Below are 288,358 nucleotides of genomic sequence, written 5' to 3' on the forward strand. Positions count from 1 at the left end.
TTAAGCAAGGAGAGATTGAGGGCTTCCAGATCAGATAAGAAACGTTTACTGATAGTACACTGCGAGTCTTCAAGATGCAAATTAATATCACCAAGAATGGTAAAGTTGGCTGCCTTAAGCATTATGGGGGATATGATGTTCGCTAGTGAGGATGACCAAGAAAGGGCATTTCCAGGGGGGCGATAAATCAAGAGGCCAGATAGAGTGAGTTGAGGGTTAATGACCAGTTTGAAAAGAGCAGTCTCACTTCCAGGCATCGGAAGGGCTACAAACTTGCACGTGTAGGAAGACTTAAAAATTATGGCAATTCCCCCCCCCCTTTCCAGAATTTCTGTCCAATCTCACTATTGACATGAAGCGGTGTATGTACTATGAGACGTGTGCCACCTATGGCCTGAACGTGGGCTGGGTCTTCAACGAAGGTAAGACATGCAGGTGTCTCTTGGGCTGGGACACACTCAGGACCTGAGCAGTCAGTGGTGTTAGGTTTACATGCAAGCAGCGGCAGCATCACACTGCAACACACCATTACTCACATTGGAATTGTTGCCTACTTGTGGGTTTTTTTGCTTTGTTTGTGTGTTACTACGCCTTGTCTCTTCTGGCCCTTTCTTTTTCAGTTCACAACAGGAGATATTTGCATTCACAAAATGCCAGAACAAGACACGGAGTGCCACCATCTATTGAACTAGCCCTTTTAGGAAGGTGGAACTCCCTCTTCTGAGTGTTATGGTAGTGATAGTGATAGTGTACACACAGATGACGGTTCACATTAACTACGTCACATCTACAGTAAAAGGCTGAGTCATTCTATGCTGAAGTACTTTTCCACGCCGTAATACAATATACTGCTTCCAAAAACCTGAAACCAATCCCTATTAAAGCAGCAATATCCAGCTCAAAGAAGAGAATTTTAATATGTCGTCTGAGAAGCCTGAAAACGATTATTCAAAAGGGATGACGCCAGGCCAAGCATCTAAAAAAGCACATTACTGCTAAATTTATCTTAAAAAAACATTTTTCACAGATGCTGACGCTTGTTTTTCTTTTTGGAACCACTGATAATCAGACACATTAATAGAAGAACCTCTGTGAGATTTACCCTGGCCTACAACCACCACTTATGACGTGGCAATGATTAACTGAACTGCATGACTAATTCAGCCACAGATCTGTAAAAGACAAGTTTCAGTGATAAAAAGTAGAAGTAAGGTTTTCTAAACCCAACCAGGGGGAATGTTTTTGCATGTTGGGTTCTCTATTCACAAGCATTGGCATAGCCAATAGGTCTCGCCTTTGGGACCTTGTAAGTAAAATAAAAAAAAATTATGTATAAGACTTCACGTTTACATTTACTTCGTATTTAGGATGCAGTAAATGTAAACGTGAAGTCTTACACTTCAGGTTTTGTTGTACTTACAAGGCCCCAAAGGCGAGATCTATTGGCTATGCCAATGCTTGTTTAAGGTGGTCACAGGAGTTAGCCTTGGTCCTCCTGTGGTCACTGCTAGGGCTTCCAGGACCTGAGGGTAGAACCTAGAAACCAAACTTCAGCAGAGGCCACCAGTCAGGTTCAACTTGTAATTGTCAACTGGTCTCTTCTAAGAAAGGGCACATACAGCTAATTATGTCCCTGAAGCCAGCAGAACTTTGGAGTCCACTCCTCAGTCCCGGGTGCCAATGAGAGCATGTTGAGCCCTTAGAGCATCCTTCAAGGTCACCGACAGTAGGCTTCTTTCGCTCCTGTTCATCCTCGGTTCCAGAGGTGTTCTGTGGAGCTGGGAATGCGTAGCCACTTTTGTGCAGGCCAATAGTCAGTCTCTGGAGATAATTCCTTAATCAATGAGTATCAGGTTTCTAAGGGTAAACCATTCCCTTTTTCACGACAAGATGGCAGAGCCTTTCTCCTCCCACCCAGGGGAGTGCTCATGGTAATGAGCAGCCCCCTTCTACCTATCCACAGCAAACTGGTTTTGAGATCAGTTTCCCTCTCACTGTGAGTGGTACGAGGATAACTGGGTTTAAAAAGTCACTCTTCCAAAGGTCTCACCTTAAACTAACCTATGAATGGGCAGGCCTTACCCTGGCCCCTTTCAAGTTAACAAAGTTCCTGGACCCACTGGGCCTTCCTGAGACAGACTGTGCTGCATACCTCATACATATGACATAAGTCCAAAAGACTTAGGGGCATATTATCAAGCCAGGCGATAAAATTATCGCCGCTTTAGCGGCAGAAATCTGCCGCTAAAGCGGCGATAATGGGCTTGATAATATGTTCTATGGAATTCCAATTGAAGCCCATGTTAGATGTGAAGGACATCTAACCCGAGCTTCAATTGGAATTCCATAGAGCATATTATCAAGCCCATTATCGCCGTTTTAGCTGCAGTTTTCTGCTGCTAAAGCGGCGATAATTTTTTCACCTGGCTTGATAATATGCCCATGAGCCATTGTTACTGCACTAAGAGCAATTTAACACCTACTCAAGAGGCGAGATCTGGCAGGGAGGGTAGACCAGGCAGGCAAATGCTAATTAGCCAGCTAGAGCTTCAGGCAGGAAACGTACACCTTTATAAAAGTATTTCTTTTAAACATTTATCAAACATCCCACTTCACCATTGAATTGGTTATTTAATAAAATATTTAAAACAATGGTTGAATGGACTAAATAAAGTTAAAAAAGATAGTATTTAAATTGTTTTTTCAGCTTTCATCAGTGAAAATAGAATTTGAAGATTAGTCAAACTTTAATTTCCAAATGCTCCTCTTTTAAATACTAGGCATCCTGCCTTATAGGCTACAAGTCCAACGTAGGGGTGACTTCCCTACAGTAGATTTTCTCCTGTCAGAAAGGGTTTATTTTGCCAGGTCTGCCTGCAGGTTTTTGAGCTGTAGCAGTCAGGGTAAACATGTAGGTATAAAGCCATGTATTTCTGGTCAGCCTGCTGGGTGGCATAATATATGCTGCAGTCCACAGTCGACAATTAACTTTCTACCATTAGAGCATGTTATGCACGGCATACTATGGCCTAACTGGAAATTTAAGAATGCTAATTAGGGGGTAGTTAGTTTACCATATTTTAGGGGTCAGAGCACAAACAGTGCGCTGCGTTAAAAAAAACAGAACATTAGCCCAAAAAAGGTATAGCCATGCAAAAAGTGGTACTTTATGACAGGGTGCGAGGACAGGGTTTTCTTCATGGGGTAAAATACTTCATCAGTGGAGAAAAGCAATCAGAGGATATTCGGTGTGCAAATGCACGCTTCAACATGATTTTTATTCTCAGTGTTCCACATGGTGGAAAACCTGCATGAGTAAATTTGTCCCAATAGCAGAAGTCTTGCAAATCTACAACAGCCACAGATTTCTCAGGTTAGTCTTCTGATACTTCGCATTCCCAAAACATTAGAAAAGCTGCTCCATATGTGGAAATACATGCAAAAGACCATATTTTCAAACGTTTTAAAGCCTGCTTTTTCGATTGGGGGTCACATATTATATTTTTAACGTGGCTAAATAAAACATTGCTATGCTCAGTAATTCAAAATAAATGTTTTTCTGCATGGGAAACAATTACAGTGGCAACTGCGTCTTTCATACTTGCTCCTTTATTGAAGTGACATCATGCAATATTTACTACTCAAAGGTACCATTGGCACAGATTTACATTTATTCATTCAATCATTTCAAAATTATTAATTATTCTGCTTTGTTTGTTGAGTGCTAATTCACAAACTTTTTGTTCCCATCATACAATCCTTAGGAGAGGAAATAGAGTTCTGGAGATCAGAAACCTAAATCAGAAGACACAAATAAAGTTATCCTTGCAGGCTTGTATGTGCCCGATGGAAGGTGCAGTTTCTTCCAGTATGTCACAGGAGATAAAACACTTTATTAAGAAACCAGATATTTCTTTCTTATTGCCGTGTTTATCCATATACATTTATAATCCATCATGCAGACAACACGTTCCAACCAAGGTTCAGATTATGTGTTCTCAGCAGGTCTTCTGGTTACTATGACAACGGTGCAGCACTATATCTTGACTCCAGAAAGAGTAACTATTTCCATCCCTCGGCGTGTGCAGAACCGTCTCCGTTTTTGACTCCATCCTTCGAACCTGTAGGTCATGGACAATATAACATTACAAACTCAACAAGTAACCCACTTTCTCAGACAAAATCTTTAGAAACAGGAATTTGAATTGTTTCATAATTCATATTTCAAGATGACCCCCTGGATGAGTTGCTTGAGACAACGCATTTGGCATTCTTGGCATCACCCAAACTCTGAGGATACTGCCTTACCCTTCTCTGAAGAATGTATCCTATCAGGAGGTTCCTCAGTCATGAAAATATACACGATAGAGCAAAGAATTGGTACGTGTAGGCCTATCAATACGATGACTGAGGGTTCGAATCAAGCAGGGAACTGAGTGTCTTTTCTTTTTTTTTCTAGATCGGGTCAAGGTAGTTCAAGTCTAGCCTACTAGAGATGGTGTTAGGCATGTTTGCCAATTTGTCTACAGCGGGCAGTGGCTGCTGCTTTGCAAACATTATGACTACGGCCAGTCTAGACTTTGCCCACTAAATAATCCAGGACGTGATGGACAGTAGGTTAGAACACCTGCATATAGGGCTGGTAGGAAGTACTTATTTACATGGGTGCCTTCCTCACCCAATCAGTGCTGCTTCTACTACCACTGATTCACTGAATGCCGCAACAAAAGAATGACGCCATCGATGAAAGAATGAGCAACCACCAAAATGAGAATAGCAGGTTGGACAAGGGGTGGGCAGCTAAACTGCCCCCCCACAAGGAGATGTCTACCCATCTCTCTAGAGAAGCTCCAGAACAAAATGACAAAGCAGGCAGAAGTATGGGCCGCATAGCCTCCTGCTCCAGTAGATATTGATTGTTTGTTTTTGTTTTTTCAAATCCTTCTCAGCTTTTGACGGGGGGGGGGGGGGGCGGGAGCTGTCATATGTTTGTGCAAGCCATGGGCCAAACGTAATGCAGGGTCTCTGGATGCCTCTTCCATTTTGGCCAGGTGTGAGGAACAAAACCTCTATATAAGTATTACCAAATGTACTTCAGATTAAGCAAAAATAGGGGCGCCTATTCACAAAAGTAAATCTCCATGTGTAGATTTACTAAAAGCAGTGCTTAATTTGAGGCGGTGGTTGCTGGTAGGGGCCACAGGCAAACATTTTTGGGGACTGGCACTTATTTTTTAGCATCAGCCGTTTATCGAAAGCAAAATGGAAAGCTAGAGGAGGTGAAAAAACAGAGATTGTTTGCAAAGAGAGAAAGCATGAACTTGCAAGAGTGAGAAAAAAGAGGAGGTGGTGTTTGGTAGTTGATTACGGAGGCATGAGGTGGATTTAGGACTATGCAGCCTTGGTAAACAGCGTGCTGACATTCAATGGCGCTGTTCGCAGGTTTATCAGCAGAAAGTTGGGCACCGGCACTCATTTGTTTACAAATTAAGCACAGACTTTAAGTACATTTACTTTTTTCACTTTTGAGAAACTTTAATACTGTCATCTATTCACGGTTTACAGAATCTCCACTCATGCACACAACAGCAAAGAACTCTTCAACATCATCAAGGAGTTTGCCCAACCGACCAGCGAGTTCACCGACATCCCTCCCTCACAAGCCCTCTGCGAGAAACTCAGCACCTTTTTCCACCACAAAATCAAGAGCATCTACGACAACTTCGACGAAGACAACCAACACACTGAACCCTCACCAACCACCCCCAACACCCTGAAGCCAGCGATCGACAACTGAACAGCCCTCACCACCGAAGACACACTGAAGACGATGAAGTCAATCCACTCTGGGGCCCCCACGGACCCCTGCCCCCACCACATTTTCAAGAGAGCCACCGACACCATCGCACCCATGCTCTGCCACACCATGAACCACTACCTGTCAACCGCCTCATTCCCTGACGACTCGAAACACGCTGAGATTTACCCCCTCCTGAAGGGACCATCGACGGACCCCACAGACTTCAAAAACTACAGACCCATCTCCCTGCTCCCATTCCCAGCAAAAGTCATCGAGAAAGCCATCAACAGCTAACTCGCCACATTCATCAAAGAACAGAACATCCTCGACTCCTCCCAATCTGGCTTCAGAAAAAACCACAGAACAGAAACCGCCCTCCTTGCCACAACAGATGACATCCATACCTTACTGGACAAATGAGAAACAGCAGCCCTCTGCCTCCTCGACCTCTCAGCGTCGTTCGACACAGTCTCTCACCGCACCCTAATATGCAGATTCCACGACGCAGGGATCCAAGACAAGGCCCTCGACTACGATCCGCTCTTTCCTCTCTGGCAGAACGCAGCGGGTCAGACTCCCCCCTTTCCTCTCGGACCCTACACCTACTACCTGTGGAGTCCCCCAGGGGTCCTCCCTCAGCCCTACGCTCTTCAATGTCTACATGGCTCATCTCGCCCCATCGTCAGAACCTACAGACTCAACATTGTGTCATACGCAGACGACACCCAACTCATCCTCATCCTCTCTATATCCAACGAACCCAACACCGCCAGACACAACTTTCGAGAAGGCATGGAAGCTGTTGCCAAATGAATGAAAAACAGCTGCCTACAACTAAACACCAACAAAACGGAAGTACTCCTCATGGGCCCAAACCACGACGCCTGGAACGACACCTGGTGGCACCCCGCCCTCGGAAGCCCGCCCACCCCCACGGACCACGCACGCAAACGTGGGAATCATCCTGGACTCAGAGCTCAAAATGAACCGCCAGATCAACTCCGTCTCGTCTTCCTGCTTCCACACCCTCCACCTCCTACGTAAGACCTTCAAATGGATCCCCCTTGAACACAGAAAGACCGTCACTCACGCCCTGGTCACTAGCAGGCTCGACTACGGCAACACATTCTATGCCGGAATAAACAAAAACCTCACCCGCAAGCTACAGAACATCCAAAACGCCGCCGCAAGACTGGTCCTCAACCTGCCAAGACACTGCCACATCTCCCAGCACCTGCGCATACTCCACTGGCTCCCCATCGAAGCAAGAGTCACCTTCAAGATGCTAACCCACGCTCACAAGGCCCTCCACGACACCGGACCAGCATACCTGAACAGCTGACTCAAATTCCACGCACCCCAAAGGACCCTACGATCAGCCCAGCTCTCCTACGCTGTGGTCCCCCGCACCAGAAAGACCAGATCAGGAGGCAGCTCCTTCTCCTTACGCGCGGCCAGAGCCTGGACCTACCTTCCGCTCCAACTCAGAGAGATAACATCGCTCCCCATCTTCGCAAGAAACCTCTAAACCTGGCTCTTCGACAGACCCCCTCCTTGATGGACTGGAACCTGCGACCCCCCTACCCCTCAGCACCTTGAGACCCTTACGGGTGAGTAGTCGCGCTTAACAAACACCTAATTGATTGATTAATTGTTTAAAAGTGTAGCGTTACTCAAAAATGCAGACTTACATGTCTCCATCCCCTAAAATAGGTGTGCCGTCAGTAAAACATCAATTATGACAGTAAAGTTACTACTAGTAGTGATTTTCCAAATGTATTTGATGTGCCACACACTTAATGAAGATCTCTGCAATAGGGGCGGAGATCTCTCTATAGTAAAGTATAGAAAAAAATTTAAAAGTTTATTAAACCTGTAAAAACATAGAAAAATATTTTATGGTAAATGTTGATGTTGATTTATTGTATATATTTAATTTAAATATATAACAATACACGAAAAACAGTATTAATAGCTTAATTCTAAATCCAAATTTGGAATATTTTAAATTTAAAAACAATTATTTTCTGAAATTTAAATTTAAAAAACCCTACCTAAATGATAGAAACAGTTATATTCATATGAAATACAAATTATTAAAGGTGATGTATAAAACTAATTAAAAGTAATCGATTTCTAATTTAAATATTGTTATATTCACTCTTTAATTAAAAAAGGGATAACTAAACATGTAAATAGAACATATGAATTATCTTTTAGTTATAGGCAATTTGTTTTCCATGAATTAAAATTGAATTTTATTTTTAAACAGTTTAAATAATGTAATTTATATTAATATTGTTGCCTAAGGATTTTGTTTTTAAGTCGTTTCTTCCTCTAGAAGGGTTTTGCAGTTCCATGTGTTGTGCTGGACTTACTCTAGCTCTGAGCTGGAGCAGTTACTTCTGGTTTGGCTCCTTTCCAGCTGTCGTCTCTATAGAAGAGGCGTTTCCTTTTTTGTGGTTGAGCGCATGTCCCTCACTAAACCCATCGCTAACCCTCCCCATAGCCCTATTTGCCCCTCCGTTTACCTATTTTCCAGCAACTGCTATTTCCCTCCCACATATACTACTAAAATGTATGCATATGTGTGCTGAGATCTCTACAGTGAGGGTGGAGATCTCAGCACATAAAAGACAGGATAGATGGAGAAGATCTCTGAACGTTGGTATGTAATTTGCGCTTTGTAGCATGTTATTAGTACTACTGTAGTACTATTAAACATACTATATAAGACAATTTGTTCATAGGGTCCATGGTGTCTGGCGCTATCTAGTGGGGTACCTGCACACCTTGCCTTCTTTTCGTGACAGCCTTGCGTGCAACTAGAAATCTATGAATAATACCTGTTGGTGAAAGAGAGTGGGGCCCTGGAAAGGATGGATTTTACTTAGGGGTCACCCGGGGTCGCAGCAGCAACTCCTGGCTTGCATCATGCAGCCCCTGGCAGTGCTTTTGTGACCTCTGGTCTCAGGAGTGGCAAAGGCAGTGCCAAGAGCAGACTGTAAGCAGTCCTTTGATGAGCTCTGTCTACTTTTTGCATCACCCACAGGGAGTTGAAAGCGCAGTTCACACTCTTATTATTAAATAAAAAGAATGCAATTAAAAAAGAAACATTTACTGTTATATTTTATTATTGTGACAACATGAAAAAATTATATGTCAGAATGGATTCTCCTGTACAAATACAATTTTTTTATTTCTTTTTTCTCCACTAGAGAAATATTTTCCCCATTGAGAAAACCCTTCCTTTTCAGCCCCATTAGATTTGGAAGGGACTAATTCCCCTTTTCACCCTGGAAAGGGATTTACACCAGCATTTGATCAGAGTAAACATATGACTCTTTCCATGAGTTTGTCAATGCCCAAAAACGTGCTAAGATGTAGATGTTCACAAACTTCCATGGCAAACCACACATTGGAATGCCATGGAAAGCCCTGAATCCCACACTAAGTAGGGATTGTGGATGCAGAAAATTTGCACTTATGGTGGAGATACTCTTCACTTACAAAAGGACTTGAATCTGCCAAGAATCTCTTTGTGAATTTCTTGCAGGTTTAAGTAACTTACGTTGACAACCAAATGTAATTTAGTTTCTTGACCCAATGGTCCTAATGATTTTATAGGAATGGATATGACTACTATTATTGTTTTTTAAAATCTTTTTTGGCTCCTCAGTTTGTGATAGAAATAATTTGTGTTCCAAGCATTGTTCTCTGTTTTGTGGCACTGCATCCCCTTCAAACAAGCACCTCATGTTTCATGTAAGATGAAGATAAATTAGCAATATTCCACGAGCAAAAAATGCCAAAATCTTAATTAATATACAGGTGAATGAATGAATGAATATAAGCTTTATAAATCGCGAACTTAGCCCAGGGGACCGAGGTGCACATATGTACAAGGCTTACAGATTAGAAAGAGTGAAAAGCCAGGTCTTCAAGGTTTTACGGAAGAGAGAATGAGATTCCAGAGCCGAGATTGAGAGAGGAAGGGAGTTCCAAAGCTTAGCCACAGCCAAAGAGAAGGCTCTGCACCCCCCATCTAGCTTTACAAAAAATTAGAACTATCAGCAAGTTCTTGCTAGCCGATCTTAACTGCTTGGTGGAGACATATCTCCGAAATAGTTTTTTATTGCCTTTTGACCCCGTATTGTAGAAAGCCTTATGAACAAGGCAGAGGGCTTTGAATACAATTCTCCGACCAAGCGGAAGCCAATGCAGATTACTGATAGTGGCCGAGACTAAGTGATCTTTGTGAAAACCCATCACCAGCCTGGCAGCAGCATTCTGCACTAGCTGAAATCGATGCACAAGCCCCTTATCAATACCCAGATAAAGGGCATTGCAGTAGTCTAATCTAGACAACACAATGGCCACAACTGCCCGTTTTCGGGAGGAAAAGGAAAGACATTGGAAGATCTTTCTGAGAATCCTTATTATCCCAAAGCAGGTGGAAACTGTTCTATTGATTTGGGGGCCCAGAGAGAGGGAGTTGTCAATTATAATGCCTAAATGTTTAGCATTGAGGCCAGGGCGGGGGCAAGGACCAAGCGTGTCCGGCCACCAAGCCTCCAACCAAATATCCTGATCGTTTCCAAAAATTAAAACCTCAGTATTTTCCACATTGAGTCTTAGATAGTTCTCTACCATCCAGGAAGCCACTGCCTGCATACAATTTTTAAAATTCACCGCCGATGCTTCTATGCTGTCACTGATAGAGACCATAATTTGAGTGTCATCAGCGTAGGATAACACTTCTAACACAAAAGATCTTACCACCCTGGCTAGAGGTGCTACATAAAAATTAAAAAGGGTAGGACTCAATGAGGACCCCTGAGGGACTCCACAGAACAACTGATTGGAAGCTGAATAGAATTGACCCATCTTGACCCCTTGCAACCGGTCCATAAAGAAATGAGGTGAGCAAATTCAGGGCGGAGCCCTTGATCCCTATTTCCCTTAGCCTCCCAACCAATCTTAAGGGAGAAATTGTATCAAAGGCCGCCGTAAGGTCCAGAAGGATAAGCAAAGCCCTGTGACCGGAATCAACCTGATTACAGATGTTATTAAGTGCAGAGGTTAATGTTGTCTCAGCATTGTGCTCACCTCTGAACACGTGCTGCGAGCCGTTGAGCAGCTGATGTTCCTCTAAAAATGAACTGAGATGGAAATTCAGATGTTTCTCCAAGATTTTTGCTGGGGCAGGTAATAGGGAAATGGGACGTTAATTCTTTAGCTCAGCTGGATCCAGAGAGGGCTTCTTTAAGAGGGGTTTAACCACTGCAGTTTTCCACGTGATGGGATACTGCCCAGATGTAATGACAGTATTAAGGAGTGAGGTCAAGTGTGGAACAATGGCTAATTTGCTAAAGTCCTGGTTGAACATTGTTCTAGGTCCAGGTCACTACTCCAAGAAAGCTTTCAGTAGGGAGGACCATCAGAGAAAAGTATAAGGCCTAATAGGGATCCGAGAGGGTAGTAAGTGGCTCAGTAAAGCAAGAGTAAGTGTCTTTATACAGTATTCTTAGACCTTCACCTATCCTCCCTTCCCTATCAAATATAGAAAGAGCATAGTCAGAGGGGATAGCCTCTACCAGGTCAGGCCCAGAGTAATCTCTGGCACAGGTTGCAGTAATGAAGGCTGCCGAAGGGACACAAAATCCCTGAATTCTACTTTATTCTTAATCAAAAATCTGGCGTTAACAAGGTAGCCCATAAAACAATGATTCAAGGTGAGAGAGTGGGGCAAATGACCCTCCTTTAAGGGTTTGCTCCCAGCACCCAGCGGAATGAGTGTCTTACAAGTGGTATCAAAGATACAGATTTAGCTTTGTTGTGAAATCATGCAATTGTTATGGAACTTGAGCAATGATAATTATTTGATGTCATCAGGATTGCAATCATTTCACATCATTTTCATGGGAAGATTCAGGGTCAACTGCCATGACATCACTTCCTGTGATGTTATGGAGGTCAAAGAGAGTATGATGTTACTTCCACTACCCCAAGCGTTTTGATGAATCGACTTCCATGCTGGAAAGCGTGGTGTCTGGTGCATAACGCAACCCCCTGTACACCACTACTTCCCCTTGTGATGACCCTGCTGTGAGCTAAGGTGGATGGGAGTCAGATTTCTTGCATGAACACTGGTGGGCTACATGTTGGCACCTTAATCCAAAATAGACTTTGCTGTGTATTGGTCTCTCGTGGCACCCAGTGCTTAATTTGAGCCGGTAGATTCCTTTGCTTGCCACTGGAACGTAATTGTTAACACCAGCACTTATGACAGTCTGCTACATGGTGGCAGTGTTTTGGCAATTTTCAGATGGTCACAACAACTGTTGTTTATGAACTCAATTTAATAAAAAATTACTAATAAATGCCAGCCAAGCCATTCTCATAGTTGTTGCCTGGAATACTCTGAATAGTGGTACTTGTAGGAATGTGATGGTTAGTAGGTGTGTTGGTACTGTCACTGGCAGGGCAGGAAGGGGCGATGGGTGGTCAAGCTGCAGTGGCTCTCTGAAGAAGCCCTGGCAAATATGATTTGCCAATTAAGCACAGAATTGGCACCCTTGCAGAATGTAGTGGACGCTATTCAGCCTTCAGATTTCCTGCTTTCCAGTAAAACTTTCAGCCAGAATTTTCAGTTCTGAGTGTTAGCCCTATTTTTCCATGATGTTCTCCAAGCGTGTTCCAATCTCTTCGAATACTTTGATGTGCTACTTAGAATTTCATATGCTCATAATCATGAATAGATTTTTAATCTAGAAGGCTTGTTTCTCTCAATTTTCCTACCAATATAAAATAAGATGAATAAATTATTTTGCAAGTCTGAAAACAAATCTACCTTTTCCTCTGCAGTGGGGTGTTGAATGTTTCTGCTTCTTGGGGAGTCCAAATTTCCCTTTCTCTCTTGCAGTGAGATGGACTTTGGCAAGTACTCTCCTTTTATTTCTTTTAAATCTCCTTTAACTTCATTTTTAAGATATTTTATATAACATATCATCAATGTAATTTAGCACTGCATAATCACCTCCATTACTGGAGGCCTTACCGCTCACCTCTTGTTCTCACTCGGGCCTGCACTCCCGTCTGCTGCGGCTGCAAAGGTGCCTTTCGAGCAGAGGGAGTAGTGCTTGAGGTCAACTCCCGGGTGTCAGTCAGCCGCCACAATTTTCGGCAGCTAATCCTCTAGTTTATGTTTCTCCACACTTAATTGGGCTTCTGCTCTCTATTTATTCTGAGCCCGAAGCAGTCGCGCAGCAGATGAATGCAGCGGGTGCGCCAAAGGCAAGCCGGCCCGCCCGCCAGCCCGCCCACGCCTGTACGCCGCCAGCTGCCTGGAAGGCTGCACCTTTTAGTGGGGGGTGGGTAATAATTATGTAGCATAAAATTTACTCAAGCAGAGAGTTTATAACAATAGGGAAACACACTCTCTGTACCTCTTGTGGAGAAAAATTACACCTATGGGATAACCTAGACTACTGGCAATGTAACACCTGTAACTTGGCCTGGGCTAAGATCATTTCCCCTATTAATCAACACCTTTCCCCTCAATCAGCAATCCCTCTATCAACAGTAAGATCACTACTTTGTAGAATATGATTCACTTACCCTCCCAGTTGCAATGCACCTATCTAAATGCACGTACTATTCCCAAGCATGCCTCAGAACTCTGGGATTTTTTGGACTCTACAAAGCCAGATATATGCTTCATTACTGAAACCTTGGTAAATTCGTCCTCCTCCCCCTCCATAGCCATAGTATTACCTCAAGGCTACAGCATAATCAGGTGTGATAGACAGCATAAAAAGGGAGGGGGAGTAGCAGTCGTGACCCGGAATCGTATAAGAGTAGAAATCTGGGACAATGCTCCACCCCTACACTGGAAATGATAATATTCCAACCTCAGGCCTCAACTAATTTAACCTGGAGGGGAGCACTGGTCTACCGTCCACCGGACAGTAAGAAAGAATTCAGTGCAAAGCTCATGGATTGGCTAGCACAGCACATCCTAGCAGCAGACAGCTTTCTGCTCTTAGGGGACTTTAATTATCATATTGATAGTCAAGTTGACCCCGATACCATGTGTCTCTTAGCAGACATGTAATCACTGGGGCTCAATCAAATGGTATCCGGTCCAACACATTCGGCAGGCACACTCTTGATCTAATATTCCCTGATTCCAACAGGCCAGTAGCGAGTTCTCCAGTCGCGCAGACATGGACTAATTACTTCTCCCTAGATTTTTACCTGGATATTCAGAAACCTAGGGACGCCCTCCATCAGGCCATGAAATTCACTTGACCCTGGAGAAAGATGGTCGCCTCCACCTTTCATCCTGCCTTTACTCCCCCTATCATATCTGATTACAAAGACAAGCAATCTTGCTCTAGAAGCGTTCGAAGACTCTTTTATAAAGTGCTTCAACATCATCGCCCCGTCAAAATGATCTAATTTGAAAGGGGAAAAACCCACAAATCCCTGGTACTCAGAATCTTTAAAAAATGAGAAGTCTGTAGTTAGGAAGCTGGAACGAAAATAGAGGAAATCCATATCAGAGGAAGAAAGACTCGCCTATAAAATAGCCTTATGGAAATATTTGAAATATTGTAACATTGCTAGAAGAACTCACATAGCCGAGAGAATCAACTCTGCAAAAAATTCCTCCAAAGAGCTTTATAAAATACTTAAGGAACTCACAAATCCTAGCCGCTGTAATCTCATAATGTTCACCTCTCAATCACATTGTGATAATCTTGCTGTGTACTTTGAACAAAACATCAAAAACATCTACAATTCCCTTGCAAATAACACGATAACTATGACTCTAGAATCTCAGAAAGACAAGAGTAACTCTCAATTTTCCAACTTTGAATTTTTCTGTCCTGCCACAGAGGATCAAATACAATCCCTATTAAACTCAATGAAAACTGGTTCTCCGTTGAACCTTGCCCCCCCCAAATAATCACTACTATGCGGCGATAATTGGTTTGATAATATGCCGCAGAGTATTCCAATAGAAGCCCATGTTGACACCAGAACATGGGCTTCTGTGGGAATTCTAAAGGGCATATTATCAAGTTCATTATCGCCGCTTTAGAGGCAGTTTTCTGCTAAAGCGGCGATAATTTTAACGCTGTTTCTTGATAATATGCCACTCAGTCCCCTATTTTACTCACTTCAATTACTGACTTATGTCATCTTTCTCTTCAGTCAGCCACTATTCCTCAGAAATGGAAGGCAGCACGCATTGCACCCCTTCTTCAAAAACCTATGGCAGACCCTTTGGATACGTTATTCTACAGACCTATATCCCTACTCCCTTTTATATCTAAATTCCTAGGGGCAGATTTATGTTGGACTTGTGCCACTTTTACGTCGCCGTTGCATCACTTTTGTGATGCAGCGGCGGCGTAAACCCTGCGCCACGTTGCGCCCTATTTACATCGTGACGCATCTATGGAGATGCGTCACGGTGTAAAACCCTGCGCTACATGAAAACTGCGTCAGGTTTCATGTGGGCGTTTCTACGCAGGGGGGGCGTTCTGTCGCAGGAACGCCCCTGAAAAGTGACTCAGTGAAATCTACAAGATTTCACTGAGTCACTTTTCCAACGCTGATGCGTCAAAACTCTGCGCCTGCTTGCAGCAGGCGTAAGGCTTGACGCACCACGTTACAGATAGGGCAAGTTGGAAGAGTGCTGGAGTTGCGTGCCTCACACAACACTACTTCAGCACTGCGCCAACTTTACGCCCCAGATGCGACACGCATCTGTTTATTCCTGCACCATGATGCGCCGCATTGTAAATGCGGCTCATCATGGGTGGTGCAAGTGTAAACTTGCGTGCCGCATCTTTCCTGGCGCATCCCTGCTGATTTGCAGAGATGCGCCAGGCAACATAAATCTGCCCCCTAGAGTCTTTAGTGAATCAACAATTGGTGTCCTATCTTGAATCCAACCACCCAATGGACTCCTCTCAGTCAGGTTTCCATGCATTTCATAGCACAGAATCAGCATTAATGGAGGTCACTGACACCATTAAGCGTGCCTTAGACCAGGGGTTCTCAGCGGTACTGATTCTTTTGGACTTGTCAGCGGCATTTGATACCATCTCTCATCGAATCCTAGTGCAAAGACTGGGGGAGATTGGTTTTGCTGGTAAAGCTTTGGAATGAATGGAGAACTTTCTGTCTGGGAACACCCATTCTGTTCAGCTGGGCAAACACACATCCAAACCCAGAGTTTTGGACGAAGCGGTGCCCCAGGCTTCAATCCTTAGCCCTTTTCTTTTTAATGTTTATGTGGCTCGCCTGGCAACGCTTATTAGATCATGTGGTTTTGAAGCAATTTCTTATGCAGATGACACACAACTGGTCATCTCTGTGGATCATAACCCTACTCTTGCTAAAATAAATTCAAGGAGTGTGTGCTAAAAATTGCTTCATGGATGATCGCAAACTTTCTCCAGCTTCACATGAATAAAACAGCGATCCTCCTATTTGGAAAAGCCTACTCAATTTGGTTGACAGACTGGTGGCCACCAGAGCTTGGTTTACCATCTACCCCTAAAAAATATGTAAAGAATCTAGGAGTCCTCTTGGATGTTATTCTTTCCATGAGTGAGCATATCAAGAGTACGTCCAGAACCTGCTTTGGCCTCATGCTCATGCTCCAGAAAGTCTTTCAGTGGACCCCTGTAGAGGCCAGGAAAACTCTAGTTCAAGCTCTGATTTTAAGCTGCATTGATTACGGAAATACCTTATTGGTAGGAATAAATGAAAGCCAGCTTGCCAGGTTCCAGGTAGTGCAGAATACTGCTTCCCGACGCTTCTTGAATCTTCCCCCATTCACTATCAGAACTTACGTTGCGCTCCCTTCATTGGTTACCGATAAAAAAACGCGCAGTTTTCAAACTCTGTTTAGTCTGCAAGACTGCATGGGAATGTATTATGTTACCTCAAAAATAAACTACTGCCATACATTCCTATTCATCAGCTCAGATCTAGTGATCTACTACTACTACGCCCCGAACGCATCCAAACGACTAGATTTGGGAGTCCCTCCTTCTCATTCCTGGCTCCTCATTATTGGAACCAGCTACCCTTGTCTGTTTTCAAAAAACTTTTGAAAACTTGGCTGTTCAAGCTCTATCTCCTCTATCTTTTGGTATGTCCCTGGCTGCAATGGTGCCTAGAGATCCCTTCGGGAATGATTTGTGTGGCCAATAAATATAATAATAATAATAATACTAATAATACTAATAATAATAATAATAATAATAATAATAATAATAATAATTGTGGGTACACTGAACTTGTTAGGCTGCACAATAGAAAGCAAATATGTACAGATTAGCAGATGAGCTGCCTGTTCAGTTGCAGCTATATCTTATTATGATGACACGCATTATTGAAGTAAAGATCCAAAAATAAAACAGTAAAAGCATATACGCATAGCTTGCAAACTTTATAATGTCCTGAACTTGCCTCTCTTTGAACCCAGGTCAGAGGCAGATCCTGAAAATCCTGTATGTTTTAGGTCGCAAAATGTAACTTGGCACCAACAAAGGCAGTGAAAGGACGTTATTCATAAACTTTCTATTTCACTTGTGAACAACTGGCAGTGTTACAACCAGAAGATACCAAACCTATAACACCAGCACAGCTGTCACAGGTGTTAGCAGGATGCTTGCCATAAAAGAGAAAAACGAATGGTGATTATGATATTTAGCATGAAAATTAAAAATAATATACTAGAGATCTGAAAGGGCAATGTGCATCTGCTTTCTTCTCAACCACAACAAACTCACCTTAGTCCCAGCTAATCTCCATTCCAGCGCCTCAAAAGAGGAAACCCATAATGTCTCTATAGGTACTTCTTTGAGTGAACCTCTCCTCTGGTCATCTCTTTGAGTGCATTCCTTTACCAGTCTAATAATACTTTCTGCCAAGCCATTGTCCTCTGGCAGATCCAAAATGTTTCAATGCTGCACGATTCCTAACTCTCTAACAAATGCTTGCATTTCCTCTAAGACAATATGAACCCTATTGTCCATGATTGTGACCTTGGGTATGCCTTTGAGTAAGACTTATTCTTTCTAAAACTCAGTTAAAGTCCACATTGTCACAGTACTCACTGAAATCAATTTAGGGCCTTATCTAGAGTTTGGCGAAAGAGATACTCAGAAAAATGTGGCTGAAATCCTGTCCACCATTTTGCAAGTGCCATACGCTATAATGCACTTGCAATACGGAGGATGGTACATATGCAATATTTGTGATGGTGTATCCTGTCTGCCAAACTCTAAATAAGGCCCCTAGACTTGTAATCTGCAAGTTGCAAAATAAACATCTGTGAAACTTGTATATGTGTTGAATGGGCCCACTATGTCCAATCCAATCTTTTGCCAGAGTTCCTTTGATACCTGCACTGGAGCAAGCAGAGCCTTCTTTTGTAGCCTTGCATTTGTCAAACAAAGTACACTGTGGACAATCCTTCACCACATTCTATCCATATGGCCCATATTTGGTCCTCAAAGCATATAATGACCCTTAATTCCATTTGATTCCTTATCAATCAATCAATCAATCAGAATTTATCAAGCACAGCTAATCACCCGAAAGTGTATAAAGGCACTTGCAGGTCCCGGGGGCTCATTCCAACAGCCAGGTCTTGAGAGTCCTTTTGAATTCTGGAAGTGAGGAGATGATCTGGAGCTGAGAGGAGAGGCTGCAACAGGTCCTTGCTGTGATGTAGTAGGAGCGTCCTCCACTTCTGCTTCAGCAGATAGGGAGAGTGTGGGCAAGTAAAAGGGAGGCGGAAGCAATCTTCTTGATGGGTGGTTGGAGTTCAACGGTGGTTGATGAAGTCAGGTCCTTGGCTGTGTAGAGCCTTATGTGCATTGGTCAGCAGATTGAATTGGCATCTTTTTTGTATGGAGAACCATTGGAGTTGTCTGAGGTGGTGTGTGATGGGAGTTTATCGCGGAAGGTCAAGGATGAGTCTGGCTGTGGCGTTCTGAATGGTTTGAAGTCTCAGTACGAGCTGTGTTGAAATTTCCAGGTAGAGAGTGTTGCCTTAGGCCAGTCCTGCATATAAGGGCCTGTGTCACAGTTTGTCTTGTGTGCGGAGGTAGTCGCTTGAAGATCTTACGTAGCATTCACTGATTTAGGAAGCAAGCGTAGGATATGGGTTGATCTATGATTTCATGGTCAGCTTGTTGTCAATGATGATGTCAAGGTTTCTGGCACGGTCAGAGGGTGTGGATGCGGGTCGTAGATCTGATGACCACCAGGAGCCGTTCCCTGGGTTGCTGTTATTGCCGAAAATCAGAACTTCCATCTTGTCTGTGTTCAGCCTCAGGCAGTTGTTGTTCATCCAGTTGGCAATGCTGGTCATGCATTTGTGGATCTCCAGGAGGAGAAAAGGTCCATTTCAGAGCCGCCATCTTGGGACAATTTGTGCTCTAGTGGTTGGCAGGCCATAGTATTTAATGAGCCTACCAACGCAGACGAGCAGCGGAGTTACGAAAGGCTGACAGTTCACATTTTCCCCGCTTTCTAAATCATGCTTAGTGCATGCCTATACCTTAAGCTCCTGTAATAGCATGACTGGGTTTTTAACAATTTTAAAGTTTTTAAAGCGTGGGGGAAAACGAATTGAATCCTAAATGTGTGGAAAGATCACTTGTCACTTGAATTGGACTGTTTACTTGCATTTGAAATAATTACTTGAATTTGACTTAAATGTGGTAAATGATTACTGCTTACCGGAATTTGACCTCTCACGAATCCCACGGTTACAGACATAGTCACACTGCACTCTCACTTTCCTCCCTCTCCTCCCCTGTCTGCGCCTGTCCACGTCCGGAACGCGGCCAGCCTTGCTGCCCAAAAGCACCCAGGCATTGCATTTTCTACAAGATTGCTAAAAAGCTTTGACACAAGGAACAAATGTGATTGCCAATTACCACGGGATAAGATTAATGGCACTCTCTCCTGTAGGAAATGTAGAACCAAGCTTTCCTTCATAGATAAATGCCCTAATATCACAGGCATGAAAGTCTTAACACTTAGCAGCTCTCAATTGAAAGGGGGACAAATTAATGCACGATCACTTTGCAAGCACCCACATGATATCAGAGAATTGATCACCAGGCTACCGTCCACCCGGCCCTAGTGCTATTTTTCTAGAATCACTAGGAGACACCCCAAGCCACTTTCTGCTCTGGTACGCTAACTTTACCCTCCTAGGAGACCTCATTCTCCACCTAGAATGCAGAAATGAGCCAGGAGTGGACAACCTTTTTAAGATTATAGAATTGCTTGGAATGCACCAACTAGTCGAAGCCCTGACACACCAGGCAGGTCATACACTGGATGGAGTCTGTTCCAACTCCACCTCGCTAATGGTTGACACCCCTATCCCTCAGATATGGTCAGACCACAAACTTATCCCCCTTAGCATTAAGATGCCAGTTGTGAAACACCCTGCTGAGCAAATACCCTCCCCTTACTCAAGGCGCAAGTGGTCACAATTAGCTACCAATCCAAAGTTGCTCTTAATTGCTCATACTTACACCCCTGTATTAATCGGCAAAATTCTGGAAGACTCACAACTCTCCCATAATTAGATGACCTCAATAAGCGATGAGTTAGCCCCACTGGAACAACCCAATAAGAAAGTTAAAGCCAAAACCCGCCAAGCTGCTTGGTACACGCCCACCTTAGCTCAACTACATCTCCAATTTAAACAACTGGAACGCAAGTGGAGAAGAGCTTCTGACCCAGCAGACCAAAACACCTTTAAAATAAGCAGGAGACAATACCATACACACATTAAATCAGCTAAAAAAAGAGTACTACTCAAAATAAATTCCGAGGCACATCAAGATCAGAAGACTATTTTCTCAATTTTAAAGTCGTTTACCGACCCTAAAACATTGAGTAGAGAAATCTCCCCATCATAGACCCTATGTGAACGGATCTCAATCTTTTAGAGGAAAAAATCCAGAATATTAAAAAAGACTTCTCCACAATCCCCACGCAAAATATGGACTTTGACTTAGAGCCTAACCCCACTCGCACCAGTCCCTTACTCCAAGTCTTTGAAACAGTCTCGCTCAAGCAGACACATGGATCAATTGCTGCCTGTAAATCAGGCTCTCCCCTCGATGCTTGCCTTCTCATGATCCTCCACCACATCATAAACATTGTTAACCCGGTGATTAACCAGACAGTCAACTCCTCGTTAGCTACATGCACAGTCCCAGATGAATGAAAATTGGCCACAGTGAAATCACTGAGAAAAAAACAAACTATAGACTCATCAAATCTCTCAAATCTTTGACCGATATCGCTACTACCTATATTGGGTAAAATCACAGAAAGACTGGTGAATAGAGAACTCTCCAACTTCCTCGAATCCACCAAGATCCTTCACCCACAGCAATCAGGCTTCCGGCCCAAGCATTCCACAGAATCTGCGCTTTTGGAAATAGCGGACACATTAAAATCTACTGAGACAAAGACAGGAAGGCAGTTTTGATTTTGCTCGATCTGTCAGCCGCATTTGATACCATCTCACATGGTATCCTTGTAGCACGACTTAAGAATAGTGGCATCTCAAACACTGTAATGGCTTGGATTAGATCCTTCCTTATCAATCGTAGACAAGCAGTGGCCCTTGAAATGTTCCTTTCTTCTGAATGTCCTATTACATCAGGAGTACCACAGGGCACATCTCTCAGCCCACCGCTATTCAATATATACATGACCCCTCTCATCTCCATGATATCCTCTTTCGATATTTAAGTAACATCATACGCCGACGACACACAATTAATTCTATCCCTGGACAAAGATTCCACTAAGGTAGAACTCAGTTTTAAACTATGCCTAACAGAGGTCATCCAGTGGATGAAGGTCAACCATCTCAGGTGCAATACAGATAAAACTGAGATTCTCCTGATAGGAAAGGACAATCATTTCCAGCCAAGTGTGTGGTGGCTGGAAGATGCAACAGCACCCCCAAATTCTGTCTAAGTAGCAAAAAATCTTGGACTGCAATTCAATACGTCACTATACCTCCGACCGCATGCCCTGATGGTGACAGGGACATGTTTTAACATAATCAAGACACTAAAAAAATTATCGACTTTATTCCTCTCACTGCAAGGAAGATAGTTGTGGTGGCACATATTCTATCATGACTAGACTATTGCAAAAGCCTATTGGCAGGTGCAAATAGACAAGTACTGAAGAAACTACAAGTGGTACAGCATGTGGCTGCTCGCCCAGTTCTAAAATTACCACATTGATCCTCTGCATCAGCAGCTCTTAAAACCCTCCATTGGCTACCTTTGCATAAGAGAATCTTATTCAAGATACTCTAAATCACCTTTGGAGCATCCTTAAATCCAGGCCCAAATTATCTCTCAGTTAGATTCACCCCTTACACCACTGCCAGGACTCTTAGATCTTCGTTTCAGTATAAAACCAAGGGAGAAAAAACTGTAGCTGCATTAGGAACCAAAGCTTGGAATCTCATACCAACACACCTAAGGCTGATTAAAACAGAAATACAGTTCAAGAAGGCCCTTAAGATCTGGATCTTTGGATCTTGAGATGAACTCTGCCTAGCCCTCATATAGGGTCCACTTCTGTCCACCTTGACTTTCTTCCGCACAGCGCCAGGATGCTCCTTTCGGAGTGACAGCTTGCGCTTTATAAATACCTACTCAATATCAATATCAATGTTCCAGATGGTGGTAGGGTCATTGGAGAGTGAACGGATGAGTTGGGTGTTGTCTGCATAGAATATTATGTTGAGACCGTGAAATCTGATGATGTTGGCCAGAGAGGTCATATATGCATTGAAGAGTGTAGGTCTGAGGGATGAGCCCTTTGGTACACTGCAGATGATATCCTTGGGTTCAAAGGTGAACTCTCTGTATTCTTCCAGAGAGGAAGGAGGTGCTCTTTCTGAGCATGTCCCCCTAGGCTGCTGAGAGTTCAAGGAGGATCAGAGCTGCTGTCTCTCCTTGGTTGAGTATGGGTCGGATGTTGTCGGTGGCTGAGATCAGGGTGGTCTTAGTGCTTGATTGCTGTGGAAGCTGGATTGGGAAGTGTAGTGGAGCTGGTTCTGCTCCACGTGAGTCAAAAGTTGCTTGTTGATACTCTTGTCTAGCATCTTGGCTGGTAAGAGGACCAAGATGATTGGCTGGTAGTTTTTAAGCTAGCTGGGGTCAGTGGAGGATTTTTTGAGAAGTGGTCTGACTTCGGCGTGTTTCCAGATGTTGGGAAATGTTGCAGTGGTGATTGAGGCATTGAGCAGGGTTATGAGCTTCTGGTCAATCCTTTGGTTTCTGAGGTTGAAGATGTAGTGCCGGCATGGGTCTGGGGGAGCTCCCAAGTAGATGGATTTTATGACGGAGATGGTGTCTTGGATGGAGAGGAGGTTCCAGGTGTTCAGTCTGTGGTGTGTGTCGGTTGCTGTGGAGGCATATCTGTGGAGGAAGTCTGTAGGTATAGGTTGAGGTTTGAAGTTTCTGTATATGGTTGCAATCTTGTCATGGAAGAAGTCGGCAAAGTTTGTGTACAGCTCTTGTGAAGGTGTGATGTTGCTTTTGCTAGCAGCTGGGTTGGAGAATTCCTTAACAATTTTGAAGAGTTCTTTACTGTTGTTTGTGCTGGATTCAATGCGTGCTGCTAGGGCTGTCTTCTTTGTTGTCCTTAGCAGCTGGTGGTAGAGGTTGAGAGAGGCCTTGAAGGCTGCCCTGTTGGAGGTGTCCTTGCTTTTTGCTGTCAGGTTTCACTATTCTGAGTTGTTGGGAGTACCAACTGGCTATTTTGGAGGATCTTCGCTGATCGTTACTCTTGATGGGGGTGATACTGTTGATGCAGTTGATGATCCATGCAGTGAAGTTCTTAATTTCCTGTTCCAGATTGGTGGTGGCAGCTGGGTTAGAGGTGTTGAGGTCGTCCGTCCAGCTGGTCTCAGAAATTTTGTTTCAGCTGTGGTTGGGGGCACTGGCCATCTTGGGAGTGGTGGTGTGGGGGCTGGAGATGCTGAAGTGGACAAGGGAGTGGTCGGTCCATGTGAGTTCTGTTACATGGCTGTATTTAATATGGTTGCTGATGGTGAAGATGGGGTCTAACTGTGTCCTGCAGTGTGCATGAGGTCGCAAATGATCTGGGTCGGTCTGATGCTGTTCCTGCTGTTGAAGAGGTGTACGGAGTAGTTGTCATTGAGATAATCGATGTGGAAGTTGAGGTAAACCCGGAGATGCAGTCTTTGGAGTTCAGGGCTAGGAGTTCAATGAAGTCTGCAATGATTTTGCAGTAGCTGGAGTGTGGCTCCGGGGGACCATATGCGAGGGTGCCTCTGATGGTTGTCTTGTCGTCAGTGTGGAGCTTGAAGTTGAGGAATTCAATGGGGGTGGTGGCATTGTAAGTGATGAAAGTGCACTGTTGGCTGTTCCTCCTCCCAGCTTGTTAGGGCGGTTTTGGTGTGTAATTTGACATCCATTGGGGATCACTGTGGTGATGTCAGGTGCAAATGTCGGGTTGAGCCAGGTCTCGGTCAGGAAGACGATGTTGTGTGGAAGGGTGTGATAAGGTCCCATAACTTGGTGGAATGCTTGCACAGTAAGTGCGTGTGGAGGAGTAGCTAGTTCAGTCAATGGGTCGCTTCTTGTGTGGTGTGTCGGAAGGTTGGCGTTTTGATTTGTGGCATGACAGTGGTTGTGCTGGTGCAGGAGAAGAAGGTGCATTTGGCACAGGAGAAAGGTCCTACTACATAGTGCAGTGTGGCATGGCAGCATTTTGCTCAACCAGTGTTTAGGGTGCAAACGACGGTGATGCAGCGGAGTTTACCAGCTCGTACATGCATACACACAACACTCAATTGGGCCCATATACATTCATACATTCAATGAGCTAGCAAATATACGCTGGTCATCAATTTTGATTTACATTAGAGACCTTTGTACCAGTATCCTTACTATCCCTGTCTCCTGAGTAAATGTACTTTGTCGATAGATCTAGTTGTAGATTAGAATAGGGAGGAAGTAATAACACATTTACCTTTTATTTTAAAGAGCCACAGACTCTGTAGGAGTTTTAAAGATTTATCTGAATTAATAATTTTGTGAGTCAAATCAGAATACACGTAGATATACCAAAATTCTCAATCAGGAAAAAGTAGTATAGTTAGCTTATAATTCAATTCGTTAATTAAATTCTTGTGATGACAGTAACTGAGGAGAGAAAGAAAAGAGAGCAAATATGAAGCATAACACCACAGAACTATATTTCCTTAGAATGGTGTGAGGACCTAGACATCAGAGTATCAAGGGTTCAGGACAGGTTCAGGACCGGGAAGGTGATCTCTTCTATTTGCAACGCCAGTGTTGCACCCCTCTCTGGTACTACTCTCTCCGGCTCGGGAGAGAGTAGTACCTAGTGTTGGATTCTTCAGTCAGATTGCAGCAAAATCGGGCAGCAACTCAGCATAGCATCGGCATCAAGTGGGTCAAGTGTGTCTAACTATCTAGAACTTACCTCTGTTATACCAATTCAAATGTATGATCCACTCCCAAATGTTTCAATTGTACACCCCTCAATTTGATTGGGCCAGGCAGTGGGGTGAGGACATCACACCATACTAAGTGCAATAACTTTCTTTAGTTCTATTGTCTGATTCCCTGACCCTTAATTTTAATACCCACAAGCTTTATTCCCACAAGCATTTCATATGTGGATCGATAAATCTGTAATACAATGTTTCGGCTTCTTCCTCTTGCAGGTTCACAAGTTGATCTTCCCATGTACTTGCTGGGCACATGGGTTGGCAGCCATTCAATGACTTCATTGGTCTCAGTACAAGGAGGTAGCACGCATGCGTAGCTGCCGCAAAGGAACAGGGACGTTGGTCACACTCCAAGGCCCAAATACGAGCTATTAATAAAGTCAGAGAAGAACATGTTATAATACAAAATTAAATGAATTCACTGTATATCGCTTACTCCTACACTAACTCCATTTACTTAATATCTTTTGCATTAATGGCTTAGTAAAACTTGCATAGGTTAGTTTCAGCACAGCATGTGCGTTAATGTGAGGTTTTCGAGCAGCCATGTTAAAAGCTATTGCGCAGCTGCAAAGATTTCCCACCAAGCGACAGGAAACGTCATACTCCGTAGATGCAGTAGACGCATGCGCAGAAAAGTTCCTGTGTTTTCAGCGGCCATTTTAAGTACACTCGGGTTACTTGTTAGTAAAGCACATAGAAAAGCTTCCCCTAGATACAATATGTAAAATGTGATGCAAAGTTAGTACTCATGAACATGTTGGTTATAATGTTACAGGTTATTTGAGAGGATTGCATGAGAGCAAGTTTCTTTTTATACGAAACCTTACTCCATCAATTCCCTCTCTGATGGCATTTTATGCCATCACTAGCTTCTATCAAATCAGATGCCAGCTTTAGCATTCTACCATTTTGATTTCTTCAAATCTTTTATTCCCTCCTTTAACCTTCTTAAATTGTGATCCTTTAATTCTTTTGTAGATATTTCCCTTCAATTCTTCAAGTCGTATTTCATCTCATTTTCTTTTTCTTCACTTCGTACCTTTTCTTTTCCCATTGCATTTGTGGCAAAACATTATCATCAGAACTAGCTAAGTTATGCCCATGATTGGCAATAATATTTGACCTAAGATACTTTTACCTATGTTAGAAAACCAACCACTAATAGTGGAAAAACTATTGGTTATTTTTTTCCATACACTGTCAACCTCCAGTGGTTTCATTTCCTCTTCCAAATGTGTAATATTTTTAGGTCTCGCCTACGCAGCGCGCATGCGCTGCATAGGAAAGAGACCTCTTGATATCGATTCAGCTGTGCAGGCAAAAACGTGCAAGCGTTGCATTGATTTCAATGCAACGCGTGCACGTCTGGCGATTTCCTTGCGGGAGCGAGCGATGTCATATGTTAGCAATTATCGCGTTTGCTCCCGCAAGGTAAACGCTGCCTGCTCTCGGTCACACTTCCCCCTCACCCCCTAATTGCGCGATGCACGCTTGTTTTGATAGTTCTGGCTCATCGTTCGTTGTTTTTTTTCCTCGGTTTTGCACAGGTTTCTTAAGAAAATGATTGAAGTGTGTTTGCAAAGTGTTGTTTAGCTCCTCGTCATTTGAAGACTTGCTTAATGCAGAACATATATGAACAAATATTATGGGGGGGGGGTTTGACAGCCGAGGCTTCTCCTAGTGATGTAGGGCTGAGGAAATGCGAAGCGTCGTTTGGTTGATTATCTGTGAGTGCTTTTGTAGGTCTGTTACTATCTATGACTGTTAAACTTCTGCGATAATTGGGAAAAATGCCATCTGGGCCACCTGAAACCTGGAAAATGTTGATTAGGGCGTGCCTGTATGTTCCAGAGTAGACCGTACTCTGGCCGGGGCCCTCTTTAGAACAGTACACAGAGTGGGTGGACACTGTGCAGGGCTGCGGGCTCCTGGCCTGATTGGGCGGGGGAAGTGGCTTAATGTACTTTGTAGGGGGCCCCTCAAGTTTCGTTACACCCCTGGTCAGTTAGTGTGAAGTGATAATTATTAGGGCAATTGATCAAGCACAGGTGAGAGAATCATTAATTTGTGATGTCATCTACAACTACAATGGAGTATAAAATTGTCCATTGTGGCATGGTCACAGTTTATCATGAGGTGGGGCGTGGGCAAGGCCAGTCCGTTTTCTGAGGTGGCCTTGCCAGTTTGATTTTGAATGGAGGTCAGAACGGAGGGCAGGATGGTGCAACCAAATGATTCATTATACGCTTAGCACATTTAAGATTCATATACTGCTGCAGTAGTGCTTATTCATTTGATGTTGCTGTAAATGTATAAAGGTTAAACAGACCCATACTTATAATGACCTGGTTATCACCTCATCAACCAATAACATATGTGGAGAGCAGAAAATGGCATTTTGAATTTGCGTAATTCTTTATTCTCAGTTTTCCCATAAGTGCCGAGCCCACCAACATGATCCTCAACGCAAATCACCATTTAACATATTTAGCAGAGCTCAAGAGACTGATTACATCAAAGGCCCATTTTGAGGGAAGCGGGAGATTGCGAAGCACCAGGCCTGTTTAATCTGCCTTTGTCCACCTCGTGTGCCACCTCCAGCCCATCCTCATGCGTGTGTCTCCCCCAATAGTGCGGAACCCAGGAACTCAACACTCCGCTTGGAGAGAGGAAAACACCCCAGGTGCTGGAGTGCTTATGACACTGCCCCACCTAGGTAAATAAATGCACTGAAGCTAACGTGTCGGTACATCGTGCCGCAGTAACAATTTGAGATGTAGTGCCTTGTTTCTGAGTTGGCTAAGCCATGTCTGGTGAACATCCGACGGGTTGGTTGTTTTTCAGTTTGTACTTTGGGCCAATTTGACTGAATGTTTGTCTTGAATTATAATAGCTAGAAGCCTCATATTTGCATATTTTTTGTGACTAATGAATTGATGTAATCTCAGACTCATTTTTATCTAATTGGCGAAAAAAAATTCTGTTTCAAGCTGTGATTTATGAGAGCTATATATAAGCAGAGGCTTGCTTCTTTTCTTCTCGTTATTTTTGGGGAAGTCCCGCTCTTTGTTTGCATTCCTTTTTTGGAAAGCATTTGAAGAATCTTTCCTCTAAGATTGTCCGCCAAATGTTTTTCCAGACGAATTAAATACTCTGTCTGGCGCTATCTAAATAAGAACGTACTTGTTTTGAGGGCACCAGAGGTTACTAGGCCAGTGACTAGACAGTACTGTGCATCCATAGCTTTCCTGTTTTGTTTCATCGTTGTGAGGGTGAAAAAAGAGAAAGATACGAAAAAAGTGACAGTGGGAGAAACCAGGAATGAACCTGCCAGACTGAGGTAAAGAGACAAGAAGTGGAGGATCATAAACTCATTTGGGGAATCAAAACTAGGGGACCATTCTCCTGGCATAGTGTTCGGAGATGGGTTCCTGAGAAATACTTTGGGACCCTGCATTCATTTTGACCAGATTAGGCAATAACCTTTTAACTAATCTTCTTTGAATGCAGTAAGACCAAAGCAGATTTAAACAGCAAAAGCTCACTGGGTGCAAAAGGGTGGGTTGCGTTAATGAGAGGAAGGCACGTGTAAGAAGACAAAAACATTGAAACAGTCTGCAGACATTTGGAAACCAGCAGACTGGAGCTTCAATGAAAGAACTGAAAAGTGCAGTGACAAAGTATGAGACTCAGTTTGTTTTGAGACTTCAAGATACTCTGCGATGATTACATGCCTGTATCAGGATCATCCCACAATGCACAGGCAGCAAAGCAAGCTAAAACAAGCATTGGCATAGCCAATAGGTCTCGCTTTTGGGACCTTCTCTGTATTTAGTTATGCAGCACAATATCCTTGGTGCAACCACATCAACTGTTGCGTGGCTAAACACTTATAAGATCCCAAAGGCGAGACCTATTGGCTATGCCAATGCTTGTTATTATATCTTCCAACCTCTACACTTTTGTCAGGAATATAAGTGCAACAATGTTGCGCTTTCATCATTTTACAGACTCCACCCTCTTTTGCTAATAAGATATCAAGGGCAAGGCGATTTTGCAAAACCATAGATTTAACAGCAACTAATTATGTATTGGTCAATAAAAATCCTCCAGCAGTGTCAGTAGATAACCGATCAACTACTGTCGATAATTGAGAGATTTTTCGAGAATTCAGTAGAGCCCCCACTGAAGGTATCAATGCACCAAATATATCACCTACTATTTCAGAAAAACTAGCTCTTTTACATCGGGTTAGTCCATTACTGTTATTATTGCTTCCAGTGATTCTTTTAACATGATAAACTTTAGGGAAGACTATCCCGAAATAGCAACTCCCGTACCAATGATCAGGCAGCCTAAAATAGGCTTTGTTTCCACAAATATAATAAATTCCAGGAAATACTGGATCAGTTCCTCCTATTAGTCCCCAGCCCCCAATTACTAAGAAGTTATGTTCACATTCACTGGAACCAATAAATGCATTGTTCAATTCTGTTTTTAGTCTATGGAAGATGATTTTCCCTTTCTTTTCAAAATCCAAAGACATAGAAGCATGAAACTTGCCAGTTACCTAAAGGTCTTCCTTCTCCTCCCATTTAGGTATCTGAGGTTTTGGTTCTTTGGTTCCGAGGCCCTTCTTTGGAAATCCTGCCTCCTCAGTTCTACTCAATTCAAAAAAATATTTTCTTCTTCGTGTAATTTACATGTTAGGTTGCGTTTGTGTGCATCAGCTATATCTATTGCCTTCATTGTTAGGAAATATTCACCCATGAATTGTGAGTCTCCAGTACTAAGGACGGTGTTTATGCTCTTTCGCATAGGGACTTCTGAAAATATTCCATCTACATTTGAATAATAATATTGCAGTTTTCCAGTTATATGAAATAAACTAGCCAATACACTACATGAAATACCGTAAGTCAAGGGTAAGTGATGATAAGTTACCCCTTCAGCAACTGAGGTTCGTAATTTCATACAAACGTATCAATCACTAACTTCCATTGTTTCTACATAATGTACTAATAGGTTTGCAAATACATTTAAAATCATTTTCTTTTCTATCTACAGAATGGTGTAAATCTAACTCATCTGGTGTTTCTAAGTCTACTCTATCTCCTTTAATGTTTGCTACCTCTGAATGTGCACTAGTACTATTCTGTTTGTTAGTAACCATCAAATAAGGAATAGCTATTGCTAATATTACCCATATTATGAAGACAAATAATAAGCTACATATACAGATCCTACAACACTTCTTTATACAGCTTTGTTTTGGGTTTCCAGTAACTGTAGCATCAGACATTTTGTACAAGAAGATTTGTCTCTTCTTTTAATTCAGAAACTTTATATGAGATAACACCTTAAGCGTCTTCTCTTTTTCAAGTCGGTCTCACTTCTTCATCAATTTGTTCAACATTTAGTGCTTCGTCACTTTCTTCATTTGAGTCGAGATTTTCAAAATCTTCAAGAATGACATGTCCACTCAGGACCCTTGAACTTATTATTCAATGTCTTCAATCTTTGGCTCCTTTATTTTGGTTTTACAGAGGAAAGTCCAGATTGACTGGATACTTTGTTTAATTGATCAGGTTCTTCACTGATTGTCTTAATGGGGTATCTCAGTCTCTTAATAGCTCTTGGCCAATTATCACCTTCTCGACTTTTCCTAATTTTCACTGCACTGTCAGTTTCTTCAAGGCTTCTTTTATTTTTTTTTTTTTGCGGTACAATTTGATCATCTTCGTCTTCAGATTTCCTCTCTATCTGACCTTGCCCAGGGCTTATTGTTCTGGCCTTTTCTGCCCGGATATATCCATCTACCTCAATATGACCCTGTTCAGGATTGGTGATGTCTGGTTTTAATTCTGTATTCTGAACTTGTGTTTCTATGACTGTCTGGTCCTGTTCAGGTCTTCTTACCCCTTGACCTTCTTCTGCCTGAACGTTTTCTCTAACCCCTATCTGTCCATCCTCAGACTCAGGAATGGGGCTTTAGTTTTCTTCTGTCTGAGTATATTGTTCTCTCCTTAACTGTTCCTGGCTTCTAGTTCTTATAAATACTTCAGGTATGTCCACTACTGGGATCCAGTCGCCCTGATAAGTGCTTGATTGTTCTTGGGCAGCTACCTCAGGATCTTCTATAGGAAGTTCTTCAGCTGCACAACCTTCAGCAACTTAAATTTCTCGTCTCAATTGAAACTCTTCTTCTTCAGGAGCTTGTACCCTTTTGGTATGACTTGCATGAATCCAATTAAGCAATTCTGCACACTTTACAGCTGTTGAAGTAGTTAGTATAACTTGATGCGGTTTGTCCCACCTTGGTGCTAGGCACGATTCTCGAGTGTGATTCTTCGCAACTACCCAGTCACCGGGATTCAGATCATGCGCTTGGCTCAGCTGTCTGTTGACTGCGTCTTCCCCAACTTGATGAGAGATAGAACGCACTCTGTCAGCAAACTCGGTACTGAGCTGGTGGTAGTGCACTGATGAAGAGATGGTGCTGTGCTAATGCTGAGGTGGTGCTGCACTGGTGCTGAGGTGATGAAGAGTCAAGCTGATGTGGTGCTGCTGAACTGGTGCTCAAGTGGTGCTGAGCTGGTGCTCAGTTGGTGCTAAGTGATGCTGATGTGGTGTTGTGCTGAGGTGGTGGTGCACTGATGTGGATATGGTGCTGTGCTAATGCGGAGGTGGTGCTGCGCTACAGCTGTATTGGTGGTGCACTGATGGAGAGGTGGTGCTGTGTTGATGTTGAGGTGGTGCTGAGTGATACAGAGGTGGAGCTGCGTGATGCTGGGGTGGTGCTGAGTCAGTGCTTTCTTTGTAAAATATTAAGTGCCAGGGCTCTGACCAGGAGGCCACTCTAGCTTGCACCACTCATCACCCTTGTTATTGCTGCCAAAACAACTATTAGCGATCTCTCTCGCATGCAAATACGACAGTTCAGATTATTCCAGGTCCCCAAAGCTAAATGAATGGCTGGGGAGGCAGGTATTAGCAATTTTAATGTGTATTGTATTCCTGAACATCCGTTATTCTGCTCATCTCTAAATTAGATGAGCAGCGCCACCATGTGGTAGACTGTTCTAAGTATGGTGTTGACAATTAGATGCCAGTGCCGAGCACCGAAAACCCATTAAGTGCTGAGTGATGTTGAGTGGTGTTGAGTTATGCTGAGGTGGTGGTGCTGGTGCTGGTGCTGAGGTGGTGCAGAGTGATGCTAAGATGGTGCTGTGTTGAGGTGATGCTGTACTGATCGGAAGGGGTGCTGCGCTGATTCTGAAGTGGAACTGCATGGGTCCTGAGTTGCTGCTGAGGTGAGACTGTGCAGGTGGTGGTGCACTGATGTGGTGATTGTGCTGTGCTAATGTTGAGATGGTGCTGTGCTGAAGTTGATGTTGGGCTGTGCTGGTGCTGAGTTAGTGGTGCACTGAGGAGGTAGTGCGTGCTGATGCTGAGATGGTGTTGCGCTGATGTTTAGTTGGTTCAGCACTGGTTCTGCACTGGTGCTGAGGTGGTGCTGCAGTGATGAGGAGGTAGTGCTGTGCTGATGCTGAGATGGGGCTGCGCTGATGCTGAGGTGGTGGTCTTCATGTGGTGCTGTGCTAATGAGGAGATGGTGCTGCATTGGTACTGCCCTTCTACTGAGGTGGTTCTGCACTGATGCTGAATTGGTGCTGCACTGATGGTGACTCACTGATGAGGAGGTGATGCTGTGCTGATGCTGAGCTGGTGCTGAGTGATGCTGACGTGGTGGTGCTGCACTGGTTCTGAGGTGGTGCTGAGCAAGTGCTCAGGTGGTGCCGAGTGATGTTGAGTTGGTGCTGTGCTGAGGTGGTGGTGTGCTGATGCTGAAGTGGTGCTGTGTTGGTGCTGAGTTGCTGCTCAGGTGGGGCTGTGTTGGTGGTGGTGCACTGATGCTGAGATAGTGCTGTGCAGTGTTGATATTAAGGTGGTGCTGCGCTGGTGCTGAGGTGATGCTGCACTGATGCTGAGTTGGTGCTGCACTGGTGGTGGTGCACTGATAAGGAGGTGGTGTTGTGCTGATGCTGAGGTGGGGCTGAGGTGATGTTGAGGTAAGGCTGAGTAATGCTTATTACTTCACCATCACCACCCTTTAACAGTGTCCCTTAAGGCTCCATAACCAATAACATTTAGATGCATTTAATTAGTTATACAGCGCCAATCATACCAGTGTAGGGTGTCAGAGCACATTGCATCACACACAAATTACACAATCAATCATACGTGTATAAATTAGCATGCCAAATTATAGGATATAGGAGTCACAAGTCATGCATATTGGTAGGCAGCATTGTAAAGAGTGCATGGGCCCCAGTAGCACACACTTAAAATTGAAAACAGAACACCATAGTTGGGGGTTCTCTTAAATTAAAATAATTGTTTTCTAACCAGATGAATCCTTTTTGCAACATTAAAATCTGCTCTAATCTATACTTTGCACTGCATGCAGTTCTTTGAGGAGAATTGTGAATTCACTGTTCTGTGTTAGGATTTTAATTTAACAAGCTGCAAGTAACAGAAAAGCAGTAACCCACTGACCTGTTTACATTTTATGCACTTTGTGATCTGCATGGTACACTTTCTTTGCAGTGGGCATTTTAACCCTCTGCACTACCTTGCGATGAGTCAAAACTTCTTCCACTAGACAACTCCGATCTCTCCAGCAAGAACGTTAATCAACGGAGTTATCTCGACATTTTCACTGTCTGGAAATTACTGAAGGACAGGAACATGTCAGCCAGTGCTTTAAAAGCAAAATTAACTCAGAAACATTGCCCCTCTTAAGTCAGTTTCCAGTGAGATCGCACTGCCCTTGTGCCGGCTTTGTGTTCCTGTTCTGCATTTATTTAATGTAGTACATTCTTTTACAGGGGACATTCTTCCAGAAGGAAACATTTTGGCCTCAGTGCTAAACCGAAGAGGACTCCTCAGCCAGCAGCCAAGCACAGGTCCTGGAGGGGAGAAAAGAACACAAGCAACATGCATATTAAAGTATCATTGGAAGCGTTGATTTAATGGAACTGAACCAATGCGCTGTGTTTAAGTAGTGGTTTAACTTTTTACATGATTTAGAGCTGCAGTAGCTAGAAGGCTTGGCTGGGTGCTGCTGGCTTCAGAGCTGGTCTTAATGTGGGGAAGGGAAGACAGGAAGGACAAGACGAAGAGAACCAGGGCAGTGTCAAGGGACCCGTTAAAGAGGCAAGTAGTGCCAGTTATAGCCTTGTGGGGCACAGAGATACTGTGGCAGTGTTTTGTGCCTGTTTCTGGAGAAAATTAAAACAGGCAGACTTAAAACCAATTAATTGCATGCATTCAAAGCCAGCCTGGGAGCTGTCTTCAAGAAGAATACAAAATAATGCCAGACACATGAAAGAAACTTGGAGGGTGAATGCTGCAATAAAATGCAAGCAGCTATGTCTGAGCACCTACAACTTAACACAAGGTTGAAAACATAATAAAGTATTCCCCCCAAGAGCAGATCAACAGAACAAAGTGTAATGATATTGTACTAAGTCCCTGGTCCTGGGAGTAAAAATAAAGGAGGGACAAAGAGGCAGGAATGGCCACTAGTAAGCAAGGATTTTCAACGGACATTGAAACAAACAAATGAGAAGGAAGGAATGGCATTTGGCCCACAGAGATATATGTATACTAAAGTATACAAGAAGTTGCACGCTTACGCTTGACCTAAAAAACGCTTGTGTGCGCTATTTGTGGTATAGTAGTAATTTTAATAGCAATAATAGTAAGAATGAACTTGTCTAACTTTATCGAAATATCGGAGATGGAACTACTTGAAATCATCTCCGAGGCTAAACAATCAAAGCATTCCATGGACTTTAAGCCCAGCTCCATCTGCAAGGATGTTGCTAAACAGCTGCTCCACTTCTAGGCTTCTTTAGACACTCTTCCCTCATGCAAGGCACCACCCCAGACTGCCTGAAAATCAATCTATTCCCTTCTGAAAAATCCTCAGCAGACTCGATTGACTTCAACAACTACTGTAGTTTCTCAACCATCCCCTTCCTATCTTAGATGATAGAAAGCTGTGTTGCCTCACACCGTTCTGTTCATATCCAGACAAACAGCCTCTAAGATGAATTCCAATTTAGTTTCAGATGAGGCCACAGTATGAAGACAGCCATCCTCCAAGTGGTCACAAACCTTGCTTCCTATTTCTCCTACACCTCTCTGGATGCTTCAATACAGTCAACAATAAATCTCTGCTGAACATCCCGGAAGCACACATGGGTATGAAGGACAAAGTAATAAAATGGATTATATCCCACTTTGCAACCTCTGCCAAGTGGTAAAAATGGGCAATTTCCTCTCCAGTTTATTTAGCCAGCCGCAAGGGACCCCTCATGATATAATATTGTCTCCTTCTCTGTTCAACATCTATGTTGAACCTCTCCGAGAGATCTTCAGATGCTTTGGTGTCCAATATCACTTATGAGTGGAGGATACCCAATGTACCTCAAGATTTCCTTCCTAAAAGACACCTTCTTACTTGTCAGTTCCCTATCCAGAATCCAAAAATGGATGTTCAAATATCAGCTGAAAATGGAACAAAGTGGATCTCTCCCATAGGCTGCAAGCTGGATATCATTGATAGCATCATATTCGTTGGGATTCTTTCCCAACAATCATTTAGTGCGATGACTTGCAAACGTGGCAACCACTCCATAACTATGATATAAAGTCCATAGTAAAGGTGCAGGTCATCTTGAACTATGGGAACTCCCTCCTCTCCAGTATCCTGAATGTTCATCTAGACCCCCTCAGAGTGGTTCTCCATGTTACCACAAGCTTTGTGCCAGAATACAAATAACTGATCTCAGTCTTGGTCCTCTTCACCTTTCTTGGGCTTCCCATTTAAGAAGAGCTCATTTTAACATGACCTGCATCACTCATGGAGCCCTTTACAATGTTACTCCTTCCTACTGTTGTGTAGTTCTTACCAATCCGTAGGATCTGTGCATTGTTTGGACAACATAAACTAAGGGTTTGGTGTCAAGACTGATTCCAGACAACCCCGCAGGATATGTTGGCCTATAGATCAGCTAGCTCACAGTGCCACTGTATGCCCCCCTAACCTACTAGGAAGCGAACAGTTTCTGGCAACCACTGAACATACAACTCTGAACATTCAGGGATCATAGAAACAGAACAGAACCTTTCACTCAGTCACTTGTGCTTACTTTCTCTCAGAGAAGTATGCAATAAACACAGTGGACATGTTCAATATATTTATTGAACCAACGTTATTCTTGTATAAAATTCATGTGCTGCAATGGTTAGGAGACAGAAGCAAACAAAGGAGATTACAAGCACCAAAAGAGTAAACAATTGATACATTTCTACCATGGTGCTGAAGCAATGAATATATGCACGCATATATGCAAAATGGTAATCTAACGTACTCCTACTATGCAAGCCGTACTCTAAGTGTACTTAGAGTGTGTTGGTGGAAAGCCAAGAATTCCCCCTATGGATGGTCCAACCCCATTACCTGATGGGAGAGAGTGAAGGACCCCATCTTGGTCTCGAGTTGGACAACCCTCACCGAAAGTCATACCAGTGCGTGGTGATTAGCTTGAAGGGACCTTCGGTGTCAGCAGAAGTGCCTCATCTACCAATCTCTCGGGATGCCTAAAATTTATAACAAAAAGCAGCCTCGCGATGTGTGTGCTAGTTTAGTGACGTTATGGATATGCAGATAGCCCTGTGACTCCGTGGATAAGATAGGATGACTTTTGTACCTAGTGCGTAGAGAGGCCTAGTACATGATGTTCAAGGCATCGTGATAATGTTGTGCGAAGCTGGATGCATAAACAAAGTAGTTTCAGAGAAACGAATCCAACATTGTCATGCATGTAAATATGTGCAAAAGGTCATAGCTGAAATGTTATTTTCTAGGACAATGTAGGGAATAAGCTGCCTCCTACTTGGGCCTAACTCGGGAATATAACACCCACTTCTCATCCTAGGGGTCGATATACGAAACCTATCTAAAAAGCCAGTATATTGGTATATGATAAGATTGAATAAAAATGTAAAAACTTATATTAACATCGTCTAAAATCCAGCTTCTCTTTAAAAAATTCATAAAAGCTGTAAAGTCATTATAGTTTTTGGAAATCCTTTGCACTCTGAAATCCATGGTGCCTAGAAAAATACAAAGAACAAATCTGTTTTGGACAAATTTAGTTTATAAAACAAGCCAAATTGGTCCCACACAGAAAAAGGCCAATTATTTCAAGTGTTCGGGTGGCACACAAAACATTGTTGTCCATAACCACAGATGACGATCCCAGAGGGGCACCTCAAAGCAGATTTATGGAACAAAGGTGATTCCATCCAATTCCCACAGCCGCCACTAAGGGTGAGACTGCATCCTGTTTGTGTATCGTGGAGCCGTTGTCCAGGTCACTAGGAGTCAAAGCATCCCAGGGTGGTTTAAAAAATGCATTCACCAGCAAAGGAAGACGCTGGGGACAACAATACCCATGGGCCATTACTGGGTCCAGTAGTATATCAATATCCAATGGCGCAACCAGTTGTGATCCTAGGCATTTGTCCAAATCTCATTTGTGGTCTTTGGATCCACACTAATAAATCCTTAGCTCAGTCCTGGTATTGTGGCAAAGAGGAGTCAGGTTTTACCAGAGGAACATGTGTTAAGTATTTCAGAGTACCAACATGGAAGTAATTCACATGTCTCAAGAGACATCCAATATCAATTTATAAAAATAGATTGTATTTTTATCTTAATTTTGACACCAACATTAACAGCATTAGATACATGCAACCGGAGTTATGGATTTTAGAAGAAATAAAAAATCTATGCAAAATAATACAGTGGAAATTTAACATTGCGGTCATTGGAAAAAAACACTAGTGACAATTGGTCACCTGCTGGTTGAGTTGCGTTCTAAGTTGCAGGGTAAAGATGATGCCATGGAGGCCGGTGCAGAGTTCTACTAGCTGTCCTTGATGCTGACCGGGAGCAGTGGGTGTGCTGCTTTTACCGCTGACACAGTGCTGCAGGGGAAAAAGATGCAAAAAGTAAAAGTAGTCAGTAAGTTTGTGGAAGGCAGGACTACAGTTCGCACAATGTAGTAGACCATCTGGATTTAGGTGATCCCTTGTTGGCAGGGTATGCCCAGACGTGGGTCCCTTGCTCACTTTGCCACTGGATTCAAACTAGCCTGGCTGATGATGGCTGTTAGCCCGAAACCAGTCCCAGGATGCTTGTTTCCGGTCCAGGGAACACATGGCTTGGCAGTTCAGTCTGGACTATTCCCATGAGGCACAGGGTCAAGACTGATTTGGATATAGCTGTGCCTGAACTGGGGTGGCAGAGTGAGCTAAAAAATGATGATGGATTCAACCCAGATCTGTGACTGGGGGTGAGTGTTTGAAAGGTTTCAGCACTCCGTCCATCATCTCCTTGTGTTTGCTTTGTTTGCCCTAAGTTGGCAGGGTATGCCCAGATGTGGGTCTCTTGCTCACTTTGCCACTGGATTCAAACTAGCCTGGCTGATGAGGGCTGTTAGCCCGAAACCAGTCCTGGGATGCTTGTTTCCGGTCCAGGGAAGACACGGCTTGGCAGTTCAGTCTGGACTGTTCCCATGAGGCACAGGGTCAAGACTGATTTGCATATAGCTGTTTCTGAACTGGGGTGGCAGAGTGAGCTAAAGAATGATGATGGATTCAACCCAGATCAGTGACTGGGGGTGAGTGTTTGAAAAGTTTCAGCACTCCGTCTATCATTTCCTTGTGTTTGATCCCCATATTTTATGGCATCTAAAATTTTTTCACTTATCGGTGATTTTAACTTACATCTGGAGGACCAGTCTATTGCAGTTTGTGCCAATCTGCTGGACGACTTAAAGGCCCTAAATTTGATCTTAATGAATACTGGACCGACTCATAACAAGGGTCACTTGCTTGACCCCGTTTTTTCTAATGTGATGGAGCTTAAATGGCACAATACTTCTCCTATTTGTTGGTCAGATCACTATCTAACAAAATTAAGTATCAAACTTCCGCCGACTGCTCACACTAAAATAAATGCCTCTGCCACGTTGAGGAAAAATTGGAAGTTACTGGACATGGCTGAACTAAACGAGACACTTCATTTAAACCCTCCCAGGAAGGTCCATGATATAAACCGCCTGGCGGAAGCCACTGATAAATGGCTTTGTGATGCTGCCGATCATTGTTTACCCACCATCTCTAATAAAGGAAACAGACACCGCCATCCTGCCCCATGGTTTAATGACCTTTTAAAAACTGAAAAATCAAGATGTAAGGTTCTGGAGCGCAAATGGCGTAAAGATTACGCCCCTGATGCTAAAAGCATCTATCACAAGGCTAGAAATGTGTACCATTCTGCCTGTGTTAAAACGCGCTCTTCTTTTGTTTCTCTTTCTATTATGGAAGCTACTAACAAATCGAAAACATTGTTTAATCTAGTTAAGGACCTTGCTGGAGCTCACACTTCAGCCTTACCTCCCCCACTGGATGCGCAACAGTGCCAAGATCTTGGCTGTTTCTTCTCGGAGAAAATTGAGAAAATTATCAGGGATATAACCATTAACAATACTGTGTCACCCCTTTCCACCGACTGTGATCACGTCTCCTTGGGTGATTACACCTTGGTAGCATGGCCCTCCATCACGGTAGACACAATGAAATCCATACTTATAAATACTAAGTCTGGCTCTCCTAGGGATCCTATCCCGATGAAAATCTTTAAACTACTAGATGACCAGTCCTTGGAGGTCATCGTTGACACGCTTAATGCGTCGTTAGAGTGTTCATCTGTCCCGACTCTTTGGAAACACGCCATGGTTACGCCATTGCTAAAAAAGCCCACAGCTGAGCCTGAATGTTTGGCAAATTACAGACCTATTTCCTTGCTCCCTGCCTTTTCTTAATGTTTGGAGAGACATGTTCATTCGACTTTAGCCTCCTTTGTCGAAAATAACTCACTTTTGCACCCCTCACAATCTGGTTTCCGTGTTGGTTTCTCTACGGAAACCACTCTCCTCGGAGTCACAGAACACATTAGAAACCTACTTGATAAAAGTCAGACGGTCGCGCTCGTACTTCTTGATCTGAGCGCGGCCTTTGATACTATATCACATGAAATTCTTATCAAGGCACTGTTTAGGAACGGAGTACGAGGTAATGCACTTGATTGGATCCGTTCCTTTCAGAGTGACAGGACGTTTCAAATAACTTCCTCTACAGCCTGCTCTGACTTTTTTTAAATCTCTCACGGCGTGCCTCAGGGTTCCATTCTGAGTCCGCTGTTTTTCAATATCTATCTCAGACCTTTAGCTGACATAGCTGAAAAATCTGGACTCTCCCTGATGACTTACGCCGATGACTCCCAAATTATTTTCTCCCTTTCTGAGCCTAGTCCTTCTTCCTCTTCTCCCCTTAAGTTGGGGTTGCAAAACATCCTGAATTGGATGACTAGCAACCAGCTAAAGCTAAATGGAGACAAGAAGGAGGTTCTTCTTTTAGGAAAACAGCATGATCTGTGGAATTCCTCCCACTGGCCTGACCAGTTGGCCACTCTCCCTACCCCAGTGACACATGTTCGTAACCTGGGCTTTATCCTGGATAGTACTCTTTCTATGAGTAAACAAGCCAACAAAGTAGTGGGTCTTTCTCTCACCATTATTAAATAGTTGAGGAAAATCATATGGATGCTGCCCCTTTCTACTCAGAAGACTGTAGTCAATGCTTTGATTACTTCTCGGCTAGACTACGGTAACATTCTGTATCTCGGGTCAAATAAAGCGGTAATTAGTCGACTGCAACTTGTTCAGAACGCTGCAGTCCGGCTACTTTGTAAAATCCCGAAAAATTCTGGGGTCTCAAACCATCGCAGGGAACTCCACTGGCTCAAGGTTGAAAACAGAATTCGCTTTAAAGCTCTGACCTATATGTTTAGAATCAAGGCTGGCACTGCGCCAAACTATCTTTTATCTTTAGCCCAGCCCTACATTCCCAAGCGCAGTCTTCGCTCACAATCACTTTCTAATTTCTGCATCCCTAGATTTAAACTGGCAAGAATGGGTGGCAGATCATTTGCCTTCCTTGGCCCATCCCTTTGGAACGCGCTCCCTCCTTTCATCCGTAAGGAGGAAAATTATGACAGGTTCCGAAAAAACGTTAAGACCTGGCTATTCGACCAATAACTCGAGTAGCTTGCTTTCGCTCCTGACACTGTTTTCTTGCTGTATCTCGGCGCCGGGAAACCCTTTTTGGGTAGCTGTTGCGCCTTACAAGTTTTAATGAATAAATAAATAATTAAAAAATAAATTGGATTGCCCAATGGCCAGCGATTCTTCAGAAGTAGAGCGTTGTTTTACCTGCAGTTTATAGGGGAGTAGTGCCACCAGTCCAAGGAATCCTGAGGGTGTTTCAGGCGTCCAGGGGGGTTTTCTGTCTACATGCCTGAGTGATAGCTTTGGAAGAGTCTCGAACAGGCAGTTCCAAGAGCATTGCTGCAGGTGCAGAGTACCCTCCTTTATTTTGTGCAGGTCTTGTTGCTTCTCACACTGGTTTCTTCTTTTGTCCTCTTTGATGTAGGTTGTTCAGAACTGAGGTTCTGGTGTTGGGGGGCCTTAAATCCTAGATTTAGGGGAGGTAGGCGTGTGGGAGCAAGTAGCCAATAAGCAGCTAGCCCCTTCAGCTAGTCTGCCCCTGAGGTGACCACCTCTCGCGGGTTGGGTCACCTTTTCTAGGCAGAACCCTCTAGCCTGCCACTTTTAAAGATCGCAGAAATCTCATTTTAGTGAACGGACAAGGATGTTCATCCCGGTGGTGTGGCTAGACTACTGGGGGTATACACCTCCTTGACTTACTAATTTCCCACCTGTCCGGGTGCAAATGTGCCTGGGATGGGGGGCTGTTTTTTCCTTCACTGGGTGTCAGCCCTGATGCATGTCAGAGACAGTGCAGCCTTTGAAGCTCACTACGTTGATATGCTACTTCAAATGCCTACTTTGGAGGAGGGAGGTGTGGCCTCCTTCCTGCCCAACCCTTTGTTCCGAACTCCTGGGAGTGACCACACTACCTGCAGTGATAGGTGTGCATAAGATGGTGTGGGGAGGGACTTGGCTCTCCTTCCTGACCTCTCTTTCAGACAATGGGTGTGCATAGTAGGGTATGTAGAGGGACTGGCCTCTCTACTGAGACCTCTCTTTGTATGAAGGGTGTGCATAGTAGGGTGTGGTGAGGGACTGGCCTCTCCTTTCAGACCTCTCTCAGGCGACGGGTGTTCCTAGTAGGGTGTGGGGAGGAACTTTACTCCCTTTTAGACCTTTCTCCCATATTACAGGTGTGCGTAGTAGGGTGTGAGTAGGGACTGGCCTCTCTAATGGGACCACTCTCTGTACTGATAGGTGTGTGAAGCAGGGTGTGGAGAGGGACTGGGCTCTCATTTCACACCTCCCTCTCAGATGATGGGTATATGTAGTTGTGTGTGGAGAGGGACTGTCATCTCCTTTCAGAACTCTCTCTCAGATGATGGTTGCATATAGTAGGGTGTGGGGAGGGACTGCCCGCTTCTTTTAGACCTGTCTCTCAGATGACAGCTGTGCGTAGTAGGTTGTGGAGAGGGATTGGCCTCTCTATTCGGACATCTGTTTCAGATGACGGGTGTGCATAGTAGGGTGTGTGTAGGGACAGGCCTCTCTGTTGGGACCTCTCTCTGCTATGATAGGTGCGCTTAGTAGTCGTGGGCATGGAGTGCTCTCTCCTTCCCGATGTCTGTCTCAGAAGATGGGTTTGTGGAGTATGGTGTGGAGAGGGACTGACCTCTCCTTTCAGGCCTCTCTCTCAGGTAACGGTTGTGTGTCATAGGGTGTGGGAAGGGACTGTCCTCTCCTTTTAGACCTCTCTCTCAGATGACACGTGTGCATAGTAGGGTGTGGGATGGGACTTTTCTCTTTTCTGAGACCACTATCCATAATAGCGGGTGTGCATAGTAGGGTGTGGGGACTGACTGGCTTCTCCTTTCAGACCTCACTCTCAAATGACGGGTGTGCGCAGTAGGGTGTGTGGCGGGATTGGGTTCTCCTGTCAGACCTCTCTCTCAGATGACAGGGTGTGCGTAGTAGGGTGTGTTGAGTAACGGGCCTCTCTGCTGAAACCTCTCTGCTGAAAGCTCTCTGCTGAAAACTGACCTTTCCTTTCAGACCTCTCTGTAAGATGCTTGGCGTATGTAGTAGGGTGTGTGGAGGGAATGCTCTCTTCTTTTAGACCTCTCTCACAAATGATGGGTGTGCATAGTAGTGTGTGAGGCGGGGCTGTCCTCTCTGCTAGGACCATTCTCTGTAATGATAGGTGTGCGCAGTACGGTGTGGAGAGAGACTCCCCTCTCCTTTTAGACCTCTCTCTCAGATGACAGATGTGCATAGTAGAGTGTGTGGAGGGACTGGCTTATCTGCTGAGACCTCTCTCTGTAATGATTAGTGTGCTTAGGAGGGTGTGGGGATGTACTGGGCACTCCTACCGGACCGCTCTCTCAGAGGGTGAGAGTGCATATTAGGGTGTGTAGAGGGACTGTACTCTCTACTGAGACCTATCTTTGTAATGCTTGATGTGTGTATTAGTGTCTGGGGAGGGACTGGACTCTCCTTTCGAACCTCTCTCTCAGATGACAGGTGTGCCTAGTAGGGCGCGGGGAGGAACTACCCTCTCCTTTAAGATATTTCTCTCAGATGACTTGTGTGTATAGTAGGTTGTGTGGAAGTACTGGTCTCTCTGCTGAGACCTCTCTCTTTAATGATAAGTGTGCATAGTAGGGTATAGGTAGGGACTGGGCACTCCTTTCTGACCTGTTGCCCAGATAAGTAGTGTGTGTAATAGAGTGTGTTGAGAGAATGGTTTCTCTGGTATGACGGTTATGACGGTTGTGCATAGTAGAGTATGAAGGACTGGCCTCACCTTTCAGACCGCTCTCTCAGATGATGGGGTGCATATTAGGGTGTGGGAAGAGACTGCCCTCTCCTTTTAGACCTCTCACTCAGACGTTGGATGTGTGTAATAGGGTTTGTGGAGGGACTGGCTTTTCTGCTGAGCCTTCACTCTACTCACATGTCTTAAACCAATGAGCATAAATTGTAGTCAGATTAACACTATCTCCAGTAAGACTCCTTCAAACTTCAGCAAATGTGCAAAGCAGAGTGTATTCAAACATCACTTACTCCTTCCTCTTTTTCATGAACCAGTGAGCATCTTGCGAGGTCGTAACATTAAAAAATAAAATATTTACCCTTCTAATCAGCACAGTACTAATCTCTTACACACTTCTTCTCAAAAACAAGGACAACAATATGCATTTCTACTAATAGAGTTTATAGAGAACTCATCTACTCATTTTTACTATTCAATATCCCATGAGAGTCCTGTGAGATCGGAAAAATGAGTTAAAAACAATATACATTGATTTTCTTCACCCTGGTGATCCCTGAGACACCAGTCTGCTTCCCCCTTATGTAGCTTTTTTCCTCATTTCCACAACACCTCCAATTTTTCATAGTAGACTGTAATGGCAGCCATTTTATTTCTAACATTCCAGCCAGAAAATATAAGCACTTGCAAGAGCGTGAAGATTTAAGGGAACCACTGGCCTCCTCACCAACTACAGGACTCCATTTTTAGATCGAGCCTGAGTCAGCCCGCATGTGCTGCTCTGTGAGACTGCTGTAGTGGAGTATGGTAGGGAAGCCCCGCCCACTCTACCCCCAGATGTTTCATTGGCTTGTGTCTTAGCCCTTCGTAAAGGCTGGCTTCTGATTCAGTGATCGGCTTGTTAGTACGTCCTTAGTACGGCCTTGTCTTCATTTGTAACCTCCCATGGCTGCTGGCCCTTTTACTTCAGTTGTTACACAGTACGTCATTTTAGGTCTGTAAGCACTACGGGGTATATTAGCAAGAACATGCGATATTTATCGCAAAAAGCGCTTACCGCATTTATTTTTATCGCTGCCTATCACTGGATATTTTAGTGGAGAAAACATGCTATTAGCAATGTTTATCTCCACTGTGATAAAATATCCAGCGACAGCGGCGAAATGCCTGAATATCGCTGGAAATCCAGCGATATTCACGCATTAACGCCACGGTGGACTTAGCCTGAAGATCCACCTCCCATTGAGGAATACAGGTAAGTCAGGTTTCCAGCAGGTGTTAAATACCAGCGATAATCGCGCTTAGCGTGATTTTTTTTATCGCTTTACCTGCGTTGGTAATAGGCAATAGCTGTGTTAGCGACTGCTTCCAGTCACTAACAGTTTAGGTACGCCCACTTTGCATGTCGTTAGTGATTAATATCTCTGACATGCAAAGCGGGCCCCAAACCGGTCGCTATCGCCTGAAAGCTGTCGCTAACTGCTGTTAGCGACAGCTTACTGATGGGGTGATAAAAAAAACCGCCACTTTAGTGGCAAAAAGTGCAGCTAAAGCGGCGATGAAGCCCTTGCTAATATGCCCCTACTTTCTTTAATGAGTTTTTACTACTTCTTTCCTGTAACATTCAGCGTGTGATGCGCACTTTCCTTTTACAAGCAGCCCGTCACTTGTTTAACCTGCACTTTCAGTTTCACTGTGAGCGCGAATCGATGTGTGCGTGCGGTAGGAGCAGCAGCTCTCCTGTGGCCGTGCAGAAGTTGCTGGGAGAACATGCAACGCTCGCTCCCTGGGCCATATACAGCAGCCTCTTCCACCCTTCTGCTCATTTCAGTTATTATCTTAACTGTTTCTTTTTCATGAACCTGCTCTTTTAGTTTCTTGGTGACCGCACGCCTTTCTTTATATGCGGCTTGCCATATATTTTACAGATGAGATGGGGTTAGCATGTTTTATTGGATTAGTAACACAAAACGTACATAAACTTTGAAGTGAAAAACAAAATAATTTTATATTCTAATAGCAGACTTACTTTCCACATGTCTTTGCCATACAAATAACTCCCAAAGACTTTAAAGAATACATTAAAATACATTGCGCTGTGTTCTAGAATGGTGTGTACTGTTAATCTGTGATGTATAGCGCCCATATGCCATTTGTAAGGCTGCTAAGTGCTGTGGCTTGTCTACACTGTGTCGTATCATACTGATGAGTCTGTACAAGCATGCAAATGTTCTAATTCACCAGATTTGAACTACCCCCGCCTCCCTTAGTTTCTAAGATGTATCGGTCATTGAAATGATACACGTGGCATGTGGCTCGCAACATGTTCCATTTCCATTAAAACATTTCAGAAGATTAATGAACCTGCTTTCCGTGTTATGGATGTTAGCTTCAAACGCAGCCGTTCAGCTTTACGAGGTCGATGGTACAGCTCTGTGAAGAAACATGAAGCCGGCAGGATGTCGTGTTTAAAATCCAATTTTTAGCTCGGGTATTTTAGGCAGGCTGCAATGCGAAGTGACTACACCTTCCAGAACGGGAAGGGCAGGAGCGAGCCTATGGCAGGTGGCCCGGAGGCATGCAACCTTCCCATTGGTCACTGTCTCTGGAATGAAAACCCTGCCCTAAAGCCTGCTGTGTAAAACTACAACTCCCAGAATGCATTGATGTTGTAAGATGGCTGGCGCCCCTGCTGAAGGAGGGGTTGTGTCTCTCTACGTCCGGAGGGCCACCACAGGTAAGTGGGGTGCACTGGAACTCGGGTCAGAGGTGCTGCTGGGTTTCAGCTCTCCCACTGCCTTAAGAGGGGAAACGGGGTCACACAGGAGAGGGATCTTCGGGTGCTGCGGCCGGAGGTGAGCTGAACCTGAGGTCAGTACACCTGTGTGAGGGAGTCCATAGCTGCACATGGATAACTCGTCCTATTTATTCCACATGACACAAGCTTTCTCAAACACCTTCTTAAATGCAGGGTCTCTCACAAACACCTTGCTCTCCGGATACCCACGGGTCATGTGATCTTCTGAATTTACAAACTCTGTCCTGCACGCATGTCTCTTCTCATGCCACACTCTTTGCAACCCACACTAAAATATGAAAGAAGGGAGTGTTCTTTTTCTCATACCTGTTGCCTTTATGCGCTGTCACCCACAAACACACAAACAGACCCACCAGTGACCTGGCTCACATTCACTCGTCCGCAATTCGCACTCCCATTTTGACTTCTCACTCACACAAATACTTCTGAAATGCAGTTTGGAGCTTCAGGTTCCGTAATTGTGCGCGTTCGACGGTCCACTGAAAGGAGGATGCGGCAGACTAGGATTTGGGAGTGAGTACCGGGATCTGTTAGACCTGGCACCTTGGAGTGGGTCTCCCTTCCATTTTTCGCTGTTGCCTCATGTGTTTTTGCTGGTGTTAGATGCTTTTGGCACTGTGCCACTGCTGTCCAGTGCCACAGTGCAAGTGCTCCCTATTGTAAATTGTTATATGAATTAGTGATTCCATGATTGGTTGGTTTGGTTTATCTGTCAGACCCTAATACAGTGCACCAGGAGTGCCCAGGGCTGGTTATCCAAATGCTGCTGGTGGGGTTGCAGCACTGGTTGTGCCACCCACAGAAGCAGCTTGTAAAAGTGTGTCTAAGGCTTGCCATTGCAGAGCTTGCTTGCAGTCTGTTACTGTCATGCTGACTGGGCAAGTGCACCAACTTGCCAGTCCTTAAACCTTCCCTTTTCTTCATATCAGACACCCCTATGGTAGGCCCAAGTGCAGGGTACATTGTAAGTATAAGGTAGGACATACCCTGGTGTGTGTGTGGCATGTTCTAATGGTGAATTACAGCCATTTTCGTTTTTCACTATTGCAAGGCTACCTGTTCTTCATAGGCCAGAATGGGCAGTCTTATTATTACATCCTAAAATCCTAACTGACTCAGGGAACATGGTAGAAATTCGAATTTAGTATGCCTGAACTCAGAATGATAAAATACATCTTTTAGTGAAGTTGGTTTTAATATTCTGTGTTTGAAAATACCACTTTTAGAACGTAGGTATTCTCTTGTCTAACCATCCAAACCTGCCTCTTCTAGGCTGTGTATTCCTTGTCTGGAGTTTGAGGGATAGGGGCTGGGGGATTCCAGGAGACAGGGTGAGTGAGCACAGGGCTGAATAGATAGATCTGCATCTAGATGGATGGGAGGAGTTGCACCTGGGACCTGAATAGGGCTGTGCCTTCCCTCTACAATGCTGGCTCCTATGGTGCGTCTGAGTTCCCTGCCCTGCGAAAAGGAAAGAAGGAGTCTTGTCAACAAAGTGCTCCAGGACTGACCAGAACTGATTTGGACTAGGCAAAGGCCTCTCTGCCTTCAGAGAACAAAGAGAAACCTGGTATAAATATTGGGACCCAAACCCAAGAACTTTAGAACACTTTGGGACAACAAGAAGAAACGTTTGCTGAGGAGAGGAACCAGAAGAAACTGAGGAGAGACTATCCCTAAGCTGAAGTGCTGCTTGGGGGATTGGCCTGCAGTGGTTGCCTCACTGCCAAAGAAAGGAGAAAGGAACTTTGGGTGCTTTATTTCAACTTTTAAAAGATCTCCAAGGGCTTGAGAGAAGTGCTTGCCTCCTGCTGAAGTCTAAAGGGACAACAGACTTCAACCCCCAGCTCCCCAAGAGTTCTTTGGAAGTGCCTGCAGTTGCTTGGGCCTTCTGAGGGACTGCGTGTCGCAAGGAGCTGGAAGAATCTCTCAACGAAGAAGAAGCGTGTTGTCGTCGCAGCCACTGTTGTCGCATCGAGGATGTCGCTGCTGTAGCTGTCGCATTGCACCGCATCACGAGAAACGTCTCGCAACGAAGAAGAAGCGGGTCGCCATCGCAGCCCCTGCCGCTGCCGTAACATCATGGAACAAAGGTGTTGGCACTGCAGCTGTCGCATTGCACCGCAGAAGCGCCTCGCATCCACGGAGAAGCGTGCCGCCGTCGGAGCTGCTGTTGTCGCATCACTGAACAAGGGTGTCGCCGCTGCAGCTGTCGCATTGAGCGGAAGCGTCTCGCATTGTCGGAGAAGAGTGTCACTGCCAAAGCCGCTGTCGTCGCATCACGGAACAAGGGTGTCGCCGCTGCAGCTGACGCATCGAGTCGAGACTTCTCGCAACATCGGAGAAGCATTCAAGAAGAAGACGACATCTTTATTTGTTTGCACCAAAATTTCGTCCCATCAGTAAGGAATCAATGCCTCATCATCTTTGCAAAACTTTTTTTGCCCTGCGTGTCGCATCTAAAGGTACATTGACTCAAAGTGTCGCATTTTAAGAACTAAAAAGAACTAAGTCAATTCTACCATTTTAAGTGCAGTATTGTGGATTTTTGTCGTTTGTGGTCTTGTGTTAAATATATATAAAGAATACGTATTTTTAATATACAACTGTGTGGTGTCCATCTGTAGTGTTGTCACTGAATTACTGTATGTGTTCACAAATGCTTTACACACTGCCTCTGAGATAAGCCTGTCTGCTCGTGCCAAGCTACCAAGGGGGTGAGCAGGGGTTATTTTAGGAGTGTACCCCCTTACCCTGACTAGAAGCAAGGGTCCCTATTTGTCACTAGTGTCTACCTGTGCCATCTAGAGACCCCCAAATCTAACATTGGTGGTCAGCGGTGAGGATTCTGGACTTGCATTTGTGACTGGTGAACACTACTAGTGAGTGCAGACCAAAACGCAACCACATACTTCTGGTAGATTTCTTAATGGGATTTTCTATTTTTTGCCAAGTTTAACCATCATGGAGAGAGCAGAATCCATAGCCTCTGTTGATTTTGAGTGGGAAGAGGAGAAACTGGAATGCTACAAAGTGAAGCAGCTGAAGTACTTCTGCAAGAAATTCAATGTTTTCATTATTGGGCTCTCTAAGAAGGAAGAGTTCTCCAAGGCGCTGAGGGCCTGGGTAGAAGCTAGGAATACCCCTGAGAATGAGGAAGGGGATGAGAATGCAGATAGGCAGCTGGAGGGGCCATTGGGTCCAGGAGGAAGGGGAGCACCTTCCCCCGCAGGTAGCAGTGTTTCTGCCAGGAGTCCATCTCCAGAGGAGCTGGAGGACAGAGAAAGATGCAGGACGCATGAGATGGAGCTGGCCAAGCTCAAATTGTGTGGGCAACTGGAGTTAGAAAATAGGAAATTGGCCCCAGAGGAAAAGAAACTGCAGTTGGATCATGAGAAAAGTTTGAGGGAGTTGGAATTGAAAGACAGGAGCTTAGAGATTGCGCCCTCTGGTGGCAGCACACCGTCATTGCCTGTTGAATCTAGATTGTATATTGCCAAAGATGTGGTGAAAGAATTTTTTAAGAATTATGATATTGGGCAGTACTTCAAGGCCTATGAGGTAGCCATGTCTTCCCACCGGGTCCCTGAGAAGGATTGGGGAGTGGGGTTGTGGGGGCGGTTCCTTAGTGAGGGGCGGGACACACTGTTAGACTTGCCTTCTGAAGTCTATAATTCATATCCCCACATGAATGTCCAGGTATGGTTTAACTCCTGTACAGACAGAGGTTCAGGGGTTGCAAGAAGATAGAGAACAGTACCTGGGTGGAATATGTCATTTGATAGTATTGGATGGTTGGGTGAAGGGTAGCAAAGTTGATGATTTTCAGGGGCTCCTTAATTTGATTACATGGGAGCACTTGTCCAGTAACTGTTTTCCAGAGCTACGCCAGCACCTGATTGATAGTAGGCTGACTAATCCTAGGAACCTTGCTGAAGAGGCGGCCGCTGGGTCAGTACCAGGGTCCACAAGGGTCACGTGGGAGATTCAGCCAAGAGTGGGCAGGGTCCCCAGCAGAAGAGTGGGGGGGAAAGGGGAAACAGAGGGAGTTCCAGAGAAGGCCCCAAAGTAATCACCAAGGGAACCAAGGGAAAGGTTTTCAGCCTCCCCAACAGAAACCGTGATGGGCCCCGACAGGTCCACCTGTTCAAGGGGGACCCCTGAGATGCTAAAAATGTGGGGACCTGGGTCATAAAGTGAATGATCCCAGGTGCCGCCAGTTTGTGAAGACAGCACCCCCTGGTGCAACCCCCCCCCCCGGCAGATGGCTAGTATAGGCCTGGGTGAGGAGATGGGTGCCCAAGGTGGGTGGGGGCCAGCAGAGATGTCCCTTGTCTCTTTAGGAGACTGTGAGGTGGGCCCCAGGACCCAACTGCCTAATAGCACTAAGAAATACAGGCAGTGGGTGACCATTAATGATCATAAAATGGAGGCTCTTAGAGATACAGGAGCCAGTGTGACAGCTGTCAAGTGTCACCTGGTATCTCAAGAGCAAGTTGTCCCCAATACATTCTATCCAGTTGTTGCCACTGACAACACAGAGAGCCACTGCAAGGTGGCTCAGGTTCCCTTTGAGAGGGGGGTCTCTGGTACTCTTCAGTTAGCTGTGAGGCCCGCCATGCCTGTTGACTGTTTGTTAGGGAACGATCTGGAGAGCTCACCTTGGGCAATGGTGGAGCGGAGTGCAAATTTGGAAATGCTGGGTCTGCCTGACTGGGCGTGTGTCACCAGACAGTTCATGGCAGCCAGTAGGGGTTCTCAAGAGGTCCTGGAGCCTGAGAGGGGGGCCCAGGTAGCTGCCTTAGAGAGAGGAGGCAGGGGGAGCCGGAAACCGGCCCAAAGTTCCCACGGTCCAGGAGGGAGCAGACCCTGAGGGGGATGCCCTGGAGCCTACAGGGGAACAGGTAGCTGAACTGGGGAACCTGCCTGAGCTGACCCATTGGCAGCAAGAAGGGGGACCCTCCAGGGAGGAGTTCTGTGAGGAGCAGAACAAATGGCCTTCTCTAGTGGGTCTGCGGCAGCAGGCTGCAGACCAGGCAGCAGGTGATCAGTCTGGGTCACATTGGGTCTACTGGGAGAATGGTCTCCTGTATTCTGAGCCTAAGGTTGCTGAGCCTGGGTCAGCCCTTGTGCTGGTGGTACCCCAGCGCTTCAGAGCCTTCCTACTGTGGCTGGCTCATTATGTGCCATTGGCAGGACATTTGGGGCAGGACAAGACCTTTGAGAGGCTTGTCACCCACTTGTATTGGTCCCAAATGTGCAGGAGTTCAGACACTCACTGCAGGACATGTCAGACTTGCCAGGCAAGTGGAAAGAGTGGGAGGAAGCGCAAGGCTCCTCTCCAGCCATTCCCTGTGGTCAGCACGCCCTTTGAACGGGTGGGTATTGACATTGTGGGGCCACTAGACCCCAAGACAGCCATGGCAACAGGTTCATCCTGGTCTTGGTGGACCATGCCACCCCTTACCCATAAGCCATACCTCTGAGGACAGTGACGGCCCCCGTGGTGGGACGAGCACTGATGGGAATTTTCTCCAGAGTGGGATTCCCTCACGAGGTAGGGTCTGACCGAGATACTAACTTCATTTTAACGTATATGAAGTCCCTGTGGCAGGAGTGTGGGGTAACCTATGAATTTACCACTCCTTACCACCCCTAAGGAAATGGGTGGGTTGAAAGGTTCAACCGAACCCTGAAGGGCATGATTATGGGTCTTGAGGAACCTATGAGGCGTAAGTGGAACGTCCTCTTACCATGCCTACTCTTTGCATACCATGAGGTGCCCCAGAAATCTCTAGGGTTCAGGCCCATTGAGCTTCTCTATGGACACCCAGTGAGAGGACCTCTGAGTTTGGTCAACGAAGGCTGGGAGCAATCTTCCAGGAAACCTCCCCAGGATGTATATAGCTACATGCTGGCCTTTAGGAACCAAACCAGGCGTTTCAGGCAACTCGCTGAGGAGAATCAGGAAGCTAGCCAGGAGGAGATGAAGCGGTGGTACTGTGGAAATATGGATTTTTATGATCAGTTATGTCCCCTATCTTGGACCCCAACGGTTTCATGTATAAATCACCAGTACATGTATGTTTCCTCCAGTTCCAGTTATGAAGACGCAAACACATGTGTGTCCACCGCCAACATGTCCTCTTTCAGATCCGCCATGAATGGGCCGGATATTCCATTCCTAAGTATGAAAGGCCACCGGCTTTATATGGTTCATTTATGCCATTTTACAGTCCAGGCGAGTAGGCCCTGATTCTGCCATCAAGCCTTTTCCTGCCTTCTGCCTCTGAAAGCTCCAGTCTGAGCTCGCATCTGTATCCATGAACTTTGTCCTACTCCCTGCGCGGCTAACGGTGCCTGACACCAGCCTGTTGCCTGCCAAAAACTGTATTTCACCTTCGAAATTATCTGCTCCGCTCCCTATCCAATGCATTCCTGTCTAGTAGTTTAAGTAAACATTCTTCCAGCTACCGAGCAAAGGGCCCGGCTTCTCTGTCTTTATGCAAGTAATTCATAGCCCTGTTACTATGGAAGATTTCTGCCCTCGCATCTAGTGTAGACACTTAGACGCTTGTACACGCACTCACAGTCAGTATAGAATAGATTTTGTTCGAAAGACCTTTCCTTTTGGATAACATAGTTCTTTAAACATAGGATGTTAGATATGATTTGGGATTAGGTTGACTTGACCCCCCAGACTTCTGTCTCCACATGTAGAGCTAAATGTCAAGTCCCCTTCACCCCCTAGTTGCACGTCAATCACACGTCATGCTGCTGCGCGCGCATTTCTGCCAAGTATTTCTGCTGACATTGCGAAATTCTTTCATGGAACCACCCTATTGTGACATCATACCTGATGACGTTCTTTAGTTACGCCCAGTTACACCCACTTTAGCTACGCATGTATGTTTTATCTTTGCTATCAATTGTTACGCCTCCTGCATTTGTTTCACTGTAATGCCTATTGTATAAAAATGATTACTTGTCAATAAAGTAGGGTCCTTCACTTCCTGAACCTTCGTGGTGATGGAATATGGAGTCCTCAATTCGAATTGATTTTTGGAATAAAGCCCGTTCCGAACCTCTAATACCACGGATTCTGCCTCTTATTTTACTGAGCTATTATTATAGATTTTCCGCATCAAATTAAGTTCCGGTAATTAAATTATTTACCACATATATGGCGCCCGAATAGGGACACTTTCTCATCTCACGCGCCGGAGGTGCGTTGCAGGCCCGGTCTCCTGTCACAGCTGGACGGACAACAACGCGTACCCACAGGATTTCCTGTATCTCCCTCCTGCCGAGCGGGGGTAACTGAGGCTGCGATCAACACCCAGACGAGGCGGTGAGAAGTGCGAAGTATCCCGACCAGAGCCTAGCTGAGAGAGCAAGATCCGAGGTATACAGAGGCCCACCAGTTTCCGAAGTTTCCGAAGTTTCGAGTCGAGTCCAGTCCGGTTCAAGTTCAGTTCAGTTCCGAGGCCTTCCGTTCCGAGCTACCCGGTGAGTACCATTGTCGGGGAGGCGTTCTGACGTGCACATAGTTTGTGCCGGTCAAGACGGGTTTGGGTACACAAATCCGGTCTGCACTGTTTCAGCAGTGTATCTGTACTGTTTAGCAGTATATCAAGTATGTCTAGTATATAATTCAGAATTATCTAGTTAGTACCGAGTATTATGCTTAGTGACTAGTTCCCTAAATGGCCATCATTGTTTATTCATTAAATGTTAAATGTTAAAATGTTTTAAATACGTTCTGTATATTGTGGTGTGAATGACTGTTCATTCTTGTGTTTTATGGTATTAAACGTGTTCAAAATTAGGTATCAGATCAGTTCTCAATATGCCGCTCTTTTCGAAATTAAGACAGATCAAAACTAGAAAAGGAGTGCTCGAAGAAGCTGTTCCCATTCCTCCTAGGGACACTCCAGGGTACTTCATGTATCATAAACATGGCCTAGACGCCATATTATTTCTTGATCTATGGGTAGACTACACCAAGGAATTACCAGAAAGTCAGAGGTGGCCCGCAGCTGGGACCTGGGATGCAGATTGCATCATGAAAGTAGAGGAAGAATTATGGAAAAAGAAAGCTAGACAGTCACAGAAAGATGCCATTGAATTATGGCGTAAAGAATCATATAGACGTACAGAAAAAGCGCTCAGACAGGAAGAGAAAAGTAAGGAGAATTCAAATAAAGTTCGAGAAAATTTATTAATTGAAGAAGGTACTCGAGTAAAGTCAGAACAAACAGACAGACAAAGAAATGCCCTTGTGAATGGTATGTATCCTCTTCTGGCCGAAGGATTACCTAAGGCTACTCCGGAGATACCAAAAGACTTGCCACCCCCATTGTTCCCGATAAAAGTACATCCCAAAGGGCATCCCAGAACCGCAGAAGATGTTTTTCTTTCCTCTTATTTAGACGACGCAGCTCCCGAGTATGCTAATGCTGCGCCACATAGACCGCCTGCCGAGGGGGTTCAACGCCAAGACCCTCCTCCGTCTGTACCTCTGCAACAGCAAACTCCGACACAAGTTCCGGCAAGCACATCTGTTTCTACATCTGTATCCACACCTATGGTTGCTATATCACGTTCAACGAATCCTTTCACATCCAGCACCCCAGGTGGTGCTACCGGAGGTACATCAAGCATTTTTTCCACGCCACCCAGAGCAAATAAACTTTCCTTTCAAGAATTAGCCCACCAACGTACGCCCAAACTAGTAACTCCCAACACGCTCAAGGAACTTCTAATAGATTGTAGATATGACCCTGTGCCCGGAAAAGGGGACGAAATGATGCTGGCATCATTACGTATCCGACGAGCTGCAATATATTTAGGGATGCTACCAGGAATGACTGCACATTTAGAAAATATATATCACTTTGTCCAGTCAGGGCGAGATTCTGAGAGTATTAACAGAGCCATGGAGTACCAAAAAGTGGAAATACAGGGGGAACTGTTACGTTTTCTCATAAACTGTGTGATCAGAAATCAAGACCGACCAGGGGTAAATCCGGAAGAAATGCAAATTCTTACCACATGGAGTCAGAATATATCAGAGGGGAGACATGATAAACGATCATGTATAGTAGCTATGTGCCGAAAGATCCGCAAAGAAATAGAACGAATACACGAAGAAAGATTAGCAGTAGACGAACCTGAACAAACCGAGGACGAGGAAGAATTAGAACTGCCCACAGGACAGTTAGAAACCATGGCGTATGTAGGTAGAGGAAGATCTTGCAATAATACTAGATGCTTTACTGATCCGATACGTCCGATACGTCCAGATAATAGCAGAAAATTCCAAACTCCTATAATAAATATAAGGTCCCCCGAACATTCGTTCCAAGCCGCTGACAAATTACTCCGAGAACGAAGGGGTTATCATATACTCGATTCTATGGATGAACAAGAATTAGCCAGGTCAGCCGTTCACTGGGTCGATAGTCCCGGAAAATATAGTGATGATATACTAATGCACACGTTTTTGAACCTCGCCCCAGATGAACAGCGTTTAGCTGGTATCTATATGATTCAACAACTCCTTATATTATATAAAAGCCAACACTCCGATCCTGGCCCCTTACCTGATATATTGACTGAATTACTCACGAATAAATGGAGAGGTTCAGGTACTGAGTTAATTAGAGAAATACTAGAATCCAGAAAGCAGTACATTCTTTTTGTATGCCCCGAACATGTCTCACTGCCCATCAAGGAAAGAACGACGTATTATATGGATAGACAGAATCCCTTACGCGAAGTCCACCCGATAAAGGGTGAGGACAATCAGTTTAAACGTGTGTTTGTATACACACCCATATCTAAAATAGAACTATTAGAAATGAAGAAAGTGGTACCCAGTCATGATAAAGACCCAGCGGGTTTCCACCGTGAAATTAAAGACATGTTACTCATGGGAGAATATACCTATCCCGACATTATGACAATATTGAAGGTATTAATGCCTGCGGGCATTTACGAAAAACTCAAGGAAAAGGATTGGGAGGTGGGAGACCAGAAGATAGATTGGACAGCATTAGAAAACGAAGAAAAAGCTCGAGGTCCAGGTTCAGGGCTTGGGGAAAAGACCAAAACACTACCAGGTTTACTAGTACAGGTACTGCCACGTTTGTTAACTACGAAAAAGGAAGACTGGGGTGCAATATCAGCCTGTAAACAAAAACCAGATGAAGACACTAGTGATTTCTATTCCCGATTTGAAAAATGTTTTGGTATAAATAGTGGAATAAAAGCAAGTAGCGAGTCGTATCCACATCTGTTTGTGACAAAATTGGTTGAAAATGCCTTGCCCCAAGTTAAGAATAGAGTATTGAAATTCGAGAGTACCTGGCAAGGTAACACTCCATCACAAATGTTACAAATGCTACAGTACCATCACAATAGAATTAGAGAAGAACAAGAACATGAACAAAGACGCATGAAAGACACGAAAATGAAAATGCTAGTTTCCCAGACAGTTCCAGCTGACGGTCATAAGAAGGGTATAACACAGTCCAGTGTTTCAACAGGTCCTGTAAAAGGGACATGCAACTATTGTAAACAGCCAGGTCATTATGTACACGATTGTCCAGTCTTAAAACATAATATCGCCATAGGTAATACAAAAGAAAGACCACGGCCACTTAGACAGGATCAGAATCAACAAGGAGCCCCGCAGCATGCACAGTCCATGCCAGCTCCGCAACAGTCTATGCCAGCTCCACCACCGCAGCCTATTGCTGCCACACAAACAACGACCCGACAGATGTATCAGACCGCACAGTATGACTACCCTGATTATCAACGATACTCATGAAACAGCCTAGAGAGGGAAGTTGGCTTACCCCTTATTGAGGTCCCTGTAGATCAAGAAGGACCTTATGTACACAGTGAACTATTAGGCCAAGATAGAAAATTTTTACTTGATACAGGGGCAAGCCGAACAACAATAAAACGTAGTGAAGTTCCAGGGGCACCCCTCTCAGGCTCACAGAATATTTCCCTTGGCTTTTCAGGAAAACCTATCATTAACGAAGTATCACAGCCTCTTCCACTTACGATTGGTCCCTTGACACGAACTACAGATTTATTACTTACTAAATCATGTCCAGAAAACCTGTTAGGCATAAAAACTTTGCAAGCTCTAGGAGCTATAATATGTTGTATGAAGGAGTAAGATTGTTTTTACGTGATTTCAAAGGGCACTACGTGTCCCGAGACATGGATCACCGATTGCAGACTTTACCCACACATTTATGGGCACAAGGCCCTACAGATGTTGGTTGCATGGACATTACACCATATCGAGTCACACTAAAGGCAGGAGTGGTACTACCACGAATGCGACAATACAAGTTACCCCCAGATGCTGTAGTGGCTTTACTGCAAATCATTGACGAGCTTATTACCCAAGGAGTGGTTGTGGAAACTGACTCCAATGTATGTAATTCACCGATAATTCCGATTCTTAAACGAACTGATCCAACAGCCCCGCCAGTATACCGATTGGTTATTGATCTGCGCGAATTAAATAAATGTATTGTACCACAATACCCCGTAGTCCCAGACATTTCTTCATTACTGACAGCCATTGATTCCGAAGCAACATTCTTTACTGTAATTGATCTCAAGAATGCCTTCTTCAGCGTCCCAATAGATCCGGAAAGCCAATACTTGTTCGGATTTAGTTTAAATGGACGAAGCTTTAAATTCACACGCGCACCTCAAGGATTTACAGAAAGCCCCAGCATCTATAGCCAAGCACTGAAACGAGAACTCGACAGTATCCACATGCCAGTCAACACTGCCCTGCTTCAATATGTCGATGATCTGCTGATCACCGCTAGAAGCGAACCTGAATGTGAAAAAGCCTCACTGACGGTTTTACAATTTTTGGCCGAAAAGGGGCACAAGGTGTCCCCTTCTAAGCTGCAATTCTGTGTCCAGCGAGTTGTTTACCTTGGTCACTCGCTGTCCAAGGAGGGAAGGCAGCTTACATCAGATCGCATCCAGTTAATTGCTAATATGCCAATACCCAAGACACAAAAGGAGGTGCGGGCTTTCATAGGCCTCACTTCATATTGTAGGCAGTGGATCCCTCAGTATGCATTTCTAGCAAAACCACTCATTCAATTGACAACACAGGAGGCAGCCACATCGACTGTTCTCCCTTGGACTCAGGAACATACACAAGCTTTTGAAAGCCTAAAGAAAGCTTTATGTCAAGCACCTGTTTTAGCAACACCATGTTACAATAAACAGTTTACACTCTTTGTTACAGAACGCGAAGGTACTGCCTTGTCAGTACTCACACAGGAACAAGCAGGATCACACAAACCATGTGCTTATTTTTCTAGTACATTAGATCCCGTAGCTCAGGCTCTACCTGCGTGCCTGAAATCAGTGGCAGCAACAGCTTTAGCAATCAGACAAAGCGATGCCATAGTACTAGGACACCAATTGACAGTACAAGTACCACATGCAGTAGAGGTTCTCTTGAACCGCACACAAACACAACACTTGACTATAGCACGACTCACTGGTTACGAATTAACATTGTTTCAGCCACATATAGAAATCAGACGTTGTAGTACATTGAATCCTGCCACACTGTTACCAGTAAATGGAACAGACCCACTTGCACATGATTGTATTGAAGTTATCACTATCACGACGAAACCCAGACAAGACTTGACAGACGTCCCATTATCAGACCCAGACCTGACGTTGTATGTAGATGGTTCATGTATGAGAACAAATATAGGAGAGCTAGTGGCCGCTTATGCAGTCACAACAGACACCGAAATCATTGAAACAAATTGCATAAATACCTTGTCAGCTCAAGCAGCAGAGCTCATCGCTCTGACACAAGCCTGTATTCAAGCCACAAATAAAAAAGTCAACATATACACTGATTCACGTTATGCATTCGGAGTTGTACATGACTTCGGCGTGCTGTGGCGAGAGAGAGGTTATTTAACTTCTCACGGTGCCCACATTCAGCACGGACCCCTCATTCATGCCTTATTAGATGCAATACATCTACCCACTGCAATATCAATTATGAAATGTAAAGCTCATACGAAAGTTACTGATATCATTTCTCAAGGCAATGATCTAGCTGACAGAACAGCTAAACAGACTGCTCAAACTCAAACATCTGACATGACAAAGACAATAGTCCCGACACCAACACATTGCATGACGGTTAAGGATCCCGCTCTTGACGTAATTGACATACAGACACATGCTACACCAGAGGAAATAAAGAAATGGACTGAATTAGGAGGGATCCAAACGGATCAAGGATGGATGACGAAGGAAAAATCTGTGTGGTTCCTTCCTGATTCAATGGTCCAAGTCGTTATTAACACTGTACATAGTCCAGCACATCTAGGAGAAAAAGCTATGCTAGACAGCATTCAACACATTTGGTTCAACAAACATTTACGAGCAGCAGCTAAACAAAAAGTTCGTACCTGTATGATCTGTTGTCAGTTTAACCCAGGTAAAAGCATTCCCGTAGAACAGGGTGGATTTCAGCCTCCTGATCACCCTTTTGAAGTCCTCCAGATGGATTATATCCAGATGGAACGATGTCGAGGATTCAAATATGTTCTCGTAGTTGTCTGTACTCTTTCCCGTTGGACAGAGGCATACCCGGTTTCAGATTACACTGCCCCGACTACTGCCAAACAGTTGGTTCGAGAATTCTTCCCACGGTACGGTTTACCACGTGTTGTCTACTCAGATAACGGCCAGCCGTTCTCATCCGAACTAATGAAACACGTTTCACTTTTGTTAGGCTATCAGTGGAAATTTCACTGTGTCCGACACCCCGAGGCAGCAGGTCTCGTGGAACGACATAATCAAACTCTGAAAATTAGATTGGCCAAACTTTGTAGAGAGAAAGGTGTCGACTGGGTAGTAGCCTTACCAGTTGCACTCTTTTACATGAGAATGGTAGCGCACTCCCGAACAGGGCTATCCCCTTATGAGGTGGTCTTTGGTAGACCACCAAATATGTGGGGGACGCCTATACCACGCAAAATAACTGATGTTGACTGTAATATGCTGACAGATTACCTGGCTTCCTTGATGTCTGCACTACAATCTTGTCGTTCACAGGTAGCTGCAGCCTTTCCCGACAACACCGAGGTGAAACCCCATGACGTAATTCCCGGAGACTTGGTGTTAGTGAGGAACTTTGACCGGAAGTCTCAGCTGGATCCTAGGTGGAAATCGCCTCAACTCGTACTGTTAACAACGAGGACAGCCGTGAAGATCGAAGGTCGAAAAGGCTGGATACATTCAAGTCATATCAAGAAATTTCATGGACTACCGTCCGATGTAAACGACACACCTCGCGTGTCTTCACCGATTGACTCAAAACTTCCTTTGGTTGAACTGAATGACAAGGAACAATATAAACTAAAACTACGGTCTAACAAGTCAGGCAATTTGATTGTTTAAGTCCTCTCCAAGGTGAATCGGTCGAATTTGTCTCTGACATGTATCCCTTAGACCTGTATAGAGAAAAAAACAGAAGGATGAAGTTGAAACAACATGCGTACTGTAAATCACTGCGTAGTCATTGCACAGTGACGTTATTAATTTTGTTTTTCTTAAGTCTTTTAATAATCGCTGCAAGTATATTGTTGCACATATTTTATCCTATTTCTAAACATGTTTACAATGTTACTGCTGAACATTCTTTTAGTGAATTACCCCGGCATGAGTTGTCCTATAGATTTGCGCTGCGCAATAACACTTTTATTAGTATGTTACATCATTCCCATCAGGTTAGCAATGCTACAAATTGTTGGATATGTGGCCGACTCCCTCCCTATCAGAACTATAAAGGAATTCTGCCTCTCTTTCCATACCCGTTCACACACAACGGCTCCTGTGGAGCATGGTTTAGTTTAATTAATTCCCTAGATTCGAATTCTGCAGTTTACCAGAATAACTGGGTATGGGGAAATCTGAACTTAGTTTTGCTCAAAGTCTGTTACCCTAACAAGGAGGGACTTCCCAAAAGAACAGGAACTGATCTAGAAAATGAAGTATATGGATTAGGTAATTTTACGCTTAATCTCATGATCCTGAATGTCGAATCCGAAGCTACACCAATTTTGCCCGCCATGTCAGTATTTCCAGTTAAAGGTGAATTATGTGTAAGAAAGAATGGTTCCATACATATGGGCCATAGTAGATGCACCACTGTAATAGAATTCAGTGATCAAGGCAAATCTACATTTAGAGCTTCTCGCCATTCCTACTTCATATGTGGTCAGACTGCATATATACGTTTGCCTCTAGATTGGGATGGTACCTGCTACATCGGATTCCTTTTGCCACCTGTTTTCCTAGCTCCTCCTGATTATCACAGAAATACTCATTTAGTACACAATAGAGAACGGAGAGATCTCCCAATAGTCGATTACACTGAGACAGCATGGGAAAAATACACAGATTTCAATAAAGGTCTCTTTCCCTATATAGGTACAGTTACCAATAGTAAGCTGATACGTAGATTAACCAGAACCCTTGAAGCAGTAGTAAACGAAACTATTTCCGCCTTAGGCAATCTAACAGAAGAGCAGTCAGCTATGCGGATTGTTGTGCTTCAAAATCGTCTTGTCCTTGACGTCATCCTGGCCGATAGGGGCGGAGCTTGTAGGGTCATCGGATCAAGCTGTTGCATTTTCATACCAGAAAATTCGCCATCTGTATATAAAGCCATAACTCGCCTTCATAAGATTGTAAGCCAGATACACAAGAATCCAGGCACCTGGACTTGGTCCGGTTGGTTTTGGAGTGTATTGTCTACCTTTGGATGGAGGGTCCTATCCTTCCTAGGTATTGGCTTTCTCATATTATTCAGTTGCTGTCTATGCCTACAATGTGGACCAGCGATCTGTGGTCTGTGTGCCACATCGCGTATTCCACCACCAAGATTTCATTCATCACGGAAGAAGAAAGAAGAACAAATGATGCTATATGAACAGATCAACGGATTGATGAAGATTGATATCTCTTAAGGGCAAGTAGGGGACAAGGAGGGAATGTGGAAATATGGATTTTTATGATCAGTTATGTCCCCTATCTTGGACCCCAACGGTTTCATGTATAAATCACCAGTACATGTATGTTTCCTCCAGTTCCAGTTATGAAGACGCAAACACATGTGTGTCCACCGCCAACATGTCCTCTTTCAGATCCGCCATGAATGGGCCGGATATTCCATTCCTAAGTATGAAAGGCCACCGGCTTTATATGGTTCATTTATGCCATTTTACAGTCCAGGCGAGTAGGCCCTGATTCTGCCATCAAGCCTTTTCCTGCCTTCTGCCTCTGAAAGCTCCAGTCTGAGCTCGCATCTGTATCCATGAACTTTGTCCTACTCCCTGCGCGGCTAACGGTGCCTGACACCAGCCTGTTGCCTGCCAAAAACTGTATTTCACCTTCGAAATTATCTGCTCCGCTCCCTATCCAATGCATTCCTGTCTAGTAGTTTAAGTAAACATTCTTCCAGCTACCGAGCAAAGGGCCCGGCTTCTCTGTCTTTATGCAAGTAATTCATAGCCCTGTTACTATGGAAGATTTCTGCCCTCGCATCTAGTGTAGACACTTAGACGCTTGTACACGCACTCACAGTCAGTATAGAATAGATTTTGTTCGAAAGACCTTTCCTTTTGGATAACATAGTTCTTTAAACATAGGATGTTAGATATGATTTGGGATTAGGTTGACTTGACCCCCCAGACTTCTGTCTCCACATGTAGAGCTAAATGTCAAGTCCCCTTCACCCCCTAGTTGCACGTCAATCACACGTCATGCTGCTGCGCGCGCATTTCTGCCAAGTATTTCTGCTGACATTGCGAAATTCTTTCATGGAACCACCCTATTGTGACATCATACCTGATGACGTTCTTTAGTTACGCCCAGTTACACCCACTTTAGCTACGCATGTATGTTTTATCTTTGCTATCAATTGTTACGCCTCCTGCATTTGTTTCACTGTAATGCCTATTGTATAAAAATGATTACTTGTCAATAAAGTAGGGTCCTTCACTTCCTGAACCTTCGTGGTGATGGAATATGGAGTCCTCAATTCGAATTGATTTTTGGAATAAAGCCCGTTCCGAACCTCTAATACCACGGATTCTGCCTCTTATTTTACTGAGCTATTATTATAGATTTTCCGCATCAAATTAAGTTCCGGTAATTAAATTATTTACCACAGTACGACCAGAATGCCACTCTGGTAGAGCTTCAGCCTGGTCAGAATGTGTGGGTCATGGACCCAGTGGAGCCCTTCACGCTCCAGGATAAGTGGACCGGACCATTTGAGGTTGTGGAGCGCAAAAGTCCGGTTACCTACCTGGTGGACTTGCGGTATCCCAGGATCCCCTTGAGGGTCCGGCATGTCAACCGTCTGAAGCTCCACTTGGAGAGGTCCCAAGTGGGCATGCTCTTAGCGATGGATGGTGGAATGGAGGAGGAGACTGAGTATCTTCCCGACCTCCTGTCAGCAACAGAGCAAGATGGGTCAGTGGATGGTGTCAACCTCTCTTCCACCCTGACACCTGAGCAACAGAATGACTGCCACCAGTTGCTGGGACAGTTTTCTGATCTGTTCTCCCTGATTCCCGATGTCACTGATTGGTGCGTCCATGATTTGGACACTGGGGATAGTACACCTGTGAGGCACAACACCTACAAGGTGACTGACAGGGTGAGAGCTTGCATCAAGGAGGAGGTCTCCAAGATGCTTGTGTTAGGGGTGATTGAGTCCTCTAACAGTCCTGGGGCCAGCCCAGTAGTCTTGGTCCCAAAGGCTGCCGCACCGGGTGTCACACCAGAACTCCGGTTCTGTGTGGACTACCGAGGGCTCAATTCAGTCACCAGGACTGACGTGCACCCCATCCCCAGAGCTGATGAGCTCACAGATCGGCTAGGGGCTGCACGGTACCTCAGCACTTTTGGCCCAACGTCTGGGTACTGGCAGATCGCCTTGACTGATGGGGCAAGAGAGAGGTCAGCCTTCTCCACACCAGATGGGCACTACCAGTTCCGGGTGATGCCCTTTGGGATGAAGAATGCCCCTGCCACCTTCCAGAGGTTGGTCAACCAGGTGTTGGCTGGACTGGACGAGTTCAGTGCCGCCTACCTGGATGACATCGCAGTGTTCAGCGCCAGTTGGGAAGAGCATCTGCGCCACCTCTGGGAAGTGTTGACGGCGTTGCGGAGGGCAGGCCTCACGATCAAGGCAAGTAAGTGCCAGATCGGGCAGGGTTCCATGGTGTACTTGGGACACCAGGTGGGGAGCGGCCAGGTGGCGCCCCTACAGCCCAAGATTGAAACCATCCTGGCTTGTGAGCCGCTCACAACCCAGACAGAGGTGAGAGCCTTTTTAGGACTCACGGGTTACTACAGGAGTTTTGTCAAGGGGTATGGCAACATTGTTGCACCCTTGACCGCGCTGACTTACAGGAAGCAGCCTAAGAGAGTGATTTGGACTGACACCTGTCAGAAAACTTTTGAGGCCCTAAAAACTGCTTTGCGCACAGCGCCCAACTTCTCCAGAGTTCATAGTACAAACAGACGTTCAGAGCATGGTGTTGGGGCTGATCTGGCACAGATAAATGAGGAGGGCCTAGATCAACCCGTAGCCTTCATCAGTAGGAGGTTGCTTCCACGGCAACAGAGGTGGAGTGCTATTGAGCGTGAGGCATTTGCTGTGGTTGCCTGACTGCCAAAGAAAGGAGAAAGGAGAAAGGAACTTTGGGTGCTTTATTACAACTTGTAAAAGATCTCCAAGGGCTTGCCTCCTGCTGTAGTCTTGTGCTAAGCTACCAAGGGGGTGAGCAGGGGTTATTTTAGGAGTGTACCCCCTTACCCTGACTAGTGGCAAGGGTCCCTATTTCTCACAAGTGCCTACCTGTGCCAACTAGAGACCCCCAAATCTAACAGGATCCCTCACAGCAGGTCCCACAGTTGGTGTCATTTAACCAACATCACTCCTGTCACGGGTGTTTTAAGGGCTGAATTGGGGAGTCCCATATTTTTAGACATCCCTTTGTAGTAAATGACAGCCCTTCACACAGTCCCACCTCTAGTTCAGAGGGTTAGAAGAACTTTAGCTAAACAAATCTAAGCATCAGCAATGTAAGGTCTGAAAAGCTCACGTAATCTTTCCTCAAATTAAATCCTTCTCACATTGCAACAAAATAATAATGTATAGACCCCAACCCTGCAGCCTGTGGTATTTTTAGATTAAAATTGTTTTGTTTTTTGTTTTTAATTGTGTACCACCCTCAACAGAAGGATTTGCAAGCATTCCATTGGTTGTTAGATTTGTAGTCATATTTTTGCAGTCAGTGTTCACAATTATACTTTGAATGGTTTAGTTATCGAAAATGTTCTAAATCTCTTCAAATCCCCTCTCATGAGACTGTTGTCTCCAAAGGAAAAAGTGTTACTTTATGTAACCCCCAACCTTGGGAAGAATTAGGAATAGTTTTTACAGTAAGGTTGGTGTGCACATAACTGGTGATAATCAAATGTAGGGCTAGATGGCTGAAAGAGTTGTATCAACCTAAAAAAAGTGCAATAATGTGCCTATTAGTGGCAAAGCTTCCATGTTAAAGAACAGTAGATGTTGCAGCACCCAGAATAATGTGCTGCATGGCTAAATACTTATAAGGTCACAAAGGGGAGACCAATTGCATTGCAAATGCTTGTTGAATTTGTACTCTTGCGGGATGCCTGAGGGACTCCTGCTAAACCAGCTGCCAAAATGTACAATTATGTTTTCAACTTTAATATCTCAAAAACTACTGAACTGATTTACACCAATTTCCAAAAAGCACAATCTGCCAAATTTGGTGTAATTCCGTTCAGCAGTTTTTGCTATACTGTGTCTTAAAAAAGTCTATGGAAAATGAATGAAGATTTTACATTTTGGGCACCTCCATTGTTTTCGGCCCCCACTTGATGGCTCACCCTGAAACTCTCCAGGAAAGAGCTGAGGTGGATGAATTTTGTTTTTTGGACGTTTTGTGAAGATTCATCAAATGGGTCCAAAGTTATTAGCTATTCCATCTCTGGAAAAGCAGACCTAACTATAACTACCTACTGGCGCCCACCAGCAGGTAATATATAATGATTCACTTACCTCATTTATACTTCCCTGCATGGTAAGGGTATGCATGCTAAAAACATATGCATGGAAATGAAGGCATGCATTGTAAAAAAAAATTGTGATAAAGGCATGCATGCATTTTTAATGTCGTACAATCAACTGTAATTCCCTTGGGTCATGTTTGGACTATAGAAACTGCATCAATAAATAAAGAATGCTGGCTTACTGTACCTTACTGGGGTCAGCTGATGCAAATCACACCGTTCCGCCCACTACATATATGTATGTATTACTCTTGGTCTTTGTAAATGGATGCACACAGACCAAACAAGTATGTTTTTTGGTTCATGTTCATGAGTGTAGGGGTTGAACAGTCAAATTGTCTGCATGACTATTTACATGAGAGTCTATATGAGCATGTGTCCACACTCTGCATACATCTGTGCATTATATATAAAATAAAATCACACAAATTGGTTTTGTCAATTTCGGACTCTCTCCATGTCTGACTGTCACCTGGAAAATGTAACGATTGCACATTTAAAGGGACTAAACGAGAAGTATGGAGAACCAGAAGCACTAATGGAGAACTATGTTGAACAAGTACTAACCACATTGAGCTGGTCCCATGGGCACTTACCCATCATACATTGAAGGGGAAAATGACAGACAGTGGGGAATCATGTGGACAGGATGCAGTGAGGCACAGAGATGATCAGTAGCAGTCTCAAGCACTCAATGACACTAGATATTGACTCTGGCTATGCTAACAGATCCAAGACAGTGCCAGCTCTTGGTGAATGAACTGCAACAAGAAATATTGAGGGGTACTGGGGGAAACGGCTGCTTTGTGGGACAATGGGAAGCGTTGCACTATATGTTTTAATTATTCACATCCCTTTATGGTTATTCTATGGTTGCTCTTTATCTGTCTCGCTCGGCTTGTATGCTCGTATTGCACAATTCTTATTGTGACATAAATCTAATACAATTGTAGCTAAAGGGCAGTAAGTGTTTCTCCTAAGTTACTTATCCTGATGATGGTCTGCCACATTAATTGAATTAAGGATCAAAATATCAACTTCAGTGGGTTGCTCCATTGTATATAGTTATTTACAGACATAATTAACAATATTTAGGTCTGGCTAGAAACAGCTTTGTGTGCATTAGCTCAAGTCAGGGCCACAGAAAACACATAGAGAGCTTTAGATTAGCCTCCTTCTGCCTTCAGTTGTTTATGACAACTCATTCAGCCATTACGTGAATAAAGTTTTATTAACATTTTGATTAATCTCTTTGGAGTATATTTTTCTCACCATAATGCCATTAGCTCTTAGCTGTATTATTATGGCCATTAAGTGAGGAAATTGGAACAGGCCCGCTAAAAGAACCTAATGACACACACAGATCAGAACTGAGGGCCATACAAGTCAAATTTTATGAGCTTTGTACTAAAATCTAAGACACTCATTCTGTATCAAAAGCATATAAATTGCCTGGGCACACTACAAGGCAAACCCTTCAGGGCTAATGTTCTTTAATTTTACCAACTTTATCACCAGTCGTCCACGCTTTGGAAGGGATACCTTGTACTCAGACAGATCTATCAAAGTTATCAGAGTTGTTTTGGTGTCTTTAAGAAGCATTTATTTCACTTTGAAAATCTTTATTGCATATGTTAAAACAATACTACAATAGGCAATGAATTAAGAATGGTACAACTGGGCATGATTTCATAATGTAAACAATAACGTTCTAATGGTTAATCACATCTGAACTTGTTATGTATATAAAGTCTTGTTCTTAGCTTAACCTTTATGCAGTCAAATACTATTTACTTATTTCAATTAAATACAATCAAAAATATTAAAAGACAAATCATAATTCAAATAATTACCAATAGTTTAAAAACAATTGATCTCAAACCATAAGGCTCTAGTGATCTGACTATACTATGGAGCAATATTTACCTAATTTCTAAAAAGTTTAATCTTAAATGTAAACATTTTTGGAAGGGCAAAAAAAAGAAAAGAGTATTTTGAATGTTCCTATCAGGTAAATAGGCAAACTTTTCATTTATTACCAGACAACATTTACATTTAAAAAAATGATATTGGAAAATGTATTTGACCTAATTAGTTAGATGACTCCATTTCACCGGCACACTTACCACCGAGAGCCATTATTTATGACATAATTAGCTGCCTCATGATCTATTCTCAACATGTGACAATCAAAAAAATTCACAGGTACTGCATGAAAATGCCATTAAAATGTGAACTAAATCTCCCTCATGAAACTCAATAGTGGTTGAAGTCCTTCCTTAACTCAAAAGAAAGTAAGATGGCTCAAATTTGTTTTATAAATGTCTTCTCCTATCCAAGTTTCACAAATTTAGTACCACCGACTTTTGAAAAAGTAAAAAAAATGCCTTTTGAGTGGGGGCCCCATTTCCCCCATTGCTTCCTGTTCAATGAAATACAGTCTTTAACTTATGACAATCTTCCAGAAGGTCAGGTGCTAACATTCCCACTCCTTCTTGCCAGTTAAGGTTAGGTGGCACCTTCAGGGCCTTAAGGTCAGCTTTAGGTACATCAAGTTCTGTTTTACTGAGAGCACCTACACCAGGAGTTGCAAGATCCAGCAGCAGAATGTTCTCTGTGGACACAACCAAGGTCTATTACTGTGTTCTGGCTGCTGTACTCCATAGCACCAAAAAGTTCTTAGAATTCTAATAGCAAATAATAACATATCTCTTCTGTCAGGTACTAAATAATTGTGGTACTAAGCACTATGTGGAAACAAGTTTTATTATACAAGGCTAAATGAACTCAGTTTTGACTTGAAAACCCAACTCCATATGTCAAAACAAAGCCACCTTACCACACACAAAATGAACCATTCATTCACATTACATTACATGCATCCCATATTGCTATATGCATCTTCATCTTTAGGTTTGCATTTATATGTTCATTCTTCCCTTTGAAAAGTGAATAAGAACAGATTATAGGCATGGTGGCTTCAAGAACTGGATAAGAACTATTCATAAGTTGTGCCAATTTATCCTGCTGGCATGTCATGAATACTAATGAAACAGTAGGCGAAATATGAAGCACACACTGCTACTACAAGCTTTACACGCACAGTGTACATAGCAAAGAGTGATACCTAGACAGCCATGACAAGAAAGAAGACAAAAGCTATTTAAGAAACATTTCCTGCAATTTCATTGTGATTCCCGCTACGTCTTTCCAGAAAACCTTTTTGAAGTCACTGTAAAACCAGAGGAGAAAGGACAATCGAAGTTGGAAATGACCAATGGCTATATCCACGTTTTTAATGATAGCCTCCTCTCCATGGTGACAGGTTCAGTTGGCTTATTCTGTCACATCTTATGAAGTCTTTGGGGTACTCATTGGCCTTGAAAACATCCCTTGGCACGTGCGTGATCCCGGTGTTAGCGCAGATAATTTGAGGAAGAGAGACACGCCCCAAAGCATTGCGTTGCCAGTAGTTGAATACACCAGGATTCTGCCACCAAAATCTGGAGGACATGAATAAAAAAATGCAAGCATTAACCCTCTTTCCACAAAGGTAAATAATTCACTGCAATGACTGTCAAATGACCTTCAGAATACATTCCAGAATTCTAGCATGAACAATGAAGATTGTATTTCACACCCATCAACGCTTTTTTATTAGGATTCATTTGACAATACAGCCTCTAAGGTGTACACCCTTATTTTAGTTGAATGATGTTTCCACTCTGGTTTTAGAGCAAAAGAAAATATTTTTTTTCAAATTCGGATTCCCCTGTATGTCTATTAGAAGATTAAATCCATGAAAATCCCAAGGCCACCATTTTTAGGGTCGAGCATGCGAGTGCATGCTCTTGAGCATGTGTTCCGTTTGCGACCCGCTATTTTATAGAAAAAAGGGCTTGAAGCCCGCTTACCAATTGTTGTCTACACGTCACTCTTCTGTACTGGCTCCGTATTTGGCAAAGACAGCCCAAACGCCATGGAGCATAGACCAAGCACAGATAAATTCAAGTTAAACTTTCCCCGTCCGCTGCTCCTGAATTTGATTGAGGTACTATTTCTTGTGCCCACTCTCCCACCCTCTTGTTCCACCCATACCTTTTGCTGTCGCAAATCGCTCTCCCCCCAAGCCACATTCTTGCTTGTTCTGCCACCCATTCGCCCTCATCCCGCTATCTCTTCCACATGCAAAAGGCACTGGAGTCCTTTAGGTGAGCAGATTAGCCTGCGATCAGCCCAGATAATGAGTCCTCATACCAACATCTTTACCCCCCCAACTAACTTTCCTTCCCTCATATTGAGCTCAGCAGCGCCGGCCTTTTCAGCAGATCAATGGAACATCCCATACAAGCTTCCATGCTGGCCAGCCCACACATTCGTTGTCCAGTAATAAATGGCGGTGGTGTCTTTTACTCCTGAAAGCACAATTCTTCACACCTGTGGCAGGTTCCGTGTTTGATGTTCAAACCCAATCACATTTGTAGTTACGTAATTGATCCTCTTCATGGAGTGGTGCGTTTGTTGTTAGCACACCTCACCTGGTTCATCAGTTATTTATGGGCATGTTTACCTGGCTTGCTCCCTCCTGTGCTCCTGTGGCTGCTTGCCCCATCCCTCTCACAGAGTCATGGGGTGTTGCTTATTAATGCACGGTTACTCACCGGTAATCTTCATTACTCCGAGTCCTGGTCTTCCAGTTCCATTCCTTAAGCATGAGCAGTTTGCCTGCTCCACAAAAACTATTACCTTGGTGAGGTCAAAATACTTACCCCAATTTGGCACTGCCTACCCAGCATGCATAAAGGGGGAAGCACGTTACTTGGACCTCTGAAGAATACCAAAGAAACTCATAAGAAAAACAAAAAAACAATCACCAAAAACAGAAACCAGGGAGGGAAGGACGGGCTCAGGAATGGAATGTGAAGACCAGGAATGGGAGTAATGAAGATTGCCGGTGAATAACTGGGCATTACCTCCTTGTCTGTCTTCCCGTACCATTCCTTATGCATGAGCCCACACCCAAGCGCATGGCGGTTAATTCACCAAGAAACGAAGGATGACGCAACTTACTTGATAGTGAATGCAAAAAAACGCACAAATCACAGATCATGTACAGGTTACAAAACATGAGCGCCAAACTCTGTGGACGCAGCTATCCCCAACTGAAGACGGTAGAGAGAAACAAAAGTGTGGAGAGAGGCCCACATAGCAGCATTACAGATGTCACACTGTGACACACCCTGAAACATTGCCAAGGACAAGGAAACACCCCAGGTCGACTGTTCCTGGACCAAATGACCGCAGAGCAGGAGACAGGATTCTGAAGCAAAAACAATTCAGCAAAAGGCTTGTCACCAATGGCGAGAAAGAAGACATAACTGAGCCCCTGAAGGCCAGAATGGAATCCAATTGGGCATGGAGAGTGCAGATCGTGAGACTCAACATAAAACCATCCCTGAAAAAAAACAATGCCCTGACGAAATCATAGGAAACAGGAGACAGACCCGTCCACCTACACCAAGAGTCAGTTCTTTCAATCACGACTGTACGACGTCAGGGGCAAAGAGCCAACAGGAAAAACCTCACAAATGCCAAACTCATAAGCTGGAGACGCAGGAGAGAGGACGTGCTGGAAAGAGGACCTAGCATCAGAGAAGGGTGATGGGAACCCAATAATACAGACAAACAGTCAAACCCTCAAAAAGGTGAAACCATGGCATTGAGACAAATACTGAACAACCAGAAGAACGTCCGTCTGCACCACCCAAACAGCCCTGAGGACCCAGGAAAGCAAGGGCCTTGGGATGGATAAAACATCTATTGCCCAGGCCTGACCACTAGGGAATCGGGCCACAATGTGAGCAAGAAGAGCCCACTCTGCCGAGGCAAACAGACCCAGCCAGGGAAGGCTGAACCTGCAGAGAAATGTCAGAAAGGGAAGGGGCTTACCCAGCTCAAAGATACTGCAGACCCCTACACCACTCCCAGAAGAGAGACTGCAGAGAGAGAGAGGAGACTCACCAAAGCCCACAGGTCAATCCCCCAGGGAAAAGAGAAAACAGAGATGGCGCATCCCTCCCCTGCCAGTTACCACAGGCACGAACAACCTGGTCAGCTGTCCGAACACAGATAGCAGAGTGCTGAAGGAGAGGCGTGAATCAAAGACCATGCCTGCCATACTGCCATCAATTCCAACCAGTACAAGGACTGGAGAGCCCAGAAATGGGATCATATGCCCAGGGCCTAGGAATCCCCCAGCAGAACCCTCCTCCTCTGGCGCTTGCATCGGTCCTCCAGACCACCGAGGGAGAAGGATCGAGACTGAAACCCTTGGAGGGATTGAGAGGCGACAACCACCACTGGAGAGACCCCCAACCTCCTGGGGCCCAGGAATGAAAGCCACTGATTCATGAGAAGCTGGATACCAGTGAATAAATGGAGACGGGTCCATGGGAGCTCGGGCAGTGGGGAAGCCATCTCCCCCAGACTCCTCAGTCAGAGACGGGCAGATATCCAAGGTTGGGAACAAAAAACAGGATAGACGGTGGGACAGATGGAAGAGGGTCCTGATGAACATCAGCGACTGAGAGTGGTGCACGGAGGACTACCTTGGGTGAAGATAAACCCAACAGTATCCAGATAATGACAGACTCTCCGTTGCCTTGAAAAAGAAGTAGAGACAATCAGACAGTTATCAAGGTAAGGGTAGACTCAAATACCGTGAGCCAGTGGTGTCAAGAGGGCCAGAAAAACCCTTGGCGCAGATGAAACCCAAAAAAGGAGCACCTGGAAACAATAGTAGTGTGAGTCCACAGTAATACGAATAAACTGCTGACCAGCCAGATGTATGGGAATATGCAGGCAGGTGCCGATCAGGTCACGGGATGCGAGGAAGTACTTCTCAGGAGCTGCGAGTTTGGTATCCTTGGATACTGAGCTGATCTGCTGGACTATGCTCCTTACCCGGAATTGAACGAAAAGGAAGCGAACCCTCATCCCCACTTGGTGACACACATAAGACCTTGTCACCGGGGCATCCGTCTGAATACACACCCCATGACCCCTACTGATGGGAGGAAATGAAACAGTGCAGCTCAAACTGGGGCCAAGGCCTTCCAGATGTAAAAAATGAAAGACTATCCCCTGTACTACACCCCTCGCATGTTGGGGGCACACCCAACTGAGGATCCTTGGTGAGGGCGTCTGGGTACAATCACCACTGCATTTCATGCCAAACTTGGCGAGTGATTGGAACCCATGTCTCGAAACCAGAGCCACTAGACCCCAATGTTGGAGATCATATGGAAAGGCATATGCAAATATGTCCACAGAATAACGCCTTGAAAGAAATCAAGGGAAAGAGGATTTGTCTACTACCTTCCATACACACAACAGCACCGTATAACATAACATGTGTATTTGTAAAGCGCACATTCACCCAGAAGGGTATCTTGGTGCTGAACAACAGATGTTAATTGTTACCCAACTCAATGGTACTCATTCTATCGAGCTCAGAAGGATGAAAGGCTGAGGGGCCCCGCCGAGATTAGAACCTGTGAACATGAGGACAAACACAGGTCCCTACAGAGGTAGAATTAGTCCACTAGGCCACCATACCCAGCCAGAATAGCATTATGTAAGGGTACAGTTTCAGGCTCAACTGGCCAAAACGAGACCAAAAATTATCAAAATCATCCGCATCAGCCGATGCGCTGGATATGGGGAGACTAGAGTCTACTTAGATGCCTTATTAGGTCTGCCAGATCAGAACCCTGAACATATTAACCCCTCCGGCTCCGCTCCCTGTGACCCCCATCAGGCTCAAACACATCTTGCCTGGGGACCTTAAGAGCTGGGTGTCCGGGACTTACAGCTGCCTCCTCTGCAGCCTCATTCATGGCCTGTAAGGAAGGCAATGAAGGTTGCACACCTCCGATGGCACCAGGCGCGCAACACCCATTGAACTCAAAGGGCTTCAGCCCCCCCCCCCCCCCGTCGTGTGTGGCAGCCCGGGATGAGACCGCTTCCCGGGCAGACACAAAGCCGCGCCCGAGCAATTCACAGGTCTTTAAAAGACCATTTGCATGTTAATGAGGCCTCGCTGTTGTTTCACCCCTTCTACGAGCCCCTGCAGCTCCACTCTGCCTAGATTCAGCCCCCACCCCCGAAATCAGCGCCACTCTGCCTACTGTTTAAAGATTCAGCCCCCCCCCCCGAAATTTTTGGTTAGCCCCCCCCCCCCCCCCCCCCCCCGAAATTTGGCACTAGTTGCGCTTCTGGATGGCACCATCATAGCACCAGCCACAATCCAAAAACCCAACCACCAGATTTCCCTTTATGCCAAAAATATGAAGTGGCAAAGACTACCTCCTGCGTTATACCACATGATGGCATCCAAAGAGGCCGGACGTGGTTAGGAGCCAACTTAATTTAACACCCATACAACATGCAGGGAGGAACAAGTCAGGCCACAGAATACCAAGCTCTATCGCCGCAAGGAGTGCTTTGTGAGTCCCGCCGAGAGGGAAACAACCAATACGCCCACTACGGCAGGGCAAACAGTACGCAGAGTCCCCCAATCCCTGACCGCTAATGCCGAGCACAATGTGCAGGGGACTCCAATCAATGTTCTAAACCTGGAATCCCCAGACCCTCCTCGTTAACACATAGCAATATGGTCCAAGGGCACCAAAAACAACAACACCTCGCCAGAATGCGTGAGCCACGCCAGCCCCATCCTCTGACGCCCAGGATTTCTCTGGAGTACAGTTGATTGGGCAGATGGAAGTTTAGGATTTCTCTGTAATGCTGTTTATCTAGGTTTCACTGCACCATTGTTGGTCGTGCACATAGCAGTTAAGGAATTCCACAGTAGCTATGTTTCTTTAACCCTAAAAACTGATATAACTTTCTTTACCTAATTAAGTGTTTTTTGCATCCACATTCTAGCATTTATCTGCCAATGCTTCCAAATCGTATTTTTAGCCGAAAAGCCTTGATGGTTCTCTTCATAACCGGTGGTTGAAATATTATATGTTTGGAGAGGAGTGATTGGAGTACTGCCTTCCGATTTGTGACACCTAGCCTCTCACACGGACTGTGACCCTCTCACCTAGGCAGCTGCCATCTTGGAGAGATGTTTGTGATAATGTAAAACAAAAACATTGAAGAAAGCATCCATATGTTCAAACTCTAGCCAGCTTTCAATGTTTTTTGCCAAAAAGGTTTCAAAGGCGTCATGAAAAGTCTCTGATATTGCTGTTCGTAATTGTCTCTTCTCCTGACCCCAGTTTCACAGCTGGAGGAAGAGATTAAAGCAAGACGCAAACCATGTGTAAAATAAACACTGTTTTGTTAAATATGGCTTGAGAGCCTCGCCCTCATATCTGCTCCAAGGGTTGAGAGGTAGGCATGATGTGAGAGCTAAAGTAGGCAGCCTTGATATTTGGCAGCCCTGGCTTTTGGCAGCACCAGTGGCCCCGGTGCTTGTTTTCCATTCAACTTTTCTTTGCCCAGGCTTATATTTTACTTTTCGTCGCTCCCTCTCCCTTTCTCCTTGACCCACTCACTTTGGTTGAAGGTTTATATGGAGTAAACTCGACCCGAAGGTATTGGAGCACTTTACGCGAGCACCAGTGACATTATTGAAGGTGATGTTCCTTTGATTGTAGTTTGTTCGGCGCGGAGAGATGAAGTGCTTTGCCCATCATCAGAGAGTGTTGAGCCGACCCCAAGACTCGGACTACAGGCAGCAGCTCTGCCTGTTACACTACACCCCCTCCCCAGAGGAGAGGGTTGCTTTACTTTTCGGCGTGCACCTCTCCCCCTCCCTTTATTGCAGGTTTATATGTTACTTATATTTCTGCTGAGGAGAACACGTGTGCGAGTCGGAGTGCCGCGAGAACCGCTGGAGTGCTGTGCAGTCTGCAGGAGGAGCTGTGCTGCATTTCAGTCCACAGCACACGTGTACGTAACTGCACTGTACTGAGTTGTTCTTGTACTAAAGTTCATTGATAACTCGGGTGGTTCAACTTGTAGATGTTACTGTTACTAAATGTATGGTACTTGGATTACCTGCGGCGGAAGGATGTAATGGTGAGTGTGTCTTACCAGGATTAGACCCCATGACCACCAAAATGCCGCCTAGTGTCAGTGGCGATCGATAAACTGATCAGCAATCCTCTAGAGCATACTTTTAGTTAATTCATTCATTCTTCTGCTCAATAAAGGCACTTCAAATGAAAATCAAACTGTACCATTTGGTCTGTAGAACAGGAACCAAATAAAATCCCAAACTATCTCAAACTGTTCACATGACTATACTTTGTTTGTACCTATGTACACTTCATGAATCATACAGCTCTCTTGAGTGGCAGAATAGGGGCATGTTGACACCAGAAAATGTGCATAAACAAATTAATTAATAACCCCTTTTGTTAACTTGAAGAGACAAAACATGATATACTGAGGGCCCTTCTGCCTTGTGTGCGCTTTCACAAGTGTCTGCAATAGACATATTGTTATTGTGATTGCATTTAATGCACAATTAATACTTTTGGCTTCTGAGACTAGAAACCTCAGCGAGTGAACACATCGTTCTTCCCTTTTTAGCTAAAAGAGTGCTGGTGTTTGAAAGTGCGCATGCCCGCAGCTTCTGCCGGCGCCTTGATTGTGGGGGGAAATCCTCTCGGTGGGATGGCTGAATGAAAGGTGCGCAGATTATTTCTTGACACGTTTACTACTACCAGGTATTTTAAGGTGTGTCCACTCTACGGGGATGTGTCCTGTGTTTTAAGCACATATGAACCCTGTGCATGTTTTAAATCTGCCGAACCAAGAGGTATCCTCTCATCCAATACATGTTCGGATTATGACTCAGACGGATAAGGGGCCTCATCTACAAGAAAATAATGCAGTGCGGTGCTGCAATCCATTTAGCTGTGCCGTGCTGTGTCATTTTCAAAGCAAAGGGATGTGTTGTATTAACAACAATATGGCGCACCCTGTGCTTTTCCCTGCACTGGCACTCAACTGGCTGCCATGCGCCAGCGCAGGCACCCTTGCGTCATTTTGCCACGGTGCCTGCGCTGTGGGGATGATTGTTTTAGGGCAGGTCCCTCTGGAGCGCGCCCCCTCCGCACTGCAGCGGCTGCGGGGGCTAATGTTACACCAGTGGCTGTAGCGTTGAAAGCACACCCAGTGGCGCTGCATGTGCTGTGCATCAATCAACTGTCCCTTGGCTGTGTGGGCTGTGGTTCTGTCTGCTGTGTATCCACACCTGATAAAGCCAGAGTGGTGTTCTCGCAACCAAGGAATTCTGGATGCGGGAACACAGAACAACTGGTATGGTTTTGGTGTGGTCTACCCCCCAGGAATACCACTGTGCAGACACGTTATGACGGATTATACCATCAGCAATACTCTTAGCGATGCAACGATAACAGCATTGCTGACAAGTACTTGAAGCAGAAATATTTACATAATGTGTACCCTCTGTTCGAAGGTTAACTTTACTATTAATACTGGACAGATTTGACCATCCAGAATCAACGGATGGTGGTAGCCCTCCCGGTAGCGATGCAGTGCTGATGGTGGATGCATGGGAGCGGTGCATTTGGCTAATATTAAAGATGCCCTTTAGACTTGTATTCAGGGGCAGCGCATATAAGTGCAGCACTCCAAGCAGAAGGCAATTTTTCCGGTTGGAGTGCTCCTAAAACAGTGAGTAAAGGCAATGTGTTAACACTTATTTCCAGTTATTTATCTCACCTATTAAACAATGGCAATTGCATATTCTTGAAATAACCTCATGGATGTTGATACAACCTGAGTTTCACACCAGGGTTTAATTTTTATCATTACCTGTCTCCATTACGGATTTTCTTAAACTGTCTTCCTAAAATGCAGGCTAAGAGGGGTCCAACTCTTCCATTCTTGACAAAGGGCTCTGCCACTCCTCCGAGCCAGATGTCAATATTTTCAGGTGTCTTGTACACTTCAAGGAGCTTTCTGGCAAGCCTTGAGTTTTTCAGGACCATGGCCAGCTCCCGCAGGTTTCTAGGGGCCGAGAGATTGCAGAACCTTCTCCAAGAGTTATAGCCTGAAACAAACAAGGAGAAGACATGGACATCAAGGCAGAAGAACAAGCATCCTCATAATCAGTTAAATAATGTGGACATGCACATCCTCCTTCTAAACAAGAAAATTCCTTAAAAGGATAGGTAATGTAATCTCCTTGGTTTTGTACCGCCAAGCTTTGTCTCTATTTACTCCCATTTGCTGGGATACGTTTTAAAAAGATTATCTCATGTTTTGTAAAGATGTGCAGAACATGCTTCCATGCTAGTGTCAAATAATCTAATTTATTTTCTTACTGATTGCAGCCTAGACCCTGACGTGGCCTTACACATACATTCTGACCACTGTGCAAACAGGAGTCTGCACAGGGATTGGCATTCGAAGTCATGCAATAATTACGGCATGGGGTGTTTTAGGGATGTGATAATTCCTGTGTCTGTTACATTTCCCCCTGAAAAAATGTTGGCCGGTTAAACCTGACAAAATGTATTGTGAAAATAGCAGAGAAGAGGTTAATCGTGAAAAATTTGGTGCATTAAATACCACATATGCATCTTCTGTCTAATGTAGGCCTAATTTCTAGGGATAAAAATTGGAATGTGGGCATTTACCGCACTCTGGAAATATGTCAACATGGGGCTTTAGAATTTGCTGGGTGCAGTAAAAAACGACCCTATTCTACACAACTAGTAATCACGGTGTTAGAAGTAATAATATCATTATTTTTCTTTTCGTTTCAATTTTGGATTGTCTTACTTTTGGACTTGGGCTCAGGCAGAAAATATTGTCTCCCACTTTGCTGGCTTATTTGCGGGCCGTGTATTGGTGCTTTATGGTTTAGCACGGGATCCTAAAAGGTGAAAGCATTGAGGCCCAGAATTACTAAGCATTTTCACTGGCGCAAAGTAAGCATGGTATTTACTGCCAGTTTAAACAGTGTATTGTGCTGTGAAGATGCCCTTTTATTACCACAAATCCACTTTGGTCTGCCTTGTACCTGTAGGTTTTAAAGCAAAGCCTGGACTACTAAATTAGCCAGACTGGGAGTCGAAGCAGGCGAACGTAGAATAAATGTATTTGTTTGTCAAAAAACAATGCATTGCAACAACGCACTGCATGTGTGCTGCAGTGCAGAACACACATCCAATGCAAGGGTTTCTTCGAGGACTGTACCTTGTAGATCTGTCAGACCTCACCTGTCAGTTTATAAGCGGGAATGAAGATCTGATGTGGATTTTCTAAGTAATCATGTTTTTAGGTTGAAGCCTGCCAGACAGCGTAGATGTCTGGTTTGCTAGTGAATTCTTGTGGGCATTCTGAAAGCTTCTCTGGCAATGCAACTCACATTTGCGTGTATTCTATTTGCCAGATTTATTTGTTTTAGGCTGTCCAGCTTGAATTAGTCCCTCCTGTGGACCAAACCCTGCTTACTGTATTCTTCCACAAACTCGCTTTCTATACACAGGTCTTTAAATCTAGTTCTTATCTCGACACATTTGCTGTGTAATCAATGACAAACATCAAATGTCAGGCTCTGTCTTCAAAGAGATCTTGTTGTTTACTATTCTTTCTCTGACTTCAAAGTGAGAGAATTTTGTGTGACAATTTTGCTCTGGAAGAAAAAGGTTTTTTTTAGCACACAGCAAAATGTCAATGTCTGTAAATGAACAGTGCTGATATTTTGGAATATTTCAAAATTTCGGAAGTACAAATGAGGCACACTTGTTTGCAATTCTGAAGTGATTTACCCCACTCCTTTCCAATATACCTTGCTCTACTTTAATCAACCCCAGTCTGCCCTACTGCACTCCAATCTATCCCACTGCACTAAAATCTACCCCACTCCACTCAATCTACCCAATTCCACTTCAATCTATCACCCCCAAATATACCCAGTCCATCTATTTATTTATATTTTATTTCTTTATTGAGTTTTATATAGTGTTGGCTAGACCCGGAGGAATCGGAGCACTTTACATGAGGAAGAAACATTGTTTCAGAACATGGTTACAAAGTTACATCAGTTACTGGAGCGTAGTTCCAGGAATTACATAAGTACAAAAGCATAGCATAAACATGAGGAAAAAAATAGGCAAGGGGAGAGAGTGAAGGAATAGTGGAGGTAGAGGATAATAGTGGAGGGAGGAGGAGGGGGAGGGTAAACGGGGCACAACAGGGAGACGAGGAAAAACAGTGTCTGATGTCCGGCTGGCTAGGTGACGGCCGAGGGGTGAACCAGAGCCAAACTTGTCTATAGCTGTGTGGGACAGCTCCACCGGTCATCGGCCAGAGGTTGCTCGGGCACTGCAGTACATACAGAAAGGTTATAGTTTGCGCCTAGGGGGCATAGTCCAAAAAGTTCTATCGAGCTCGCCGGTCACGGGGTACGGTGCTGTGCTCCCAGCGGTAATGGGTAAAAACCCAGGCCTCCGCTGTTTGAGACTCCCTTGTCGCTGTGGACTCTCTCAGAGGGGTCTCTCAGACTCTAGGACATAAATGCTGGATCCCTCCCCAACCAGGGGAGACGGAGTGCTTTGGAAAGGGGTCCACTCATGGTGGCCATTATTAGAAAATTGGTGTGTCATATTAATGCTTACAAGGCAGGGGAGCATTGTCTTTCGCAGGCGTCCAAGAAGTGGGTCGATAGAGACATTTTGGAGCAGTCGAGGGGCTGCCATTTTGAGGAGGACAGAGCAGAGGACAAGATGCTGGCAGTAGCAACAGGGCACGGCAATCAAGGCCTCATCATTTTAAAGCTTACAATGCAGAGGAAGGTCGGCCATCGCAGTGCGGTAATTGTAGGGACAGATAATGGTGCGTGGAGGTACGACATCTGAACGGCAATTAAAAGTATCAGGATGTGCAGGGAGCATGCGGGCAAACAGAAGGCACAGGGGGATTGGGCACTCCTATCTAGTGGCGCTGCTCGGCTCCCGCCAGAATTCTCCAGAGCCATGCTTAGTGTTCTAAGTGCACCTCGCGGATTTCCCTCTCAGTGTCGGGTTCCTATCCCAATCTATCCCACTCCATTCCACTCCAAGCTACTCTAATCTACCCCCACTACACTTCAATCTACCCAAATCCACTGCACTCCAATCTACCCCAATCTACCACACTTCACTCCAATCTAAAAAACTCCACCCAAATCCACCCCAATCTACCCCAATACAATTGACCTCAGTCCATTCCAATCTACCCAGCCCGCTTCAATCTTTCCAAGTACTCTTCACCCCAGCACACCCCGATCTACTCCAATCCACTCCAATCTACCCAACCCCACCCCACTCCAAACTACCCCACTGCACTCCACCCCAATCTACCCCACTCTTCTCCAATCTCCACTCGACTCCAATATATCCCACTTGACTCCACTCCAATCTACCCCACTCCACTCCACCACTCAAATCCACCACTTCAATTACCCCAAGCTATCCCACTCCAATCTACCAAATTCTACCCACTACAATCTGCCCCACTCCACCCCACCCAGATATATTTCACTGTACCCCAATCCACCCCACTGCACTCCAATCTGCCCCACGCCACTCCAATCTACCCCACTGCAATCTACTACAATCAATCCCACTCCAATCTAATCCACTCCACTCCAATCTGCCCCACTCCAATCTACCCCAATCTACCTGGCTCCACTTCAGTCTATCCCAATCCACCCTAATATACCCCACTATGAAGAAGTTTCCTCTTCTCCCCCCAAAAACCGAATTCTTGCAATATTGAGGACAAAAACTTGCAAGAAAGTGACATTCATGTTTTCCAATGCAATACGTTTACACAGCTCTTCTACAAATAGCTTTATATAATACTGCGTCGGAGAGATACAATAATTTTTAATTAGACCATTTATCATTTTGATTGATGCAGTATGCTATTGACTGTTTGTGCATGACGTTTCTATGCATGACAATTGGTTTTGTGGTTTAATACGTTTTTTAAAATTGTTTTCTAATAGGAAAGCTAAATATCTTCTTACCACGAAGCCCGTGATCTCTCCCGCGCTGCATGTTGAAAGAAGCCAAGTCAAATCCTGGTTTTGGGGGTCTCTCAAAGAGCCTTTCCCGCACCTCGTCACTGAGGATCTTGTCCTGCATATTCAGCTTTGCCTCATTTGCCAACAGGCCTCGGAGCAGAGGGTCAATACCTCCTGCAAAGACAACGGACAATGAGCAGAGGGTTAGTATCTCTTGCATAGACAATAGACAGCAAGCAGGGGGTTAATACCTCCTGCAAAGACAACAGACAATGAGCAGAGGGTTAGTATCTCTTGCATAGACAACAGACAGCAAGCAGGGGGTTAATACCTCCTGCAAAGACAACAGACAATGAGCAGAGGGTTAGTATCTCTTGCATAGACAACAGACAGCAAGCAGGGGGTTAAAACCTCCTGCAAAGACAACAGACAATGAGCAGAGGGTTGATACCTCGTGCAAAGACAACAGACAATGAGCAGAGGATCAATACCTCTTGCAAAGACAACAGACAATGAGCAGATGGTCAATACATCCTGCAAAGACAACAGACAATGAGAAGATGGTCAATACCCCCTGCAAAGACAACAGACAATGAGCAGAGATGGTTAATACCTCCTGCAAAAGACAACAGACAATAAACAAAACGTACATCTAAGCATCATTGGACGTACAATCATAGCTAAGAAAAGTAAAATTTAACAGATAAGAGGCACAAAAAGAAAGGCCCTTGCTTTCACTTTGCAAAATTGTATTTTTCAGGACATGTGAAAGTGGGCACGTGGTTGATTACGATTCTTTTTACTGTGAGAAAATAGGTTTTATTCAAGCTCCTTTGGTGGGTTCATGTGTGCAAATCTTGTGATCATAGATGCTGTACACAATGCTCTCTTGTAGTTTTGTATCTAAAAATGTTTAGTTAGCCTGGCCGTCCTGAACTATATAAAACAAATTTCCCCCACTACATCATAAGGAGAATATATTTATCACAAATTCAAACAAGCAAAAATACAGCATAAGTGATAACAATGTACATTTACATAAACTGAAATTTACTTATTATCAACAATTGAGTACTATTTCAAAAAAGAGACATTTAACAATGCCAACATGGCAAATACCGCCTCTTTGAACTAGACTGCTTTTTTCTCCCGTTTAAGTCTTACTATTAAATATGTCTAAGGATAGGAGTGTAAAACATAGGCAGAGCAGGGCAGGCCCATGACAGATACCCAGGATGAACACTAAAGATTTAAATTAGTTCTACTTAGAGCCATTGAATATAATTTTATCTGAGGATGGGATCTTAAAATCTTAAAAACTGACTCATATCTGTCCCATTTGGACACACGTGGGATAATCTTGGTCTGGGATCATCATGAAAACCCCACTGATTCAATACAATATCTTCTATGTTGTGGTAATGCCAAGTCATCGGATCTGGAACTACGGGCTACTATACAACAAATGGACATGTGGGGGGAGCACATTTTGAAGTCCGTAAGATTATGAAGGGAATCTGGATCTTTTCCTTAACTGAGAAGTCTCATCGGCAAGGACCTGGGTGGTCGTTGTTAATTGTTAATGAGAGAGATTGGTTTACAAGTTGTTGTTTATGGGCCAACTTCTTTGTTAACCTAGCAGCCCACCCCACCCTCTTCCCACATGATGCTTGCAGTTAATCGTGGAAAGTATGGTAATGAAAATGTTGTGCGTGCCAAAACCCCTGAGTGAACACATGATATCCTCATTAGGTCCTAGGCACCATGGCCTGCTTCCCCTGACACTGTGATTGGTGGTGCCTCTCCTCCTGAGTGACCACCTGAGATCCTCACTGGATCAGCATTGGCTGCCCTGCCGAGTGTCACACATTGTGAGTTAGATTAACGCATTCTGGGGCTTAGCTTAGATTACTGCAAGGTCCTAGAATGCTCATGCGTATTTGAGCTGACAGCGTGTATTTGCATTTCTATATCATCGTTTATCATGGATTCTTTGGTTCTTCTGCATCAGGCAGCGCCCTCTGGTGTGTGGAGGACCTCCTCACACACTGATATGCCCGCAATTAAAATGTAAAATTGGCACTGTGTGAGGAACGTCGAAATGCGACCCAGTGGCGCCGTTAAGATTCTCAAAAGGGTAGAAAAAGGTTAAGCGTATAATATTAGCCCCAATAAAATACAATATCAAGAAAACATGGAAGCTAAGGAGGCACTTAATTCTGGCTTTACATCAGTGTAGAAAGAGTGGGCGTGAACACGGTGAAAGGGACTTGCTTGGTGTTCATTGCAAAGTGTTCTGTTATTTCTCTTTCTCTAAGGTTCATAGGAAATATCGATTTTGTGATGGTATTGTGGAACGCCTGCTGTGAAAAAGAAAGCAAAGCATAATCCTTGCCTCTGGGTCCTAAATAGGATTGAAACCTTTTTGTTACGATTTTTAGGACATTTTTCATTCTCTGACACTTCTTCAGCCTAGGCCTTTAGTACCGCAGCAACCCAGACCCTTCCCTCCTGGCACACGATGCTAACAACCAATTGTGGGGAGCGTGGTAAGGAAAATGATGAGTGCAGCCAAACGTGAGATTCTCACTGGATTCCAGTCACCTTTGCAAGCTCCTCCGATACTATGATTGGTGCTGCCTCGTCCCTGTGTGAGTACCCGAGATCCTCATTGGACCACCAGACATCTAGCCCACCTCCATGGTGCTGTGATTGGTGAGTCCTTAGATTTGACACTGAGAGCCTTGTGCCCGGGGCTGTGCGATGCACTTGGAACCTCTAGTGATTGGCCCTTAAGATAGTGAGAGACACAGACTTGCTGTGAGTACTGACGGGTACCCTGATTTGTGCTTCATCTGCAGGCCAGTCTATGAGGAGCATGTATCTCAAAGACTTGGAGCCGGTCAGGGGACCAGTGGCGCGCTGGGCACCTAAGATTGCTGCAAGAGGGTATTTGATCGCCACTTTCAAAGCCAGAGCTGCAGACCTGCGTTGAGTTTTCAAAATGAATGAATTTAGTTCTGAAGCCAACTTCCAACAACACAGAGTTGAGAAAGTGTCGAGGTCTGATTTTTATATTGTGTTTCATGAAGGTGGCTCTGTTCGTTAGTAGAATATATTGGATCGCTTGCCCTTCTCTGGGTCTTCCTGTGGTTTTCGAGCAGGCAGAGAAGACACAGAAACTTCTAATTTTGAAGTTTGTCAGTGGCGAGCTGAGCCACTGGTCGACTGGATCCCAGGGCTTGGACAGGATTCATTGTGTCAGGAGAGGCCCAAAGTGGGAGGAGAGAATGCCAAGAAAAGACCTAGGCTCAGTGATAGGACAGCCAAGGATCTGAAAGGCCTGGTGAGCTGTAGGTGGCCATGCTAAACCATGTAGGGGTCACTTAAGGAAGAAGGAGAGGCCTACTATAATTGTGCATTAGTAATGCTTACAATTTGTTGCCTCCTCTGTGTGGTTGTAAAATTCTAAAATAAAGTTTGTTAGACCTGTCAGCCCTTTTGGTGGTCCCTCCTCATCATTATTTATTTTGTCCCACTTTTGCCTCAAACCCTGTTAGTATTTTTTCCTTTTTGGGAACCACCAGACTTTTCAGTATTGATGCAGATTCAGGGAGCCATTTTATCTACCCCTGGAACTTCTGTCTGAGGGCCTGGAGCACAAAATGGTGGCCACCTGTGACATCATCAGAACCCACTGGAACCTACTAGAACCTTTTGCAACATTCTGGAACCCTGTGACAGTTGGAGGCGGTTTGGAATGTTGGGAAGCTAAGCCAGAGTTGACAGTTGGAGCTGGCAGTTGGCACCTGAACTGTCATCGAGCCGAGGCCGCCGACATCGAACCGGAACCGCCTAACGGCGTCGACACGACTCCAGCGGCGTCGGAGCTTCATAAAAAGGGCAGTAAGTGGAATAGAGGGTGCCTAAGGCCCTGTGGAGCCCTGAGAGACTATCCTAGGGGCTAGAGAGGTGTTGGAACCAGCTTGATTGTGCCAGGGGTGAGCTGAGACTAATACAGAGGGGTTGTGTAGTGTGGGAGAGCCAGATCTCTAGATTCCCCCTTGACCTACCTCAGTTTAGGCCTCAGCCTTGTCCAAGCCAGGGAGTATACCCCTCAGGCCATCCACCTAACCACAAGCTGTGACTGGGCCAAATCAGCCCATTGTATTTATCTAAGTTATTCCTGTGATGTATTTATTGTCCTGAGCTAACTTATTCCTGCACAGTATTTATTGCCTCACAGTATCTATTTGACCTGATCCTATTTATTGCACCTGTAAAGTGTTACTATTTATTTGACCTGCACTTTTTAAAGAGAAGCCTTGTGTACTGTGATTGTATTATTATTTATTTAATCAGCAACTAAGAGAAAAGAAGATAAAGAGATATATTTTCAGTATAATTTTTAAGGTGTAGTGTCGTTTTTGGAACGGATGCACGCATGGTTATTGTGTGGGTATGTCGTATGCTTAACACGGTGCCTGACCCCTGACCACTCGAGCCAAGCTACCACAGTGTATGTCTGGGAAGACCCCATTACCACCACCCTTCCGGTGTGGGAGTGGGGTTTTTCTAACATAATTGGTGTTCAGCGGCGGGATTGAGCTGTGCCTACGTATACTCGACAATAACTGTGGGTAGTCCATAGGCCTACACCTGGAGTTTTCTCAAAGCGGCCTTCCTAATTGTGAGTTTTTGTTTTTCCAAATTTACTCTGGTGGTGGGAGGAGGTATTATATAAGGTACCCCCCTGCATAGCTTCTGCAAATAACTGTCCTCTGACCTGAGTGGGCAAAATGGAGTTTGTGCTAGAAGACCTGGAAACCTATACTGTGGCCCAACTCAGGGAGTTTTGTCAGCGGGAGGGGGTGTATTGTCCCCCAGGAGCAAAGAAGGGTGCACTCCAAACCAGCTTAAGGGCTTGGGGGGAGGCACGACGAGAAAGCAAGGCTGAGGAGGAGGACAGGGATAGAGAGCCCGACAGTGAGGGAGCTGGTTTGTACCAACCTGAGGTGGGGAACCTAGTAGCGGGGCCCAGAACCATTTCCAGGAAGGGCAGCACTGTCTCTAGCGGTGGTTTATCTGAAGTGGAGTTAACAGACCGGAGGGAGAAAAGACAGCTCACATGGGACTTAGCAAGGCTGGAGAAAGAGAAGGAGTAACAGAGGATGGCTCACGAGTTAAGGCTGAAAGAGATAGATCTTCAGATCTAAGAGTCGGGGCACACACTGTTCCTAATGGTGGCAGCAAAGACCAAGAAATCACCAGGGAACCCAAACCCTACCTGCCAAAGGACATAGTAGCTAGCTATGGAGCGGGTGACGATATCGCCAAGTGGCTAGCGGCCTATGAGGTCTCGTTAAGGGCCCATGGGGTTCCAGAGAAGTACTGGGGAGGGGGATTGTACAAGTACATGCCTCCAGCTGGTAGGGATGCATTATTGGCCCTAGAGGAGGATGAGCAGACCCACTACCCCACCATGAAGGTGGCGCTCATAAGAAAGTTTGGACTAACACCCAAAAAGTACAGACAGAAGTTCCGGGGTAGTCACAAACTGGGCACACAGAATTGGGTGGACTTCCTGGACTATGCAAAGAAGGCACTAGAGGGTTGGATTCAGGGCAGTGAAGTGAGTAACTACGAGGGGTTGTTTGATTTAGTACTGAAGGAACACCTGCTCGAAAAATGTTTCCCTGAACTGCGTCAACACCTGGTGGATAGCAAGCTGACCAATCCCCGGAAGCTTGCTGAGGAGGCGGACATTTGGGCTAGTACCCGGGTGTCCACAAGGGGGACTGGAGGGGATACTCAAAAGGCCGGACAGGGCGCCCCCCAGAAGAAAGAGGGAGGGGAAAAGAAAAAGGAGTTCTCCAAAGGCCCCCAAAATAACTTCCAAGGGAAGGGAACAGGATTCACCCCTAGGGCTAACCCACCCAGAAACCCTAATCCTGGCCAGAGTCAGCAGCCAAGGGTTGTCCATTGCTACGAGTGCGGTGGCGTTGGACACTACAAGGGAGATGCGAAGTGCCCGAAACGACCACCCCCTCCCATTGGAGGAAAGACCCCCGGAGTAGCTAGTGTAGTGCTCGGGGAGGAGATGCCCTTAATTAAGGGAAGGGAGTGGGCGGGTGTCACTTTAGTGTCCCTGGGAGAACGGGAGATGGTTCCTAAGATCCAGGTGCCCGCAAATACCGTAAAGTATGGGCAGTGGGTCACCATCAACGGCCAAAGAGGGGAGGCTCTGAGAGACACAGGAGCCAGTATGACTATGGTGCGTAGCCAACTGGTGTCTCCAGAGCAGGTAATTCCCGATGTACTCCACCCAGCCGCGATGGCTGACGGCAGAACAGGCCACTATCCAGTGGCCGAGGTTCCCTTTGAATGGGAGGGGGTTGCAGGTTCACTTCGAGTTGCCGTAAGCCCTGCCGTGCCGGTTGATTGTCTGCTGGGGAATGACATGGAGCACAATGCTTGGAAAGAGGTGGAATACCGGACTCACACTGAGATGCTGGGTACACCTGACTGGGCCTGTGTGAGCACAAGGTCCGCGACTACCCGGAGAGGGAGTTCGTTTCGGCTGGAGCCTGGAACAAAGGCCCAGCCAGCTGCCAGTCAAGGGAAGAACCGAGGACAGGAGGAGCCTGCCTCGGCGTCCGCACCCCGTAAGACGGATAGGCCACCGGAGGTGGTGGACCAGGAGTCTGCGGTGGGGGATGTCACCGAACTGGAGGACCTACCCATCCCAGCCGAGTGGCACGTGGAGGGAGGCCCGTCCAGGGAGGAATTCTGCCAGGGCCAGAGGGAGTGCCCTACCCTTGAGGGGCTGAGGCGTCAGGCCAAAGCCCAGGCAGCAGGGAACGTTGAAGGGAACTACAGTGTTTACTGGGTGGATGGCCTCCTCTACAGTGAACCCAAGGCACCCCTACATGGATCGTCACGAGCCTTGGTAGTCCCTCAACGTTATCGAGCCTTCCTTCTGGAGTTGGCTCACGAGATCCCCTTGGCAGGACACCTGGGGCAAGACAAGACCTTCGCCCGTCTTGTCCCACACTTTTATTGGCCTCAAATGAAAGTGTCGTCCGATACCTACTGCCGGACATGTGTGTCTTGCCAAGCCAGTGGGAAAACAGGGGTGAAGCTAAAAGCTCCCCTGGAACCACTTCCTGTCGTTAGCACCCCCTTTGAAAGGGTGGGCATCGACATTGTAGGTCCGTTAGATCCACCTACTACAGCTGGTCACAGGTTTATCCTGGTTTTGGTGGATCATGCCACACGGTACCCAGAGGCAATACCTCTGAGGACCATAACAGCACCTGTTGTGGCTAGGGCCCTGATGGGAATCTTTACCCGAGTGGGTTTTCCCAAGGAAGTTGTGTCCGACAGGGGGACCAACTTCATGTCAGCGTACATGCGGGCCATGTGGAAGGAGTGTGGAGTGACCTACCGGTTCACCACTCCTTACCACCCCCAGACCAATGGTCTGGTGGAGAGGTTTAACAAAACCTTGAAAGGCATGATCAGAAGTCTGCCTGAAAGCCTGCAGAGGAAATGGGACGTCCTCCTACCCTGTCTACTCTTTTCTTACAGGGAAGTGCCGCAGAAGGGAGTGGGCTTCAGCCCCTTCGAGCTTTTGTATGGGCACCCTGTACGTGGACCTCTCAACCTGGTGAGAGACGGATGGGAAAGAACTCCCAGAAAGCTTCCCCAGGACGTGGTGAGCTACATGCTGGCCTTCCGGAGCCAAATGGCTAAGTTGTGGAAGCAAGCTTCTGACAACTTGGAGGCCAGCCAAGCAGTAATGAAGGCATGGTATGACCACACCGCTCACCCGGTGGAGTTGGAGCCTGGCCAGAAGGTGTGGGTGATCGAACCGGGAGAGCTTAGCGCCCTCCAGGATCGCTGGTCAGGACCCTTTGAGGTGTTGGAGAAGAAGGGTAAGGCTACCTACTTGGTGGATCTTAAAACCCCTCGTCAGCCCCTATGGGTGCTGCATGCCTCAAACCCCACCACGAGAGGCCCGAAGTCATCTTGATGATGGTGACTGACGGAGCAGAGGACGCGGAAAGCGAGCCTCTCCCCGATTTGTTTGCGTCTCAAGAGAAGGATGGGTCGGTGGAGGGAGTGATTCTCTCCCCATCTCTAACTCCTGAACAGCAGGAGGACTGCCGCCAGGTCCTGGGGCAGTACTCTTCGTTGTTCTCCCTTGTCCCGGGTAGGACTCACCTGTGCGTCCATGATGTGGACACAGGAGACAGCCCACCTGTGAAGTCCAAGATCTACCGGATGTCAGACAAGGTGAAGGCCAGCATTCACAGTGAAGTCACTAAGATGCTGGAGCTAGGAGTGATCGAACCTTCTAGCAGCCCCTGGTCCAGTCCGGTGGTACTAGTACCAAAAGCTGCACCACCGGGTGCCCAACCGGAACTGAGGTTCTGTGTGGACTACCGGGGACTGAATTCAGTAACTAAAACTGATGCTCATCCGATCCCTAGGGCGGATGAATTGATTGACCGGCTGGGAGCTGCCCAATATCTAAGTACCTTTGACCTTACTTCTGGGTACTGGCAGATCTCTTTGACTGATGGAGCGAGGGAAAGGTCAGCCTTCTCCATGCCCAATGGCCACTACCAGTTCTGTGTGATGGCCTTTGGGCTCAAGAACGCACCTGCCACGTTTCAGCGCCTGGTAAACCAGATCCTCACCGGAATGGAGAGTTTCTCTGCTGCTTATCTGGATGACATAGCCGTCTTCAGTAACAGCTGGGAGGATCACTTGCGTCACCTGCAAGCTGTTCTCCAGGCCCTGAGACAAGCTGGATTGACGATCAAGGCCAGCAAGTGCCAGATCGGGCAGGGGTCGGTAGTGTACCTTGGACACTTGGTGGGTAGGGGAGCGGTGCAACCCCTCCAGGCGAAGATCCAGGCCATCATGGCCTGGGAACCCCCCAAGACACAGACTGAGGTCCGAGCTTTTCTGGGCCTCACGGGATACTACCGCCGCTTCGTGAAGGGGTACGGTACCATCGTAGCCCCCCTCACGGAGCTCACGTCCAAGAAACAACCTCGACGGGTACTCTGGACGGAGGCTTGTCAGCAGGCCTTTGTGAAGCTGAAGCAAGCCATGTGCGAGGCCCCGGTCTTAAGGGCCCCAGACTTTTCCAAGAAGTTCATTGTCCAGACAGATGCATCAGAACATGGCATTGGGGCAGTGTTATCGCAACTCAATGAAGAGGGTCTGGATCAACCCGTGGTCTTCCTATCCCGGAGACTACTTCCCAGGGAACAGAAGTGGAGTGCAATAGAGCGTGAAGCCTTTGCAGTGGTATGGGCTCTGAAGAAGTTGCGGCCATACCTGTTTGGCTCGCACTTCCTGGTTCAGACCGACCACAGACCCCTTCGTTGGCTGATGCAGATGAAGGGGGAGATTCCCAAGTTGTTGAGGTGGTCTATTTCCCTACAGGGAATGGACTTTCAGGTGGAACATCGGCCTGGAGTGGACCACGCCAATGCAGACGGTCTCTCAAGGTATTTCCGCCTTAGTGATGAGAACTCCCAAGGGGTTGGGTAGCTCTCCCCACTTTCAGCTGGGGGGGACGCGTGTTAGACCTGTCAGCCCCTTTGGGTGGTCCCTCCTCATCATTATTTATTTTGTCCCACTTTTGCCTCAAACCCTGTTAGTATTTTTTCCTTTTTGGGAACCACCAGACTTTTTAGTATTGATGCAGATTCAGGGAGCCATTTTATCTACCCCTGGAACTTCTGTCTGAGGGCCTGGAGCACAAAAAGGTGGCCACCTGTGACATCATCAGAACCCACTGGAACCTACTAGAACCTTCTGCAACATTCTGGAACCCTGTGACAGTTGGAGGCGGTTTGGAATGTTGGGAAGCTAAGCCAGAGTTGACAGTTGGAGCTGGCAGTTGGCACCTGACTGGTGAAGAGAGAGCAGCAGAAACCTGAAGGAGGAAGGAGTGAGGCAGCAGGGGTGGAAACTTGTGCCTGGAGTGGGGTCCATAAACCCACCCTTGATACTAGTCCCTACTGACTGAGCCCAGCCTGGAGCCCTGTGTGGGAGAAAGCAAGAAAAACCATCTTAAGGACCTAGACAGCAGGAACAGGCCTTAAAAGTAAAGAACAGCAAGTACCTGACCTGGTTACTGGTAACTACCTGAAGTCCGACGTCGAGAAGCCTAGAGACCTGGAGCCCGAGGTGGAGAAGCGGCGCTGACTGGAAAGCAGACGTCGTACCCGGAGCCGCCAGAGGTCGAGAGAGGACGCCGACGGAGGTCGTGGAGAGTACCAGAGGTCGAGGAGGAAGTCACCCGAGGTCGAGTGTGCGGCGTCGACGGGGGAGTGAAGTCCGCCCTCCGGAGTCGCCGGAGACCGAGGTGAAGCGTGCCGGAGGTCTGGAGTGGAGATCGCACTCCGGAGTCGCCGGAACCTGAAGAGAATCGTGCCGGAGGTCGGGAGTGGAGGTCGCACTCCGGAGTCGCCGGAACCTGAGGAAAGGAGCACCGGAGGTCGGGAGTGGAGATCGCACTCCGGAGCCGCCGGAAGTCGACATCGAGCCAAGGCCGCCCGACGTCATCGAACCGGAGCCGCCCGAAGTCGACATCGAGCCAAGATTGCCCGACGTCATCGAACCGGAGGTCGACATCGAGCCGAGGCCGCCGACATCGAACCGGAACCGCCTACCGGCGTCGACAAGAACTGTCATCGAGCCGAGGCCGCCGACATCGAACCGGAACCGCCTAACGGCGTCGACACGACTCCAGCGGCGTCGGAGCTTCATAAAAAGGGCAGTAAGTGGAATAGAGGGCGCCTAAGGCCCAGTGGAGCCCTGAGAGACTATCCTAGGGGCTAGAGAGGTGTTGGAACCAGCTTGATTGTGCCAGGGGTGAGCTGAGACTAATACAGAGGGGTTGTGTAGTGTGGGAGAGCCAGATCTCTAGATTCCCCCTTGACCTACCTCAGTTTAGGCCTCAGCCTTGTCCAAGCCAGGGAGTATACCCCTCAGGCCATCCACCTAACCACAAGCTGTGACTGGGCCAAATCAGCCCATAGTATTTTAAATGTGATCTGATTTTACAAATGTCATTGTTGGCTGATATTATTTATTGAGGGTACTGTATTTATTGTATTTATCTAAGTTATTCCTGTGATGTATTTATTGTCCTGAGCTAACTTATTCCTGCACAGTATTTATTGCCTCACAGTATTTATTTGACCTGATCCTATTTATTGCACCTGTAAAGTGTTACTATTTATTTGACCTGCACTTTTTAAAGAGAAGCCTTGTGTACTGTGATTGTATTATTATTTATTTAATCAGCAACTAAGAGAAAAGAAGATAAAGAGATATATTTTCAGTATAATTTTTAAGGTGTAGTGTCGTTTTTGGAACGGATGCACGCATGGTTATTGTGTGGGTATGTCGTATGCTTAACACGGTGCCTGACTCCTGACCACTCGAGCCAAGCTACCACAGTGTATGTCTGGGAAGACCCCATTACCACCACCCTTCCGGTGTGGGAGTGGGGTTTTTCTAACAAAATTAAAAATAAATATGAGCCTTATCCTTATTTGGAAGACGCCGTGGAGTTCACTTACCTGGGTGGCAGACAGAGCTGGGTCCTTGACGGGTGCGGCTGCATCGCTGGTGTTTGTGTCCTTCCTGGCCTCGTCGTTGTTGTTGCTGGAGGCAGCGGCGCGCTTCGTGTGGGAGCAGGACTACGCTTCCCAGAAGCCCCGCCACTGGCACCGCCCACACACAGCCACACCTCCGCGTCTGAGGGGGATAAATTCGAACTGCTTCCTCTGGGGAGCGGGAGCCTTATCCTTATTTGGAAGACGCCGTGGAGTTCACTTACCTGGGTGGCAGAGCTGGGTCCTTGACGGGTGCGGCTGCATCGCTGGTGTTTTTGTCCTTCCTGGCCTCGTCGTTGTTGTTGCTGGAGGCAGCGGCGCGCTTCGTGTGGGAGCAGGACTACGCTTCCCAGAAGCCCCGCCACTGGCACCGCCCACACACAGCCACACCTCTGCGTCTGAGGGGGATAAATTCGAACTGCTTCCTCTGGGGAGCGGGAGCCTTATCCTTATTTGGAAGACGCCGTGGAGTTCACTTACCTGGGTGGCAGAGCTGGGTCCTTGACGGGTGCGGCTGCATCGCTGGTGTTTGTGTCCTTCCTGGCCTCGTTGTTGTTGTTGCTGGAGGCAGCGGCGCGCTTCGTGTGGGAGCAGGACTACGCTTCCCAGAAGCCCCGCCACTGGCACCGCCCACACACAGCCACACCTCCGCGTCTGAGGGGGATAGATTCGAACTGCTTCCTCCGCGTCGCGGGACGCGCGCGGGCGGCGCCGGGCTGAGCTTGATATCTAGCTACGTGCCATCAGATAGGTGGACTGCATTAGCACCATTCATCTTTTGCTGTCGTGGGACTGTGCTGGGTGTATTGGTACCCGATCTGGACTGAGTTTGTTCCTGTTATGTCTACCCGTTCTGGTAAAAGCCTGAAGGGGGGTGGTGGGGGGGGGTGAGGGAGATGGGGGAAACATGATTGGCACCATGGACCGTTTTATTACCCGCGTGGCCAATGTGATTGACAAGGAAATTGGTATGGCCGAGCGCCGACTATCGCTGGGCCCGATAGCCTTGGTGCCTACCCCAGAGCGTAGCCAGGAGCCCCCTTTCCCTGTCCTCCCTAATAACTCTAATATACCCCCTGCTCCGGCCTAAGTGGTACAGGCGGAACTACACCCTGCCCCTACTAAAAGGAAAAGGCTACCCACCTCACGAAAAGGTATCCCGGCTAAAGTCTATAAGAGGCCTAGGCAGGCTGGTGCTAGGTTGGGTGGCCCTTACAAGAAAGGAGGGCGAGATCCTTGTCTGCCGCAGGGAGACAAAGAGGAGGGCATATTGGGAGGGCAATCGCTCACTGGCCGTGAAGCATCATTCGATGGTCTCCCAGCACCTCCATCTCCGGATTCTTTACTCTCTGCAAACTTAGAGAAAATGATGAAATCCTTACTTCTCCCGGTGCTAGATAAAATTGGGGGGCTCTCTCAGCGGATGGACAAATTGGAGCAGGTAACCCTGGATAATTTCTTCTCCCTAAAATCATTTATTAAGTTACAGTTAAGAAACAGGGAGGATGGTACAGGGGGGAGGGTGTTACTAGGGAGCCATATATAGCACACCAAAGTTCAGCTTTTCCAACAGCCACCTTACAAGTTGTACCGGAGGCGCCTGATTGTGCCTCGCAACCTACTGTTATAGTCGAAGGGTCGGGGTGGAAGCCTGGTCCATCAGCAACTAAATCTGCAGACAAAGCAAAGCCCACTAAAGTTGCCAATACCACCTTAAGTAAAAAGACGACAGGTCCCATAGTTTTTGGCACCCCTGGCAAAGCAAATCCTATTACCCCAGCTACCAAGCCTGTGGCTTCAAGCCCCTCTGAGATCTTAACATCTAACTTAGTCAAGCCTGTAAAGGCTTATACACAGCAGACAGGCAAGGGATTAGGGGAGGGAAGGGCGACTAATGTTAATCTTCCCCCGGCCTGCCAGCCTTATGTAGCTGTCTTGACTGGGGTGCCTGTGCTTAGCTCGGGCAAGCGGGAGACTTTTGAGGACCTGTACAATAAGACCCTTTTTTGGCTTAAAGAAAATAGGCCTTTGCCTAAACCCCTGGTGGGACGAATTATCCACGTAAGAAGAGTTGGCTGAATTGGTTCTAATAAAAAAACCATTAACGGGGATTGTATTATAGTAAACTTTGATGACCCAAGGGTGGCTAGCTATGTATGCAGTGGGCCCTTGAGGGAGTATAGCCCAATTGCTAGTGGGGGTCAAATTGGCATCCATGACCTTAGCTACTTTTATCCCCCAATCGTGCCTGGGAAGATAGTTCGATTCTCTAGGTGGGAGGATAGAGGTGACAGACAGATTTGTGGTCCCCTCTCCCATCCTAGCTTCTCTGGCAACATTCCATACCAGCCACGTGGCTGGCTTTTGCAAAATTATTGACATACTATTCGCCTAACATGGGAGACGCACGTTGAGGCAACTGGGGAGCTACCAAGCAATAGCCTAATGGTAGGGGCGGGACAAGTGAGACCTCCCACCAGCACCCCTTTTTATCCAAACATCTCCAGGGAGCAATCGCAATTTCTCTTGCCATGTCCTAAGACACTTGACCCGTTTCTCACAATCAGGGATGCTCCGAAGGGGGTCATTATATCTAAGGAGACCATGACGTTGCCAACTATCGAGGCAACTGTAACTACCGCTAGTGCCCCCCTTGTAAGAGATTTGGAATTAGGGTGGGAAGGGGGTGGCAATGTTCCTTTGAAGGTAGTTAGTTGGAACATAGCAGGACTTGGACGAAATATAGTTATTCCAGATTGGAACACTATGATAGAGTCGTTTGGGATTTGTCTGTTCCAGGAGACTTGGTCTCTGGAACCGCAACACAAGATGGGCTACACCACCTATTTTGTCCCTGCCGTTCGACCAAGGGGAGGGAAGGGCCGTCCCTCAGGAGGGCTGACAATTTGTGTGAATATCTCCCTGCGATATTCTATCAAATCTATAACTACGAAGTCACCTGATCTCCAAAGGTTAACTGTGAGAGGTCCTTGTGGAGGGAAAACATTTGAAATCTTTAACATTTATGTTAGAGGTGCACGGGGAGTTCATCTACGCTACCCTCAACTGGCATTGATGAGGAACTTAGAAATATAAAAGCTGATGCCTTTATCATGCTAGCCGGGGACCTTAATTGTATGTATGAACCCCTTGCTTTGGATGATGTGCTGGGAAATAGAGAAGACGACGCTAGGAGGGGTATCCCCTCATTGCAAATCTCGCCTATCAGGAGATGGAATCAAAACGCCATCGACCTCAATGCACTCTGTATGGAGTATGACCTCAGAGCCACTAATGGCAGATCCAACTCAGACAAAATGGGGGCCCACACGTTCAACAGAGTAGGACATTCCTCACGGATTGACTACATTCTGTTGAACTTTGGTTTGTGGGCTCATTTGCTGGACATGGCGGTTTTGCCGTCTACTGACAGCAACCACAATCCGTTGGCCCTATCCTTGTCCTCCCTATGGATGGATCATTCCCCACCCCGAATCACACATGTGTGGAGATCTACGCACGAAGTATGCCCTTCCAATTGTGGTAGGCGCCTAAAATTGAATAATTTTGCTGGCAAAGAGTGTAAGATCCGGGAGGTAAATTCTATAATGACTAACATTCCCCCACGCTTAGACTCTCCCTCTATTAGCGCTCAGGAGGTCTCATTATTGTTTGACCAAACTACACACGCATTAGGTGAACTATTTTTAGTTCACAACGCGGGAAAAAGATCTAACAAAAGAGGCGTCACAAAGGGCAATGCTGGGTGGTTTACACCTACTTGCCGAGATGCCAAAAGGGAATTAATCAAGGCGGTAAAATCCAAGAACAGAGCCTTGATTAACGCTGCAAGGGGCAATCAAAGGAGAGTTATAAATGAGGCTAAGTTAGCATGGGAGAACCAGTTCTGGTATGACCTAAAGGTTGCCAGCCTAAGGAAGGACCCTAAAGGTTTCTGGGACCTACTAAGAGCTAGGGACAAGCCTGTGGACTCATTAATAACATGCAATATACCAGAGGACGCATGGTTTGATCACTTCTCGCAGCTCTACACTGTGCACCCAGGTGTGGGGACAAGCATGATAGAATGCCAGCCCATAGTATCTTGTGAATTTAATGAGGAGCACTTGTTCACAACCAAGGAAGTGGTAGGGGCGATTACATGTCTTGTCCCCAACAAAGCAGCAGGGCCGGATGGCCTACCAGGGGACTTGCTACGTATTAACCCAGTGGAGTGGGGGAAACTCATCGCTGCCCAAATGAATGCTACCTTCAGTGGGGCAACTCTTCCGGGCTCATGGAAAGGTGCCGAAGTTGTACCCATCTTTAAAAAAGGGAGTCGGACCGATCCAGCAAACTACCGCCCCATAAGCCTCTTAGACTCCTCACAGAAGGTGGCGGGAAAAGTGGTCTTAGGTAGAATATTACAATGGGTTGAGGAAAAAGGCATTCTCTCTGACTATCAGGCCGGTTTTAGATCGGGTATGGGGACGATAGAGCAATCTTTCCGGCTTCTGATGCTCTATTGGAAAGTAGTTGTGTTGGCCAAGGGCAGTCTGTATCTCGCTTTTATAGATTTGCGGACTGCCTTTGACCTAGTCCCGTGCAGCCAACTCTGGAGTGTGCTTAATGACCAGGGCATCCCACCATACCTTCTAAGTCTTTTGGTAAAGTTGCATGCTGACAACTTCGCGCAGATCAGGTGGGGTAACCAGGGCCAAAAAACAAAACGAATATCTGTAAATAGAGGAGTACGCCAGGGGTGCGTTCTAGCCCCCACTCTGTTCTCTTTGTACGTAAACGGAGTGGTGGAACACTTATTGAAAGTTCCATCAGATGCACCTTCCCTGGCCGGTAGAAAAATACCCACTCTCCTATTTGCAGACGACACCCTCCTGATCTCTAAAACCCCGGTAGGCCTGCAGAGCCTGTTAACTAGTTTCAAATCCTCTTGTGATGTAAGGGGGCTAGTTATCAATACAGATAAAACCAAGTATCTAGTCCTCAATCCACCGAAAATTACAATCAAACCACCAACTCTAGATTCTGTTTCCCTAGAGAGGGTTACTGAGTTTGATTATCTTGGCATTCGCCTTTGTGACTCGATGAGTTGGAAATGTCACCTCCAAAAGATGTTGTTGACTCACAAAAGGGTAGTGGGTGCCCTTCTTAAGGAACAACGTGCCTCATCCCTTAAACCCATTGCACCCATTCTTGATATTTATAGGGCACGGGGTGTTAATGCAGCTCTATATGGGGCTGAACTTTGGGGGGTATATAAGGCGGATCAGTTATCACGCTCAGAAAGCAAGTTCCTTAAAGACTTAATGGGGCTTCCCTATAGTACCCCAACCCTCCCATTGTTATTAGATATGGGTACGAGATCAATCAGTGACCAGGCTAGGCTCCGCCCTCTCCTCTTATGGGCGAGAATCTGGAGAGTCCCAGAAATGTCTAGCTTTGCGGATGGCCTAACCGATGTGCTAGATTCACTGGGATGGCCCAAGATTCAATGGCTGAGGGAAGTCAAGCGTCTTCTCTTCAACATGGGCCTTGGCGATGCCTGGGACAACAGATCAGCCCTCCCAAAGTCTGTGTTAAAGAAAATATATTGGAACTGGGTAGCTGATGGTAGATCTAGCAATCCCAATTTGTGCAGGACTACCCTGGACTTTCTTTTAGTAAAAGACATGCCCCTATGCGAACCATACTTGGATACCGTCACAAAGCGCAGCGATAGGGCATTGTACTTTCAATTTAGGATAGGCCTACTTCCCGTCGGGGAACTAACCTCTAGGTGGAAGGCCCCGGCCCAAACAATCTCTTTGTGTCCATTTTGTGAGAATAGGAAAGAGACAATCCCGCACCTGCTTTTTGAATGCCTGGCCTATGCACTACCCCGCAGTAGATGGCTAAAACCACTTTGTAGAGATCTCGGGACAAGGCACTTTATGGAGGCATTACGTATATTAAAAAGTGTTCCACGGCCCTTCTTTGCTTGTGGTATAGCCAAGTTTTTAGGTTGGGCTTGGCGCATTAGATCAACTAGGCTTTTGTACCTTGTTTAATCTGTTTTTTAAAATGATTTTACTTAATTTATTGGGACCATTTGCAGCATGAATTGTATGATTACGCATTGGCTCTTTTTACTGTTTTATTGTTCCATGCTAAATGTATTGCTTTTTAAGATATTTTTTATATCGAAATAAAGCCTATGATGATGAAATATGAAAATGTCATAGATACACAATCTGAAAATGTGGAAGCAATGCTGCACGTCCATACCAGTGTGGCCAGAAACCTGTGTCTTGTTCTTGAGCTTTGAAGATCATATCGGCTGGCTCATTCACTGTCAGTGATGTTAACTGCTCAATCGGTATGACCGCTAGATGGCAACCACAAAGAATACGTCTTTCAAGCAGGCAAAAGCCATACCCACAGTGGGTGGAGATGGCTGCAATGTATGGGAGGTGCAAAATATTATAATTACCTGCAAACGCAACAGCTCTCACTTACAACACTTGTTTACTTTGCTAATGCTTATTTTCTCTTTAGGTGACCACTGTGCTTGTGCAAGCAGGCAGGGTGGCCATCTTTGAATGGCTTTTCTTTTGTCTGAACAAAACTATTCATAATGGTTGCCTCATTCTCTCACACAAGTGTGCTGGCCATCTTTGAATGGTTACTTCATTCAAAAAGAACCTACCCACTGGTGGCCGTCTTAAACCGTTTAAAAAGAATTTTAGATGTCTGCTCACATATACAGTAGTGGGAGGTACTCAGTGAGCAAGGAGCCTGGGGAGGCAAGTGCGCGTTGAGAGGATCATTTTTAATCTTAAAGACAGCAGGGTGGAAGGAGAGCAGGGCCAGGGAGAAGGAAACAAAACACAGCCCTATATGGACTGCAAAGCAAGGTCTGATGCCAGCTGTGGAAGGAAAAATGCCATCCAATCAAAACACAGTGAGAGCAAAATGATATTTGGGTGTGACTAGCAGAGGTATAATAAGGAGGACAACAATTGAATCAGGAACAAAGAGGTGAGATAAACAAGAAAGCAATCCCTTCATGAAAAAAGCCCACTCTAAGTATTGTACTGTTCACAAAAGGTTTTTGACAACGCAGTCCCCTTATCTAGTAGATGGGAAACATGACTCAGTGAAGGGGGTGCAACTAACTATGTCTGACACCTAACTAGCAGGACATGTATTTGCAGTGCTGAGCCAATCCCAGGGTTGGTGTTTCTGATCTTAGACAGGAAAAAGGTGTATACTCCTAATATTCAGACATTTCCTGTGAAGAACAGAATTTACAAGGTGTGGCGTAAAATGGACACAGTGCAGACATCCATCTCGAAGGAGATGCCCAAGACCATAAATACCCCCACGACATCCAGCTGAGCTTGTTTCTAAGCTATGGCCAAGAGAGCTGAAACTGCAGGGATCACTATAATCTTGATGACTTCACGAAGATCAATGCCTACCTTATCCACAGGATAGACAGAATGGGCAGCTCGTTAGTAGCCGGAAAGTTCCTCAGCACATTTGGTTCAACCAGTGGTTAGGAGCAGATTCTTATTAGCCTTTCTTCAAGAGCCCCTTTTTCTGTGAGTAATGTAATAGCACAATACTATCTGGACTGAATGAAATTAGTTTTGTTTACTAGCTACTCAGATGCCAGAGAAAGGAACTGTTCACTCTACTACCTCATTGATTCTGGTCCAAGGACACCTCTGAACTTTCCTCTTTTCTGCAGTTCGAGCACTCTATTCAATTCGACCTCACTTATGACTAAGAGACTTCAAAAGGTAAGTTATCTGCTACAGCAGGTCCCTATTATAAAAGAGCGCCTAATAACTACACAAATGTTTCTAAGATAAACATACATTTCTTTTTCCACTGGGCATCACAAAGCAAACAATAACAATGCCATTTGAATGAGAAAAATAGTTTGAGAGCTATACATTGTATTTTACCTTCCTTTATTACTCTCCATGTAGCAAAGAATATTTTGTGAAGAGGAACCTTATAATTGTCACCGAGGGGTTTATAATTTTTGTCCAAGCGGTAGATGGATGGTGGTATTGATGTATGGCCAAAACGAAAGGCAATGGAGAAAATGTTTGCTACTCGCGGGTCCTCATACTTATCATATCCAGAATACTCAGGAATTTCTTTCTGATACCTATCACCAAGCACATGGGGAAGGTAGTCTCGGAATGTGATTATCTGGAATAAACAAGTAGAATTGTTAACAGGCAGATTTACCTCATCTTTAAATATAATTCCTACCTTTATCCAGAATGTGAGCACCTGATGGCTATTACAAGTACCCACCCTCTGCTACTGACCAGCGGGCAAAGGGCAATTCCATCATGTCTGCATCACATTTAAAAAAATGCGATGTGTCCACGTTGTGTTTTGGGCCCTTTCCTATCGCATGGACTAGCCCTATCCACACAAATAAGGTACCTTTTTTATCTGGATACTTGGGGGGATGATAGGTGGTAGGAAATAAGTTGCTCCCTGCAGGTTCCAGGACTTTCCGTCACATAAATGTGAGGAAAGTATGTTTTTTAATCGCAGTTTGAGGTTTGCTAGGGCTTCTGGGTAGGAAGACCTGGGTGGAGCCACCCATGTCACCCCAATTTTTATTCCCCTAGGTACCTATTGTTCACAAATGTGAAACTTTGCGAAGTTTCTATACATGCTGGCTAAGCTAAGGCCCCAAATCCACAGCTAGGCACATTGCAAAAAAGGTTCAATTTTCAGTGATAAACTGTGATGTGTCCATGTTGCATTTTGGGACCTTTCCTGTCGAGGACACTAGCCCTACCCACACTAGTGTGGTAACATTTTTATGAGGAGACTTGGGGGTAGGAAATTAGTTGCTCCCTGCAGATTCCAGAACTTTCCATCACAGAAATGTGAGGAAATTTTGTTTTTTTAGACAAAGTGTAAGGTTTGCAAGTGTTTCAGGGTAGGAAAACCTGGTGGGAGCCATACGAGTCACCCTATTCTGAATTCCCATAGGTGTCTAGTTTTCAAAATATGTGCAGGTTTGCTTGGTCTCCCTAGGTGCGGGCTGAATTAGGGCCCAAAATCCACAGCTAGGCACATTGGTGTTGTCTTTCAAGATGGGCCCCCTAGGCTTTTGCTCAGTGGCACAATATCTTAGTGGGCACTTGCATGGTGTTTGGACAACATATTGATTGGACAAAATAGTGTGTCAAGAATATATGAGACAAAAATATTGTGAATGGAAGGGTCTATGGGTAATCAAAGTTTTACTATACTTAACTCCCCATCTACATACCTTGATGCTATATATGTATATATAGTCAGGGTATGCAGATAAGGAGTTAATAATAGTTCAGTCAATACCTTCCTATTTACACTTACCTTATCAATATTTTGGTCCTCAATATTCTTGACACAATATTCTATCCACACAATATTTTTGCAATAAATATTATAACAGACATTCCACATGCATTGCAAATTACTGTGCACCAGTCACAGAGCTACAGTCTCACCTACTGCTCTGTGAAGGTGTGTCTAAGCCCCAGGCTCCATAGCTACAGTCCTCAATAGGATTGAGCAGTCTCTGACCGCTTTGATCCTATTACCTAAATGAATTGGAGCAGAAACCCTCTTCAGACATTCTTGACCACACTGCAGGTTATGTGGCAGGGAAAGCCCTACCTGGCTTGGGGAGGATACCAATGCCGCCACCAGGGGAAGCTTACAGGGCAATATGATTGATGGTTCCTGCTTGCAATACATGTGGCAAGTGTATGGGAACGTCTTAAAATTGGAAACGTTACCCTGTTTTCTACCATTTATTATGTGCATGTCTTGTATGTATGATTTATAAATGACCCAATCCTGTGGTCTAGCAAATATATTGGAAATTAAACATGGAGACAGTCTTGGAGCAGATTTACAAGGAGCTGACGCATCTGCATAGATGCGTCAGTTTCCTGGCGCTAGTGTCAAATGTCCTTGCGCCACCATGGACGCTCTGTATTAACAATACAGTGCTCCGTGGCACAAGGAGTAACAGATGCGTCAGAAATACTGATGGCTCTGTTGGCTCAAAAGTGACGCTTCACTGGAGTTGCTCATGAAAGTGACGCAACTCCAGCAATGTGCCACAACAGATAGGTGAGTCCCATACAAAAAGCGCTGCGTCATTTCTTACGCCTGGTCTGAGCAGGCATAGGGATTTTGATGCAGTGAAGGCGTAAAGTGATGCAGTGAAATATTGTAAATTTCACTGCGTCAGTTCTACATGGCTTTTTGCATGGGAACGCCTTGCCTGCATACATTATACCTGGTGCACTTATAATGTAACGCAGGGCTGTACAACGTGACGCATCTCCCTAGATGCGTCACATTGTTTGCGCCGCTGTTGCGTAAAAACAAGTGGCCCAATGGCGGCGAAAGGAGGCGCAAGGGGCTTGTATGTAAATCTGCCCCCATGTATTTTGGCAGACCCATACAGAGTTCTTTTAAGCACCTAACACCAGGGATTATCCCGGTTCTTACTGCTTCAAGCATATGGAAATAGTGGTTAACATCGTAGGGAAATACCATGGAGGGGCTGATGACAGGTGCACTTCAGGTTCTGGGTGGCATCCAGCAGGTGAGGAAAGACTTACAACTAGGATTTTGACTGTGGAGATACAAATGAAGCTTTTATGTAGGGTGGGAATGCAACTGAGGTTCTTAAGTGGTTGATGTTGTGTTAAAAAATAAGAAATAACGTTTCTTATTTGGACACCTAGGGGGTCAGGAAGTTCCTTCCTCCAGTAGACGACACACAATTTCATGGTGGTGATTGTGACTGCTGCACAGACAGCAGCGGCCCGTGCAGGTAAGAGAGGTAGGGCAGTGGGGCAAGGTGGGGTGGGATTTCGACAGACGACGAGGGAAAATTAATTATTTATTTAATTTCCCCTTGTGGTCGTCTTTCGAATCCCCCCCAACCCGGCCCCACTGCTCTTACCTGCATGGGTTGCTGCTGTGCACAGATGGGGATGAATGTCATCTGCACAGGAACAATGTATGGGTTCTGGTTCTTGAGGATCTAAAGTAGACTTGATGAAAGTGTAGAAGAGTACAGGTGACACAGTGATCTTTGGGAAACTGTACTTGAAACCTGGTGAGTTTAGGAGTGCCCTAGTGTAGGTTGTTCCTGAGCTAAGAAACAGAAGACCCAAAGGAAAGGGAAGGCTGTCCCTCCTGTTAGAAAGGCAGCAAATGAAGATGTTTTTATAGATAGTGTAGAACACTATGGGGCTCATTTATGAGCCCCTGCGCCACTTTTGCACCACTGGTGCGTCACTTTTTGTGACGCACCAGTGGCGTGAAACATGCGCCATGTCGCGCCATATTTACAAAGTGACGCATCTAGGTAGATGCGTCACTTCGTAAACCCCTGCGCTACATTATACCTGCGCCAGGTATAATGTATGCAGGTTGGGCGTACCCCCGCAAGAAAGGGTCGTAGGAGTGGCGCAGCGAAATCTATGAGATTTCGCTGCGCCACTACTAGGACGCCAATGCGTTAAAACCTTACGCCTGCCTCATGGCAGGCGTAAGGGTGACGCAGGCCCTTTCACATGGGGCTTGCCCCATGTGAAAGGAACATTGCTGGAGTTGTTTCAGGCTTCTGACACAACTTCAGGAATGTGCCACTTTTTGCGCCGACAGATACGTCAGTTATACTGACGTATCTGTCCTTCCCTGCGACATGATGCGTCATATTATAAATATGACGCATCATTGGTGTCGCAAGGAGGGCGCACTGAGAAGTTACGCATTGCTGCTTTCACGCAATTATTCTAGTACCATGTGGGTGTTGTCTGCGACTTTGAGCAGTATGATTTATCTTACATTTATTGAGAACAAGCTGGAGTGACTGATTATCACGGTGATAGGTATGAGTGAGAATTTCAGTGTCATTAATTCTCCCGGACTTTAATTTGAAATATATAAGTTAATGGGCCCCACGTTTTTATCAGAAATCAAGGTTTGCACTGCTGAATATCAGGCTTGTGAATACCAAGGCTGTCTATTACTGTTTCCAATATGTGCCTTTTTTCAAATTCTTTTTTTTTTACACAGTTTTCATGCAACAGCTAATGCCTTTGAAGCTTCCACCATATGATGCATGAATACATTATAACAACAAGGTGAGTTATTGCATTAGGTTTGTATGCATCGTTGTGCAGTTCGTGATAATAGTTACAAGATTTACTAAGCGGCCTTCAACTATGTAAAGAAATAAGGAAGGGGAAAAGAAAAAATAGAAAAGAACAATCAAATGAGGAACATTAAATGAGTCAACAATTTGAGAGCTCTGAGGTCCATGAGAGATGGATAGTAGGATATGGAGACATTGCGTGTTCTCCTTACAGTCGCGGTAGGGACCAGTAGAGCATTCTAGTATGTGTGTGTACAACTACATAGGGGTGCCAAGTTTGTGGGACAGATGTTCGACTTGCATGCCACAGGAAGGAAAGGGGAAGGGTGACAGGATCGCTGGAGAGTGGCCAAATGGATGACTGTGCATGGGGGTGGGCTGTATCAGGCGGTGTGTGGAAGTGCTGCGAGGCTGGGGAACATTGTGTAGTGAGGGGTAATGGTGGGGCATTCACGATAACATCCATTGATCTGCCATGGGTGGGTGTGAGTGATATGCCATTTGCTCATGATGGTCTTTCACTCATTTTAGCATCCACATTAAGTAGAACAGTCTCCCAGCATTCCCTCCCCCTAATAGGAATCACCCTTCATGAGGAGTAGTCTGAGGTTGTGCACCTAGGCCCTGGTCCATGTCAGTAAAATGCAAAGCCAGCCATGGATATCTGGAGGAGCGGAGGACTTCCAAGCCATGGCCAAGTTGCGTTTGAACAGGACAAAGGCCAGGTCTATGAAACGGTGTAAGTGTATATCTCTCTTTGACCGGGGTCGTAGTCTCAGAAAACAAGATTCGGGAGAGGGAGTGAGATGATGTGCTGTTAATTCAGTCACTATTGTGGTGATCCTTGTCCATGTTAGTCGCATTGGTGTGCATGCCCACACCATGTGAATAAAATCTGCATTCTGTAGTTTGCATCGGGGGTATTCCAGGGAAAGCATTGGGAACATGCCCTGGATGCATCTTGGGGAGAAGTGGGTATAGTGAATGTAGTTAAACTGTGTGAAACAGAACTTAGGGTTGCTAGACACACTCTTTACCAACTGCAGGGTGCAGGTCCAGGCCGTGCCAGAGAGTGGCTGCAGCAACACCTCCTTCCATCTGGTGCATGTCCTCGTTGCATGATCAGGTGGAGGGATATTAAGGGCCCTGTATAAGGATGTGATGGAATGTCGTGTGCTAGTGGTAGTCAGCAATGTGTTCAATGTCGGTGATATAGGTGGTTCGACCTCCCCATTGCTCCATGTCTCATGAGTCACACGTTGAAGAGCAATATATGCTAGGAACTGACCGGCGCTCAGTCCATAAGTCTCCACTTTTTCCTGGAATGACATAAACGCACCTTCATTGTAGAGATTGCCCATGACTGCCATGTCGCTCCACGGAGTCGGGTCGATACGCTGCAGTGCCGGATGTAGCAGTGGTAAATCCTAAATTGAAGGAGAATATGGGAGTGTTTGGACCTTGGGGTGTAGATATTTGTGCCAACAGGAACGGGGTACCGCCATCTGTCTAGATTCTTGTGTTGAGCAGATTGTAGGTTCAGACAGCCAGGTGTAAATGCTTTGTTCCCTGTAGTGTCGTGCGAACAAGCAAGGCTCCGGGTGTTGTGGTGTACTCAGTCAGGCTATTGGCCACTGTAATTGTGCCATGGTGTAGTAGAGCTCAAAATTTGGTGCCCCAATCTGTCCTCAGTGAGTGGGCTTTGCAAGACGGGTAGTGTGACTCGGCAGTGACCTGAGCTCCAGATCAATTCCAGAAGTACGCCATTGAGTTTGCGAAAAAAGCTCTTAGTGAGTACAATGGGTAGGGCAGCGAAAAAATATAACAAATGGGGGACAACAAGCATTTTGAAGATTGCTTCATGATCCAGTGGAAATATAGGATTGGTGGGCCAGAAGGAGAGGGAACAGCGTATGGGTCCTATGGCTTTGTCGAGATTTCCCTCTTTGAGGTATCACTCGGTGTGATATATCTGCAAGTTATGATGCCGGAAGGGAGTGTTGCCCTGCCACTGTCCGACCAAGATAGCCCGGATCCTTTGGTCATCCCTGTGGCTGCAGCAGTTCACCAGGAACGCACCATCAACCGCGCCCTTCCCAGACTGCAGGGCGTCGACAGAGGAGTCGAGCTCCTGTGGAACAGAGTGGTAGCATCTCAGGCATCCCGCCCATCTGCCACTGCGGTTGAGCCTCTGCATTGTAGGACTCCTATTTGCTAACGAATGCTGGGGACACTGTCCGTCTCTTGGCTGTTGCGCATGGAGTAGCATTCTTGCGGTCAACTGGAGGGTGAGTCTGTTTGCTCCTTCTGTGGCTGTGACTCCTTCTGGAAATGGCCTGATCACAGCGGTGCACTTCGGCTGATGCCTGACTTGCAAGGGGGATATTTTCCCAGGATTTGGGAGGTCTGTGCCCCCAATGGTTGGTTTGCCTCATCTTTTTGACATTTCATTATGTGATCACTCACACGGGTGATGCCGGCTGATTTGTCCTCTGGTTTGCCACTCTGAAGTGTGGTATCTTGGCCTAAAATGAGCCAACCTCCATTTTAAGACTCTCTTGTTCCAGCCCTACCTTGAAAACTACCTATCAAAGATGGAGCCCATCTACCAGAGTAATTGATACGGACACAGGACTACCAATCTAGTCCTGCATAAAATGGAAAGAGGACTTTGTGCATCCTCACAGGGCAATCAAAGTAAAGTTAGGACTCTCTCACTTTCCAACCTGATACGCCATTGAAAGAAGGGTAGGATCACTCTTTGGGACCATATTGTAATGGTGCTTTCTGCATTGACTATCATAGACCAGTCTGTTTCTCCGATCTTGTACAGTCTCCCTGAAGATTGCCATGGCTAAGAAGTGCTCACTATTCGTAACAGGATGTCAATTACACCTTGACGCTGAACGGAAATCTGTCTAGCACAGCAACATATATTTACACACAACTATTCGTTCCTTTTAATCTGCCCTCTTCCCTCCTTAGAAACATACTCCCTTCTCACCTTTGCTTCCCCACCTCCATGGCTCCAAAGAAAACCCTCCACAACGACTACAGACTGTCACTGGCAGGTCATTATTTATTCAAGATTATTAACCCTCCTAACCTATCTAAAAATGTGGCTAAGAACTTCAAACATAATCTACTCAAATGTGACCCAAAAACACTTATCACTGATGCCTACTTTTGCACCTCTAAAGGTGCTGTGATTAACAACCTAATCTTCTATACTAACAGAAGCGCCCAATGGAGAGGAGTCCTAACTAACATGTTCTGCTCCAAACCGTTAAGGAAAACACCCCACCTATAGAATACCCATAATTCCCTCACCAGACTTCAATGCTGATCTCGCAGTTTCCATTTACAGCAATGGGAATATACTCATACAAGCTTCGGACTGAAATCTCGATCGATTTGACAAACTCTTTCTGATGATTAAAAATCCTTTAGTTAACTTTACATCATTTACACCAACAATTCAGAGTCTCTCAACCACACATAAATCCCTCGCCTCACCCACCACCTCTACCACCTCCTCCATCTCTACCTCACCTACTTGGTCTCTAGATAGCCAGTCCCCTAGCACTAATGATGAAACCTGTGTAGACGGGCCTAGGCCTTGGACCACAATGAAAGTCTGCCTTAATTCAAACGTAACGGACCTGCCCGCAACAAATACCCATCTGTCACTGGTTCCTAATACTCACCCAGGTAAACGTCCAGCATTAATAATTAAGGGATCCTGAGTTCCAATTGTTACCCTTCTTCCTCCTCGACCTAGCCCAGTGTAGCACCCAACCCACCCACCATGCCCCCTAACCATTGGGTCTCAACTGCCCCTCAAAACAAGAAGCCCATTGAGGACCACCGTTCACCTATGGAGGACACTTGCCTTCTCCTGCTACTCACATATAATCACACTATACTCACCCCCTATAACAATAAATAACAGCACTCTAGATAACTGTAAACATACTAAACTGCCTGCCTCTACATCACCCTTACATCAAGGAGTACCTCACTCACCTACAGTGCTGACCAACACCTGGCACTCAACTGCCCAACAGAATAAAAAACCCACTGGCGAAAACTGTAGAATACCACTGCACTCTCTTTTTCATGCCACCTCCAATGCACCAACCACTAGATCCCAACCTCCCAAAACCTCCACATCTGAACTATGTGTAACCTACATTGCCTACCACTATTCCCTTCGTGATGAGGCAACACTCTCTTCCTATCCCCAGACCAGCTAACTACCCCTTATACCCACTTCCCCATTGAGGATGAACTGAAGACATCCAGCATGAACTCCAACTAGTTAAAGAGGATCTTCTGAACCTACAACGCTTCTATACAATGATGGAGGAATCCTGGAATCTCGACATGTCCTCCAGGACTAATCAATCGTGCCTCCCAACTACGGCTAAACACTGCCAAAGTAAACGCTCATCCTTGGAAAAAAAGGCAAATGTTACCTGGAAATCAAGGCCTCTTGTTAACCATCACGCCAGGCCACATAGGATCACTGACCATATGTCGGATGCTTACATTTACTCCCTTCTTCTTCATTACAATGACACCCGTAATAAATCTTCTCTCGCACCATCCAAGATCCAGACTATTACCTCCAACCTGTTTAGAGAACCCAGTGTCAATCTCAGAACTTTGAACCTTGATAATTGACTACCGGTCACCACATCTCTCCAAGAAGCTGTAGTTACCAAATCCCACAGCAAGTCGATGCTTTTGAATTGCAAGTCAGTGGTAAGGCATGCCGCGGATATAGCCGACCTCATACTCTCGCAAGATCAGGACCTCCTGATCCTTACAGAAACTTAGCTTATTTTGTACATTTTAGTTCTCCCTGAATATGACATAGTCAGATTGGACAGACCTCATCAAGTCGGGGGGCATAGATTGCATCTTTCACTCAACTCTCAACCTGAGGCACATTCAAACTGTTCTGATGTCCACCTCTGAGCACCTGGACATTGAAATCTGGAACAATGACAAGTTAGTGTGTACTCTTCTTAAGATCTATCACCCCCCAGGAGATAATCTTCTCTTCGTACAACAAGTAATGGAGACCATAGCCTCCTACTCTGACCTACACTGCATCCTCCTGAGGCTCAGCCGGGAGAGACGCGACTTTGTTAGCTCATTTGCAGATTTGCACAGCATCTTTTAAAAAAACTTTTAATACCTTTTATTTGACTGTCTGTTCTCACGTGTTTGAAGTGATTTTATCCTTGGCGTCCTGTTTGTTATCCCTGTTGACAGCGCAGTAGTGGAGATTCAGTGCCTGCGCTCTGCGCATGCGCACTGACACTGTGGGCTGAGGGGGTGTGTGACGCCTGGACCAATCGCTAAGCACAAAGGGGCATTTATTGGCAGGCTGGTGCGAGCGCGCACTACTGCATCCTCCTGAGGCTCAGCCGGGAGAGACGCGACTTTGTTAGCTCATTTGCGGATTTGCACAGCATCTTTTAAAAAAAAACTTTTAATACCTTTTATTTGACTGTCTGTTCTCACATGTTTGAAGTGATTTTATCCTTGGCGTCCTGTTTGTTATCCCTGTTGACAGCGCAGTAGTGGAAATTCAGTGCCTGCGCTCTGTGCATGCGCACTGACACTGTGGGCTGAGGGGGTGTGTGACGCCTGGACCAATCGCTAAGCACAAAGGGGCATTTATTGGCAGGCTGGCGCGAGCGCGCACTACTGCATCCTCCTGAGGCTCAGCCGGGAGAGACGCGACTTTGTTAGCTCATTTGCGGATTTGCACAGCATCTTTAAAAAAAAAACTTTTAATACCTTTTATTTGACTGTCTGTTCTCACGTGTTTGAAGTGATTTTATCCTTGGCGTCCTGTTTGTTATCCCTGTTGACAGCGCAGTAGTGGAAATTCAGTGCCTGCGCTCTGTGCATGCGCACTGACACTGTGGGCTGAGGGGGTGTGTGACGCCTGGACCAATCGCTAAGCACAAAGGGGCATTTATTGGCAGGCTGGCGCGAGCGCGCCGCTGGCGCGCCTAAGGCGCGCCAAAGGCTAGCCCGTCTGCGCTCGTTTCGCGCCCAGCGCCGGACACTCTGCTCATCACCCTCCCTTGGGGAGAAAAATCTGGTCAAAAAATCAACTGCTCGATCTGTCCAAGTCGAATTGTGAAAGGCCTACTTGCTTTTCACTGGACAGGCTGTCGGCAATGGGTGGAAACCCCTGCGGGACACAGTGTGAATCCTGTAAGTTTAATCTGCCTAGACCGGCCCTAATAAAAACGCTTGATACTTCTAAAAAGCCAAGTGCCAATACCTTGGGTACTGTTTATGAGGAACAACCTATTAAAGCAGCTCTGATAAACTGCAGATCTCTGCCCAAGCATGCTGCAGAACTCTGGCTGCCTCTAAAAACCCCAGGTTTGGATCTGCTATTTTTGACTGAAACTTGGCTGCGAGAAGGGTCAAATCCGGACATCTGTCTGGCTGTTCCCTTGGGCTATAGAATGGTTATAGCCAACAGAGCTGACAACAGACTTGGGGGTGGTCTGGCAATAATTCTGAAAGAGGAGTGGGAAATTTCATATAAGAAAATAGTAGAGCTGGGTCCCATAGAGACCTTGTCCTTCCAAATTAAATTCACCAAAAATCTTTCAATGGCAGGACTTTTGATCTATAGACCCCCTAGCACTCCGGTTTCCTACTGGCCGCTACTATTTGATTGCATCGCCAACCTATCGTTACGTTATTTCAACTACACTGTGCTAGGAGATTTTAACGTACATATGGACCTGGCTAATTGCCCTTTGGCCTCCCTAGTAGGCGGTGCACTAAAAAGTTTAAATTTTGTGCAAGGAGTTCAATCTCCTACTCATGCAGCTGGACACACATTAGATCTTATTTTCACTAATGACAGGACCATCATTGTGGAAAAGCCGCTTCCAGTAACCTGGTAAGACCACATGCTGGTCACGTTCAAGTTGGGACTGATGCGCCCTGCTAAGCATTGTGGACCAACTATAGAAAACAGAAGAAACTGGAGGAAAGTAACTCCTGAATCAATGAGCAGTGAACTAGCCAATACCACTCCAACCCCTTCCGGAAACCCCACTCGAGATTCCTCCCTCTTTAATGCATGGCTGACCTCTGCCCTAGACAAGATAGCCCCGATTAGATCCTGTAAAGTACCTAGGAGTAGGCCATCAGCGCCTTGGTTTAATGCTGAACTCCGAATGGAAAAAAGCCATTGCAAAAAGCTGGAGCGTATTTGGAGAAAAAACTATGAAACCTCAGCTAAAGAGACTTATAAGGATGCACTGAGGAAATTTCATACCCTCAAACGTAAAACTATGAGAGACTTTATGGCTAAACAAATCATGGAGGCAGAAAACTTTCCAAGGGAGATCTTTAAGATAGTGGAGAGCTTCTTGAAACCTCAGTCCCTAAAAAGCACCGTCCCGACGTCTCTTCCGCTGTGTGAAGAACTAGCATCTTTCTTCCATGACAAGATTGTGGCCATCTACTCTACCTTCCCTATTATTGATGAGCAGGCAGTGCCTCTGGATGGCCTTTCAGTCAAATGGTCAGACTTCAGTCGGTTTGAGAAGGACGCCTCCCTGAAGAATTTAATGAAAGTCAAGCCTGGATGCCCTTCCGATCCCTGCCCGGCTAGAATTCTCAAACTTCTAGCCCCCGTAGTTAACAACGCGCTGAACAATGTTTGGAATACCTCACTGAACACGGGAATCTTCCCTACTGAATGGAAGAAAGCCTTTGTCCGTCCTATCCTTAAAAAAGAGGACGCTGATCCAACAGAGCTGAAAAATTTTAGACCGATCTCTCTGCTCCCTGCCCCAGCTAAAATTCTGGAAAAGGAGGTCCAGAGGCAGCTGTCGGATTTTCTAGAATCCAATAACTGCCTGCACGACTCAAAATCGGGTTTTAGGGCAGGCTACAGCACCGAGACAGCTCTTTCAGAGGTGGCAGAGTCAATTCGTGAGACCATGGATACAGGAAACTGCGCCATGCTTGTGCTGCTTGATCTTTCGGCAGCTTTCGACACGGTCTCCCATAAGATCCTGCTTAATAGGCTCCACTCACTAGGAGTTACAGGGACCGTGTTACGTTGGTTCCAGTCGTTTTTGGAAGACAGATCTCAACAAGTCTTCCTTCACCCACATGTTTCCAGCTCTAGGACACTGTTACAAGGGGTCCCACAGGGATCCGCCCTGAGTCCATCTTTGTTTAATGTGTATTTGGCTCCGCTGGCATCTATCGTGGAAGGTTTGGGTGTTCGTGTCGTTTCATACGCAGACGACACTCAACTTATTTTTTCCTTCAAAGAGCAGAGTGAGAATGCCTTTACCAATTTCAGGCAGTGTCTTCTAAACATTTCATCTTGGATGACGGATAACTGTCTGAAATTGAACACTGATAAGACCGAGATATTATTTTTTAATCAGCCTCTCCCCCCTCAATCTGAGCTTTGGTGGCCAGTAGAATTAAATCCTACACCAATTCCGGTCAACTCAGCCAGGAATCTGGGTTTTAGAATTGACACCCAACTAACAGGCAAGGCCCAAATATCGCACATATCCTCACAATGCTTCTGGAAACTGAAGGCCCTGCGCAGGTGTCTTCACTTCCTTCCTATGGAATGCAGGAAGACGGTGGTCCATGCGCTCATCACCTCTCAGTTAGACTATGCCAACAGCCTCTTCATTGGTCTCCCTGACTATCTTTTGAGGAGACTTCAAAGGATCCAAAATGCTGCTGCCAGACTTATTAGAAATGTACCCCTACGGTATCACATTTCCCCCCCATCTGCAAAGCCTACATTGGCTGCCGGTTAAAAAAAGAGTGATGTTCAAGGCTCTGGTCCTAGCCCACAAAGCGCTTAGAGAGGTTGGGCCTCTCTATCTGAGACATAGGCTCCAAAAATACCAGAACGCTAGAACTCTAAGATCTAGCAATTTGAACCTCCTAGCCATTCCACGCTTTAGAAAAGCAAGGTTGGGAGGACGAGCCTTCGCGGTAAGAACAGCCACGTTGTGGAATATGATGCCTAACCCCCTGCGTCAGATAAAGGCGGAACTACCTTTTAGGAAGGCCCTTAAGACATGGCTGTTTGGCCTCTCCTGTACCGTCTAACACTTTGGCCTCCCTCCTGGCCTCTCCCCCCTCACTAGATGGATGCTAGCGCCGGGACACCTCCGTTGGAGGTAGCTGTTGCGCTTTAAATTTTTTTAATAATAATAATAATAATAATACAGCAAAATCATTTCCTTCTTGGGGACTTCAACCTACAGTAGAACGATGCAAATGATCCCTTACTGTGCACCCTTAAAGCTTTCTTCTCTGGCCTAAACCACACAGAGTCCTGCAAGAACCTACCCACATCAAGGGATCCACCCTCGACTTAATCATTGCCAAAGATAAAGTTATTCAAATTGATGCCATAACTCCCTGTGACTGGTCGGATCATTACTTAATCTCATTTCTCATCTTGGAAAAGGTGCTGACCAGACAAGGTCACGTGACTTAAGAAATATCAATATAAATGAGCTAATAAACATTAGTAATAACCTACTTTGCCCGTCCTCTAACTTGACAAATCCAGATGACCTTACCGAACATTACATTCACTCAATGAATGATATACTTGACTCAGTTGCTCTGAAGCAACTCAAAAGAATACCCAGAAAACTCTCCAAACCCTGATTCATCTGCTCCTGTGATAACGAAAGACACAAACTGAGGTTGGCGGAGAGGTCATGGAGAAACTCCCCCTCCATAACAAACCTCAAGCGGCTGAGGATGATCAGAATCACCTATAACAAACATATCCTAAGTGCCAAAACTGCTCTCTTCAGGTCCCAGCTAGACCACGCCAAACACATGCCAAAAAAACTGTTCAAAATTATCAAACAAGCTAATCACTCAACTAATCAACACTGTAAACTCAATGACGTAACCCCTAGCAGTGAAGATTTCTCTACACACTTCTTCGAAAACACAAGAAAGATCGAACAAGAATCACAGTGCAACTCACCAAATACACTGGGCCTTACCCAGTCCATTGCCCTGCCATTCCCCTTGTTGAGTTTTCCTCTTTATGCCTCCATGGTTCACTCTCCACAAAATCAGGCATTATGGAATTCCTTTATTCTACCAGACAATGCTGAGTTACTCAAAATCTTAAACTCATGGAAACATTCAAATTATTTCAAGGTTCCTCTGCCCGCCAACCTTTTCAAAGAACTTAGGGGCATATTATCAAGAAACAGAGTTAAAATTATCGCCACTTTAGCAGCAGAAAACTGCTGCTAAAGCGGCGATAATGGGCTTGAAAATATGCCCTTGAGAATTCCAATAGAAGCCCATGTTCTGGTGTCAACATGGGCTTCTATTGGAATTCTCAAGTGCATATTATCAAGCCCATTATTGCCACTTTAGCAGCAGTTTTCTGCCGCTAAAGCGGAGATAATTTTAACTCCATGCTTGATAATATGCCCCTCATACTCTTCATACTCCCACATTGGTTCAAGGTTGTCCATGAATCTCTCCTTCAAGGCATGATTCCTGATTGCACCAGGACTGGCCAAGCCACCCCCATACCTAAAAAGTAAAATGTAGACTTAAATGATCCTAACAACTTCCGACCCATTTCCAATATTATGACGCCAGCCAAACTACTTGAAAAATGCATTCACACGCAAATGTGTAATCACATCGATCTGTGTCAACTCCTCGACCCATTCCAATCAGGTTTCCGAGTGGGTCATAGTATCGAATCTGCCCTGACACACATTGTCGATGACGCTCTGAGATTGCTTGACCACAATGGAAGCTGGCTACTTATTCTCCTGGATCTCTTCTCAGCGTTCAACACGGTCCATCATGATAACCTGATTGATCTTCTCAAAAAAGGATGGGGTTATCAGGCCCCATTTTAAATTGGTTTGCCTCATTCCTACACAATAGATCACAGAGAATAAAAGTCAACCATTCCCTTAGTAACAACACCCCGGTCTCAATTGAGATGCCTCAAGGATCTGCCCAAGCTCTTCAATCTGTACATGGAACCAATTACAGAAATTTTGAACCGTTCGAACATATATTATCACATGTACGCAGACGACATTCAAATATACCTAAACATTTCCTCATCTGATGATATCAAAACTCTTAACACTGCTCTTGTGAAAACATTGGCTAACCCACAATCACCTTATACTAATACCCTCCAGATGGAATTCCTACTAATTGCCCCCTACAATCATCCTACCTCCATTTAAGACTGGCTCAAACAAATAACAGTCTTCAATTTCTCTTCACATGTTGTGGATTCCACCAGAGCTTTAGGCATAACGCTAGACAAACATCTGAGCATGAAAGACCACATCAGTGCAACAAGTAGAAGAGCCAAACACCAAATCAATACTTTAAGGAAAATCAAACCGTTCCTGCCTCCTGACAACATGCAGCTAGCAGTCCAGTCCCTTGTTATCTCTCGCTTAGATTATTGAATTTTGACTCAGGCTGGGCATTCCAAAGCTAGTCTGACCCCTTTAAGGGCTAACCTGAACTTTGCGGCCAGACTCATCACAAGTTCTTGAAAGCGTGATCACATCACGCCGGACCTAATTCAACTTCAAGTGGCTCCTTTTCGAAGCACGGATTTGTTTCAAGATAGCCTGCCTGACACAGAAAGCGCTACACTATAACACTCCAGTCTACCTAGCAAAAAAACTTGAACTATCTGGTTTGAACTGAGCCCTAAGAAGTTCAAATAATCTACTACTGAAGCCTCAAAAATCCCACAAAAAGAAAGCTTACAAGCGATCCTTCTCTGGTCTTGCTCCAAAAATATGGAACTCTCTTCTTCCCGAAATCAGAACTAACCCCTCGATCATCACATGAAAAAAAGATGTCAAAGGGTTGCTCCTAAATAGCTACTTGCAATAATAGTCCTGAAGCCACCCAAACATACTATACTTCCTTTTTACTGCTCTGTTTGTAATGTCCCACAAAGCATTTTATACTGCTGTTTACCTCCCATGACCTGGGCTATTCTTTATCTTCTCCTGGTTATATTTCTTGCTTTCATGTACAGCGCTCAGATACCCTGATGGGTCATGTTTGCACTATATAAAACCTTTCCAATAATTAAATAAATAAAATATGTAGGCCTAAGTATTTAAAAGCGTTGTAGCACCATTGCAGGCGTGATTCGGGAGATACTGTCCGGTCTTCGATCGGTATGTGCACTAGGGGAAACACACAAGTGGAGACTCCACGACTCACAGGAATATCAGGGCATCGTCGGCATACAATGAGATTATGTGATACATGTTCTGCTCATGAATGCCCCAGTCAGCTGCCTGCTGGCGAAGTTGACAGCCGAGGGGCTCTATTGCCAGTGCAAAAATGGGAGGGGATAAGGGTCAGCCCTATCTTGTACCTCTGCAGATATTAAACTTATCTGAAATCACCTGTACGGCTTTACTCGCTCCACAGGGTCGGCATAGGGGTTACGTATCCAGCTCAGGAATCCTGGTCCAAACCTTATGTTGGTGAGGGCTGAGAAAAGAAAATCCCAGTGCAGGGAATCAAATGCTTTTTAAGGACACCGTGACCCGGGCAAGAGCATCCGTTGGTGTGTTATGTTGGAGGCGCAGAAGGTGGTGTACATTCAGAAATGTGCTGCGTCCCGGGATGATCCTGGATTGATCAGTGTGAACCAGTAGCTGTATGATGGAGAGCAGACGGTTCACCAGGATCCTGGCCAGGATTTTACAATCCAAGTTAAGCAGGGAGAGGGGACAACATGAGCGTAAGTCCAGTGGTTCTCTACTGGGTTTAAGTAGAACTACAATTTGAGCCTCACGGAGCGAGTCTGGCAGGTGACCCTGCTCCTTGGCTTCATAAACGACTTCAAGGAGGCGTTGGGTGGTCTGGGTAAGGAAAGTGGTGTAGTACTCAATTGGTAAGCCATCAGTGCCCGGGGTCTTGACATGAACAATTTGGGATATGGCTGTATGAACGTCCTTGAGTTGCAATGGTTCATCCAGCTCTGCCCTTTGCAAGGTGATCAGTAGGGTCAACTGCAGAGTGCCAAAGAATCCCAGCATGCGGTGCGGTGGTGGAGTGAACTGAGCCCTAAGAAGTTCAAATAATCTACTACTGAAGCCTCAAAAATCCCACAAAAAGAAAGCTTACAAGCGATCCTTCTCTGGTCTTGCTCCAAAAATATGGAACTCTCTTCTTCCCGAAATCAGAACTAACCCCTCGATCATCACATGAAAAAAAGATGTCAAAGGGTTGCTCCTAAATAGCTACTTGCAATAATAGTCCTGAAGCCACCCAAACATACTATACTTCCTTTTTACTGCTCTGTTTGTAATGTCCCACAAAGCATTTTATACTGCTGTTTACCTCCCATGACCTGGGCTATTCTTTATCTTCTCCTGGTTATATTTCTTGCTTTCATGTACAGCGCTCAGATACCCTGATGGGTCATGTTTGCACTATATAAAACCTTTCCAATAATTAAATAAATAAAATATGTAGGCCTAAGTATTTAAAAGCGTTGTAGCACCATTGCAGGCGTGATTCGGGAGATACTGTCCGGTCTTCGATCGGTATGTGCACTAGGGGAAACACACAAGTGGAGACTCCACGACTCACAGGAATATCAGGGCATCGTCGGCATACAATGAGATTATGTGATACATGTTCTGCTCATGAATGCCCCAGTCAGCTGCCTGCTGGCGAAGTTGACAGCCGAGGGGCTCTATTGCCAGTGCAAAAATGGGAGGGGATAAGGGTCAGCCCTATCTTGTACCTCTGCAGATATTAAACTTATCTGAAATCACCTGTACGGCTTTACTCGCTCCACAGGGTCGGCATAGGGGTTACGTATCCAGCTCAGGAATCCTGGTCCAAACCTTATGTTGGTGAGGGCTGAGAAAAGAAAATCCCAGTGCAGGGAATCAAATGCTTTTTAAGGACACCGTGACCCGGGCAAGAGCATCCGTTGGTGTGTTATGTTGGAGGCGCAGAAGGTGGTGTACATTCAGAAATGTGCTGCGTCCCGGGATGATCCTGGATTGATCAGTGTGAACCAGTAGCTGTATGATGGAGAGCAGACGGTTCACCAGGATCCTGGCCAGGATTTTACAATCCAAGTTAAGCAGGGAGAGGGGACAACATGAGCGTAAGTCCAGTGGTTCTCTACTGGGTTTAAGTAGAACTACAATTTGAGCCTCACGGAGCGAGTCTGGCAGGTGACCCTGCTCCTTGGCTTCATAAACGACTTCAAGGAGGCGTTGGGTGGTCTGGGTAAGGAAAGTGGTGTAGTACTCAATTGGTAAGCCATCAGTGCCCGGGGTCTTGACATGAACAATTTGGGATATGGCTGTATGAACGTCCTTGAGTTGCAATGGTTCATCCAGCTCTGCCCTTTGCAAGGTGATCAGTAGGGTCAACTGCAGAGTGCCAAAGAATCCCAGCATGCGGTGCGGTGGTGGAGTGAACTGAGCCCTAAGAAGTTCAAATAATCTACTACTGAAGCCTCAAAAATCCCACAAAAAGAAAGCTTACAAGCGATCCTTCTCTGGTCTTGCTCCAAAAATATGGAACTCTCTTCTTCCCGAAATCAGAACTAACCCCTCGATCATCACATAAAAAAAAGATGTCAAAGGGTTGCTCCTAAATAGCTACTTGCAATAATAGTCCTGAAGCCACCCAAACATACTATACTTCCTTTTTACTGCTCTGTTTGTAATGTCCTACAAAGCATTTTATACTGCTGTTTACCTCCCATGACCTGGGCTATTCTTTATCTTCTCCTGGTTATATTTCTTGCTTTCATGTACAGCGCTCAGATACCCTGATGGGTCATGTTTGCACTATATAAAACCTTTCCAATAATTAAATAAATAAAATATGTAGGCCTAAGTATTTAAAAGTGTTGTAGCACCATTGCAGGCGTGATTCGGGAGATACTGTCCGGTCTTCGATCGGTATGTGCACTAGGGGAAACACACAAGTGGAGACTCCACGACTCACAGGAATATCAGGGCATCGTCGGCATACAATGAGATTATGTGATACATGTTCTGCTCATGAATGCCCCAGTCAGCTGCCTGCTGGCGAAGTTGACAGCCGAGAGGCTCTATTGCCAGTGCAAAAATGGGAGGGGATAAGGGTCAGCCCTATCTTGTACCTCTGCAGATATTAAACTTATCTGAAATCACCTGTACGGCTTTACTCGCTCCACAGGGTCGGCATAGGGGTTACGTATCCAGCTCAGGAATCCTGGTCCAAACCTTATGTTGGTGAGGGCTGAGAAAAGAAAATCCCAGTGCAGGGAATCAAATGCTTTTTAAGGACACCGTGACCCGGGCAAGAGCATCCGTTGGTGTGTTATGTTGGAGGCGCAGAAGGTGGTGTACATTCAGAAATGTGCTGCGTCCCGGGATGATCCTGGATTGATCAGTGTGAACCAGTAGCTGTATGATGGAGAGCAGACGGTTCACCAGGATCCTGGCCAGGATTTTACAATCCAAGTTAAGCAGGGAGAGGGGACAACATGAGCGTAAGTCCAGTGGTTCTCTACTGGGTTTAAGTAGAACTACAATTTGAGCCTCACGGAGCGAGTCTGGCAGGTGACCCTGCTCCTTGGCTTCATAAACGACTTCAAGGAGGCGTTGGGTGGTCTGGGTAAGGAAAGTGGTGTAGTACTCAATTGGTAAGCCATCAGTGCCCGGGGTCTTGACATGAACAATTTGGGATATGGCTGTATGAACGTCCTTGAGTTGCAATGGTTCATCCAGCTCTGCCCTTTGCAAGGTGATCAGTAGGGTCAACTGCAGAGTGCCAAAGAATCCCAGCATGCGGTGCGGTGGTGGAGTGGACAAGGCAGCAAAAAGCTCTCAATAATAGTCTCGGAAGGCCCCGTTGATGTCCAACTGCGTAGTAAGCAGCACAACGCTGGCCAAGTGGATCGCACCTATGGGACTGCACTGCTGGTCCTCGCACAAGAGCTATGCTAGCTGTCTCCCTGAGTGGTCCACTGCGGCATGCTGCAGGCCCGTGCACCGCCTGTAAACATGTTTGATTAAGGTCTGCTCTGCCTTACTGCACTGCCTGTTCGGTGAGGATGCCTGTTTGGCAGACACAATATCCAGGGAGCAAAGATTGCTCTTGATGGTCAAGAGGTCTTCTAATAACCCACTACGTATCCCCCAGGAGATCGATGGGCAGTGGCCTTGTACCACCACCTTGTGGGTGTCTTACTCAACAGCACGCAAGGCTGCAGCACTGGTATTGAGTGCAAAGTATCGATCTATGCATTGGACTAGTTCTATGTGAAAAGGTGGGTCGGACAGTGCCTCCAATTTTAGACGCCAAGTAGGAATAAGGGGTTGTGAACGTTCCCATCGTAGGGTAAGCAGCAATGGGTAATGATATGATAGGGTGCATGCCAGAATCTCTGCCCGGTTCAACTGGATACCAAGTGGGGCCATGCTTAGCAGGAGATGAATTCTGGTTGTGTACGTTGTGTGGGTAGAAGGAGTACCCCTGGTCCAACGGGTGCAGGAGTCGCCATGCGTTCTGAAGTCTCATTTGGTTCAACCACTGATGAATGTCTTGACTGGCACATCTAGTAGCAGCCGTCTGTAGGGTGGGCATGTAGCGGTTGAGGGCCACGTCTGGAACGCAGTTATAGTCTTTGCCCCGAAGAGCTAGGAAGGACAGATCACCAAGGAGAGCTGGTGTTAGAGTGTCAAATTGGGAGCATATATTGCGCCATGCTAGGGCTGCACCATCCAGTTGCTGAAATGAGTAGGTTTGTAATATAAAAAAAACACATCATGAAATGCAGGTGGCCTTACAGTCTGCCAATATCTGTATCAAAGCCAATAAGACTACTTTCAAATACAGATTAACTTCTTAACATTTGGTTAACACATATATTGGGTTTTACTGTTTTGAAGCATAGGATCTGCTTAAACTACAGCTGATTTAAGATATTTACAACTAATGGATTTAAGAGAGTAGCTGCCCACTGTGTCCCTTTGTTTATGGTATGTAATGTGCAACCTCGTTATGTTGCTAGGCCCATTAAGAAGGTGGCACAGTTGGTATTTCCACCTGTCATCTTGTATATATTTGTACATTTGTGTAAGGTGTTTAATAGTGTTTGTATTAAGGTTTATTTGCTTTCCAGAATTCGGAGCTTCTAGCCCACATCATGTTCCTCAAATGTGGACATTCTACATCCTTTCTCTTTTAGCACTCTCACCGTTCACTTTCTGACAGTCCTACCTGAAGTAATCGTGAAAACAATGGCAATGCTGTCTGAATGCTGTTCAGCTGTGCTAGCCTGGCAGCTCACCTGAGTACTGGTCACCTCAGAATCCACTTTTTATCCAGCAGTTTGTTGACTCAGAAAGGGAGATGGATTTACTGAAACACCATTTGTGGTCTCGGGACCCTGGAACCTTTATCAAGATAAGCCTGAGAGGCTTTAATACCTGTTTCAATTTAAGATATGACCTGGGCTCACTGTGTGAAGGGGCTGTAAGGTAACCTGCATCAAAACATCAGGACCTGGTCTCTGCTCTTTCCCTAATGCAGCTCCTACTCTCTCTACCTACAGCATCCAACTGCCAACTATTGACTTCAGCTTGGTACCAGCTACAACATTCCAGTGATGGTGTCACATCTTCAAGTCTCAAGTCTTCAGCTGTGGGTGGCACTGGGACATTCTGCACAACAGCAGAGGCACAATTTTCATAGAGGGTCATACACAGTGGAAAACACTTTGCTACACAAGAAAAGCAGTTGCTGTGAATTCTGTTTAGACTATTTAACACTGAGTCACTAAATGGTGTTATCAATATTACTCCTGCTGAATCAGCCACTCCGGCGCAACAACTTAAATTATCATCTGTCATGGAGCTCTGAGGTGAAGATAATCCACAGTCTAACTTAGATTATGGTGACAACTTTGGTTAGCAACTGCTATCCCTATGTTGCCTATCATCTTCAGCGCCTGGATACCCTCACAGGTGACAAGCAGCGCTGTGCAAATCCAGCTTACATTTCATACTCACGTGGAATGCCTTGCAATTATTTGATTTACCCAATCTGTTAAAAATAGGCATTGTTTTAACTTTTGTGCCAGGGGCTGCTAGCAAGCCATAGCTATTAACATGCTGAACTCAGAAACAAGAAATATTATTTCTTGAAAAACTGAATGTACAGTAGCCCATCTGTGAAGCCAAAGTTTGGGTGTGTGGCTACAACAGAATGTGAAGTTATTTCCGGTGTCACTATGAATTCAATGAATGCATGTTATCCCATGTCTCCACGTCTCAGGACCGACTGTTCAGAAATTTCCAATTTATTAGCATGTATAAATGCAGAATGCCTGCCTCATAGCACATAACACATAATACCTGAATCATGGCTCCCACTATCTTCCTAGTCTCTTGATAGATTTTCTCCCCATTCCATCTTGGATTTAAGGTCTTCAGGATTCCAGCCAGGCGATTGTGTTCTCGCAGAAACATGGTATGCATAGATAGAAGACCTGTGTGTTCATTGGCACGACGATCACCTTGGAAGACATAAATAACTTTTGAGTTTCACAGACAAATATAGATGTGTGTATATATAGGAAGTATTTATCTAGTTATCATTTCAAACAGAAATGCTGCAAACATGTAACACCCATAATTTGTTGAGAAACAATGTGTTGGATATAAGGACAGATATGAGGAAGTACAGAACAACATTATTTGTCTGAGTAAACATGAACCTGTTTCCAGCAGACGTAATGGTAGCAGTGGGGTAGGTTTGGGGGCACTGTTTTTGGGGCAGCGGGAGCCATGGTCTGTTGACTACCACCATCCAACCTAGCGCAGAGAATAAGTCGTCCGTAGACCGCCACTCTCCCCACCCCCTGCTCCTACCTGCACCCGGGCGGCAAACTTAGGGACTGCCCCGGGTACTTCTAGCTACGCCTCTGAATAGCAGAATATACAAGAAAAAGACTCAAATGTGAAAAGATAGCTTTCAGTTGCATTTTCCCAATGGAGGAGACCGATTTCACAGCTATGCTGAGTGGTTGTGTGTAGTAGGGGAGTCAGAAATGAGATGATCTAATGGCACAGAAAAATGTGAGGGTCATTGGAAGGTAACTTGAAGGCAGTATGAAGGAGTTCTTTTTTTCTAAGTCATATATATATATATATACATATATATATATTACCTACTGGCGGTCGCCAGTAGGTAGTTATAGTTAGGACCCTGTTTCCATAGGAAATCCGCAACATTCTATTTGGAATAACTTTGGCGCCGGTCGACGAATCCTCGCGAAATTTTCAAAATAGGTGGGGCGCTACGCTCCGCTCCTACCCTGAAAGTCTCGGGGGGTTTCGTCAAGCAGGGGCCGAGAAAAAAGGGGGGTCCCAAAACGCGTTTTCCCCATACATTTTTCCATAGGACCTTTAGACACAGCTACAGCCCGAACGGCTGAACAGAATTACTTGAAAGTTGGCAGAGAGGTAGCCATAAGGTCAAGGAAGTGCCTTTTGCAGGTCTGGTGTAAATCTGTTCAGTATTTCCTGAGAAAATAGCATTTAAAAGCATATATATATGTGGGCGGAGCCTAACCACACATCTCATCCTGAGATCTGATTGGCTGTCAGCACTTCATCCAAGAAGTGTTGGCAGCCATCTTGGGACCAATATACATGATAGCACCTCATTAAAAAGCATTGCAGTTAATAGAAGGTTTTAAGACTTTAGTTACATTATAAATCATTTGTTGATGGTACCATACTCATTTTAGGAATTGTGGTATGTTCTAAGGTGATTTCACCATGTGAAAAAGCCTTCTGCTGGGATATCATGATTGAGAGAAAAATATTTTCTCATGCTTTTACCACAGAGGTTTGGAAGGTGATCTATAGGCTAAACTGAGAGCTTATTTTCTGTAAATTCACATTATCTTTCTCAGTCATGTGAGAATGAAGACTGACATTCTCAGTAAAACATGTACATCCAACAAGGGCAGAGACTGTCAGTTGATTCCTTTGTGTTCTACTGCAGCTTCCCAGAGTGTTCTAAAGAACTACTAGAGCGCTAACAGTCCTACTTATGATAAACGTATGGCACACCTGAAGCCATCTTGCTTGGATTAAAGTGGTAACTCTTAAAACATTTAATTTAAAAAGGAACAAAATGAGGGGGTTCATTTTTCCATAAAAAGTATGATTAGTGCTGCAGAAAGAAAAATTAGGGCACATTTTGAGTGACTTCTCAAATCCTCTTCTATTTCATTAAAAAATTCTGACATGCAGACTGAAACATGCACTTTCAATACCAGCAGCAGTTTTCCCTGGTGAGCAGTAGCTTTACTACAGTGATCTAATGAGCAAAAAGAGTGCTAACATTCTGAATTTATGGCAAATGTGTGACACATCTGAATGCCTTCTTGATGGAATCAAAGTAAAAAACTGAAAGTATTTCCTACTGAGGAGACTGCAGTAAATGAGGAAATTAGGAAACTTCATAACAAATAAGTCTCCCAAGATGGCCACCAGAGACAAAAGAGCCCAAATGTAGCCCAAATATCACCCAGATGTAGCCCAAGTATAGCCCAATGACAGAATGTCCCAGAATGTTCTTAAAAACAACTAGAGCGCTTACTGTCTTCATTATGACAAAAGTAAGGCACACCTGAAGCCATCTTGATTGGAATAAACTGGTAACACTTAAAACATTTAATTTAAAAAGAAACACAATGAGGAGGTTCATTTTGCCATAGAAATTATGATTAATGCTGAAGAAAGAAAATGAGGGCACATTTTGAGTGACTTCTCAAATCCTCTTCTATTTCATTAAAAAATTCTGACATGCAGACTGAAACATGCACTTTTAATACCAGGAGCAGACTTCCATGGTGCAGTAGTTTTACTACAGTGATCTAATGAGCAACTAGAGTGCTAACATTCAGAATTTATGGCAAATGTGTGACATATCTGAATACCTTCATGATGGAATCAAAGTAAAAAACTGAAAGCATTTCCTACTGAGGAGACTGCAGTACATGAGGAAATTAGGAAACTTCATAACAAATAAATCTCCCAAGATGGCCACCGGAGACAAAAGAGCCCAAATGTAGCCCAAAATCACCCAGATGTAGCCCAAATATAGCCCAATGACAGAAGTGTGCAAAACACTTATTATTTTGTGTTTTTGCAGTGTTATATAGTGCAGACTTGTCAGGTATTGGAGTGCTTTACATGAGCATTGGTTACATCACACAAGAACAAATTCATTTTGGTTGTAGACATGGGGAGACTAAGTGATTTGACCAGAATCACAGAATGTCGAGCTGAAGCAGAAACTTCAACCTGGTTCCCCAGTTGCAAAGTCTGCAGTTCTGGAAGTAACACCACATCCTCTCCCCTAAGTGCAACATTTAATCAAGTGGTCAACTGGATAAAAAAACATAAAGATAACAAATAATTTAAAAGTGCTTTGTCGCTATTTGAAAACTCAGAAAATATGTCCTTATTTTAGTCTTTTAGAGCACTAACCATAATTTTGATGCCAATAAGACCCTCTCATATATGTAATTTCTAAAGGAAATGCTCTAGGTATTACAGTTTTGATTACATCAAGATGATGTCAGGTGTTCCACACTTTTGTAATAAATATAGAATGTTAGCAATCTAGTTGTTCATTAGGATACTGTTGAGAGGCAGAGGCCAGGGGCACGGACTCTGAAAATTGAAGGCAGGTAGGAGGGTGCAAAGGCAACAATTTAACCACACTGAGCAGGCAGGAAGGGCCGTGGAAGCACAACAGACTATGGAGGGCAGTGGAAAGGGGGGCAGGGGCAACAAACCAACAATACAGGACTTGCAAGAGAGGCTGTTGGAGGGAAGATCTATTACGGGTCAAGGAAGCTAGGGGCGGTCCCCAGATCCCCGGGAGCCACCACAGAACTGAGCAGGAGAGTGAGTCAGGGACAAAAGGGGCACCTTAATTTGAGCCGGGGTGCCTAGGAACGCTTGCTCCAAAAATGAAGAAAACAGACATATGAGACATGGAATTGGAGGCAGAATACAATGGCAGTTTAATGAGAAGATGCAACTTCAAAGAAACCGCAGAATAGAGACATAAAGTACAAAATACAGAATCCAGATAATCATACAGCTGTCATAATATTCTCTGTATCTCAATTAATGTACTGACAGAGAGAGAGAGAAAACACATCTATAAATGCATCATGAGAAACAAGTTACACCAAGGAAAATGTTACCTAGGAACACTCACGTTTACTCTTAGAGCAAGCATTCCTGCAATTACAATACAAAATCTTTTAAATGCAAAAGTAAAGAGAACAATGGTTAAACATAACATGACATTTCATATAGGTAAAATAGAATAAGATACTTCAAGCAAAGCAGAGCAAGACATTTTAAGCAAAGGAAGACAAGAGCTCCCAGCTCTTGGGGAAAACCTGCACTGCCTGTTAACCTACATACAGACGGCGAGGTAGTCCGTCGATATCTGTGGGTGCTCCCTTTTTATATCATTTTGTGGGCTCCTTTGCACGCTACATCTACCTACGTATGCTACCCAAAAGCTTCGTCTGCAGATTTTACCAGACATTTCGTCATTTACCCACTTAATGCTGACAATGGACTGGGTGAAAAGGTCAGTCTCTCAGGCCAATCGCTTATCGTAAGTTCCATAGAGCAAGCAGAAAATAATGGGTATTGTACGGGAATTCAATATATTCATGTATAAAATCTCCTCAGTTCTCCTAACTTGACGCTCTGCGGTTGCCACTTCCTTAAAAGCGGGAAACCTGCCCAGGAAGCAAGTACCAGTCCAGGATGCAGCCTACTGTATGTCGACAGCTTCAGGGGGATGTTAAAATTTGATACCAAGCACGGAGCACTCGGGTAGGGTGGGGGCTACTAGTTTGGATCAGAAGGCCTCGCAGACCTGCCTTCAGACTGCTATACACTAAAATTGCAGAGCTATGGTCAATTTAACAAAGAGGCCTATATATTGAACAGAAGGGCCTACACAGGGGTTTTATGCTGGCTGAGTGGTAAGGATGTCTCAGGATAATTATATAGCAACACAGGACCCGCTGGTCAATTTAATACGGCCTACAAATGCAGCTGGCAGGGCAAGGACAAGGGTCTCATACTTCAGGTGTGGACAGAACGGGCCAGGGGCCCCCTGTGATACAAAATCTACCCTCCTTCAAGGCTGTGGCAATGTAATAGACCATTGTGGGCAGAAGGAAGAGGCAATGGTAGTACAACCATACATGTCAACAGACCCGATTCAGCCAGGAAACGTCCAATGTTTTTAAGGTCAAATGGGCTTTATTTGATCTGTCTCCTGCCTACAATATCCTCTTTTTCAATGTAACTCAAAGGGGAAAATCAATACCCCAGTTTTTTTTCAAAATCTCCCTCTTACCAAGTTCAAAATGTTCGCAAGTATGGTACATTGGATCATGGAAGGAAATGGGATAGGGACATGGACTTGGATAACAGAGGACAGGAGGGACATGGAGAGGTGCACCAAACTGACCCTGCAGGGCAGGCATCAGGGTTTGCCGCAGCACAATACACCACACAGGGCATGCAGGACGGGAGTGCAGCACAACAATCCATAGAAAGCAAGAGGGAGGGGACAGGACCAATGAACATGGACAACAGAGAACAGAGGGGCAAGAGGCAATGGTAGCTAGCTGACCATAATGGACAGACAGGAGAGAAAGCTGCAGTATAACAGACCATAAAGGGCAGGAGGGACGGATCAGGGGCATTACAATGGAACAGACAAGCCAGGAGGGAGGGAGTATGGCTGGGGGCAAGGGGGCAGGGCAGGAGCAGCAAGATAGCCATGGAGGTCAGGCAGGATGGGCACTAGAAGCAAGACACACCATGAAGAGCAACAGTGAGACTGTGATGGCATACACACAGACCATGGAGGGAAGGTGGGAGGGGGTCAGGGGCAGCTAACTGACCACACAGGGAAGGTGGGAGGGGCCATGGCAGCACAGAAGACCATGCATGGCAAGTGGGAGGGTTAGTGGCAGCACAATGGCTATGATGGGCAAGAAGGAGGGTGGAGGGGCATGCACAAAGGACGATGGAGGATAGAAGGAAGGGTCAGGACCTGTGTACTGACAAGAAAGTTCAGGGGAAGGGACCTCACAACAGACCACACGGGGCAGGCAGGAGGAGCAGTTGCAGCACAACAGACCAGGGAGGGCAGAAGGGTGTGGCAGTACAATGGACCATGTAGGACAGGAGGAAGAGGATAGGGGCATGGCATGTGGACAGGCAGGGTGGAGGTGGCAGGGACAGGTTACAGTCATCTGACAATGCTAGGCAGGTGGGAGGGGAGTGGCAGCTCAACAGAACACTCAGAGTAGATAGGAGTGGCAGGTCAATGGGACATGGTGGGCAAAAAGGATGGAGCAGGGGCATGCACAAAGACATCGGAGGGCAGGGGGAAGGAGAATAGGGGCAGCAAGCTAAGCACAGAGTTTAAGCAGGAGGTCAATGATGGGGCATAGAATTGGGCAATGGAGGGCAGGAGGAGTGGACTGGTACATCATACTAAATTGAGGGCAGTGGCAGCACATCAGACCATGCATGGCAGGAGGGAGGAGGCTAGTCCATGGATTCACACAACAGAGGATAGGGAGGAAGGGGATGGGGCAGCAAGCTAACTGTTCAGAGAAGGCGGGTATTAGGAACTTTATTGTTTTTAAAACATTGTGTCTGTGCGAACTACTTAAAATATGAACAAGTATGCAGCATAATCTCACTTTTGTTCAGGAAGAAGAGGACGTTTGTGACTGTGACTCCGGGCTCACTTGGCAGAAACACCCCCTGACCCTCCACCCCCTATCGCAAAATGTAATGCCCGTGAAAAGGGTAGGTGAACACAGTGTTATATAGAACATAGTCCTGAGAGCACGATTGAAAATGAAAACTAGATATAGTGTATGGTATAAACTATGCACCAAAAAGTGTGATATAAGATGAACCGGGCGTGAAATATAATATGCAATACATTGTGCGCAATGACAGATTCATTGGAGAGCGCGAGATAGCACAGGCACTAGCGCGTGCTATGCGATATGCGCCTTGGAGTGTAATATGCACAGGGCAGTGTTGTGTAACCTAACTAGTCTCTAAAGTTGTAATATAAAATATGTGCTGGGGAGTGTAACGTTGCATATGCACTGTGACAAAGATATGGATCCCAGATTGTAATATGTATGGCATAGCACTGTGCGTTATAACATAGGCATCGAGAAAGGCACGTTAGATGGGGCAATATAACCCGTGCGAAGACAAGTGTGGCATGACATATTCACGGGGTGGTGTTACAGTGCACATGGGCTAGAGAGTGTCATAGCATATGCACTAGCTAGTGGAATACAACACAGAGGTGTGTGGCACTCGGCAGGCAATGGTGGGTGTAACACAGCATTGGGCTCTGTCAGGAGCACGCTGTGACTCTCAAGTGATGTTCGTCCCCTTTCCAGAGAGTAAAATAAAAAGTATTACACATCCGGCAGTGGATGTGTGTTTTATTAACCGTGAGGGGGGTTTCTTGCATAGTTTTGGTCGAATTTTTGTCGAATCCCCTTTGAATGGCTTGGTGTGCATGTGTATTAAATGTGCCCGTCAATAGCTACCCATGTTTGTATAAATAAACGACAAGGGTGTCTACCAGGATTAGGCACGGTAGGGCATCAGACATGTCAGAGCTTCACTAGTGGTGTAAATACATTCCACGTGGATTCATTGCACGCATAGTCGCCTTTTAATGAATATCACGCAAATCGTCATGGTGATAGGTACGTACGGTTTGTCCAGCATGTCCTAGGTGTGTCTATAAATATATATTTTTTAAAAATAATAAAAAACAGTGGCCGGCCCTGGGGATTGGGGTCAAAAAAATATAATTAGGAGACTGGGCCTGGGGGATGGGGTCATCAGGGCCAATAAATTAGAATAAGAAGGGGAACCAAACAGCCCCCCTTCTTAAAAAACTAAAATAAATAAAAGACTGGCATCGTGCCGGAGGCCATGCCCCCTCCGTGCAGCACTCTGCAAACGCGCCCCCAACAGGCATCTCCAGTATGCGCCAGGGAGCTGCGCTGCAGCCAGGTGTTCTGAGGCCAAGCCCCTTTTTACACCTCTCTGCAACGCAGCTCTGTGGCGCTTACTGGAGGTACCTAGTGGTCTAGTTTGACCCTTGGGACCCTTAGGATTCAGGGGGACTTAATCTCTCAACTTAGAACAGCCACAGGGCGCGTTTACACAGTGGTGAAGGGAGGGGACGGGGCCTGAGGTGACGTGTGCAAACACGCACTATGACACGTTTTAAATTGGGGATATAATTTCCCTTCAATACTGAGGGCCCCTGGGGGCTAACTAGCCCACCAAGTGCTTCCAGTAAGCGCCACTGAGCTGCATTGCAGAGAGGTGGTCCAGGCCGTGCCACTTTTTACACCTCTCTGCAACGCAGCTCTGTGGCACTTACTGGAGGTACCTAGTGGGCTAGTTGGACCCTAGGGACCCTCAGGATTCAAATGAACTTAATCTCCCAACTAAAAATGGACACAGGGCGTGTTTACACAGTGGTGAAGGGAGGGGACGGGGCCTGAGTTAACGTGTGCAAAAACGCCCTGTGGCCTGTTTTAAGAGGTAGTTTTAATCCCCATGCCCTATTATACACTAGGGGCTTACAGAGGAGGTCATGCTAATCACAGGGGGACCCCAACGCAAAATGTTCCCTAGTGTATGTAGGTGTTTTCACTGTATTCTAAGTGTCTTTTAACATAGCACTGGCTCTAGGACTGGTTAGTCAGACTCAGTTACCACCAGTATCCGTCTGAAAAAGTTGAGGGTACAGGATGATTTTGCAACAAGGCTTCTTTCTGCTCTTCTTTTTGTTCTTTCTGCACGTTATCCTTCTTCCTGCACTTATCTTCGTATTTGAGGACTTCTGTTGCTTCTTTCTGCACTTCTTTTGTTTCTTTCTGTGCATTTTTTCTTCTTTCTTCACATGTCCTATCTCTGTAGGCATAGTTAGAAATTAGCATTTAAAAAACCTTTGAAATTCACAGAAAAAACCATAGGTTTCAGGCACGTTATAGTTAGGAATTAGCATTTAAAAAACCTCAGAAATTCACTGAAAAAACAATAGGTTTCAGGGGTGTTATAGTTAGCTGGACTTTTCACTTGTACAAAACCATTGAAATTCCCCCGTTATAGTTAGTTCAGCTAACTATAACTCGCGCGCCCGCAATGCACTGCTGATGACGTCACATATTACATCACTCATGACATGGTCAGTGACATCACTCATGACATCACTGATGACATCTCAAATGACATCACTGATGACATCACTGATGACATCACTGATGACATCATCCTTGTGATAGAGTGGCAGACCTCCTCTCACCCTAATATAACCTTTGATACACACATTCAAAAATAGAGACTAAAATTTTCAAAACAATGGACATACCAATACCAGTTACAACAACCTCTTCAGTAATTCTAAGATCCACATACACATCCACTCATTCACCAACAGTCCTATACAGTCACTCATACATGTACTCACTCATCATATGTACTCATACACCTATACATCCTGTTACACAATGCCACTCATCCATAGAGTTACTCACACACATAGTCACTCATGCTAATAAAGAATCAAACATACATTTACTTGCATATACAGTTATACACACACCACCATACTTACTTCTACGGAAACTTACACATACTTAGTCTTTTAAACAATCACTTATAGAAACACATACTTATTCATACAGGAACTCTTTCAATCTCTCACTCTCACATATACTCACATATATACACCAATAGTCACATATACTAGTTTAAAACATATGTAGTTACTCATAAAGACACTATTGAGACAGTCATTCACTCACTAACACACCCATACACACACTCATCCACCCATACAGTCCTGCACACATGCTGTGTTCAACACATACAAACAGTGAGTCACTCATTCATGCACCTATGCACTACGTAATACCCCCCACCGAACCATGCAGACACTCAGACTGATACTCAAAAAACCAACTAATAACCTATATAGACACCCATGTAGCTACTCACCAACCCATGCAGCCACTTATACACAAAGTGAGAGACTGATACAGATATTTACATATTTAAACATTACTCACTAAGCCATGTATTCACTATGATACACTTAATCAGTCAGTTACACAATCAATTTTTCAAAAACAAATCATCCATTTAGACACTTATATACCCATTTATTCTTCCATCGACCTTGAGATATACATATATAAAACATATTTAATTTTCAGAAAAACACACATTCACTGGATGATGTCATCAGTGATGTCATCAGTGATGTCATTTGAGATGTCATCAGTGATGTCATGAGTGATGTCACTGACCATGTCATGAGTGATGTAATATGTGACGTCATCAGCAGTGCATTGCGGGCGCGCGAGTTATAGTTAGCTGAACTAACTATAACGGGGGAATTTCAATGGTTTTGTACAAGTGAAAAGTCCAGCTAACTATAACACCCCTGAAACCTATGGTTTTTTCAGTGAATATATATATATATACACACAGCACTACATCGTAAGGGGTGAGCACATGATCAGGAGCTCTGTGGGCTCCCACCAATAGGAGGGATGCAGGACTGTTTAAAACATGGGTGGGGCAGCATCCTGGCTTAACTGCGGCACCTGAGGAAGGCAAACATAGCCGAAATGCATCGTGCCTGACAGCTGTTTTAATAAACGGCTTCCAACTAAATTTTCCCCCTGTGGCCTCTTTTCCTGTCAGCAATGGAGGAGTTTTGGTGTATATATATATTCACTGAAAAAACCATAGGTTTCACACACGTTATAGTTAGGAATTAGCATTTAAAAAACCTTGCAAATTCACTTAAAAAACCATAGGTTTCACACATTTTATAGTTAGCTGGACATTTCACTCCTGAAAAACCATTGAAATTCCCCCGTTATAGTTAGTGCAGGCAACTATAACTCACGCGACCGCAATCCTCTGCTGATGACGTCAGATATTACATCACTGTATTTAGACACTTATTTACCCATGTCTTCTTCCATTAATTTTTAGCTATACATATATTACAAATATTTTTTTTTCAGAAAGACACATATGTCATCAGTGATGTAATATCTGACGTCATCAGCAGAGGATTGCGGACGCGTGAGTTATAGTTGCCTGCACTAACTATAACGGGGGAATTTCAATGGTTTTTCACGAGTGAAATGTCCAGCTAACGATAACATGTGTGAAACCTACGGTTTTTTAAGTGAATTTGCAAGGTTTTTTAAATGCTAATTCCTAACTATAACGTGTGTGAAACCTATGGTTTTTTCAGTGAATTTGTACGGTTTTTTAAATGCTAAGTTATGTATTTTTATTATTTTTTTTTAAGTTTTTTCACCGTGCGCGTACCGTACGCGCGCGGTGCGCTTCACGCACCGTGCGCCCACGATGCGTTGTTCGTGCCGTGCGCATACGGCGCGCGCACCCCGCGATTTTTAAAAAAATTTTATTTATTTTTTTTCCCCTGGGGGTCCTTCAGTGACCCCCTGACAAAGCCTAGGGGGTCAGGACCTGTCCATCCTGCCCCCTTCTCACGTTTTCCCCCTTTGTTTTTCATTGCCTCAGACTGCAAGAGACAAAATGGCGGCCAACACTTCCTGATTTCGACCGATTCGAATGTTTACTGACATCTAACAACCAATCAGAATTGCGCTCGCGCACGTCACCGTGCGCGTACGGTAGGCTTACCGTACGCGCACGGTGCGCGCTTATAGATATATATATGCTTTTAACTGCAATTCTCTCAGGAACTAATGAACAGATTTACACCAGACCTGCAAAAGGCACATCCCTGAACTGAGGACTACCTCTCTGCCAAATTTCAAGTAATTCTGTTCAGCCGTTCGGGCTGTAGCTTGGACTAAAGGTCCTATGGAAAAATGCATGGGGAAAATGCATTTTGGGACCCCCCCTTTTTCTCAGCCCCCGCTTGACGAATCCCCCCGAGACTTTCAGGGAAGGAGCGGAGCGGAGCGCCCCACCTATTTTGAAAATTTCGCGAGGATTCGTCAATCGGCGCCAAAGATATTCCAAATAGAATGTTGCGGATTTCCTATGGAAACACGGTCCTAACTATAACTATCTACTGGCGACCGCCAGTAGATAATATATATATATATATATATATATATATATATATATATATATATATATATATATATATATATATATATATATATATATATATATATATTTTTTTAAATAAAGCTTATAAATTTTTGCCTATATTTTACCATAGGGAGATTTCTGTCCCAATGGTGGAGATCTCTAGATACGAGTGAAAAGCTACTAGTAGTAATTTTATGCTGCTAAATTAGATGTTTCACCCCCTGGTTTCAGGCAGCGGAGACAGGTGCTACTATACTTGTGTATCCACACTTTTGGGCTATTCGCTATATCCGAGTGTAGATTTGCACCGAGCGGCAAGAATACATTTATTCTTGGCTAAATCTATATATGTACATTTGCCTTAGTGAATAGGAGCCAAAGCATGTACAGACCACACTACAGGTCATTAAGCATGAGGCACATATTGGTGAGTAATGTGAAAAACTAATGTTGTTAAACTGTCTGTTAAATACCTAACTTGTGTTTACCTGAAGGCCACAAAACACAGGGAGCAACTTTAAAAAAGCAAAATAACGCTGACTCCCAGCACACAGCTACCAGAAATAAAAGATACAATGAAAGTGACACACACTGGACCTTGTCCTCATTTATAAAATGAGCTATCAAAACACGTATTGGCTCAGGGCCAATTTTCTTTTCACACTTCAGCTCTCCAGGGAGGAAATAGACTGACTAATTCAGAGCCTGCCGACTCACTCTGACCCCACCGGGTAGCCTGCCAACCTGGCAGGTCAGTGGAGGCTATCGGCCTCTGCTCCCTTGGAGGACTGATAGCCATTTTGGAATATCCCCATCTACTTGGTGGGGATCTCTGAAGCCTTCACTACAAACACCAAAGCAGTTGCAGTAGTAAAGGCTCTGAACTTTGTCAAGTGGTTGCTGTATTTGTTGCTCCTGATTGGCAACATTTTTTGGTTTTCAGAAACAAACGCCCAAGGCATTGCTGAAAAACTGAAACAACTAATGGCACTGATGTGCATGAAGGCTTCTCCCTATGCATGCTGGTATCAAGCAGGGAAATCTATTGATGGTTGCATGGCCTACATATATGGCAGCATAAGCATCAATATGATCTCATGCCCAGTGGCAGATAGGTGGATGATCCAAGTTTTCTGACAGAAGATCCAGCTGATTCTCTGCTTGTGGAAAATCAGTGGTTGCCCACCTCTAAATGAGATGGAGAAGCAGCGAATATGGTAAGAAGCACAACTCTAAATGACTCTCCAGATTCTAGTGACAAAGCAGACTGAGATTTCAGTCTTTGAATACATTCTATAAAGGTGAGTAAGGCAGTGGCGTAACGAAACTTGAAGGGGCCCCCCTGTAAAGTAAGTGCAGCCACCCCAACATTCTCCAGATCCAGTCTGAAGCTCTTAGGACAGGGGCCTGCCAGTTCAGAAGGGGTAGCAGTGCGGGGGCTGTGGGGACCTTTGTTCCACCACTGGAGTAAGGGTGAAGTTAAGAGGTCCTTGAGCACAGTCCGAATCAAACTACAACTATGCATTAATTCCAGAGGCACTACTGTGAGCCATGTACCTAAAGATATTGACTTGAGAGACTCATAAAAAAAACTTGAAATTGGAGGGTTGTTAGATCTGGGGGTCTCTAGTTGGCAGAGGTAGGTACCACTGTCCAAATAGGGACCCTTGCTTCTAGTCAGGGTAAGGGGATACACTCTTTAGATAACCCCTGCTCACCCCCTTGGTAGCTTGGCACGAGCAGACCGGCTTATCAAACGCAATGTGTAAAGTATTGTATCAACACTCACAGTAACACAGTGAAAACACCACAAATAGACTCCACACCAGTGTAGAAAAATAAAAGTATTTAATCTAAACTAAACAAGATCAAAACGACAAAAATCCAACATACACATTTCAGGAATATGATTTTCGAAGAGTTCTAGGATTTGCGTCAAAGATAATCCACAGTTGCGTCACTTTTAACCCAAAGTACCTGGTGAGGCAACAAAAGTGCCAAGCGGCAACTGAAGCTTCGAAAAACAAGCAATGCGTCACTCCTGAGACCCGGGGAGGCAAAGCGACAGCCCCGCTGCACGCAGCGGACGTGTTGCGATGAATCCGGTCTGTATGGGGAGGGAGGCGATACCTTGTGTGTATTCCGGCACGCAGGTTTCTCCGGTCGGATGCGCCTCACACAGGTACGATGCGACGATCTTCGGGGAGGCGACGATCTCTGGTGCGGCGACGATGCGCGGTGCAGCGTTGATCTTCTCCTCTCGCGGCCCGCAATGTGTCAGTTCCGAGACTCCAGTGAGGCTGCTATGTTTGGTCCTCCACTACCGTAGAGGATCTGGTCGACAAGGGCTGTGAGGCTGTAATGCGGATTCTGGCATCGTATTCAAATCTGCAGTCTACGGGAGCTACAAGGACCCACACCACAGTTGCGATGCACACTCTGTGCGATGCGTCAGTTATGATAGCTGCAGTAGCAATGCAGTTCTTTTAGACAGCTCCAAATCATGCAGCATGATCCATAGAGGCTGTAAAAGCACATAATCCCACTTCCAAGGACCCAGGACTGGGCTGGCGCTACTGGGCAGGGTAGACTCAGAGGTGTCAAAGTCCAGATGCAAGGCTATTAGAAGCATGTTATGTTCTTGAGGCATCAGATCAGGAGGTCAACCAAATAGCCCTTGGTCTAACTCTGAGTTCCAGGTTCAAGAGATGCAGGTCCAAGTCTTTTTCACCCAGGCAAGAAGGCAGCAGGCGGCACAGCAAAGCAGGAGTCTAGCACAGTTGCAGTCATTCAGCAGCACAGCAGTCCTTCTACTTGCCTTGGTATCCACTATTCCAGAAGTGTACTGAAGAGATGGTGTCTTGGGTCTTTTTATACACTGATGCTCTGGTTCTGGAAGGAGATAGAATCTTCTAGACAGTGGCTTTGAAGTGCATGGAATTTCCTCCCTCCCCTGCCCTGGCTCCAAGCTGGATGAATTGGCAATGCAGTGTCTGAAGGCAGGACACAGCCTATTCAAGTGTAAGTGGAGGTGTACCCAGCTCCTCCCTCCCATCCTGTTAGTGATGGTCCATCTAAGCACACCTTAGCTCCCTATTGTATGTGGCTGTCTATGAGGAATACAAAAAGCCCAACTGTTACCCATACCCAGTCATGTGACCCAGAGACAGGCTACGGGTACCAAAAGGCTAAGGTAAGAAAATGTACATTCTAACAGTGGCATTTTCAGAATTGTTATTTAAAATCTTACTTCACCATAAGTTAGTATTTTAAATTAGGATTCCAGAGACCCCAAACATGAACTGATCATCCCTTCCCATTTGGAAATTGCACTTAGAAAATGTAATAAGGCAACTCCGATTGTTATCCTATGGGAGAGATAGGTCCTGCTGTAGTGAATAACTAGTTTTTCCCTACCAGAACATGTAAAACTTAAAAGTATATGTCCAACTTTTTAATACTGCATCAAAATTCCAATCCAAGCACACAAAAAGTCTCATTATCTACTTTTAATCCAGAGAATTCAGTCCTGGTCAATCAGTATCGAATTCCTTTACAGCAAATTCAGATTCCTTACAACAGTTCAACGTTCACGTAATCGGCATATGTTTTTTCAGTTTTGTAACTTGATACAATCTTAAGTTTTGTTACTTGATACAGCCAACACGTGTTTCGTCGGTAGTACATCATACCACGCCTTCTTCAGGGCTGTAAATTATGAACACATAATATCAAATTCCTTCCGCATTCTTGATTCACTAAGAATATGTAAAGCTCAGCCTAAGAACCTAAAACAGCTGAAGAGATGCCTATGTAACATCAACCCGCAAGATCTGACTGCTCTCTGCGAGAACACCCTGCCCCCCCACCGACCCTGTCTGATGTTCACAACCTTACGGCCCACTATAACCACGCAATGCTGAATGTAGTAGACTCGATTGCACTATCACAGCTCAAAAGAATGTCCTCTAAACGCTCCAAACCTTGGTTTACGGACAGTCTTAACTCCGAAAGAAGAAACTTAAGACTGGCTGAAAGGCAATGGCGGTCATATCCCTCCCTTGAGAATCTCTACCACCTGAGATCCCTGAGAAGCATATAAAATAAATGCATCTGAGGCTCGAAGGCCACCTTTTTCAGAACTCAACTTGATCAAGCAAAAAAGGGTCCAAACAATTGTTCGAACTCATCAAGTCCCAAGCTAATATTCACCCGAACCCCGCATTTCATGGTCAAGTGGCACTGCCTAATTGTGAAGAATTTGCAGACTTCTCCATTGCTAAGTCTAGTAAGATTGAAGCTGAATTATGATCTGCCCTTGTCCACCTGTCGATCATTCCACGGACCTTCCCACCACTAGGTATTGCTATCTCTGAACATGTGCAATCGGTCCCCCCTAAAACAATGCTTTCTGAAGTCTGTTCCAAACCCGAGATGAGTGCGCTATACGCAAAACATTATCAACTCTGAAACCCTCCAATCATTACAATGACCCTCTACCATCGAACCTCTTCCCGGAAGTTAGTTTCTCCTTATTAACATTGTGGACTAAGATCGTCAATGCGTCACTTCAGCAAGGGGATATTCCAGATTGCCTAAAATCGGGGCAGGTCACGCCAATTCTCAAGAAACCAACAGCGGATCCTACGGACCTGCCCAATCTCCAACATTCCCACCCTGGCAATGCTCCTGGAGAAGTGTGTGCTTGCCCAACTCTGCAACCACATCGGCCATTTCAAATTCCTGGATTAATGCTAATCTGGTTTCCGCCCAGGCCATAGCACAGAGTCGGCACTAACGCACATTGTCGATGATGTGCTAAGAATGATGGACCACAATGAGTCGTTCCTACTGATCCTTCTTGACCTCTCGTCAGCATTTGATACTGTCAAACACAACAACCTAATTCACCTCCTGAAACACAGGATGGGGTTGTCTGGGCCGGTGCTTAACTGGCTCTCTTCGCTCCTCCAGACTCGATCTCAAAGCTTCAAGACTAACCAATCCTTGTCCCGGCCTACACCAGTTTTGCGGGGGTACCACAAGGTTCTGCACTCTCTCCCACGCTCTTTAACTTATTCTTGGAGCCTCGAACAGAAATTCTGAAATCATCCATCATTCACTATCACATGTATGTGGATGACACCCAACTTTATTTGAAGATCGACTCCCCTGAGGACATTCAGTCCCTCAATTCAGTCTTGTTGGACACACAAAGTTGGCTGACACGGAACCACCTGAAGATAAATGCCCTAAAAACAGAATTCCTCTTAATCTCACCCCACAAGCAATCCCCGGTCATGGAGGCAATGGCTAAATCAGCTTACTGCTCTCAACTGTAGACCTCACCTCGTGGACTCGGCATCCTCGCTTGTTATTATATTAGACAAAAATCTAAACATGCAAAAGCACATCAGCTCCCTCACTAAAGGAGCAAATTTCCAACTCAGCATCCTAAGGAAGCTCAAACCCTTTCTCCATGCTCATGATCTAAAGGTTGCAGTGCCAGCATTAGTGATCGCAAAGCTGGACTATGGCAGCGCAACACTTTGTGGCTTGCCAAGAGCAAAAATGGCTCCTCTCAGGGTGGCCCTAAACTCTGCTGCTAGGCTCTTAACGGGTTCTAAAAAATACAACCACATCTCTCCGGACCTGCTGGCCCTGAAGTGGCTCCCTTATGAAGCTCGGATACAGTTGAAAATTGCATGTATGGCACACAAAGCCATCCCCTTCAAGACCCCGCTTTACCCCGCCCAGAAACATGAGCTCTCTTGTGGTACAAGCGCCTCCAGAAGTGCCAGCACCCTCATACTCAAACCACAAAAATTCAAGAAAAAAAAGACTTACAATCGTGCCTTCTCAGGCATGGCACAGAGGATCTGGAACTCTCTTCCCCCCGAAGTCAGGTTGATCCCTTCCACTGTCCACTTCAAAATGGAAGTTAAAGGACTGTTGATGAAGAAATATTTGCCTCAGTCCGCCTTCCCCACTTGACATGTGTTCCTGAGCCACGGTTTGTAGCCCAGAGGTTTTGTTCGTGTGACCGTTAGACATTTTTAATAATCTTTTCTACATTTCGCTCTGTTGACTATGTATGTTTGCCTATACCCTTCCTTGCTGCATTATCTGTAATGTGCTCTGATACCCTCGGCGGTCATGTTCGCGCTATATAAAACTTTATTAATAAACAAATAAATACATGTTTCCGCTGAACTCATAAGTTCTATGTACCCAGTGACTATTTTTACTTGGTCTATTGGAATTAACAGGCCACTCGTAATTAGGGCGTATGTGACTGAAAGCTTGAGTTAAGTCAATCCAGGTTTGTTTGCAGCATAATCTATATGTGATTTTGCCTACTTGAGATTGGTTCAAGTAGAAATTGTCTTGCTGAGCAAACTTTACTCCTCAAATCAGTCTTCTGCTGATATCTGCTGGTATCTTTTATGTGCGGGCAAAATGTATTCAAGTCCAGTCAGTAGTCTTTATTCGGTTTCTTGCACAAAAACCATAAAAACACACACATTGAAAACACATAAGAATTTCCTCAGATAAAAACGTGCCAATTACATTGGTACCCGAGACAATTGTATAGAAAACAAGATACAAGGAGCACCAGAATCACACATAGGCAAAACCAGATAAGAAAAAATAGCTTAAATAAAAACAACTAATCTCATCCGGTGTAACCAATTAATGAACAGGTAAAATGTGCAAAACATTTTAAAGGGCATCGTGCCAAGGATAGTGTGTTAAAATACACTAATTAATCACAACTAGATCTTAGCCTGACTGCAGATTTTAAAAAGCTAAAAATATAAAAAACTGTACTGCCGTGAGCATTAATTGAAAAATTTATGTGGAGCGCACTTGCCTAAAATGAGCCTTTTTCAAATTTGGGATGATAAAGGACTTCCTATGTAGGTCATAATAGCTGCAGAACATCAAAAAATGAAGTGTGTACCGTGGAACCCTTACTGTCGCAGCCGCAGGGGGACAGACTCAGTCCCGTGCTCTGCCCCCTTGGGTGAGTGAGAAGGAGATGGAAAAGGTCAAACTGGAAACCGGTCAATAAAAATTGATCGTAAGAATTCACAAACCCTAATAGATAAAATGAAGTACACTAGGCTTCCATAACTCCTTATCTAGAAACCGACCAGCTCCTTCTTGTTGCTTGATTATGGGTTAAAAAAAAGATCTGCTCTCCCCAGATTCACAAAGCACTCCCTGATGTATTTGAGACACAGAATATGGGAGGCATGATCAAGGGCCTCACAGCCCTTTAAGGTCGATTTATTTAATGAAGTCCCCTTGCTTGTCCAGATTTTGAACCATAATGAAAGGGGGCGAAAAGCCAACATACAGTGAGATGTACTCAAGATACAGATGAAATGCATTTCAAGTAATATTTGAAATTTTGCAAAAATTACAATAATTTTGGGAAACAATATTTACACCCTCTAATCGTAAATGTGTTCACTTGGAAAATGCACCCTATGGGTGGAATAACTGTGGAAGCAAATCCAATTTGGGATGGCAAAATCCCTCTATTCTTGATTCTGTAAATTAATAGATTTTTTGTTATCATTGAACGGGAACGTCTTTCTTTAAAACATTCTAAAAATGGGGAATAGAAAAACGATAAAAGAGAGAGCAAGGAAAACAAGCACATCATTAAACATGACTGATTTTTCTTTAAAAAACCACAAGAGAATGCATAAATCAACATGCACAACGTCATGGACGAGGTGTGCCCCTTGTACACTGCTATTGTTTTTGACTTTTAATTACTGTATCCTCAAAATTATGTCTCTTTCTTAATCGCGTCTGTATTAGAAATATTAGTACTCAGTGGTTATCCTCCAAGTGATTTCCAAGTGATTCCACCTTCTTCAAGCAGAGAAAGACTGTGGGTGAACTATCAGGAAAAAATATACGCCATTCTACGCTACTCCCCTTCAATCTACGCCACTCCACACTACTCCATTCAACGCCACTTCATGTTACTCCACTCAACACAATGCCTCTGTACATCATTTTATGCCATTCCAATCTATGCCACTCCACTCTATGCCACTGTACTCCACACTCCTCTACTGTATGCCACTCCACTCCATTTTGTGCCACACCACTTTATGCCACTATACTATATGCCACTCTACACTACTCAATTCTATATTAGTCTATTCTTTGCCACTCTACCTATGCCACTCAACTCCATGCCACTCTACGCCACTCCACTCCACCTCACTCAAGCCTATACCACTCCACTCCACTCTATGCCACTCCACTCTAAGCCACTCTGTGTCACTCCACTCCGCTCCACACAATGCCCTTCTATGGCACTATGTGGCACTCCACTATACACCACTCTACTCTATGCACTCTACGCCACTCTACTCTACTCTAGGCAACTGTGCTACTCTATGCCTCCGTGCCACTCTACATTCTCCACACCATTCCACTTCACTCTACACCACTCCACTCAACACTACTCTGTGCCACTCTACACCATTCCACTCTATGCCACTCTACTCTACGCCACTCGATTCCATTCCATACCAGTATACATCTCTCTACTCTATGCCACTCTCCTCTCCTCTACATCACCTCAATCTATGCCACTTTATTCTACACAACTTTAATCAACATCACTCTACTCCACCCCACTCGCCAATTTACTTTATGCCACTCTAATCTACACAATGCCACTAATGTTCAGCCACACAGAACAGCATACACGCAGCTGTACAACATGGCTAAAAGACAGTGGCAAAGTCAATAGCTCTCATATATGGAAAACCAAGTGGCTTTGCTAATGCCTGTCATTATTTACATATATTTTCTTGATACTGAGAGTACAGATAAATCTCACACCTGCCCACAATCACCCAATAGCTCACACCCTCACATCAGCCTACAATAGATGGAAAATAGCAATGTGAGTAGTATGCTTCAGGAGCAAAGGTTTTTAAACTGAAATCTCTGTGTTTCTCTGCAGTTCTAGTTTACAGGGGGGTAGTCGTAAAGTTTAAGGCCCCCGCTACATTTGCTTCGCCTTGCTTTATCTCACAACAGATTTCTACACCAGCAAATATTGAGATCTACTTACCACCCTCACAGCATAAATGACTTTAAACAACAAGTCCTGCAACACTTCATGTCATATCAGGAGAACAGAGCGTAGCTGCTCATGAGGGTTTCCAACAGATCCGAACCCACCCCTGTCTCTAGACTACAGTCTGCGACCAAGGTTTCTAAACATGTCTATGAAGTCTCTGGGAAGTCTACCTACCAATAACCACACTAGAGACACTTGCATACAGGGGCTGACACAATTGTCGGTAAGTTTCAAGAGGTTATGACATCAATCGCCTGATTTATTATCTTGCCACGATATAGGCTGGATTTCCAAAGCCTGCTGTCTGAATGGAATAACCAATCTGCTGGCTATCAACAGTGGGACCCACTGAATGCCAAAGACAAGATACCATATGCTGTCCTTCTATGTTCCTAGGTTGTGGAATGCAGTCTCAGTGAAGATCCAGCAGATTCCATTCCTTTTCCACTTACATAAGCAACACTTTAACTCCTCGCCACTAGGCAACCAAGGACCCCCTGAAGAGTGGGCACCTCTACTCCTTTTTCCTACCTGCACTGTAAAATCATTAACGTGTGCAGTGCTGAATTGCCTTGTAGCTATATTCATACTATATAAGTTGCATGCATAAATCACAAGATCTTTATATTGGAATATCTATAACAGTAACACTTTCAATATAGCAGAAGATATATAGATGAAGCACTGAGCATATTAGTACATTTTGCAATTACAATGATAGGTCTTACCAGCAATGAAACATGGAATTGCAAAAGTGGTATTGGTGGATGCACACGGACTATTTGGGTTAGCATCAAAGGGCAGAAATGGTCTAGTTCCATCCTGAAACCTATCGTTGACAGCTAACAACCCCAGATCATTGGTCTTATTCCTTAGGCTGTCAGCTGAAGAGGCTGTGCTTCCATACACCATGCCTGCATCAATGAAGGAGGTCAAGCTATTCAGCTGTTCTCTGACCATTGTCTCAGTGGGACAAGCTGGACCAGTGCGGAACATGGGAATGCAGTTGCCCCTTCTGTTACCCATTGGATCGTTCGGTGGTATCTGAAAAACCATAATGTCGATTATTTGAGCAGTTATTGTTTCAAGAGAAAATGTTATATCAGTTAACCATATTCAATTTAGCATGACATCTAGTCAAGAATATTAATGGTAAACACACCCCGAGAGCTCACAGAGTGACCCAAAAAAGGATAAGCGGATAGTACAAATGTTACTAAATGCAAAACGGAATTTAAAATAAAGTAACATGGGGTTCCTCTGTTTGAGGGAAATCATACTGAAAGGAAGATACTATAAAAAAAAAATAACCACAATTGACTGAGGAAAGGCCCACTGAAACACATTGTGATGTATTTGATGCCTACTGATATATAAATATTTATTTTTTTCTACAGGGAAGTGAAATGCAAAAGATTGAATTTTACCTATTGGATTTCTAAAACATTTAATTCAGTTGGAGCAGCATCAGAGTGCTACCTTGAGAGCTGGAACTGTTCACTGTGATAGGCTGTCAACAAAGAGTAATCATTGTGATGCCTACTTGTGAACCTGTTCAAACCATCATCGTTTGATGTATGCTGCAAGAAATATTGAAATTTGAAATCTTGGTTGGAATCTCTTATAATAATGTTGGGTTCTTCCCTCATTCAGAAACCACACTAGACATTGGAAATCTTCACAAACTGCTCATTCAAACCTCCTTAAAAAGATGTGCCTCTGGACACCAACTCACCATGATAGGAAAGCAGTTTGCTTCTTTAGCACAGGTTGCCACACACTCCTCTTTAGATTTATGAGGGCTTGCCACGGGGCTCTCAGGAGAAAAATCGAGATCATGGTCAATCCACTGGCCCCATACCATGAATAGTTGAGATCTTTCCTGGTCTAATACCACTCTGTCATCCAGATATCGAGTAACACGGTTTGATACATCCCGGACCTACAGAAATGAAAAGCGGTGAGATGATTGGGATGAATAAGGCCCAAGACATTTGTAGCTGATATACAATAAACTCATATATGACAGAATTTCACAATTCAGCATCAACTCCTTCTTCCTGTCAGATGATTGAAAACTCTTTAGTGCTTAACATAGACATATGTTCGATGTAGCGTCAAAAGAGTTTGAAATTTGTAGGGGTGCATCATATTCACTGTTAGTTGGCACCCGCATATAACCAACTATATACTCAGGTGTGTTTTAGAAATATATTAAGGAATGTATCAAGCTATATCGATTTAACAAAGAAGTGTTAGAAATGTGAACATGTATTGTGAATGTATTCAGTAAAATGTATAATGTTTAGTTTTCGTGCAATGCAATGTATTAGGTTAACGTGTAACATGGTGAATTACTTATGTAGGTTGCTTGTTCATGTATATGAAAGTAAAAGTACTAATGCCTAGAATGTGACTTAATAGTGTGTTTAACCGAGTAGAGGCCAGAATTCACATATATCGTTGAGGAGAAAGGCCTGTTATTTTCTTATGTTAGCTGAGTGCGGTAGGCCGAAAGGATTTATTCTAGTAGAGGTTTTAGGCTGCAGTAAATTGTAAAGTTAAAAGATACATTCCATGATCTCACCGCAGGTGCAAGGACAGTTGCTTCGTTAGTAGAGAAGTTCTTTGTTCAAGAGTTGAATTATGTAGTTAAAGCCAGACATGGGAGTACTTTGGAATGTGCCAATCATAACTCCTAGTGCGGAAAGTGTCTGGGACTCAAGGCCAAGCTGATGGACAATGGAAGCTGGACAGCTCTCGATGGAAAAGTACAGAAAGATGACCTGGTCGAAGAGGTGGTCCGAAGGGCGTGTTCTATGTTTTGGGGTTTTGTATTAGGGACAGCGCCCCGTGGGTTGAGCAGAGGAGAGGTAGGCGAGGAGCTAGAAGGAGCACTTTAGATTGAGCTCTCAATAAGTGAAGACTTCTTAGGAAATTTCACTTCTGACACCTTTTTCACGATTTCTTGGGTCTCAAGGGAATGTTAAGTAGGGATGACATCTAGCATAGAGTAGGGACAGAGATGAGTTGGATTAATGATTCCTAATATTGACATTGGTTTGGTAGTTATCTACCTCATGCTTTTAGAAGTAGTGCTTTTGTTTATTTTTAGTCGAATGAGGATTCTTCGTAGAGTGGCATTTGTGTTAGTGCCTATGTACTTGTTGTGCCTTGTATTGAGGTGCCTTTATCTGCAGATGTTTATGCTGATAATAAAAGCCCGAGAGCAAAGAGATTAAGTCTCGAGTTCTTGATTATGTCAAATTGCGGACATTATTTCCTGATAATTGTGTTTCCTCCCTCCACGCTATTGGGCAAGTAAAAAGGTCCATTCGGCCAGAGTGGGTTCTTGGAGATAAATTGTAAACAAGAAACTGGGCCCCAACATGTTTATGATATCAAATATCTCTGCAACTATAAGACCTGGGACAGAAAAATATTGTTCTGGAGGGAATCTTTAGGTTTAAACACACACCAAGAGTGCAACAGCCTAAGGTTTCCTTATATATACCTGAATGCTACACCTCTCAGGAATATTTAAAATATCTAGAGAAAATGCCCCACCCAACAAATGGTGGCATGCTTCATCATCATTGTTTTCTCTCAGCCTTGTAGGTGAATACCGCTAGAAGGGGCTCAGCCATTTCCGCTGGGCTCTTATATATTAGTAACTCCTGGACAAATAGCGGAGGTCCAGTTCAATGTTAAAAAATGGTCATAGGTTTACCCAAATAGTTTATTTGTGGGAACCCATACCACAAATAGAAACAGTTTGGATGCCTTTCAGGAATACAATGATTCTGCCATCCCGTATCTGCCTATGTTTTTTGGCTGATTTTTATACGCCCTAATGGGTCACTCAGCCTTCTTCAGGGTAATTAGACCTCCCCGCCTGCCATCAACTAATTGTATGGAAATAGAGGTAAATGTAGAGTGTTAGACCTGGCAACCTTTGTGTGGTTTATCCTGGCTTTTTGCCTCTACCTCCTGTATTTTATGACTGAGTGCAGGATTTCTTTTTTTCTGGTTAAGGTACTTTTGGCACTTTGCCAATGCAAATCAGTGCCAAAGTGCAAATGCTCCCAATGTAAATTGTGATTATGATTGGTTATCCATTCATTGACTTATTTGATTTACTGATAAGTCCCTAGTCTGCACAGGGCCTGTACATCAAATGCAACTAGTGGGCCTGCAGCACTGGTTGTGCCACCAACAAAAGTAGCCTTTCAAGTGTGTCTCTGATCTGCCACTTTAGTGTTTGTGGGTGCAGTTTTAAAACTGCAATGTGGACCTGGCATGTGCCCCCACTTGCCAGGCCCTAACCTTCCCTTTTCTGACATGTAAGTAACCCCTAAGGTAGGCCCAAGGTGCTCCCATGGGCAGGTACAGTGTATGTGAAAGGTAGGACATGTGCTGGTGTGATTCATATGTCCTGACAGTAAAATACAGCCACTTTTGTTTTTCACTATTGCATTGGCTACTTGTCCCATAGCCTAACATGGCGTTTGCCTTGTAACATTTTTCGAAGCTAAACTTTCTAATTGGAACAGCTACAGATTTGGAGTTTAGGCTCTCTGCACTCTGAATGTAATAACGCACCTTTTAGTGAAGGTGGTTTTTAAACTGTGTGTTTGAAAAAGCTGCTGTTAGAAACTGGCCATTTTCATGTTTAACCATCCTGCGAGCCTCTGCCTGCTTGTTTTCACCATGTGGTTTTAGACTGACAGGGGCTGTTTTTGCATTCACTCCAGACATTCACACAAAGGGAGTTAAGGTGTGTCCTGCATATGCTGATAGACCATCCTGGGCTAGAGTGGCAGGAGGAGTTGTCACTGACACATGACTAGGCAGTAGCTGCTCTGCACAATGTTGTTTCCACATACTGTAGTGAAACTGGACCAACTTTAACAGATAGAGTAAAATTTTATAAATTGTTTGAGACCATAATGATAAAAATCAAATCCGTAGAACTGAAGATATACAATTTCATATTTTAACTAAAAACAGCGCTTAAATGCTCAAAGCGCCAACTGTGGGTATCTGGTTGAACCCGACTGGCAAAACGTTTAGAGTGACCACGATGGAGAGAGGACTGGTTACAGGGACTAAATTAGCCCCATTGAACAAAAGTACCTTAAATCCTGGTTTGCGGAGCGTTGTGAGATTCCGTATTGAGGATGTGCCAGGCAGCAACTGTTCTGAGGTGCTGCTGGGGTGCGGTTTACGATGTGAAGTCCTGTATCGTCATTGAGAATGCTTTCGACTAGTGGGTGTGGTGGAAAGTCCTGCAGCGAACATGCATCATTCACCGGCGATTTTGAGGAGCTACGTGGTTGTGATGTGGAGTCCTGTATCATTGTCAAGGAGGCCGTCACATAGGGGCTTTCTATATGAAAGCCTGTGACATGGACGCATTACTCAGCAGAGGCTCTGAGGAGACTGCGAGCTGCGATGTAAGGTCTGGGGTCTAGGAAACATGGCACAGCGGCGGTTCCGCTGCAAGATGCATCACGCTGCATCGGTTCTGCTTCACAGGTCCACAGTTGGGTTTGTACCTTCAGGTCCACTTCCAAGGGTCCAGGATTGGATAGGCCCCACATGGGTGTAGGGCTTATAGCAGGCAGAGACCAGGTGCCTGGGTTCAAGGTGGTTGGAGCTTTTTCGTTCCATGAGGCTCTGATCAGGAGGCTAGCCAACTAGCCCTTGGAGTCATTTTGGTGATCCTGAGTTCAAGATGCAGGTCTAGGCCTTAACTCAGGCAGTAGGGCTGTTGACTAGCAGTCCTTTTTGTAGAGCAGCAAAGCAGTTCTTCTGAGTCTTCCACAGGTCCAGAGGTGTACTGAAGAGTTGGGTCTGAAGGTCTATTAGTTATACCTGGTGCCCACTTTGTAGTAGTAGAAGGTTCTTTTGGTTTCCACCCAAAGAGGTGCTTAGAATTTCCTGCCTTCCTGCCCTGCCCCGCTTCTCCGTGTGTCAAACCCTTTGTGTGTGCGCCAAGACATGGCCTTTGCGATGTGCAAGTGTGATAGGTGACAACTCCTCCCCCTCGTCAAGTCAGAGATGGCCCATCTAGACAACACCTAGGCCCTTTGTCTCACTGTCTGGGAGTAATACACTAAGTCCAACTGTCAGTTACATCTAGTCATGAGACCCAGGATGCATACTGCAGAAACCAAATAGTTAGGACAAGAAGCTGCCAACTTTCCAAAAGTGCCATTTTCAGAAATGTGACTTAAAATCTGACTTTACCATTAAGGAGAGTTTTAAACTGCAATTTTTAGACACCAAATTCGACCATCCTATCTGTTCAGAATTGAAAGTTATCACTTATTAAATGTAATCTTAGAACTCAATGTTATCCTATGGGAGAGGTAGGCCTCACAGTTGTGGAAAACAAATTTAGGAGTTTTTCACTACCAGGACATATAACATTTTAAAGTACATGTACAATGTTTTAAATACACTGTACCCTGCCCTTTGTGGTATTTATGTCCTACCGTAGGGGTGACAAAAATGTGCTAAAATAGGAGATTTGGACCCTGCTAGAGGTTTATTGTTGCAGTGTGCCACAAAGGGTTGGCCTTTCGGAACAGGGGATCCAATCCCTGTGAGCCTCATTAGGCCCTGGGGACCACAACCCCCAGGTCATAATGTATTTTAAAGAGGAGGGGGGGGGGTCACATGCCCACCGAGCCTCATTAGGTCCTTGGGATCCCAACCCCATTCCACATTTTTAAAGGGGAGGGGAGCCACGTGGCCTTAAGTATTTTAAAGGGAATAGATCCACGTGCCCCCATCCTCGAACCTCATTCCCTAGGGCCACATTATTTTTAAAGGGAAAGAGGGTTGGGTGGACCCCTTCCCAAACCTCATTTGGGCAGGGGTATGGGGTTCCCCTACCCAAAGACCTTAAGTATTATAAAGGGAAAGCAAGCCACATGGCCCTGGGAACCCAATCATCCAGGGCCTTTTTTATTGAAGGAGAAGTGAGCCCTATGACCCCACCCCAAGCTTTATTATCCCTTGTGGACACCATCCCCCAGCGCCTTTTTTTCATTTCTTAAATTGGATGGGGTCCCTGGGGCCATGAACGGCTCAGGGCGGGAGCTGCATGGACCCCCTCCCTTTAATTATAGAAAGCAGCCTCGGGAATGGAGTCCCTGGGGCCTTGGAAGGCTCAGTGAGGGGGGCTGCATGGCTCTACTCCCCTTCTATGAACATTTTAGCCGCAGGGCTGGGCTACTCCGGCCCGATGGTGGCTTGGGAAGGGGGGCAGAGCACCCATTTCCCATATGGAATCCTGCCCCAGGGGTGGGCTTCGGGGAAGCATTCAGCTCCGGATGTAAGTGTTTTCTCGATCTTGCAGCAAAAATTGCTGATATGTATTGCATTTTTGCCCGAGGAGACCCCTCTGGGTATCCGCATTGGGCATTGGGAACAGGATATTCCTACCGTGCCCTCTTATATCACTTTCATTAGCTTCAGGACAGGGAACTAACTAAGTCATCAATAGTGTAATAGCTGCCAGCAATTATTTTCTCATGTTACTGTCAGCCAGTCAGAATCCATGGGTGGTGAACGAGATGGAACACCCACACTCCACCCATGGCATGGAATCCTGCCGCAGAGTAACATAAGGCAGCGATTTGCACTGCTATGCTTTACTCTAGATTCATCAAGCCACGCAGGGCCAGGAAAGGTGACTTGGCGTGCTGTGATAAATCTCATTTAGGGGTTGCGTCCCCCCAGAGTCTCCTTTCGTGGTGCATGGGCGAAGCAAATTGATCACAAATATGCCCCATTGTCTTGTATTGCTCAGCAATGAAAAGTTGGCACATTCATTTTTTGAGCTTAAAGCTCATCTGCTGCCCCATTGCTTAACAACTGCATTTTTACAATCGAGACTTCTTATGCTAATGATGACTGCAGGTTACACAAAAGTTACAAAGAGACAATTCTTCTGGGGCTCTTACCGATGGCAGGGCATGTCCAAAATATCGCTTTCCCTCAATCCATCCTCGAGGAAGAGAAATCCCGTCTTCGTAATATGCTGGGAGCCAGCGAGCAAATGCTCTGTCTGCAGCTCCTAGCCAAGGCCTCCACCTGCGGGAGAAAAGGAGATAGCCTTGTTGGGTCCGAGTACATCTATTTAGTAAGTCAAATAAAGCAACGTCAATTCAAGGGCACTTGTAACAAACCATGTCAACCAAGAACTCCAGTTGGTGTTGGTGAGGCAGTAGCAGCAAGAACCAGACACTCTTGTCATTAGAGAAGACAGGCAAGTTCATTTATATTGAGGGAAATTATTTTTATTTCTAATGTGAATGTGTTTCTTTACAGTCTGGTGTTAACTTTCATTGATGTAACAGAGTGTTTTAAAGATAAGCAGTCTTGTTCACATTGACAAGAAGAAACCAGACTAGAATAGGGGTCCTTCGCTCTGTTACTTCTCATGAGCCTCGCTGCCTCTTGGATCTTAAAGGGTGATACCCCCCTCCTTTCCTTTCGGTCTCCTTTCTCGCCCGCTGTCCGTTCCACCGTGGCTATTCCTTTTGAGTGGAGAGATGGAGCGAGAACGAGCTAACCTTCTTTTCTGGTCTCAACTGGACCGCAGGAGTTGACTGTCCAGCTGTGCTCCTGGCTCTGTATTTAAACATCATGCCACAGCGGACGCGGGGAGGTGGAGTGCCAAAGACACGCCAAAGGCAACCCCGTCAGCGCCCATCCGTGCCCAGCTGCCGCCAGGACCTTCTTTGGTCCTAAATACTAATACTACATCGAGACGCTTCTGCTCGACATAGTATGCAAGGTGCGCTCAACTCTTGTGACATAGTTAAGCCCTCTTCCACTCTCGAAGGCCCGTTAGCTGTATACATGATCGCTTTCAGAGCCACACGTTAGAACCGGTGGCAGAAATCCAGTCTTGCCCCACAGAGTGGAGTTCAAGTCAAAATTACACAATGTTTTGATTCCTTCTAATGCCCCGCTCCCTAACTCTGGACATTGTTGGAGGTGCTTTCTTGCCAATGGAAGATTCTTGCCTAAGCATGCTACTGAAATTTGGACATCCTTACTGAGGAATCCCCTGATCTCTGATTTCTTACCGAGACGTGGCTTAAGCCTGCCTCAACACCTTCCATTACCTTGATTCTCCCTGAGAACTACCGCATTTTATGACTAGACAGGGAGAAAATAAGAGATGGCAGCATTGCTATTGTTTACAAAGAGCTTTTGAAAGTGTTGTTAATTGATAAGTGCCTGGAAGATAAGATGAAGATTTGTATTTTTAAAATTGAGCTAACGTCCAAGGATTGTTGGAAAGGTGCTCTTGTGTATCGCCCACCAGGGCCTCTCTCGGACTTCTCCCTCAAATTAATGGAATGCATTGCAACTCATATAATTTCCTCTAAACATTTTAATTTAATAGGAGATTTTAACATTCATAGCGAAAATATTTCGAATATAAATTCTGTTCAATTCCTCTCAGACTTAGCCGCTTTAGGATTGGAAAAGATTCATTCTGGACCCACCCATTCCGTGGGCCATACATTGGATCTTAGCTTGATTAATTCTACCCGCTTACATACCGAGGCCCCTCACCCAGTGGGCTGGTCTGACCACTCCCTGATTGACTTTCAGATCATGAATTCACAGTCAGCTCCCACCCCAAAAACGCTCTCCCACAGCTTTAGGAGACAATGGCATAAAATTACCCAGGATACTTTTATGAAGGAATTTAAGGCCCCAACGATTGGTGAATTAGAGCGATGAATTTAAGTTTAGACGACCTCCACAGGAGTATAAAATCAGCTAATCATATTCTTGCTTCCCCTAAAAAACACAATACAAAGATAGCCAAAGATGAGATGTGGCCTGGTACTCGTCCGAGCTGCGAAAGGAGAAGACAAAATGTAAAAAACTGGGGAAACGTTGGCGACATTCTCACAGTTTGGTTGAGAAGGAGACCTTGAAAAATGCACAGGCACTGTACCATCAATAAAGCCCGGTAAGGTTACATTGTCTCCCAACTGAGCCAAGCAAGCAACTCTAGCAAAGAACTTTATCAAGTTCTCAAATCCTTCACTAACCCTATTGCCTGTGCCAATACTATTCCCCTTTCTCAGACCTTATGTGATGATACTGCAGATCACTTTGTAGAAACAATTAACAAGATATATGACAAATTTCATAGAGCCGTCAACATTCTGAAAGCAATAACCACTCTCATTCCATCTTCTATGGAGAATGCCTTTTTTCTGGAAAATTGTACTTCCCTCCAGGTGCAAACTGTGGCAGAAATACTGAAAGCGGCTAAATATGGGTCACCCCAGGATATTATGCCAGCAAAGATCTTTTCGTTGCTAGCTACGCAGCTAGCCTCTTCTATCTGTACAATTCTAAACCTTTCATTGAATGAAGGTCAACTTCTACGTGAGTGGAAAGCTGCACAGGTACTTCCTATTTGCAAGAAGGCGAGCCTTCCCACATCTGATCTGTTGAATTAATGACCATTTCTCTCCTCTCACTGATGAGTAAACTCTTAGAAGGACAAAATACTTATGGAACATATAGAGTCACAAGGCTGCCTGGATCCTTCACAGTCTGGTTTTAGGCCAATTCACAGTAGTGAATCAGCCTTGATAGCGGTAACCAATTGCATTCAGCAATTTCTTGACAACAACCAGGCTGTGCTACTGGTGCTGTTGGTTCTATAGGCAGCCTTTCACACACTGTCACATCATAAACTACTCCAAATTTTGGAGGAGATAAGGATCTGTGGACGAGCTCTGCAATGGTTTTCGAGTTTTTAAGCATTGCACGCAGACTGTTCACTTCGTGGGGGCCTGCAACTGTGTGCATGTGAAAGTGTGTGCATTTTTGCATCCCTGTGTTTGCTTATGTGAAGTGTGTGTACTCATTTGAGTGCATCTTCCCATATATGAGAGTTGTGGTGGTCTAGGCCCTAGGCCTGCATGCTGAGTAAAGTACGACACAAGCACAGGTATATGGTGTAGGGATCTGCACCAAGCATGTGTACTCAGGCCCTTTTATTGACAGGGTCACCTAACCGGTGATGCCTGGGTAAGATGTGTGTGGGGTGGGTGTAAGGCCAGCCCTCGGGGAATGGCTGAAAACAACTAAGTGTCCAGCAGGACTCTACATTACTCCCAAAATTCAACAAAAATCAACGGAGTTCAACCTGTGAGGAAACAAAACAAAGCAAACTACACATCACTGAGTCTCTCAGTCTCTAGAGGCAGCCCGTAGAACCTCAATGGTCAAATGGACAGGTACAGCTAGCAGCACCTTTTACATCACTTCTAGCATCCATGATTTAACCAGATGACTCTGGGCAGGAACACGGGTGTAGATGAAGTCCAGATCTTTCAACAGCATGTTGGTTGGGTTAAAGTCCACCCATACTATGTTGGTCGGTCCCGCCTGCTCTGACTATGAACTACAACAGTAGAATTCCCTCTAGACCTAAAATTGCTTTAAATACTGGCTAAAGGTAGCTCAGAAATGGGCCATCATGAAGATTGAATTGCACAAAAGATGGATTATTTCTCATTACATGTTTTATTTCATTTTTTTCATTTTATACTTATATATTCATTGTACTTTGTGTTAGTTATACTTTACACTTGATACATAACAAGAAATCTTCTCAGATACAAAAATGCGTATAACTTCTTAATTAAAACACAAACATATTCATATCTGCAATTTGGCAATCGCATATGATAAGATTATGACAGATTCATTCAATCCCCTACTCTCAATCACACCTCTATCACCTACAAATCATATCCCTTGCACTCACTACATTCATACTCTGCACCACCAGAACAACACTAGCATGCACAGATGGAAACCGGGTGATAAAATCCACCCTAAATGGTTGCTGTTAGGCTGGGGTGCCACACTCTATCTCTTGGCCGACACACGTTTCAATGGTACTATTGCTTTATAACCATCTTCTTCAGGACCTGTTTTTAGTAATTGCTTTAAAACGGGTGGAAGGATTGGAAAAGATGGTCTATTTATGATGTTTGTGACGTACTCTGGAAGTATGTTTATATGTTCCGCTGGCAGGAAAGATACACTCGGACCAACACTGTATCTTGCCACCTACAAGGATGCCTTGTTGGTAGTGTCTTATGTTATTACAGAGGTTGATGTGATAGGTTTTATTGCCCTTTGTTGTCTCTAATAATGGCGTTATGTGAATAGGTCTATCTGTACTTGGCTTGGGAGTTCCTCTCACGCTGGCCTTTATATAAGTTAATATGATTCTTTGTTATTAACATAGGATGGTATATGCTCTGTCCTTATATTTGCACCTTGTGTTTTTTATTGTGAGCGTTAGCACATTTAACAGTCAAGGTAATCGATTCTTTCATAAGAATTACGCTCGCTTCATTTTTCGGTGCGCTATCCGCCATTCAAACCTCCGTCCCGCCTGCTCTCGCAGTGGCATGGGTGTTTTCAAAAGTTCGAACTGGAATGCGTCAGCAGCTTCGGCTGAGTTTGCTCCACAATTTTCTCTTGGGGTGTCTTCACTCCATGAAGGATAACCTTGTTAGGACTGGAACGGCATCAGCAATGTTTGAACATCTTCCTCTGAGGCCCCAGTACCTCCCGGTACCTGTCGGTGGAGCAGCTTTCGATCCAATCTCATGTGCAGAGATTCCCTTGAGGCTCTTTACGATGGGTCGCCACGGAGCCGCATGGGCAGTGCTGGGCTGCATTGCAGGGCTGTCAACAGAGTTACGGCAGAGCCTCTCGTGCAACCACAAGGGCAGATGACTCATGGTCGTGTGTGCTCGACAACAGGATCCAGGTGCGGGTGGGGCTAGCATATAGTTTCTGGACAGATGGCCCCTCACAGTGTCAGGAGTGCCGCATCGGTCTCGTGCTGGTTCGCGGTTGGAAGGCTCCACCCTGCTGTTGATCAGCTTCTTTAGTGTGACAGGGCTGGTCACACACCTTTCTCTCCTCTCCTTTTTCAGTTCTTCCTTGCAGTGTTATGTCTAGCCACACTTCGCATGTGTCCTCTTCTTCTTCTGGTGCTAGGCGGCATCAGGCCATGTGCCGCCAGCTCTCTTCTCATGGACCTCTCACTGGTCCCATCCTATGTGTAGGACTGTGCGTTTTCTCCCACCATGAATCTCTCGCAGGTTCTGTCCTGTCTGTAGAACTTGACTCTTCTCCTGATGGCACAGTGCCTGTGTCTCAGGGCTGCGCTTCCGCTGTGCTTGGTCCTGCCGAGCGTTCTGTCCTGTCTGTAGAACTGGACTCTTCTCCTGATGGCACAGTGCCTGTGTCTCAGGGCTGCGCTTCCGCTGTGCTTGGTCCTGCCGAGCGTTCTGTCCTGTCTGTAGAACTTGACTCTTCTCCTGATGGCACAGTGCCTGTGTCTCAGGGCTGCGCTTCCGCTGTGCTTGGTCCTGCCGAGCGTTCTGTCCTGTCTGTAGAACTGGACTCTTCTCCTGATGGCACAGTGCCTGTGTCTCAGGGCTGCGCTTCTGCTGTGCTTGGTCCTGCCGAGCGTTCTGTCCTGTCTGTAAAACTGGACTCTTCTCCTGATGGCACAGTGCCTGTGTCTAAGGGCTGCGCTTCCGCTGTGCTTGGTCCCGCGAGCGCAGGTTGGTCACTCAGTGTGCGGTTTTCATGGATGGGCCGAATGTGGTCATTCGGTGCTGGAGCGTCCGGCGGGTTCCTACTGCTCCCAATTGAAAGTTATCATTTAGGGCCTACTCGTTTTTGCAGCCCTCGAGTAGTTTCACAGTAATGGAAATTTTGTGCTGATGCTAACTCCTTTCATACATTTTCATTCGACAATCAAAGGCCGTTATGACCAGGGGTGCAATCTGATAGATGGCTACACTAGAGCGCTGAGGCAGAATAAAGTGCCCCTGAACAAGGTCGAGGCTTTCGCCTGCTCCACTCGAGGTTGGAGGTGTGCCCAGCCCTCTCCCGTTCCACTTATTGGCCGCTAGTGTCGGAGCTATGTCTCCTCCCTCCGTGTGCATTTTGTGAGCAAATTTGGTTCTGTGAATTATTATGCAATCAGTTTGATTTGAGGCCGGATGTGACCTTCATTTCTCAATCTGATCTTATATTCAAGTTTCAAAAGCCAAGAAGTTTGAAGAGATAAATGGGAGGAATAGAACTGAAAATAATGAAACATGATGGAAGGAAAATACAGTCATGGAATGGAGGTGCTACGTATAAAAGGACCAATCTTGTTATGCTATTGTCGGCAATTCTATCCGCTCTACAGTCAGCTCTCAGCTTGCTTGGTTTCTCGTACCATCATTTTTAGATTCTATTGAGAAGTGAGGTACACACACTTTCCTCAGCCCTTGTGTACCGATGTTTAAATGATACTCGCCTCTAATATGTGCACAGTACACTACTAATAGGTGTTACGCCTAATTTAGGGCAAGCTTAATCCTACATGAAGACTATTACATAATGACTGACTACCTCCATAGAACTGGGGACACATTTTAATATATACCTGCATCAAGAAAGAGTTTGGGATGAAAGCACTACAATCCTTCCTGGGACAAAGAACAGCTGATCATTACGCTCATAATGAAGTATTATTGGAAATGACTGACATCATTCTATCCAAAAACTTCCTCTTGCATGACTCCACATGGTTCCATCAAATCCAGGGCACGGCCATGGGATCGAGGATTGCTCCCGCATATGCCGGGCTCTTTATGGGCTGGTTTGAGCGGGAGCATGCCTGGGGCCGACATGCGGCCAAGTGGATGGAGCATGTAATTTTCTGGGGTAGGTACATCGACGATGTAATCATGTTGTGGGATGGACCTACCGCCTCTCTCATGGAATATCATGACTATCTGAATGACAATCCCTTTAATGTAGGACTCACCATTAGCTACAGTCAGCGGGAAATAGATTTCCTGGATATTACCTTCTTTATCCAGGATGATCATATACATAGTCGTACCCACAGGAAGATCACGGCGTGCAATAGCACACTGCACTATCAAAGCTCACTCCCCCAACATGTAATTTCCAATATTCCCTATGGGGAAATGATCCGCATGCGTCGTAATTGTAGTACAGATGAAACCTTTTCTCAGAATCTAGAGGAAACTAAGAAACGATTCCGGGATCGTGGCTATCTGGAAACAGTATTAAAGAAAGCACATACAAAAGTTTTGAAGATCCCGAGACGAGACACCTTAACACCTAAACCAATGAGGAAACTTCAAAAAGTCCCCATTGCATTTGCGACTCAATTTGATGACCGTAGCAATAAGATATATAATATCCTAAGAAAACATTGGCATTTGTTGACTGAGATACCAGGCCTTAAGGATATTATACCAAATAAACCGAAAGTTACATATAGAAGAGGGCAAAATTTACGTAATATACTGTGCCCCAGCTATGTCACCACTTTGAAACCACAAACCTGGCTCCAGTCCAAGACGCTTGGTTTTTACACGTGTAATCAATGCAATATGTGCAAACTGGGGAAAAATAAAACAACAACTTTTAGCTTTAATACTAAACGTAATTACACAATAAGCCACCTAATCAACTGCAATTCGAAATACGTAACGTATGTGCTAGGCTGCCCCTGTAATAAGATTTATGTGGGCAGCACTAAAAGGGCTTTGAAAATAAGAATGCAGGAACATGTCCGGGCCCGTCGAAATGGTGATCTCAGATACCCACTCACATATCACATGCAGGAAAACCACACAAATGAAGAGGAATTGTGGTTTATGGGAATAGATCATATACCCAACAATGTGAGGGGTGGCAATCGGGAATTGTCATTGAGAAGAAATGAGGCAGGATGGATCTGTAAACTGCGAAGTGTGGAATTTGGATTCAATACTGATGATGAAATGCATTATTTTCTTTAATAACATTGGCTTGTAGTCCTGTGATTATTATTGCAAGTGGAAACCAGGAAATTATTATGTATAACCTAAGTTAAACAAACTACTTAGATTATCTGAAACATATGTATAAATACACTGCAAGTTTATAATCAGAATATATGTTTCTTCCTGTTACTCTTCCTGCCTTATGCACAACTATATCTATGATGCATTTCGTCAACCTTGATCTTAACTCCTAAAGTGCTCTCTCCATTTGCTAAGCTTATCTTATTACTACTGATCTCCTTACGGCTCCTTAGAGGGGCTCCATGCTCTTGGAATCCAGATAGATCTCAAGGGTGGGATAATTCCCTATGAGAGGGACTCCTTAACAACTCTTATTGGAATAACGTTTGTGAAAAATAGTTCTTTCCTTTTCTATTGTGTTGTTTGCTTGGCCATCCATGCACCTCAAAGGTGGGAAGTGGAGCTTGGACAAACTGTAATATACTCCCCACTGTGGGACATAATAATTCTTTTTGACTATATAGATATTTTGATTTAGAACTTAACAACTCTTATTGGAATAACGTTTTGGAAAAATAGTTCTTTGCTTCTTTACTGTGTTGCTTGCCTTGCCATCTTCGATTTTCCCTGCACCTCTAGGTGGGAAGTGGACCTTGGACAAACTGAAACATACTCCCTATTGTGGGATACAATAATTCTTGTTGACTATATAGTTATTTTGATTTTCTGCAATTGTATCCAACTGATTCTATAATTGCACAAGTTAAGAACCCACTGTGCAGACCTATTACCACTCTTTAGCTGTTTAACCAAATTTATACATTGCAATATTCAAGGGGACTTTCACCTATAGATATTTAGTCACTTAACATTGGCTGCCGCTGGGTGCGTTAGGTTTTATTTATATATATTACTATGGTAACCAATTACGTGGTCTCCATCTTCATTCGCACCACTTCAAGATCGCGGGCATTGGGGCTGAAATATATTCTGATCGCCCTCCTCTTTTCTTTCCCAAATAATTCAATATTAATACATTATTATTACGATTTGCGTTTTTTCTTTCTGAACTTATATATTTATATCAATGGTATATCGGACACTTTCTAATTAGATTACATATTATGTCAATATGGCCGCCGTAACAAACTAAATCGGATTCGTCATTTTTGGTTGCTAGGATAACCATTTTCGTGATTTCTCGTGTCCTCTCCTAATAATTGAATATTAACACATCATTATTATGTGTGCGTGTCCAGCTCGAGCTTTCAAGATAAGGTTACTTGGTCATCGGACGCTCTCTATTGAGAGCATAGGTAATGTTAAAATGGCCGCCGTAGTTTACGTTTATGACTTGGCGTCTTTGGTTACCATGACAACCATTTACGTGGCCCGTTTTCCCGCCTCCTGACACACTATTTAAAATCTGCGGGCTAATGGGCCAGGTTATTCACCTGGACATCGGATCCCGCTTTGCCCGTCGGAGACTCCTCGGTGCTTTGTTGCTCTGCAAATAATATATTGCGGTAAGATTTGGAAGCGTTAAACGCTCCGCTCGCTCGAACCTTTTTTGTTCTGTAATCATGTCCCCTTGCTTTTTGACCTTGCTGCACACATGTACTTTGCTCATTATATGGTGTCTTGTATTCACGCATGACAAGGCAAGCGTGGATTAGCTTTAATTATGTGTAGTGTATAATGCACCTTATGTAGTAATCTATTCTAAAGCTCTTTATATTTTTATATATATTTTTTCACATTTTTCATTTTCTTCTTAGACTTCTGGGACGATGTTAAATATAAACATGACCGTCATCTAAAGATTATATGGTTCCTGTGATTGTGGACGACAAGCCACTGGATTTCGGCAGTTATACTGTTTACGTTGTCTTTGCGCCCATTTGTGAGTTATTCATAGTTTGCTTAGTATACACTTATCATTGTATCAGCACTTGTTTTCATAACTGTTATATTTCAAGGTTTGTGACTGACCTTAGGTGCCCCACCTTTCTGTCTCTCTTTTTTAGAGCTAACCGAATGCCACATTGCCTCATAATATATTCCACTTAAGGATTGAAAAAATTAACGAGGATTTGATCTTTTTGTTTTGGCGCCCACTTGTGAGTTACATTTAGTCTTTCTGGTACATAGCGGTGATTGTGTTAGTAGTTGTTTTTATTTTATGTAATATCTTAAGGTTCATGACTGACCCTAGGTGTCCCACTTTCTCTTTCCCTGTGTTTTTACTCTAGAGCTGATTAAATGACAATTTGCCCCCTACTATAATCAACTTAAGGATTGAAAGAAATCCATGAGGATTTGTCCATCTATAACCTACGCTACGATTCTAGTGGTAGGTCAGGTCTCTCCTCCCTTGTCTCTCCTATTGGTTTCTGTCTATTTGTATCTTCTGTGCTTACTTCTGTTTGCTCTATCTGTTTTGAATCTTTTAGTTCTAAAACAAAGATATATTTCGCTGGCCTGGCCCCGTAAATGTGGTAGTACTTTTATCAAATTTAAATAGGATACATTGTTTGGAATGTTTAAAGTTCATTCTTAAGGTAGAAACAAAATGACTACCAGGTTTAAATATACCTCATAATTGAAATCAGTGTATCTATCTACTAGGAAACAATGTCGTTTTGTCTTGTTATTGCTTTTATGGTGCTTATATTTGTATATAAGTGTTCTTATAAATGTATATGTATTTATATATGTATGTTATTTATATGTATATATTTTTCTGTTTATTGTTTGACAGCCCTGAAGAAGTCCTGTTTCAGGACGAAACGCGTCGGCTGGTCTGTTTGTAAAGTCATATAAACTGTTTGTTCATGTCTTTTGAAATTATTATATAATTGAAAAATAAAATGTTCATAAGGTATGATTTTTGAGAAAATTCGTCAATGACAAAGGACTCCCTTGTCTCCTAACTGTCTATGTGGTGCACCTCTTGTTTTTTGTAATATACTCAAATTCCTAAGGGAATAGGCATTTCAACAGTGGGTGCCACTGAGTGTGCACACGTCTCTCCCTCATATATAGGGTCATTACAGATAGAGTTATAGAAGGTTAGGTGCTGGTCAAGTGAAGGTTCCACTGTTAGTTTTTGCTTCTCAAACACATTTTAAAATGTATTGGAAAGAACTTCCATGCCAGCCAATCTTTCAAAAATGTGTTGGCTTCAGGCAGACACACCTATATCTCGGCCATACATTGTACGAGTGCAATGTAGCATCATATATGGCTAAATGTTAGTTTTAGAACACATTTCTTTACTAGTGAAAACCAGGGAAGGAAATCTGATCTGGAATCGGTAGTGGACTGAATATATGTCATAGAGTTTAATCAGTTATCTCCATAATCTTTACTTGTATCTAGTGGGTTATTTGTGGTGTGAGTTTTCCATGGCTGCCTGTGTTGTCTACTGTAGAACAATCGAAGTGCCTGGCAGTCATGCCAATGCCTGGGTGCCAGGGCACAGCCACTGCATCTGGACACTGCACAGTGTAGGGGCCTCGCTTTCTCCTTGTGCCTTGGCTCTGGCAGGAGGACTGAAAGACTCCTGTAAGATCTGCTGAAACTGTGGCATGGCTGGCGGACGGTGATTGGCCTGTGCCAACAGCGCCTCCAAGACTGAAGAACAAAGTCGCATCATACTAATATCGATGACAGTATATAGAGAGACAAAATATCGAAAGGTATGTACATATAGGTAAGTATAGATTTATTATACTTAAGTCCACATATACGCACGTAGAAGGCCCATATAAGTGGAGGAAGGTATAGGAAATCTAGATTTACATGTCGATATTTCATCTTCGTTATTCTCTCGTCGATATTCTGCCCCATGGATGGATACTGTCGATTCCTTATTCAGGGAGCACACTTGCCACACTCCACTGGTCACAGGAGACCAATTACAACCAAGGGTCAGGAAACACTTCTAGTATTAGGTGTTTTGTTTTGGTGTATTTATGTTTCAAATAGAAACTTTTTTCAACTTGCTTGTTACAAAACAATAACAGCTAGGCCATGGATAAGCCTTTTAAACAATATAAAAATCGCTGTTGAAATATAGATGAAAACAATGTTATAGTTTGAGGGTTGTAATATTGTACCGGGTACAGTGTTTAATAAAATGTCTTACGTAAATAATGACACTTTTAGAAAGCTAAGGAGCCATAGTGTATCTACGCACATACAAGTTGCAAACCTTGCAGCATTGTCGTAGAGCCATCCTGCCTCTGCCCTTGCAATGGACAGGCATGCATGGCCAAACTGGGAATTCTGAGGCTCTCCATCGATTGCTGTGAAAAACACATTCAAAGAACCCAACGTGAAGGTGGACACGAAGGAGGAAAAAGGGTGCATTGTTTGTTCTCCAGTAACAGGAGCATAAGGGATATTTTGATCCTGTTACAAAATTATTAAAGGGATGTTTTTCAAGAAGAGAGGCACTAACTAAGGGGCATATTATCTAGGGCTGGCGATAATTATCGCCGAGCGAGCTTAGCGCGCTTTTCTTTATCGCCGGCTATCGCTGGAATATCTCGCCAAGCTAGCGCTGTATTACCAACGCTCAGCGCTATGGCGATAAACATTCCAGCGATAGCGGGGCAAATGGCCAAACATCGCCTAAAAAACAGCGATGTCCCTCCCAAAATGGCGATGATCTTGGTGATAAGGCCCTGTGGCCTTAACCCCATAATCCACCTCCCATGTTAGGCATGCCTAACACAGGAATTTAGCAGACGTTAAATTCCTGCGTTAGGCCAGAGGCAGCGCGATTATTATCATCGCTGCCCCTCCTTGCTAAGACAGCTTCGCGATATTTTCCCATGATGTTTCTGTCAGCCACGCCTACTTTGCATCTCATTATCGATGCGTAACGAGTGGTGACAGAAATGGGAGATAAATCAAGGATACATGCGCTAGCGTGTCCTTGTTAATGATGCAATAGAATTATCACCGCTTTTCGCCCGAAAATGGGCGCTAAAGCGGCGAAAAATCTATCGCCGCTCTAGATAATATGCCCCTAAAATGGATTAATGCCGTGCGAATTCCATTCATTTGCTCATACAGCTAATGGTGTCTGTGGTGTGCATTTGAGATGGTTCACTCACAATTAAAATTTAGATAAAGGATTTTAAAACAGCTACCTTGCAAAGTGGCATACAGGTCCCCTCTTTGGATCAAGAGACATGTGTGGTGCAGCCCGGAAGCGTGCTGTTAACAAGGTGTGTACCTGGGAGGGACCATTGCTAGGGACGGTGCACAGAGTTACCCTCATTTATTATCACAGCAAGACCCCCAATGCAGTTCTCAGACTCCATAGAACATCTTGGGCAGCATGAACTTCCCTTCTTTTGAAAGCTGATATTGCTAATTGTGTTTCTGTTGCATTGCAGCAAGCCCAGAATGGTCCGCAGAGCCCATTAGGGCAAGTATTTGCATGCCCGACCAATCAACGGCTTTTACGGTACGAATGGTGGCTAAAAGCAACCTGTCTCAGTCTAAAATGCTCCACCTTTAACACACTCAGCCAAATCAAAATAAATACCTGACACCCTGATACATGTAATAGCATTTGTGTCTATGATTCCAAGCTGAATTGTGGACAGTGGGTAAGGGCCATCCTATTTATGGCACAAGTAGAAATGTCATACAGTCAAGAAAAACAGAACTGAGAGACCCTTCACATGATGCGGACTTTGGAACCACAGGTAGCACCACCATGGCCACACTGTTCATACAAAAGCAGAAAAAAACATACAAGTCTCCAGTCATGCTCATATATTGTGGAAAAGAAGACTAACATTGGAGAACAGCAGTGGCTTAAACAGTGAGGGCCGGCATTTCAAAGGTTTATGCCGCCCTGGTCAGCACACTGAAGCGGGGCCCCCTTCACAGGACAAGAACCTATTCCAAAGAGCAAGTATCCAGCACCATCTAGTGGCACTGACTGTGTTAAGTGCTTTGTCATTCATAAACAGGGCTGCTTTGCTTTAAAACCTAGAAATACATTTTGCAGCACACATATGGGGACCTGAAAAATCCCATGGACTAAACAATCATGATCTCGCTGCTCCCCCCCGCACCCCTTCTGACAGGTCTAAGTGAAGGCTTTTCGAGGGGATCACATTACCCCTGAGGGACTAAGCCTTGGGTGATAACCGTCCCCCTGAGCACCAACCTACAGTGGAGTGGTGACCGAAGGGGAAGCATGCAGCAGAATTCAATAAACCTAGTGTCACAAATCTATTTAATAGTAATAAGAACGTGAGCAAAGTAAGTTCTTTCAACTGACACAGCAAATGTACAATGCAAATGACTGCAAGACACTGACTAAAACCTAAGACTTCAGTCTGCATCCAGGAAACAGCTCAGACTTACCTCAAGCTCTCCTCAGCCTCGTGCCCTAAACCCAACCTAGGGGGCCTCATTTACAAGCCAGGGCTGCGTCACTTTTTTTGACACAGTGGCTCGCCCAAATTTACAAGGGCACATAAATTCACCCTGCATGACTTTTCATGGCCTTGTAAATATAGTCCCCTTTCACACATTATTCTGGTTGAAAGGGGCGTTCAGTGGGTGTTGCTGTGGGTGTTCCCCTGCAACATCCATGGAACCTGACACATTACCAGATTTACAACGTTTTGTAACACTGGGAATGCATCAGAATCCTACACCTCCCCATGGTAGGCGCAGGAGTGCTGCAACAAGGAGAAATACCTTTATTTCTCCTCGTTTTTTCCTCTTCTATGGATGCTGCATATAAAGAGGAAAATGCCATAAATTATTGTTTTTTGTGCTGGAAGGTGTCCCTTCCTGCAGAAAAGCAATCATCCCCGCAATGCAGACACCCTTGCAACATGATGCAAGGATGCCTGCACTGCCGCATGGAGCCAATTGTACGCCAGAGCAGAGGAAAGCAAACGGATGAGTCATATTGTTGTTAATATGACTCATCCCTGCACTTTTAAAATGACGCAGCTTTGCGCAGCAAAATAGCTTGAGGCCCCGTGCTTCGTCATTTTTTTGTAGATGAGGCCGATAGTTCTTAACATCCAACTTGTAACATTTTTATCCTCTGTTTTACTGATTTCTGTAACAAACTTGACCAGTGCAAAGTGCATAGGAATGTGTGATCAGAAGAGTGCATAAGACTGAACTATTGTTTCAGCGTGAGACTTACTTGTTATTGCAGGCTCCAGTAATATCCCTGTAGACATCATATTTGGGACATTGAATCATTCTGGTCTCTGAAGCACAACCACTCTCTGCAGAAAGGGTATCCAGCTGAGGTTTACTGAGCTCATCTGAAAAAGGACCTCTTGGATTTGAACTTTCGTATCAACAATGGATTTAAAATAATATAAATCACATTAAAATCATTCCTTTTCATACATTAATGAGCTATACCAAAATAGTTGTTATACTTTGTACAGACTGCCCAATACAGCCAGAATTACAAAGTTTTTCCCTGAATAAAATATTCAACTTTTATCTGTAACTGTAGTGTCAAGGACTTGTCCTTTATGTTGTCATATCATTTTACTCACACACACACAAACACGCACATGCATGAACGCATGCACGCACACACACACACACACACCTGCAATCAGGGTAAATGAAAGGGTAACGCCTGTTTCCTTGTGTTGTTCCACAGTGTGGAAGTGTGTGTTTATTTAATGTTAACACTTTTATAACACAGATATACTACTGTAAGATACTACATCCTGGTAAGGGGGTGTTGGACATAGCCCTTCTTAGGGGATTTCTTTAAAACCTGTTGCTTTTTCTCCTCCCAGATTCTGCTGATTCTCTTTCCGTGTCTTTAGGACACTGGGCACTTTCCCACTGTAATGCAATGTGTAAGCAAGCGCACCCTTACTACAATTGCTAGGAAGTGGTGTTTACTTCATTGATTTAGGTGTTGTACCTGTGAGTGTCTGGTAAAAAGGTACACCACGTACTGCACTGGATGATAATGGGATGCAGCACTGATTGTGCATCCACCAGAATATCCTTTTAAACATGCATCAAGCCTGCCATTGCAGGCCTGTGGGTGCACAGTCACGCCTACACTCAGGTTGGTATTTTTAACTTATTACCCACCCTGAAGGGGCCTTCCACTACCACTAGAGCCCCTTAGGGTAAGCCCTGAGGAGTAGAGCCAGTGGTAGGCGAAAGGTAGGGCAGGTACACATGAATGTTTTCTGCCCAGGTAGTGAAGAACCCCCATATGGGTTTTCCCTACCTAGGCGTTTGGCCCTTACCATGGGACCGCGCATGGGTTTTGCTTATCATCTTTTAGTGGCCTTAGTGCCCTGGGCACTTTCCCATGGTAAATGCAGTGTGAAAGTGTGCGAGCACTTCGTACACACTGTCAGAAGTGGTGCTTACCTGATGGTTTTAAACATGTCTCAAGCCTTTCGAAACCACTAGCCAATCTGGAAAATACCTTTCACTACCACTAGGGCACACCTGGGGTAAGACCTAAGGGGAGAAGCAAGTGGTAGGTGAAAGGCAGGGCAGATACACCTGTGTGTTCTCTGCCCAGGTAGTGAAGAATAGCTATGTGTGTTTTCACTACCCATGAGGTTTTCTCTTCCCATAGGTTAACATGGAGGAATGGTTGAAATTACTTCAAGCAGGATTCACAATGACAAACCCTCTCCTGTTGTAAAGAGGAATTTACCATTAATAGCTTGGAAATGCCACTTCTAGAAAGTGAAACAAACAGGGGTAACCCTATAACCCAAGGAACCTGGGCTTTATCAACAAAATATGAACAATGGTTCCAAAAGGGAAGCAATTATTTACACTTGAAAGAAATCAAACTTCACAAAACACAGCATTAGTAGATCAAAAAGATTAATCAATATTAGACAATGAATAATATTTGCAAAAAACACAATAGTTTATTTTTTGAGATTCATTTGAATATCAACTCATTTATCAATTCATTGGAATATGGACGAAAAATGAAGAAGGCTGTATATACAATAATATTTGCAAAGAAGCGACGCAGTGACAAAGTGAATAAGGTGACTAAGTGTAGTAGTGAAGATGCAAGTATTTACAATATATATACGTGATTATCAATAAAATACACAAACAATTTTTGCAGAGATTCACAAAAAACGTCCTCAGCTTAATTATGGATAAAGAATAAACCTTGTAAGGCACATGTCCTAATTATTTTATGGTATATACAAGGAATTCCAATTGATACGGGACTGTAGAACCGTCAACGTTTCGACCCTATAGCAACCAGTCGTTGTACATAGTCATATCGGGTCTTCTTCAGGACACAGGAAGTGTATAACAGCCTAAAATTCAGGTGACGAGACAGATGTTTCCCAAATTGCAGTTATTGCCACTCGATTTCAATCTGAAGGGACTACCAGAATCGTAGAGGGTCTTGATTCGTCTTGGTCTAATTTTTAAGTTTTTTCGGTCTCTTTATACTCTGATTACCAGGACCTGACTTCAGGGTAGAAATTTGGCTTATAGTGCTGTGGACATCAGGACACAAGTTCAACTGATGTCTTCCGAATTCATCTTTTAGCCAAAGGGAGTCCGTCTGTTGCATAAAGAGACCGAAAAAACTTAAAAATTAGACCAAGACGAATCAAGACCCTCTACGATTCTGGTAGTCCCTTCAGATTGAAATCGAGTGGCAATAACTGCAATTTGGGAAACATCTGTCTCGTCACCTGAATTTTAGGCTGTTATACACTTCCTGTGTCCTGAAGAAGACCCGATATGACTATGTACAACGACTGGTTGCTATAGGGTCGAAACGTTGACGGTTCTACAGTCCCGTATCAATTGGAATTCCTTGTATATACCATAAAATAATTAGGACATGTGCCTTACAAGGTTTATTCTTTATCCATAATTAAGCTGAGGACGTTTTTTGTGAATCTCTGCAAAAATTGTTTGTGTATTTTATTGATAATCACGTATATATATTGTAAATACTTGCATCTTCACTACTACACTTAGTCACCTTATTCACTTTGTCACTGCGTCGCTTCTTTGCAAATATTATTGTATATACAGCCTTCTTCATTTTTCGTCCATATTCCAATGAATTGATAAATGAGTTGATATTCAAATGAATCTCAAAAAATAAACTATTGTGTTTTTTGCAAATATTATTCATTGTCTAATATTGATTAATCTTTTTGATCTACTAATGCTGTGTTTTGTGAAGTTTGATTTCTTTCAAGTGTAAATAATTGCTTCCCTTTTGGAACCATTGTTCATATTTTGTTGACTTCTAGAAAGTGGGCATTTCTTTGCTCTAAAACTCTTTGTGTATTTTAGTTTGACTCCAGTCCACACTGGAGGATGGGGGAGCACATCTGTGAATTCCCCAGAGACAGGTATAAACATTGGGCATGCAACTGGAGCAACAGTCCTCTGCCACTTGAGGGCCTGGCAGGATAGGCTGCAGGAAGAGGTTTTGACACTTGGCCTCTGGGAGCCATATCATGGCCCCACTAAAGATTAGGATCTGCATTCCAAGGCAAAATATTATTAGACAGGACTGAGATTTAGGGGAGACATCTGTGGTTCAAAGGGAAACCCTCTGAACCACTCCCAACTTCAAATGCACAGTATAACTATTGGTGCCTTACTTCAGCAAGGCAGAGATACACTTGTCAGGCTGTGGGACTGGAGATCCTGGAATGCGTGGTGCACACTGCTAAAGGAATCTCTTGTGCACAAGGAGGATTACTGCCATTGGAAGGGACCGTGCACCCTCCCTGAATAATGGGTGGCCTGGGCTGTGTGGCACCCTGAAGAATGCTCTCCAAGGGCTTTTTGGCTTACCCCCTGTTCTTATAGAGAAGATATGGGATTAACAACGGACCTTGCTAAGTTAGCATCACTCCGTAAATGCTTGGCCGCCATTCTGCCTCTTTTGCACACGTTCCCACATGGCTCTGTTTTCGTAAATACTTTGCGTGCACGTTTTCACATGAGAACAGTCTGCCTTTCACAAACATTGCTGTGCTCTGTGCTTCTCGTCTGCCCAGAGATCTTCAATTATTAAAATCAACTAGCTCTTAGCACGGGGAGGGTGATAATGTACAGTAGTCCTTTTTCCACTGTCATTATAACATGTTATCCCCGTTAGTATTTAATGGAATTGTAACAATGCTGATTATATTGTTTTTATGCATTTTGCTGCTAGTATTGGCTCGTGTACTGCATTATAGAGCACGTTAGTTAAAATAAACCTTTTAAACTACACAGTGTCTCTGGTTACTCATGTTGTAGACTAGTATGAGTGTTAAGCGAGAGTGTTCTTGTTCCCACTACTCCTGAGAGGAATGAAGTCGCATATTCTAGGTTGTTTAATCATTGGTACCTTCGTTGCAGTACGGAGAACGACTGAGACACTATTGCTAGTTGATTGGGGTTCCAGGTACTGAGGTGGGTTTTTTGGTACACCACAATACACCGAGGTCCTGGTTTCTTGCACATAGTTCTGTGTACGTGCAGAATCCCTGCAACATTCTGTGGTAGAGGTCTCAGGGACATCTGGAGAGTGGTGGCCTCTTAAGTGTCCACATTGTCTGCTAGAACCTAACTGGTAGTGTGGCATGAGCGTGGAATTAAGAATTGTGCCTGGAGACTGGATTGAATTGTGCAAGGCCCCTTAAAAGTACTGTCCACATATAAGGAGTGTGGCCCTGCATTGTGGGGGCTCAACGTGCATAACCGCCATGTTTGTGGTGAGCAGATTCACCGGTTGCGGGACCCTGCGCGGCCCACTTTGTTTATAGTGCCGCACCTCTCGCGTGTGCCACACCAACTGTATGCTTATTGTCCAATTCACAGTTTGCAACCCTCAGATGTGGGAGATAACCTGTAACCTGTAGTAGTGCCTCATTTTACCTCATGCAGCACTGCTGAACTTGTGCCTGTTTCTGTGACCGGAATTGTCTGGTGCGACTCATAACAACGCGCAGCAATCACTCTGCCTCATTTCCAAGGAGGTACGGAATTTGCAATTCTTCGTTGTGTGTGACTGGAATTGTCTAGTGCGACTAATAACAACGCACACCTGATGTTGTGCCTCATTCCCAGGGAATTTGCAACTCTTTGTGCGAGTGACCAGAATTGTCGGGTGCGACTCATACCAACGAGCACCAGATGTTGTGCCTCCTTTCCCGAAAGGTGCAGAGGAGCAAACTGGTGTTCTGTGGTGCCCAGATTGCCCGGGTGCTATTTTAATCAACGTGTGCCCAAAGGGGTGCCTCTGTCTTCCGAGAGGCATCCCCACTTCATCCCCCATTCATCGAATATTCCTTCTGTGCCCTCAGTATTGTGTGCCAATTGCCCTCTCCTCACCCTGGAACAATGACTTTGTGTTACCAGGTAGTTCTGCCCAGATCGAGTCTGCGTAGTGAGAGTGATTGACTGGGCTAAGGAACGCTTAGGAGAGCGATCGGAAGCGGGTCAAGAGACTGCCTGACCACCCCTGTGCTTTGCAGAACTGTGCTGGTGCTGGAAGGCCCAGTGTGGAATCCATTGAGTGAACAACTCTCGCCCTCAGCCCGCTTCTGCTCCGCATACCATGGGTGAACATCCCGAGTAGTGGCCAAACCCCCTAATTAGCCCTGTTACTTAGCCCTACCAACTTCCCTGGGAGCATGATTAGGTATGACTCCAGCCACAATGGCCTAGGATCTAGGGAAAGGCTTTATTTATCTCCAACCCATGGGTGTAGGGTGGCCGGTGTTAGCTGACTGGTGGAGGAAGGGGGATTCAGCCACTGGGTCTGCATGTGCATTATCAACTGACCTGCCAGATATCAGTGCACCACATTAGGGTTCTGTGTTCGTCTGTGTGTTTGAGTGAGTTGGCTCCGTACTGGCCTGCCTGATATCCGTGGCACAGCGAATCGGTGCTCAGTGTGTGGGAGTGACTTGCTGTTACTATTTAGATCACATGGCAGTGTTGCTTTACACATTGATTCCTTGCCAAATTAATATTACGTGTAACGCTGGTTTTTACCCTTGCGGCCATGGCCCTCGGTGCTGCTTAAAAGTTTTGCACTTATCTGTGTGTACAGATTTCTGATGCCGTTGTGATCTGGGGTGTACCGAATAAGTGTGTTGTATTGAATTATAATAATTGCCGGGGTGGGCTTCGGCCTGACGTTTTGCACTGCATAAGGGTGCTAGGGGGTACAGTAAGATCTTTCCCAAGTGAACATATTACTGATGTAATTTTAACATTGTTGGGCCTAGTACTGCTAGTGATATTTCCTAATATGATTTATGCCCAGAAATACATAATGTTAATGTTTTGTTAATTAATGTGTGTTTTGAATACAAACTTTATTTATATACAGCATGCGGGAAGTCTCTTTTGTGATGCCCACTGTATGTATTGTGTGAAAATGCTGTGCCAATAATTTATACATTGTCTCTGTGAACACGCCTGACTGCTCAGTGCCAAGTCACCCAAGCGTAAGCACAGGTTATACAGTAAGTGTAATCACCCGCCCCTGAAAGGAGTGGTAGGTTCTGCCTGGCTAGAGCCTCGCCTTAGCCATCCAGAACGTGCCAGTTCCAACAGGGGGGAAATGCAACGAATTGGAAGATAGAGTGATTCGGGATTAAATATGTGGAGGAAGACGTGTGTTATGCGCCTCGTAGTTTACCTTAAAGGGGCCACGAACAGATCAATCTGGCTAACATACCCAATCTTGTATCAGCCACAGTCACCAAGAATATAAGGTTCCGGAATGTTTTGTTGTTTGCTGATGTATGGTTGGGTTGTTAAACCTATTGTGATGTCATTTAGTGGAAGGCCTGTGTACAGAGGGAGGTGGGTGGTGTATGTGTCCATGCTCCCTCCTCCACTGCTTTTCCATGGTAGGTGTGATGTAGACTGTTCATTGGATCCGTGTGTCATGGACCGGGGGTGGGGCAGTAGGCAGAGTAGCCTTATTTGACGACACCTGCTCTTTTTGCATCATTATTAACAGTTAACATGTTTCCTGTCAGTTTGGTAAAGGAGACTGCCTTTCATTCAACTGTGTTGCATGACTTCACGTACCCAGGACCTGCACTGTTATTTTCAGATTCTCCTTCTATTTATTTAGATTATTAAAAAAAATATTTTCTTCTTGCGTTTTACTGTGTTGGAAAATGGTTCCATCAAGTTACTTGAAACAGTTGACTGCATGAAGGGAAGTATTAAAACACAGACACAGAGGGGCAGATTTATGTTAGACTTGCGCCACTTTTACGCCGCCGTTGCGTCACTTTTGTGAGGCAGCGGCGGCGTAAACCCTGCGCCACGTTGTGCCCTATTTACATCGTGACGCATCTATGGAGATGCGTCACGGTGTAAAGCCCTGCGCCACATTAAACCTGCGTCAGGTTTAATGTATGCAGGGTGGGCGTTCCAGCAGAAAAAGCCTCGGAAAAGTGACGCAGTGAAATCTACAAGATTTCACTCAGTCACTTTTCCAACGCTGCTGCGTCAAAACCTTGCGCCTGCTTGAAGCAGGCGTAAGGCATGACACAGCATGTTAGGTATGGGCAGCCCCTAAACATTGCTGGAGTTGCCTCGTGCTTGCGACACGACTCCAGCAATGCGCCGCCCTTACGCCATCAGATGCATCATGCATCTGTTTATCCTTGCGCCACGATGCGCTGCATTGTAAATGCGGCGCATCTGTGGTGGCGCAAGGGTAAACTTGCGTGACGCATCTTTCCTGGCGCATCCCTGCTGATTTGCAGGGATGCGCCAGGAAACATAAATCTGCCCCAGAATGCTTTAATCAACAGTACCTGTTAAGTTGAAGTTTTCGCAGTTGAAGGCATCCAGCTTGATACCCAGGAGATGGATAATTTCCTCTCTTTTCTCAGCGGCTCTGAGGGCATTCCTTGTGCTGCCTGTGGCCTGCCTGAAATATCCCATGAGGTCAGATGAAGAAAAAGACCTGGCTCTCAGGAGCTGTTTGAAGCTGAAAAGAAAAAAATATTGCTCAAATTTAATCCCACTTTGAATAAGTAGATGCATGTATAGATCTCGGTGTTTATAGGAAGACTTAAAAAATAAATAGTTTACATTTTCCAAGCATTGGCTTTTTAAATGAAGCTTTGCTGCAGGAGAAATGAAAACGAGAGAACATTTTGAAGCACCATTGAGAAAAATATTTTATGCCTATTGTGTGATGCACAAATATTCAAATGATACAGATTCATCTGAAGTGGGCTATTATAACCCTGCTTATGGCCACATCAATGTACTTCACTAAATGGTTGGGCTACCTTTCTCATCAGGGTCGAACTGGGACAGAAAATAGGCTGGAACACCAACATAAAAGTGGCGACCATTAGCGAATCAGATATCTAAAAAAGTGACCCACATTTGAAAATCATGGAGGTTTTGGCACGCTGTTTAGGTGTTTTGTAAGGTATGGGAGGCTCCCATGGTCTGCTGTCCAGGAGTGGGCGGCACGTCACTGTCTCACTCCAGGACCTCCGAATCTCACTGCTGCTCGCCCACCAGATTGCAAGTAATTTTGTGGTCTGGTGGGCAGGCGCACAGCATTGCGGTCCCACGGCGGTGCTGTTTAAATGCTCATTGTGAGCCTTAAACAGCACTGCTGTGGGACCGCCAGTGCACATTCCTGCACAGGAAGGAATGCACTACATTGTGCATTCCTGAACTGGGGGTGCAGAAATACAGAGGGCACAAAACGTGCCCCTCTGTATTAACAGGGGCAAGAGAGAGCCCTGTAGGGCCCCCTTTCTTTCCTCACCACCAGCAGTTACATGGAGGAAGAACCTCCATGACACCGCTGGCAGTGAGGAAAGTTATAATATGCTTGGCAGTGCGTCAGGGGCCCACCAGGCATATCGCAGCTCTCAGACGTCAGCAGGAACGCGGTTCCCTGGTGGTTGCAGAGGTGCAACGGCAGTCCGACAGCCAAAGCACTAATTGGGCGGTTGGAACAGTGGTGCGTCGGTGCCTGGACCTCCCCGCCGCGCTCCCGGTGTTTGTGCCTGCTTTAAGTAATGTTAGGAAAATCAACAGTGAACACCAGTCTACCACACCATAAACACAAAACAGGCCCAAAAACTGACCGGTCAGACCAGTCCTTCAGGCACTGCCAGAGGGCTATGTAGGCCAGTCCAACCCTGTTTCTCATTAGGACTTTTAATGTGAATGTGTATCCCCATATTAAAAATACTGAAGCTATAGTAGTGTTTCACACCGCATTATAAAAGCAAGTGTGGTAGCTCATTCTTTAAAGTATACATATATGTGTGATTGGAGATCTGTTTTTACAATCCACACCGTGCCCTGGATTTCTGTTCATCTTGGCAACAGACTCATCCCATAGTTGCCCACTTTAGTGCTGCCACAATTACATAATCAGAGTGTGGGTGTTGCAGTGCACATAGAATTCTCTCAGGCCAGACCTACTAATTTTTCATGCAACATAGTGTAGTATTCAAATTAGCTGGACTGCCTGGCACAAGAGGGACAATATAGCACAGCTCCATACCTACAATGATTGCCCTGCTTCAGGTGTCATCCCATGTGCTGGCACACAAGCAGTCTACCATTTGCTGCTCGTAGCCACTCACCATGGAACAAAGGTGAATGTGTGCTGTCTAGCATAGTATGTGTACTGGAGGCATACTCTTCCAGTACAAATTCCTATGAGTAGACAATATTGGTGGGTTCTCAAGCATTGGATGAGTACTTTGGGGGATATTCTCAAGAACGTGTGATAACTACCGCAAAAGTAGCTTAACGCAACTCTTCACATCGCAGTCTATCATGGGAAAATAACACCATGTTAACGTGGTATTCTCAAGCCGGCGACACCATGCGATAGTCCCACGACAACGCGTCAAATGACGACGTTAAAACCAACGTGACGCCGCAAAAATGCGAAACACGAAGTTGCGATGAGGCCAAGCGCGATGTCAAAATCACCGATAACCAGCAACGCAACAGGCCTGCAAATCTCACGCGTCATGCGGGAAAATGCACTATAAAGGCAAAACAAGAAAAACACACCAAAAACAAAATAAACTGCGTAGCAACATGGATGCACCCGGACCGAGTGCAGAGGCCAACGCGAACCCCACATGCCCCACAGACCACCAGTAAGGAGCCCCAGGGTCGGGGAAGGGTAAGGAGAAGAGGAAGAGGAAAACGGGTGCAGTCTGCCAGAAGACCAGATCAGCGTCACGGAGGTGACAGAACACTACCATCAACTGAACGCCATTTTGACAAACATGAATGCAGTCGGAGTGTCGAGGAGGTCAATGGAGGAGGACAAGAGGCGCTGGCATGATGTGAAAAGCCAAACCAACCACAAACCAGCTGCCAACAGGAAGGCAGCAACGACGACAGGAGGTGGGAGTCCTGTGCCACAGGAGGAGCTGGAGGAAATGGAGGCCACAGTCATCAGTGTGCAGACGGTGGAAGGAGTCGGGAGCATGGACACAGCATTATAGGACCTGACACAACATCAACAGGGTGTGCAATGACCAGGGACTGGGGTAACGGGGGGAGAGTGACGGGGGGAGATGGGCACAATGGCACACATGCACAACGATGTGTAGCACACTGCACACCCACAATGACCCAGGATCATGTCCCTGATCCCCGTGGCACACTGCAGCACACACACATAGCAATCACAGCACATCCCAGGACAATGTGGGACAAAGTGCAACACCGACACTGCAGAACTGGGTCCGCCCATGTGCAGAAACAGGCCAATCACATCTAACATAGCAGGAAACCGTGAGAATGAAATGTACATGTACAAGCTTACATCCGTCATGTAGTCCAAATGTACACTGTCCCGCCTCAAATATCAGCACCTCCCAAACAGTCACAATGTACTTTGTCATACAGTCTTCATATAAACAAGAACAATGCGCCAACATACATGTCAACACAATGTTAACATGCATCTCCCCTTCACATTGCAGAGGGATAAATAACACCTCCAGCAGAGCAGACGAGACAACTCATCAGTGATGCCGGAGAGGACCACCACAACTCCGACACCGACGCCCTACAGCAGCTCATGGACATCTTAGGCATCCCACCCCCAGGAGCAGGGCAGTCAAGCTACATAGAGGAGACCCCAGCCCCTGCACAGAGCACACAGCAGGAAGCACCCGCCACCAGGGCTGGCTCCCAACACCCCACCGAGGCGCCCATCGCATTCCAATGCCAGGTGTCAGAATGCCAAAAGGAGGTGGCCGAACAGGTGCGGGTGGGGTCAGTGCCCATGGAAGCTGAACTGGACCACATACGTGGGTGTCTAAGTCCCATCAGATACCACCCACACCCCACAAAGGAGACCCACATTGCGACAGAGCCCCATGCATTTGCACATGTCCTGTAATGAACCACGCCCAGAGCCCCGGAATTATCATTTACGCAACCACCCTGGACCTCAGTACGCCGGACAAGCCCACTTCGCTCACGCTTACAGGGGGGGACCTAACAAGCTAAATTTTCGCGATCTTCCCCTCTGGCTGGAGTGACATGGTTGCCTCCACTGTCCACTACACTCAATACACCAGCGGTGTATGTCGACCTGGATATGTGTGTGGTCTGCATACTGCGGTCTGGGCATCACATCCTATTGGGGCTCCGGGCTGCATGTTCAGTTGCTCCGTGGCATCTGTTGTTCTTCGTGTGTGGCTCTGGGCTGTACTCCCTTGTCTGGTGCCAGTTGTCGTCCGACTTTACACCAGGTCAGTGCAGGTGTTAGTTTCCTGCTGCTAACGCACCTTATCGCCTGTTTTGTGATCTTATCGCAGATCTGGCTCGTCGTTGAGAATGTTGTGAAGTTGTGTTGTTGCGAGTTTTTGCTTGGGAATGCCTACTCTGCATCTCATTAGCGATATTTGCCGGGGTCATCCGTGGCGATGTTTTATGCGGCTGCTATCGCAGGTAAACTGGTGTTATCGGCTGTTAGCACCAGCTTGTGAATGGGGCGGTAAATTTATCGTGACTTTGGCTGCGCTAAAGTGCCAATAACTTGGCAATAGCTCCTTGAGAATATGCCCCTTTTTTTTTTTTTTAGAAATGAACACATTTCCCCTTGTCTGCACCTGCCTTTAGAAGGTGTTCTTTTTGAGGCAAAGCCTGGTCTGCACCAAAATCTATGGGTGTTTGTGTTGATCTGTCCCAGTCATGCCAGCTTGCTGCAAAGTTGTGCAAAGCAGAGAAAAGAGTTTGTTATGAGCTGTGAAAAGTTCACCTTTACAGCACTAAATTTTGCACTGAATAGTAGACAGCATGTGCCACTTTAAGTCATTCTAGAGTTGGCACAAAAGCGTAGTAAATCTGGGCCTTTGAGTTTCTGCGCTATGACCTTAAATTGATCACGGTGGGCTTTGGTTGCCTATCCTATTCAATCATTAGAATCACCCTCCTTTAGATGTTGACAGTGTTCTCAATATGAAGTACCTTCCATAAATTCATACACAATCTGGATTCCTGAAAGAAAGATTTCCATAAACCAATGACTTACCTGGAGCGAGTCTCGGTGAATGCATGGTCCACCGATTCCTTAGCTTGTTTCACTAGTCGCAGAAGGGATGAATTATCCATTTGATCCAGCAATGGGTGACCAGCTTTAAAGGGAGATAAGAAGTTTCAGAATGTCAGAAGTCGGTTGGTAGGAGCAGACTATATAAATACTAACACATTCAAGGTATAAAGCATATCTCACCTTACGTTATCGGGATATTGCAAGTTACTAAGCAGATTGTTGACCATGCAGAGGAACAAGGCTGAAGCCCACGTTTCTTTGAAATATCAAAACATTTCGAGGTGTTCTACAACATCTTACATATGGTACGAGGTATTTCATTCCTTATAATATATGACTATACACACCATTGCCATACTCCTCACCTTCTTCTAAACTACAGCTATCACAAAAGGCATCTTCCGGTTACAATTAGGTTAAATATAATTTATTTATGTATGTAGGTGTTTATTTATTATCTTGTGGTTTTGTGCAGCATTGACATGACTCAAGGATGAGGAAGCAGGAATACAAGAGGATGTGGCCTAATACCCAGAGCTGCTGATCTTGGCGCTGGAGAACCAGGTTCGAGGTTCGAACCTCCTGTGATTCTGGGCGAATCACTTAATCTCCCCGTGCCTAACAAAAAATGAATGTGTCTCCAAAACATTTGGTTCGAGTTCCACTATATAAAACTGCAGCAAATTTTATTTTAGAACAAATGGAGACTAAATTAATTTGAAAAAAGTCTGCAGGCTAACATGTGTGGTAATCTGCAGATATATATTTTTTTCTGTGAAATAATCATACTAATATAAATCCATCCTAATTAGTGAACAAAAGTACTTTTCCAGGAATACAAGCTTGAAAAGAACTCATCTGATAAGCTACTTGTGCCTTTGTTACAGCAGTAGTGGTAGCTCTGCACATTAGCTTGTCTTTCACAGGGCTTGCTGGCAGCAGGCACCACAGCTGAACAGTAATATGTTATTACAGTACAGAAGCTATGCCAGTCTCTTATTACAGGTAGGTAGGTAGTGGGATCACAACTAAACTCTTTTTCTGGGTTAGCAAAATATCAAACATTGAAAAGTCATGAATCTCTGCCCGCTCACCGCAGTGCCATTGGATGTGCACCTGCAGCAGTTCACCAGATGATGCACTGCCCTGCTGAGGGTATCTGGCTGCACACAGGGCCGGACAGGCCTTTTATTGCACTGGGCATAGTCCCCAGTGGGCTGGAGTGCTTGGAGGTCACTTCCTATGCATCTGTCACATTTCCCAACTCCCTGAAGTTAATTGAAGCTGGCACGGGAAGGCTTCAAGAGAGAGAGAGAGGGAGAGAGGGGTAGGGCCGGACTGGCTGTAGTGGCCACCAGGCGTTTCCCATGGATGCATCATGGGCCCCCTATAACAAAATTGGCCGAAACCGGCCAGGGCAAACAACTCGGCTGCACACACCATTACCCCCTCCATCCCCCAAGGTCAGCCGAGCAGTTTGCCAGGGCCGGATTCAGTTCACAATCCTTCCCTGGAGAGGGAGCAGGGAGAGAGGAAGCGACCAGAGAGGTAGAAGGGAGAGAGGAGAGAAGAAGGAATGGATGGATGGAAAGAGAGAGCTAGCACAAAGAGATGAAGGGAGCGGTCAGCTTTGAGCATTTTTGCTAGGGATGTTTTTGGTACCCCAGTGTGGGCCTGGCTGCACATAGCTAAAGTCATGCGCCAAGGAGATAATATTGTCTGCCTAGTGGGGCCAATGTAATCCCCAGCATCTAACCTCTTCAGTGCCCATGACGAGATAGTCTCGTCATGAAGCACGGTTGCGCTGTGCCCATGACGAGACTATCTCGTCATGGACCCCGCCCGCTAATGAAACGCCCGGCACAGGGCGGGGAAAGGGCGGGGCACTGAAGGGGTTATACTGACAGCCCCGAGCTGCAATGTGCAATCAGCCACAGCTCGGCACCTGCACACTTGTGATTCCCTGCTGAGTCCCGCACCTTACAGGGCAGGACTTCTGAGGCTGGTGCAATATGGCATCTTGCCAACGTGATTAGACGTCTTGCTATGGTATCTTGCCAACTACCAACTACAAACAAGCAAATATAAGCACAATAGATCTCATGCATCGCATATTGCAAGAACTCTTGGATGTGAAAAGGTGCATCTATAGAGCCAACAGCAGGACTATGAGAGAGAAATAAATATGGCTCTGGGTGGGACAGGATTGACAAAGTCTCCAGCCAATGGTTGTAAGAGGCTGAACCAATGGTGGCAGAATATATGTTTGTGGTATGAGCAGAGACTCTACAGTAAGATTCACAGACATCACTATATCAGACACTAACAATGGGAATAAAAACAACTCGGATAAATGTGATCGATGACCTCATACATGTTAACAGGGATAGCTGCACCTTATTGAAGTGAGCCAAAAAGATCTTTGCCTTATTCGACATGCCTCTACCCCTTGGGCAGCTCAAGCTTTCATTTGTGACTGACATGCTCTTCAAGTTAGATTTCACTGCAATATGCTTTGTCCTACTCTGTCTCATCTTTCTGTTGAATTCACATGTTTTGTTCTATTTATATTTGTCTGGGTCCTCACCTCTCTTATCACCTTATACCTTCTTATGTGTTCTTTATATGTATTAGCCAAGGTCATTTGATAGTAAAAGCCTGTGTATTTATGGACCATATCTCTGTCAGAATTTAAAAGATGACCAAGGAATAATACAAACTATCCAGTTGCATTGAGAAAAGACAATTTTTACACCAACATCCAACAATGGTCAAATGCAACAATGAGAAAAAACTGATAGGTGATTAAAACAACTTTGGAAAGATTCCCTCTGCTGATCAAGTGAGTCAGAAAAGACTCGGGCAAGCAGCAAGGTCTACGCTGCTCAGAGGACTGTTGCTGCTAAAAAACAGCTCTCAGCAGATTACCAGCCATAAAGTGTCTGCACAAGATATTAGCCTTCAAGGAAATGTTACAGCCTCTCAGGACCAGTGCACTCCACTGGTGGCATACTTCTTGAAAACAAATAGAAAACGTCACCAAAGATTACATTTCATCGCCATCCAGTGAAGCTGGCTGTCAGGTACATGGAACAGAGGGTAACCAGAAAGTCCTCAAGGGTTGATATCAAAACAGCAGCCTCACACTGTGCTAGGGAGCTCTGATCATGTCAGTGTGTCAGGACAGGAGATACATGACTGCTCAGAATGCTCTGAGTTTTGCTGTGTAGACGTCTTGCAGGATACGCATTTTCTTCATTTTCTCTCTCGTTTGCTGTGCTCTTCAAGAGAATAACAAGCAGATGCAATTTAGAAGAGACAGTAGGCAGCCACAGATTCAACTGGTGGAAGTAATGAGTAGAAGCTCGCAGCGTCCAGCTGAGTCATCGACTCTTTACTTCACGCAGAAAAGTAGCTCAGGATTAGTGGTATGAGGAGACAGCAACAGAGAACTCCAGATCACTCCCCGCAAGATCCAAAGATACATGAGAAGTGTTTTTCTCTGATCGAGTTGGAGATGCCTGCTGCAGTCTGCAAACAGTGCACCTTTAACCCTTCAAATGCAATGCGAAGTGCTTAGGGCTTTGGGTAAAGTGCCCATACAGTAAACTCCCAGTTTAAGGTCTTTTGTTGTCACTCTGTTTAGGGGTGGATGTTCTAACAACTGTGGGTCAGCGGCTCCACAATCGGTGAGAGTGGCCCTTAGGTACAATGAGTGACCACCCCTACTGGGAAACCTTTCATATCAATATAAAGATGTTTATAATCATCTGAGGGTAGGGCAATTGCCTGTTAAGATGGCGTCAGGACCACAAAACCTGAGGGCATAATTTCAACGGCCATGCTTAGCGATAATAATATTATCGCAGGCTATCTCTGGAATTTATCGCCCTGGTAGCGCGTTATTAACAACACGTTTCTCCAGGGCGATAAAAATTGCAGCGATAGCGAGGGTATCGCCCTTTTGCAGGGAACATCGCTGGTTTTCCAGCGATGTTCCCTGCAAAACGGCGATAACCTTGCTGATACGACCCACAGGGTCGTATCAGCATAATCCACCCCCTATGTTAGGGATGGCTAAATCAGGATTTTAGCAGACGTTAGATTTTGGCGAAAATGGCCGTTTTCGCTAAAATCTAACGTCTGCTAAAATCATGTGGGCTGCCTTGTAAATATCGCGATGTAAACATCAGCGATATTTGCAAGGTAGTCCATCCTGGGTACGCCCAGTAACGCCCACTTTGCATCTCATTGGAGATGCAAAGGGAGGCGTTGGGAAAAAGGGTGCTAACATGCGATTGTGCATGTTGGCACCCTCTTGTAAATAGGGCGCTGGTTTTATCTCCGCTCTTTTGGCTTTGTAAGCCAAAAAAGCGGAGTTAAAGCCCTTGTAAATATGCCCCCTGGTGAGTACAGGAGGGGAGTCTCTCATGTCAGGGCACAAAGGTGTACCTGAGGATTACGAGGAAGAAAAAGGTTCATGATTACTCATTATATTAAAACGTACAATACATCATGCATAATATTAATTGAAAAAATGACTTTCAATTAACTATATCTCTATTTTGAAAAGGTTGAAATAAAGATGAGATTAGTTTGACATTATATCCTGTGGGTTTCTATTTACAGTCTGTGCCTCGGTTGTTTTCTATGAGAGGGTGTAGCAGTACCAGTAGCGGCCATGTGTGCTAATGGACTTACTCCAGGTCTGAGCTGGAGTACATTGATTATCGTTTTGGGTCCATTTTAGCTACAGTAACTTTACAGTTGTAAAGTTAGCTCGAACCATTTGCCTGTGGGTGGAGAAATTTAAGGCTACACTTCATATTAAATTAAATTTACACTCGGAATTGGCAACAGTGCTACATTTGCCACAAATTGTGAGAGTAAATTTACATGTGCAAATTTGCTCATGTGTAAATTTATCTTTGTGAAAAGACCCCATAGCTTTTATACATTAGGTCTGAGGCAGCCCCAGAACTGCCCAATCAGCATATTCAATTGTAATTTAAATGACGTGCTTGGCACATTGGGTGCTTCATGATGGAACGTCTCAGCATTTTTTATCTGTGTTGAAAATGTGTAACAGCTAGAAGATTATGGCTGAGTGTAGGGTTCAAGATTATTTCATCAAGAAGCCAGAAAGTACAGACAAGGACAATGGTTTCGCAGTGGGCAAGGCTCTGGCATGGTCTCCCATAACTAAAAACCATTAACACTGGGATTCCACAGGTCAAACAATTCTATAACACAGCAGAGTGGTGTATGATCAATTACAGTGAGCACCTTCTAGATCAAAAGGACATCTGGGGGCAGAAAATAAATTAACAGAAACAAACAGTGGAAGGTATCTTTCGAGTTGTGCTCAGGGAAGAATTATGTCTTAAATGTTTTTATCAAACTTTGATGACAAATTTTAAAAAGCAGAATCCACAGCCCCAGAGAATGACCCTAATTTAGAAAGACACCATTTTGTGGCTCATAGACTCCGACAAAACAAACATCACACAATTAACATAGGGCCCACAACGCATGCCACTTACACAGGGTGACTCTGGGGAACTCACTTCCATGAAACTGAGCAGATTTTACCAGAGAAGGATAGTGGGCCCCTATGTCTGGGTCACAGTTTGTGCTTATAATTACAGAATTTACTGCCACCAAGCGTCAGTCTCTCATGTCAAGGCTAGGAGGTTGGGAGGACAGAGCATCCTGAATGCAGCAGATACATTAAAAAACGTATTCCAGTGCTTCATTGGTCTGGAGAATTTGTGATATTAGAAAGTGAGGAGTGACATCTAGAATCCCAAAAAAGTGTAGTATAGTGCAGCTGAATGGATACATAGGGATATATCCTCACATACTTGATGATACACAAGCTCTACTCTTGGTGTAAAATAGATTAATTTAGAGCTCTCTATCCTGCCTCAGAACCCCGCCCCTTTAAACACCCCAACTTGTTCATTGCTCTTTTGCACATTATACAACCTAACCAAGAGCTATCTTCATATACACTCACAAAGAACTTTGCGCTTGATAATATAGAGTTACTCAGAGTATTTATTGATAATGCTAAAATTACTCAGATCTCTCCGTTCTTGGTAATAGCTCCTGATAATGTATTCAGAACTCGGATCCTAGTTATGGACAGACTTACTCAGTGTTCTGCTGTTTCTAATATGTCACCTGACTAGTACTACTCACTGTTACTGATAATATATACCGCGACCTCTTGTAAACTCATGTCCTGGTACTGCACAATCTTAACTGGAGATCTATTTTAAGTAATACCAGACACATTTGTCAAAAGAAATCATTATGTACATCTACATATGGGTAAATGTCAACTGATAAAATATATTTACAAAACAAGAGAAATTATAAATTAGAATGCTTGGGGGGTACCTGACAACCCGCGGACAAAAAGGCCACTTCCTGAATTTGAGTCAGGAGCTGGCCGAGGAATCCAATATTACCCTGCATGAACAAAACCCCTCCAAGCATAGATGTGCAGCAATGGAATCTGTGGAGAGCCACTTCTCAGACAGAGCGATTGCGGCAGCCCTCAACCATTTAGAGACAATGAGCTCAGCCAGAATCCTAGACTGACTTTGAGGAGTGTCCTGCCGCGACACTGTGACCTGTTATGGAGAACAGCCTGGCCCTGAGACAGAGCTGTGAACTGGGGTCAACTGGACGGTAAGTCTGGATCTCCTCAGTGGGACGATGGCGCGGCTAGAGGTGCACATCTGCATCATAAGTTTGTAATGGGGATCCTCTGACCCAGGGCTTGGTGGCTAGCTTCAAGCCGGTCAGCTGGGGGTGGTGGTGGGGCTGTATGCAAGGATAGTCTGGCTGCCCTAGGCCCTGGTGTGAGGGCATGAGCAGTGCCCTCAGAGACCCATGTTGTGCATTGTGGCAACCTGAGTTCCCACAGCTCTGAAGGAAGGAATGAGTTACACCTTCACCGACCCTGGTGATAGAAGCTTAACATGTTCCTGCCCATTAAAGAAGTTGTCACTGGCCTCAGTGCCTATCTTCCCTGACTTGAATATGGTGAGAGGTTCCAGCACTGCCTGTGCTGTGAGGCCATGCTTCCTATAAAAGACACAAAAGGCTTAACATTGGACATGCGATAATTAACACACATATCTTATTTTGAATGCAGGAACTATCAGATGCAGAGTACCTGCTAATCCAGGGCTAGTGATGTGAGAACCCTTGGCCCCATACCATGTAGTGTTTACTGACTTTGACCACAAACCCTGCATGTGCCTTGGAGTTGCTTTCCAATGCTACTTAAAAGGTGTGCAGCCCTCTGAAAGTGAAGATTGAAGGGGGAATCTATTGCATATGGATGACTGACAGGGATAGACAAATATTGTACTGTGACAACCAATGATAAAGGGAATAACAAACAACTTAGTGTCCTTTGATCTGATGCAACCAAATATGGATAAAACATGGAAAGACAAAAGTCTAGTGCAGTAGAACTAGAACCTACAAATAAACAAATTGATATCAAACAACTCCCTGTGGATTTGTGAAAAGTCTCTGTAGGATAGATTGTAAAAATGACTTGCTCACCCTACACATGGAAAAGATGAAAGAGAGACTTGATAAAAGTGCTTAGTGCCTCGATGGAACAGAAAGACCTTTCTCAGAGATAGAAGACAACGCTATGGCGAGAGGTTTCGAAACGCCTGAAAATGGAAAAAGTCTTGAAAGTTATGTGACTGAAAAATTAAGACCTGGAGGCAAAATCACTGGGCAACAATATTCATACCCTAGGTATACAGGATGATTGTATTTCTATACTAAAACCTTGCACACTTCTCTATTTGGAAAATCTCAATTCTCAACAATGTTAATTGTGGAGAGTGCATATATGTCCGTGAACGCCACAGCTAGTGCCTGAGGTACCCAAGGCCTACTGTGTCCACATTTGGAGCTACAGTGACTGGGAGGCAATTCAATGCATGGCAAGGGAAAAAAGACTTGCAGTACAATGCAATTACTACCTGTTGTTTTTCTGGCTTCAGGATAGTAGTACAAGTCGTGCATAGAGCCAATCAGTGACAATGTAGCTACAACGTGTGAGCTGGGAGTATGCCACATTGTATCTAAAAAGGCTAAAGATCAACTATGGAGGTGAGACACACATCTTTACAAACCCCCAGGCTGCTCTGCAAGGTGCTAAAATCACTGAGGCATCGGACAATGGCCGTGGAAAGGATAGACTCATGAAGAGACCTCCGACATCTCAGATGTTAATCATGCTTTATGATAACATTGATAAGCAAGGTGGTTGGGGGTAGCATATAGGGGGCAGTCATATCAAAATAATGTTAGGTACATAAAAAGAGGTTAGGATGTTACGGGCACTTGAAGGCTGCAACACCATGGCATGGCAGCTGAATATACTAGAGGGTGATCAATAGAAATCTGCTCCCACCCAGCAAAATGCTCTATTTTGAGATTTAAAACATAGTTGCTAGTGTGTAAAAGCACTGGATGAGATCAAATAGCTTCCAGATATATATACGGCAATATGTACTGATTGATATGGGAAGATGTGACAAAATGTGCATATAATTGAAGGCGGTGCCTGGGCTGGGGTCTGCTGGCGTTGTCGGTCGGCCATTACTTGACCCTACATACTTGGAGAAAATGCCCAGGGTGTGGGGATTATTCCTTTTTTTGTTTCTCAAAAACAGTCTACCTCCCACTTTGGGAGTTTGATTCTGAAAACCTAAAAACGTTAAACGTTTGATGGACAGCCATTAAAACCAGCAGCGGAGGCTTACCTGTCTTTTTGTAGCCTTAATGGAACCACTGTGACAGCGGTTCCCTTCCACTTACAGAGCTGTCCACTGGGCTGGACGTCACCTCTACATTTGGCAGACGGTACTCTGTCAGGGCGGTAGAGGCATGGGTGCTGGAAGTAGGGGTGTGGTGGGGGCTGAAGCACCCCCAGAAATGACCATGCTGAGTTCGGAAGATGCTTGTGCAATAAGGATGCCTTGAAAGTTTGTCTTTACTTTCCTACATCTGCGGAGCCTTCAAAGCCAGAGGTCATCTGTCAGGCTCTGTCTCCTGAAAAACTGCTGCTTATTTGTTTAGTATGAAGATTGGTGAATACTTTTTCCTTTTCTGACTAGAATGTGAGATGATTTTTTTTAAAGTGAACTATGTGACAGTCTTGCTAAAGTACAAGGAGTGTGAAAGAAAAGGCTGTAGGATGTATTTTTTCCCAGCAAAATTAAATTTAGATACATGTCAATAAATTGTACAAACCTTTCAAAATATAACAGCAGTTATGAAAGCACAGATGAAGCACTGTCTTTGTAATTTTGAAGTGTGATGGAAGCAAATATTTTTAACAGTATGAAAACAAATCAAGACAATTAGTGATGCGCAAATGATAATTAGATGCTGAAACCTGATTTCCAGACGTTGTTCGGGCCCTATACAGTTTTATCAGTAAAACTATGTCTGTGAAAATAAAATGACCTTTTCAATGGAAAGTGTGCTGTCAGTAAATGAAAGTGCACCGCCGCGCCGTTCTATATTCATATATTTGCGACACTGTGCGCTGCCAGCCACATACCACACCCACATCACTCTCCTGCTGAATGGGCGTGGCTCATTTGCTGTACTTGCTCTTTGTGTAACGCTTGGATTTTTCACAACCCCTATGAGTGCAGTGGTATAACACTGATGGCAGCACCCCCACTCTGAAAATTGTTCGAGCACAACTGAGTATAGGTAATGTCCTCCACCACCCAGATGGACTGTACTCCGTTTGTTAATTCCTAAATCGTCCCCTTAGCATACTGTACAGATGCGATGGAAACAGATACCGCATCTCTACAGTATACAAAGGGAACGATACCCTGTACATCACATCCTAAATATGTAAGGTTACCCAAAACAGTATTGATGGCATTTGAGACGTTCTGACGCGATACAATAGCAACGTACAGGATGGGTAATTATGCTCACTGTGCATGTTGCATCATGATTCTGCAATCTGTAATGTTGTGGATGTATATATAAATAATCTGATCTATTTTGCTAGCTCATTACCATACTTATGCTCGTCTTTATACATGTGCTATGTTACACACATTCCTATGTGCACTAGCCTTGAGAAATTCAGGATTGATTCTAATTTATTTTCTCTTCTTATTATCTTGATTTTTTTGTATCAATTTTGTAAGAACGAAAATTTAAATAAAAAAAATAGCTTGTTTATTTTTCAGCCTAATGTACATCACTCAAAGTAAAATGAACATGTCCTGTATTTTTGACTCTTCATAAAAAGTTTGTTCTCACTACACTTCATCATTAAGGAACACAGAGAAGTCCTGTAAAAGGGAAACAGAAGGAAAAAAAAGGTTTTATGGCTGTGCTTCTGGGCACACATCTTACATATATTCGCCATTATTCTTCCTGGGATCTCTGAGCTCAAAATGACCCCACTTGCAGCCATACAAATATGCTCATATAACTACTTGATAAAGAAATGTAGAGTATTAAGGAATAGTAGCCTCTACTTAATGAAGGGTGTCCTTTGTCACAATAGTTGCCGTGGGATCGATCATAAATTCCGATTTTACTTACTGTAGAATCAATTGGAATTTTAAAATAGATGTTTCTTCAATAACAAAGAGTCTATTATAAAGGGATTACACATTGAATTTGTTTCATGTATGGAAGAGTGGTAGATTAGGAAGTGTTACTTGGACACAGTTGTGCACTGAGACCCATACTTCCTGATTGTACGTGAGCCTTTGGAATTTACCGTTTACCTATGGCTGAGGGATGTATTTCAGTAGTAAACAAATAGATCACCTAGGATAATATTGAGCAAACAGGAGTGCCTTTCGAAGAGTTTCTTCTAATATAGCCTTATAGCCCGCCGTAGCAGGCTATACTGGCTATTAAAGGCCCGCTCCAGCGGTAAAGGCACGAGCCAAAGGCGAGGGCCTTTAACGAGGGAGCGGGACTTTAATAGCCGGTATAGCCCAGCTACGAAGGGCGATAAGGCTGTTAGAACATTCTGCCACTAGAAGGCAGAATGTTCTAACAAATGAAACAAAGGCTTTAGGGAGCGCGAGGGATTCTAAATCCCCTCAGGCTCCCTGAAGCCTTTGTTCACAGCCACAGCTGTGAACAAAGAAAAATTGGAACGTTGGAGCTCCTGGCTTATAGCAGCCATTATAAGCCCGGAGCTACTCCATTGTTTTCAATGGAGCTTCCAACATTCCAATGTTCTAATAGGATTTATTGCACACAACTTTGCATTTTGATATTTGCAGTTCTCTTTTTACCATGACAAACCCACATATACAAGTATCATATTGCAACTCTTGACCGGCCACAAACGTCACCCGTGGCATAGATGTCTTGAGTGACCTGGAATGACATATTTCTCAGGCAACTCATTCAGGGGTTGTTCTGTGGTTATTTAACAAACCCTGGGCCTTATTCATGAGGCCCTATCGGCACATTTGCACCCCCGGAAAGTGACTTTTTTGACGTTCCGGTGGTGCAATGTGCCACCGCATATTTATAAGGCCACGTAAAGCCACTTTACATGGCTTTTCATGGCCTTATAAATATGTGCCCCTTTTACGCAGAAACCTGCGTGAAAGGGCGTTCCATGAGTGGTGCTGTGGGTGTTCCCACGCAACACCCATGGAACCTGACACATTCCCAGATTTACAAGTCATCGTAAATCTGGGAATGCGTCAGAACCTAACGCCGCCCCAGGGGCGCAACGAACAGAAATGAAAAGAATTCTCCTTTTGCTTTCATTTTTCACAGCACACATAGACACACATAGACAAAGGAAAGTGCCTGAATGGATTGATTTTGTGGAGGAAGGGTCTCTGCCTGCACAAAATCAATCATCCCCGCAACGCAGCCACCCTTGCACCATGGTGCAAAGGTGCCTGCGTTGGCGTACGGCAGCCCATTGTGTGCCGGCGCAATGGAAAAGGACAGGAATGCGCCATATCATATAGATACAGCGCATTCCTGCCCATTCCTGTTGCAAAAGCCCATAAATAAGACCCCACAACATTTGACCTCCACATTTGCCTTCCACTGAAACCAATTGGTCTCTTGTCAGGTTGTTCTGTTTCTTGTAGTTCAGTGGCAGGGGGATGCTTGACACAGAAACATTTTAGGAAAAGTAAAACTTTAAGCTGGAGAATTGAAAATGCGTTTGTCTGTAACAGAGAGCACAATATACCTTTCCCCTAAAATAAATAACCCATAAGTCGAGGTGGTCTCAAAGCCTTACCTGGACATGGTGACTCTGATTTCTGGAACTGGCCAATGACCAATAGAACCCAGACCAAAGCTGAAAGATGGCCCATCCTGCGAAAGAAAATCACAAAACGTAATGTGATGGTGCTTGCACAGCTGGAGTGCTGCAACTCAGAAGTGTTTTTACATGCACACTGAACACATCACTCTTCAAAACATTGACACAATGAGGAACTATTACAAATATAAAGTCTTATGTTGCAATTAAAATGAATGTTATGTGCAACATAATAACAGAGGTTTGATGTCAGAGGTGTGCGAAATTGCAGGACTAGGTTTCAGCACATTTCAGAAAATCCTGGATAAGATACATTTGCAATGAAATTTCCATTTTTTTTTAAAGACTTGTTTGCGAAAACCTCCTCAAAATATGTTTTGCAGGAAAATCAACTGGCAAATCAACTTTTTGCAGAATTTCTAAATGAAAAGTGAATGACGCATCTGCATGATTTTTGTTACTCTGGCTTTCCTTAAAAAAAAGAAAAGTGATTTTTTTGCATGAGAACATTTCCATAAATAACAATAATTTTGCCTAGTTGGCAAAAAAGTAATTCGGCCTCATTTAGAGTTTGGACTGAACTGAAAATCCTCAAATTTCTGTAGCAACCGTTCAATGTGGAGAATAATCCATTGGCTGAAATTCCCCCACAATAATATTCCTATATCGGAAGAAATTCTATCAGTGGAATGCAATCTGTATTTAGAGTTTCTACCAGACACTGGCAAATTTTCAGTTCCTTCCTAAATCTAACTAGTCTGGGGCCCATAATTGTGCAGTTTCATGAAGACCATATAATCAATTTGACTCAATTCTTCTTCCAGAATTTATGGAGAGTTTGGGAAATATAGGCATTCCAAATAATTTGGCACACTGACCTAGTGTTGGGAGAAGCTTCACAATTTTCACTAGAGGTTGTAAGAAAATGACAAACTCTACACAATGTTCCAGCTTAGGAAGTAATTTAGAGTTTGGTGTATGGAGGACATTGACCATAAATAACCCCCTTTGATTATAGGCAAAGTTCTTTGCAATGACTTTATTTGCAAGAAAAGTATTTACTTTGAGAGAATATCTTTTGTGACTATTTGCTTAACATGTTGTGCTTTGTGAGGTCCACAGAGATTGCAGAATTAAAAAAATAAATGTTCAAATATTTGTAAGTTTAGCATATTTCAACAGGCATTATGTCCCATTATTGCAAGTGGACTTAGTAATAACCTTATGCAGAACCTTCCCAGCTAATCTTACTGAAAAACTGGGAGTACTGAGACACTGATGATCCTTGTGTCAGATGGCAATATAGGGTAACTTGTATTGGTACCCATTTTGCGTGAAGCTAGCAATTTTAAAAAAAACTTTTTAAACTTTGCTTGTTTTAATGTTCTAATTTGTTAAGTGAGTTAGCCATTTTAGAATCAGCCTGACTCTAATTTTGGATTGCACGATCCAGGGCTGATTCCTGTTTCCTGGTTGCCTCTGTTGGCCACTGTCTTGAGGTACGATTTAATCGTTTTTATCACATTTTGAGCCAGTCCTGCTATTTACATCTGCCACAGGCACATCTGCACTCATGACCTGCTGGAAATGCCTCAAAGGAAAGCTCGTCTGCACCCATCCGTGAACAGACCACGACCTGCACTCACAAACACCGTCTCACAGTAGAAAAAACCTATGGTAAGCAAGCACTAAACTATCCTTCTAAACAATTATATGGACGCAACAAATTTAGTAAAATCTTAGATAAAAGGTGTCGGTCAGCATCTGGCCCAATATATCTGGACTAATTGTACAACATATATCGCCAAATGGAGACCTGACGGAAAGAGGATTGTACAGTAACTCTGATTGTTCTAGTTCCTCTCTGATATCATACAATCTGTGCCTGCAGAGAAGACAAGTATTTGCAATGCAATAGGTCTCGCGTTAGATAAATGTAGAGCTATTGGCTTTGCAAATAGAAAAGAAATGTGGTGTCCGCATGCCTTTGAAAGCTCATAAAAGCATGAGTGTCATTGGATTTTTTGCACTGCATGTTCCTCAGTCGGTATAACTGGAGTGTGTAGAGAAATTGCGGAGGAGGGATCAGTGTTGTGCCAAAGACATTCAGCCTGAGCCAAACGTGATAAGGCAGTATGAGGAAAAGAGGTGGGGGACAGAGGAAGGGAAAGAGGGAAAGGAGGGGTGAGAGAATAAGTGAGGCGAGGAGAGAAGCCCTCAAAAGAGAGCGAGTGAAACACTCAGACTGGAAAGATAGTATAGATGTACAGTTATGAGCTAATGCACAGGGAGTTAATTGGTTAAATAAATATTCTCTGTAATGTGTAAGTAAGAAACAACATATGGAAGGGACCTGTGGGAGAGATGTGCTATGAGGAAAATGAGGAATACATGGAGGGATGCAGCTCAGAGGAGTGGGTGATGAGGAAATGAAACTGATACCAGATGCAGAAAAGGAGTGAGAGGTGAGGGGAGAAGTGAAGCAGAGGGAGGGAAAGGTGGAGGGAGGTGGGCAAAGCAGTGTATAAGGGTATTGAATGAAGTGTGAGCTGCTCTCACTGAGCCACTGCACCACCAGAATGTGAAGGAGGGGCAAGGAAGGGGCTGCGGGGAAAGTATGGATTTCAACCACTCCCTGCAAATGAGATCAATATTTCTGGTTCATAAACAGTCTGAGCCTATTCCAAGAATCCAATGAGGAGGAAAATTAGTTTGAAGCCAATTTAATGAGGTGACGTCAATGAAAGACTCTCTTCTATGAACCTGTTCTGGTGCTTGGTAGATGGCAGGTCTTTACAACTGAAACACTGAATACGATGCGTTCTATTTTTTTCCGTACACAACCATTACCAAATAATCCCGTTTGTGGTGAGTGTGGTCCGGTGGTGGAAGTGGGGAAAAAAAGTAGGGGAACTGTGGTGGAAAATCAGAGGGTGGGAATAACCCTGGGATTGGGTAAAAGGGCGGAGTGAGAGGTATGGCAAGAAAGAGCAAAACATCCTAATTTTTGGTATTTGTTTGGCATTTCACTGACCAGTTACAGCTTATTACATTTTTAATTTAACCAACCAATGGATACACATGTTTATTTAATGTTTAATATGAGTTATTGACATTAAATGTATTGACAAATTGGGCTACGTTTCCAGTTGCAGAATATCCCAAATAAGCTTAAAAGTGGACTCACAAGCCATTTGTCTCCGGGCTATGCATTTCTCTCATCAGAAATTCTCCTCCCTTTTTCCACAAGAGTAGTTAAATCATAATTGGCAAAGTTTGCAAGTTTTTTACATAATTATGGTTCTGCCATATTTGCCACATAAGACATCATCTGCGGCTTAATTGGTGATTTTAACAAAAAAAGATTTGTACCACAAATGGATCAAATGTTACTCAAAAATGAGACGACTTGCTGCAAAGTGGACGGCCCTTTGCAGAGGGAGACTGGTCACCTCTCTCACTGCTGAATTTGTATGTTAGACTGGTACTAAAGGGGCAACATCTTTGCAGCGACTGTTAGTATGTGTAAAAATGTCAAAATAGAAAAAGGATCCGAAAATGTACCACATTACGCCGCACCCATTTTTTGGCTGCATAATTTAGTCAACACAGTGTCTTAATTTTGTACTCAAAGCAGGCAGCACATGTTAAAAGTGCCTGTGCATGAGTCAGAGAGACCACAAAGTTTTCAAACTTAGTTTGGTGTGCATGCAAATCCTGCATTGCCGATCCCTGGTGAGTTGCACTACTATTGCTGAAACAAGGCCAACAGAGGTACCAATGGATGAGGCAGACTGGTCTCAAGGGTCCTGTGACCTCAATGACAGAGTCATTGTCGCTATAGGGTGTGCTGCTTTGTAGGCCTTAACCCACACTAGCCTCCGCTAGGCTTTACTTGCTGGTGCTAAGATACCAGGGCTTCTAAGGTCTAGCGGGGCCTTCTAAGGTATACTCCCTCAGGAGAGTGGTCTGGTGGACTGATCATGAACGCTGAACCTCGTTCCCCAATTCCAAATTCAGCAGCTCTGGTCATAGTGCCACATCCTCTTCCCCACTGAACACCAAACTGCCCCACTGAAAGAAACTCACAATGCCTTCATCTACAACCCACTTGTGCCCTGCTATAAACACCTGGATGTGACTCAATTCAAATTATGCACTAGACAAGAGTAATATGCTGCCTCAAAAAAAAAGTAACAACATCCTGGAAAAAGCAAACACTCAGCGGGAATGCAAGATTTAAGTAAAGCATGTGAAATGTAAGCAGAACAGCATAGTTAGTTTTACGCTTTTACACTCTTTATTCAGAATTCTATTAGTGTTTTGGCCTAAAAAATTAAGGGCATGACTACAGGCCCCAGAAGGGACCCGTTTAAATACCCATTGCATATATCCTGACAAAAAGTAAGCAGTATGATTTAAAAAGACCACATCCGTGAACACAGTAGACATTTTATAAACTAAGATAAGGAAAACAGGTGATGAGGATCACATTAAATGTTTTCCATTCCACGCATCAACCAGGCATTTCAGTTCCTCCAGGACTGGTGCACTTCCCTCCCGTAGAAAACAATGCAGTTCAAAGAAAGACGAGAAAACGAAAGTAGCGCTTCACTGTTAAACTCTGTAATGTGGCGCTTATGTGTTTGGTCGTGAATAAAATGCATTTTAGAATAGAAAAATGTCCAAAGAAGAGGACATTTCCAGCAAAAGCGTTTCTTTTTCTTTGGATCCATTTCACGGTGGAACGAATGTAGGGAAGGAGAGGAAAGATGAGAGCCGTTTCTTGCAATCACGGTTTTTAGGAAGTGATGAGGAGTGAGACAGAGAGACAGAGAGACAGAAAGAGAGGGAATACGAGGAAGAGAGATAGCGGGTGGGGGCAGCTGCCAGCGGCAGAGCAGCAGAGAGAGGTGGATGCTGCTCTTGCCATCCCTGGGCAAGAAGGAAGAGTCCTTTTCCTTCTCTGCCCGCCAGACCCCGAATGCCATGAAGGCTGAGCCTTATTCCTGGGCCATGGCTTTTTCTACCGTTCTGGGACACATGTTTAAAATAAAAAAGTATGGGAACGCAATCTATTAAATGTAAGAATATTAAACTCCAGCTGTGAAGGGGTTGCGCGGGTCAGCAGTTTAATGGCTGGCCGGGGATGTCCTGGAATGCCTATGTGAATAACTGCAGGGATTACACGCAGGATTCTGCAGCCACCCTCACTGGAAGGAGAAGGGCAAGTTTAGGGGAAGGGCAGAGGGAGGGGGCAGGCAGCTAATTAGATACTCCATGTCAGGTGTGGAATTGTAAACAGTGCGTTTTTTATCCATCCAAGAGATGTCAACGTGTGCCTGCTGGTGCCTGCTCCATTTAGGGATGGATAGGTGGAGTCACCAAAGGCAGTTTTCTCTCCAACGTGGACACGTGTGGATGGCCTTGAATCACGAGGCTTTAGCCTGGTGACGGCTGTGGGAGAGCTAATCATTTAGTCTCCCAGTCAGGGCCAGACTGGCTGTAGCGGGCACCGGGCAATCCCCCGGTGCGCCGCACAGGTGGGGGCTGGTTTTGGACCCCTGGGGGCCGTTTTTGTTACAGGGCCGTTCTTGCAGCATAGCTGCAAAATCGTCCCTGTAACAAAATCGGCCAAAAACCGGCCCTGGCACGGAACGAGTGATAGTGCTGACGAGGAACCCTTACGATAAAGGTGTAAGTAACGGATGTGCTTACAATAGGGAAAAGAAGTGCAACTAGCATTGATTCCCTGAACTAATTGAGAGCTGGTATGAGGGCCCGTGGCTCTCATTAGTCACTCTCCTTTCAAAAAGAAAAAGTCCAGGGAAAGTGAACGCAGACCCTCGATGCCCTGATGAATTTGCCGTAAATTTGACAAGGCAATGAAACATGTTGGCCAGTCCTAAATGTGGTTACATGACATGACCGTGTTTTTAACCTTGGGATGACTCACACAACGGAATAAAGAAATTGGAATTGTATATGTGAGCCAGACCTAATTTTACTTAAGACTTCACGGGTCTTTCTTTGTTCTTTCTTTTTTGGTTTTGGGGTTTGCAAAAAACTTTTTTTCATACCTTTTACACTTTCCTAAATGGGACACACAATTATTTCTATGAGAATGATATCGATGATGATAAAATCGTGAGCAAACTGGTGAGAACCTGCCAGCAGCTCCTCTGGTGTTGCGCACGTGAGATACTTTCTCATTTTTTCTTCACTTTTTGCTTTCGTTCTATTGCACCATAGTCACCTATAGATGCTGGTTGAGTGACTTTATACATGGCTGGGTACTCTCAACGTTTGGGAATTAGTAAATATTAAGTTGTATGGCACCAGGGATTTAATGATAGTTCATGACAAGAACTACTAACAAAGGAGTAATATATTTTTACATTACCCTACTAGGAATCCCATGTAATTAATTGGTCTAAAGGAGTGCCTTGATGTTACCAGGTCTGTTTTGTTGTATTACAGATTGAGTGGAGGGTGGCCTGGCATACATTTTCCCTCTTTAACTCCTAATTTAAATATAAGCTCATGTAAAGTGCTCTGATACAGGTCGAGTTTAAGCAAAATTTACCTCAACTAATGTGTGTGAATATTTTGACGGCTGGCAGGGAGGGGCTCTGGAAAAGAGACTCAGGATCTGAGGCTCTTTAAATTTAAAGTGAAAGCGCATCTTCTACACTTTAGTGCAGAGGTCTTCAAACGTTTTTACTCTGAGCCCCCCCTAAGCAAAATGCTTTGAGGTCAGGCTCCCCTCCAAGACTTCATGACAAGGATTGGGGGAGCGGGAGGGACACGGCTGCTTGCAGGGAGCGGGGCTTATGAGATGATTTCAGGAATACTTTTTCTATAGCTTATGAACTGCACCAAAAATGAGACTTATAAAACAGCAAATGCATCAAACAAAACAGATATCCCAAACAAACTGCTCCCCATAATTGGGGTGTTGTGAGCCCCTCACACTCTTTGACCCCAATGCAACTATACCTGCTGCACTAATGATAACTGCAGTCCTGAGTAGCAGGCTATCTCCTTTGCCTTGCCCCTCCATGATGGATCATCACCTCTGTCCTAATGCTTGAAAGGACAATAAGCTCTGATGCCCCTTTTTTTAAAGGTAGACAGTCATAATTGTGATGCAGTGGGCTGCCCAAAGTCCATGGGCCCCAGTCCTGCTGCATCTGCTCCTTTATGATAACCAGCAGTGGCCACTTACACACTTGGCAGCAGTACCAGCTTCACTAATGAATGTCCCTTTTTAAAAAACAAAAACACTTATATTGTCCCCTTCTTTGGGGTATCTCGCTGAAGAAGCAGTCTCTGGCCATTTGTAAACACAAAAATGAGTCTGCATACAGTGCTCCCTATTCTGGGCCTTCTCTGACAATATCTATGAATCTCGCTCCTTTCCACTGTCTCCTAGACCATTACTGTGAGGCCCCCAGGGATTGAGAGGATTAGGGCTCTGCATCTGATTGCAACCCTGCTGGCCTTCTACCTGCTACCCCACGGACTCTGCTTTCACAAAAAAACTGCCCCTGAATGGTTAATACTGACTTTGAGATGCCTCTGCCTGAAATTGAAGTGCGGGTGGTAGTGCAGAAAGTTAAAAAAGAAACCATGGAATTATGAGTTTCTGCAGCAACGTTTTCCACATAATTATCAGTGTATTGCATTTGCTACATAATCTGCAGATTTCAACAAAAAAAGCTTGATTCTAGCTCAAACAGAACAAAAGTTACTTAAAGCGTGACAAAGTGTTCCGGAGCAGTGGAAGGCCCTTTGCAAAGATTGACTGGTAATCTTGTGGTTGCTTACTGCTGTATTGAGTGCTACACTGGTACTAATGAGGTGAAATATTTCCCCTGACAGTGTTACCGTGAGTTAAAATGACAAAATAATGAAGTAATGCTAACCACAAAATGTGGCGCATTGTGCCGCATAATTTACCTTTCTTGCCGCATAATGTTGTCCTCTTCTGCTGAATAATTCCAGTGGATCTGCTTAAAGCTTTATGGTGGCAAAGATCTATTCTTTTTAAGATGTAATGTAAAGGAGTTATCAGCTGGGATCTTGACTAGTGGAGACACTTACAAAAATGTCTGCATTTGATACAGTTTGATTACTTATTACTAAAAAGTATGTTTTGTAAGAACTTGTTTTATCTCAATCACTGCATCATGTTGCCGCTGCCTGGCTTAGAGTATGTAAATATTGTTTTAAAATAATGACTTACATATTCACAGTGCTTTCTGCCACAGGCTGGGACCTCATAGCACTATATACAGGGCCATTGGAACTATGCGGCAGGAGAAGACCAAATTATGCAGCATGGTTGACTAAATTCTGCAGCAAGCAAAGGCAAAGTATGCTGCATATTTTGTGATAGCATTACTGCACTATTTTGCTATTTTTACACTTGTTAACATTGTCCTGGCCTTTATTGCCCCTCATAAGTACCACATTAACACCCACATATAGCAGTAAGCAACAGAAAGGTGACCAGTCAACATTTAGAAAGGGCCTTCCACTGTGAGGTAACATGTGTTGCTGCATTTTTCAATCTGCAAATTATACAGCAGACGATGGATTGTGTGGCAAATGCGGGAAAACCATAACTGTGCGCTGTGAGTGCAGGGTGAGTGTGAAAGTGAAGGGTGAGAATGAGGAGTGAGTTGTCTGAATGCAGGGTGAATTCCCAGACACTTGAAGTTAAACTGCATGTTATTGACGGGACGTAGGGTTTCAGATATAAGTTAAACTATTGCTACTACGGAATTAAATCAGGGAATCGAGGGTGAAGGAAATAAATAATGTGCTGATCCTGCAACAAACTTCCAGTCTTATGATTAGGGTTGCCAGCTCATTATTTTGATGTTGCAGACGGTACAAAAATAAACAGTCACCTAAAGCCCTATTTTCAGCACTTATCTGTGCATACTTCGCAAAGCAAATATAAAGCACTTTTAAATGTGTTCTAGGGCTGCCTGAATGTTTCATAACTGAAAATAAAAGGAACAGACAGAAAGTCAAATTACAAATGAATACATACTTTTTTAATTAAGACCCTATTTAGTGTCAAAGCAAGGTCTTTGCAGGCTCTTTAAACATACATGGCTGGCATTTTTTCTATTGGCAACCCTTTTTTATATTCATTTTCATGAAATGCATGTTCACACTACAGCAGTATATGTAAAATACAAATGAAAGGAGGAATAGGCAGAGTCGGGGCCCAGGGGATACTGGAAAAAGAAAATAAAACAACCTCCGTAACCAGTTTCCAAAGGTATGCAAATGGTCTTTAAAGACCCGTAAAAAACCGGGGCGTACTGGAGTCTTAATAAGACACCAGACACTGCCCAGCCGAGCCCCAAGCAGCACACCCACTGACCTCTGGCCCCACGGCACTCTGAGGGCTTCTGAGTAAATGAAGACAGCCTGGAAATGCAGCAAATAAACATCGCTGCACTTCCAGGCGTCTTCATTTACATGTGCTTGCAGAGGCCTTCGCGCCCCCCTGGGAACCCATCCACATCCCCCCCAGGGGGGCGCGCCCCACAGTTTGAAGACCTGTGCTTTAGTGTAATGAAGGAAACACACTTCTCATGTGCTCACGGGGAGCCCGGGGAAGCAAAAGGGCAGAAGGGGTTAAGGGTGGGTGCATGGTAGGAGGGTGACTCAGTGAAGGAAACAGAGATAACCCCTCTAAAAAAGCAAATTTTGTTGAAGCGAGGAGGTGGGTAAACATCCAAAGCTACTGACTTTGGAGCTGGGCAACAGGATTCGAGCCTCGGCTTTTGTACCTGGGGTCAAGCAATTAAAAATAAATAAATAGAGCATCTCAGGGACGGTCAGGCAGCAGGAGGGACAATGCTATATTTAAATGTAAGCAAGATGAAGCTGAACACAGACAAACAGTAACAGAGCAGGAAACCAAGAACAAAATCGTTCCCCAAAGAAATATGGTGGAATGAGACAGTACTAGTCCCTGCTCTGTGGGAGGAAGAGAAGAGAGAAAGAAAGGACAAAGCGGCAGGTCTTACCAGGCAAGCAAAGATTTTTAAAGGACATTGACACAGAAAAATGAAAAGCAATGCCAAGAAATGGGATGGACTTTTAGCCCACACACTGATTACAGGAGGTCTCAAAGAGACAGCGCATGTGCTCATTAGCTTGACCTAAAAAGCAAGGAGGGGAGCTCAGCAGTGATTGTGATACAAGCTCTAAAATGTGAGAAAGGTATAGCGAATATCACCCACAGTTAGAGTTACTACTAGTAAGACTGACCCACCCTATAGGAGCACTACGGCTGATCACAGTTTATCATGGACCTCTTTGAGTTGCCCTCGAGTTGAATTGAAATACCTAAATAGACACTTAAGCTCATCGTAAATCAAAGAAGGGGCACTGTTCCAGGGTCGGTGTATGCATAAAAGAAAACCAGGGGAGGAAGAGGGGTGCCAGGTCAAGGGGTGGGGAGAGACGCAAATTGTCTCTTGTTGCCCTCACACATCCCGAGGGATGTCATGCTTCATCATCGGGCGGTTGCTCCTCGTTGGGCCGGCGGTGCAATGCCCTACGTGTCCCCTGAAGGGTCTCTTTGGCGGAGATCTTTTTAGAGAGCTGCCGATGGGTGCATGTGGGTGTGTCGGTAACAGATTAGGTGTGAGGGACAGTGCGAGCGTGCAGGGCGAATTAAAAATGCCTAAGGGTTGCCAAAAAGGAAGTTTTAATGAAGAGGTATCCTTGGCAGAGTAAAAAAACCCGTAGGTTAGGGGTTCCCAGCGCGGGCGCGATGTGCCCAGGTAACTATGCTAAGGTCGACATGTTTCACGCCTGAAATGGTCTGAAAGATCCTTGGCGTTTCTTCAGGACCAGGTGTGTGGGTGCTGTGTGGTAAGTGCACGGACGTGTGTGTTATGAGTGGGGTGACATTGGCCCACTCAAAACTTAATAGGGGGAGAGAGGTCACCTACAAACTAATAGTCAGTGGCTGCCATAGATCCTGAGTAAATCTGTGCCCCCTAAATAATGACCTAAATACGGAGATACAGTTTCTCCATGAGCTAATGGCGTGGGATGCACAGCGTAATAGAAGAGGATTTGGACGAACCTTTCGATATCTCCACGGATTCTTACCAGTTAAAATTTAAAGACATTTTGATGTGAAATTTCAATTTAATTTTGATGGGTCCAGCACATAATTTTGGCCACATGCTTGATATGGTATATTGTGATAATAAAATAAGTGCTTTTAAGCCTGTTTTTGCAGTTGTTTGGTTGGACCATGTTGTCATTTCGTTTGTATGGAAACTCAATGTTGGTGATGCCAAACATAGAGCAGAACGCTTGATCTTGTAGTTAGAAATTCGAACAACCGCGATGCATTTAAAGTAGCCAAATCTATGCAAGAGCTAAAATATATGATAATGCTGGGAATAATCTTAACCAACTACTAATAAATACAATAACAAATCTGCCAGTTGATAGACTGCTGATACACTGGTGGCTCTTTGTAAAAAAAAAGCCTAAAATGTCTATAGTAAAGGACTTTTTAATATTTCAATAAAGAATTACTCAAATTGAGGAATGGTTAAACCAACTAGGAAGGTTATGGAGGAGAGATTATACTACAGAGGTTAGAAAAAAATTGATTGCGCTAAACAGTACCTACAAAAAACCTATAAAAACTGGCATTATTCAATTAATTCATTCATTAATTTTGTGATTTCTTTACTTGTTTATGGGGGTTTATAGAGTGCACAGCCAATCCTAATGCAGTTTCGCAGCCTTTGTGTTGCCTTGATGCCAGAGGAGTGGTTGCGGTCATAGCCAGGTTTTCCGAAATGAAGGAGATAAGAAATGGAACGGATTTCAGAAGAAATGAAGTTCTAGCGTTTGTGGACGAGCACACTGATAGCGACTCAATGTGTGAGCTTAAAGGTGAGAATTAAAGGCAGGTGTTGAGAGCTTGAAGAAAGGGTATGGAATAGCTGATGTTTGCTGAAGTCATGGGATAGAAATGTAGGTGCCCTGCCAGCCTGGATTTTGTGCGTGATGCATGCCACTTTGAAAAGAATCCTTTTAGCAACTGGAAGCCAATGTAAAGATTTCCATTGAGAGGAAATGGAATCAAATTGTCTTAGGTATAAACTACTTCTGATGAGAGTTTTGGATTTTTGGAAGTCTGACAATGTCAATTCTATTTATGCCAAGGTAAACTGTATTACCGTAGTCAAGTCTGGAGTTTACGACGGCATTGCCAGTCAAAATAAGCTGAGAGAAGGAAATGAAAGGTAAGCTCATGCTGAGTAGCCTGAAGACAGGATTTGGTGACAAAGGAGATTTGGCATTAAGATCAAGTGTATTATCTAGAAATATGCCTAGATTTATGACCTTACTAACAGTGCCCAGATTCATGACCTTACAAACAGGGGAGGGACATTGTCCCAATGTTGAGGCTATAAGGAGTTGCATCAACAGTTAACTCTATGAAAGAGAGGAAGAATTTCATATTTAGTAGGGCTGGTCTTAAGAAAATGTGAACCCATCCAGCACACAACAGAGTCACGATGCCATGAACACAGGTGGGTCGGTTCAAAGGTTCAATAGTGAGATATGTGTCCATACCACAGAGCTATCACGTAGAAGGAACATATTATGCACCCAGAATTTTAAATGCACCAAACTTCATCAAAACCATGTTTCAAAGTGATCAAAGAACTGAAGAAACCACCAGGCTGCTCAAGAATTGAGTGTTTGTTAAATAGATGCAATAAAGTGGATTCTGCAAAAAAATGAAAGTAATCAATGAGCAGTTTTCAACTAGAGTTTTATGTGATGATTGTGCCCCTGTGGAAGGTGGGACGACCTCGAATGAATGAGTCTTCATAAGAGTTCTGTTCTGAGAGAAGATGACTGTCTGCCCTTAACTAAGAGAAGTGAGGCGTCTGCTTCTGGGACCAATGGTCTTCGAGCCAGGATACATAAAAGAGTTTGATTAAATTCATGTTCAGCAATCAAAGCCGTTATTAATGCTTCAATACGCGGTGGTTATGTACCAAACTAGCTAAAAAAGGCTTGATTACTTCCAATATTGATCAAAAACCCCACACTACATCCAGACTGCACTGCAAACTGTAGATGAGTGACCCAGCCACCTCTCCTTGATAAACTGCTCCAGCCTGCTGGCTCTTCGCTGCCAGTAAATTGATGAGCACGGTCTGTATATGATTAGTTATCCTGATATCACTAAAACTATAGAATCAATCTACACATTTCAGCGGCAGACTGGTGTTTGTTCGTGCTTAATAAATACAAATGAATACTTGATGATAAATGATGCATTTGATCAGTTTTCTTGACTAGCTGAATGTACAATGGAAAGTCCATAGCTTGGTATCTATAGCAGTGTTGTTTGTGAAATGATGCAGAGTAAATCTCACTGATGCATACATGGGCATAGTGAAATGTCATGCATGTCTGTATTCAATCCACATTTGTTAATTATATTAGATTTTTTTACTTTTCTTAAAACAATACAGCCTGACTTCACCAGCACCCTCCGAACAGCATCGCAATGAATCATCACCAAAAATAAAAGAAGCTAAAACCAAACGCAGATATTTAATAAACTATGGAAAGAAAATTCAATTAAAATACAAAAACATCTCAAAGCGAAAACGAAAAATACAACGTGATTGATCAGGAAATAGCCAACGATGCACAGGAGAGTGTCTCAGGTAGGCATTGTATTGGCTAAAAACACCTGGAGACATCTTGGGCTAGGAAAGCCAATGAGACACTGTTGTCAAGAGGCGAGTGCAATAGCCGGGCCAGGTACCATATCAATTTTTAATTATTATTTTTAAAAAGGTTCAGGTTTCTAATCAGTCAGTTATTAACATTTACTTCTGGAAGCGTTTGCCTTACCTGAGTAGCGCCTCTCTCCTCGCTCATTCATACTGTTGCACCCAGTAAATTTATACCTTTTAGTTTGGGCAAAAGAATACACCCACTCTTGCTTCAGCCATTAGCTAAGGGGAGACACGCCCCTGGCCCTATTGATGGAGCGGCCCTGCATCCCACCCAAGGCCATGATGAGGATGTGGATGGAGGCGTGTGCCTGCCAGCTGGCTTGTAATAAATACGATGGCAATCTCACATGGCTATGATTATATTTCGGTGAATCAGACATTCCAATGAACGGTGCCCTATAATTTATCACATGGAGTGTCAAATAGTGTCAGTTCCTAGGAATAGGTGTGGAGCGAACAATTATGTCACTGTCAGGTTCAGGTAAAGTTTCTGTTTGCAAAAGGAGAGTGAAAGATGTGGCTGGAGCTTGTGGAACACATGTGCACCTGTACAGACAGTAGGCTGTTATCTGCGTAGTGTGTGAGTACCTATTGTTTATGGGAGATTACGGCCTCTCATGTTCAGTGAAGTGAAAATGTGTGTTGTTTCAGAATAAGGAAGTCTCCTGTGAGGAAGGATCTGGGATCGAACCAATGATGGGAGGATCTTGAGTCATGTACTATTGATCCTTGCAGAGGCCTTCTCCCAGCAGCTGGAGGTGATGGAACCTCCTGAGCATAAGAGGTCTGCTGAGAGTCCGTCATGAGCACAACCTTCACCGTACCTGGCATTCTTCACCCAAGGGCTCCAAGGGAGGGTTTCAGTTTTGCGATGTTAGGTTCAGCATTTGATTCTGTAATCGTCAGCTTTACAACGTTTGTAATTTAACCAATTTTATCCACTGATTTCTTTTGAGGCAAAGGTACCTGCACAGGGTTTTGTATGTCTATAAATATTCACCGTTTATTAGCATACATGCAATGTGGAGCAGCAAGGGAGCTTGCTGCACTGCGCTGAGTGAAAGGGAGCGAGCAGAAATGTTGCATATTTACCAAGATCCAGACCATTTATGGTCTCTCCTTGCTCTGGCGCACTCCGTGCTGCCTAGCACCAAAGCAGGCACCCCTGCACCATAGTGCAAGGATGCATGTGTTAAAGGCAGGATGGATTTGTGCAGGAAGGAGTACCTTCTTGCACAAAACAATGCTTAGAGACATATACTTCCTGCTATGTGTTCTGCAGAATGCAGCACACATGGAAGGAGGTAGTAACGAGGAGAAAGAAAAATATTTCTCCTCATGACACCTCTGTCGGATACGCACACCATTTGAATGCAAACCCAAGATGACATGCCTTTGTAAATCTGGGTTTGCATCAAAATACATGGGTGGATGCATGGGAACTCCCATGTGCAACCCATGTAATGCCTACCGAGGCAAAGTAATGCAAGGCAGCACTATGCACTCTGTTGCTTCACTTTGTATTTACTAAACCTCGCCAAACCACACAAAAGGGCTTTGCGTGGTGTTAGTAAATGCCAAAATTGATTTTTGTGTCAAGGCTTGATCACAAAAGTGATGGAAAGGATGTGGTGTAATGGTCAGAGCTGCTGATTTAGGAAGTGTGGAACCAGATTCGAGTCTTGGCACTGGCTCAATATCCTGTGATTCTGGGCAAATCACTTAATCTCCCAATGCAAAAAAACATAATGGTCTGTTATGTAATATAACTGGTGCTCATGTGAAGTGCTTACATATCCATGGGTCCAGTTTGTGCCATTTAAGACTGCAAAAAAAGAAACCTTGAAGCAAAATGATAGTTAATCTGGGCCTTAATTATGTGAATGTGTCCTCTTTGTGTACATCTTTCCGAGCAAGTACTGTAGTTGGATCTATGAAGAGGTTCTTGGGAAAGCCCTAAAGAAATAAAAGAAAGAAAAGAAAGCCCTAATTACTCATGGGAAGGATCTGCAGAAGCAGGTTCCCATGTCCCTTCCTCTGCACCATAATGCTTATTTTATATGAAGTATTGGTACAGACTTTTCCAACTCAGTAGTTGTTGACCTTAACACACAGCAAGCATTTAACAGTATCAGACAACGAAATAGGAACGCCACACAAAATGAAAGAAACACAATACCTATTTATGAAAATAGATTATATTTGTCTGAATTTTTAGAGGTCTTGATGAGCAAAATCAACTGAAGGGTTCCGGAGATAAAGATTTTTATACCTTTCAATTGCAAACAAGCACTGGTCAAACAAAGTTTACAAACTTTTCAAAATGTTTATGGAAGTTAGTTCAGCTACTCTGGTGACCAAATCCGATAGGATGAAGGTCTGGGCTGCCAGTGGGGCAGAGCTGGATAGTTACCTGGCCACCAGAGCGTTTCCCAGTACATTTCCAAACTTTACAGCATGACACCCAAAGGCTTTAATGGAGTGGTTCCTTTGCTGGGGATAGAAGATGGAAAGATGCTCAAAGATGGTCCGGTTATGGTGCAGTTGACCGAGGTGCCTGGATGATGATTCCACAGAAATCTGGGTCCCTCAAAGTCCTCTTTGACACCCTGGTAGGCAAGTTTTGGTTCGACTACCACTCTCCGTACACTGTGGGTGAAGTGAAATCCTTTAGTGGAGGCTAGTGTCCCTCTTGGGTGACCAATCTGGACACTGACAACATTTTGGGGTCCAGCAGACTCAGGTGCAACTTTTGGCCATCGAGAATCAGTCTCTTGGGGCCTACTGCAGAAGTCAGCGGTGATTCCTTTGAAGTGCACTGGTTTGCACTTCTTCAGCATTAATGTCCCTGGTGCTGTTTCAGGGGGCCAGTCAGCAGACCCTTGGAGCCACTACTTTGGTTTGGGACCGAGGAGTGACTTTTCTCCAGGTCAAGAGCCACAGGCAAAGTCCTAAGTTTGTTAGTCAAAAAGCGCAGCAGATGCAGTTCATCAAGCAGTGCAGCCTCACTTTGTGCAATCCAAGGGCAGCAGGGCAGTCCTTCTTTGGTCCTTGTTCCTGTTCCTATGTGAGATAATGCTCAGGGTGCCAGAGTTGCCTTATTTAACCCAGGAAAGAGATCTGTAGGGAACAACACAGCCACCAGGCAATGGGCTACCAGATCCGCTCTGAATTGGTGACTATTTTCCAGCAATATGTGGTATCTAGCAATCCCAGAGTGCACTATTCTGGCCACTCTCAATATGTCTGAGCCCCTCATCAACTGTGAGGAGCTTGGTAGCTCTAGAGACATGGCTACCTGGGGGCTGCATGCCCACAGGTATATCAGTTTGGGCACAGGCCTTGCCTGTCTTGCCCTGTCTCCAGCCTGTCTACCTAAACACAGGGCAGCCCTTCAGGAGTGCTATCACCATTTGCCCACCAAACGCAGCTTTGCCTTTGAAGCTCGTCTTTTGGGCTAACACCCTGAGCAGTTTCCTGCAAGGGGGAGGTGACACCTCCCTGGCAGAGGGTTGCTAATGTTGTGAAGCCTGATAGTACTTCACACGACTTACCAGGTGGGGAGATTGCTCTCTGTGGGGCAGTACCAGTGTGAGGCTGCTGGACCATCTGGGTCACAGAGTGGCAATTTTTAAAAGGTTGCCTTATTTGAATAAAGATATTAAATTCAACCTAGGCATCAGGTCGGGTGAAATGCCATGATTAATTTGGTATCTTACAGTACCCAGTTACGTAGTCACATTCAGAAGTTAGCCAGGCTGGGTTGGCAGCCTGTAACCCTGTATTAGCCAATGAGGCTACTTACTTTTCCACAGCAAAACGACAATTTTAGAGGTTTTGCTGCAAGGACATATATAAACATACATGTCTGACTTAATAATATACAGCTCCCTGGCCTTCCTTAGGGGAGGCTTACATATATTGTTAAGGGAAAGAGTGGCTTTGCCATTATTGGCAAAGGCAAAGTTGAACTGACAGTGGGACAACTGCCCTCTTATTTTGCAGTGGCAGGCTGGGTGTCATTTTATACTTTGTAACACACAGGGTGGCACAATCAGTGCTGCAGTCCTGGGTGGATGTTCTGCCTTAAATGCTCTTGGTACCCTGGGTACCATATATGTTGGGTTTCTAAGAAAATCAGAACTTTCCAATTAGGGAAAACTAATTCAACATAAACTTTGTAATGGGTGATAACACTGGCACTGAGGTCTGATGAGCAGGCCTCAGTGCACTCTCTGACTCGAAGAAACCAGCATCTAGCAATCCAAATGGGGGCTAAAAGTGTGTGAGGGGGGATCTGCACAAATCCTCTGGCCTTACAAATCCTATTCATCTTAGTGCTTTACAGACCAACAGAGCTGCCCTTCTGTGGGATTAATCACTGTATCACTTTTTCATTGATTAAATGATAACCAAATGACACAGAGTTGAATTTCTAATAATTCTGGCAATAACTTTGATGAATGGGTGAGACTATGAAGGGTAAAATAAGTATAACAAACAACTACAAGCTTTGCAGTGGGCTTAAAATGATTCTTTAATGCCAATCAGGCTGCTACCCTGATGACTATATTCATTCACTTTTAGCTCATTCTACATGATTGCTAGGGTTGCTTTTGTATTGGAAACACTGGTCTAGCTAATGTTTGAAGGACCCCCTAGTGCAAGGAATAAAATGGGTCCCCTAGCTGCTGTTTCAATGATAACATACAGTAATAATCAGGGTTCAGTGGGCCCATCAGGCCTTTGAGCCCCTATTCCATTGCACCTGCAGCAATAATGGAAGCTATGCCCCTGACTGGAACTGGTTGTAAGAATACATGATCTATGTAGGAAAGCGCCCATTTTCTGACTTGGTCAGCACCACGTTTTGCATGATATATGATGTGATTTTGACAGGAAGTGCACAGGGTCCTTGCTAACAAGGTCGCCCGTGCCAAATCTCTTTCCCAAAACCGTGCAGTTGATTTTCCCAATTGGCAATACCTTTAGCACTCTCCGTAAGTCCCTAGTAAATGGTACCACCAGTACAGAGGGTCTGAGGCACTAGAGAGGGTCCTTAAGGGCTGCAGCACAAATTGTGCCACCCTAAGGGACCCCTCACCAAGTTCATGCAAACTGCCATTGGAGGCTGCGTGACTTGGTTCAGGCAATAGTTAAAACATGACATGATGTACACCCCTGTGTGTCATGCCACCTGACACTTCATGTAATATTTGTAAGCCATTCCTACCATAGGGCTTACTGCCTAAGGAAGGGTGCACTATAGTACATGTGAGGGCATAACTGCACGCGCGGATATGCTCCAGTGCTGGTCAGTTCCATTACTGCCAGTACAAGTGATCAGGGAAGCCATTTTTAAAGCCTGTGCCGAACACTAGTGAAAATGAGTTCCCCAGCTACATGATGACTTCACTGAAAATAGGGATGTTTGGTATCAAACATCTCGCATTACTAAACCCACACTGATGCCAGTGTCAGATTTAGTAATACATGCACACAGAGAGGCACCTTAGATGTGCTCCCTGAAAACCTACCAGTGCCTGGTGCTGACTGACCATCACCAGAGACAAGTATCTGACCCCCAAGGGTGAGGGCCTCTGCTCTCCAGAGGTCATAAAGCAAGCCTGCTATGGAAAGGGGTGCTTTTACCTCCTTCCACAGGACGACCCGCAGATTAACATTCCAAGGCAGGGGAGCTTCAAAGCACCTATGGCCTTAGGTAAGTGAATCTGGTTTCTCTTAGAGCAGAAGAAGCCAATCATCTTTGTCCAGAGCCATTTGACACCTAGACGGCCAGGAAACTTATCTAGTCAGGTGGGCAACCTGAAGTGGACACAACCTTTTAAAGGTAGCCATATTGGTGATGGCAAAATTAAGAATTCTAGAACAGAATTAGTGTGCTCAACTCCACCAGGAATTGTTCATACAGGAGTTGTAGTAAACAAAAGTGTAGGTAGCCCATTGGCTACTACCCTACACCCCCCTAACACTCCCATTCAGGGCCTCATTTATGAGGTTTTGACATAGGGCAACGCGGCAAGAAATCTTGCTGCCATGCCCCACGTCAAAACAAAAGGGGAGGAATGTGCCATATCCATGTGATATGGCGCATTCCTGTACTTTTCCCCAGCACCGCCGCACAATCGGCTGCCATGTGCGGGCCAGATTGATTTTGTGCAGGAAGGCACACCTTCCTGCACAAAATCAATCACAACAGGCGATTTCCTTTTTCTATGTGTGCTGCAGAATGCAGCACACATAGAAAAAGGAAAGCACAGGGAGAAATAAAAACATTTCACCTCGTTGCACCTCCCTGACGCCACCCCTGGGGTGGCGTTAGGGTCTGACGTATTCCCAGGTTTGCGATTTCTCGCAAATTTGGGAATGCCTCAGGTTCCATTGGTGTTGCGTGGGAACACCTACAGCAACACACATGGAACGCCCCTTTCACCGAGTTTTCTGAGTGGAAGGAACATGAAAAAGCCAAGTAAAGTGGCTTTATGTGACCTTATAAATATGCTGTGGCATATTTCGCCACCGGAACATCAAAAAAGTGATGGTCTGGCAGTGCAAAAGTGCCGGTGAACCCTGGCATCAGAAAATAAGATACTGATTACCTACTTTGAAGAAGGACCCTGAAAAGCCGCAAAATCAAAGACTAAGGAGGACCAACTGACTTATCCAAGCCCTGCCGGTCTGTCTGCTGTTTCCCTGTCGAATTCTTCTAAAGTCGTCTCACCCTTCAAAGCTGTCATGCCCCCAAAGCCTGAGATGACTGCCTCCCTTTAATAAAGACTCAAGGATTCCAGTGAGCTGCTTCTGTGCATCCTGCAGACACCCCAAAGAAGACGTGCTTCCTAGCCCGAGATAAAGTAGGCTAATGGTGTCAGCATGGTCTGCAAGCCCTCAAGAGGCAGAGTCCACTTTGGTTTTGCCCCTCGTGAACTCTGCAACGCTGCTGCAGCCACCCTCAACCGCAAGGGTTCACATACTAAGAAACCCCAAAGACCCTCTACACCCAGGGGCCCTGGCCTGAGGAGAAGAGGACCAAAGGTGTCCCCCTGTACCACAACATCGCAAGACCTGAACCCACTTGTTGACTCAGTCAGACTGATCTCTCAGTCCCCACCTGCAGCCTCTTTGTGAATGGACCGATCCCCCTGTTGGATAACATTGGGCACCCAACAATGTTTTGCACCACTGAACCTGGCCTCCCTAGTGCCACTGGAGGGGACCTGCTGGTGGAGCTTTTCACCTTTCCGCATACTCACCTTAAGTCCAAAGGATTGGTCCTGTAAGCCACTGCTGAGTTCCTGAATGCAATACATGTTTTTTCTGCATAGTTTAACATCAGTGCGAAAGGCTTTAATTCCAATGTAAAGTATCAAAAACACCAGACGTTGAAAAACACACCTCTGCTCACGGATGCTCCTGTGGTTCCTGAGGTGACCTGTAGCCATGAACCTTGCCCCATACACACCTCCAAACTCGGGCAAGGGTCCAGTATGTTGTTGTTAAGTGACTGTATGCAGAATATGTTTTCTTCCTGGCTTAACATTTCCACAAAGTGCTTCAATAATGACGTAAAGTATGAAAAGCCTGTTTTCTTCAATCCTGCTATTTAAAATAGTACTTACAATGATTCTGGTGCCTAAACATATATAAAAATACCTGCTAGTTTTATAATATTGTTGTGGATCTCCTTATTGAATGTTGCATCATTTATTGGCTAAGGGCCAGATGTACGACGCACAAATTAGCGCCTCGCAAATTGTGTGTTTTTTGCGACTTGCAATTTGTGAGGCACTATTTTGGATGTACAACAGTGTGTAACACACTGTTAGCGATTCCCAACGGGGTCGCAAATTGAGAGGCTCATTGATATTAATGAGCCTCTCACAATTTGCGACCCCATTGTGAATGGCAGGCCCTCCGAGGTATAGTGACCTGCTGGGCTGAGCAGACCACCATGTCTGAGACTGCTTTTAAACAAAGCAGTTTTTGTTTTTTTAAATGCAGCCCATTTTCCCTTGAAGGAAAACGGGATGCGTTTAAAAAAGAAGAAAAATGAAACGTTTTCGTTTCATTTTTTAAGGGCCGGCAGATGTCCCTGGGACCACTGCCTGCCCTTAAAAAATATTTTCCCATGCATGTGCAAAGAGGAAAGGGTCCCCTCGGAACCTCTTCCGTTTTGCAAGTGCATTACCACCCTCTTGAAGAGAGTGGTATTTTGCGAGTGTTTTGCGCCTGCAATTGCGGACGCAAAACATTTATACATGGGCTTGCACATGCTATTAGGAAGAAAATGCCCCTTCCTAATAGCGAATTGTGAAACCTATTTAGCGAGTCGCAAATACATTGTGACTCGTTAAATAAGCTTTGTACATGGCCAATGCTCTTTTTCCATGCGCAAACGGGTTCGCAAACGCGGTTGAGTATGCAAAAACGGTCGTACATCTGGCCCTATATGTGTTACACTCCTCTCTTATAAGGCTAAGGCTTCTCAACCACACTACCACCAAAAAGAGCACTTTGGGACTGCTAGAGCAAGCCCTGTCCACTAGTAAGGGAACCCCTGGTCTCTTTGCACTGTGTATCACTGTTTGGTACACCATATAAAGAGCCAGCTCCAAGCAATCTACCATTAGAATGAGCAAAGTATGTGAAATTTAAATTATGTTGCATAATTTCAGGAATTTTCCATTACTTGTTTTGCAGAATTTCTGACTTTAAACCATTACGCCACTTCATGTAATTACAAGCCATTTGTGGTAAAAATTTACCACAATGCATAATTCGCGGCAACAATGTACTGCAAATGCACAGGAACAACAGAACGTAAGTGCCTTTTTGTTTTTTGCACTTTTTTAGCACAATATTAGTTCTTGCATCAAAAATTAATATAATGAAATGTATATCAAATTGACTGAATTGCATTTGATTTAATTACTTGGTAATTTTAACGCAAAAGCAATTTACATAAATTCCGAACATACCTAGAATGAGCACAAGTACAGCAAGACTAAAGATTTCTCAATGCCCGGTGCCACCAAAAATAGGGTTGTAGCAGTTCTATCATTTTATCTTTACCAAAGTATCCTGGTACCCAAATGTCACAGCATCACTCAGGAATACGAAACCAATGAGCAATGGTTGGAAGAAATAGGCATTGTTATTTCCAGCAAATAATCCATCTTCAACTCTAGGGACATTTGGATGATGAGAAAAGCATACTTGAGGTCCATTTGTAGTGGCAGTAAGACAGTGCCTTTTAATGAACCCCTTAAATCTTAATCAATGGTAGTTTTGAGTGTAATTTAAAAAAAAAAATATTACAGAACTGTCAACTGGTTCCCATATTTCGGCAGCAGATCTCAAATCAATTTGTCCCTTTCCATGTCAATTGTTTCGATACAAGGCAAGCTGCATCACCCTCAAACCTCCGGTGCTGGCATCTCTCTCTCTCTGCTTGCCAAGTAGGAAGCAGCCCCAAGGTGAATCACACAAGACATGTTGAGCCTGGTGTATCTGGGCAGGGATGTAACCTTAGAGTCTGGATTATTTGGAAAGTGATGGAGCTGCAGAGGCTGGGGGATCTACACAGAGATGAAGCTCTGGAGTCGGTCAGATCTGGACAGCGACAGAGCTTAAGATTTCAGCACCATTCCTATCTAGACACGTGAGGCTCTGGAGCTCAATTCCAGTCCAGATTTGCCTGGCTAGAGCACTGTCCCTCTCCAGATCAGCTAGGGTTGGAACTCTATCCCTGTCCGGATCTGCCAGACTCAATTTCACCACCTATTCAGGAGAGAGCTCTCCTCTTCAAGTACCATCTCATCACACCGTAACTCTACGTTGCCTACCCTTTGGCAGAGAGCTAACCTTTTATCTTCAACTTCCTCCAGCTACCAACCTCAAATCTTCCCACCTCTAATGAGCAGTCCTGAGCACTCTTTTATTATCTCCTTGGAAACAAGGCCATTAAGCCAGAGCCCCCTCCCTCTTTATCTTCACCCTCTCATCCCTCCATCTGCAAAAAAACTCTTCCGCCTCTCTCTCTGCTATCATGTGTAGTTGCCATCCTATTCTAAAGTTCTTTTTGCTTGGAAGAACAGGTTGCAGCACACTAATTACTTTCCTACATACTTCAGGGCATATTTAGAGAGCCTTGCATCATGCTTGCAACATGCAATGTGGTATCGTCACGACGCAAAAGCCCCAAGTCATATTTATGAAGCCAAGCAAAGCCACTTTGCTGGCTTTTAATGGCTTCACAAATATGGAGTAATGCAACACAGCGCAATTTTCTGCGTTGCCTTACTCTGCACAAGGGAGGCGTTCGATGGGCATTGTGGTGGATGTTCCCATGCAATGCCCATGGTTTTTGATGCATTCCAATATTTACAAGGACTTGTAAACAAGGGAATGTGTTAAATTCCTACGCCTCCCCAGGTGGAGGATGCAGCACGCATAGAAAGAGGAAAACACCCCTATGGATTGCTTTTGGGCTGGAAGATTCCTCTGCCTGCGCAAAAGCAATCCTGCCTGTAAAGCACCATGATGCAAGTGTGCCTGTGTTGGCGCTAGGCTGCCGAAACAACGGCAGCGCCGGGGGAAAGGACAGGAATGCACCGTATTTGAATAAATATATACGGTGCATTCCTGCCCTTCCCCTGTGGTGCTGCCTTGTGCCACCATTCTGGTAAACTTACATCCAAGTGCTGAAAATACTAGAAACAAGAAACACATGGATGCAGCAGGTATGGCACGCAATACTGTTCTCCAATTTCATATATTTCTAAGACACTTTAAATAGCATAGTTAGTTTAAGAATTAGCACAACATGCCGAAGTACATTCTTCTCGTAAAAAGGAATCTACTCTTTATTCAATCAGTTTTTGGGTCATTTATTTCAACAACTGATGAACAAATAACATAGTTGGTGATCATAATTTCATTGCCACCAATGGGACCAGACTAGAATTGAGAATAGTACAGCAATTGGCGACAACTGCTTATAATTAGGCTGGCATCTTCGAGTCGTGTAATGAATGGCAATAGTGCATCAGCAGTTCTGCATTGTTCATAAAAGGGGCTTCTTTTATTCAGGGTACATCTCATAGGCCCAAATATTATTTTAACAGATCTCGGTGCAGAGACACCGGTCAGCCACAACAAATGATTCTGCCGGTGTTTCTGTATCTAACTCCACCTACTACAACTTACTCCCTATGGAATAGGTTTTTCCCAGGAGAAATTCCTTATGGCATTCCCTGACCCATCGAGATCAAAATTCCATTTTATCTCCTGCTCTAAGCTGAGCGAGGGCGGTGTGCAGTACAATTTATAGGGAGGACAGTGGGGAGAAGGCAGTTGGCAGTAGAGGATGTGGAGAGGCAGGTGGGGTATTAGATGCTCCCCCGATGCTGTAGGAGGAGATCGGGAAGGGGCTGAGAACTCGCCAGGCTGCACTTACAGCCCAAGTTTATGATTATCTTGTCTTCCAGTACCCAGGAAATCTGGAGCACTGGGCCACTTACAGTTGGGTACAGTGGTATCCCACATGGGAATATCACTCCGACCAATTTCTTAATCAGGACTTTGTGAGGGAACATTCCTTCCAATAATGTGCTGGGCTGTGTGTGCAGTGCATAACCCTCACCCTCATCCAGTACATCATCAGACTGCTGACTAAGAAGTGTAAAAGGACTGCCCCAACGTGGCTCAGGTTTAGGAAAGAGTTGAAGACTCTCCTCTTTAAAGAGTACTACATCGCACATCACTGACCATCCATCCATATACCAGCTTTCTCTCCTCTTGCACATTTGCTTTATGTTTGTCTATGACCATGTGTAACACTCCACTGAGTTTTGCCTAGGTTTACGCTTTGGAAATACCATAAAGCCATATAGATACATTAGTACTTACTGCAGTTAATGCCATATATTTGCCAGGTGTCATGGCTAGTCCACCTAATCCGTGCTAATAAAATTCAGGGTCATTCCACTTTACTGGTATATTGTATTGTTTTGGGATACAATATATGTCACTGCAGAACAGCAGTGCAGTTCCTCTAAATTTCATTATATATCAGTGTACAGTGTGTGTGTGTGTTGCCCCAGCTACATTATCAGACAAATATTGGCCCTATTTCCTGGTGGCTGCTGTGACTGGCTGTGTTCCAGGTCCTCGCCTTTAATATTAGCAGGTTCATCTCAGGAAGGAAAGTCAACAACATGACCTCAAGTAGGATGTAATAAGTACAATTTCTATTACAAATCCCTTCTCTTTATTTGTACTGATATGCTATTTGCATAAAGCCTCACAATCTGAGTACTTCCTTTTTATGTGGCTTTCCTTGAAAATGTAATAGAGGTGTTTGACATTTAACAGCTGTCAAGCACAGACACATTTGTTTATGGCATGTATTATTTCCCCAGATGTGAGGTATTTAAGTAATATAATGAATGTTGGCAATTTGCCCTTTCTGCAAGTTCACCCCAGTTGTTGGCCTTCTTTTTACCAAACTCTTTTTTGTTGGCCATAGGACTCCTACTAAGGTGGTGAAGTGTTTGTGCTCTCCCTTTTAAACATGATCAAATTGGTATACCTCCAATTGATACATTCATTTACCTACATTTTCTTGGTTATGATACTTCGTGTGCCCAGGGCCTGAAATGTGATACTTCTAGTGGACTGGAGCACTCATTGTGTCACCAATTAATGTATCAGTGTAATACATTTCTCAGGCTTGCCATTGCAAGCCCATTGTGCTCCTTAAAGCTGCTATTTCGATCTGGCAAAATATACCCTTTGCCAGGCCTAAATCTTCATTTTTAATAGTTATACATCACACCTGGGGTATGCCCTAAATGGCCATAGGGCAGGGTGCATGATTTTTACATTTAAGATGTGTGTACTTAAGTTTTACATGTCCTGGCAGTGAAAAACACCCAAAGTCGTTTTCACTGCTGCAAGACTGGCTCTCCCATAGACTAACACTGGTTTACCTCATTAATTTAACTGCTACATTCAGTTTGGGATCATCTAGAGAAATACTTCTTCCATGCATTTTAATCATGATTTAAAACCATCTTTAATGGTAACGTTGGAATTACAATGCTGTTTTGTAAATGCCACGTTTAGAAAGTTAGAAAGGTAAAGGTGTCTACAAGGTATTTATTCAAATAATGAAATGTATCTGTGGAGTGACAACTAATAACACTCTTTGGAATCAATCAAACTGAATTGTACACAATAGATTAATAAAGTCAATTATAGCAACTGGGTGAACCAAAGTAGAAAAATATATTTAAAATCTCATAAATAGGAAAAATAAGTGCACAGAAATATCAACGAGAAAACTCAACAAACATTGACAACAGAGAAGATATAAATCAGACATGAAAAGATGTCCTAGTTATCAATGTGTGGCTATCCATCTTCATTAAACAGTACAGTGAGTCTGTCCTATACATAGGATTCAGCACTCAAAGATACATTAATTTAACAATCACTAAAGAGAAGAATGGATAGGTCTTTGACGATTTGGTCTTCGTTGGATCAAGTCAATAAGGAAAATGAATTTCTTGTTTACTACCGCCAATGCATCTGTCTCACGGTCACGATTGGAGCTCCAATTCACGTGGCACTCACATCGTGACCGTCAGACAGAAGCCACTGTGGTGCAGATAATAACAAATGCATACTCCATGTCAAAGACAAACCTCAGTGCTTTGAAACCAAATGCTTGATTCTGTTCCTGGCCAAAAAAGCGTTCAACAGGGTGAGCTGGCAGTATTTGAAGGCATCGCTGCAGCATTTTGCTCTCCTGGAGAGGTTCATTGCCTGGGTTTTTAGTGGCTACTCCATCCCGGTTGCTACAGTACGAGTGAATAGGTACACGTCCGCCCTGTTCCCCATACAGAGAGGAACCCATCTCCCCCTTGCTTTTTGCCTTCAACGCATTAGAGATAATCCGCTTGTCACTGGCATTAGCTTTTGGGGAGACACGCACACAATTAGCCTATATGCGGACGATGTACTGTTGACACTAGAGAATCCCCTAGAATCAGTCCAAGCCGTATTGATGGAACTTGAGCACTTCTCTCAAGCTGCAGGTTTAAAAATAAATGTACATAAATTGCAAGCCCTTAATCTCACTTTACAACCCGCTACATTGAGCTCCTTACAAAGAGCACTCCCCATCCAATGGGCTACGATGGCCATCCCTTACCTGGGTATACAATTATCAGCGTCAATCAGTGACACTATCTCGCTAAATTACACCACTATGTTTCGTCAGGTTAGGGAAGACTTACGTCTCTGGAAGCATCATACTCTATCCTGGCATGGTCGAATAGCCTCCATTAAAATGTCCATACTGCCAAGGATCTTATTCCTATTCCTGACTCTCCTGCTGGAACCACCTCAAAGCATGTTGCGCAAGCTCCAGCAGGAGCTAAACTCATTCATTTGGGCAGGCAAGCGACCTAGAATGCATCGGGACTTGAGCTACAGACCCCCAAGAGAGGGAGGACTGGGGACCTCAAATTTACGAGATTACTTCGAGGCGACCCAGATTAAGACATTCGTTGAGTGGTCACGCCCTGAGTCTGAAAAGCATTGGCTTTTCATAGATAGAGCGTTAGCAGGGCGGTCACTATGGCAAGTAGCCAGACCCAGAAATATTTACCTTTTGTGTGTCACAAGAGTCCCCCTTACAGCCTGGGATAAAACAGCGGCAAAAAGGAACCTTACTACCTTGCCGTCCCCCTTGACACCCATTGTCGAAAATCCCTCCTTCTCACCGGGATTGCATGCTAACGCCTTCATATGCTGGACAAGGAAGGGAAGTAGATCAATTGGGCACTTTTTCGATGAGAGGGGCCCACTTTCTTTTGGGGACCTCGGTAATCAGCAGGATCTCTCCTAATTAGAACGTTTTCACTATCAACAAATAAGACACTGGGTCATGCACCCAGACGTTCGCCAATTTGCCCAGCGCTGTCTCACTGTTTTTGAAAAATGGTTGCTCTCTAAGGCAGATGACCCTCTCCTAATATCAAAGATTTATTGTTTAATTAGACAGGCCCCTTCCTTTCAGAAGTCACAGAGTCAAAAGAGGTGGGAACTCGAATTAGAGCGCACCCTCTCGCAGCATGAGTGGGAGGATATCTACTACAGGGCTAAACATACTGCACGCAATGTGGCCAGTGTAGAAACAGCCACTAAGATAGCAACATGTTGGTACTACACTCCTGCCCGTCTCAACAAATGCAACCTGTCAAAAGATCCCTTATGCTGGCGAGGGTGTGGTCTGCCGGGCACCCTGACCCACATTCTGTGGGATTGCCCCTGTCTGCAGACCTATTGGGCATAGGTACTAAGAGACATAGACACCCACTTCAAAATGGAACTGCCCCTTTTCCCGGCATTCATTCTCCTGGGTTTTAAACACCGTCATGTTTCCCCTCAAATCACTTAGAGGCTGCCAAATTGCATTATCCTTGGGGACATCCCTCCCAAACATTCTCGCTCATTGGGGTTTCACCCGCCAACCAACATACATGGGGTGGCTGCATCACATGTGGCACATTCTTGGCATGGAGAGGATCTCACTTTCGCTCACTAATAAGGGTTCTTCATTCTCTAAGCTGTGGAAACCCTTCTTATCGCTGCTGTCTTTTGAGATTAATGAAATTACCTGCCCTAAATATTTGAAGTTGATGCGCCTTACTGAACAGGATCATGTGAATTCTCAAAACGAAGCATAACCAACTTGGATATGTGCAAAGCCGAGGGAGAGGGAGGAGAGGGGGGACTTGGGTGGGTTTTGGGATGGGGTAGACGTTAGGGTTGTTAATCAAGCATTTTATAGCTTTCCGTACTCTGTGGGAGGTCAGGTCGCATATTTTGTCTACAGAAAAGGGAAGAAAGGTGCAAGAAGAAGCAAGAGAAATGCAAAAAGAGGCAAGAGAGGCACAGAAAGAAGCAAGAATGGTTTGCACACCCTTAGTACCAATTTAACGCCCACATTTAGCAATAAGTAACAGGTAACCATTCCAGGTTTGCCAAGGGCCTCCCACCACGCAGTAACATTATGTGGCAAATGCGGAAAATGTCTAAGTATGCAAAAAATCGGTGCAGCCGAACAGTTGCATAATTCCAGTGGTCCCGCTCATGCCTCTGACTAGGTCCAGAAGTGCTCCTCAGTGGTTCCTTCTTTTTTTGTCTCATTGAGTTTATAGTTTAGCTTTTATGGGAACAAAGAAGACCAAACCTGAGGTTACCACTCCACAACACCATACCACATAATTAATCTCCATAACACATAATCCCATTCTACATAATTCCTATACACTAAATACCACATACTATCCACATAATTTCACTGCACAACATACCACATAATTCCACTACACACAACGTACATCCACTCCACTCCAAAAAATATTTGTAAAAAATGTTTACATTTACAACGCCAATAGCCCTAACTTCTGCAAGTGCGAGACCTATTACATTGCAAATGCTTCTTTAAATAGTAGTCGAGTTTGCAGGGGGTGGATTAAGGGGGCTGGGCCTCCGACCAGTTCTTAGGAATTCTGCTGCATAGAACTTACAGGAGGTACCAGGAGGAATGCTTGGCCCCCAAAGTCCCTCAGTAGTAAAGTGGACTTCATCCCCCAACCAGAAGTTTGCCTGGAGGCGAGTTTTCAGAGTGTTGGAGTAGTTGGCTCCCAAGGAGATCCTTTGTGGCCAACTACCCTCCTATTACCTCCAGTAAGTCCCACACAGCAGGATTGGTAAGTTCTCATAGCAGGCCACGCCCCATTGCCCACCACTCTGGAAACTAGCTCCCTGGCGTGCTCTTAAATGGGGATTAAAGTCCCCTTTGCTGCTTGAGGTCCTTTGGGGCAAACTAGCCTAACTCTTACCTCCAGTAAGCCCCACACAGTGGGATTGCTGAGAGGTGGACACAGGCCACGGCCCCTTTCTCCACCACTCTGCAAACGTGCCTCCTGGCATGCTCTTGGTTGGGGGATGAAGTCTCCCTGCCTCCTGAGGGTCCCTGCGGCCAACTAGCCCTCCTGTTATCTCTAGTAAGCCCAAGGCACATTTGCAGAGTGGTGTAAAAAGGGGCATGGCCTCGGACCACCTCTCAGCAATCCCACCGTGTGGGGCTTACTGGAGGTACCTGGTGGGCTAGTTGGCCCCTAAGAATCCTTAGGATTCAAAGGCACTTAATCCCCCAACCCAGAAGGCGCCAGAAGACGCATATGCAGAGTGGTGCAGGGGGGGCGAGGCCTCCGCTGAGTTGCCAGTTTCTTTTTGTATCCCTTTGGGCCATGATGCCCATCCCCCGGGGCCTAAGGCATTGGTTTTTTTTTTTATTGAAAAGGAGGGCCGATTACGGCCCCAGGGACCGCATCCCCATGTGCTAGATCTTTCTTTTTTAAATATCTTTAAAGGGGAGGGGGCTGTGGGTCCCCGCTCCACAGGCTGATTTTGGCCCCGGGGACCCCATCCCAAGAGGCCCATTCTTTTTTTAAATTGTCAATTATTTTTTTAAAGGAATAGGGGGCTGCATGGCCCCCCTCCTGAGGCCGTTGCAGCCCAGAGAAACCCCATACCCCGGGCATGGTCAATGCTTTTTTTATTTTTTTTAAAGGGAGGGAAGTCTAGTGACCCCCTACCGGGCCATTTTTGGCCCCGGGGATCCCATCCCCTGGGGCATGGTCTCACTGTTGGGGACCTCAGGGGAACCCCAATCCCTTTGTGCTCCCTTTGCCCAAAACCAAATCTGCTTCACTTCATGGAAGCAAGAGCAGTTTTCCTGCTCTCACTTCCATGAAGCAAAGCTGAAGTTTTCCTGTCACAGGACGGGAGCAATGCTCCCCTGTGCCATAGTAAACTGCAATGTCCCAGGGTGGGCACACCCGGACATTGCTGGAACATCCCTGGGGGGTGCCTTTCCCCAGGGGGTCTGATACTGACCCCTGTTTTTTATATATTCAACGCCCCGGGGAGGTGGTGGTCCCCGGGACACTGTGGGGGGGGGCAGAAGCCCCTGCCACTTTATTTATATTATTAAAGGACTGTAGAGATGGCGGTCCCTGGGGCAATGTGGGGGCAGGACCCCCCGTGCATTTTTTTTATAAAAATCCCTGTGGAGGTGGCTGTCCTCGGGGCTGCGGGGCCCCGTGGGCCCCCACATAATAACTATATATATATATATATATATATATATATATATATATAGTATTGAAACGAAGTCCCACACGCGCTCTCAAAAACCTCTGACACGGTACACCAGGCTTCAGTTCATATCCATGTGGGGGTTTATTCCTCTCATAAACCCGCCGTGACGCGTTTCGCCACCGTAGTGGCTTGTTCACACAACGTTATACACAAAGTTTGCCATTACATATACTTCCTTGTTTGCATAAACATAGTAAAAGGACTTTCATGCTTGTACATCGCGTAACCACAATTTGAGCGCCATCTTGTAATGTTGCTTACTACACATATCTCAACATTATACCTTCTGTTTGTGATAAATGTTGGCGACGTACATATTATAAACAATTAGATGTTAAAGCCTTATATTGTCCGTACCATACTGATACCAAAACTCGTATAGGTACTGTACTAGACGTGTTGATACACATAGTCTCTCAGCGATGTGTCCGTACATGTTCAACAGACTTGATTATAGCTTCCCTGGCTAGTGGGTAATTCCTTCTCAATTCTATGCCCTCAACGCATGTCTTACTGTCCATGACGGAATAGTGTGTACGGGTCACCGCTCTAACCGTGTTTTAGCATCTTATGGACCACCAAAAGAGTGGTATCATCAGCAATGGAGAATATAACCCATAATATGGAAAGGTAAAAAAGATAAAAAAGATAGATGAAACTCCCTGGCTAGTGGGAAATTCCTTCAGAATTCTATGTGCACATTAGATATCGCCACTGTTTGTAACGTGCGGTTCATCCCTATAAGTGTGTTTTAACATCTTAAGGGTCATCAAAAAGGAATAAGTGAGAGTATACGATGTAGAGGTAAAAAACATGGTACAGACATTGGTTTTACACGGAGATGTAAACTGGCACCTATTACAACATCCCCCTCCTCGGAATGCCTCATAGTATTCCCAAGTATAACCAAATAAAAAAATGAAAAGTGCACATTAAAATCTTATCTTAAATATGTGATAGAAGGATGATCTGAAGAAAAGGGTAGGGGTCGCGTTGACACCTTAAATGACAATTCCCTTCCTTTTCTTCCTGTGGGAAAATAGAAGAGAGTACACGTGTCAGAATGATAAATTATCATCTGTCATAGAACCACTTACCAGCTAATACATCACTAATGAAAACCATAATGTTAAGGAAGCATAATGTTAAAAAAACATGATGTTAAAAACATAATGTTAAGAGAACATCGAATGTCAAGAATGCATCAGACATATACAACATTAGTATACCCTCATTCCTCTTGTAAGTGTATGGCCATTTCCTCATCGAGGTTATGGCCTCCTGGAAAAAGAGTACACATACCAATAATATGTTTTGATTCCCGTTGTCTGAGTCTCAAGATACGGTTCCCACCTCTAGATTTCGGTAGTACCTGTTCGATTGCGTAGTATCTTAACTTTTTATAGTCTGAAAAGTGGTGGCTGGCGAAATGGCGGGCTATCGGGTACTGTCTATCGTTGTTGGTAATCGCCCGCATGTGTTCTAAGACACGTTTTTTTGCCATATGTGTTGTGCTGCCCACGTAGCGCAAGCTACACGGGCATTCCAAAACATAGATGACAAAGGTACTGGCACATGTTAGAAATTGGGAAATTTTGATCATGGTGTTTGTGCTGGTATTCCAAAATTCTTTGACCATTTTGCTGTTGCTACACGCCTTACAGTGGCCGCATGGGAAAAAGCCCTGCAGGTCTACACCCCTACCCTCAGTGTCAGTTGTCAGATCACTGTGAACCAAAGAATCTCTGAGGCTACGTCCTCTCCTATATGTTATACTGGGTCTTTCTGGTAATGTCTTACCAACTATGGGGTCATTTTTTAGGATATTCCAGTGTCGATTGATTACTTTACGTATCTGGGTCGAATTGCCATTATAGGTCATAATCATGCGTGTACTGTTACTTTCGTCAATTTCACCTTCTGGTGTTTCCTTCTCAATTTGAGCTAGGGTACTGGATCTTTCAACTTCTCTCACCCTTTCGACTGCTTTTTGAGAACCCATGCTGGGTAACCTCTTGCTCTGAATCTCTCTATCATGGTTTGTTGTTCGTTCAGATAGTCAGCCAGGGAACTACAATTCCTTTTTGCTCTGAGCAGCTCCCCGTATGGTATACTCCATTTGAGATTGTCGGGATGGCTGCTCAGAGCATGGAGAAGGGTGTTGCCTGCCGTGCATTTGCGATAGAGAGTTGTGTGGATGGTATTGTTTCTCACTAATACTTGTGTATCCAGGTATTCTACTCTCTCTTTGCTGATGGTGCACGTAAGGGTAAGATTTCTTTCATTGTTGTTAAGTTCTTTAATAAACAGCAATGCATCCTTATCTGTACCCTGCCAGACAACAAAAATGTCATCAATGTACCTGAGCCACATCCTTACGCTGGTAAAGGCTTTCTCGAGATTTTTGTTGTTAAGAATCTCCTCCTCCCATGCCCCCATAAAGAGGTTGGCAAAGCTCGGTGCAAAACATGTGCCCATCGCGGTACCGTGTCTCTGTCTGTATATTGACCCATTGAACAAAAAATAATTGTTCATGAGAGAGTATCTGATCATCTCTAGGATCAGATTGGTATGATCTAAAAAACCAATATTCCTGCGTTTAAGAAAATGGGCACATGCCTGTACCCCTTGGTCATGATTAATAACTGTATACAGTGAATTGACATCCAAGGTTATCAGGATATAATCCTCCTTCCACACCAAGTTGGCAATTTTATTCAAAAAATCTTTGGTATCTCTCACATACGATGGAAGGGTGCACACAAATTCCCTCAGGAAATGATCGACATAACCCGAGATGTTTTCGAGCACACTACCCCTTGAGGAGATAATGGGTCTGCCTGGGGGATTTTCTTTGTTTTTGTGTATCTTTGGGAGTAAATACATCACTGGTAGAATGGGATAATCTTTCTTTAAAAAACAAAATTCCTCCCACTCTAACAAGCCCATATCTCTCCACTCACTGAGTAGTTCCCAAATTTTACAGATACTGTTGTTGTACTCTACCCTTGTGGAGATAGTGTATGTGTTGCTATCGCTGAGTTGTCCTTGTGCCTCAGTTATGTACATTTTACGCGGTAAAATGACAATATTGCCGCCCTTATCGGCTGGTCTGACCACCACGCTGTCATCAGTAGCAAGCTCATTTATACTGTTCTTCTGTGTAGCTGTTAAATTATGTTTGAAGTTTTTCATTTTTTTAGGCCAGTTGTTTTGTCTAAACTTTAACATTTCATTGCTAACGAGCTCCTGAAAGGTATCAATGCTATCATGACCCATTTTGGGTACAAACGTTGATTTTGGTCTGAATAGACTACATGCAGATTTGTCATACTTAATCTCTAACTCATCTAAAATATGTAGAGATTCTGGACTCATATGTGTCTCGTCCGGATTAGTTTGGAGTTCGTGTAAGGCAATAACGGTATCAATGTCCCCTATCGATAGATCGTCTGCCTGTATGTTTCTAGTTACAGATTGTTCCCGGCTTTTCACCGGTTTCAGTTTGTGCCATTTCTTTAATTTTAGTTTCCTACAGAATTTGAATATATCAATTTTGCTATTTACATAATTCATAGGGACTGCAGGACAAAAAGACAAACCTAAGCACAGTGTTCTTTTATCTTTGTTGCTCAAAGTTTTGGTTGTTAAGTTCACAATTGTTTGATTTACCATTAAATCATCCATTATTGGTTCTTCTTGGAGTATGTTTTTTTTTTCCCATGTACTCCATATTTTTCTCTCTTCTCTCTTCTCTGTCGGGACCTTTTCCTCCTCTTCCTCTGGTACCCCTTCCTCTCCCTCTTCCCCTTCCTCTCGGGTTCGGTGAGTCCTCCTTCTGGTTCATCCTGGACATTGACCTCGTTGTTTGCCGGCTCTGTTTCATGAGCCGGTACTCGTCTAAAAAAGTTGTTTTTGGTCTGGTTGCCGCCTCTGAGTCCGAGATCGAACTTTCAGATGTTCTCGTTGTTTCCGAGTCTTCGGTATTAATGTCACTTTGATCTGTTAAGTCCTCATCGCCTTGTTCCTGATATTGCGATATATTTTTCTCTGGGACTTGAACTTTTTCATATAGGTGATCGTATTTTTTGCTATATGTTAGGACTCTGCCGGACTCGTAATCTCCGCAATCTCCATGCAGTTTACGTTGTTTTCTCCTTTAAATGTCATCCTCCATTAATTTTAGACGTTTCTTCATTTCGTCTAGAAACTTCTTGATAGTTTCTTGGTCATCATGTGTGCTCAGCACACCCTTTAATTGCTCTATTTCTTGTTTGATTTTCTCCCTGTCAGACCAAGCATACTTCACCAATATTTCCAGCATGTTTCTGGAACTGGTCGCAGAATTGATTGACCAATCCTCCAACATTTGGGGATCTGGAGAGTCATACGAGGGGGTTATGTATATCCTCAATCCTCTAGGCACCATTGATTTATCAATATAGTCTTGCAGAGATGTCACCTCCCACGATTTGGAGGTTTCCTGTTTGTGTAGTTTTTCAAATCTCCTCAGGGTTTCATAAATGGTTTTCTCCTTTGGTGTTATGGTCTGTGCATGTTTCCCAATGCTTGGTGCCCTCGCAAATAATGTCTGTGCCGCCTCCCTTCTTTCCTTTTCTTCCTCCATCCTTGATTCTCTGGGAAGCCAGAGGGATCCCTTATGAATGTAGTATCCGGTGTCAGTGTCGGAGAGTTTTCCTCTATATAATATAGAGTTCCCCTGGTCCACGGGTTATGACAGTGTGCTATTTGGGTGGAATGCGTTTCCACGTGGGTTAATGTGTAGAATGTTCAATTCATCCCTCCGTAAGTCCAATGCTCGTTAGTATGGACAGAGATGTAAATGTATTACAGAGATAGCTCACACTTAAATATAACGAGGCAACGTTCTTACCTGCACGGTGTATCCCGTTTCCTTCGGATAGCGTGCGGCACTTCAGGAATGTCCCCGTTGTCAAAGTGGTCGCATCGTGAGTAGCTTATCCTCGCATCCTCCTCTCATCTCATCTCATCTGTCAGAATACCCATGGCCGATCAAAGGGACGCAATTTTCAATCAATCCGAGTCGCTCCTTAAGCATCCCCAATCCATTAAGGGGTGGTGCGAGACCGGTGGAGAAACCGGTATTTTAATATAGTATTGAAACGAAGTCCCACACGCGCTCTTAAAAACCTCTGACACGGTACACCAGGCTTCAGTTCATATCCATGTGGGGGTTTATTCCTCTCATAAACCCGCCGTGACGCGTTTCGCCACTGTAGTGGCTTGTTCACACAACGTTATACACAAAGTTTGCCATTACATATACTTCCGTGTTTGTATAAAGCATAAACATAGTAAAAGGACTTTCATGCTTGTACATCGCGTAACCACAATTTGAGCGCCATCTTGTAATGTTGCTTACTACACATATCTCAACATTATACCTTCTGTTTGTGATAAATGTTGGCGATGTACATATTATAAACAATTAGATGTTAAAGCCTTATATTGTCCGTACCATACTGATACCAAAACTCGTATAGGTACTGTACTAGACGTGTTGATATACATAGTCTCTCAGCGATGTGTCCGTACATGTTCAACAGACTTGATTATAGCTTCCCTGGCTAGTGGGTAATTCCTTCTCAATTCTATGCCCTCAACGCATGTCTTACTGTCCATGACGGAATAGTGTGTACGGGTCACCGCTCTAACCGTGTTTTAGCATCTTATGGACCACCAAAAGAGTGGTATCATCATCAATGAAGAATATAACCCATAATATGGAAAGGTAAAAAAGATAAAAAAGATAGATGGATATGAACTGAAGCCTGGTGTACCGTGTCAGAGGTTTTTGAGAGCGCGTGTGGGACTTCGTTTCAATACTATATTAAAATACCGGTTTCTCCACCGGTCTCTGGATTGGGGATGCTTAAGGAGCGACTCGGATTGATATATATATATATATATATATTCGTCAGCTCACTGCCCAAGCAGTCCCCTTTCCTGCGACGTTGGTGCCGTCAGTGGTAGCAGCAGCCACTGTAATACGATTAGATTCCTTTACTCAAAAAGCAAATTCCAGGAATAACGGGACAGCACACCAGGAAACGGCACAAAAACTTTATTGTGCGCTAGCTTTTCAAGGTCCTTGAAAAGCTAGCGCACAATAAAGTTTTTGTGCCGTTTCCTGGTTTGCTGTCCCGTTATTCCTGGAATTTGCTTTTGGAGTAAAGGAATATAATCATATATATATGTGGACACAGGCTGCAGCGGACTACAACTGAGGTGATTCTGCCCAGCCGTGATCGGACGACACGACAGGAGGACCGGAGACACCGTACAACGAACTATTGAAGGTATCGGGGTTGGAGAGTGCATATGCGGCAGTGGGTGGTTGGTGTTGAAAGTTTGACCAAACCAATCAACTCCCACGTGCGAACCAATAGAGCCCTGATTTGAGCATGACGGCCGACAGCGTTCGTGAACGGGAGGCTGCGGCACTATCGATGTTTTCCCACAGCCTCCCTTTGCCTGCAACGAGTCGGAGTGGACCTACCACGGATGTGGCCACGCAGGGAAACACACTAAAGGACAAATTCAAGGTTTTAGAGAAGAAACTAAGAAGCGAACAGAGTAAGTGGTGGGAGTCGAAATCGTTGCAAAGTTACATTGATGTAAATCGTATTCCCCGTGGGTTGCGTATTCTAACGGCACCCAGCTACGAAAGCCCCAACCTCGAGCTTATGCGTGAATGGGCGGAAACGAACCTGGAATCTTCACGTAGGATGGTTCTTATTTTGATCAAATACGCCGATATCGACAGAGCCACACTACTCAAAGAAATTGAAGCGAGAAATGAAGAACTGGATAAAATCGAGGACTCTGATGAAAAAACGAAATTAAGAAAGGACATGACTGAGAGACTCAAGAAGGAGGAAAAAACAATCATGGAAAGAAAAACGTTTAAATTTCAACGTGATCGCAACGATTACCAATTGGGGCAAATTTTCACGTTTTTGAAAAAATACGACTCAATGAGAATCTCAAAGTCCAAGGCGGATCCAATCAATAGGGGCCCCAGCAGAGAAACCATTGCCAATGAGTCAACCCAGTCAGACCTCAGCTCAATGGGAGGTAGTGACTCGGAATCGGAACTCCGGGATAAATTGGCATCTGACTTGATACCGAGACCGACCCCAGCACAAGAGATGAATTTTTTATGCGAGGGAAGAAGGCAGACCCTACGCCCAAGGCCGACTATGGTAAATCAAACCGGAAACATTCAAACTACAAATCCAGGCAGAGGCAGAGGGCAAGGAAGAAACACCTCAAATCCAAACAGGAGAAGAGGAAGGAGCTATTGGGCGAAAAACCAATGATTTGTGAAGACGCCAATACAATCATCAATTTGACGCCCATTGAGCTGACTGAAGACGAAAAGAAAATACTTGCATTAGGCCTCTCCTTTGCACCACACAATAACTTTGACTATGCTTCTGTGCGTTTTGACATCTATAAAGCTATCCGCAAACTCAAGCTTAAGAAATCTTTTGCTATGCGAAACAATCGACGCAATACTTCTGATGGTGCCAATGATAACTCACTGCAGGATGCTATCCAGGATCTATGGGACACTGAGGGTACGGGTGGAAAGGTAATTTCCCATGGCCTAGATGATCCTTGCCCTGTGGGACCCATTACATCTTTCAGACCCAAATCCACCTACAACCCGGTCATGCCCCACGATGCCTTGGATATATTTAAGGAGAATGTGACAGCTGAGATCAAAACTTTACACACCAAGACCCAATCTAAGAAACAACGTTACAATAGGCAGTCTCAGCAATACCATCAACTTATAACCAAACTCGGAAGCAGCAAAAAGATTATCATACGCCAAAGCGACAAGGGGGGCAATATCGTCCTACTAACGAAGGAACTTTATGACCATGAAGCCTTTAATCAACTCAACGATAGGAATTGTTACACTCGAACAACGGCAGCTGCCATCCTAACTTCAAATAAGGAAATTCTTGATAAATTGACCAACTGGAAAAGACGTAAGCTCATAACTGAAGCTGAATTCAATTTCCTGAAAAAGGATAACCCAGTCATCCCCAAGCTGTATTTCATCCCCAAGATACACAAAGACCCTGTCAGACCCCCTGGCAGACCAATCATTTCAGCACGTGATGGTGTTTGTGAAAAAATGTCTCAATACATTGACTATTTTCTACAGGATTTTGTAAAATCATTAGATTCATATGTACAGGACACAGGGGACTTTCTTCGTAAGATCAATGGAATCCAGTGGAGGGATGACTATTGGATGGTAGCCCTGGATGTAACATCACTTTACACCAGTATTGGTCATAATGACGGTATCAAGGCCACCAAATACTTTTTATCACGCAAACCTCCCCAGTTTGCTAGTCACAATCAAATGCTTATTGAGATGCTGGAATTCTGCCTCCTCAACAACAATTTCATGTTTAACAGTTTGTTATACCGGCAATTGAGGGGCGTAGCCATGGGGGCTAGCTTTTCACCTAGCTATGCCTGCCTCCATATGGGTTACTGGGAGGAGACGATTCTTCGGAAAGAGTATGCCCAGTGCCTGAATGACAATGTTATGGTTTGGCTGCGATTTATTGATGATTTATTTGTAGTGTGGAAAGGATCATTGAATGAGGCCCATGGGTTTATTGAGAGTCTTAATGTAAACAATCTCAACCTTCAGTTCACTGCTACATATAGCCAAACAAGTGTCACATTCTTGGACAGTGAGGTCTACACCAATGCTGGTATATTAGAAACTAGGCTATATCGTAAACCCACTGCCGGTAACACCACCCTCCACGCTACCAGTGCACACCCACCTCATCTCATCAATAGCATACCTTATGGGGAGATGCTGCGTTTGAGGAGAATTTGCAGTAATGATACTGATCTCAAGACAGCACAAGAGCTAAGTAAACTTAGATTCAAGGCGAGAGGTTATTCTGAGAGTATCATTGAAAGTGCTGTAGTTAAAGCCAATGCACACAATCGCAGTGAACTGTTAAAACCCATCAGTGGTATCACTAGTAGCATCACGCTGTACAACAATCTAGAGGAGACTAACACAAGCTCACCCAATACATTCAGAATCATCATGGGCTATAGCAAACAGCAAGCAGAATTGCGCAAAATCATCAACAGGAACTGGCCCATCGTGCGCAGTGACCCTGTCATTGGTCCTATGCTCCCCCAGCAGGTTACCATCACATACAGCAGAGCCCCCACGATGAGACAAGCTTTGGTCAACACTAATCCAGAAACCATTGACAATAAGTCTTGGTTACAACTCAACAGTGGCTTTTACAAGTGTAAAACTTGCAAAGCTTGCTCCCATGGGGTTAACACCAAAACTTTTATTGATCCCTTCAGTAACAAGCAGCACAGGATCAATAAACTGCTGACTTGCAAGACCGAGTTTGCTATTTATGTCCTTACCTGTCCATGCAACCTGAGGTACGTGGGCAGCACGAAACTTGCGGTCCATAAACGCATTTTGCAACATCTGCGTGCGATTTCTAATCAGGACAACACCTACCCCGTAGCTCGTCACTTTAGAGAGATTCACAATAGTGATAATAAGGGTTTAAACTATTTTGTTATTGATTCTATTGAACCAAGCAGGAGGGGTGGGGATCGTGAGTCTAATCTCCGTAAATTGGAAACCCGCTACATTCTGCAACTCAACACTAAGGTTCCTTCAGGATTGAACATAACGGAGGATTTGCATACATGTTTGGGTTGAGCATACAGTACCACATAATTTTGACTACTAGCCTATTTCTTGTCTCTTTTATCCTGTCACTGTGGAATATTATTCAGTAGGCATACTATGTGAGTGGTTTCTCTTTAAGTCCCCCCACAAACTAAGTTTTTATATGCGGTGGTTTCTATTTGGGCAACTTTTTTATCTGATGTGTACATAACAGCATTTTAACATTTTTAAGTCATTTGTCTTAACATTATGTAATATATATTATTTATATATTTTAGGTTATTTATTTGGTATTTTACCATTTATTGTTGACGAATTGCACTTATATATGTGAAATTTGCGTATTTGCACATCCTCATTCCTTTATGGATTTCTGTGTCCTATCTTTTGAAACTAAACTGCATTTGGATTTCCATCTATAAACTTACCACACCAAGTTTGCACTAAAATCAATTTTGAAATTGACGGGTCTCACCGCAGCCTTACTCTGCATAAACCTTCATTATTAACAAACATAAGAAAATCTGTTTTCGGATTCATTTAATCCGTGCTTCCATTTTTGTGTGCCTCATTAACCTTATATGAGGATTATAACCTGAACATTTTGTCCTTGGGTTACACTGGGCGGGCTCCTCTCTATGTAATTGTCTTATTTAAGAAATGTATTCTTCCAATCATTCTAAGCACAGGCACTTTCATTTCATTTTTCATCTTTTATTAATAGTTTTTCTATATATTGCACTTATCACTTTTCTGAATTCAATGGTCCGTGGGGTAACCTGAATTTTTTAACATAATACCTTTTATCATAATATTTATATTTTTATGAGGAATATTGTATTATATGTTGAAGTCTGACTAAAACAGATTGTTTATCCGCTTTTTGCAATTATGTTATTTATGTACAACTGGCACAATTCATGTTCAATTCTTAGGAGTAGTCAGATGCTTACCTTGTATTTTCTACAGGCGTCACGGGCATTCATGCCGACATTGCAAGATACATGTATTACATATGGAAAGCTTTTAGATGTATTTTATGGACAATGTTTTAGCCTGTAATTTGATCACTTGAACCCATTGCCTTGTGGTTAATTGTACTTTCTTTCTGTTTATGACTTTGTACCCATGTGATTCCCCCCATGTGACCAGTAGTATCACTTTAAATAGGTGACATCACGAGTTACACGCTGTCATGTGAACAAGGCTCCTCGGAGCCGAAACGTTATGGCCGTCGCTCTGGGCATTTAATGAAAATTTGCACTATTCCTAGGCTCGTGTACTTACTTCTTTGGCAGTTGAAGGATCTTCAAGGCTGGTGGGAGTAGTCTTTGGATATATATATATATATATATTACCTACTGGCGGTCGCCAGTAGGTAGTTATAGTTAGGACCACGTTTCCATAGGAAAACCTCAACATTCTATTTTGAATAACTTTGGCGCCGGTCGACGAATCCTCGCGAATTTCTCAAAATAGGTGGGGCGCTACGCTCCGCTCCTACCCTGAAAGTCTCGGGGGGATCCGTCAAGCGGGGGCTGAGATAAAAGGGGGGTCCCAAAACGCGTTTTTCCCATGCATTTTTCCATAGGACCTTTAGAACGAGCTACAGCCCGAACGGCTGAACAGAATTACTCAAAATTTGGCAGAGAGGTAGTCCCTAGGTCAAGGAAGTGCCTTTTGTAGGTTTGGTGTAAATCTGTTCAGTAGATTCTGAGAAAATAGCCTTTAAATCAATATATATATCTGAGCCCGCTTACGGTACGCTTACCGTACGCTTACGGTAAGCGTACGGTGGCGTGCGCGAGCGCGATTCTGATTGGCTCTTAGATCTTAGTAAACATTCGAATCGGCCGAAACCAGGAAGCGGCGGCCGCCATTTTGTGTATTTCACTCTGAAAAAAAAGAGTGAAAACAAGGAAAGGGGGCAATGAGGAGAGTTACAGACCCCCTAACAATTGTAAGGGGGTCAAAGAAGGACAGAAAAGTACAAAAAAAACATTTATTGATTTTAAAAAAAATCACGGGGTACGCGTACGGTAAGCTTACGGTAAGCGTACGGTAAAAAAAAAAAATGAAAAGCAGATTTAAGAGTTTAGAAATTAGGGAGCTCTAAAAAGAGCTGTTGTGTTTATGGAGTCATTTTTTTAGTGGTACCTACAAGTAAGTACCGATGCAGAGTCTAAGGTTCAAGAGGAAGACTCTGTTCCCTTCATCATTGAAGTGCACACCATCTCCTCTATAAATGTCTTGCATGTCGTAACGCAAGTTGTTGTGGTAAATGGCACCCATACCATAGTCACGGAGGAAAGCAGAAACAGATTTGTTGACGTGCTTTCTTGCTTTGTCAATCTGAGGACAGAAATGATTGGACCAGTTCCATTTTTGCCTTTGGCATATGTTGGAAAACACAAAGGCAGTTTTAGGGAAAAGTGTAAACAGTTGTGCAAAGGTGTCCTTCATAAGCATTTCCAGACCTACCCCAGTCAAAGTGCCTAGGTCATTGCCACCACAGTGCACTATTATGAGGTCAGGGTGTTGGATTTGAATGAAGGATTTCACCAATGGCATCAATTGGTGCCACTTTAACCCTCTCTGACCAATTCATTTAATGTCTACATTTGGCAAAGCAAGGTCTCTCACCATATCTGTTTTCTCTGCAAACTTTTCACTCCAGAAGACATAGCTGTGCCCTACAATCCACACTGTGAACATCTTCAAAGGAGAACTGGATGCACTCAGGAGGTGTCTTTCAGTAGAATGGCAATATGAAAAGAAAGACAGTTTGGAAATGGAGGCATACATATTTTTTACAAAACAAAAAGAACTGATTGGCTGTTTCATACCATTCTAGAAAAAAAACTAGGCTGTATGTGAAAATTAAAAGAAGCATGTTTTGTATTGGTACAAAAAAATGTGTAACCAAAGAACAGTACTATGGATTTGCTGTTAGGTTTGAAAAGTCAAGCACTCTTGCTCTGTGGAATTGAAACATTGTGTGTCGAACTTCTGACCTAACTGCACACAGCAGTGTTCCATGAGCTGTTGCTATGGTAGCAGGCAGAAGTCAAGTTGGGGGAAGGGTACTAGGCAGAAGTCAAGTTGGGGGCAGGGTACTTTTGGAAAAGGGTTGGTTTTCAACCAATAGAAATGTGTCATTACATTTGAAAAAAAGGGGGAAGCACTGAGATTTGAAACTTACATGTATATGTGTGGAAAAATAGAGGGAAAGTTTGCCATTATCTGGTTCTGCTGAGAGGAGAGAGGTGAACACAACAGAGATCCTGGCTCTGATAATCTGCTGTTTGAGTGTCACATTTCTTTCACAACTAACTAATTTTAAAGGTGAGTTTACAGTTTGAGAGGGGATGTACGTGGTAACTTAAGAAATGAATAATAGAAATGGGAATTGTTTTTGTTGTAGTTACACATGGTGGTTTCATAATGTGTCAGTCTGTAAAAGTGATTTTCACTTGGCCCGAAAAAAAAAGAGCAGTAAGTGTGCTTTCAAATTGGCAAAGAAATTTCGTTTTGGCACTAATGTGAAAACATGACTCTGTGTGCATAGAAGAATTATAGGCAGAGATTTATTGCGTCTTGCTCTGGTGATTTCACAGTTGCAGTAGATGGAAAGGGGGAGCGAATTTTTGGGGGAAGAAGCAGAGGCTTAGCACACACCCATGTGCTTGCCATGTATAGTCATGCACAGTAATTAGAAGCGAGTGGGGTTTTCAGGTTTAAGTCTGTAATGCAAATACATTCAGCATCACTAAGGCTGGTTGCCCCTGCTGGAGTGTAGGCAGTCACAGAGAATACACACGGTGGTGGTCTGAAAAAAAAACAGCTTGGACATGTGCATTTAAATAAATTTAAAAAAAAGGTTTCAGAATGTGTCAGTCTGTAAAAGTGATTTCAAATTGTAAAAAGAGATTTTCACTTGGCCCGAAAAAAAAAGAGCAGTAAGTGTGCTTTCAAATTGGCAAAAAAATTTCGTTTTGGCACTAATGTGAAAACATGACTCTGTGTGCATAGAAGAATTATAGGCAGAGATTTATTGCGTCTTGCTCTGGTGATTTCACAGTTGCAGTAGATGGAAAAGAGGAGCGAATTTTTGGGGGAAGAAGCAGAGGCTTAGCACACACCCATGTGCTTGCCATGTATAGTCATGCACAGTAATTAGAAGCAAGTGGGGTTTTCAGGTTTAAGTCTGTAATGCAAATACATTCAGCATCACTAAGGCTGGTTGCCCCTGCTGGAGTGTAGGCAGTCACAGAGAATACACACGGTGGTGGTCTGAAAAAAAAACAGCTTGGACATGTGCATTTAAATAAATTTAAAAAAAAGGTTTCAGAATGTGTCAGTCTGTAAAAGTGATTTCAAATTGTAAAAAGAGATTTTCACTTGGCCCGAAAAAAAAAGAGCAGTAAGTGTGCTTTCAAATTGGCAAAGAAATTTCGTTTTGGCACTAATGTGAAAACATGACTCTGTGTGCATAGAAGAATTATAGGCAGAGATTTATTGCGTCTTGCTCTGGTGATTTCACAGTTGCAGTAGATGGAAAGGGGGAGCGAATTTTTGGGGGAAGAAGCAGAGGCTTAGCACACACCCATGTGCTTGCCATGTATAGTCATGCACAGTAATTAGAAGCGAGTGGGGTTTTCAGGTTTAAGTCTGTAATGCAAATACATTCAGCATCACTAAGGCTGGTTGCCCCTGCTGGAGTGTAGGCAGTCACAGAGAATACACACGGTGGTGGTCTGAAAAAAAAACAGCTTGGACATGTGCATTTAAATAAATTTAAAAAAAAGGTTTCAGAATGTGTCAGTCTGTAAAAGTGATTTCAAATTGTAAAAAGAGATTTTCACTTGGCCCGAAAAAAAAAGAGCAGTAAGTGTGCTTTCAAATTGGCAAAAAAATTTCGTTTTGGCACTAATGTGAAAACATGACTCTGTGTGCATAGAAGAATTATAGGCAGAGATTTATTGCGTCTTGCTCTGGTGATTTCACAGTTGCAGTAGATGGAAAAGAGGAGCGAATTTTTGGGGGAAGAAGCAGAGGCTTAGCACACACCCATGTGCTTGCCATGTATAGTCATGCACAGTAATTAGAAGCGAGTGGGGTGAAGTATCCTCCATTTCAAATGAATCAGGTACTCAGGCAAGCAGTTAAAAGATGTTTATTCCTTGAAAGAAGATCCCATCCATCAGCCAGCAGATCATCAGATAACTGACCTTTACAGAACATTGCTATTTACAACAGTCTATGACATCAGGAATTCCAACATGACATGGACATGGCTCACATAGCCTAGCAACATCACAGTGTGGAATGCCACACATCTCCCTTCCTTATAAGAGAACATACATGTAAATAACAAAGATTTAAGCACAATAAGAAATGATGAAACACAATGAAAAACTTAAGTTAAGTTAACTTAACATAACCTTAGTACCTAACATCTAACCAAGCTACCCTAAATACAAACTACCACACATCATCACCCTTCCTTAAAAACACCTTTACAGAGAAAAAAAAAAAAAATTAAATCAAACAAAATCAGCAAGGTAACTTGGTTTTTTAACCATCCTTGAGGATATTCTTTGTGAGTTGAACTTCTTATCCTCAACACCCTTATCCAGATGTAGATGTGAACCTCCATTATCAGAAACCAACCCCCTATTTTGATTCTGCATTCTATTACACACCATTACTCTATTTAAATTCCAAATACGATGGTCCTGCGTTTGAATGGCATTATTGAACGTTTTTATTACTTTAATAGGCTTCATGAATTTTGGAAAAGAACTTCCCAACAACCCAGGACATCTAATCCTGACCCAATCACCAATGTTTACTTTAGTTTTCTTTACTGCATGTTTCACATCAAAGTATGCCTTTCTTGATTCTGCCTTCTCTTCCTCCACTCTCCGCATACTTTCCCCACTACACCTTCTCTCCTTGCCTTTTGCTAGTTCATACTTGTTAACCCAAAAAGGTTCAACATTAGTATTGGGCACCCTACCACGAAACAACAAAAAAGGAGTCTTCCCAGTTGTTGCATGTGGGGCTAACCTGTACTCTTCAATTTTCCCAATAACCTCCTTTTTCCAATCCAAATCCACACCTTTAGCCAATGCAATGGTTTCTTTAATAACCTTATTGAATCTTTCCACCATCCCATTGGCTTCAGGATGATAAAGCGCAGACGTCTTGTGAACAATACCTCTAGAAGATAAAAATTGTTCCATTTCCCTAGAAACAAGTTGAACACCATTATCAGACAATATTGATGTTGGCAGGCCCTCTCTCGCAAATAAACTCTTCAAACATTCAATCACCTTAGAAGTATTAATTGTTGATAGAAAGAAAATTTCAGGCCACCTTGAGAACATGTCAATAACAACCAAAATGTAAACCTGCGATCCTTTCTCATGTATAGGACCAACAATATCCAAAGCAATTTCCTGCCATGGACCATTAGAGCGTTTCCTCAAGACCATAGGTTGCACATGAGTATACTTATTCTTATCACTAACTGCACAAGCAACACAGTCCCTTATGATTCGCTCTATCATTCTGTCCATTCCAGGCCACCAATAAGACATTCGAAGTCTTTCTTTACTTTTCGACAAACCTGAATGAGCCACATGCACTAAATCAATCAATTCTTTTCTAAGATTAGTAGGAGGAATCAATCTTGTCCCCCTAAACAGTAAGTTATTATCTACTGATAGTTCATTCCGTATTGCCCAAAATGATCTGGTACCATCTGACCCGTTTTTTCTAGAGATCCACCCTTTCTTTACCAATGATGCTACCTCACTCAATGTCACATCATCCTCCAATTCCTTCAACCATCTTTCTTCTGAAATAATCTCATGGTCCACCAAACAAACCATTTCATCATCCTCCTCCTCATCTGAACAGTCTTCATGCACGCCACTGTTAGGAACTAAGCGTGACAGAACATCCGCAACTCCATTTTCAATTCCAGGAATATATTTCATATCAAAACTATACTCCTGTAAACCAATAATCCATTTAGTTATCCTTCCAGAAATAAGGTCTAAACCCTTTTTACTAAATATTTCTATCAAAGGTTTGTGGTCTGTATGAACTTCAAAGTCCAAACCCCACAAGAATTTCTTCAACTTCTTCACAGCCCAAGATACCGCTAGAGCTTCCCTTTCCACAACTGAATATCTTGTTTCTGGATCTCTGAGACTCCTAGACAAAAACATGATTGTACGCATACCATCAACCCCACGTTGTTTCAAAACAGCTCCAAGGCCTTTTTCACTTGCATCAGTCACTAAGATAGATTTACTTGCAGGGTTGAAACTTTTTAATGAAGGAGCCTGACTAAGTTTCTTCTTAATAGTCACAAATTCCTTCTCACACAGATCTGACCATGCAAATTCCTCACCTTTTCGCAATAGCTGCCTCATGTTCACTGTTGCCACCGCAAAGCCCATCACAAATTTTGCATAATATTCTATCATGCCTAAAAATTTCATCAATTCAGATTTGTCAGCAGGGGAACACATCCTCATGATGGTCTCAACTAAATCAGCTTTAGGTTTCACACCTTCCCCAGAAATACTATGTCCCAGATAATTGATGGTGTTCGATCTAAACTTACACTTCTCCACCTTAACTGTAAGATTATGTTTGCACAAACTGCTCAGAACAGATTTTAACCTAATGTCATGCTCCAAGTCATCTTTTGCAAACACCAAGATGTCATCCTGGTATACACATACCCCTGGGAGATCTTTTAACACCCTATCCATTACCCTTTGAAACACAGAAGATGCAGACACCAATCCAAACGGCATCCTTCTGAATCTAAACGTGCCAAAGGGCGTGATAAAAGATGTGTAGTCCCGTGATGATTCTTCTAGTTCTATTTGATGGTAGGCTGAGGTAAGATCTATTGTGCTAAAAACTCTAGCCCCATCAAGTAACGTCAACAATTCTGTAATGTTCGGCAATGGATACCTATCCACCACCACACATTTGTTAAGTTGCCTTAAGTCGATGCACAAGCGCAAATTCCCATTGGGTTTGCGTGCTGCCACCACCGGAGCCAACCATTCTGATCCCTCTATTTCCTCAATAATTCCGCAACTACTCAACTTCTGTATCTCTATTTTCATGTCTTCCCTAACAGATAATGGCACACTTCTCACTTTACAGCACACTGGAATTGCATCACCTTTTAATTGAATTTTATGTTGATACCCTTTTAGACAACCCAACGTTTCCTTAAATACATTTGGAAACTCCGTCTTTAAATTGTGCACATACTCCTCATTCACGTTCCTTCCCACAGATTGAACTTTGTCTCTTAGCTGTATAACAGGATTCGCATTGGGATCTAAAAATACCCCTAGATCACCCTGATGAATCCAGCTAATGATGCTATCTCCACGTTTTGACACATAAATTTTCCCAGATACCATCCTATCTTTATATTCAATCAATCCCACAAAGTAACCATGTAGTTTTATTGGATCACCACCATATGCCAAAGGAATGATGTCCGGTTTTATTAAGGTAATCTTTCCTTTAAGCTTTGAGTTGTAAAACTCATTGGAGATGATGGTGATCTTTGCTCCAGAATCGAACAGAACCCTAGTTAGTTCCCCTTCCACTACAATCTCATCATAGGGGCTCGATTTGTTGTTGCCTTTATTTTCAACTTGTATTACTATTTGACCACAAACATGATCCTCCAAATCAAATTGTCCTACCTCTCCTTGGTATATTTCAACTTCTTTTACCTTGGGTTTAGATCTTGTTTTGCATAAAGCCGTGAAATGCCCTTTTAACTTACATTTGGAACATGTTTGATTGAGAGCTGGACACCTTTTGTCATTTGCGAGATGTCCCGCCTTACCGCATCTGTAACACTTTCTTTCCGGCAACCCCTTCTCAGGATTACTTTTCGCTTCAACATTGCGATTATCTGGCTTAACTTTGACTACTTCAACATTAGACCCCTTTTCCGAGTCCTTCTTTATCACGGCAACACATTTTAACGAGTGTTCAATGCGCTTGGCAATCGTTAACACCTCCTCAAGGGTTGGTTCATCTTTTAACCACAATTCCTCCCTAATTTTCTCAATGGAGCAACCAAACATGAACTGATCCCTAATGCGTTCGTCAGCCAAATTGTCAAATTTACATGAGGAAGCCAGTTTTCTTAATTGCGTTATGTAATCCTCAATTGTTTCATCAGCGGATTGCATCCTTTTAGCAAATTGATATCTTTCTAAGATTGTGCTGACTTTAGGGAGATAATGCTTGTCGAGTTTCTTAATGCATACTTCGTAATCATTCAGTGTACCCGCCTCTGAAGCTGAAAGCTCAGGCAAATGATCAAATACATCCTGACCTTCAGAACCTAAACAGTGCAGAAGCAGCGACGACTTTCTTTCTGCGCTCAAGGAGGGTCCACAGACTCTGGCATACCTCTCAAAGACCACCTTCCATTTTTTCCACTTGATGGGAGGTGACCCAGGACACGACAAGAAAAATGGAGCTGCAGTAACATTTTGCATGTCTACGAATTGTCACCCTAACTAATGCAAGCAACAGTGAAGTAAATAACAGAAATGTAAATATAGAAGATAACTCCTTTACATAAACTCTTTTGTACTTGGAGACATATGTGAGTTGCTAGTTTTTATAACAACTGTAAATCCTTACTTATTTAGTAATATATATATATTTTATCTGATGACAACCGTCGAATCTAATTATAGTCAAAGCATCTTCTCTCTACTTATATTCTAGTAGAAGAAAACCCAATAAAATAAAATTATACTCTACAATTTTCAATGCCTCTCTCGTTTTGCACAGCCCGTCATTCTTCACCTGTGCTACTCACTTACAATCAATAATAACAACGACAGCGACAGTGTACACACTCGATGAATTCCGGTCGTTGTCAGCGTTAGAGAGCACTGTTTCTTGAGTTCCGGTCGTTGCTATGATACCGTAAACAAGATGGCCACCACGCACGCGTGATGCGTGATGACGATTTCCGTAGCACTCGAAACCAGCAACGATGACGCAGAGGAAGGCAGGGATTCAAGGTTCCAGAGTCGAAGCAAGCAACGATGACGCAGAGGAAGACAGAGATTCAAGATTCCAGAAGCTCAGATTCCACTCGAAGCAAGCAACGATGACGCAGAGTAAGGCAGGAACTCAAGGTTCCAGAGTAGAAGCAAGCAACGATGACGCAGAGGGAGGCAGAGATTCAAGATTCGAGGTTCCAGGTAAGAAGATGCCGCTTCACCTTGGCAACAAATGTTTATCTTTGAATGTATGCACGCTCAAGAGAACGATGTTAGCCTCCAATATCTCAAATAAACACACGATGGAGACACGATAACAACGTTGCAAGGCTCTTCAGGGCAACTTCGCACACAAGAGTCAAATCCGATTCCCCTCACGTGCTCTGCCAAGTGAACATGGAACCGTTTAAATGAGCAAATGAGTCAAACGCAGACCGCAATAACGTTATGCCATGCAGATTGATGCAATAACGGAAATACCACATAAAGTCACAAGATGCACTCACACGTCTTGTAACTGGAGAGAGTCTCGTGGCACACAATGATGTATTGAATACACGACGTTGAAATTACCTTCCTTCAGGTTCTTTAGGCTCTCCCTTGTGGTAAATCCAATTCAGAAATGCGCTTCTCCTTACACAAGACACATGTCCTTAAAAGATGATAAAGAGATGTTCCTTCTCTCTTTTTTTTTTTTTTTTTACATGAAAAAAAAAATATAAAACACATAAGAAATCCAGCAAATTTTGTTGAGATCTTCTTTGGGAAACTCCTGAGCCGACTACGCCAGTGAAGTATCCTCCATTTCAAATGAATCAGGTACTCAGGCAAGCAGTTAAAAGATGTTTATTCCTTGAAAGAAGATCCCATCCATCAGCCAGCAGATCATCAGATAACTGACCTTTACAGAACATTGCTATTTACAACAGTCTATGACATCAGGAATTCCAACATGACATGGACATGGCTCACATAGCCTAGCAACATCACAGTGTGGAATGCCACATGGGGTTTTCAGGTTTAAGTCTGTAATGCAAATACATTCAGCATCACTAAGGCTGGTTGCCCCTGCTGGAGTGTAGGCAGTCACAGAGAATACACACGGTGGTGGTCGGAAAAAAAAACAGCTTGGACATGTGCATTTAAATAAATTTAAAAAAAAGGTTTCAGAATGTGTCAGTCTGTAAAAGTGATTTCAAATTGTAAAAAGAGATTTTCACTTGGCCCGAAAAAAAAAGAGCAGTAAGTGTGCTTTCAAATTGGCAAAGAAATTTCGTTTTGGCACTAATGTGAAAACATGACTCTGTGTGCATAGAAGAATTATAGGCAGAGATTTATTGCGTCTTGCTCTGGTGATTTCACAGTTGCAGTAGATGGAAAGGGGGAGCGAATTTTTGGGGGAAGAAGCAGAGGCTTAGCACACACCCATGTGCTTGCCATGTATAGTCATGCACAGTAATTAGAAGCGAGTGGGGTTTTCAGGTTTAAGTCTGTAATGCAAATACATTCAGCATCACTAAGGCTGGTTGCCCCTGCTGGAGTGTAGGCAGTCACAGAGAATACACACGGTGGTGGTCTGAAAAAAAAACAGCTTGGACATGTGCATTTAAATAAATTTAAAAAAAAAGGATTCAGAATGTGTCAGTCTGTAAAAGTGATTTCAAATTGTAAAAAGAGATTTTCACTTGGCCCGAAAAAAAAAGAGCAGTAAGTGTGCTTTCAAATTGGCAAAGAAATTTCGTATTGGCACTAATGTGAAAACATGACTCTGTGTGCATAGAAGAATTATAGGCAGAGATTTATTGCGTCTTGCTCTGGTGATTTCACAGTTGCAGTAGATGGAAAGGGGGAGCGAATTTTTGGGGGAAGAAGCAGAGGCTTAGCACACACCCATGTGCTTGCCATGTATAGTCATGCACAGTAATTAGAAGCGAGTGGGGTTTTCAGGTTTAAGTCTGTAATGCAAATACATTCAGCATCACTAAGGCTGGTTGCCCCTGCTGGAGTGTAGGCAGTCACAGAGAATACACACGGTGGTGGTCTGAAAACAAAACAGCTTGGACATGTGCATTTAAATAAATTTAAAAAAAAGGTTTCAGAATGTGTCAGTCTGTAAAAGTGATTTCAAATTGTAAAAAGAGATTTTCACTTGGCCCGAAAAAAAAAGAGCAGTAAGTGTGCTTTCAAATTGGCAAAAAATCTTCGTTTTGGCACTAATGTGAAAACATGACTCTGTGTGCATAGAAGAATTATAGGCAGAGATTTATTGCGTCTTGCTCTGGTGATTTCACAGTTGCAGTAGATGGAAAAGAGGAGCGAATTTTTGGGGGAAGAAGCAGAGGCTTAGCACACACCCATGTGCTTGCCATGTATAGTCATGCACAGTAATTAGAAGCGAGTGGGGTTTTCAGGTTTAAGTCTGTAATGCAAATACATTCAGCATCACTAAGGCTGGTTGCCCCTGCTGGAGTGTAGGCAGTCACAGAGAATACACACGGTGGTGGTCTGAAAAAAAAACAGCTTGGACATGTGCATTTAAATAAATTTAAAAAAAAGGTTTCAGAATGTGTCAGTCTGTAAAAGTGATTTCAAATTGTAAAAAGAGATTTTCACTTGGCCCGAAAAAAAAAGAGCAGTAAGTGTGCTTTCAAATTGGCAAAGAAATTTCGTTTTGGCACTAATGTGAAAACATGACTCTGTGTGCATAGAAGAATTATAGGCAGAGATTTATTGCGTCTTGCTCTGGTGATTTCACAGTTGCAGTAGATGGAAAGGGGGAGCGAATTTTTGGGGGAAGAAGCAGAGGCTTAGCACACACCCATGTGCTTGCCATGTATAGTCATGCACAGTAATTAGAAGCGAGTGGGGTTTTCAGTTTTAAGTCTGTAATGCAAATACATTCAGCATCACTAAGGCTGGTTGCCCCTGCTGGAGTGTAGGCAGTCACAGAGAATACACACGGTGGTGGTCTGAAAAAAAAACAGCTTGGACATGTGCATTTAAATAAATTTTAAAAAAAAGGATTCAGAATGTGTCAGTCTGTAAAAGTGATTTCAAATTGTAAAAAGAGATTTTCACTTGGCCCGAAAAAAAAAGAGCAGTAAGTGTGCTTTCAAATTGGCAAAGAAATTTCGTTTTGGCACTAATGTGAAAACATGACTCTGTGTGCATAGAAGAATTATAGGCAGAGATTTATTGCGTCTTGCTCTGGTGATTTCACAGTTGCAGTAGATGGAAAGGGGGAGCGAATTTTTGGGGGAAGAAGCAGAGGCTTAGCACACACCCATGTGCTTGCCATGTATAGTCATGCACAGTAATTAGAAGCGAGTGGGGTTTTCAGGTTTAAGTCTGTAATGCAAATACATTCAGCATCACTAAGGCTGGTTGCCCCTGCTGGAGTGTAGGCAGTCACAGAGAATGCACACGGTGGTGGTCTGAAAAAAAAACAGCTTGGACATGTGCATTTAAATAAATTTAAAAAAAAGGTTTCAGAATGTGTCAGTCTGTAAAAGTGATTTCAAATTGTAAAAAGAGATTTTCACTTGGCCCGAAAAAAAAAGAGCAGTAAGTGTGCTTTCAAATTGGCAAAGAAATTTCGTTTTGGCACTAATGTGAAAACATGACTCTGTGTGCATAGAAGAATTATAGGCAGAGATTTATTGCGTCTTGCTCTGGTGATTTCACAGTTGCAGTAGATGGAAAGGGGGAGCGAATTTTTGAGGGAAGAAGCAGAGGCTTAGCACACACCCATGTGCTTGCCATGTATAGTCATGCACAGTAATTAGAAGCGAGTGGGGTTTTCAGGTTTAAGTCTGTAATGCAAATACATTCAGCATCACTAAGGCTGGTTGCCCCTGCTGGAGTGTAGGCAGTCACAGAGAATACACACGGTGGTGGTCTGAAAAAAAAACAGCTTGGACATGTGCATTTAAATAAATTTAAAAAAAAGGTTTCAGAATGTGTCAGTCTGTAAAAGTGATTTCAAATTGTAAAAAGAGATTTTCACTTGGCCCGAAAAAAAAAGAGCAGTAAGTGTGCTTTCAAATTGGCAAAGAAATTTCGTTTTGGCACTAATGTGAAAACATGACTCTGTGTGCATAGAAGAATTATAGGCAGAGATTTATTGCGTCTTGCTCTGGTGATTTCACAGTTGCAGTAGATGGAAAGGGGGAGCGAAATTTTGGGGGAAGAAGCAGAGGCTTAGCACACACCCATGTGCTTGCCATGTATAGTCATGCACAGTAATTAGAAGCGAGTGGGGTTTTCAGGTTTAAGTCTGTAATGCAAATACATTCAGCATCACTAAGGCTGGTTGCCCCTGCTGGAGTGTAGGCAGTCACAGAGAATACACACGGTGGTGGTCTGAAAAAAAAACAGCTTGGACATGTGCATTTAAATAAATTTAAAAAAAAGGTTTCAGAATGTGTCAGTCTGTAAAAGTGATTTCAAATTGTAAAAAGAGATTTTCACTTGGCCCGAAAAAAAAAGAGCAGTAAGTGTGCTTTCAAATTGGCAAAGAAATTTCGTTTTGGCACTAATGTGAAAACATGACTCTGTGTGCATAGAAGAATTATAGGCAGAGATTTATTGCGTCTTGCTCTGGTGATTTCACAGTTGCAGTAGATGGAAAGGGGGAGCGAATTTTTGGGGGAAGAAGCAGAGGCTTAGCACACACCCATGTGCTTGCCATGTATAGTCATGCACAGTAATTAGAAGCGAGTGGGGTTTTCAGGTTTAAGTCTGTAATGCAAATACATTCAGCATCACTAAGGCTGGTTGCCCCTGCTGGAGTGTAGGCAGTCACAGAGAATACACACGGTGGTGGTCTGAAAAAAAAACAGCTTGGACATGTGCATTTAAATAAATTAAAAAAAAAGGTTTCAGAATGTGTCAGTCTGTAAAAGTGATTTCAAATTGTAAAAAGAGATTTTCACTTGGCCCGAAAAAAAAAGAGCAGTAAGTGTGCTTTCAAATTGGCAAAGAAATTTCGTTTTGGCACTAATGTGAAAACATGACTCTGTGTGCATAGAAGAATTATAGGCAGAGATTTATTGCGTCTTGCTCTGGTGATTTCACAGTTGCAGTAGATGGAAAGGGGGAGCGAATTTTTGGGGGAAGAAGCAGAGGCTTAGCACACACCCATGTGCTTGCCATGTATAGTCATGCACAGTAATTAGAAGCGAGTGGGGTTTTCAGGTTTAAGTCTGTAATGCAAATACATTCAGCATCACTAAGGCTGGTTGCCCCTGCTGGAGTGTAGGCAGTCACAGAGAATACACACGGTGGTGGTCTGAAAAAAAAACAGCTTGGACATGTGCATTTAAATAAATTTAAAAAAAAGGTTTCAGAATGTGTCAGTCTGTAAAAGTGATTTCAAATTGTAAAAAGAGATTTTCACTTGGCCCGAAAAAAAAAGAGCAGTAAGTGTGCTTTCAAATTGGCAAAGAAATTTCGTTTTGGCACTAATGTGAAAACATGACTCTGTGTGCATAGAAGAATTATAGGCAGAGATTTATTGCGTCTTGCTCTGGTGATTTCACAGTTGCAGTAGATGGAAAGGGGGAGCGATTTTTTGGGGGAAGAAGCAGAGGCTTAGCACACACCCATGTGCTTGCCATGTATAGTCATGCACAGTAATTAGAAGCGAGTGGGGTTTTCAGGTTTAAGTCTGTAATGCAAATACATTCAGCATCACTAAGGCTGGTTGCCCCTGCTGGAGTGTAGGCAGTCACAGAGAATACACACGGTGGTGGTCTGAAAAAAAAACAGCTTGGACATGTGCATTTAAATAAATTTAAAAAAAAGGTTTCAGAATGTGTCAGTCTGTAAAAGTGATTTCAAATTGTAAAAAGAGATTTTCACTTGGCCCGAAAAAAAAAGAGCAGTAAGTGTGCTTTCAAATTGGCAAAGAAATTTCGTTTTGGCACTAATGTGAAAACATGACTCTGTGTGCATAGAAGAATTATAGGCAGAGATTTATTGCGTCTTGCTCTGGTGATTTCACAGTTGCAGTAGATGGAAAGGGGGAGCGATTTTTTGGGGGAAGAAGCAGAGGCTTAGCACACACCCATGTGCTTGCCATGTATAGTCATGCACAGTAATTAGAAGCGAGTGGGGTTTTCAGGTTTAAGTCTGTAATGCAAATACATTCAGCATCACTAAGGCTGGTTGCCCCTGCTGGAGTGTAGGCAGTCACAGAGAATACACATGGTGGTGGTCTGAAAAAACAGCTTGGTTTCATAATGTGACAGTTTGTAAAAGAGATTTTCACTTGCCCAAAAAAAAGAGCAGTTTGTGTGCATTCAAATTGGCAAAGAAATTTCGTTTTGTGACTATTGTGAAAAGAAATGTAGTAATATATTTAAATACAATAAAGGATTTTTTTTTTAGTTTTTTTCAGGTATTACTGAAGAACAGTGAACAAAATTTAAGATGCCTACAAAATCTCGAGTTCAAAAAACGCTAAAAAAAAAACTATATTTGAAGACAACTGGAGGACCAAAGTTAGTAGAAGATGCTGATGTTGGGAAAAAGAAAAAATCTTCTGGTAAGCAAAAAAAACAATTTCTAAACAAAATATTCAAAACAAAGAAAAATGTACAAAATGTCTGTTCTCAGAAAAATGTAACAAAACATAGAGAACAGCAAAAAAATGAGAATTTAGTTAATGCAAATATACCTTCTGCAATTGAAAAGTTTAACATAAACAGAAAAACAGCATTTAAAGAGATACGTAGAAAAATGTTTCAGAGAAGAGTTATGTCCAATTTGATAAAGGATATAAAGAAATATAAGCAAAAGGCTAAATATTACAAGAGAAAAAAAGAAATTGAAGCCATTGCAGCAAAAGCATTAGAATTAAAAAGGAAACTATTCATATTAATTTTGAATAGGATGCGTACATTAGATAAAATGGTTAATGTACTGAAATCACAAAGCAAAAGCAAAAGAGTAGTGAACAGAACAAACTTTTGTAAAGTGTTTTTAGGAAAGTGGATGCATAGTTCAAGTAGTGAACCTTTTTTTAATGAAGAGAGCTATTTTCAAAGTAATAGTTTGCTGCATGCAGTTGACACCAGAGGTCGTTCATACGAAGTAAAAAATGGTTGCATAATGGAGAAGGAGATAATGGTTCCAAGAGATGAGGTACAAGTGATGGCAGATGAGGCAATGGGGAGACGTCCTAAAGCCCCAGTGTACACTTGGAATTGTAGTAGTATTTGCACTGTGCGTCAGGAATCTATTGACAGATTTCGAGAGTTTCTAAGAGAATATAGTAAAAAAAGTGTAAAACAAAAGATTAAGGTGCTTCAAAGTCTGGATCCATGCAGAGTGAGAGAGAATACTGGTTTGCAGGGTCATTCTCTTGCTTGTCTATCTAGAAAAGTGTGCAATAGTGTTTTCCATCATTTTAGGATGCTGGCTGTTCATCATACTGAAATGAGAAAGTTTGTGAGACGGTTGTATTTTGCCAAAAGTCCAGCAATAAAGTTAAATGAATTGAATAGGGCTCTGTTCCGAGGAACGGTATCAGATGTAGAGAAGGTTGTTGATGAAATTCAGTTTTGTTACTTTGGTCCTGAACAAAACAGTGCAGAGAAGGACACAGTAAATGAGGCAGAAGTGGAAGAGAATGTAGAACCTTGTGTAAGTAAGACATTTAATGATCACATAACAAAATTTGCAATAATCTCTAATGAAAGACCAAATGTTACTTGTATTTGTTGCCGCAGAACTCATTATAGAAAACAAACTAGGAATGTTGATCTCTACAGAAAGAGTGAAAATGAAGATAATTATAAGTGGATGGATTTTGCCACATATATATTTCTTGAAAATTGTTTTGAATTGGGTGAAGATCAGCGTATTTGTAAATACTGCTACAACAAGTTAGAGGAAAATAGAATGCCGACCAGAGCTGTACATAATAATTTAGAATTGGATGCTATTCCTGCTGAACTTTCTGAATTAAATACATATGAGTCTATACTCATTCAATGTGTTCATCCGTTCCAGACCATAGTACGTATGGAGCCCAAAACTGGTAAATTACCTCCTTCAGATTTACTGAGAGGTTTAAAAGGTAGAGTGGTGTATTTGCCCTTGGATTTGAAAAAAAATATGGAAACTATTGATGCGGATACTTTGGAAACTGAACCATTAATTATTCTGGTTAATGGTGTACCTACAAAGAATAAGAAGATTTGGCAGGAGCTGGTAGATGTGCGGAAAGTACAAAGAGCAAATTTGTATTTGAAAAAAAATAACAAATGGTATGAATCAATTTATATAGAAGAAGAAGAAGAAGAAGAAGATTTACAAGGAGACACAGAAACACCAACTGGACAAATTGAAAAAGTGGACAAGTCAAAGGAAGAAGAAATTTATGAACATTTTAGCATACATCCTCTCCATTCGAAAGAAGTTATGGGAGACAATATTGATCTCTTTCAGATGAAGAAAGCAAAAGGAAATCCCGTGAGTGTATGGGAGGAGAGCTTGGAAGCTCGATGTTTTCCCCAGCTGTTTCCTAAAGGAAAAGGAGGACGATACGATGAACGTCCAGAACAGATTCCAGCTTCAGAGTATCGAACTACAAGACTATATGCTGAAGATCCCAGATTTCGACAAAGTATTCCTTATTTGTTCCATCTTTTATTTGAAAGCGACTTGTCTGCACTGTCTTATGCAGTAAATCACATTTTAAAAAGTGGAGTACATTTACAAAATGTGTCTGCTAAGGATTTTATGGAGAAAGTGCAGCACCGAGATGATCATTTGGAAACACAACTGATCAATCTGATGGCTTGTCAGCGTGGGACAAATGAATATTGGTACCGACGCCATGGTGAACTAAAATGCATGTTACGCAATTTAGGAACACCAACATGGTTCCTTACCCTAAGCTGTGCCGAGTACGCTTGGGATGATTTACTGGATTTTCTACGAGAGGCCAATTCAAACATTAAAAACATCGAATACAAGACAGCAGGAGAACTGTGCTCATTGGATCCGGTTAATGTTTGCAGATATTTCAATCATAGATTTGAGGCTATGATGTCCTTCATCTGCAATAAAAAAAATCCACCCCTTGGAGAAGTAGTGGATTTCTTTTGGAGAAAAGAGTACCAGGCAAGAGGTGCTCCTCATATTCATATGCTGCTGTGGATCAAGGATGCCCCAAAGTTTGGAACAGATACTGATGAAGCAGTGTTATCTTACATTGAAGAATATGCAACATGTGCTATACCTAAAAGCACAGAAGAGAACAAGTTAAAGGAGCAAGTTCTACGTTTCCAAAGTCATCAGTGTGGAAAATACTGTCGACGGAAATACAAGAGCAAAGAAAAATACTACACTAAATGTCGATTTGGATTTCCTAGACCTGTTCTTACAAATGGAAGAGTCAACAGTTTTATGTCAGCTGTGAGACATACTATCACAAGAAAATCACCTAAGAATACCTACAACCTTAAAAGAAAAGAAGAATCAAAAAATATAAATGACTACAACCCAGTCATTTTATCCATGTGGAACGCTAACATGGATATACAGTATGTTGCTGACAATTCCATTGCTGTTGCTCGATATGTAACGTCTTACATTACGAAATCAGAAAAAACAGAATTGAAGGAAATGTGGGAAGAGATTTCTCACGAGAAGACTGTCAGTAAGAAGCTGTACAGTTTCAGTTTGAAGATGTTATCGCATCGAGAAATTGGATCCTACGAATGTTCAGATAGGTTATCTTCTGCAAGTCTCTACTCGAAGTCAAGAAGAATAATTTGGGCAAGTTTAGGCCTTGCAGCAATGAGAAATCGGGTACTGAAATCTGTTGGAGAAATTGAATATTTGGCCGAGAATGACCCAGAAAGTACAGACATATTGAAAACAAACATGTTGGACACATATTATCCCAAGAGAAGTCATCATCTGGAGAACATGTGTCTCTATGAAGTGCTGCAGAACTACATTTATTCACGGAAAGCTGCAGAAGACATCAACAGTGGAAAATATAAAGTTGTTGGTGAAGAAGGATGTTTGGTGAAGCAAACCAAAGGAAGTTTGATAAATCACCGGAAGCTGAGTTGCGACACTACCGACAAGAAAGAATTTTACTACTTGGCTCTTTTACAGTTGTTTAAACCATGGCGTACAGAGGATGAACTACTGGGAGAATTCCAGAGCTATGAAGATTCTTTTAATGCTTGCAAAGACAGCATACAATGCAGTACATTCTCAACTTATCTGCAAATGTTAAATGAAGAAATTGAACAGGAAACTACAATTGCAGCAGAAATAGCTAGAGACAGTTCTCAGGACAGCCAAAGTTCAGGAACACACAGTCAAGATCCCCTAGGACAACCAATCGTTGAAAATGAAGCATCAATAGCCATGAATGAAGTGGAAACGGCTATGAATCAAGCTCAAGAAGAATTTATAGACTTAGAAAATTTGGAAAGACAACTGAATCAAGAGCAGCAACAAATTTATGAAGAGATCAAAAACAAAATTGATCAGGGATTTCTACATATCAAAAAAGAGTGCTCATGCACATCATTTCATCCAATCAGGATGTATGTAAGCGGACAAGCTGGCACTGGAAAAAGTTTCCTAATTAAAGTCATCAGAAGCTACCTAAAGCAAAAAACGGATTCTACTTTGTCTTGTGTGGTTACTGCTCCAACTGGGTTAGCAGCATATAACATAAAAGGAATCACCTTACATCGTTTGCTAATGTTACCAGTGGAGCATGAGAACAAAATACAATTCAACAAGCTAACTGGAGAAGCATCCTTGGAAGTTTCACGAGTATTGAAGAAGATGCAAGTTCTCATTATTGATGAGGTGAGCATGGTATCAAACTTAATGCTTGCCTTTGTGCATTTAAGAATGCAGCAAATTTTGAAGACAGACTATGACGTGTTATTTGGTGGAAAACACGTCATAGTTTTTGGGGATCTTTTGCAACTTACTCCAGTTAAAGGACAACCAGTGTTTAATACTGTGACACATGAAGACACAAAGAAGTCATTGGGAAGCATTGGAAATACAAATATTTGGTCCTTCTTTGAGTACAAGGAACTTACAACTAATATGAGGCAAGCAAACGATGAAGAATATGGAAGTATTCTGAAAGATATCAGGATTGGACTACTCACAGATGTTGGGAAAAAAGCATTACAGAGTCGGCTGCTACATAATTTATTTCCAAAGGAAGAAATAGTTGCAGAGAAGATATACAAGAATATTGCAGAAAACAAAAGTGTCATCTGCTTAATGCCAACTCTACGTGAATGCTCAATATTTAATGAGGAGCTTTTGAAATTGGAAAAGGAAGACATCAGGAAATTGGAAGCAGTGGACAAAATTGAGGATGGAAGAATTACAGTCACAGTAACAGGCAAACTGAAAAATAAATTGGACTCACTAGAGAAGAACATCTCCAAAACAGCAGGATTAGAAAAAAATCTTTATGTTTGCATCAACTGTAGAGTGTTTTTAAGGAGAAATTTGGATGTTGAGAAAGGCTTAGTGAATGGAGCGATGGGAAGAGTTGTGGGTTTTATTAATTATCAGAAAAAAGAAGGAATTGAATGTTTACAGATAAAATTTGATCAGATAGAGGAAGTTAAAGACATTTGTCGTTGTTCAGTTCGTTTCATGCTTGTGAAAGACTTATATGTACGTAGGAAGCAGTTTCCGTTTTCACTAGCATATGCTGTAACTATCCACAAGTCTCAAGGATTGACTGTAGATTGTGCATTTGTGAACATTGGTTCAACTGTGTTCAAAGAAGGTATGGCATATGTAGCTTTGTCACGAGTCAAAACATTATCAGGTTTATTCATGATAGACTTTGATGACTCAAAAGTTAGTGCTGATACAAACTGTGTAAAGGAGTATAATAGATTAAGAAGAAGCTATGCTCCTCATTTAGGTCAGTATCCTGTGTTGGAGAAACGTGTAGTTTCTCGTAAAAGGAGAAATGAGAATATCTGTAATGAAGATATAGAGAAGAGGAAAAAAAAGAGGAGTGATGTAATTGCAAACAAAAAGAAAAAGGACAATGAAGAACAGGTTGTAGGATGTCATTTTGAAAATAGCTCTGGTGTCAACTGCTACGCTAATGTAGTGCTGAATGTTGCATTTTATCTGGAAAGTTTGCAAGAGCAGATAATAGTAAATCAGGGAAAAAGATTCTGTTCAGAGCTCAGTCTCCTTTTTCAAAAGCTGAGTAAAGATAAAACTCAAATAGAAAGTGCTACTGATATTAGAAAACTTTTAGATGTATGTTCAGGACGAACACAGTTTTCTCAAAATGAACAGCAAGATGCACACGAATTTTTGATGTATTTTCTTCAGGTAGTGGAAGAAGAAGGAGTTCCCATTGACATTTTTTTTGGTCTCTCTTATAAATGGGAACATAGTTGTGATAATTGTTATAATATATGTGGCTCTATTGTTGATAATGAAAGGTTTATTTATTTGACATTGCCAGAGAGTAAAACAGTCACTTTTGCAAAATTAGTTAAAGATGCTAATCATAGCATGAAATGTGGTGAGTGTAATTCTGACATGTTATCAACATTAATTTTAAGGGAATACGGACAGTATGTAATTTTAATGATGCAACGATGTAGAGCTGATGGATCAAAATTGGATACTTTAATAAAGAAGTTTACAGGACAGCAATTATCAATTTCAGGAAAAACTTTTGTAACTGTTGCAATAATTTTCCATGATGGACCTACTGTTACTTCTGGACATTACACAGTTTATCTAAAATGTGAAAAAGGCTGGACACTGTGTAATGATTCCCAATTGATTTTCAAACAACGTTTGCCTTTTGATTTACCAAATTCCTATCTAATCTTCCTGAAACCTAAATTTTAGAGAGATTTGGCAAGATCTGGACAAAATAATTTTACCATTTTACTGGATTACCATTGCAATTTTGTAGAAAAAAGATTTTTAAAATTATCATTTGGCCTAAAGGAAAGATAACCAATTGTAATGTGGACTTTTTTAAATTTTAATGCAATTTTCAAAAACCAATAATTTAGAGATAATCGGTAACTTCTGCACATTTTAAATTATGGAATGCTATTGGACTGCCATTGGAAATTTTTTCAAAAATGATTTAAAAAATTACTATTTGGCCATGTGGAAAAGTAAGCAATTCTATTGTGGACTAAATAAATTATTCAAAAAATTTTCGTGAACCAAAATGTTACAGAGAATTGGTGAGATCTGGACAGATTAAACTTTAGAATTTTAATGGTTTTCCCTTGGAAATTTATTCCAGGAAAAAAAAAAAAATACTATTTGGCCTAAAGGAAATAAAATCAGATGTATTTTGGAGTTATTTGAGATATAATATTGTGATTATACTTCTGAAACAAACATATCAGACGGTATTTTAAAGAAAAAAGTATTGTTTTTAGATGATATTTTTTTAGAATAATATACATTTCTGTAATGATAAGTTTAAGTGAGAAGAGATTCTGGGCTTTTTTAATACAATCTTTGTGATTGTTAATTTTTTTTGCCCGCTGTAAAATGATGAATGCAATTGCTTTCACAATTAATAGTGAAATGCAATATATTCTGAAAACAGCAAAAATAAGGCAAAAATATTTTTTGGTAAAAAATGTAAATATGTGTACTGTATTATAAAATGGATAAAAAATATTAATACTTTTTTCTTTATTTTCAGATCGATATAGAAAATTTTCGGAAACTACAACCATTTTAAAAACTATTTTTTAAAAAAACAAATGAATAAATATTTTTTTGAGTGAGTATGGTAAGTTAAAAATAAAAATTGTAGTCTCTCAAGGACTTTGTAATGAGATAAATGATTTTTAGTGTTTTTTTTTAAAAAATAAAAAAAAGGTACGCTTACCGTACGCGTACGGTAAAAAAAAAAAAAAAAAGTTTTTAAAAAAAAAGAAAAAAAAAGATGAAAGATAAGGTTGGCTCTTAAAAGAACCGTTGTGTTCATGCAGGGACAGAGGAAAGAAAGATTGGGAATATTAGACGGTACGACAAGTGTGCTGATCTATTTTACTGTTCACCAGGGAAACACTGGTCTCCCTATAAGTAATTAGATCGTGACAAGTGGCGCACCGTACTTCAACCCTCGCAAACCGAGGGTTAATTTCCAGAGGGCCAGCAAAAGGAGATTCTCCCCCCACAGATGAAGGGCTCACCTGACCTGCAGAAGAAGGAGTCTGCCCTGCAGATGATGGTCCAGGCTGAGCTGCTGTGGATGTACTGGCTCGTCTTTCTGAAGAGTTACCTCCAAAAAGATGACCATGTGTCCTTCTGTGTACATCCTGGAGGTGTCTCTTCATGGTGTGATTCCCAAAGGAATACTTCCTGTTAGGATTACCTCTAGAAAGTACACGCTTACACAGCTTGCAAGTAACTAAGGGTGCATTCACCTTTTGCTGGCCTTCTGGAAAAGTAAAATAATCCCAAACATAAGAAGGCTTTACTTTCCTCGCTCTCTGCCTCAAGACAGTGCTGCTGGTGCTAGCCTCACTCTCAGAAGAGCTCTGCTGTTCTGCCATCGTATCCCAAAGACAAACCAGCTCCTTCTCCCAAGTGATCACAAGCAGAAATGAGGGGAATGGGTGTGGTGTAGGAGAGTTCTAGAACTGAAAGTAGTTTCAACCAATCAAAAGTTGTGTTTCAAGATCACATGACCTACCGTACGCTTACGGTAGGCTTACGGTACGCTTACGGCAAAAAGTACGCGTGCGCGTAAAAAAGACACGCGCTTGCGCGCATGCGCATAACAGTCACTCCCCGGCACTTCCGCGTAACGTGCGCGTGTTGCGTAAGCGCGCACGCGTCCCACGCGCAGTACGCGCGGCTACGCAAAGTACGTAACTATACGCAAGCAGCGTAGATAGATTACGGACGTTGCGTAAACCGTACGCTTACCGTGAGCTTACGGTACGCGTACTATAAAAAAAAAAAAAAAAAAAAAAAAAAAAACCTGGAAATAAATTTTACATGTTTATTTTAAAAAATATATATAAAAAAAATATTTAAGGATTTTAAAAATTTAAGCATAGTCTTTATAAAAGATACGAAAATTAAATTAAAAATATGTTTGAAAAAAATGAAGAATAAAAAAAAAAAATAGCATTTAAAAAACCTTGCAAATTCACTGAAAAAACCATGGGTTTCACACACGTTATAGTTAGGAATTAGCATTTAAAAAACCTTGCAAATTCACTGAAAAAACCATGGGTTTCACACACGTTATAGTTAGGAATTAGCATTTAAAAAACCTTAGAAATTCACTGAAAAAACCATAGGTTTCACACACGTTATAGTTAGGAATTAGCATTTAAAAAACCTTAGAAATTCAGTGAAAAAACCATAGGTTTCACACATGTTATAGTTAGCTGGACATTTTACTCGTAAAAAACCAATGAAATTGCCCCGTTATAGTTAGTTCAGCTAACTATAACTCGCGCGCCCGCAATGCACTGCTGATGACGTCACATATTACATCACTCATGACATGGTCAGTGACATCACTCATGACATCACTGATGACATCTCAAATGACATCACTGATGACATCACTGATGACATCATCCTTGTGATAGAGTGGCAGACCTCCTCTCACCTTAATATAAGCTTTGATACACACATTCAAAAATAGAGACTAAAAATTTCAAAACAATGGACATACCAATACCAGTTACAACAACCTCTTCAGTAATTCTAAGATCCACATACACATCCACTCATTCACCAACAGTCCTATACAGTCACTCATACATGTACTCACTCATCATATGTACTCATACATCTATACATCCTGTTACACAATGCCACTCATCCATAGAGTTACTCACACACATAGTCACTCATGCTAATAAAGAATAAAACATACATTTACTTGCATATACAGTAATACACACACCACCATACTTACTTCTACGGAAACTTACACATACTTAGTCTTTTAAACAATCACTTATAGAAACACATACTTATTCATACAGGAACTCTTTCAATCTCTCCCTCTCACATATACTCACATATATACACCAATAGTCACATATACTAGTTAAAAACATATGTAGTTACTCCTGAAGACACTATTGAGACAGTCATTCACTCACTAACACACCCATACACACACTCATCCACCCATACAGTCCTGCACACATGCTGTCTTCAACACATACAAACAGTGAGTCACTCATTCATGCATCTATGCACTACGTAATACCCCCCACCGTACCATACAGACACTCAGACTGATACTCAAAAAAACAACTAATAACCTATATAGACACCCATGTAGCTACTCACCAACCCATGCAGCCACTTATACACAAAGTGAGAGATACACTTAATCAGTCAGTAACACAATCAATTTTTCAAAAACAAATCATCCATTTAGACACTTATATACCCATTTATTCTTCCATCGACCTTGAGATACACATATATAAAACATATTTAATTTTCAGAAAAACACACATTCACTGGATGATGTCATCAGTGATGTCATCAGTGATGTCATTTGAGATGTCATCAGTGATGTCATGAGTGATGTCACTGACCATGTCATGAGTGATGTAATATGTGACGTCATCAGCAGTGCATTGCGGGCGCGCGAGTTATAGTTAGCTGAACTAACTATAACGGGGCAATTTCATTGGTTTTTTACGAGTAAAATGTCCAGCTAACTATAACATGTGTGAAACCTATGGTTTTTTCACTGAATATATATATATATATATATAATGTGGGTGGTGCGTGGTGTTCAGTGGTAAAAGAATACCGTTGTGGGGCTATCATACTTTATTATTTTGTGTTTCCATTCCTGATACACAGTAACATTGTATTTCATAGTAAAACGTGTCAGGCCCCCTATGAAAGTGGATGAAGTGCTTTGGGACTATCTTGGAGGCTTAATGCAGGTGTTTTCTGCAGTGCCGCGTCCGCGTCAGAATCAGCCCTTCTCACTCCACTTAACATTTAAAGTCTCTATTAATACACTCGCCCCGTTGACAGCAAAAGCATGAAGGGAATACCAGACGTATGAACAGCGTAAACATCGTGGGGACTATTTTTAGATGTACATGAAATGTAAATGGGAAAGACATTACCTTCTGCAACTCCAAGCCAAATACGACATGGCACCTACAGAATTGTACCTCTACCTTCAGATTAGACATGCTCTCATGGTTGCCATGCCACTAGACGCCACCCTCCCAGAGGCTTCTCCATTGGAGCATAGGCTACTTACAGAGCGTACTGATAAAAAAGCCACATCTCTAACCTATCGGAAAATAATCAACAATCAAGCAGACCCTACACAAAGTCTCTGTGAGAAATGGCAGGCCAACATTGAAGACCTAGACGATACGGACTGGCAGGAAGTGCTAGATTCCCTGCGAGAGGTGACAATACACTCACGTCTGCGACTGGTGCAACTCAAAGTGCTCCACAGGACATATTTACCTAGGGTGACACTGGCCAGAGTAGGGACGGCTGACACCTAACTCCGCTTGCGAAAATGTGGGTACATTCTTCCATACGATGTGGGAATGCCCGGACGTCAAAAAACGTATTGGGAAACAATCATGAACACAATAACACAGGTCTATGGGGTGCCAGTATTACCAGAACCTAAACCTAAACTATGTCTCCTGAACATATGGGAAGCTACTGAACTCACTTGCAAGGCCCAAGATTGGGCGACACTGAGCATGATGATAGCAAAACGCAACATTGCCAAACACTGGGGAGCGCAGAACACGCCAGCATATGTGGAATGGTGAAATGACATTGACTAGGTTATGGTGGCCAAAAAAGCAGTATATGTACATAGAGGGTGTCCCAAGAAGTGGGAGCGGGTGTGGGGAGGAAGGAATAAATTTAGAGGAAATATCTGTATGCTGCCATCGGGGTGGGGACATTCACCTAAGGACAGCTAATGTTATACTATACTAGATACTAAAGGAACCAACGGTGGCGACGTCTTTGAAAATGTACATAGGCCCCTAGATGTACATGTAATTCTGCATCCGCATTAAGGCCCCAAGGCACCTCCATGCCCAACATGATGATCCACCTAGACTCCGATCACCTCAGCACCACTTTCTGATTACCACCTTTTAGTGCTTTGGTAATTCTATAAAAGCCATAATAGCTCATCTCCTGTATGTTTCCACCATGATTCTCCCAGATGTATTTAGCCATGGCATATGTGTAATCTCTGTTAGTAATTGCTCAGAGATTGTTGGACTTGGCCCTTTTTGCAGGGTCATCCCTAAACTTTTTGCCTTCCTCCTGCATTTTTTTCTGACCTGTTGTTGGCTGTTTTATGACTCTGGGCACTTGACCACTGCTGATCAGTGCTAAAGTGCATATGCTCTCCCCATTGTAAAATGTATATGTTGGTTGGATTCCATGATTAGCTTATTTGGTTTACTGTCAGACCACAGTAAAGTGCACCAGAGTGCCCAGGGCTTGTAAATACAAATGCTGCTGGTGGGCTTGCAGCACTGGTTGTGCCACCCACAGAAGCGGCCTAGTAAAATGTGTCTAAGGTCTGCCATTGCAGAACCTGCGTGCAGTGTGGTACTGTCATGCTGACTGGGCAAGTGCACCCACTTCCCAGTCCCTAAACCTTCCCTTAACTTCATATTAGTCACCCCTATGGTAGGCCCAAGGGCAGGGTGCATTGTAAGTATAAGGTAGGACAAGCCCTGATGTGTGTGGCATGTCCTAATAGTGAATTACAGCCATTTTCGTTTTTCACTATTGTAAGGCTACCTGTTCTCCATAGGCCAGAATGGGCTGTTAGAATTGTTACATCCTATGATCCCAACAGACCCAGGGAACATGGTAGAAAATCGAGTTTAGTATGCCTGAACTCAGAATAATAAAATACATATTTTAGTAAAGTTTATTTTAATATTCTGTGTTTGCAAATACCACTTTTAGAAAGTTGTTTTTTGCTTGCCTAACCATTTCAGCCCGCCTCTGCTATGATGTGTATCTGCCTGTCTGGTTTGTGTGAGTGACAGGGCTGGGGAAACCCAGAGGGGCAGGGCTAGGTAGCCTGGTGGTGAATGGAGAGATTGACATCCAGATGGGTGGGAGGAGTGCACCTGGACTCTGAATAGGGCTGTGCTCTGCCACCACAATGCTGGCTCCACCTCCTGTGGAGCGGCTGATGTCTCTGCCCTGCACCCTGAATAGAAAGGCAGAGTCATGTCAACAAAGTGCTCAAAAACTGGTTTGGACTGGGCAAAGGCCCCTCTACAACAAACAAATGATGGACGGAATGCTGACAATGCAGACATTCTCCCCCAGTCAAGAGATCTGAGTTAAATCCATCGTTCTTTTGCCCACTACACCACCCCAGTTTAGACATGGCCATATGCAAATCAGTCTTGACCCTCTGCCTCATGGGATCAGTCCAGCCCAAACTGCCAAGCCATGTCTTCCCTGGATCGGAATCAAGCATCCTAGGACCGGTTTCTGGCTATCAGCCGTCATCAGCCAGGATAGCTTGACTCCAGTGGCGTAGTGAGCACGGGTCCCACGTCTGGGAATACCCATCCCACTTAGGGCGAAAAGAGTTACAACAAACAAATGATGGACGGAATGCTGACAATGCAGACATTCTCGCCCAGTCAAGAGATCTGAGTTAAATCCATCGTTCTTTTGCCCACTACACCACCCCAGTTTAGACATGGCCATATGCAAATCAGTCTTGACCCTGTGCCTCATGGGATCAGTCCAGCCCGAACTGCCAAGCCATGTCTTCCCTGGACCGGAATCAAGCATCCTAGAACCGGTTTCTGACTATCAGCCGTCATCAGCCAGGATAGCTTGACTCCAGTGGCGTAGTGAGCACGGGTCCCACGTCTGGGAATACCCATCCCACTTAGGGCGAAAAGCGTTACAACAAACAAATGATGGACGGAATGCTGACAATGCAGACATTCTCCCCCAGTCAAGAGATCTGAGTTAAATCCATCGTTCTTTTGCCTACTACACCACCCCAGTTTAGACATGGCCATATGCAAATCAGTCTTGACCCTGTGCCTCATGGGATCAGTCCAGCCCGAACTGCCAAGCCATGTCTTCCCTGGACCGGAATCAAGCATCCTAGGACCGGTTTCTGGCTATCAGCCGTCATCAGCCAGGATAGCTTGACTCCAGTGGCGTAGTGAGCACGGGTCCCACGTCTGGGAATACCCATCCCACTTAGGGCGAAAAGCGTTACAACAAACAAATGATGGACGGAATGCTGACAATGCAGACATTCTCCCCCAGTCAAGAGATCTGAGTTAAATACATCGTTCTTTTGCCCACTACACAACCCCAGTTTAGACATGGCCATATGCAAATCAGTCTTGACCCTGTGCCTCATGGGATCAGTCCAGCCCGAACTGCCAAGCCATGTCTTCCCTGGACCGGAATCAAGCATCCTAGGACCGGTTTCTGGCTATCAGCCGTCATCAGCCAGGATAGCTTGACTCCAGTGGCGTAGTGAGCACGGGTCCCACGTCTGGGAATACCCATCCCACTTAGGGCGAAAAACGTTACAACAAACAAATGATGGACGGAATGCTGACAATGCAGACATTCTCCCCCAGTCAAGAGATCTGAGTTAAATCCATCGTTCTTTTGCCCACTACACCACCCCAGTTTAGACATGGCCATATGCAAATCAGTCTTGACCCTGTGCCTCATGGGATCAGTCCAGCCCGAACTGCCAAGCCATGTCTTCCCTGGACCGGAATCAAGCATCATAGGACCGGTTTCTGGCTATCAGCCGTCATCAGCCAGGATAGCTTGACTCCAGTGGCGTAGTGAGCACGGGTCCCACGTCTGGGAATACCCATCCCACTTAGGGAGAAAAGCGTTACAACAAACAAATGATGGACGGAATGCTGACAATGCAGACATTCTCCCCCAGTCAAGAGATCTGAGTTAAATCCATCGTTCTTTTGCCCACTACACCACCCCAGTTTAGACATGGCCATATGCAAATCAGTCTTGACCCTGTGCCTCATGGGATCAGTCCAGCCCGAACTGCCAAGCCATGTCTTCCCTGGACCGGAATCAAGCATCCTAGGACCGGTTTCTGGCTATCAGCCGTCATCAGCCAGGATAGCTTGACTCCAGTGGCGTAGTGAGCACGGGTCCCACGTCTGGGAATACCCATCCCACTTAGGGCGAAAAGCGTTACAACAAACAAATGATGGACGGAATGCTGACAATGCAGACATTCTCCCCCAGTCAAGAGATCTGAGTGAAATCCATCGTTCTTTTGCCCACTACACCACCCCAGTTTAGACATGGCAATATGCAAATCAGTCTTGACCCTGTGCCTCATGGGATTAGTCCAGCCCGAACTGCCAAGCCATGTCTTCCCTGGACCGGAATCAAGCATCCTAGGACCGGTTTCTGGCTATCAGCCGTCATCAGCCAGGATAGCTTGACTCCAGTGGCGTAGTGAGCACGGGTCCCACGTCTGGGAATACCCATCCCACTTAGGGCGAAAAGCATTACAACAAACAAATGATGGACGGAATGCTGACAATGCAGACATTCTCCCCCAGTCAAGAGATCTGAGTTAGATCCATCGTTCTTTTGCCCACTACACCACCCCAGTTTAGACATGGCCATATGCAAATCAGTCTTGACCCTGTGCCTCATGGGATCAGTCCAGCCCGAACTGCCAAGCCATGTCTTCCCTGGACCGGAATCAAGCATCCTAGGACCGGTTTCTGGCTATCAGCCGTCATCAGCCAGGATAGCTTGACTCCAGTGGCGTAGTGAGCACGGGTGCCACGTCTGGGAATACCCATCCCACTTAGGGCGAAAAGCGTTACAACAAACAAATGATGGACGGAATGCTGACAATGCAGACATTCTCCCCCAGTCAAGAGATCTGAGTTAAATCCATCGTTCTTTTGCCCACTACACCACCCCAGTTTAGACATGGCCATATGCAAATCAGTCTTGACCCTGTGCCTCATGGGATCAGTCCAGCCCGAACTGCCAAGCCATGTCTTCCTTGGACCGGAATCAAGCATCATAGGACCGGTTTCTGGCTATCAGCCGTCATCAGCCAGGATAGCTTGACTCCAGTGGCGTAGTGAGCACGGGTCCCACGTCTGGGAATACCCATCCCACTTAGGGCGAAAAGCGTTACAACAAACAAATGATGGACGGAATGCTGACAATGCAGACATTCTCCCCCAGTCAAGAGATCTGAGTTAAATCCATCGTTCTTTTGCCCACTACACCACCCCAGTTTAGACATGGCCATATGCAAATCAGTCTTGACCCTGTGCCTCATGGGATCAGTCCAGCCCGAACTGCCAAGCCATGTCTTCCCTGGACCGGAATCAAGCATCATAGGACCGGTTTCTGGCTATCAGCCGTCATCAGCCAGGATAGCTTGACTCCAGTGCCGTAGTGAGCACGGGTCCCACGTCTGGGAATACCCATCCCACTTAGGGCGAAAAGCGTTACAACAAACAAATGATGGACGGAATGCTGACAATGCAGACATTCTCCCCCAGTCAAGAGATCTGAGTTAAATCCATCGTTCTTTTGCCCACTACACCACCCCAGTTTAGACATGGCAATATGCAAATCAGTCTTGACCCTGTGCCTCATGGGATTAGTCCAGCCCGAACTGCCAAGCCATGTCTTCCCTGGACCGGAATCAAGCATCCTAGGACCGGTTTCTGGCTATCAGCCGTCATCAGCCAGGATAGCTTGACTCCAGTGGCGTAGTGAGCACGGGTCCCACGTCTGGGAATACCCATCCCACTTAGGGCGAAAAGCGTTACAACAAACAAATGATGGACGGAATGCTGACAATGCAGACATTCTCCCCCAGTCAAGAGATCTGAGTTAGATCCATCGTTCTTTTGCCCACTACACCATCCCAGTTTAGACATGGCCATATGCAAATCAGTCTTGACCCTGTGCCTCATGGGATCAGTCCAGCCCGAACTGCCAAGCCATGTCTTCCCTGGACCGGAATCAAGCATCCTAGGACCGGTTTCTGGCTATCAGCCGTCATCAGCCAGGATAGCTTGACTCCAGTGGCGTAGTGAGCACGGGTCCCACGTCTGGGAATACCCATCCCACTTAGGGCGAAAAGCGTTACAAAAAACAAATGATGGACGGAATGCTGACAATGCAGACAGTCTCCCCCAGTCAAGAGATCTGAGTTAAATCCATCGTTCTTTTGCCAACTACACCACCCCAGTTTAGACATGGCCATATGCAAATCAGTCTTGACCCTGTGCCTCATGGGATCAGTCCAGCCCGAACTGCCAAGCCATGTCTTGCATTTGTCACCCCGAGTGGGAAGGGTATGCCCAGACGTGGGTCCCTTGCTCTCCATGCCACTGGAAATCAAGCAAGCCTGGCTGAAGACGGCTGAAATGCCAGAAACCGGTCCTAGGATGCTTGTTTCCAGTCCAGGGAGGACTTGGCTTGGCAGTTCGGGCTGGACTGTTCCCATGAGGCACAGGGTCAAGACTGATTTGCATATGGCTGGGTTCAAACTGGAACGGCATGGTGAGCAAAAAAACGATGGATTCACGCCCAGATCTCTGTACTGGGGTGAATGTATGACATTGTTCTGCATTCTGTCCATCAATTGTTGTTTTTGCAAAGGCCCCTCTACCCCAGAGGAACAAAGGAATTAGGGGTATAAGTATTAGGACCCTGCTCCCAAGAAATTAGATCCTGCTTGACAAGAAGATCCTCTGGCTGAGGAGAAGGAACTGGGAAAGCTGTAAGGAGGAGTACTGTCCCTGACCTGGGGGATTGGCCTGCAGTGGTTGCCTTGCTGCTGAAAGGAGAGGAGAAAAGACTACAAAGACGTTATTTCAACTTGTGCTTAAAAGATCTCCAAGGGCTTGTGCTGAGCTTGCCCCCTGAACGAAGTCCCAGGACCAGTGGACTTCACCCCCAGCTCCCCAGAGTCTTTTGGAAGTGCCTGCTGCTGTTGTTGGGCCTTCTGAGGGACTGCGTGTTGCAAGGAGCTGGAAGCGCGACTCGAGAAGGAGAAGCGTGTCGCCGTCGGAGCTGTTGTCGTCGCATCTCGCAAAGGGTGTCGCCGCTGCAGCATCGCATCGAGCGGAAGCGTCTCGCATCATTCCGGAAGTGTCTCGCAATGCCGAAGAAGCGTGTCGCCATCGCAGCCATCGTAGCTGACGCATTGCACCGCATCAAGAGAAGAGTCTCGCATCGAGGAAGAAGCGTGTCGCCATCGCAGCCATCGTAGTTGTCGCATCGCACCGCATCAAGAAAAGCGCCTCGCATCCACGGAGAAGCGTGCTGCCGTCGGAGCTGCTGTCGTCGCATCGCGTAAAGGGGTGACACCGCTGCCGCATCGCATCGAGCGGAAGCGTCTCGCAAACGTCAGAGAACAGTGCCGCTGCCAAGGCCGCTGTCGTCGCATCGTGTAAAGGGGTGATGCCGCTGCAGCTGACGTATCGAGTTGAGTCTTCTCGCAACATCGGAGAAGCGTAACGCATCTGGAAGATCTTCACGTCTTTATTTCTTTGCACCAAAAACTTCATCACATCAGCATCGTTGCAACACTTTCGTTGCCCTGCGTGTCGCATCTAAGGTACATTGACTTAAAGTGTCGCATTTAAGAACTTAAGAGAACTAAGCAAACTTCTACCATCTAAAGTAACAGTATTGTGTATTTTTGTCATTTAATGGTCTTGTGGTAACTCTATATAAAGAATCCTTATTTTTAATATAAAAACCTGTGTGGTGTCCATTTGTAGTGTTGTCACTTGGTTACTGTATGTGTTCACAAATGCTTAACCTATAACGCTCTGAGATAAGCCTTGTCTGCTCGCGCCAAGCTACCTAGAGGGTGAGCAGGGGTTATGTTAGGAGTGTAACCCCTTACCCTGACTAGAGGAAAGGTTCCCTGCTTGTCACAAGTACCTACCTGTGCCAACCAGAGAACCCGGATTCTAACATTGGTGGCAGCGGTGGGATTCTGGACTTGCATTTGTGACTCGTGTACAGTGATTGGTGAACACTACTTAGTGAGTGCAGACCTGAAACGCAACCAATACTTGTGGTAGATTTCTTTTTGGGACTGTCTATTTTTGAGCACATCTTCTATTCTTTCCTTCTCACCACACTTCGGGTTCGTTTTTGTTTCAAGCTCAAGCACGGCATTACCTCTATTTTCCTCAAGCTGTTTCTCGTTGAATTGCTTTTGCCTGATTCAGATCAGCTCTCCACCTCTTGTGTCGCAGACACGATGCATCTTGTAATTGTTCATTTATCAAGTATCATTAGTTTTTGAAATGCACTAGTTTCCAATGTTATTTCCTTTTTCCCACAGCTTTCCCTGAAGAAGGGATGTTACCCATCTCGAAATGCATTGGGCTATTTCTTAAAGAACTGACGATCAAGTTCACTGCCTTTGCGCAGTTCTTTCATTGATTGTATCAATGTGTTTTCCTTTCTTATGTAACTTTCATATTGATGCCATGTTTAATTGTGATTAACTTTTTGAGATTGACTTATAAATACAGTCTTTCGCGACATGCTTTTTGTTTATTGACCATCAGATTGCTGTTTTAAACAGTTCAAACTCACGTTAATTTTCTCACATCAGAAAAAATAGTATAACTGTTCTTCATATATTTCCAGCAGTGCACTGGTGTCTGTTCACCAGCAGTGTTTTTGTGTTCAGTCGCGAGGTGGGCTTCCTCGACTCTGAGTTGCACGCTTCATTTGCTTATTTGTATGAAATGCATTGATTCTATGTTTACACTAGGTGTGCGCTAACTTACATATACTTGTCCATTATTTTTGAGCACTGCCAAGCTTAACCATGGTGGAGAAAGCAGCATCCATAGTCTCTGTTAATACTGAATTTGAATGGGAAGAAGAGAAATTGTATAGCTACACTGCCAAGCAGCTGAAATTCTTCTGCAAGAAATGTTATGTATCTACAACTGGATGTAAAAACAAGGCAGAGTTCTACAAGGCAGTGAGGACCTGGGTAGAAGCAAGGAATGCCACTGATGATGATAATGCAGATGAGCAGCAGGATGGGCCAGTGGGTCCAAGCGGAAGGAGAACCCCTTTCCCTGCAGGTAGCAGTGTTTCTACTAAAAGTATATCTCCAGAGGAGTTGGCAGACAGGAAGGAAACCAGAGCTCATGAGATAGAGATGGCGAAACTAAATGGACAACTGGCAATGGAACAGAAAAGGCTGGAAATAGAAGAAAGAAAAATGGAAAGGGAGCATGAGTTGATCATGAGGAAGCTTGACTTAGAGCTCGAGAGGCTTGAGACCGTGAGCGTCTCAGCCCAGCAACAAGAAATGTGTGTAGCTCAGAGATTGAGCTTTGCTGAGTGGGCAGATGAATCCAGCTCAGATGGTGGCAGCAATATTGAATTTTCTAGTGCTGAAAGAGTAGTACACACACCCAGAGATGTGGCGCCTGACTTGAAGGAGGGGATTAATTTATGCCAGGAGTTTCAAGGATATGAGGTAGCTCCAGTGGTGCGCAGTGTTCTTGAGGTGAATTGGGAAACTGCCACAGGGGTTCATAGTCCTAGTGGTGGGAGGGATTCCCCCATAGTTGAGATCCTGGTGTTTGAGTGTGAAGACCGCCCAGAAGAGTGTGGGTTGAGTGACAGAGACAGTCAGATACTGTCTCGCCAATCTCAGGAGAGTGGTGTGGAGTACGTGTGCGAGGCACTGGATGGGGAGGCGAAGGATAGTTTGGTTAACCCTGCTAGGGGGCTGTGTGATCCAATTATGGGAGAGCATATTGTAAGTCCCTGTTTTCCAGAGCTATGCCAACACCTGTGGGAGAGTGAGTTCTCTGACCGCAGGGAGCTCTCATTGGAGGCAGACCTTTGGTGGAGTCCAAAGGGTCTGGAAAGGCATTGGGGAGTGATCCCAAGATGAGTGGTTCAGGTATCTTCAAACCCAGTGTGGTGGAAGTGGCTCAGAGCAGCCCAACTAGTGAGAGGGGTGTCGGGCCTCACGTCCTATCTTTAAGGGGAAGGAGTGAGAATGGGTTATGTCCTGGTAGTGCCCAACCTCAGTCTCAGAGCTTGGATGGTTCTTTGAGGGAACACCAGGTGGGGAGCCTAGTCTGTCCTGAGAGGCTGCCCGTTGTGCGGGATCCCCTAGTGTCTGGTGAACGGGGAGTGTCTGTAAGCAGGTCTCCCTCAGTTCTGGTGTCTGGTAGTACCGCTCCCGTTGGGAGGGTGCAGAAGTCCAGATTGAGGGGTGAGAGGAGGAAAGAGTCCCCAGTGGAAAAACCAGTGGGTCAGGGGCCAGCCAGAAGGGCTGCGTCACCAGTGAATGACTAGGGTGACACCACTTCTGTCCTGGGGTATCTTCGCGCACTGTCAGATGGACAGGGGTTGGGAGATCTGCGCCAGGCAGACTGTCACACGACACAGGAGTTATGTGTCACCCTCAGGGGGGGCATGCGTGCTCCCCAGGAAGTCCTGTTGCGCCAGGCGAGCGTTCAACCGCATGGGTTGGTCCCAGGGTTGGGAAGCCAGGTTCAGGTGTTGTCTGACCTGGGGGGTGGGACAACTGTAATCAGTGTCCTGACCCATGTTGCTTCTAGGGGTACCACTCCAGTTGGGAGTGTGCAGTACTCTGGAAGGGGGTGCAGAGGGAGGGAGTCCTCGCCTCTGACCCCGGTGCAGCCTGAGGGTTTAGACCCTAGGTTGGAGAGCCAGGTTCAGGTGTTGTCTGACCTGGAGGGAGGGGCATCTGTAATCAGTGTCCTGACCCATGTTCCTTCTTGGTGTACCACTCCAGGTGGGTGGGTACAGCCATCTGGAAGGGGGTGCAGAGGGAGGGAGTCCTCGCCTCTGACCCCCGCTCAACTGAAGGGTTTAGACCCTAGGTTGAAGGGCCAGGTTCAGGGTGTCCCCCCTGACCTGGATGCCCAGTTGCAGGATAGAACCCCTGAACTGGTGGGCGAATTGCGCAGGACACCTGCCACAGGTGCCCTGGCAATTCTGGAAGGGGGTACCACTCCAAGTGGGAGGGTACAGAGCCCCAAGGAGGAGGACCGGGTGTGGGAGAGGCCACCCCAGTCTTTGGTCCAGCCGCCGGGTACGGGCCTGGGGCTGGTGGGTCAGTGCCAGGATGTCATACCTGACCTGACAGGAGGGAGAATGGACAAAGGTTGCCAAGCACCTGGGGCTACTGCCCACCGCTCCCTGGCACCACAGAGGTTTGAGAGCCCCGAGAGGCATAAGGCCTGGGTCTCATCCTTGACTACTGTCAGTGACCACTGTGGCATTTGGCTGTCTGTCTGTTGGGACACACCTGTGAGCCAGTTAAGGTTAGGTGCTGCACAGGTGGTGTACACCGGTGAGGAGAAGGGTTCCCCATGGATTGGCTTGGTGGGCCCTGAGAGTATGGACAGAGGGATTCCAATAGGTTCAGATTGGCGTAGAACTGGAGTCTGCCCCTGCAGTTGCGGGCCAGGTCCTTGTTCTATCGCAACTCTAAATTAACAATAGACCTGTTCCCTCTATTTGTGTGTGCAACTATTAAAGTTCACCACATAATTGAAAAAAGCTACTTCGTGTTGCCAGAGCAGATGAACCACATCTCCCTTCTGCCCTCATGTGCTCAAAAAAGTCCCTATTTCCAACTACGATACAAACTGTTAACTTCTACATAACCTCCCACCAGTGTGTGGATGATCAATGGAGAACGAAGGACATGAAATTTAAAAGAGTAAGTGAGGAAAAAGTGAGGAAAACAGAAGGCAGAGCCTCACGGGAGTAACACCAAGGGAGGTTTCGGGCTGGTACTCGCCTGTATCCTCAGGTTCTCATCATTAGAAACTGCCAACTGAAAGTAAATAGGGTAGTGAGGAAATAAAGAACCAAAACAGTGCTCTCAGGGACCCTTGAAAAACAGACCGGGATCTATCTGAGAAACCCGATGTGCTTTAGTATTAAAAATGAGCTAGATGCACTGGCTACACTGTTTTATTCCTTGCTGTGTATCTGCTCCAATTAAAACCAACATGTTTCATTGCCTTACAGACTTCGTGGCAATTTCGTCAGGGTTAGGGTCAGTGTCCTCACTGTACCTCGTTTCTCCGTTTGTAGTATCTAAAAAAGAGAGAGCATATCACATACCATCAACTCTCTCCACATACCGCATAAGATGAAATACTCTCACTGGAAAATTATGCAGATCTAAAATGATCTAATTACCGTTCAGTTGCCCCACTTCGGCATACCTGCCACCTCAATTTTTGAATGTGTGAAATTCACAAATTCCACATTGCTGCAATAAGTCAGTCTGTAACAAGAAAAATTATGTAAATATAGAGTGAGTAAAGGCACACAAAAATCAAATATGTAATTGTCGACCCATCAGGAAAATCTTTGTGAAATTGCCACTAGCTCTGGGTCACTATGCTATTTGACTGCATCTCGCCTCGTATACCCCCAATTATATTATCCGTTACATCTTTATGATTTTTATAGGACAACCCTGAATTGTAATGTTGCCTATTTTCTTAAAATCTATCACTGCCAGTATATAGTATGCACATCATGACCAGACTCGTGTTCCCTGGTTTGTAAGTGAAGGTAACTCACGTTTTTTGATTATGGCCCCATTCGTATGTAAGCGGGGTTACATCGGTTTGTTTAACCCCGATTTTGAAACTGAACTAAGAGACCACTCACGCTCTTAAATTATTGCAAGGTTTAAATACTATCGTAGTTACATACGGGGAAACAAACTTAGCCACTGCCCGCATTTACCCATTGCAATGCACGTCTCCTCCATCCTGATAGAGCTTTGCAACTGCCCAGGTTTATATGAGCTCCTTGCTTACCCGTGTGTGTAAGGTGATCGGCCAATGCTCGCTCCTCGAGCAGCCCCGCCACGGACGCTTCTTTATCACGGACAACGCCCCAAGCAGGGAAGACCATCACGGTGGTGATTGGTCTACCCTGCGTTTTGGCTGGAAGGGGGTAGTGTTGGACTTGGCCCTTTTTGCAGGGTCATCCCTAAACATTTTGCCTTCCTCCTGCATTTTTTCTGACCTGTTGTTGGCTGTTTTATGACTCTGGGCACTACCACTGCTGATCAGTGCTAAAGTGCATATGCTCTCCCCATTGTAAAATGTATATGTTGGTTGGATTCCATGATTGGCTTATTTGGTTTACTGTCAGACCCCAGTAAAGTGCACCAGGAGTGCCCAGGGCTTGTAAATACAAATGCTGCCGGTGGGCTTGCAGCACTGGTTGTGCCACCCACAGAAGCGGCCTAGTAAAATGTGTCTAAGGTCTGCCATTGCAGAACCTGCGTGCAGTCTGGTACTGTCATGCTGACTGGGCAAGTGCACCCACTTCCCGGGCCCTAAACCTTCCCTTAACTTCATATTAGTCACCTCTATGGTAGGCCCAAGGGCAGGGTGCATTGTAAGCATAAGGTAGGACAAGCCCTGATGTGTGTGGCATGTCCTAATAGTGAATTACAGCCATTTTCGTTTTTCACTATTGTAAGGCTACCTGTTCTCCATAGGCCAGAATGGGCTATTAGAATTGTTACATCCCATGATCCTAACAGACCCAGGGAACATGGTAGAAAATCGAGTTTAGTATGCCTGAACTCAGAATAATAAAATACATCTTTTAGTAAAGTTTATTTTAATATTCTGTGTTTGCAAATACCACTTTTAGAAAGTTGGTATTTGCTTGCCTAACCATTTCAGCCCGCCTCTGCTATGATGTGTATCTGCCTGTCTGGTTTGTGTGAGTGACAGGGCTAGGGGCAGGGCTAGGTAGCCTGGTGGTGAATGGAGAGATTGACATCCAGATGGGTGGGAGGAGTGCACCTGGACTCTGAATAGGGCTGTGCTCTGCCACCACAATTCTGGCTCCACCTCCTGTGGAGCGGCTGATGTCTCTGCCCTGCACCCTGAATAGAAAGGCAGAGTCATTTCAACAAAGTGCTCAAGAACTGGTTTGGACTGGGCAAAGGCCCCTCTAACCCAGAGGAACAAAGGAATTAGGGGTATAAGTATTGGGACCCTGCTCCCAAGAAATTAGATCCTGCTTGACAAGAAGAACCTCTGCCTGAGGAGAAGGAACTGGGAAAGCTGTAAGGAGGAGTACTGTCCCTGACCTGGGGGATTGGCCTGCAGTGGTTGCCTTGCTGCTGAAAGGAGAGGAGAAAAGACTACAAAGACTTTATTTCAACTTGTGCTTAAAAGATCTCCAAGGGTTGTGCTGACCTTGCCCCCTGAACGAAGTCCCAGGACCAGTGGACTTTACCCCCAGCTCCCCAGAGTCTTTTGGAAGTGCCTGCTGCTGTTGTTGGGCCTTCTGAGGGACTGCGAGTTGCAAGGAGCTGGAAGCGCGACTCGAGAAGGAGAAGCGTGCCACCGTCTGAGCTGTTGTCGTCGCATCTCGCAAAGGGTGTCGCCGCTGCAGCATCGCATCGAGCGGAAGCGTCTCGCATCATTCCGGAAGTGTCTCCCAATGCCGAAGAAGCGTGTCGCCATCGCAGCCATTGTAGCTGACGCATTGCACCGCATCAAGAGAAGAGTCTCGCATCGAGGAAGAAGCGTGTCGCCATCGCAGCCATCGTAGTTGTCGCATCGCACCGCATCAGGAAAAGCACCTCGCATCCACGGAGAAGCGTGCCGCCGTCGGAGCTGCTGTCGTCGCATCGCGTAAAGGGGTGACGCCGCTGCCGCATCGCATCGAGCGGAAGCGTCTCGCAAACGTCGGAGAAGAGTGCCGCTGCCAAGGTCGCTGTCGTCGCATCGCGTAAAGGGGTGACGCCGCTGCAGCTGACGCATCGAGTCGAGTCTTCTCGCAACATCGGAGAAGCGAAACGCATCTGGAAGATCTTCACATCTTTATTTCTTTGCACCAAAAACTTCATCGCATCAGCATCGTTGCAACACTTTTGTTGCCCTGCGTGTCGCATCTAAGGTACATTGACTTAAAGTGGCGCATTTAAGAACTTAAGAGAACTAAGCAAACTTCTACCATCTAAAGTAACAGTATTGTGTATTTTTGTCGTTTAATGGTCTTGTGGTAACTCTATATAAAGAATCCTTATTTTTAATATAAAAACCTGTGTGGTGTCCATTTGTAGTGTTGTCACTTGGTTACTGTATGTGTTCACAAATGCTTAACCTATAACGCTCTGAGATAAGCCTTGTCTGCTCGCGCCAAGCTACCTAGAGGGTGAGCAGGGGTTATGTTAGGAGTGTAACCCCTTACCCTGACTAGAAGAAAGGTTCCCTGCTTGTCACAAGTACCTACCTGTGCCAACCAGAGAACCCAGATTCTAACAGAGATGTTGCAGGATTAGCAGTTTGAGCTAATTGAGAGTTCTTCCCAAATATTTATTTCCACCTGGTCATTCCAAAACATATTCTACATGAATATTCTCAGAAGGAATCCGCTCTCTAATCAATTCAGATCTGTCAATGTGTAATTGGTGGGACATCCTGTTTTGATCATGGCAACAAGCTTTACATTTCAGACAGTGCCAAAAGCCCTTGCTATTTTGAGGATAACCAATTCCAAGTCTCAACACTACGGCTTCCCATAAAGCTCCTGGTTAGAAGGTCTCCCAGTGAAGCTGTATTTTTAAAAGTGATTTTAGGGTGATCCATTTTCAGCAGTTTCCAGTTTTTGTACTTCATGACTGGAGGAATTGAAATCAATAATGTATCTGATGTTGTTGTGTGACTGCTCAGATTCCCAATGCTTTTGTCTTGGAATTAGGAGCTCATCTCTATTTCACTGCCAAGCTCTTCGTAGAGTATCAGCTAGATGTTGTATACCCTCTTTGAACAAAACACTGGCACATGTCATCTGAATGTTTGGCAAACTCTGTGAACAGTTCCATCTTGCCCTTAGGCATTCACCAAATGGTACACTCCATTTAAGTGCACATGGATGTTCACTATTTGCATGTAGCAAATTATTGGTATTTGTGGGTTTCCTATGTACCTTGGTGCATTTCTTGCCACCTTGAATGTAGATATTTACATCCAAAAACATTATCTCTGTGGCACTGATTGCATGGGTGAGCTTTAGTTTCTGGGGATTGTCACTCATTGATTTGGTAAAGTTGGCAAAATGTTTCTCTCTTCCTTCCCAGATTAAAAACAGATTATTGATGTACAGCACCCATAAAATCACATGCTCCATAGTTTGTGCGTTATGGTCCATCTAAATTGTCTCTGCTTCCCACCACCTCATCATTAAATTGGCAAAGGTGGGGGCAAACGATGTGCCCATGGCAGTTCCTTTCTTTTGTAAAGAATAGTCCTTTTCAAATAGGAACACATTGTGCGTTAGACAAAATTTTAGCATTTCCATGAGTATCCCTGCATGTTCTAGCAGGCTAACAGATGTGGATCTTAAAAGTATATACAAGCCTCCAGCATGTTCAATGGATGTGTGCAAAGCAACAACATCTATTGTGGCCAAAAGATAAACATCCTTCCATGGGATACTGTTGATTCTGTTGAAAAAGTCCAAAGAGTCCCTGAGGTATGAGGGTAGGTCAGGAACATATGGAAACAAAATGATATTGATGAACCTGATTGCCTGTTCCAGGAGGGAACCAACTGAGCTCACTATAGGCCATTTAGGCAGATTAAGGATATCTTTGTGCACTTTTGGCAAAAAATAGATGGTGGATCTGATAGGATGATCATTTCTCAGGTAAGCATACTCATCCTCTAGCAAACACACCTGATGCAAATCGTACAATTTGTGATGGGATAGCTTCATGTGCTCATCAGTTGGATCATAGCTCAATTATTTATAGTTCTCTTTAGCATTAATCTGCCTCTTTGCTTCTTTGATGTAATTAATATGGTCCATGACCCCAATACTCTCCCTTTGTTGGATGCCTTTATTATAAGATAAGATATGCAGATGAAAGCAAAGGAGATGTTGGGCGGTGCAAGTGACTGTAATGAGGAACGGGACTTTAGGTTTGGCATATGAGAAGTGGAATTTTGAGTGGCTGGGTCCTGTTGTAGGAGGCTGAATGGGGATGTGCAAGGATGAGTCTTGTGACTGAATGTCAGTGACTGTTTACATAGATCAGCAGTATTAACAATAATTGAGGATGATGAATTATGTGAGCAAGTGGGTTTGTGTGGAATGCTACTGTGATATGGGCTGTGTGGTTGACTGATGTTGATGAACAGTTACGGGTGCATGTTATAACTAGTTAAAGGCAACTGGATTCATTAAAATATTTTAAGGCTGCACCAAGTAATTTAAGTAAGAAAATGATAAGAGTTGTTGTTGAGAAAGGTGTAGTGACTGAGTAGTAAACGGACATAAGGGTATGACTGCTGATGAGATGTGTAGTGAAAAAGTTTTTTTGAATGGCCAAGGTAATACAAGTCAAAGAGTAACAGGGTGAGTGATAAAACTAGTGATGATGAAAAAAGTAGTGGTTGTGCGTTGTTGTGCTTGTGAAATAGTGTGAAAGATCAGTGATGTATTTAAGTGCTATTTTAGCAACCTGAAGCCAAGTGAATGGGACAAAATGCTAATGTTGCAAGTGTGTTCTGAGTGGATGGGTGATGTTGCATGCAGCCGAATGTGTGTTATGTTTCTCAGTGGTTGTGAGTAAAAAAAACTATAGTGAGGTGGATGATACTACATATTATTTATGTTTGGTGTAATGAGCAGTGTAACATGATGATGGAGAGTCAATGGTAGAAACTAGTTTTTTGTGCGTCTCAGTGTGGGGTGACGTAACAGTGCAGTGTTTCCATTGGCTGATTGTTTGAGGAAAGGTGGTGTGTTCAATAGCAGGGTGAGTATTTTGTAAATGTGAGTTATACTGTGAATTTGTGAGATGTGTGATTGCTGCTGCAAATGAGTTATTCAGTTGATGGATTATGCTGTAAGCATGAGAAGCTGAGCTGCGTTCCATGTGACTGGGTGTGTAGAGTGGTGTGGGGAATGGCCTTAGGTATACAGGTGATTGTGTGGATGTGCCATAATGTGAGGTAAGAGATTGGTGTCCCAACTGAGGGATACTATAAAACATTGATTGTGAGCAAATAATGTAAGAAACTGGCTTTGTAAGGGGTAAAGGCGGATGTGTGTGTGTATTGTTAAGTGGCACTGCTGTGGTGTGTGAAGTTGAGTTGTGCTATGAGTGGCTGCGAGTGAAGAGGTGGCCCGGCAAGTAAGTGGTGAATACAAACTAATAGTGGAGAGTGGAATTATGAGTAGGTAACTGTATGGAGACACCTAGTGCTATGACTAACTGGTGAGTGAGCAGTGTCATAAGTAAACAAATATTGAGGTTGTGAGTGTGAGGTTAAGTGGCATCATGAATGGAGATGTGGAGTGAATTAGGAGGGTGGTGCAGTAAGGTCTGGGTGACTAGTGAGTTACGGGAGGCGACGGTTGGATTTGTTAGTAGTTTGAAAACAGGTGAAGGATATAGGGGAGAAGTAAGTGGTTCAGTTGTATGTGTCAGTGACTGTATGAGAGTAATAACAATTAAAGTGGTAAGTGGTGTAACTGCCCAAAGGTTAGAAGTGAGGTCTTGGGAGTTACTTCCCAAACTTTTGCTCAGCGTCTGCAGGAGAACAGGGGTGCTGCTTAACATTGTGGCAATGTAATGAGTGGATATTGGGCAAGTGGTGTAAAAACTCAACTGATAATCTTTAGATGGTGTACATGCAAAAGGCAAGAATGTATGTTGAGTTAGTACATTTAGTGTGAAAGATTGTGTAAAAGGGAGTAAATGTTACTTTTGGGACTATCTGTGCTGGTTGGTATAACAAGTAAGAGGCTATGGATAATATGAGTGGCATTGTACAATTATTTGTAAGCAACTAGGAGAAGGGTTGTGAGCCAGTGATGTTGTGCACATGTGTGATGTGAGCTGGGAATATTGTAACTGGCTGTGGAGCATGTTGGCGGTGGGCAGGAACTGTGCGGGGGGGAATATATCTCTTCCTGCACTAGACTTTAATTTTAAAAAAATGGCATTTTGGCAATAATGTTGGTCTGGTTACATTGAAAAAGTTGGGCATGCAAACCTAAACATAATTATTAGTAAAGAAAAAGCCTAGGACACTGTCCACACACTAAAATATTTGCCTGCATGGATGGGTTCCAAGAAACAAAAGCAATGCTTGGGTGGCATTAAATTGTACCGGTTTGCACTCCAATCAGCTACACATATGAGAAATGAATTATCAGGTATCTGCTTGCTTAAAACTGTTTAAGAAAGTGTCCTGGTTTGATAACATTGCAAGTCTACCTGTCTCTCAATAGTCCCCATTTTAAATGACTCCCATTTTCAGTGTGCAATAACATCCAGACCAGCAGATGGAAGTCATATTCAATAAAATATTCTGTTTCTATTGTATGCATGTTTGTTCTAACATAGACATTCATGTGGGAGCATAAATATAGCAGCTAAATTAAAATAGAATGAAAGTACCAGCAAATTCAAGAGTTAAATGCAATTTTTATTATAACTCTGCAGTGGTCACGATGTGCTTTCACACTTAACCATTCTGCTGGTGCCTTGTCAGAGAAGCAAGTGAGAGAAAGAACTGTTGAGCCTTGGTAGTCGACCTGATGCAGTGCTGACTGCAGACATCAGTGTTTTAGCAGTAGATGATAGAGGGCTGCAAATTTAAATGATGTCTAATTATTGTTGTTACACTTGCAGTCAACTACTCTCTTTTAGTGAAGCTCAATGCTACCACCCTGTAGCATATTTGGCAAACCTACAGGTTTCTGTGGCAGGCTACCCATTTTTATGCAGCACTAATGCTTCATGTTTTACCAATAAACAGTTTTTAGGAGGCTAGGACATGCTTTGGCAATTTGTGTCTTGGTGCAGGAAAGGAAAAGTATTTGCAGAACCAATATGTCTCGCTTTTGGGACCTATTGGCTTTGCCTATGGTTTTTACCATGTGCACTATATCTCTAAGCATAGTTAATATACAGGTAAAGAAGCATAGATAGCTAGCTGCATTATTTTGTAGGCTCATGCACCAATCATTGTCTGAGATTGATCGATAAACGAAAGCAATTTGAGGGCTAAGTAACACAGAGGGCATAGAGGGAAGCAACGCAGTCACCGTAGGAAAGGAAGAAAAGCAGAGACCGAGCAACAGGAGGAGATGGAAGTAAACAGACAAAAGAACACAACATGGAATTAAAGTGCACAGGCGAGAGGTTTGAAGGGCAAAGTTGTATAAAATGAACGCGCATGTCAGAGCTGCTCAAAGAACAAAGTTGTAGAAAAGGATATTGTTATAATGAAAAAAAATATACTGCGAAAAGTGGGAAAAAATCAGAATGAGGAAGCCACAGGCACTCTTGCGGAGTACCTCAGTCAAAAAGAAAAAAATACGTTCACAAAAAGCATACACATTTCAATCAGTCAATCAATCACACAGTACTTGTAGAGGGCGGATAATCACCCCTAGGGGTATCCAGGTGCTGAGGTCTTGCAGGTCTTTAGGCGATGAGTGCCCTTCTGAAATGTGCAAATGAATGAGAGGAATGCAGGTGGAGGTCAGTCCAGGATTTGACGGTGAGGTAGGGGAAATAACGAACTCCGCTGACACTTCGGCAGATGCGGGGAGTGGGCAAGGGCAAGGGAGTTGGAGGGCAGCTGTCTGGCAGGTTGGTGGAAGGCCAGGCGGTGGATGATGTAAGCTGGTTTCTTATCATGGAGGGTTTTGTAGGAGTGCGTTAGCATTTTGAACTAGAATTTCTTATTTACAGGGAGCCAGTGGAGGCTTCTGAGGTGGGTTTTCATGCTTGACTGTTTTGGGAGGTTGAGCTTGAGTCTGGCTGAAGTATTCTGTATAGTCTGAAGTGGCTTGATAAGTTGGGTGGTGGTGCTGGCGTAGAGTGCATTTCCATAGTCTAGTCGGCTGGTGACGAGGACTTGCGTGACTGTTTTCCTGGTGTTGATGGGGATCTACCTGAAAATCTTTCGAAGCATGCAGAGGTTGTGGAAGTAGAAGGAGGATACTGCGTTGACTCGGCCCTTCATGGTTTGCTATCTAGGATGATGCCGAGGTTGTTGGTGGTGTCCATGGGGGTAGGTGTAGGTCCATGTTCGTGGGGCCACCAGGTGTTTTGTTCCACGTTGAGGTGTTCCTCCAGAATATGAGCACTTCTGTCTTGTCAGTGTTAAGCTTCATGCAGTTGGACCACATCCAGTCATAGACTCTTGTCATGGCATTCAGGAAGGTGGCTTATGTGATGGCAGGGCCTTCCGTGAGCAAGAGAATGAGTTGTGTGTTGTCTGCGTGGGAGTTGATGTGGAATCCATGGGTATGAATGATGGTGGCCACTGATAGGTAGGCATTGAACAGGGTGAAGCTGAGAGAGGAGACTTAGGGGATGCTGCAGATGAGGTTCTTGGAGATGAAGGGCAGTAGGTGGATTCTCTAGCTGCATCCTGTGAGGAAGGAGGCTAACAGTTTGAGGGCGTCTCCCTGGACACAGATGTGGTGGAGTCTTCTGATGAGGGTGTAGTGGGATACAGTGTTGAGTGCCACTGAGAGGTCAAGGAGAATCAGGGCTGCTGTCTTTCCTCAGTTGATGAGGGTTCTGGTCAGTTGTGGTGATCAGGGCAGTCTCTGTACAGTGGTTGGTGGGTAAACCCAGATGGGAAGGTGTTGAGTAGGGTGTTAATTTCCAGGTGTTTGTGAGTTGGCAATTAATGGCTTTCTCAAGGACCTTGGCAGGGAACAGGAATAGAGAGATGAGGGTGTTTAATTATTAAGTTTTCTCAGGTCGGCAGTGGGTTTCTTCAGGAGGGATTTGACCTCTGCGTGTTTCCTTGTGTCGTGGAAGGTGGGCGTGGTGATGGATGCATTGAGGATGGGGGTGAGCACGCTGCGGATTTTCTTGTGTCCAAGGTTGAATACGTGGTGGGGGCAGGGGTCGGTTGGTGCTCCAGAATGGATGGATGCCATAATGGTTGTGATGTCCTGCGTAGTGAGTGGTTTCCATGCGGCAAGCAGGTTGCTGTGGGTGCCGTGTATTGGTGTCAGGAGGTGGCTAATGTCGGTGGGCTGTGGTTTGAAGCAGCTGTAGATGTGAGATAGCTTGTTGTAAGCCAGTGTGTTGGAGAGTGCCTGGGAGAGGCGGACCGTGTTCTCTGTAGCTCAGGGGCAGGGTAACTCTCTGACAATGATGAAAAGTTCCTTGGTATGGTTGGCGCTCGATTTGATGCAGTCTGTTATATTCTCTGCATAATTTTTCATTTGTGATTTGTATGTTCTTTTGAATGTCTTTGGAATTCTCTGTAACTCTAGATTGTTCAGATGTTAGAGATTCTGGATTCTGTTTCAGATGACCTGTAGCTTCTTACCTATAAGCCTGCTTATTCCTCTATCTCCCAATTAAATAATTTTTTTTCTATAAAATATTCTCTTGGATTTTACTGGAATACTACAAAATGTTTGGCGACGAGTTGATGGAGACTTTCTTCTACCATTGAAAAGATACCTGAACTTATTTTATTTTTTGAAGGGCGATCTTTTTATTATTTCATAATTGTCTCTTCGAGTCTGACTTTTACAATGTTCACTACTACCACAGTGGCGATACATCGAGGTCTCGATTTCTCCTTGTTTCTTCGATCTACTGCAAAGTTATATATTTAAACGGATTTACCTTGATGACCGCTGGAGTTTGTATCTCTTCAATTTTCCAAAGGATTCTGCCTCGCGTCCCTTGGAGCCTGCGCCTGTGTTCCTCCGTGGAATTCGTCTCCGATCTGCTTCTTGATCGCATTCGTCATCACGCTTTCTTCCAACGCAAGCGTCACGCAAGGTCACGTTGCGTACGGAGGCCATTTTGGGTATTGGTCTCCTAGCAACATCACGCTGAACGAAATGCGAGCAGGACGGAGGAATACCTTCAAAACGGATAAGTTCTTCAGCAAGAAATCCAACGGCGGTATTTATTTCAGTCATATTTAACTTTTATAAAAACAGCCTGTTGACCATTCAGCACATTGAAATCGCCTTTTACACGGTGATGTTTTTGCACAGGATCTACTTCAACTACTTAATACATGACAGTCATCTTTGTGGTCATTTGTATATTAATGCACACGGTGATGTGCACACCTTTTTCAACAATTTGCACACAGTAATGTGCACACTGAGTAATTTACTCACTCTCATTATTTCCTTTCCTTACTTTCATTTCTTTTATATTAAAATGCAGTTTGACCCTCCTGCAAAATTCCTTCAAGTAAAAGGGGACCCTCCTATTCCCTGGTCCAGATGGAAGAAGGAATTCGTTACTTACCTCAAAGCCATAGATGGTGACAGACTCTCTGCTGAGAGAAAGAAAAATATATTTTTGCATTGTTTAGGATCAGAAGGGCAACTTGTATATAGGACACTCCCAGAAACTGATGGGGGTGGAGACAGAAATGTCTTTTAGGAGGCTTTACATAGAACAAAAGTCAGATTTAAGCCTACTTTTAGCATTGCCTTAAACAGGTATAAATTGTATACAAGGGCACAACATGAGAATGAAACTTTTGATGATTTTCTCACGGGGTTACGTGGATTATCTGTGCATTGTAATTTTGGTCCCATGACCGATGAGATGATCCTTTATCAAATCATCGTACATATTAAAAGCAAAAAAAACCAAGAACATTTATGGATCATGGGAGATCCCGATCTAAATGAAGTCATTAAAACTTCTAAAGCACTAGAACAATCCGATAAATGGATTAAATGTTTACATAAAGATGATAAAGGAACAAGTGATGAAGTTTGTGCAGTAAAAACAGAACCACAACATGTTAGCTCTGGTACAACATCAACACGTGATAGTGTTGAATCTTATCAGAGGGGTCAATTTGGTCAGACATTTGCCAGAAGACCTGAATGTGGTTTTCGTTGTTTTAAATGTGGAAGCCCAAATCATGGTGCTTCTTTTCCCAAATGTCCTGCCCTCAATAGGGAATGCAAGAGGTGTGGAAGACGTGGACATTTTAGAAACTGATGAAAATAAAAGTGAAGGATGTGTAGGGGGAATGTTGTTGTCCATAGGAGGTGGAAATGTAGATACAGATGCAAATGACCCGAGACCTCCAAAATGTATAGTGCATGTGCAGGATGTGGACTTGGAGCTTATGGCGGACTCCGGTTCCCCTTGGACCATTGTCACTAGAGAAATGTTTTTAGATTGTTTTAAAGGAAGGTTTTCATTTGAGGATCTTAAAAAATCGGATATTATAGCTAGAGCTTTTGATGGATCTGTTATCGAGATGGAGGGTTTTGTTGAAGCAGTCATTGAGTTTAAAGGGCGCACAGCCTTTATTAAAATGTATGTTGCCGTAAAGGGTGTGAATGTGTTAGGGTGGAGGGATCAATGGTCTCTTGGTATTATGCTTAATCCCAGAAGTCTTGATCCTGTTCTGTAAGTGTCTCAAGTGAGTGAAAGTGTAGATTTAAAAAATGAAATTGACACCATTATTAGTCTTTTTCCTAAAGTGTTCTCTGATAAATTAGGGAAACTCAACAAATTCTCACACAAGATTAGACTTAAAGATGGAGCGTGTCCAGTAAAACAAAAACTTAGGACCGTACCTATATGTGTGAGAGAAGATTTAAAAAATGTTTGCAAGGGCTCATTGATGATGATATAATAGAGGAAGTGGAATCTTCTGAATGGGTTTCTCCCATTGTTCT

General features: G+C 44.2%; 1 protein-coding gene across 2 annotated transcripts; it reads right to left on the reverse strand.

The window, feature by feature from the left end:
• Positions 1–68,978: 68,978 nt before the first annotated feature.
• On the reverse strand, positions 68,979–208,642 carry LOC146809310 (eosinophil peroxidase-like). Of its 2 annotated transcripts, none has more exons than XM_085616117.1 (13): positions 208,572–208,642; positions 194,604–194,680; positions 182,270–182,372; positions 177,537–177,712; positions 169,898–170,021; positions 154,768–154,897; positions 148,527–148,733; positions 147,520–147,835; positions 125,785–125,945; positions 103,086–103,338; positions 83,468–83,638; positions 79,261–79,498; positions 68,979–70,901 (listed from the first exon to the last, which is right to left on the reverse strand). In XM_085616117.1, the coding sequence occupies exons 2-13, from the start codon at positions 194,677–194,679 to the stop codon at positions 70,694–70,696; spliced, it is 2,163 nt and encodes a 720-aa protein (XP_085472243.1). In that variant the 5' UTR covers position 194,680; positions 208,572–208,642; the 3' UTR covers positions 68,979–70,693. The 2 variants fall into 2 exon arrangements, with proteins under 2 accessions (XP_085472243.1, XP_085472242.1); XM_085616116.1 differs by lacking the exon at positions 208,572–208,642 and adding an exon at positions 202,590–202,672.
• Between the last annotated feature and the right edge of the window lie 79,716 nt (positions 208,643–288,358).

Source organism: Triturus cristatus, chromosome 7 (assembly GCF_964204655.1).
Source record: "Triturus cristatus chromosome 7, aTriCri1.1, whole genome shotgun sequence".
In the NCBI taxonomy this organism is placed as follows: Eukaryota; Metazoa; Chordata; class Amphibia; order Caudata; family Salamandridae; genus Triturus; species Triturus cristatus.

Bases quoted from the DNA above. Each gene is read 5' to 3' on its own strand.
- LOC146809310 (XM_085616116.1), bottom strand. The intron at 83,639-103,085 runs GTAAAATACAAT...TTGTCTTTGCAG, and splicing joins ATGGAGAGTAATAAAGGAAG to GAGGTATTGACCCTCTGCTC. The intron at 79,499-83,467 runs GTAAGAAGATAT...TGTTTGTTTCAG, and splicing joins GAGAGATCACGGGCTTCGTG to GCTATAACTCTTGGAGAAGG.